The sequence below is a fragment of the Sinohyriopsis cumingii genome, chromosome 17 (genome assembly GCF_028554795.1).
Source record: "Sinohyriopsis cumingii isolate HCF-2022 chromosome 17, ASM2855479v2, whole genome shotgun sequence".
NCBI classification, from domain to species: domain Eukaryota; kingdom Metazoa; phylum Mollusca; class Bivalvia; order Unionida; family Unionidae; genus Sinohyriopsis; species Sinohyriopsis cumingii.
The window spans coordinates 119,073,694-119,362,051 of NC_142977.1; the positions used below are offsets into that span (position 1 = coordinate 119,073,694).

Sequence of the window (288,358 nt, forward strand, 5' to 3'; positions counted from 1 at the left end):
TAGCTACCCAAGACGTGTATGACGATGTGTGTGTAGCTTGTGACTTACATCCCCACTGGACAGATGTCCGTGCCTGGAAAGAATGGGGTTTTGAGGCTTGGACCCAAGAAGTGGCCCAGTATGCACGAGAGTTGTTCAAGGAAAAAAGTTACTTTTCAACCCGTGTTAGTGACGGTGCCAGAAGAACCCGTCACCCAGGACGGGACTGTCGTGGACAGGCCTGAAAGACCCTTTCGGGAGGACACTTGTGTGACCTTACCCCCTACTATAGAACTGGTTAGAACATTACCGAAAACATGTTGTTGTACAGACACTTGTTTTTATTCCACGTTAATGGTTATCATGTGCCTTTTATTCTTGTACTTAAGCCTTTGGCTTTTATGTATTTTTGTCTTTCGTATTCATGTTTGAAAAAAAAACATTCAATAAACGTGTTCTGAAAAAGTATATAAACTCTTGTATTGTTTGTTTTCGTGTCACAAGTGACATTTCTCACACAATGGCTACCTCTGCTGTCTCTGCTCCCTCTTCCTCTACTGTCAAAGTCATCGACGAACACTTAGATCGTGCCAGTTGGGAGGCTTTGTATCTTCGCCATCCCTTTAACATGCTCATTGCTGGACCTAGCGGTTCAGGCAAAACCGAATTCGTCATACGTTTGATCGAACATAAACATCATTTGATCGATCGGCCACCTCAACGGATCGTGTGGTGTTACAAAGAGTGGCAATCGGCGTACAGCCTCTTGCGAGAAAGTCAAGGCGATTCCATCGTGTTTGTGGAAGGCATTCCTAAAGAAGACGATGGCATCGTCTCTGACTCCCGTCAAACCCATCTGGTCATTTTCGACGACATTTTAGGAGAAGACGAAGAAGAAATTAAACTGTGGTTCACGCGCAAAGGGCATCACCGTAATGCCAGTGTCGTTTACATCACTCAAAATTTGTTTCAACAAAGTAAAGCCCATCGCACCATCAGTCTCAATACGCATTACGTGGTCTTGTTTAAAAGCCCTCGAGATAAATCGCAAGTGCAAGTCTTAGCCAAACAGTTAGGAACGCCTTGGCTGACTCAGGCGTACGACGATGCCACTCAAACGCCACACGCCTATTTACTCGTCGATTTGAAACCTACGACCCCCGATGATTTGCGATTTCGCACCCACTTGTTTCACCACTGGTGCCAAGACGGAGGGACTGTCCTGTACACGTCTCCGTCCTCGACTTCATTTCACTCCACATAAAAAAAATCTATAAAAACCTCAGACCCTTTTTCGTCTGTCTCACACAACGTCAAGATCACGTCCCTTCAGTCGCATCTTCCCGTCAAATTGATTCGTGCCTTGTATGGCATCAGTCGAGAAAAAAATCCACAAACACGAGCTCGTGTCTTAGAAGCTAGTCTCAAAGAAGTCTTACGATGGTTCACGGTGACTGCACGTCAAATACTCCAAGGAATCATTCAGATTCCTCATCAAACCAAACGCTTTTTCGATCGAAACAAAGTCGCTTTGGTCCAACTGGCCGATCCCCGCATCGACACTCAAACCAAAAAACAAATCATTTTGAAACCTGGAGGGAGCGGTACTCTAGGAGGGGTCATCATTCGCTCACTCTTAAGATGGGATCCTAATGCCCCCAAAGTTATACCCAAGACAAAAGTCCAACGAAGCCCCAAGAAGAAAAAGAAAAAGACCAGGTCCCCAAGGAGAACTTCTCCAGTGGCAGGACCCTCCTCTGACCAGACACCACCCCGGAAAAAGAAAAGAAGCCCCCAGAAAAAGAAACAGAAAAAAGTCCCCAGAAAAAGAAAAGTCCACAGAAGAAAACTAGTCGCAAGAGAGGCACTTCGGGCAGGACGCAACCTTACACACGCAAACCACGACCTGTCACAGCGGTGACTGCGTCTCCGGCAGCATCACGTTTATCCACTTCTCCGTTAATGACACCCAGAACTGAAGAGTACTTGGAGACGTTGATCACACCAAGAACTTCTCCGTTGATGACCCCCAAAAGAACTTCCCCAGTGGCAGGACCCTCCAATTTAGTGACAGTGGCTGCTGCTCACAAAGTACCTTCTCCCAAAATCAAAGTCCAAGAAAGATCGGGCATGTTACAAAGTTTACTGGATTTGTCCAAGCAAGAACTGGCTCGATTTAGTCCGTTACGTACCCCTGCACGACGTGTCATGCCTGTCCTCAAACTGATACGACGTAAAGACAATCTGTGGCGACGCGTTCCAGTATAAAAAAGGCCTGTGACCAAGTAGGGTATCAGTGTTTTTTTGGTGCTCCTGAAGACTCAAAGATGTCACCCTCCAGAAAACCTCAAGGAAAGAAAAGGAAAGGACTGCCACCACGTTTAGCCAAACATGGGGACATGTTATCTGTCCTGTCCAAAGCTTCTCCAACCCTACGAAAAAAACTCATTCAAACGGCCTCCAAAGAGGTCATCGATACCGTGTGCGAATGTTGTTTGAACGTTTTGAAAGGCACGATCCCTTTGTCCAAACACCAGAAACAAAGCTTAGGCAAACATCGTCACGTTCTTCGCCAAATGGTTCAAAAGAAATTCCCATTGGTCAAAAAAAGAAGATGTTAGTGCAACGTGGAGGTATTTTACCTCTCTTGTTAGGCCCCATACTGAAAGGAGTCTTGGGAACCATGTTGGGAGGACTGGTGGGAGCAAGATAAAAAGGCCCTCGGAAGTCCCAAGATCTCAGAATCGACCCCTGACAACCCCATGGAAGGACGAAAACTAGCTTTAGTGCCTTACAAACGATGGATGGAATACCATCGGTGGCAAGAACAACGCACCCCGCATTTACCTCCCAATCCCAATTTGAGCGAGATGTCCCAGTTACAACACGAATTGCAGTCCTTGATGGATCGCCAAGATTTGTCCGAAACAGAAAAATCGCAAAAGTACGGTCAACTCTTGCAACGACTGCAACTCTTTCACCAGAAAGCTTTAGACGAAACAGCTCTACCCACTCTGAAAGATTTTAAGACCTTGATGAAAAGTCCAGCACCATCACCAGTACCAGTACCACCAGTACCAGTGACCAAGACAGAAAAAGGAGAAGAAGAAGAAGAAGGGTTTCAAACTCCACCAGAAAAAGTACGCAAGTTAACAACACCACCTACCTCCAGAATTGGATGGATTAAAAAGATGATGGCCACCCCTTCTTCATCACAAGAGAAAAAGAAAGTGAAGACAGAAGTGAAGACAGAAGTGAAACAAGAACCGATATCCCCCGCTCAGACATCCTCCTCTTCAACACCTATTGCCGGTCGCACACGCAAAGCATTGCAATCCAAGAAAGTACCCCAAGAGAAAAAGAGTAGCATCCTCCAAGAGTGGGTGTCTTATTAACACACAAACACAAAAAAAAAAAAAAAAAAATGGAAAAATGCTTAGCCAGCATTTACTACAATCCCTCGCATCCTGCAGGTTACGCAGGAGTTCAAAAATTGTATCGTGCTGCCAAAACTCGACTGAAAAGTCTCCGTTTACCTCAAGTGCAACGATGGTTACAAGAACAAGCTACCTACACTTTACACAAACCCATTCGACGCAAGTTTGCCAGAAGTCGCACCCGAGTGGAAGGCATCGATCATCAATGGCAAGCCGATTTAGCCGATGTCTCTCATTTGGCCAGCTACAATCGTGGCTACAAATATTTGTTTTGTGTCATCGACGTCTTTTCCAAATTTGCCTGGGTCGTGCCCTTGACTTCCAAATCGAGCAGCGAGTTAGTGCGAGCCCTGCAACGGGTGTTGAAACAAAGCGGTCGTCACCCTCTTCGATGGCAAACGGACAAAGGCACCGAATTTCTGAACCAAGCTTTCCAAAAAGAATTAAAGAAACGTGACATTCATTTTTTTACCACCGAGAATCCCGAAACCAAAGCCAGCATCGTGGAACGTTTTCAACGCACTTTGAAAGAACGCATGTGGAAATATTTTACGCATCACCACACTCTGAAGTACATCGACATCTTACCGTACCTGGTGCAAGCGTACAACCAATCTTACCATCGAAGCATCGGACGTGCCCCGCAAGACGTGACTCCCGAGAACGAAGTGTTGGTGTTTGAGCGCCTGTTTGGTACGTCCCCGACGAGGGCTGTCCCCAAGAAAAGTGGAGAGTTGGCCGTAGGAGATTGGGTGCGCATTGGCAAAACCAAACGCACTTTTGACAAAGGTTACTTACCTAACTGGACGACCGAATTGTTTCGCGTCACTGGACGAGTGCATGGCCGTCATCCTGCCGTCTATAAATTGGAAGACATGAATGGAGAAGTGCTCAAAGGAACGTTTTATTTGCCCGAGTTACAACGTGTGACGAAAAAAGAAGACGACGTGTACGACATCGAAAGCATTCTCGAACGCAGAACCCGTAAAGTGGGCAAACGACGTGTCAAAGAAGTCAAAGTACGTTGGAAAGGATATCCACCCAGTTTTGATTCTTGGATCGACGCTTCGCAAGTCATCGACTATAAAAAGAAGTGACCATCATGCCCTTTCACACAGACGCAGCTACGTCAACCACTCCTCCTTCACCTAGTTCTTCTGTGCAAGATTTACAAAAACAACCCTTGTGGGTGTGGTGTGGAGAACGTGTGCCTAAAACGCAAATCGTCTTTTTCTGCCAAATCTTCGTGGTGTATTGTGTCATCGGGGCAGCCATTGCCAATTTGAGTTTGCAACAAGGAGACAAACAATTGTGGACCATTTTATTGAGCAGTTGCATCGGTTACCTGCTTCCTAATCCCTCCCTGAAATTCACCTCGAACGGGAACCACGGGAACCTTGTGTCCAGTGCCAGTGCCAGTCACCACTCCAACCACAACCAGAACCCCATTTTGGGCGGAGACACGCCTCTGACGTCCACTAACCCCTCGGACAGCCACAGAACTCTGAATTATGAGTCACCAAAACCAATTTTACTTAACTTTACCCAGTGACAGTTCCATGGAGGTGTTTCCCAAGAACACGTTGTGCTGTTACACGGCCAAATTACCTCAAGCCATCCAGTTAGATCACGAAGCCCATTGGGAAGTGGCTTTAGTAGAAATGATTCACCCGACCGAAGTCCTCAATGTCCTTCCCAATCAAAATTTTTTTGATGTGGAAGTTCATGACGAGCAAATGCAACAGTGGATGGATAGCAATGTCAAATATGACAAGAAAACCCGTACACAAAAGTACACCATCTATCACTTGTTTATTCCCCCAGGCTATTATTTTAGTGGTCAACATTTGGTCAGCACCATAACCTCCAGGTTTAATGTCGTGTTTCTGAAAGCTTTGGAGCATGTCAACAAAAGTGTCACCATGGAGTACCACAAAGCAGCTCGTCGCTTCTTGATGAAATTTGAACGAAGTAAAATCATGTCCATTTTTTTTTGTCCTGAATTGTTTGACATGTTGGGCGGAGACATGGACATGAGAAAGGCCATGCTCAAGAAAAACGAATTACCCATCGTTTACGACAACGAGTCTTTTAGCAAGTTATTTCGTGCCCCGGTAGAACTGAACCAAGGACTGAATTTGATGTTTGTGTATTCCGATGTGGTGGAGTACAACGTGGTGGGACGCACCTCCGTACCGTTACTGCGTGTCATTCCTTTCAAAGTAGATTCTGCCACGAACGCTGACGAGGAAGGTGGAAACACTTACCACGTCCACCGCGAATTTGTTCATCCTCAATATTTGCCGGTCAGCAAGTCGTATTTGGACACGGTCAACATTGCTATAAAAGGAGATTTGGGACAAAATATTTCATTGACCAAAGGAGAAGTCACGGTGAAACTCCATTTTCGAAAACGGTTTTCTCACGACTCTTAAGTCATGTATCCAGTGTACCGAGGGGTTGCTCGACAGCGAGGACACGGTTTAGGAGATATGTTAAAATCGGCCTTTCGTTCGGTGGCCCCGGTGTTGAAACCGATGGTGACACGCGGATTGCACGCCTTGAAAGATGCGGCACTGACGCAAGGCAAAGAATTTCTCCAAAATGTCATCATCGACAAACAAAACCCTAAAGAAGCCTTCATGAGGGCAGGCAAAAATGTCTTGCTGCAAACGGGCAAAGACATTTTAGGCCGACGAGACACACCTATAAATGCCCTGCGCGCTACCGAGTCAGGCATTCAGCAAGGACAAGGCAGAAAGAGACGACGCAGAAAACACCCTTTCACCAGACTTCAAGCTAGAAAGGCCAAGAAAAGAAGAACCGTTCGAGACTTAGAAGTTTTCGATTATTGAGAAAAGAGACAAAAAAATGATGCACCGAGAGTCTTGCGCTTGTTCCAAGACGGAACTGGATCTGTTTGCCATGCCTCCCACCATGATGACCATGCAAGAATCCCAGTGGGTGGAATTTCACCCAGTCTCCTCATTGACAGCCTCAGCTCCCATCGAGTTTGAAATCAAAGGACAGCCCGAAGATTACATCGATCTGAATAGCAGTTACTTGTACTTGAAAGTCAAAGTTATCGACGAGGATAATACGCCCCTAGAAGGCGATGAGGTAATAGCTCCCGTCAACAATTTCATGCATTCCTTGTTTAGCGGAGTGGACTTGTACTTGAACAACAAAGAGGTCAGCAGCAGCATGGATACTTACCCTTATCGAGCGTACCTGGAAAATCTCTTGACGTACGGAATAGACGCCAAGAACACTCATCTCAATGCCTGTGTGCTATGGGAAGCTGACGAAGCACAGCAGTTTGAAAATTTCGAAACTGATGCAAAAAAAACCCCAAACAATGACGGATTTGTAGAACGAAGAGAGAAAATAAAAAACGGACAAAGTTTAGAACTAATGGATCGTTTGCATTTGGACATGTGGTTGCAAGAGAAATATTTGCTGAACGGGGTGAATGTCCGCCTGAGACTGAATCGTAGCAGTGCCGCTTTCCATTTGATAGGTAATACTGCTTGCAAAACTGTCATCGAGGAAGCCAGACTCTACGTACGACGCGTGGAAGTGTTACCTAAAGTGGGTAACGACATCAGTCAAACATTGAGCAGAACGACCGCCAAGTATCCCATACGACGCGTGGAAGTGAAAACCTTCACCATTCCCAAGGGACAGCGATCCATGATCGAAGATCATCTGTTCCAAGGACAGCTACCCAAACGTTTGATCGTTGGTATCGTCGAAAATGAAGCCTTCAACGGAGCTATCGCTAAAAATCCTTTCTACTTTCAACACTTTGGCGTGTCCAAGATCGAAGTCAGTCGCGATGGCAAGACCTTGTGTACCCGACCCTTTGAACCTGACTTTGAGAAGAAGAATTACTTGAGGTCGTACTTGTCCCTGTACGAAGCCACCGGACAGTTAGGAACCAATACAAGTCACGGCATTACGTACGAAGATTACGCAGGAGGCTACGCTTTGTGGGCTTTCGATTTCACTCCAGACCAAGGCAGCGACGAGGGACATTTCCACCCTATAAAATCCGGCCAAATTCGTGTGGAAATTCAGTTTGCAAACCGAGACCCTGATGTAACGGTGAACGTCATCCTGTATGCAGAATTCGATAATACGATAGAAATCAACAGTTTGAGAGAAGTCATCCTAGATTACTAGAAGCCATGGAAGACTGTTATCCCTCTTTACCTAGTGAAGAAACTTTGGAGATGAAATGTGAGGAGACCGTGGAAAAAGAAGAAGTGATCATGATGAAGTCGAGATGGCCAGAACAAGAAGCCCATTTAGTCTCCTGTTTTGCCAAACACTTGGTGGAAAAAATGACGGAATTGATCAAGAAAAATTGTTATGGATGTCAAAACGATCATCCCAGTCAAATTCAACACGATAAATGCCTAATGTTAAGTCAAGAAGAAAAATTGGACGAGTATCTGGACGAAGCTTGGAGTCTCATCTCGGACAAAGACGTGTTGCACCAGTGGTATAAAGACTTGCGTGAACATTCTTGTCCACCATTAACCACTCAAGAGATCCATCGTATCGAAGCTCTCCTGAATCAGAGTGAGGAGACGAAACGAAGAAACGGTTACTTGTCAGACATTTTCAAGCAAAAAGTCAGGATCGAATTGACGACTTATTATTACCTGTGAAGAAAAAAAAACACACACAAATGGATACCTGGGAACTTTATTACCTTTTGAACCACAGTTCGTATACGGCTTCTTGGAATCCTGTCGTCTGTGCTAAAGATGAACTCCCTCATCGCAAACCTAAAGACCATCAAGCTTATGTGATCAACACGGACGACAGTCATCTCCCAGGAACCCACTGGGTAGCCGTTTACTTTCCTCAAGAAGGATGTGTGGAATATTTCGATTCGTACGGATTGCCCCCTTTGGAAGACGATATCATCGACTTTATGAGAAGAAATGCTCAAACCACCCGATTCAATAATGTGAAATTACAAGGCACAGATTCCTTGGTGTGTGGACAATATTGTGTGTATTTTCTGCATCATCGCAGCCTGGGCTATTCCTTAGAACATTTAGTGACTCATTTTAATCCTCGTTCTTCTACTAGAAACGATGTGAAAGTAGATCGATGGTTCTGTGACCATTATGCTTATCTTTTGTCTCAAGCTAGGAAACGTAGTGTCCATCAATGGCCTAATGATTTCCAACAGTGGAAATCACAATTTCATTCACAACGTTGTCAGCCCTGTTTAAAGTAGACTGTAAATTGAGAAAAAAATGTTTGTGATTTGAAAAAATTGTTTGATGTTATCATGTTGGATTATTGTTAAAAATGTTAGAAATGTTGTTGTTTAGTGTTAAGTGATTTTTGAATAAAAAATGTTGTGTTTTGAAAAAAATGCCTTTGTCTTTTGTTTAGCTATAAGAATGTTGGATTGATGCTCTTTGATTTCTTACTATCCCTCTCATGACACTCACTGAACGTTGCGGCTCGAAAACCGTGTGGGGGATGTTTTCCTTCACGTCCGCGCTTTGACTTTAAGAACCGGGGTTGTTTCCAGTCTAACCATCCATTGTCGACTCATCCTCCTAAGAAGATGTGCTCCAAACTAGCTAAGCTCAACGAAGCCTACGTGAATTTGCATAGGGTCAGACACAGTCTGATACCGAAGCCAGAAGAAATAGAGAATGTGAGAATGTTAAAAGTCACTGAAGACCTGATAGAAGAGCTCTTCAGAGAAGAAATGAACAGGGAAAAAGAAGAATGGACAGAGAAGTACAGACTTCAGAGACAGCAGCAACAGCAGCAACAACAACAACAGCAGCAGCAGCAACCTGAAGCTGACAGAGGCTTTGTCGATTGTAGTATCGACACCAAAGAGTTCTTCTTCTCTTTCCGAAGAAGCAGACCTGTCGCCAGAAAGTCTATCCTCAGAGGACATCGCATTCTTAGAAACTAAAAAAGATTGCCATAGCAAACAAAAAAACAGCCCTTTTCAGGGCTACCCCAATACTCTAGAAAAGAAATAACGATAAATTTGCCAATGTGTGTAGGTAGAGTAGTGGGAAAATAAACACTAACTCTTTTTTTTAAAAAATGTGAGGGTATGTGTTTGTGAGTTTGTGTGTTTGTGTTTGTAAGCGCTCACGTAAGTTGGTGTGGATAGTAGATTAAAATTATGTTTTTTTGGTGTTTGAGGTGTAAATTTGGGGTTAGATTGCTTTGCGTATGTAAATAGTCTATTGAAGTGATTTATAAAATTTTTTAAAATAGTGATGGGTAGCATTAAAAAAGTGAGTGTTTCTTTTAGGTCCGCGCATTTTTTTTGGTCATGATCTAGGTAAGATTAATTTTATGTTTTTAGGGGGATGTTTTCCTTCACGTCCGCGCTTTCACTATAAATTGAAACTCGTTCGGCAGTCTAACTACCCTTGTTGATTGATCAACACCAAAAATGAATAGCAGAATAAGCAAACTTCTTGAACTCCAGATACATCTGGAATATGTCAGGCGCCTGTTAAATGAACTGGCCGTGGAGGCTATAGTAGAAGAGGAAAGAATAAAGAAGGAAGAGGAGGAGAGAAGACAGAGGGAAGAGGAGGAAAAGAAAATAGGAGAGAGGATGTCGTACAATATTCCCGAGAGAGAGGATTGGGGTGTTGAAGCGAATCATCCTCCCTCTGCGCTCCCCAGAAGAAAGGTGAAAGGAGACTGGGGAAGAAGATGCGTGTGTGGCGCCAGGCCAGGAAGGTGCCATCATTAGATAGGTGCATCTGGAGTTCAAAAAAACAGCCCTTTTAAGGGCTACCCAATACTCAAGAAAAGAAATAACTATCGATTTGCCAATGTGTGTAGGTAGAGTAATGTGAATATAAACACTAACTCTTTATTAATAGTGCGAGTGTTTGTGTTTGTGTTTGTAACTGCTCAAGTAAAGTTTGTGTGAATAGTAGTTTCTTTATTGTTTCTTAGCGTATGTGGAGAGTATAGTTTGGGTTTTATTATATGAAATGAGAAAAGTGGGGATGTTTTCCTTCACGTCCGCGCGTTGTTCGGTCATGATCTAGGTAAGATCAATTTTATGTTTTAGGGGGGATGTTTTCCTTCACGTACGCGCTTTAAGTATAAGAACCCACAAAGTTTGATGTTGGAACCATTCTAAGGAATAACTGAGACAAAATGACTCAAGTATCAGTTCTATTTAATCTATTGAGAGACATCTATTTCTGGATAATGGATGTAGAATATGTTTTAGGAAGAATAGAAGAGGAATGGAGGCATGGAGATATGAAAGACTTTGTAACGAGTCAAGTTCAAGGCCTAAAGACAGCAAGAGATATAGCAGGGATGATTGAAGAAGAAGTCAATAAGTCAAGAGGCTTCATTAACCCACCTTACTTCAGAGTGGGAAGATTGAAGGAAGCACTGGATAATGTCATCAAAGTCCGGTGCTTCCTAGAAAAAATATTGTACTGGACAGAGTGGAGAAATGTAAAATGGGGATTGGAAAAGGTGAAGAAAGGGGAAGATCTGATGAGAAAAGAAATGGAGGAAGAAGTAGAGAAGATTAAAGAGAAATGGAGGGAAGAAAGAAAAGATGTGGAAAACAAAAAGAAACAGGCAGAGTTTGAGAGGTTGAATCAGAATTGGATAAAAGTTCAGGAAAAGTTTAGAGCTCTAGGTCATCCTGACTGGATGCCAGAAAAGTTGAAAAAGAAGACAGGAATAGTGACAAAAGTGAGAAGATGGTTGAAGAAGTGGAAGTGTTAGAAGAAACCCAAAGGCCCTTTTCAGGGCCAGCCATATTTCTCGAAAAGAGAATGACTTTTCAATTGCCTACCCCTTTTTTAAATTTAAATTTAAATTTAAATTTAAAATAAATTTATAAAAAAAAATCCCATGTTCAATTCCCCTTGAGGCTAGAGTGACCCAAGACTTTTTCCCCATGTTCAATTCCCCTTGAGGCTAGAGTGACCCAAGACTTTTTCCCATGTTAAATTCCCCTTGAGCCTAGAGTGACCCACGATTTTTCTCCATGTTAAATTTCCATTGAGGCTAGAGTGACCCAGGGGTCTCTGTAATGCTAATTCCCATTGAGGCTAGGGTGACCCCCCTTACTACTCATGTACATCGAATGTGATTTCAGTCATATAATCTGGACTGTGTGCAAAGCAGTTTTACTGTACAGTGTAAATAAAACTCTTACTAGTCATGGGAAAGTACTGGGTAGTAACTACTTGTATTGTCTAGAAGCTGTATAGGGTCCCATTAGGAAAGTGTAGTGGGACACGGAAGCTGTATCCGGACACATTAGGAGACTATAATGGGGCCTGGAAGCTACACCAGGACCCATTAGGAAAGTAATGGGGCTCTGAAACTATATTAGGGTCCATTTAGAAAAGTGTAACGGGGCTCAGAAACTATCAGGCCCTATTAGAATAGTGTAGTGGGCTTGAAAGCCATTTTGAGGCCCATTAAGCAAGTATTAATGTAGATACCTTTGGCTTTGCCCGCAATGAATATTATAAAAATCTCTCATATGTGTAACTGGAACTTCAACTCATTAACCTCTAGAGATTTCTGTCATTTTCACCTGAAATGGCAGTAAGAAAGGTATTTTTGTGATTATTTCCAAATACATCTACTTCCAAAAGAGTTTAATTTTGCCAGATGCCTAGTTGTGTGTTAAAGATGTTTTGGATTGGATATTTCGCTTGCGCATGGGCAGAAGGGTAAATAATTGGACTTTTTTGTTTGTGCTTTATTGGACCCATCATTTTCGTGTCCTGACCACTTTTTACCCTAAATCTCAAACTTATTCTCCTTTTTTGCAAAGGTTCACATGTCCATGTGCAGTTCAGACCAGTCTGTCTTAGAACTCGGGCCAAAAGATCTACAATCCACAAACAAAATCCAGTTGACAAATGGACTGGCAATTTTTTTTAAAATATATAGAAACAATTCATTCCCCCCCCCCCCCGTTTTTGTAATGCAAGCAGAAAATCCAGATTATACAGTATCATTCTAGAGCTACATCTGTCTACCTTTCTGTAATACCACCTATTTTGGTTCATCGTAAACGATCTTGACGGTACAGAGGTCGGAAGTAGGGTGCAACCTCATGACGTCTAAACATGACATATGGGGTTAATGAGCTGACAGACAGATGAGGTTAAAATATATTATATATTAACAAAAAAGCCACGAATATTAAATACTGAATTTATTTAGTCATGCAACAAGTCATATAGAAAAGAAATCTTGATTGATGGTCTTCATCGATTTTACTTTCAAAGTAAAACCAAAGTAAAACAAGTACCTTGAAAGACAAAAAGATCAACATTTCTGCAATTTATAATCCGGCTGGTAATCTAAAGGCTAAAAGGGAAGTAAATAAATGATTGTTTTAATTAGCCTTATTCTAATCACATATCAGTTAACATGTAATGTAAATTCCCCAAAAGAGAATATATATCACAAAGTATGCGTAACAGGAATGAAACAAATCCCATGGCAACGAACTTCAATGCTGGTGCAATACAATGCTCAATATGGTACCTAAAAAGCTAATCCTTCATGAAAATGATAACTATAATCACTGGACTGGCCAATACATACATATTATGGCATATCTGTCTGGGCCAAATCACATAATTTGTTACTACTACTTTAACACTAAAAAATACCCCACATCACTACTAACATGAACATAGTCAAACAGCTTCTTAGCTTGACATTTATTTCCTCCCAGTCACATTACTGGTACAATGCAAATTCCTTATGGAAATCTTGTCTTACAAAGTCTGGTTAACATATACCACGTAAGTTTTAACTCCATGTTTAATCACACTAAGAAGAAATAAAACATTACACTAAAAATATAAATCTAGATTAGTTGATTGGTGAATAGGGCTTCTTTACATTGTAAACTTGTTTGTGTTTTCCCTAAACAAGAATGGAAGATAAAGTTCTATTAGTTGAAGTAGAGAAACTCTGATCACTGACAATTTGTTTTGCTTTGCAGATTCAAGTGAATGTGTATGCAGATCACCGGCCACCTATATTGTACAATCGTGTGATATTATTATAGTCATAAACAAACGTATTTGTTATGTATGCACACCATAAAAAATTTTAATCAGACTTAAATATCAGCTTTTTTGAATGAAAAATTATTCGGCAATCTCCGTAAACAATCAGTAGTATCCGCGTGCCAAAAACGGATATGACGTACTTGTATCCCTTCTATTCAACATAGCCATTCAAGTGTTTAATTTCCCCACGTAAATGTCTATGTGATTTATCTTACGATCGTGCTTTTGTACAGCAAATATGGTACACTGTGTTGCGTATGTATATAACCAACAGTGTGATGATGGAACGAAAGGGTTCTTTATTTTTCCGAAAGACCCTGTTTACTGGAAAAAAGTGGATTGAAGCTGTGGGATCGAATAGGGTGACGGATGGGAAAGTTGTATCATTTATGCTGGATTATAGCCAATTTGGCCCAAGATAATTAGGCTCAAATTGGGCCTAAAATAAGACAATTCGACCCAACTCGAAAGACAATCCGTCCCAACTTAACAATAGTTGGAACAAGTTCTTTTTTTCCAAACAACAAGTAGATACTATGTAAGATAGGTTTTAGGAAGAAGAAAAAAACTAAATTTAAACAAACCAAACTATCTGGATAGTCTTTAAAAGAAAATTATTAATTATACTTCGTAACGTACATATATATGAGAAAAAACAAAAACTGACATCTCTTGCTCGTTCCAATTAAAGTATTTATATACATATTTTTTTAATGCTAAAAAAAATATATGCATCTGCGCAACACCATTCTCAATTTAAGTCTTCCGGTCAAATTATCAATACTGATTTATAAAACAATAATACTTAACAGATAATATTCTACAGAATAGGTATATATATTTCTAAGGGTAGCGTACATGAGATATTATAACAAATGGATATAATTTTAGGCTTCAGGTTGTAACAATGCTACATATAATACACACTCGATTACGCACGAGAGAGAGAGAGAGAGAGAGAGAATAACATTGAGCATTTTGTCAGTGTTTAGTTTTGTAATATGAATCTCTTACCAGTTAATTTTATTGTTTTTATTTTTCAAGTTGTCTTAGTGTGTGCGCGAGTAAACTGAAAGCTTGTCATTACTAGTCAATATCGTCAATGATATTTGCTCCATTATTCCATAAAAAAAGGAAAGGAAAAAATTTTGTGTTGAATTTGTGTTCCCCTGCACGGTACAATAAAATTGATAAACAAACACTTATTTAAAAATAAAATGAAAGAAAGTAACCTTGCATTATTATCATTTATTCCTTCTTTATTCATCATGTGAACTTTATTAAAGAAAAAAAAAATATATCCACGAACTCCGTATCTGTAGCGGATGCCGGCTTGCATATGCATCCTTAATGTAGTGTGTATCACTTATGCCAGATAACAAAATCGCAAAAGAGATGAAAATATCACCAGATTGCTTGAAGACACCTGCCATTCTCGCATGATAAGTTACAAGGTGCAAACTGACCAAGATTGTGTTGTATCCAAATTAACTATACGAATGTGTCTCACAAATAAAAAAAATCATTATTTTAAAATACATTCACTGTTGAGTGCAAATGATAATCTTTTCGCTAGCATGGGTTATAAAAGTATTATTAAAGCAAGTTATTGTTGTGTATACTATTTGCCCTGCAAACATCAATTATGATTAAATATGGCAAACAAATAGAAGCCAGGGTGATGAATAAACACAACTGGCAGTGAGCAATAAACTTCTTGCTTAAACTTACCGACAGAATATCAAATACAAAGGTTATTTTATTGCAAAGCAAACCATCCTTGGAAACTGACTTTGGTATCTTAAGTGTGCCGATTTTTTCTTATGAAGTCGGCCGACATAAGGAAGCCAAGTTTGGTTCCTTGGGATTCTTTTTAGTGTGCCGATTTCTTTTTAAAAAAAATAAAGTCGGCTGACATAGGGAAGCCAGCATTGATTCATTTTTACCGGTATTAATGGGAATTTTCAAAATAAATTGAAACAATGGAAAAATTTTGAAAGTGACACAATCTAGTGCGTCGTGCACGTATATCGATATAAGGCTAATCAGTAAATTAGTTTTCAGTAGTTTCATCTAAATGTTCCCTATCCATAGTTTATAGTGTTTTATTTTTCAACAAGAAGCAATGTCCTTCGTCTTGTGGGGATAAATGTACGTCATTTTTGGTTGGCGTCCTCTATAGGTGGGAAATCGTAGCTAAGGGGGAGTAACAGCATTGTATACTTCTATTTCGAGTAATAAAATTATTATTTCTTCTTTATACTTGATAACTGTTTTGTTCTTTCTTTGTGAGAATAACTACTTTTAGTCATGTGATGCAAATCTGATGTTAAATAAGGCAAGAATTATGACATCTAAATTTTTTAGGACTGGTCAAACTTGACATAACTATTCTGTTTCTTTGGTTAAAAATGCCAATATGAAGTCCTCTATTACTGACCTTATGTCAAAGGAAACACTACTCATAAACTACCTCCAGCCAGAATCTGGTTGTCTGGCCAGGCACAAGTTATGAGCAATTTGGTTGCTTAAAGCTAAAATTTTGTTTTTCTTGAGATGCTTGACACCATATTTGTCCACCCCTAATGTACATATCAATAAAATTGGGTAATGCTACACCCCTACTGTACATATCAATAAAATTGGGTAATGCTACATGCCTCATCCTAAAAAAAAGAGTAGGGAACATAAATATTTCAATCAAGAAGCTGGTTAGGGCCTCCCATATGGAGACTTGCTAAATGGTACGTCAAAGAAAACTACTTCTGGCAGATTAGTGTTGAACCCACCCAAGTGAATCTTGTCACAAAGCTGCATGACGCAGTAATCAATAGTAGACTTGAACTGGAAGTCAAAGCAGCATGATAGGTCACGGTGAAATACTTCGGTGGAATGGTGTTTTACCCACCAAAAACATACTGCCATAGCAATTGTTTTGACTCTATTGCCAACAGCATCCAAGAAACTGACAAAAATGCAAAACTTTAGCATACTCACTGAAGCATGAAATCCAGGTCAAGCTGACCAACTTTTGGTTTGGTATTTTACCCAACAAGATACAGCCAATAACTTAATTACATGACTCCAAAACCAAAACAACCAAAAAAACTGCTAAGTATGTCTGGTTCCCTGAGGACTCCACTGAATCTGGTATGAAAACCTGGGTCCAGATATAACATGGACAAGTTGATATCATAATCTGAACTTGCAATTATTGTATTTTTGTAGATCTTGGTACTGTTCTACAAGTCTGTAATTAAAGGGCTGTTTCAGAATTCTACAGTACAATCATATGGTTTGGCAATCAGTGAGAAATAAACACACCAGCACATGTATCGGTGAAAACATGGAATGTTAGGATCTAACTGTAACCAGAAGGATACGGTATACATTCGCTAATAATAACAAAGATTCTGATCCACTGTAGCATAATATGGCTGCCAATCTGGCTCTATGTTGTTTCTTTTACTCATTACTCCTAACAAACTGCACAGAACCAGATCTACCAGTGTGCTATGCAATGGAAGATCTGTGTCTGCAGCTTGCAGGTTTGCAGTTGGACTCCTATAAACAAGTACATATGGTATAGGTAATTTTGATTACCTGGAAGAGACTTAATTTTAATGGACACTGAATTACAGGTGTATAAAACATAATCATCTTGGATATTCCCCTACCAGGTAGTGAATATGATGCACAAATCACACACATTCATGTGCAAATACTTAACTCAGTTGTTTTCAAACTATACACGCTGCATTTGCTCATTTCATTTTGAGAGCTCCCAGAGCTTCATAATTTACATTTATCTAGAGTTGAGATAAAGGTAGCTTAATTTTTTGGGTACACATTGTGATCTTCTTAAATCTTTGTTTTGATACACTTTTCAATTGTGTATTTAACAGAAAATTCATCACTGTACAATTATGTATTTATAAATTTACAACTGTGTAATCAACAGAGGGTTCATAAATTTACAATACCTAAGTGAGGCTTAAAATCAATTAAAACTTCAACAGCAAAGCGTAATTTCAGGCTTACTGTGTTACTGCTGTAAATGAAAACACAACAAACAAACCCTGGAAAAATACTCACCCCATGGGATGACCCATGAAACAGGATGATACAAGATATAGGTGGGGCCCTGAGTGGCCAAGTGGTCTACAGTGCTCACAATTATAGATCACTGCCATCTCACCTCTGTCTGTGTGGGTTCGAGTCTCAGGCTTGGCCAATGAGGGTACATGAGAAAGCTTTTCAGTAGCTTCTCGTGGGTTGGTGGTTCTTTCTGGGGTTTTTCCAGGTTCTTCCTCCACTATTTTATACTGGCTGCCATGTATAGCCTTTCTTGTGCTGAAAAATGGTGTCAAACCTTACAACAACAACAACAAGATATAGGAAATTACATATTCCCAAAAATGTTGAGTGTGGGATAAAATGCTGCTGAAACCAGACTGTAAATTACATGACTTAGAAGTCACCAATAGACATGAGCAGAAAATAAATTTAGACAAAACTGATCTTGATAATGAAATTTTGGGCCAGGTATAAGGAATACAAGACACAAAACAAAACTAAATTACATATGAAAGAAGATGGCCTCTGGTAGAAGGTATACAATATATAAAACTAAATGACACATGAAAGAAGATGATACAAGATCAATGGCTCCTGACATATGGCATGCAAGACATAAAACAATAAAAAATGAACTGTCTTACTCTTTACAAGCTTACTGTGCTATCACTGTAAAAAAAGAAAATATTACGCACTCCATGGAATGACACATGAAACACGATGATTCAAGATTGAGATAATTACACAGAGCTATGATCCAAAATATGAAGATGCGGAATAAAATGCTGTTAAAACCAAACTGAAACTTTAGTAGTCTCCAGCAGCCATCATAAAGATTACCTACGAATGTAAAAATAAATTCACACTAAAGTGAATATGACAAGAAACTATTGGCCTCTGTTACAAGTTATACAAAATATACAACAAAAAAAGAGAACATTCTTTTCTATGATATCAAAGTAGAGGTACTACTGACAGACTAAAGATTCTTTTTTTTTCTCCATCACTGTTTTTAAAATCTGTTTCAGAAGCTGTTATTATTGTTCATCTGGAAAAAAACAAGAGTTTACTGGGTAAAAAGTCCAAGGCATTTGAGTAACCTTAGAGTGACACCCAGTATGACCACAACTGGACCATAAATCATGCGTCTATATTTACCATGATCAGCCACTAGAGCTGAGGCCTCACATATAAGGTATGCAACTCACTCATCTAATTCCTCTATTGAAGGTAACTTGTAATATACAACGTATATTCATCAACAAGTAAAATTTACCACTGATTGAACATATTTACTCCTACTTCCAACTGCACTGGATTTTCTGTGATGACTAGGATGGTATACCAAATGGTAAATTCTATGAGTTCATGAGCTAAACACAAATAAATGAAGATATATTAGCAAGACATACACTGTAGGTTGCAGTGTCCCTCTTTGGTTGTAAGGGTGTAGGATTATCAGATGCATCCAATTATCAAGTTTCATGATTTAAAACACTGCATACAATTATCAGATGCATCCAATTATCAATTTCATGATTTAAAACACTGCATACAATTATCAGATGCATCCATTTATCAAGTTTCATGATTTAAAACACTGCATACAATTATCAGATGCATCCATTTATCAATTTCATGATTTAAAACACTGCATACAATTATCAGATGCATCCAATTATCAAGTTTCATGATTTAAAACACTGCATACAGTACTGATATTTAAACAAAAAATATCAAGCCACTGAAGGATGAAATAAGGCAAAGAGACCTCTCTTTGCAGTAAGTGTGTAGTAACTACCAAGATGCATTCCTTCACCAGTACTCATAATTTTAGGCAGAAAGGAGTGCATATAACATGCTAAAATCTCATGTGGTAATAACTAAATGCAAAACCTTAGCTGAAGCCAGTAAAAGATGAAATTTAGGTTACAATGAGCTTCTTTCGTTGTAAGGATGTGGTGCAAAGTCAGATACATACAATTATTTAGTTTGATGAAAAACAAGAAAGAAGTCAAGAAGCTTAACCAATGACAGCAAAGCATGAAATAATTGGACTCTGATGAACTGATTTTGCAGTGCTCATTAAGATTCCATTATGAATAGTTGGAGAAAAAACAACTGAAAATATAACATTTAACAAATATCACTAAAATGTAAAATATAGATCATAGAGAGCTACTTTGTGACAAGAGTGTTGTAGTTGGCAAGATTAATCCAATCACTATGTTATAAGATTCCATGTATAACAGTAAACAGACAGGGTGAAATAAACCTGAACAAGATAGAACAACTTAAACAAAAATGTACATATAATATACATGTATCTACAAAGCTGCCTCTCTCAGGCCCTTCTCCAGGGGATGGGTACAGTAAAACCTGTCTTGAGAGACCACTGCTATGAGAGACCACCTGTCTTGAGAGACCAGGTTCTCCATGTACAGATTTAGAGATTATATAGTGTTATAACCTGTTATGAGAGACCACCTGTCATGAGAGACCATTATGTTTTGGCAGAAGGGGTGGTCTTTCAAGACAGGTTCCACTGTACTACGAAACTCACTCCAAACTGTTGATCCCTTCCTTCAGCTTCTACTAACACAGGCTCAGCAATAAAAAAAAATAACTGACAGATGATGCATTAAAGACAATAACTTCTAAGCCATATTACAACAAAAAGGCAATATTAATATTTTTTTTTACATATGTCGATACTCGTTATATCCATATCATAGAAAAATCTAAAGTAATCAGAAAAATATTCAGAATATTAATATACCTCATCATGGAGAATATATCAGAACAATATTAACTTTAACAGGAGTCCCAAGTAGGTCTGATATCACACACCAAGCTTACCTAACTTGACGGTTGACCATTTCACTAACCAGGCTTATGTAACAGCATAAGAACAAATTCTTTGTAACCTATCTTCCACACTTTATATCTTCATATCTTGCTGACTTTACCTATTTTACTATACACTTATAAAAATTCTTTGTAACCTATCTTCCACACTTTATATCTTCATATCTTGCTGATTTTACATATTTTACTATACACTTATAAAAATTCTTTCTGAAGACAGAAGCATAATTAATATGGTAATTAATATATAGTCTCTTGCTGACAAGTGAAGTCATACATGTTTTGAATGGTAGTAAATGTAACGGAAAAAAAAAAACATTTAACTGAATGAGTGGTAACAAGGTCAGCCAATCAGATACAAGATTACCTCATTAATATGTGTGGATCTCACTCATTATCCAACCCATCCAAGATCTTGATGATGTAAGATTAAAGTTCAAGTGTGATAAAAACTGGATGATAAACGTGGTTTCCAATGAGATAACTAACTCAGTCTATCAGATCGCCTCATTAGTATACATTGTTCTCATTATTTGAGATCTAAACATTTTACTGGATCAGAGTCTGATCAGAAATATGGCCTCCAGATTGGAAACAAAATTATCCAATTAGATGCAAGATCACCTAATGAATTATGCATCACTGTTACTCATTACAGTAACCGTCTGAGATTTTCATGATATAAATCTTTATCTAAGTTTGATTGAAATAAGATCAGAAATACCTACTACATAGTGTTAACGTGCAAATGTTATTGAACAGAGGCATGATGGATGCACTGGCTGTGCCATAAAATCATATGGCCTTATGACCTGGTGAGGTAAAAACCTATAACTTGATGATGAAGTCAAAATATGGATAATAATTTTAATCCTGTTATGAGATAATACCACAAAGTTTTGATGACAATTCCAATACGAGATAAAACCACAAAACTTTGATGACAATTCCAATACGAGATAAAACCACAAAGTTTTGATGACAATTCCTTTATGAGATAAAACCAGAAAGTTTTGATGATAATCACATTACAAGATAAAACCACAAAGTTTTGATGACAATTCCACTATGAGATATAGCACAAAGTTTTGAGGACAATTCCATCATGAGATAAAACCACAAAGTTTTGATGACAATTCAATTATGAGATAACACCACAAAGTTTTGAGGACAATTCCATCATGAGATAAAACCACAAAGTTTTGATAAAATTCCATTATGAGATAAAGCACAAAGTTTTGATGATAATTCCATTATGAGATATTTGATCATGGAAAAGTCTCAGATTAGGAATAAATCTCATTACTGTTGAATATTTAGAAAAACCAAAAAAAAAGCATAATGAATTACTGTTAGCATGATCATAAAAACAGTGTCATGTCTGAACTTTTAATGAGAAAACTGAATTATACTTGTGACAGATCAATGTCTTGAAAACTTTTAAAAAATGTGCAAAATATGTACTACACAGTACAAATGAAATACTGTTAAATTCCACTGCAATAAAAGCATGAATGATATAAATGTGACAGTAAGACATGCACCGATTACAATGATTCTTTTATCATTGGCAAACACACACACAGGTATTTGTTAATTTTCCATGTTATCACAACTATTAAGCCATGTCAAAGTACATTTTGTTTGGAATAATAAATTTCTAAAAACAAAGGATCCAAGTCAGCCTAAGATCACTCACGTGCCTGTCATCTGCCTCATAACCAGATGCAAGAGATGACAGCGAAATCTGGGTCAGTAGAATACTTTCTGTCGTCATTTGTGTATGTATGTATGTGTGTGTGTGTGTGTGTTTGTTTGTCTGTATGTGTGTATGTATGTATGCATGTATATATGTATGTCTGTATGTATGTATGTCTGTATGCATGTATGTATGTATGTGTATGTATATGTGTGTGTGTGTGTGTGTGTGTATAGGGTTTAACAACAATGCAAAATAATAATGGCTATATAGCACTGAATAAAATATAAGATTTAAAATAATGTAAAAATAAAAAATTGCACAATTTTTTAAATTAAGAATGATAAATCCTTCCAAGTAAATGGAAACACAAAACCCTAAAAGATAAAAGGTAAAGATGCTAAAATTCTTTAAGGGGTGAATAAAATAAAAGATAAAGCCACAACATATACAATCCTTAAAATGACAGGTTTATCATCCATAACCTGAAGGCACATCATCATAATTTATCCCATACTGAAATGCTTTTATGCCAGAATACGGTCAAATTTTTTTTCTCTTCAGAGGACAAGATATATCAGCACTATCTATTCAAACTTCAAAGCTAGATTGATGTCCATCAAATTTAGTTAAGTTCAGTTTGGCAGTTGTTAAGACCTTGTTTAAAGATTGTTGATCCATTTTCATATATATGACAACCATATTGGATGGCAGATACACATCATGGAAATGTTTCAAGCCAGTATGCCTTCTGTCACATCAATCAAATTCTGTTCTGAGAGTTAAAAAAAAAAAGTTGTTTAAAGGTTTTTGAAATTTCTGTAAAGATGGTTTTGTGTTTGTTGGCAGACATTTGTATACATCTGAAAGAATGCTACCAATCAAAATTTGAACAAATTCTGTTCATTGTTGTTTAATTGAAAAAGTCAATGGGTTCAATTTTATTTTTACTTATGGTGGCCATATCTAATGACAGATAAGCATCACCTGTAATGCACTTCATATCAGGATGCTTCCTGTCAGATTTGGTCCAATTCTGTTGAGCAGGTTTTGAGATGGTGTTGCTGTTTTTAGTAATGGTGGCCATTTCATTTGTATGAACTTGTAAGTCTTTCATCCAAGTAAGCTTTCTGTCAAATACAGTTAAATTCTCTTTAGCAGTTTTGCAAACAAGGTGTTTAAATGTTTTCCATTTTAAGTAACAGTGGCCATATTTGATAATGGATTGGTATCATCTGTATAACATTAAAGGCTTTCAAGTGTGAATGGTCTGAGTCATATTTGGTCAAATTCTTCTCTGCAGCTTTAGAGGTAAAAGGTCACTTAAAAATTTATCAGTTACTGTAACAATGGCCATATCTGATGGCAGATTGGCTGTCATTTGTACAAACTGAAAGCCTTCTATGCCAAAATGCTTTTTGCCCAATTGAATGAAATTCTTTTGAAAAGTGTTTTACAGCATGATTATGTTTAGTAATGGCAACCCTATTTGATGACATCATCTAAATAACCTTGACACTGAAGGGTTTCAAGAAGTCATTAGAAAGGTTTTTCTTTATCCAGTAACTGTGCCATTTCTTGATGGTGCATCAGCATTATTTGTACAAAAGCCCTTTATACCAGGATTCTTTCTTTTCATTTGGTCAAACTCTGTTCAACAGCTTTTGAGAAATTATAATTAGGTATGTCTATTAATATTAATGGTTGCAATATTCAATAGTGGATCAAATCATTTGTATAAACTTTAAAACCTTGTATCCCTTAATGCTTAATGATAAATTTGGTCAAATTGTGATTGTCAGTTTTTGTGAAGAAGTCAATAAGAGTTTTATATTTTTAGTAATGGTGGCCATATCTGATGGCAGGTCAGAATCAACTGCAGAAATCTAACAAATGTTGATACCATGATGCTATCTGTCGAGTGCAAATTTGAAATTGGTCCAGTGTTTTTTAAGAACAAGTTGTAAATGGCAATTGATAATGGATGACATATGACCATAGTATATGTTTACTTGGCCCTATGACAATGAATTAGGGTAAAATAGGAAATCTTTACAATGAAAAAGTATAGCTGACAATGGAAAATACGCTGACCAAGTTCAGATAGACTCCACACATTCTGAAATATGTATGCTAAAATAAAGTAACATAAAGTAGCAAAAACATTGCTATGGGCAGTGCTGGACATGTACACTTAAAAATATACACATAGTTCTAGCATTCATGAATAATAAATTCTGTGAACAAGAGGAATCAAGTCACATGTTTATGTAGAGACTCCTACCTAACTATACATTTTATTTTATACTACTTATGCATGTCCCCTGTGGTCTAGAACTGTCAATTTATATACAACTCATGATAAACTCCCTGGTAAAAAAAAAATTCTGAAAGCAGAAAAGTATAAGGAAAAGCATTCTAAAGAACTTCCTTGAAATGTGTACCAAGTATGGTTGTAATATATTTTAATGGTTTTAGAGCTATGCTCCACAAACAAAGATCGCCATGAACTTGGTCATAATTATATTTCCCATAATACACAACAGATGGCTATGAACTTTGTCATAACTATATTTCCCAAATTACACAACAGATGGTTATGAACTTGGTCATAACTATATTTCCTATATTACACAACAGATGGTTATGAACTTGATCATAACTGTATTTCCCATATTACACAACAGATGGCTATGAACTTTGTCATAACTTATTTCCCAAATTACACAACAGATGGTTATGAACTTTGTCATAACTATATTTCACATATTACACAACAGATGGTTATGAACTTAGTCATAATTATATTTCCCATATTACACAACAGATGGTTATGAACTTAGTCATAATTATATTTCCCAAATTACACAACAGATGGCTATGAACTTTGTCATAACTATATTTCCCAAATTACACAACAGATGGTTATGAACTTAGTCATAATTATATTTCCCATATTACACAACAGATGGCTATGAACTTGATCATAACTATATTTCCCATATTACACAACAGATGGTTATGAACTTAGTCATAATTATATTTCCCAAATTACACAACAGATGGTTATGAACTTAGTCATAATTATTTTTCCCAAATTACACAACAGATGGTTATGAACTTAGTCATAACTATATTTCCCAAATTACACAACAGATGGCTATGAACTTTGTCATAACTTATTTCCCAAATTACACAACAGATGGCTATGAACTTAGTCATAATTATATTTCCCAAATTACACAACAGATGGTTATGAACTTAGTCATAATTATATTTCCCAAATTACACAACAGATGGCTATGAACTTTGTCATAACTTATTTCCCAAATTACACAACACATGGTTATGAACTTAGTCATAATTATATTTCCCAAATTACACAACAGATGGTTATGAACTTAGTCATAATTATATTTCCCAAATTACACAACAGATGGTTATGAACTTAGTCATAATTATTTTTCCCAAATTACACAACAGATGGTTATGAACTTAGTCATAACTATATTTCCCAAATTACACAACAGATGGCTATGAACTTTGTCATAACTTATTTCCCAAATTACACAACAGATGGCTATGAACTTAGTCATAATTATATTTCCCAAATTACACAACAGATGGTTATGAACTTAGTCATAATTATATTTCCCAAATTACACAACAGATGGTTATGAACTTAGTCATAATTATATTTCCCAAATTACACAACAGATGGCTATGAACTTTGTCATAACTTATTTCCCAAATTACACAACACATGGTTATGAACTTAGTCATAATTATATTTCCCAAATTACACAACAGATGGTTATGAACTTAGTCATAATTATATTTCCCAAATTACACAACAGATGGTTATGAACTTAGTCATAATTATATTTCCCAAATTACACAACAGATGGCTATGAACTTTGTCATAACTATATTTCCCAAACTACACAACAGATGGTTATGAACTTAGTCATAATTATATTTCCCAAATTACACAACAGATGGTTATGAACTTAGTCATAATTATATTTCCCAAATTACACAACAGATGGCTATGAACTTTGTCATAACTATATTTCCCAAATTACACAACAGATGGTTATGAACTTAGTCATAATTATATTTCCCAAATTACACAACAGATGGTTATGAACTTAGTTATAACTATATTTCCCAAATTACACAACAGATGGCTATGAACTTTGTCATAACTTATTTCCCAAATTACACAACAGATGGTTATGAACTTAGTCATAATTATATTTCCCAAATTACACAACAGATGGTTATGAACTTGATCATAACTATATTTCCCATATTACACAACAGATGGTTATGAACTTGGTCATAACTGTATTTCCTATATTACACAATAGATGGTTATGAACTTAGTCATAATTATATTTCCCAAATTTACAACAGATGGTTATGAACTTGGTCATAACTATATTTCCCAAATTACACAACAGATGGTTATGAACTTTATCATAACTTATTTCCCAAATTACACAACAGATGGCTATGAACTTTGTCATAACTTATTTCCCAAATTACACAACAGATGGTTATGAACTTAGTCATAATTATATTTCCCAAATTACACAACAGATGGTTATGAATTTGGTCATAACTATATTTCCCAAATTACACAACAGATGGTTATGAACTTTGTCATAACTTATTTCCCAAATTACACAACAGATGGCTATGAACTTTGTCATAACTATATTTCCTATATTACACAACAGATGGTTATGAACTTAGTTATAATTATATTTCCCAAATTACACAACAGATGGCTATGAACTTTGTCATAACTTATTTCCCAAATTACACAACAGATGGTTATGAACTTTGTCATAACTTATTTCCCAATTACACAACAGATGGTTATGAACTTAGTCATAATTATATTTCCCATATTACACAACAGATGGTTATGAACTTGATCATGACTATATTTCCCAAATTACACAACAGATGGCTATGAACTTTGTCATAACTATATTTCCCATATTACACAACAGTGGGATAAAAAATGTAATGCAAATACTTGTTTAGCTTGTTAGATTATAAAAAAAAGAACCATACAAACAAAATATATAACAGCAAAATGGTAAATTTTAAATATCATTATGCTACTGAAAATAATGGATCCAACTGGCAGTCTGACAAAAATGGTATAATACAGGTGCAAAAATTATCAAATTCTACAAGATTTTCAGCATCCTTTTATACTTTTGAAGGAAAATGCAATAAGGTATATGTTTTTCTACTTTTGAAGTAGGAAGATAATTATGTATACAAATACAGCTGCCCAATATATAGGAAAGTACATACAAATAAAATAGCTAAGTAACAAAAGTAAAATAAACATGTCATGTAATCAAGGCTCTTTTAAAATAGTTTCCTCAGGAAAACTCGAATCCTTAACAAGATATGAAATGATAATAAAAAGTAAAATACAACTATGTTGAAAGGATGCCATATCCAACTAATGCATACAGTTTTCTGTTTTTTATTTACTTCTCTAGCTCTGTAAGCAGAGATGAGTTTGCTCCCATGATGCCTCACAAATATTCCTGTAATAACAGACTGGTTATACACTTTTCATACTGATTTAGTATTGCATTCTCTACAGACTAACACTTGTGGTCAGATCTATGCACATGTCCAGCAATCTAGCAAATGCAAAATCAAATGTCTCATTTTATTTAAACTCTAAAAAATTTACATCACAAGACAAAATCAACAGTATGAAAGAAACAATTAGCATTTATGATGAAACAGGCTAAGACTTGGCTACAACTGATAGTGCTTTGAATTCATCCCTTACGAGTCTGATGTACAAGGCCATAAAAATGGCTGCAGCTGTCCTCCATGAGGTTCTGTGGTGTGTCAAACTCCACAACTTTCCCCATGTCCATGACCATGACACGATTGTACTTCATAATGGTGGAGATACGATGCTATGGAAGAGAGTATAAATTGTACATACAATCATATATAATTTAGATATGTTACAAATCAAATGTAAATAACATATCAACAGTATTTAAAAACAAAATTGTTGCTAAAGAGTCAAATTATTATGTCATTAAATTTAATAAAGAACAGTTAAAATAAGGTAATGACTTGTAAAACAAAGTTAGATGAATCTGAAAATTTAAAGAGACTAGATTTATAATTAAAACACTGCCTAGAAAATATTAATTATCAATGAAATATTCCAGTATTTGCTGACTTTGTATATTTATAAAAGAAAATACATGTAAATCTAATTAGACTGAAAATTGAAAGAATGTTTCATGGAGTAATATTTTTTTAAAGTTGAGAATTGGTCATTGATTATATTTTATAATCATGGCTAATCTGATTTTTCAGATGCTGTACATGTTTTGAAAAAATGACTAATAGGGTAAATATAAATAAAATGACGAATAGGGTAAATATAATTAAAATGACTTATAGGGTAAATATAAATAAAATGACGAACAGGGTAAATATAATTAAAATGACTTATAGGATAAATACATGTATAAATAAAATGACGAACAGGGTAAATATAAATAAAATGACTTATAGGGTAAATATAATTAAAATGACTTATAGAGTAAATATAATTAAAATGACTAATAGGGTAAATATAAATAAAATGACGAACAGGGTAAATATAATTAAAATGACTTATAGGATAAATTCATGCATAAATAAAATGACGAACAGGGTAAATATAAATAAAATGACAAACAGGGTAAATATAATTAAAATGACTTATAGGGTAAATATAATTAAAATGATTTATAGGGTAAATATAATTAAAATGACTTATAGGGTAAATATAATTAAAATGACTTATAGGGTAAATATAAATAAAATGATGAACAGGGTAAATATAGTTAAAATGACTTATAGGGTAAATATAATTAAAATGACTAATAGGGTAAATATAAATAAAATGATGAACAGGGTAAATATAATTAAAATGACTTATAGGGTAAATATAAATAAAATGACAAACAGGGTAAATATAATTAAAATGACTTATAGGGTAAATATAATTAAAATGACTTATAGGGTAAATATTAATAAAATGACCTGAAGGGTAAATATAAATAAAATGATGAATAGGGTAAATATAAATAACATGACTTGGAGAGAAAAAACAAAATTACTTTGAGAGTGAAAATAAATAAAATGAATTATATGGTAAATGTAAATAAAATGACTTACAGAGTAAATATAAACAAAATCATATTTTAATGTCATTTTAAGACTTTACTGACTATATTTAAATGGCATTTTAAGACATTATTGGCTTTTCATGTTATTTTAAGACTATTGGCTTAATGGCATTTTAAGAGATTACTGGCTTTAGTGACATTTTAAGAGAATACTGGCTTTAATGTCATTTTAAGACACTGGCTTTAATGGCAATTAACACATTATTGGCTTTAATGTCATTTTAAGATGTTGGCTTTAATATCATTTTAAGACATTATTGGCTTTATCATAAATTAATGGCAATTAAACACATTATTCAATAAATCATATTTGAATGACATTTCAATATATTAACTTTATCATGTTGAGGAAATAGGCATCAAGTGCTTTTCTTAAAATGCCTAGTGGCGGCCAACCTGGCCTGGGCAAGTTTCAACCACGACATTCCAAAGAATACCAGTCTGCTATTCCACAAGTTGAGCTATCTCAGCACTTATTATGAAGGCTGTTGCAGTAAAGCTGTTGTATGACACAAAAATGCTGTTGTATAACATAAAACAGACATGTTTTAACACACAGTAAGAGTGGGCATTTTATTTAATGAGTGAAATCAGATTATCTTATGGAACTTACATTAAGAGGAAAAATCATGCAGATTTGATAAAACAAAATTTAAATGATTTTGTGGGATCCATGATCATACTGCAGTATAAGAAGGGTTGTACCATACTGAGGAGCTTTCTAGTGAGGTACAAATGTACTTTTAGGCGGACATGGCAATGGACCTGATGTACCATTATTGGTGGTTATATGCCCTTAAATGTATATTTTGATGGACATGGCCATGGGCATGATGTACCATTATCAGTGGTTATATGCCCTTAAATGTACTTTTACATGGACACGGCTTGGGGCATGGTGTACCATTATCAGCAGTTATATGCCCTTAAATGTACTTTTAGATGGACATGGCAATGGACCTGATGTACCATTATCAGTGTTTATATGCCCTTAAATGTACTTTTAGATGGACATGGCTTGGGGCATGGTGTACCATTATCAGCAGTTATATGCCCTTAAATGTACTTTTAGATGGACATGGCTTTGGGCATGATGTACCATTATCAGTGGTTATATGCCCTTAAATGTACTTTTAGACGGACATGGCAATGGACCTGATGTACCATTATCAGTGGTTATATGTCCTTAAATGTACTTTTAGATGGACATGGCTTGGGGCATGGTGTACCATTATCAGCAGTTATATGTCCTTAAATGTACTTTTAGATGGACATGGCTTGGGGCCTGATGTACCATTATCAGTGGTTATATGTCCTTAAATGTACTTTTAGATGGACATGGCTTGGGGCATGATGTACCACTGACATGGTTAGATGTCCCTAAATGTATATTTTGATGGACATGGCCATGGGCATGATGTACAACTGACATGGTTAGATGTCCCTAAATGTATATTTTGATGGACATGGCCATGGGCATGATGTACAACTGATATGGTTAGATGTCCCTAAATGTATATTTTGATGGACATGGCTTGGGGCATGATGTACAACTGACATGGTTAGATGTCCCTAAATGTATATTTTGATGGACATGGCTTGGGGCATGATGTACCACTGACATGGTTAGATGTCCCTAAATGTATATTTTGATGGACATGGCCATGGGCATGATGTACAACTGACATGGTTAGATGTCCCTAAATGTATATTTTGATGGACATGGCTTGGGGTATGATGTACCACTGACATGGTTAGATGTCCCTAAATGTATATTTTGATGGACATGGCCATGGGCATGATGTACAACTGACATGGTTAGATGTCCCTAAATGTATATTTTGATGGACATGGCTTGGGGCATGATGTACCACTGACATGGTTAGATGTCCCTAAATGTATATTTTGATGGACACGGCCATGGGCATGATGTACAACTGACATGGTTAGATGTCCCTAAATGTATATTTTGATGGACACGGCCTTGGGCATGATGTACCACTGACATGGTTAGATGTCCCTAAATGTATATTTTGATGGACATGGCCATGGGCATGATGTACAACTGACATGGTTAGATGTCCCTAAATGTATATTTTGATGGACATGGCTTGGGGCATGATGTACCACTGACATGGTTAGATGTCCCTAAATGTATATTTTGATGGACACGGCCATGGCCATGATGTACAACTGACATGGTTAGATGTCCCTAAATGTATATTTTGATGGACATGGCCATGGGCATGATGTACAACTGACATGGTTAGATGTCCCTAAATGTATATTTTGATGGACACGGCCATAGGCATGATGTACAACTGACATGGTTAGATGTCCCTAAATGTATATTTTGATGGACATGGCCATGGGCATGATGTACAACTGACATGGTTAGATGTCCCTAAATGTATATTTTGATGGACATGGGCATGATGTACAACTGACATGGTTAGATGTCCCTAAATGTATATTTTGATGGACATGGCCATGATGCACAACTGACATGGTTAGATGTCCCTAAATGTATATTTTGATGGACATGGCCATGGGCATGATGTACAACTGACATGGTTAGATGTCCCTAAATGTATATTTTGATGGACACGGCCATGGGCATGATGTACAATTGACATGGTTAGATGTCCCTAAATGTACATTTTGATGGACATGGCCATGGGCATGATGTACAACTGACATGGTTAGATGTCCCTAAATGTATATTTTGATGGACATGGCCATGATGTACAATTGACATGGTTAGATGTCCCTAAATGTATATTTTGATGGACATGGCCATGGGCATGATGTGCCACTGACATGGTTTGATGTTCCTAAATGTATATTTTGATGGACATGGCCATGATGTACAGTTGACAGTGCTGCACAGCTGACATGTCTTAAGTTGCAACCTTTAAACTGTATGATCAAAGTATTACTTACAAAGATCAAGCCCAGTCCCTAAATAAGCATGTACATATGACAGCGAGACCCAGGAAAGGAGTCAGATGATATTTATGAAGACAAGAGCTCAACAATTTACTAGATGACAATGAAGGATTTCAGAACTTTATCAGACAATGAGGATGAACTCTTTGACTTTGTACCAGATGATATTAGGTAGTGATATTTATTTGATCTGGTACATGGGTAACTGATTATTATGAACAATGGGTACCTGGTAGAATTGTTCTAAAATTCTGACAGCTTTACTCACCATTAAAAATTTCCCTGGTGAAATCAGTGAAAGTGACAAATTCATAATTTCTGATGATTGCAATCTTTTACTTGAAATGATTAATCAAGTCCAGTCCATGGTCTTTTACACAGACAGATTAGGAACACTGTATCATAGTGGCTAACTCTAGTTAAGTTTCATAATGATACCAATGACTTTAAAAAGAACTGTACAACACCATGAATGTTGTTGTTGTTGTTGTGGGTTTAATGCCATTTTTCAGCATATGATAGGCTATATGTTGTTGCCAGTATATCTTGTAGATGAAAGAACCCAGGAAAACCATGTGAAGAACCCAGAAAAACCCTAACAAGAACCCAGTGGAAGCTACTTTGAGACTCATGCAGACAGAAGTGAGATATTAATGATCTATAATGGCAATCGCCATCTCAGACCACCCTGGGACCCAAATCTGGGATGATTCCAAAAATAAAATTTCGAGGCCCCTGTCCATAGACTTGGGAATTTTTCATTGAAGAAATGAGTATTATGGGTAATTTTGTATTGTTTGTACCCCTATACTTTGGCACTTATAGTGAATTTTGCAATCTATAGTCTGCTGTCCCTATATAGCAGATAAAATAATTAATATTAGAAACCAAAATGATCAGTCATTGGTATCGGTTCATGGAGAAGTTGTCTTTTTAAATAGTAGTGGTATTATAAGCTGCTGTTGCTGTTGAGTTCTTGGTTTTGTTTTTGTTGTTGTTTACAAAACAAAACCTTAATTTAAATAAACTTAATCTGTTTATTCATCTAACATGCTATAAATTAAGGCTGAGTTATAATAATTCTTTTTGTTACTTGCAAGTGTTATTTGAATAAATTGCCCTATGGTCACATAACAATTTTTACATCAAATTAAAGTTCTGTCTATTAACAAGAGGAATTCTGCCATGGAAGATCTTGCCAATTTTTGACTTTCACCTATTTTCAAGGTTGCCATTTTATGCTATACAAAAACTGTGGTGATGCAAAATAAAAAAAATCTTGAGGATTTTATAAACTTTCAATATTTCATTACCATTTTGATAATCTGGCATGGACACAGGCAAAATATTAGTCTAAACTGATTTTTTTGATACTTATTAAATCCACTTCTTCTTTTCTCAATTTTGCCAATTCTGATTGGAGAGCAATACTATCTGTATAAAAAGTCCGGATTGGGCCCTTACTTATTATTATTAAATGCACTTAATAAGCCACTGTATGATTAAGACAACTGGAAAGAAGTATAATTATGGTACCAGTCTAGTAACACATGTAATATTTAGTGGATCTCAAATGGGTAATGATTTAATATTGAATTTATGAAACTCGTTGAATAATGTCCAGCTTTTGCTCACCAAGGCTTGCAAAAGCTGGAGATTATTCAACAAGTTTCATAAATTTAATATTAAATCATTACCCATTTGAGATTCTTTTTATCACAGTTTTTATTTCAGTGAAAATTATTTAGATAGAAAGAAGAACAAATAATTTTGTTCATTCTGACAGATGGTGCACCTTTCATTCATTGTGCATAAAATATAGTCCCAAACAAAGTTCAACTAGTAAAAGTAGACTGTACTTTTTTACAAACTATAAATCAAATAAAAAGCTTCCATCCGAATAAACAGAACATTTTATAACGACAAAATCATTTTTCAAAACAGAATGCTCAATGCAGTGTGATGCCATATTGTTTGATATGGTAAACAGTAGGCCTAGAGTACCTGTTTACCCTAAAATGTCCCTTTCAGAACTAAACACTACATTGTTGCAATTTTTATGTGAAATAGGATTAATGGATGCAGAAATTCCCACATTTACTGCAATGCATTTGTGACCAGATATTTGCAGTATTTGACTGGAACAATAGACTGTACAGAAGACAAAAACAAATTTCTTTTTGAGTCGGATTTGCATCCCATATATACTGTGTAAAGATGATGTGGTTGGATAAAGTTCTGTCAGTTAGGAGACCCATTTATGTCCTAATTCTTCTGTGAACAGAGGTGAGTTTATTTATTTCTGTAAGTTAACATTTAAACCACACTTGTATATACCGTGGATTCTATATCTATGTTATGGATATATCGCTCCCTCACCCCACCCCATCATCAAATAAGCGATACCCTTAGTTTTACTTCTTATTGTTGTTCTTCTCTTGTAGTTTCCTCAATTTCCTTTCGTGAGTCGAGTTAAAAAAATGGCCACCAAAAGTGTTCATTCAAAACCAAACATTCCAGAAGACCGGGTTAAAAATGTTTTCACACAATCCCAGCCAATCAGAAAAGAGGATACTGCACAATAATTTCATGGGCTTATTGGGACCAATCAGAATCACATAAATTTTATATTTTAATATGAAATATCAAAAATATGAAACTGCACATACTATAGGAAAACTATATTTACTATGTGCTAAATATGAATTGAATGATAGAAAAAAGTTCTGGCAAGCAAAATTTACTAACTTTTGCTTGGCATATTTCAAAATAAAAATTCTGGCATTGCCTATGTAAACATAAGTACTTCCTCATCATAACACACTTCATTATAACATTCTGCAACCAAACAGGTATGGTCATGGATACCATTTTATTACAGAATACCAGTATTGTATGAATAATGTATTCCATTATAAGGTAGTCTCACAATAAGGCAGTATGCTCTGTAGCTCACATGGCCATTATTATAATGGGGAGTGCTGTATTATGTACTTCAGTATAAGATAGTCTCACAGTAAGTATACTCTAAAGCTTCCAAAGCCAGCATTATAATAGGGAGGGGGGAGTACTGTCTTACACACTTCAGTATAAGGTAGTCTCACAATAAGTATACTCTAAAGCTTCCAAAGCCAGCATTATAATGGGGGGGGGAGTACTGTCTTACATACTTCAGTATAAGGAAGTCCCACAATAAGTTATTACACTCTATCAGTTCCATGGTATCCATTATAATGGGGGAGTGCTGTATCATGTACTTCATTATAAGGTAGTCTCACAATAGATATATTCTAAAGTTTCCATGGCCAGCATTATAATGAGGAAGTTTTGTCTTACTTCAGTGTAAGTTAGTCCCACAATAAGGAAGAATACTCAATCAGTTCCATGGCATTAATTATAGTGGGGGGAGTGCTGTATTATGGACTTCATTTTAAGGCTGTCTCACATTATGAAAGTATATTCTATAGCTCCCATGGCCATTATTATAATGGGGGAGTGCTCTAATATGAACTTCATTATAAGGCAGTCTCACAATAAGGTGGTATACTCCATGGCTCCCTTGGACATTGTTATAATGAGGGAAAGCTGCATTTCAATCATAATATCTTTTTTTGGCAAATAAAAGTCCTAAGTATTTAACCTAAGTTCAACAAAACAAAAGTAGGCTAATTCCAGAAATCATTAGTGCTCAAAAACTGACCTCAGATTCATAGCTCCAAAATAAAAGATCATACTTATGAGTATTACAGTAACACTGAAGTCTTGCATCTACACAGAGATGCAATCAATAAAATAATTTCAAAACTTTGTTCATTGTAACCTTACTCTAAGTGAAGATAAGATCAAAAGATTTCCTTCTTCAGCATCAGTTCAATTTTTGTGCTCTGACAGTTTCATAGCTATAGGACATGGGTCTTTGATGAAAATAACAACTAGCTATAAGGCATGGGTCTTTGATGAAAATAACAACTAGCTATAAGGCATGGGTCTTTGATGAAAATAACAACTAGCTATAAGACATGGGTCTTTGATGAAAAAAAACAACTAGCTATAAGACATGGGTCTTTGATGAAAATAACATCTAGCTATAAAGCATGGGTCTTTGATGAAAATAACAACTAGCTATAAGGCATGGGTCTTTGATGAAAATAACAACTAGCTATAAGGCATGGGTCTTTGTTGAAAATAACAACTAGCTATAAGACATGGGTCTTTGATGAAAATAACAACTAGCTATAAAGCATGGGTCTTTGATGAAAATAACAACTAGCTATAAGACATGGGTCTTTGATGAAAATAACAACTAGCTATAAGGCATGGGTCTTTGATGAAAATAACAACTAGCTATAAGGCATGGGTCTTTGATGAAAATAACAACTAGCTATAAGGCATGGGTCTTTGATGAAAATAACAACTAGCTATAAGACATGGGTCTTTGATGAAAATAACAACTCACAGCTACAGTGATGACGGTTTTATCCCTGAATACATTGCTGACAACATGTTGTAGTTTGTTGTCAGTTTCAAGATCAATGGAAGCTGTTGCCTCATCCAGGACAAGAATTGTGTTGTTTCTTAGAAAAGCACGTGCTAAACAAAACAGCTGAAATATAAAAAAAATTAAGAGAATTTACTATTACATTCTTTAAGACATTTGTTGTATATATGTCATAGTTTGTAAGACATTTGTTGTATATATCTGACAGCTTGAAAGATATATTTGATAATTGCATCTGACAGTTTGTAAGACGTATCTTTGTTGTATATATCAGACACTTTGTAAGACATCTTTATTGTATATATCTGAATTTGTAAGACATGTCTTTGCCATATATAGGACAGTTTGAACGACACGTCTTTGTTGTACATATCTGAATTTGTAAGACATGTCTTAGTAGTATATATGAGTTTGTAAGACATGTATTTGTTGCATATACCTGACCATTTGTAAGACATGTATTTTTTGTGCATATCTGAGTTTGCCGAGCTTAAGCTTCAATCCAAAACTGGAAAAAACGTGTTAAGGTCGCAAGCCAATGGGATACCCATTCTAAGTTGATCAAGGGCCATAACATTATAAGAAACAGTGAACAATACATTCTAACTCATCTGAGGTAAAGCTTCATAGTCAATAAGGTCAAAATCAAATAAAAAATGTGAACACCAGAACGTTCACTAGAAAGTGGGATGCCTGTTCCAGGCTGAGGTCAGTAACTTTAAAATATGGTCCAAACTGGACATTGAAGCTGTTTGAGCACTTGTTAAGAAGTTAACTGAAATAAAACAAAAGTGTAAATGCTTGAATGTTCATATGTTATTGGTAGGTCTATTCTAAGCTGATAATGGGCAATAACTCTTAGAAATACAAACCAAATCTGCTGGTCATGGGCAATAACTCAAAAATACAAGCCAAATCTGCTGATGATCAAACTCATGTGAGCTTTTGTTGACATTAAGCTTTACTGCAAACTTTGTTTAAATCCAATGAAAAATATGGAATGCACAGTTGTGAATTAGCAATGCCCATACCAAGATGATCAAGGGCAATAACTCAAACAAATACACACAGAATATGCTCATCATCAAAATCATCTCGACAAGAGTTGAGATGAAAGCTTCCAAGTAAATTTGTCTGAAGTCAAAAAATAAATACAGAAGATCAAGTTTTCACAAGGTTGCACATTAACAATATCTGTGCTAAGATTAAGAATGTAACTGTAAGGAATATTTGCCAAATGTTATCATACTTGAAGCTTCAAAGGAAATTTAACTAGAAATATGAATATTAGAGCATTCACAAGGCAGTGGAAAGATGAATACATAATTAGGCTGTTATGAGTTAAATGATCAGTAAGTGAAAATAAAAATAATCATTGTCTAAACTGGAAAATCACATTCTGATTCCACATAAAAAATAAAAAACATTATTTTCACACAATTACATTTTAGTGATTTTTTTTCTAGAATTATTGTTTTTCTTTCCAAAATTGAATTTCCCACAATTACATAATCCATGTACCATTCAATGATTTGCTGTGATGAAGGTAGGTAATTTAGTCTTTAAACATGCCTACATTTTCATGAAACTATTCACTTAGAATTATTTTTTCTTCTTTATTTTGTTATTATTTGTTTTTTTACAGTTTTTTTACTCTAACATATCAATTATAACTCATCAACCACTGAAAAAAGTCCAAGTTTGTTATTTCCTACACATTAAAAAAATGAAGTTATGATTGCTTAAATATACTTCATGTAAAAAGACAAACATTCACAATTACTTGACTAACTACTCAACTGTAATGAGTTACTTCTTTTACTATAAAGATTATTTCTTTTAATACTATATATATTCAGAATAAATAAAATTTGCATATTGTCAGATTATTTTTACACTGGATCCCAATAATATTTGTGTTTCCCGTTCAAATATAAGTAATTTATGATGACATAAACAGTGTATAGATAATCTGACTTAAGAATGAAAAAGATGCTCGCCTTTACCCACCTCACCTACATTGGGTTCTTCAGCCACCAGTTATACTGGCCGCCATGTACAGCCGATCATGCTGGTATTAAACCCCAATAAACAATAACATTGATTACTTAGTATTTACAATGACACTGAAGGCACAATGTTTACTGAGATTTTGAAAATAATGCCAGGTTAGGACTATGAAATTTATTATTATCGGCTAGTGAGTGATGTACTCATGGTTTATTATGTGTCTACTAGTGAGATATGCACTCATGGTTTTATTTTGTCTGTTTGTGGGTGATGTATTCATGCTTTTACTACATATCTGTTTGTGGGCAATGTATTCATGCTTTTATTACATGTCTGTTTGTGGGTGATTTATTCATGCTTTTACTACATGTCTGTTTGTGGGTGATGTATTCATTCTTTTACTACATATCTGTTTGTGGGTGATGTATTCATGCTTTTACTACATGTCTGTTTGTGGGTGATGTATTCATTCTTTTACTACATATCTGTTTGTGGGTGATTTATTCATGCTTTTACTACATATCTGTTTGTGGGTGATTTATTCATGCTTTTACTACATATCTGTTTGTGGGCGATTTATTCATGCTTTTATTACATGTCTGTTTGTGGGTGATGTATTCATTCTTTTACTACATATCTGTTTGTGGGTGATTTATTCATGCTTTTACTACATGTCTGTTTGTGGGTGATGTATTCATGCTTTTACTACATGTCTGTTTGTGGGTGATTTATTCATGCTTTTACTACATATCTGTTTGTGGGTGATTTATTCATGCTTTTATTACATGTCTGTTTGTGGGTGATTTATTCATGCTTTTACTACATGTCTGTTTGTGGGTGATGTATTCATGCTTTTACTACATATCTGTTTGTGGGTGATGTATTCATGCTTTTATTACGTATCTGTTTGTGGGTGATTTATTCATTCTTTTACTACATATCTGTTTGTGGGTGATGTATTCATGCTTTTACTACATATCTGCTTGTGGGTGATGTATTCATGCTTTTACTACATGTCTGTTTGTGGGTGATTTATTCATGCTTTTACTACATGTCTGTTTGAGGGTGATGTATTCATGCTTTTACTACATGTCTGCTTGTGGGTGATGTATTCATGCTTTTATTACGTATCTGTTTGTGGGTGATTTATTCATTCTTTTACTACATATCTGTTTGTGGGTGATTTATTCATGCTTTTATTACATGTCTGTTTGTGGGTGATTTATTCATGCTTTTACTACATATCTGTTTGTGGGTGATGTATTCATGGTTTTACTACATGTCTGTTTGTGGGCGATGTATTCATGCTTTTACTACATGTCTGTTTGAGGGTGATGTATTCATGCTTTTACTACATGTCTGCTTGTGGGTGATGTATTCATGCTTTTACTACATATCTGCTTGTGGGTGATGTATTCATGCTTTTACTACATATCTGTTTGTGGGTGATGTATTCATTCTTTTACTACATATCTGTTTGTGGGTGATTTATTCATGCTTTTACTACATATCTGCTTGTGGGTGATGTATTCATGCTTTTACTACATATCTGCTTGTGGGTGATGTATTCATGCTTTTACTACATGTCTGTTTGTGGGTGATGTATTCATGCTTTTACTACATATCTGCTTGTGGGTGATGTATTCATGCTTTTACTACATGTCTGTTTGTGGGTGATGTATTCATGCTTTTACTACATATCTACTTGTGGGTGATGTATTCATGCTTTTACTACATGTCTGTTTGTGGGTGATTTATTCATGCTTTTACTACATATCTGTTTGTGGGTGATTTATTCATGCTTTTACTACATGTCTGTTTGTGGGCAATGTATTCATGCTTTTGGTGGTGCTATAGAGTTTCGCATTTTGAAGTATTCATGCTTTTACTATATATCTGGTTGTGGGCAATGTATTCATGCTTTTACTACATGTCTGCTTGTGGGCAATATATTCATGCTTTTACTACATGTCTGCTTGTGGGCAATATATTCATGCTTTTACTACATGTCCGTTTGTGGGCGATGTATTCATGCTTTTACAACATGTCTGTGGGCGATGTATTCATGCTTTTACTACATGTCTGCTTGTGGGCGATGTATTCATGCTTTTACTACATGTCTGCTTGTGGGCAATATATTCATGCTTTTACTACATATCTGTTTGTGGGCAATGTATTCATGCTTTTACTACATGTCTGCTTGTGGGCAATATATTCATGCTTTTACTACATGTCTATTTGTGGGCAATGTATTCATGCCTTTACTACATGTCTGCTTGTGGGCAAAATATTCATTCTTTTACTACATGTCTGCTTGTGGGCAATATATTCATGCTTTTACTACATGTCTGTTTGTGGGCGATGTATTCATGCTTTTACTACATGTCTGTTTGTGGGCGATGTATTCATGGTTTTACTACATGTCTGTTTGTGGGCGATGTATTCATGGTTTTACTACATGTCTGTTTGTGGGCGATGTATTCATGCTTTTACTACATGTCTGTTTGTGGGCGATGTATTCATGGTTTTACTACATGTCTGCTTGTGGGCAATGTATTCATGGTTTTACTACATGTCTGTTTGTGGGCAATGTATTCATGCCTTTACTACATGTCTGTTTGTGGGCAATGTATTCATGGTTTTACTACATATCTGTTTGTGGGCAATATATTCATGCTTTTACAACATGTCTGTTTGTGGGCAATATATTCATGCTTTTACAACATGTCTGTTTGTGGGCAATATATTCATGCTTTTACTACATGTCTGCTTGTGAGTGACATACTCAAGGTTTTACTGTGTGTCTTTTAACATGGACACAATTTATGAAAACTTCTTCAACTCGCAAAACACCTGCAACAATAATGCTCCTGGAAATTTAATGACTACAAAATATGGCTTACAAGTTGCAAGTTTTTGCTGTAGTTACTCTTGTATCAGGTCAACCCATTAGTATGCCATGTAAACTCTGATCTAACATAATTTCTCAATTGATCAATGCTGGTGCCGTTATTTCTATTCGTGAATTTTAGACAACGAACAAAGACCCTGATTTATCTATGTGATAGTACATCCAACTTTACTTTTTTTGCACCCAAGTGTGAACGAAAAATGGTATATCATTCAATTTCTTCCTAAGTACTATTTGTGTTAAAAGAACTTGTTACTAAGTATTCAGGACCCCAGACTGATGTTTATAGAACTCTCTGAAAAATTTATGTTCATAACCTAAGTTACCTGTTTGCAGTCTGTCATCCTTACAGTGATACCAGTCATCATATTCACAAAACATTTCATGCAAACTTGTAGAACAGAAACTATACCCACAATGTAGTTGTTACCTGTGTTGTTAATATAGAACAGAAACTATACCCACAATGTAGCTGTTACCTGTGTTGTTAATAAAGAACATAAACTATGCTCACAGTGTAGTTGTTACCTGTGTGATAGGTGTGAAAATGTATTAGATAACAAACCTGCTTCTGTCCAACACTGAAGTTTTCCCCTCCTTCTGACACAGAGGCATCTGAAATACACAGTAACCATTACAAATCTATGTACACTAAAGGCTCAGATTCAGACAGCATTACTGATGATGAACTGCTTACCTGTTTTTGGCTTGTTGTGTCATCACTGTTTATGGTACCATCTTCTTTTAGCTTTTCTTAAGTTTGAAACTTAATCCGCATATGCTTCTTGCTCATCAAGATCTTTTTAATGTTATTAAATGAACCTGAGAAAGATATGTCATTTTTGTTTACTTTCATTTCTTTTTTCAGGTCTAAAAACATCTATAAGAATTATGTAATAATCAATTAGCCTGCAGTATAAGAACAAAATGCAACCTAGGTTTTGATGTTTTACCGTAAGCCAAAAGCATCATCAAAATTAACACTATCAATATGGACTGACAAACTGCACCCCAATGATTTCATGCCTGCCGCAAAGTGCGATATTGAATTTCAAATTACACTTTCCGAAATGACAGCCAATGATATACAGAGCTACTGTGGAAAGTCCTATCAACATGACACTTTCCAAAATGACAGCCAATGATATATATAGCTACTGTGGAAATTCCTATCTACATGACACTTTCAGAAATGACATCCAATGATATACATAGCTACTGTGGAAAGTCCTATCTACATGACACATTCCAAAATGACAGCCAAAGATATACATAGCTACTGTGGAAAGTCCTATCTACAGTTCAGTGAAGACAATTTATTGTTTTTCTCGATGTATCATGGTGGGGCAGTTAATCCTCTCCATGTGTGTTCCATGTTGAACCTCTTGAGAGATAAATGCCAACAAATCATTACGTCATCTCAGCATGCAAGTCTTGTGTATCATGGAGGGAGGTTAGTTGACAATATTGATAAATATTTGAATGGCCAATACATGAAGACTACCCATGAAAAGACTGAGATGTTAGAATAACTAACAATCAAATTCCATTTGAAGAACCAGTTGTCTTTATTTCAATTATAATTTGGACAATTTGTTTTAAAAGAGTCTTGTATATTCAATGTAAGTGTTTGATTGGCTTCTATGCAATGCTTCTATTTGTCTATGTCAAAATTCCCAATTTCAGTTCAAACAATGTAGCCCAAGAATTTTACTTCATGATCCATCGAAAGTTGATCACTGACACTTCTAGAAATTTTTTGCTTTTACTTCAAACAAATTTTAATAAACTTAAATCAAAAATAAAAAACATAAAGTTATCCAATTATTACAAGGAAAAATAATCTTTTGAAACATATAAATTCAAAATGACAACCACTACTAAAACAACACAGAGAAAACACTGAATTTATGCTGAAATGCAAATCAATTTCTTATTCCTGAAGTTGCAAATGGTGGTTCACATTGTCAACAACAGTACATGTTGAAGTGTTGAATATACACAACTTTGAGCCAGCCAGATTTTGATGCACTGGGGACTAATGCATGTGTACTGTAAGGGACCAACCATTTTATTTTCTGGTTGTTGTTATTGTAGGGTTTAATGCCATTTTTCAGCACAAGATAGGCTATACATGGCAGCCAGTATAAATGGTGGAGGAAGAAACCAGGAAAACCCCAGAAAGAACCACTGACCCACGAGAAGCTACTGGTAAGTTTTACCACATACCCATATTAGCCAAACCCGAGACTCGAACTCATGCAGACAGAGGTGAGATGGCAATGATCCATAACGGTAAGCTCTTTAGACCACTTGGCCACTCGGGGCCCCTTTTTTTCTGGTGTGTGTGTTTGTGTGTGTCTGGAATTTTGTTTATGACAAGATAATTTTATCTTCCAAAGTAAAGAGTAAGAGAGACTTGACTCCAGCAGATGTTCCACAGAAAGCAAAGCAGTAACCACTGTCAACATGCTTTCAAACAGCAACAAGAATTAGCATTAAATGAGGATTTCAATTTCGGCTTGGGAATGGTGTCATTTATATTACACTCAGCCATATGACCTGAAGCATCGTATTTAACAGATTCAATGATAGCCCCTTGAATAATTGCTGAGGTTATTAATTAAAGTGAATTTAATTTATACCTGTAATTTATTATGATGTGCGGAAAAAAGTTGTGATTCCAAGTTACGAGACATATCACTCTCTCTCTCACCCTCTCTGTGATAATTAAATTGCTTTATCAAAGATCCTCTGATTTTATTTTTCAAAAAAAACCCCAATCTGCACCATCAATTATGGTTTGCTTACTCAAACTGTCTTGCTTTGGAATAAATTATACTACATTTGAGACTACCAGATGTCAGCATCCAAAAGATTTAAAGATGTCAGAACCATTAAACTAAATAAATCACATTTTAACAATCAAATGAATTGCATTACTAGTCCTAAATATTTGATAATAAAAGAAAATGAAATTAGTTCCAAATAATGCAGAACTTAAAAAATTCTGCCTGAAATGAGATGCTTCACTTAAAATATACAGAGTTCATAAAGTTTGGGCATCCTTGCATTATGTTCATGATATCTAAAATTTCACTGGAAGAATAAAAAGGAACAATCTGTCTGTTAATTTATAAGAGCAACATCATATATAGCACCAAGCCCCACCATGATCTGTTTTTCTTTCTTTCTCTCACTGACAGTCTTTAGTGCATGCTTTAGTGCATGCTTGCTGAGGACACAAACAGTAAATCATGTCCACTTTATCCACATATCAACTCCATAGCTGTCTTCAGATTGATTCTGTGAGAAAGCATGGAATGCAGTTATTTTCTGTAATAAGCCATAGCAATTTTGTCAGGACATGCTGAAAGATGGTTGAGAGACCTGATCCTAATCCCTTCTGCCCTCTCCACCCATACTGAGATGCATGGATAATTAAAAAATCGCATGAGCTGTACTGAATATGATAGCTATATGAGCATCATTAGATAAGTACTTGCAGTCAAACTATTTACGGTAACCAGCTGCATATAAAGAATAAAAAGGTAAAATCTAATAGAGCTAATTCATACTCTAATCAATAGTTACCTGCATTAAAAGGACACAGATTCCAAATGACCACTTTAAGCTGGTCCCCTATAAAAAATGATGCATGTAAATAAAGTTCTTTATGTATGTGGTGAACCATCATTCGATTTGTGGACAAAATGAACGTACCAAGCTGTCCCTCTAAGGAGTTTTTTAATGAACATACCAAGCTGTCCATTTAAGGACTATTTTTAATGAGCATAGCTAGCTTTCCCTCTAAGGACTTTTTTAATGAACATACCAAGCTGTCCCTCTAAGGACTTTTTTAATGAACATACCAAGCTGTCCCTCTAAGGACTTTTTTAATGTACATACCAAGCTGTCCCTCTAAGGACTTTTTTAATGAACATACCAAGCTGTCCCTCAAAGTTTTTTTTAATGAGCATACCAAGCTGTCCCTCTAAAGACTTTTTTAATGAGCATACCAAGCTGTCCCTCTAAGTTTTTTTTTTTTAATGAACATACCAAGCTGCCCCTCTAAGGACTTTTTTAATGAACATACCAAGCTGTCCCTCTAAGTTCTTTTTTTAATGAGCATACCAAACTGTCACTCTAAGGACTATTTTAATGAGCATAGCTAGCTCTCCCTCTAAGGACTTTTTAATGGACATACCTAGTTGTCCCTCTAGGGTTTTAATTTAAATAACTTACCTAGCTGTCCTTTTAGGGTCATAATTTAATCAACATATATAACTGTCCCTCTAGGGTCTTATCATCACAGCTTGCTGTCCCTTGAAGGCCTCAATTTTATGGAACATACCAAGCTGTTCTACTAAGACCCTAATTTAATGAACATACCAAGTTGTCTCTGTAAGGCCTCAAAGGTTAAATTTAAATGAACATACCAAGTTGTCCCTCTAGGGTCTCAATTGTGTCCTTGAGCTCAACTGTTTGCAAGGCTTCCCAAAGTTTGGTATCAGGAATTTCCCCTAAGGGGTCAAGATTGTGTCTGAAAAAAAATAAAAAAAATGATAGTGAACATGAGCTCAACCTCATGAGTCAGTGTCAGCTGAATTTAATAATACCCTGAAATGTAGGTCACAGCGACAAGTTCTGGTATGTGTCGTATGTTCATCCCAGTGAAACCAACATTGAGAATAAATGTTTCTTCGATAACACTTACCTCATCATAATATGCTATGGGCAGATACACTACCTATCAAATCCAGATGTCCAAAGCTAAATCCAAATACTACCTATCAAATCCAGATGTCCAAAGCTAAATCCAAATACTACCTATCAAATCCAGATGTCCAAAGCTAAATCCAAATACTACCTATCAAATCCAGATGTCCAAAGCTAAAAAACACATGAGATATCTTCTGCTTTGTTTTAGCAGCAAAAGCATTAAAAAGGTATCTGCTTGCTGAGAAGGAAGTCGGATAATAGTGGTCTCCTCTTTGATTGAGGGTCCGATGCCAAATCCCCTCAATCATTATATTGTAAAGAATAGGATATGTACATTCTTCCAGTGGTATAAATGCATGAAGGGCTCAGGATGCTGTGCCCACATTAGGGTCTGAAATATATAATTTACCAAAACAAAAAAAATAATTTTAATTTATATACATTTTACAGAATTTTAAGATCTTTACATTCCAAATTTTGCCTCATACTCCATGTTTACATTTACTAGAAGGGTTTACCGGTACCTTCCTAAAGCTTGGATCAATTCTTCATTGTTACAATTTTTAACTTTACTTAGTACCATACAGCCATTATTATGTCCCTTAAAATTCTACTAAGCATACATACATATATTACCTGATCATAATACATTAGAAGAAGCAGTTAATAGGTATGCTGCATACAGTATACTAATATTCCTGAACAGTAGGATTTTCAATTTAGCCACCATAGGAACCACAGAGGATTTAAGATCAGCACCATTTTCATTTAGACAATCTAGAAAACACAGACTTGGTGAAGACCCCATGTTGATATGACCATCTATTCATGAGAATTATTGACAACATTTTTAGCATGTTCATTATGGCAGCCATTTGTGGTGTGATGTGTTGTCATCTAATTTGGATTTTTAACGTAGCTTTAACAATATTTCAGTCATATCAGTACAATGTCTGCATTGTGGCAGTTTATAGTGATGTCTAGCACTGGGGCATCATGCCACAGACATGTAGCATGATGTCCCACCTAGCCACATTATCCTGACAACAGGCCAACCAGTCCTAACACTAACCTCTCAATGCTGATCGCCCAGCGAAGCAGCTGTTAGTACCATTTTTGTAAGTCTTTGGTATGACTCGGCCCGGGGATCAAACCCGCGACCTCCCACATCCCAGGTGGACGCTCTAACCACTAGGCCATCGAAGCAGTCCATTTTTGGGATCTGATCAGCATTATTTTCTTTCAGGAACAACTTGATATTAAAACTCATGCCTACAAGACTTGCCATTTGAAGAGTAGCAATAACTAAATTTTCAAGATCAATGCCATGTTGACCAGAATCATTTTGTTCTAGTACCAACTAGACATCATAAGAAATATTCTGGTGAAAATCCAGTGTTGATATGGCTTTCCATCTTGAAGAAGTATGACAGGATTTTAAAGATGGCCACTGTGGTGGCTTGAAAATCAGACTGGCACAATTTTGGTTTAAGTATGTACATACGTAATACGTTACAAGTCTGTGCTCTTAAAATAAGTAACAGAAAAGTGTGAAAAGACCATAAGCTTTATAAAATTTAACAAATAATTTATTTCCCTAGAATACAAAGTGAAAATGAGAAGAAAAAACCTTATGGGATTGCAAATTAAATCCCAAAATAATCCAAAAATTAGGTCAGACACAAGTCTTAGTAATTTAAGTCCTGAATAAAATTCAGTAAAAGTCCCAAAGAAATCCATAAATAAGGTAATGTTATAGTTTATGGGGTGCTGATGTGTCAACAGTCCTTTGTTGAATCACAATATTATAATTCCAGGATTAAAATCAATAAAAATTCCAGTGAATGTCTTATGCAAGACTTTTCTCAGAACATTTTTGTATTTCCAGAGAAAATAATCACTTGAATTCAATACTTTGAAGAAAACAAAATTCAGCCCAAACTGGTCACAACATAATACAACTTAAAAGTGCTAGATGTTAAAGCACGAATGGTAAAATTCTCACAATTACAATATATATAGTTCTCTACTTGACCTCACATCACAGTTAGCATTTTCTAAAAAAACCACATTACATAATGGAAAATAACCTTCTAGAATGATCTAATGAGCCTTGATTATTTACAACTCAATAACCTGTAAAATTCTCTTAGGAAATTCTGAAACCCTGACCCAAAACAACATTATTACTCTACCTTATTTACCTGAATAAAAATTCTGGTATTAGGTTCATATACATAGACAATAATAAAGCTTTATTTGGTTTACATAAAATGAAATAAAAAAGATCAAAAAGAATCAATCAGGTCAAGCAGAAATGAACTCAGTTTTGAACAAGGTCAAGTCCAGCATACAATGTTACATAACAATAGCATGTAATGAAAAAAAAGTTTATATTAACAAACAAACAATTAAATTGAATATACATAACAAATTGTGTTTTATTGCACCTTAGCAAAAAGTGTTTATCAAGTGCCAACAAAAATTCATTTACAAGCACAACAAGACTAAATATAAAAAAAAGATGTCAAACTTCTATCAAAAAATTCTTTATAAAATAACAGGTTAAGGAACTGTTTTGGTTTGATTTTGTGCTTTATGGCAGAGAAGTTTTTTATTGCTGAGGCAACTGGAGTAAAGCACCTTGCCTAAGGTCACACCATAGTAGGTGACCCAGGCTGGTCCAGGGGTAGGATTCGAACCTGCACCCTGTCCAGCATGTCGATCGCTGAGCCATCATGGCTCCAGATAAACGTTCTTAAAATTTGTTGCATAAGTCCCATTCACTTAAAAAGTAAGGGGCCCCGAGTGGCCGAGTGGTCTAAAGCGCTCACCATTACGGATGACTGCCATCTCACGTCTGTCTGTGTGAGTTCGAGTCTCAGGCTCGGCTAACGTGGGTACGTGAGAAAGCCTGCCAGTAGCTTCTCGTAGGTTGGTGGTTCTTCCCGGGGTTTTCCAGGGTTCTTCCTCCACCAATTATGCTGGCCGCCATGTATAGCCTATCTTGTGCTGAAAAATGGCGTTAAACCCTACAACAACAACAACTTAAAAAGTACAAGATTTTCTTGGTAGGCAAATCCTCAAACAGTTTCTTCAAGCAATTTACATCAAAATACTTCTGCCTCACAGGGTGGAAAGCAATACATTTTGACAAGCATAAGTTGTGCTGTCAGTGGACACTGGAAGGGTACATACTCTTCATGACACGAGTCAGGTATGAGTATTTAATATGTGACCAGAATAATATCACCTCTTTCTGATTTGTTCTATGGGAGGAATGCCTGATGTTGTCATGAATGCTTGTTGAGCTTTTGTTCCACGTACATTGAAAAGGATGATGAACATTCTGATTTACATAATATTTGATGTCAGAATCTATCTATTCAGAAATGAGTGCATGGTATAATGGGTTGACTGCAATAGGATGATCTGATTTCGTTGAATCTACTCAGAGAAAGGAGAGGATTTGTTGCAGACTTTTTGAATTTGCAAAGATCCAATATTATTTTGGAAGGTTTTGATAATGAGAGTGGTGATTTGGGGATAGAGAGTTCTGCAATATTTCCAGCACTGATTTTTGCTGTTTCTGAGTGAGGATGGATTTACATCTTAAGACCAATTGGACATAATAAGACATCTGATGATATGACCATCCATTCAGGACATAATAAGACATCTGATGATATGACCATCCATTCAGGACATAATAAGACATCTGATGATATGACCATCCATTCAGGACATAATAAGACATCTAATGATGATACGACTATCCATTCAGGACATAATAAGACATCTGATGATACGACTATCCATTCAGGAGGAGTGTCAACTAACCAGATTTTCATGATGGCTGCTGTGACTGCAGTGGTGGCCATAATAATAATAATAATGATGAGGACTTTGTATAGTGCCTAATCTTTAGAAGCTCTAAGCGCTTTACAACATTAGACAACACCTATAAGATAAAAAACATATAATGATATGATTACAAAAACAAACACCATGAAATTAGAAAACATTAAAAAACATGCTGAGAATATTTAAGGTAGGAAACATTATTAGGTCTTTAAGTTTGTTCTTGCAGTCGAAATAAGTGAGTTTTGAGAGCCCTCTTGAATGTGATCACTGTGTCTTTGTGTCTAAGTTCAGTGGGCAATTCATTCCACGTTGCTGGGCCCTGGTATGCAAAAGAACGCTGTCAATATGACTTTGTTTTCATAGTGGGAATAATGAGTATACAATTGTCAGAAGAGGAGCGTAAATATCTTGCTGGTGTGTACACATGGGTGAGGTCGGATAGGTATGTTGGACCAGAGTCCGACAGTGAGATGTAGCACAGAGAACAAATTTTGTGTTTGATTCTGGATCAAATGCATAGCCAGTGTAGGTTACAGAGCAGCGGGGAGGTGTGCTCTGATCATGGTACTCTAAGTATGATCCAAGCAGCGGTGTTTTGAACTTTTTGAATTTTCTGGAGCAGATATTGAGATGAACCAGACAGAATTCAGTTACAATAGTCCAGTCTTGAAAGTACTAATAAACACACAAGTGTTTTAGTGGCATCAACTGAAAGATATTTGCGAACTGAGCTGATGCGTCTCAGCTCAAGATATGCAGCCTTGCATATGTTCATGACATGTTGGTGCAATGTGAGAGTACTGTCCAGAGTAACACCTAGGTTTCGTACTGATTGTGTGAATTTAATGTTGGCATTGCTGATATTTATTGTTTGAGGTAAAGGATGTGAATGAGAAAGTCTTTGTGTTGTGATCAGAATGGCCTCAGTTTTATCATCGTTCATCTGCAGCTTGTTACATGTCATCCATAATTTCACATCAGAAATGCACCTCTCTACACCTTGGATGGTAGCATCAACTTCAGTTGGGTGGCTAGATTTGTATATTTGAGTGTCATCAATGTACAACTGGTGAGACACTGGATGATGATCTATGACACCTGAGAGCGACTGAGTGTACAGAATGAAGAGAACAGGTCCAAGAACAGACCCCTGTGGAACACCACAACATAGATCAACTGGGCTGGAATGTATTCCATTTGCAGATACAATTTGTGTCCTGTTGACCAAGTAGGACTTGAACCACAGTAAGGCTGTATCATGAATGCCAAATACATGCGGGAGACGGCGAAGTAATATATCATGGTCTATTGTGTCAAATGCTGCAGACAAATCCAGGAGGGTGAGGAGTGTAATCTTTCCGAATGTCATTAACTACTTTTAGAAGAGTAGTTTCAGTACTGTGGCAAGGGCGATATGCAGATTGTACATTGCTAAAAAGACTGTTTGAATTTAGATGAGATACAAACTGGGATAGAACAACCTTTTCTAAGATTTCTGATATGAATGGGAGATTAGAAACTGGGTGGTAGTTCTTTAAATCATTATGGTCTAGTGTTGGTGTCTTCAGCAGAGGATTTACAATGGCCGTTTTGAAAAATGATGGGAATTCAAAAACTGTCGTACAGCAATTCACTGGTTGTCAGAGTGGCGCCATTTTCATTTAGGATGAACTAAACTTCATAAGAAGTCTTTGTATAAAATCTCATGATGATACAGCCACCCATTAAGGTGAAGTAGCAATTACAAGATTTTCAAGATATCTTCTGTCGTGGCCATACTGGATGTCAGATGAGCACCATTTTCAGATGATGGACAACAGGTTTATAGCCAATAGTCTGGACCCTGGCAAGCCAATATCCAGATTTAACTGCATCAATAGTTTCTTTTTTTTTAAATTGTTATTACATATGTTAAGTCAGTATCATTTTAAGAGTTGCTGAGTCTTTGGAGCTGGGCATATCATCAGAAAAGGAAAAAGTAGAGGATAAGGTTACAATAAAGTATGGGTTTATCACTAGAAAAGGTAAAAGTAGAGGATAAGGTTACAACAATGTATAGGCTTATCACTAGAAAAGGTAAAAGATGGGGATAAGGTTACAACAATGTATAGGCTTATCACTAGAAAAGGAAAAAGATGGGGATAAGATTACAACAATGTATAGTCTTATCACTAGAAAAGGTAAAAGATGGGGATAAGGTTACAACAATGCATAGGCTTATCACTAGAAAAGGTAAAAGATGGGGATAAGGTTACAACAATGTAAAGGCTTATCACTAGAAAAGGTAAAAGATGGGGATAAGGTTACAACAATGTATAGTCTTATCACTAGAAAAGGTAAAAGATGGGGATAAGATTACAACATTGTATAGTCTTATCACTAGAAAAGGTAAAAGATGGGGATAAGGTTACAACAATGTATAGGCTTATCACTAGAAAAGAAAAAAGATGGGGATAAGATTACAACAATGTATAGTCTTATCACTAGAAAAGGTAAAAGTAGAGGATAAGGTTACAACAATGTATAGGCTTATCACTAGAAAAGGTAAAAGTAGGGGATAAGGTTACAACAATGTAAAGGCTTATCACTAGAAAAGGTAAAAGATGGGGATAAGGTTACAACAATGTATAGTCTTATCACTAGAAAAGGTAAAAGATGGGGATAAGATTACAACATTGTATAGTCTTATCACTAGAAAAGGTAAAAGATAGGGATAAGGTTACAACAATGTATAGGCTTATCACTAGAAAAGAAAAAAGATGGGGATAAGATTACAACAATGTATAGTCTTATCACTAGAAAAGGTAAAAGTAGAGGATAAGGTTACAACAATGTATAGGCTTATCACTAGAAAAGGTAAAAGTAGGGGATAAGGTTACAACAATGTAAAGGCTTATCACTAGAAAAGGTAAAAGTAGGGGATAAGGATACAACAATGTATAGGTTTATCACTAGAAAGGGAAAAAATAGAGGATAAGTTAAAATAAAGTATCAGCTTATCATTTAAGAAATACAGTACTGGTAGGACTATACGGAAACACTATGACTAGTTGCACTGGTTTGCAAATGACCATACATACTCCAAATGCTGCAAATTGAATGGGTAGATAAATAAATTCTATTACTGAATAGAAAAGTCTCACATCCCAACATTCATTCTTTTGTCAGATACCCCAGTCTTGCAATTATAGGAATGACTGATCTCAAAAACTGTCGTACACCAAGATGGTCTTATTTTAAACAACCTGGAGTATGTAGATGGCAAGCAGATGCACTAAAATATAATCAGATGCAAGTAATTTTGCAATATAACTGTACATGGTAGATTACCAAATTCTTGCTTGTGTACTGAATGGTGTGGAAGCAATGCATGAAAGTAAATTACTAGCAACTATGAATAACCTGATTGTTCCTGTGAACAGTACTGGATCCTGTGGAATGATAGCTAGTCTGGATCTCAGCACTGATAAAGGCACACTGGATATATTTCTCCCATCTATTATGATTTCTCCTTCTGTTATCTTTATCATTCGGAAGAGTGCAAGGGTCAGTGATGTCTTACCACTTCCTGTTCTACCACAGACACCGATCTGAAACAGGGAGATAAGAACTGAACAATAAGAAGCCCTTGAAGAGACTGACACTCTACTGATTTAAAAGAATTTCCTGGAATTCAAGACATGACTTCTTTTTAATTGCCGAGTGCTGAAACCATATATAACACATATGAGCAGTAACAAGATTTAAAAAAAACCCCACTGTTACTGCCATATTAGATGGCAATAATTTCCTTATGGTCCAACCAGACATCCTTATAAGTCTTTCGGAGGAAACCCCATGTGAATGTGACCAGCCAGTCAGGAAGAGTAAGCAATAACAAGATTTTTAAGATGGTCATTGTGGCAACCAAATTGGATGTTCAAGTGGAACCATTTTCATTTAGGATCAATATGATATCATAAGATGTTTTCTAGTGAAATGACTTTCCATTCAGAAGGAGTAATGATAATAGGATTTTCAATGTGGGTACTATGGTGGCCATGTTGGGTGTCTGAAAAGTACAATTTTCATTCAGGACAAACTAGACATAAGAAATCTTTTAGTGAAATCCCCATGTTGAAACAACCATCAATTCAGAAGGAGTATCACTTATAAGTTGTGTGGTGGCCATATTGGATGTCTAAATAGCACCAGTTTCATTTAGGATCAACTAGATCTTGGAATGAATGTGTATGTGAAGTTTCAAGGCAATCTTCCAAGCAGTTAAGGAGCAGTGATAAAAAAATTTGTGATAAAGGATGGATGGAAAATAGAGAACAGGTCACCCCATAAGCTCTTTTGGTCTATGACCAGTAGAGCTAAAAAAATCACCAAATTACTACACATTCTATCGGATTATATGTTTAAACAAAAGTGTTCCCTTTTCCTAAAGCTCTTCCTCCAGGTGATGGATAAACATTCAAAAAACATTTGTGTACATCTACCAACCATCCCAAATCTTATCCAAAGAATTAGATCTTGACTGGTGTAGGAACTGTTCCACATTAAACACACATTCAGGCAATATTAAATAAGCTATGTCTTTTCTTCAAAAAGCATGTGGGACAAGGATGACACAAAGTTATTTTTCATACCTTCAAAAAGCATGTGGCAAAAGGATGATACGAAGTTATTCTTCATACCATCATAAAGCATGTGGGAAAAGGACAATACGTAGTTACTCTTCATACCATTATAAAGCATGTGGGAAAAGGACAATAATAAGCTATTCTTCATACCCTCAGAAAGCATGTGGGAAAAGGACAATACGTAGTTATTCTTCATACCATCATAAAGCATGTGGGAAAAGGACAATACGTAGTTATTCTTCATACCATTATAAAGCATGTGGGAAAAGGACAATAATAAGTTATTCTTCATACCTTCAAAAAGCATGTGGGAAAAGGACAATACGTAGTTATTCTTCATACCATCATAAAGCATGTGGGAAAAGGACAATACGTAGTTATTCTTCATACCATCATAAAGCATGTGGGAAAAGGACAATACGTAGTTATTCTTCATACCATCATAAAGCATGTGGGAAAAGGACAATACGTAATTATTCTTCATACCATCATAAAGCATGTGGGAAAAGGACAATACGTAGTTATTCTTCATACCATTATAAAGCATGTGGGAAAAGGATAATAAAAACATATTCTTCATAATTTCGGAAAGCATGTGGGAAAAAGACAATAAGCTATTCTTTATACCTTCTCTCCTGGCCGAACTGTGAAAGATACTCCCAAAACAACAGATTCCAAGTCTGTGTCGTAGGTCAAGCTGACATTTTTGAACTGGATCTCACCTTCACTGGGCCAATCTTTATCTGGATTATCTGAAATGAGAGACTATCCTAATTGCAAATTTACTTATTTCAGACAAAGATAAACTTGTTTTAGTAAGACAATGAAGAAAATTAGCATGACTTATTAAAAGCAGTTCCTTAATTCTATGAAATACTCTGCCTTTGCTTATAAAATCTCAGAAAAATATTTAAATTTTATAAGAAAAGATAATTAAATAATGACTAAAACTTGATATACAAAACATTATTAACTGATCTCCTTTACCAGCAGCCTCAATTACATAGAAAAGAATATATTGTGGATAGATACACTTTTCAGAGGTTGAAAATTCTCTGACTTGAGGTCCCTGACTCATAAAACTGTCATTGGACATGCTATTTTTTAAAAACACAAATCTGATGAACTTAGTTAATCAAGTAGTACAGTGTGACCCCGCTATAATGCGCTCCGTTATAACGCGAATTCGGATATAACACATTCGTGGCGTGGCTCCCGAAATGTCATATACATGTATTTTTCTTGTGCACAAAAAATTTCTTAAAAAGTACAAACAAAACGTAAAAAGTTGCTTATCATTTTGGGGAAGAGATCGCGTATGAATAATGCAAGATGATCGTGGCTTGGCTCCTGAAATTTTAGGTATTTTTCTCATACATGAAAAAGTATTTTTTTTCTTCTTAAAAGTAAGAAGAAGAAAAAACGCATAGAAAGTTTATTCTGGGATCGCGTAGGTCTTTGCCAATGTCGCAACCTTGGATTGTTTTTCCTTATTGTGGTTTTTTTTATTTGTTGGCGACATTGTTGGCTGTTTAAACTATTATGTACAACCATCGGTTTGAAGTGCAGAAATTCAGATGCCCCATGAAAGGAAGCCGCAAACTGGATATAAAATGCACTGAAATTTATCTACTGTTACATAAAGAATTTCTTCGTCTATACTGACAAACCATCTAAACAGTGCATTGTTATATCATAATCCGCTTATCCTGACATCTAGCATGAGTTCTGTATGTTGTGAAATATCCGCTTTTTTGTTGTTGACATTCTGGTAACGGAGAGGCATTCTCTAGTAATCCATCTTTCATCAGATTTTCGGCCGCTCGCTAGTAATTAATATATTTACAAAGACTGGCATTTGTATGTGGATGGTAAGTAAAATTCCTCTTCGTTTCACTCAGAATTAAATCCTTCAGAACGCTCACATTTTCTGTAATAATCCCTGTCATCAGAACACCTGCATCTCTATCGTCCATTGATCCTTTGTTAATTTTCAGATGCACGCGTGGAAGGCAGCATCACGCTGCTACCACAAATGTAAAAAAAACCAAAAAGACATCTTACTTATTGGTTTATTCAGTAGGCATGGAGGGACAGTAACTATAAAAGTCTAAACGACGGCCAATTCCTTTTTAAAAATGTACCCAGATAAAACAGTTTGCTGAAATTTCAAAGGAAACAGAAGTACTCAGCAAATGGAAAAAATACCAGTCTCAATCATGCAATACAATTATTTGATGTTGCCGCCACAATAAGAAATGGGCATTCGTTTGGTTCTCCAAAGCTGTTCTTTAGCGGTGACTTTAAAAGCTTATGCACCCTTCATCAAAGAAAGCCAACTACAATCTTTCAATAACAGCAAAGAAGTTTTCTTCAAAGGAAGTCAGTACAAAACTTAAATAAAAGTGATGGAATCTGATGGATTTTTGCATTTTCCAACATGACTGGAACACATTAACTGTGTTGTGAAAGTTTACATTTTGTAGGGAAAAAGTTTATGCCAACAGCAGCTTAAAACACAAACTAACTTTTACTGACTTTGAACGTACTTTAAAGTAAACGTGCTTCGTCATTCGTTACGTGATTGTGCTATGTTTTTCCACTGAATTCAGACCAATATGACGTGTTACAAAATTAATGAATATTTTAAAGCTGTGTGTGCATATTTTCGATGAAATCACTTGTACTGTGGATTCAATGTATATGATGAGGTTCGCAGGTGAGTACACGGTGTTGATACTCTATTCATGCTATACATTAGACATTTATATATAAACAGGATTCACGTATATGTACCAATTCATGGTTCTCTAAATAAAGTAAACTATTATATTATGTCTTCTTTGTTTTCATTACAGGTGTATTTCTCATTTAATATGCATTAATTCAAGATGGTAACTGTGCCGACGAAGCACGTATTTTACCGCCCGCATTTATTACCCCCCAACACACAATTTTTTTGTTGGGGGGGGGGGTACATTTTCTTCAGCTAACTGACTTGGTTGCATATAACACTGTTCGGTATATAATGTGGTCGGATTTTATGGCTCCCAACTACAGTGTTATAGTGGGGTCACACTGTACTTTTCATATGTCAATGGTTGACTCTATGTTAGGCTTCCAATTATAAGACGATTTGTGTTGTGAAAAAATTGTTTTCCAGATATTTTATTTTAAACATTTCCTAATAATAATAATTTGAGGTACTAATCAGCTTTAAAACAATGATTACTGAGCAAGCTATTGAGTTACTAATCAGGTTTATAAGAAAATGGCTATTTATCAAGCTAATGAGGTACTAATCAGGCTTATGACAAATGAATATTTAGCAAGCTCATGAGGTACTTATCAGGTTTATAACAAATGAATATTTGGCAAGCTAATGAGGTACTAATCAGGCTTATGACAAATGAATATTTAGCAAGCTAATGAGGTACTAATCAGGTTTATAACAAATGAATATTTAGCAAGCTAATGAGGTACTAATCAGGTTTATAACAAATGAATACTTAAGAAGCATGTTTATTTTACCATCACTGGATGAGTGTGGTTCTCTCTGGAGCTTGGTGTATTCATCCACTCTCTCTGTTGAGTTCATCAGCATTTCCAGTTCTGCCATGTTACGTACAATCCAGTTCAGATAGTTAGACACCTGAAGAGAAAGGGTTATGGTCTGTAACTGTTTGCTAAATCCAATTTAAAGGTAGTTTTTTATTTACCTGTGGCAAAACAATTCGACTGCTCAATATGTAGGGCAATGCATCAAAGAATGCAAACAAGGGTTTTATAGGAATAAAATAAAACAAGGAGTGTAACCTGAAGGAAATAAAATATAAATGCAAAATGCAGGACAAAGAAATGCATCATGATAAACAAGAAACAAAATGTAAATGCATTTCATGAAAGGATCTGAAATTCTGTTTAAGTGTGTTTTGGACTGCTGCTAAATTTTATGTCCAAAAGCTCTTTTGCAGGATAATCTGGGATAAGATTCTTTACACTGACAGACATGTTTTCACCCCTTAAAGGCTGAGACATTGTTCTTACAACTCCCAATGACATGATGACAGCATTGCTAGCACTCCTTAAAAGCTGTGACATGTTTCTTAATTTCCCACTGACATGATGATAACATCACTTGCACTCCTTGAAAGCCATGACATGTTTCTTACATTTCCCACTGACATGATGATAACATCACTTGCACTCCTTGAAAGCCATGACATGTTTCTTACATTTCCCACTGACATGATGATAACATCACTTGCACTCCTTGAAAGCCATGACATGTTTCTTACATCTCCCACTGATGTGATGACAGCATTGCTAGCACCCCTAAAAGCTATGACAGGTTTCTTACAACTCCCATTGATGTGATGACAGCATCACTGGCACCCCTTAAAAGCTATGACATGTTTATTACAACTCCCACTGATGTGATGATGGCATTGGTAGCACTTTAAAGCAATGACATTGTTCTTATATCTCCCATTCAACAGCATTGCTAGCACCTCTAAAAGCTATGGCAGGTTTCTTACAACTCACATTGATGTGATGACAGCATTGCTGCAGCCCTTAAATTTCTTACATATCCCACTGATGTGATGACATCATCACTAGCACTCCTTAAAAGCCTTAACATGTTTCTTACATTTCCCACTGATGTGATGACAGCATTGTTTGCACCCCTTAAAAGCTATGTCATTTCCTACAACTCCCACTGATGTGATGACAGCATTTCTTGCACCCCTTAAAAGCCATGACAAGTTTCTTACAACTCCCACTGATGCGACAACAGCATCACTGAACCACTCCAGTGGCCTAGTGGTTAAAGCGTCTGCCTCAGACGCGGGAGGTCGTGGGTTTGATCCCCAGCCAAGTCATACCAAAGATTTAAAAAAATGGTACTAACAGCTGCTGCCTTGCTTGGCGCTCAGCATTAAGAGATTAGTGTTAGGACTGGTCAGCCTGGTGTCAGTATAATGTGACTGGGTGGGACATCATGCTACATGTTCATGGCGTGATGCCCCAGTGCTAGACATCACTATAAACTGCTACACTGCAGATATCGTAGTGATATGACTGAAAAAATTGTTAAAGTTACGTTAAAAATCCAAATCACACACACAGCATCACTGGCACCCCTTAAAAGCCATGACATGTCTTTTACAACTCCCACTGATGTGATGATGGCATCGCTAGCACTTCAAAGCAATGACACTGTTCTCATATCTCGCATTCATATGATGACACCATCGATGCACCCCTTAAAAGCTATGATGTTTCTTACAACTCCCACTGATGTGATGGCAGCAATGCTAGCACCTCTAAAAGCCATGACAGGTTTGTTAAAACTCTCATTGATATGATGACACATTCACTAGCAGCCCTTACAAGCAATGACATGTTTCAAAAAGTTCCATTGCAATCCATTAAAATCTGTGAGACATGTTGAATTCAAAAGATTCTGTCCCACTGCAGTCAGCTTCAAGACAGTAATTTGTTATTGTGTACATCTTCATACAATGACCATACCATGTAAAAGGACCACCTCTTCCTTTCAATTGTAAACTGCAGAAATCATCTTTTATTCATCAGCAATAACAAGATTCTGCAATCAGCTGCAGTTGTGAACATACTGGATGTGGCACCATTTTCATTAAGGACAGAAAAGACATCATAAACCCAATGTTGATATGACTTTTTGTTTTGAAGGAGCCATGTTGATATCACCATCCATTCAGGAAGAGTAGTGATAACATTATTTTTAAGATGGCCACTGATGTGGCCATACTGTACATGACATCAACACTTTGTTTGGACCAATCATACATTATAAGAAGTCTTCTGGTAAAAAACCCATGACAACATTACATTTCTTTCAGGAGGATTAGCTATAACTAGATTTTCCAGATGGTCACTGTAATGGCCACATTGGCAAGAAGTTTGGCCTCATCTTCATTTAGGACCAAGCAGACATCATAAGAAGTCTTTCTGTGAAAACCATGTTGATATGACCATCCATTCAGGAAAAGTAGAGATAAGAATTTCAAAATGGCCACAATGACATCAATATTAGATGTCAGAATAGCAACATTTTCATTTATGACCATCTACACCATGGGATGAATGTTTGTGTCAAGTTTAATGGTAATTCTCCAAATACAGTTTAAAAGAAGTAATGATAATAAACTTCTGCTAATGGACAGACTGACAATGGACAACAAACCATCCCATAAGTTCTTCTGACTTATGGCCAGTAAAAAAACCCACCAAATTGATGGAACATTGTGATATGTTATCTGCATCCTTATTTACATGTTATGGCAATCCATCAAAAGCTATAGAAATAGTTGCACTAATGAGATTGTGTTCCAGACAGATGGAATGACCTAACCACTTCATCTGTCTTTTTAACTCTTCAGACAAATGAATATAGCGATGGATGGAAAGATATGAGGGTTCCAGACAGATATAGATGGATGGAAGGACAAGAGGGTTCCAGACAGATGGAGAGATGGATGGAGAGACATGAGAGTTCCAGACAGATAGGGTTGGATGGAGAAACATGAGGATTCAAGACTGATAAAGATGGATGGAAAGGCACGAGGGTTCCAAACAGATGGAGATGGATGGAAGGACATGAGGGTTCCAGACAGATGGAAGGACATGAAGGTTCCAGACAGATGGAAAGATGGATGGGAAGACATGAGAGTTCCTATATACGACCTGCCTTTATATAAGCAAGAGTGTAAAAAGAAACAGAAAAGCAAAATATGCACTTACCATTAAAGCATATGCTATGCATAAGCCAATGAAAGCTGGATTTGTATTTCCTTTCACTCCAGACATTAGGCTGGCAATAGATGCAATAAAAACTAATACTGCACCCATGTAATCCTGGAATAAAAACAATAAAAACTAATAATGCACCCATGTTATCCTGAAATAAAAACAATAAAAACTAATGCTGCACCCATGTTATCCTGAAATAAAAACAATAAAAACTAATGCTGCACCCATGTAATCCTGAAATAAAAACAATAAAAACTAATACTGCAGAACTGCAGAAGGGATGGACATTTAAGAGGGAAGCATTGTAATATCTTCTATTTGTCACACAACAGTGTAATATTTGTCAATCACCATAAAACATCATACCATAGTGTATCAATCATCATACAATATGAATGATTTGTGACACAGAATCTATTTATTAACTGCTCCTGAAAATCAAATGTCTTGCCATCATTGTAAATTCCTGACATGACCAAAATCTTGATAATACATAAAATGTAACAAACTGATCAGATTCCGAATCCCATATTACAGTATCTCAAGAAAACCCCACATTTCCTACTTATCTCCCCTTGTTTGGGAAGTAGTTTCCAAATTCATTTCATTCATTACTACATTTAAAATAGAAACATCACATATATATTCCCATGTTTCTGTAACTGATGAGCATTTCCAAATAAATTTCTGCACTGCCCCGTCTTGCCACATGAAATAACAAACCATCACATACACCTGCATAACATGGCCATCCCACCATATATAATCACTTGTATGTCCGAAATGCAGAGATCCGGATCTGCTGTCTTATAATGTAAGTCTGGGTCTGTGCAGTTTGCTAGGAGTAATCAGCAGAACAAATAGCATAGACTCTGTTCTGCTGGCAGATTATGCAGGTTATGCAATGTCAAATCAGGGTCAATGTTGTTTGCAGTAGGACTGGACTTTTAAATTAGTAAATAAGGTAGGTAACATGTTCTTTAATTATCAATATAACTGGATAACAATGTACTCAAAAACCAATCGGTACTTATGTTACATTCAAAGCTGAGTATGTTTATCAACATAACACTTGATAGGTAGTCTAGCTTACCAAACAAAAGTACCTGGTTGATCACTATCACAAATTTGCTTTTGCATACGGAATGAAGTTCATAAATGCATGCAAAAAAAAGACTTTACTCCAAAAATAATATACAATTTGATAAATGTGCCCACAGATTTCTCTGAGTACATATTAGTAATCATCATTAGAAAGAAAGTTTTTGTAGTAAAATATTTTTCTTCTACAATACTTATCCAATCCTAATATCATAGGAGAACTAATACCTCACAAATCCAGACCTCCCTGGTCAAAACCTTTAGCTAAAAAGCTAAATGTTATCTGTCCACCTAGGTGGCAGTTAGAGTTATCTCCTCTTTATACCAGGATTGGCAGATCCCATGAAATCATCAGGTAGTACTGGAGCAGAAGGAATGCTCTCTATATGGATGTAACTGCAGAAAAGCTGGGAGGGTGTATGTATATTATGATTAGGTAAGTTATTATTGAAGAAACATATTTTACTAGAAAAAAAATTATTTCTTCTTCAAAATACATTACCCAGTCATAATACCTTAGGAGAATAGGTAAGAGGTGGAGGGAGATACATTTCCTTACCCAGGAAAGACCATCTCTGCTCCCTTAAGATATGTTAGATAGCTCCTAGATAACCTGACTGGAAAATAGATTCCATGTGTCGAGGAGCGGCTTTGAAAGGGAAAACAATTTTCCTCCCACAAATTCAGCGGAAGTTGTGAAGTCACATCTTCATGAAGCCGTTTAATGACCCAAAAAGGTAACATTTTGCAGGTTCCTCCTGACAAATTGAGCCTTTTAGAATGACAGATCTCTGAAAAGACTGGAGAAGTGTATTCAGATCTCCATCCTGAAGAATTGATAATTAGTTAGAGAACAGTTTTGCTCATATGCAATGTTTGTGGTGACTGTCCAGACTGTGAGCTGATATGCAAAGCAAATTCATTATGCAGAACTGATGTCCCAATTTATTCAGGACAAATGTGACCATGTTGATACATCATCCTTCCCATCTTTTGAAGGAAAAATGAAGCATGATACCCCCTGATGCAATGGCTTGGTCTTCCTGAATACCACTTCTGAGATTGCACTTGGTCTTGCAGATGACCTTATGATGAAGTGTCCAAAATAAACAAGAATTATTACCAATATCTGATTCCCCATGAATAGTAGCCTGTTCTTGTCAATGAAAGCAGGGGGATTCATGAGCGATTCAGATCCATCATTTTAGAACTGCATGTAGATGGATCCACCAATTGGAAATATATTTGCTGATTTTGCCTGCCAATCGCCAAAGCAGAGAGGAGGCAGTGCTTATGAGAGGTGAACTAATTAAGCCCTTGAAACCACTTAAAATGGTGTCTTGTTCAGCCAGGTAAATACCAATGATAAATTCCACTTGGGCAAGGATACATAGTCACTGGCTAGTTGAAAATCCAAAATGAACAGAAGATTGGATAGGTCTTTGGTTTGTCTGATATCCTGTCTCTGATGATAACACACAGTGCCAGTGAAGGTGGAACTGAAGGTTTAATTGTGATTGGTGCTAACTTTTTCTCGACACAGAGCCATATGTTAGCTATTGAGGTATGGATTCCACCATTGGTATAAAGTATTCTTGATTATATTCCATTGCCTTTGTACGCCTCTAAGGTACATGGTCATCTCACTTGAGAAATTCTCCACCACTTGTGAAAACTGTTTGCTCTTAAGGGAATATTTACTGACCTATAAGATGATACATTTTGACCAGAAAATCTTAGCTTTGTCTTATACCCTGAATCGACTTGTATATGGATTATGTCATCCAAATGGCTTCATTGTATGTCAAATAATTTTCTGTATAGAAAATAATTCTCCCAAAGAACGAAAAATAATGTGAAAAAATAGTTCATTGTAGTGAAGGGATCATTTATGAAAAATATAGGATACCACATTGAGAAGGATTTTAAATAATTACATGATCATCAGTATTAAAAATTAACATACATCAAATGTAATTGTGCTAAAGCAACATGCACTAGTAATGTACATTATCTGTAATATATATGTTGTTTAAATTTGATTACATATATATGCGTTAGAATTGATAAGTTAGAAGATGAATAACCACGACAAAGACAGATATTTTATCACAATTATCTTTTTTGCACCTCATAATTAAATAAAAATTATGCCCCATTCTGAGAGAAAGAGAAAAACATGTCTTGACAATTTTAAATTCATATTGTTCACTTGCCTGATTGTGATCTTACTATGTACAAGTACAGTACAATTTTCCATTATCAATTAATACCACTAGATAAGCAATTCCTTCTAGTTTTAATTGACATTTCCATTGTCCAAGAAGAACATGGCTTTGTAGTGATATTTACATGCTAACTAATATGCTACCACTGTAGTTGGGTTTTCCAAGCTAACACTTGTCAGGTCAACATTCAGCTGACCAGATCAGATTAGTGAGGCTACCAATAGGGAAATGAGCATACCCATGGGTATTATGAATAATGTACCACATAAAGAAAGGAAATGCCAGATGGTTGGTCGTGTAAATTTCTCAACCAGTTACATCTTTTGAATTTGCCAATGGGGCCGACAGCAATTGAAAGTAACATCTACCCTAAGTAAAGATCAAAATCAATTGCTGCCTAAGTACAGGAAGAGTACATGCACTTTAAAAAATAATCTTATTTGTTGAGAATGGAGATCTTGTTATACTTGCAAAGAAAATTAGACAGCATGCGAAATGGTCATTCTTGGAAGTTAACCTAAATGGAGTCTATATGGATATAACTATTGTGAATATTTATACCCTGAAGGAGTTTGGTATGTGTTTTCATAGTTTACATATACTATTTAATTTATTAATGTTTTCTCTCTCAGATAAAAGCTTCAGCTAAACAGGGGCAATAAGGTAAATAACAACAAACAAAAAAAAAAACCAAACGAGCTGAAATCTCTTTCTCTGTCACATATATTGGGACATATTTATTTTATGATGAGGTACAAGAAGAGAAATGAGATGGAATAGATATACATCTCTCTCTCTGTATCTCTCTTCCCAAAATAACTGGAAAAAGCATTTTAACATTTATGATGCAATTGTCCTACTGCTGGTAATCTGAAATAGCAATATTTATGAAAATGGAAGTTTAATTCCATAAAGCATTGTAAATTTTGTCTTATCTGTACCTCAATAAATTTTCAGGTTAGTGTCATTATATGTAGCTAAAAGTACATAATACATTTAAAATACTTGGTGTGAAAACAAATGAGGTACTTACATTTAATGATCCTGACCAGAAAGGTTACTGAGTTGCAGATAGGATAAAATCATGATGCTGTGTGGAACGAAGTGAAAAAGACGAAGCCGATGTATTGATCTGGCCTCATCTTATACTCAGCATCAGCTTAAATATGGATGAAGGATGGAAAATACTCTGCATTGACTTACAGGCTGGCAAGTATAGTAATAAGATCCAGATGTGCAGGTTTAGTACCTATGGGTTGGAATGAAACACCTGCCATCACAGCTGATTAATACTGATAAAGGAATATCTCAATTCCTGGCGATTCTGTTGGGAGACTGATGAGGTTGGTCCAAGATTCACCATTTGAGTGGAATAATCAAGATGAGAAGACGCACAGAATCTTTTGACTCTTGTATCACCTTCAGAACCTGAGGTGTTGGCGAAGTGTCACTCCAATCTATAGAAAGACCATCAATTATCCTGAGCTTTTGGATCAAGGACTGATGAAACAATGGGATTTTGGCATTCTACCTTGTGGCCAATAGATCCATCATAGGCCAGTTCCACTGAATATTTATTGAGTGAAAACAGGGGGATGAAGAGACTATTCCATTTGTATTAGTTCCTTCTTGCAGGACAATGAATCCAAAAATACATTGGCCTGAAATAATTAGAACTTAAACAAGGATTTGTCACTGAGGAAGCCACATTGGAAAATTCCAAACAAGAAAACAAAGGTCTGGGTACTTGGTTTGACTTTGCTGTTTGAAATAAGTCACCACAGTGGAATTGTCAGACAGAATGAGAACTCCATTCCCATGTAGGTTCTCCAGCCATGAATGAAAAACTTTCAAAATGATTTACATCTTCAGGATGTTATGTAAATAATGATCCGGAGAGGGCCACACTCTTACGGCATCCCAAAAGGGTAGAAGACTTGCTCCCCCAGTCCACTGTGTTTGCACTCATAGCGATCGTGATTGCCAGAGGTTGTCATGCAGCAGAGTTATCCCTGATGTGAGTCAGACTGGTTTCCCTGCCTTCAAGATGCAACCTTGTACTGTACAGATTATTAAAGTTGGACACACAGTCAAAGATTTGGCCTTCATTTGGACCAGAGAATCATTGTTATGGGAGGTGTAGGAATTCTCTAGCAGATAGGTTGCAACATATAGACAAGGAATCTACTATTGCATGACTTCAATTATTGTTCCTATGGGAAACATTCTTTCTATTTGAATACTGATTCCAGACCTAATCGACTGAGTTCTTGAAAAGGTACAAGGTCAAAGATGTCCTTTTGACAAGGAGATTGAGAACAAAATGAGGGTCTTGCTCCAATATATAACTAGCCTGATGATTTGTAGCCTGTTGTAGGTGAATCACAGAACTTCTGGAAGCTGTATGAGTAGGGATGTGAAGTTACACCTCTTACCAGTCCACACTGATTATGCACTCTCCATAATGAATGGCCTCAAAACCCATTATTGCATTTCATCATGAACCCAAGAGTGTAAAAGAGTTGAATGAATGTGCTTAGGCTGATGATCAATTAATAAGTGCTGCTTTGTATCTGAAAGTACTCTGGTCAAATTCTTTGGAGGTGCACAGGACATGATAGAGAGTCCCTGGGAAACCATTTGTCAGGTACACAAGTCGTCATAGTAAATCTTCTCCATTCAGCAATGAAACATTAGAACTTTTTCCATACTGGGACTTGTGATAAGGGGGGTTGGATGTAGGTCGCTGAGATAGGGAGGGTCTTGTGGAATGCAGGCAAATATGATCTACATCCCTTTCAATCTTCCAATTAGTTTAGGAGAACTGTGCTTTTTGATGATTGTAAATTTAGAAGCACTGTTTCCCAGTGGCATGTGCTTGAGGGACATTCCAGCAACTTTTCTGCCATGGCTAGAACATGCTGGGCAGCTAGGTTAGGATGTGGAAGATTATAAACATGCTTCCACTACAAACACACTCCCACATATTCCCTTGAGCTTCTGGGTGGAAGAAAGTCATCTGCATTCTACCTATTACAGATCACCATAGATATTAGACAAAATCAACTGATGGGAAACAGTGAAGGCATTTGCAAGAAAAAATACCTGTGGATGCGTGGAACTTGTAACTGACAAGGTGAGAAGTCCCAAATTGTTATTAACTTGTAAGACTGTGGAAGCAATTGAAAGTAGATTCTTCTACAGACAAAGATCATCTAATGTTAGAACTGTAGACATGACAGGTGATGTATAAGAAAGAGGAGGTTAGAACTCTGATGGCAGTGGGCAGATAACTACTTCAGTCCAAGCCTGCAAGACAGAATTTAATTCATCACAATAAGATCTAATAACAATGAGGAAACTTAAGGGCCATTTTTCGTCATCTTGGATTATGGTAGTGGAAAAAAAGAATGTTGAGGATGGCAAATCTCTACAATTACAGCGCTTATAAATTAGATCCTTTTGCTTCAAAGGCATTGCTAAGTAGATGCTCCCTTAGGGTGGCAGAGACTTGAAGATGAATGAAGAGACATCTCTTGGAAACTGAGGCACCAAGATGAACATCATCTTCCATAAGTGTTTTTGAGGTAGCATGCAGGTAAGATTGACCCAGAAGGTAGTCTATATGAACTAGAATGTTGTCAACAATGAAGTGTCTAGCAGCACTATAAGGGTTGGACTGATCAATGAGACTACCTGTATAGACTGAATGTTGTCAGCAGGAATTGCTTAGCAGCAATATGCAGGTTAGTCTGCTGTATAACTGATTTCTTGACATTATCCAGTTCTTGAGGTTGAGATGAGGTATGGATATTGATTCACATAGCCAGTCCATAATTTTGATTTGCGAGACTGTAACTGAGGCTATTATTCTCTCCATCTTACTCCTCAGTAAATGACATGGTTTCAAACCACTGCAAGCAAGTTATGTTTTCTTCCCTTAACACATTAACCCCTAGCGACGACTTAATGGGGCAGGAGGTAGTAGCCTACTGCTGAGCTCTGTAGCGTCATGGTCATGCATGATACACTAAAGTGGGTGGTATTATAGAAAGGTAGACAGATATAGCTCTACAATGATACCAAATAATCTGGAATATCTAGTTGCACTACAAAATACAGATAAAAAAAACTCATTTTTTGCACCCGACTTTTTTTAAACCCAAAATTTGCCCGTGGTTGGAATCCGATTTTGTGTTTGGATTTTAGACTTTTTGGTCTCAGATCTAAGGCAAACCGGTATGAACTGCAAACAGACAGATGAGCCTTTGCAAAAAGTAGGATAAGAAAGATGGGCATTTGGAATAAAGAGTGGTCTCCATACAAAAATAATGGCTCTGTTTAGCAAAAACAAAAAAGAAAAAAAGAAAAAAGGAAAAAAGAACTCCAACTTTTACCCTTCTGCTCATGCGCGAGTCAAATAGCCAATGTGAAAAACGATGTTTCTAACACAACTAGGCAATATGTTATTGAAAGATGACCAGGGATTTGGTCAAAATGTGTTTCTTACTCTATTTTCAGGCCAAAATGACAAAAAGCTCCAGGGGTTAATGTGTTAAGCTATGCTTCAGTGCCTTGCTCTTAGTATTGCCAACCACCCACTGCCCATAATATGCAAGTCCGACACGTATTCAAGGAACCAGAGAAAACTACACACATGGAGTGGTTGTAAGAATTATCTCAACCAAGGTCTAAATTTAAGTCAAAACAGCTCATTTATACATGTAGTGTAGTGAGTGTCCTGCTTTATTAACTTTGAGTGTCTGTGAAGAGTTACCCGCTATGATAAATACCTGTACAAGGGTGCACATAGCTTGTACAGGTTGCGGATTAGAGTATCACTATTAACATTTGCTTACTAAATTATTAATTTTAGAAACAAGTAATCTGTGGGAAGGTCAACTTACTGCCTATAAAAGCAAACTCACTTAAGCTTCCTTCATAGTAACTACATGTATGAACTGGAAGGCAAATAATAAATTCTAGTAACAACTAACCCATAGAAAGGCCAGTTTTTGACTGCCTATACAGGTAAAATCACAAAAGCATTGCTTATAATAACATTATGTATAAACCATGCACATAAACTTGACCTGCATTACCTGACCAAAGTGAAAGCTATACAGTAATACAAACAAGTATTCTATATTACACACACAACCTGCACATAAAAATGTATGGAAACTTGACCTGCACTACCAAAATGGAAGCTATAAAGTAATACAAACATAAAAATGAACTGAGGCATCAATAATAATATTTATGAAGTATATGCTAAAATATGAGACACTGTTACCTATATGAAAAGAACCATGTTCTATTAAGTAAAGTCAGTAAAGTGTCACATATACATCTGTAAATTAGATGATAAGACAAGATAATGCAGAAACTGAAATATATGTATCCTGACTCAGCAGAAATTATACAGCAATATTAAATGAGTGCTCTATATCATGCACAAGACATACACTTATTAACATGGTTATAACAATGTCATGGGACACCATCTCAACCTGTGCGGAATTGTATCAACATCACCAAAGTGTGTGACAATGGTAAAGTGATAATATATAAAGTTAGGAAACTTTATCATCAGTGACAGGAAGAACAGAAAAGTTGGATATTGACAGACAGAGTACACTTCCCTTATCAGATGAAACTCCTCCAACTTGTTTCAAGGTAGAAAACTTCCAAAGTGCTTTTATGGATTTTGTGAGGCCTTTAATTCTGTAGAGAGGGTGCTACTCAGCAGAAACAGAAGTAGTAACTGGTGATTTCATGGGATTTGGTGCCAATCCCAGTATCAAGGGGAGATCACTCTAACTGCCACCTAGGTGGGCAGACAACTTAAAGCTTTTTAGCTAAAAAAATTTAACCTGGGAGGGCTGGATTTGCAAGTGGTAGTTGTAAGGTAGCATATTTTGAAGAAGAAACGTATGTGCACAGCAGCTTTTGTGCATGATTTATGTATTGTAGTACGTTTATGGGTTCAATGAATTCTGTGGAATGGACCGAGATAGAAAAATGTTTTTGTATCTTTTAGTAACGACAGCCATTTATGATGGCCAATTGGCATAATTTGTACAAAAAAGTCAAAATGCCTTTGAATAATTATGATTTTTACCAAATTTGGTAAAATTCTGTTGAGCAGTTTTTGAGCTGAAGTTGTTTAAAAGTCCCTCTATCAGTAATGGTGGTCATATTTGATGTCAGATCAAATAATCTGTTAACAAAGAATAGAAAGCTCTTCATGCCAGAGCTAGCAAATGTGGTCTACTGTCCAATGGTTATGTCTAGTGTACAGGTTTTGCTGTTTTCCATAATAGCAGCCATACTTCAAGGCCACTGGCATCAAATGTATAAATCTGAAAGCCTTTCAAACCAAGATGTTTTCTGTCAAATTTGGTCAAATTGTTTCAAGTGGTTTTGTAAAAAGAAGTTGCTGGAATTTTTTTTCCGTTTTTATTAATGCCAGCCATCTTTGATGGATATTTTTTGTCAAATTTAGTCAATTCTGCTGGGCAGTTAATCTAGGTGGCAGTAATTGATAACAGATCCACATAATTTGTATACCGATGAAAACCCTTCAGACTAAGATCCTCATCACAATTTTTTTTTAAATTCTGTCTGGTGGCTATGACTAAAGGCTGAAAATAACAACTGTTGTTGGACGCATGCCAGACAAAAGATGATACAAAATCCATGACAACATACAGCCACACCATAAGCTCTGCTGGCTTTCTGGCTGAGTGAGCTAGAAACAGTAAACCAATTTACAAGCTGCTCTAATCTGACTACACATCAAAAACCTTTCTGTGTCAAAGTAAGATGCTAGTAAAAAAGCCACACATGCTTTAAACTATTTCATGGTAAGTCATAAAATGACTCCTAATTAAAGTCACAATGAACAGAGGTAAATACTTATTCTATTCACTTCTGCATGTAATCTGGCAATTAATTTCTGTCAACAACTTGAAGGTAAAAAAGAACATCTATTTTACTGTTTATATTAAACAGCCATGAACTGGCCTGAACTTAACCAACAGAACTTAAGCTTACACTTAAATTTAAGTTTGAAGATAGAGTTCTGATAGACATAATTTAAGTTTAGAATCCAGAAATATGATTGGCTGAAATTTAAATCTGACTTCAAGACTTACATTGGTAAAACTGAGGCCAGGTCATCTACTTGGGAGTACACTTCTTCTCTAAGGACATGCTAAACGTCTTCATGAAAACTGAATAAACCTAAATACAACAAAATTTGTTGACAATTTATTAATTATTTACATAATATGAAAATAATCTAGGTGAGACTAGATTGTATTTTTTAGTACATTTGTTGTTACTGTGTTATTAGCAGCATACCAGTCTAATCCCCAGCCATCTGTTGGCAGTCTGATTGAAAAGAAATGGCGCCACATTGCTGTCTATGCGTGCTAAGGTTTCATTCTGGAATCTGGTTTGGGCTCTGAAACAGGGAAATAATTACAGAAACTCACATTGCTTTTTCAATTAAATATCTCTTGGCATCAGAAGAAAGTAATTTATGCAGAAATTTTGTTTCTAAACAACGAAGAAGAAAAACGTGTTGCGTACAGGCAGTGGAATGCAGAATAGGCCTGGTGTGCCCTACTGCTGTAAAAGGCAACTAATGGGGTCAACCTGTTGCCTGAGAAGGTTTAGAATAGGCCTGGTGTGCCCTACTGCATGTTGTAAAAGGCAACTAATGGGGTTAACCTGTTCACATCTAACTTGGTTGGGCATAAAAATAAACACTCTTCAAAATCATGCAACCATTTTCAATATTCATATAATTGCAACTATGTATGCTGAAACATCCATTAGTTTTTACACCATGCAACAAATTTCCCAATAATGTCAGTATCTTTTCTAAAAAATTATCTTTCAGTGCAGTATATGTATATTGTTACTTGACAAACCTGTATGCTCTTATAGTCACAAGTCCATTGAGAGTCTCGCTGAATTGAGAGTAAATTGGTGACTTGGTCACACTGTCCAGTCTTTGAAGTTCTCTGAAATATATCAAACCATTTCATAAGTTTTGAGAATTGAAAATTTGAGAATATTTGTTGGATACTGTGTAAATCTATACCAAAAGATTTTGAAAAATTCCATTGAATTTGTATTATATATAAAACATAAACATGACAACAGTACAAAGAAAAGGAGCATAGTGGATAAAGAAAATCTCTCCCTCAATCACCAGCAAACAATGGAGTCATAACCGTCAACCACAGCATCAGAGAACGCATATGACAGCAAAGGGCAAGGGAGACAAATTCTGGTTAACACAGAGAGTTGGGGTGGGTGAGAGGTATGTGAAACATTATGCTAGCTACTTTAGTTGATATATTAAGTTAATCTCTTGTGTCCAATACAAATTTTCATACAATAATGGATTTTAATGTAAATGGATTTTACAACTTAAGAACACAAATCAAGTTCATAAGCTAAAAACAGACTTTTACATGGTTCCCAAGCTTTTCTAAATATAAATTTCCAGGTCTTTTCCATGTTTCTTCCAAGGTGAAATTAATTTTTCAGGGTTAACATATGACCATTACTGAAAGGAATTAAAGAATTAACATGCATTTTCCAAATCTGAAGATGTTTCTCTTTCAAACCTCTCCAAAACATATATGTCAGAAAGATGATCATGTACAAAACCACAAAATGAGTCACATGAAACAAATCTGACTATATTCCTATAAATTGGCATTTAAAGCCGATTCAATGTACAGAATACAAATTCTAACTTTACTTTGCTGACCTGTTCTATGTTGCTACGTGGACACAACATAATGACCATAAATTATTTTGTTTCCTTTCAAACCTCTAATTCTAATGAATTCTAGAGCAATATTTGTGCATGTCATGCAAAGAAAACATTTCCTATCACAGTATGAAAAAAAAAACAATAAATGAAAAGTATTAGAATCTTATCTTGGTAACGAAAAAAGTTTAACCCTGAATTTACGTGTGCCAATAAAATCTCAAACAAGATTTTTCAAACAACCTAAACTCCTTAAGATGGTTTGGTTAAAAATTCCATCATTTAAAGACATTTACAAAAGGAGTGATTTAAATTGTGACAAAAGACCTTTAAAATTATATGCTGTTGTATAAACAAGGACTGAATTTTCTGTAAAATCAACTTGTCTTGTAGTTTAATATACCAGTCCCCAAACCTGTATTGATACATGGGCTCTTATCGTTTCTTAATATATAATAAAAGGGATGACAATGTCCCATTTCTCCTGCATTCTATTAAGATCTGAAACCAATGCTTCAAGCTACATGTCACTGTGTAATAGTTTTGCACCAAAGTTCTGCTCAGAGATTCAAAATGTTTCTAATCTGGGTTTCCTCCAAATATTCCAACCCCATTTTTCACATATGGACATTTAGGATGGAGTGTGGGTTCAGAGCAATTACATATAAAAAATTTGGAATCTGCTGCCACCATAAGATAGTTTAAAAGTGGGCCTAGCAAATTTAAACTATGTTATATCGACTTATACCTGCATCAAATTGATAGGAAAATTATTTATTTTCTAAAAAAAATGGCAAGTATTATAATAGTTATGTCTTTAATCCACTGACAGTCTAGACAAAACTCGGCATAGATGAAACCTGATCTGGTACTCACCATTTGTGTTAATAGTCACATGACTTCACAACTCTCAAACAATGATATCAGAAGTCCAATAGTCACGTGATATCAACAATAAACTTCTTTTTAATGTTGTTGTACAAAATTTCAATTATATTAAATGAAAGTTTGATACCTTTCTAAAAACCCAAGAAAGAACATATAATTCTCAACATATTTATTTCGAGAACAGTTATAACAAACTTGGCCAGTCTTATTCATCAAGCAGAGTAGTCTGGTTCCCTGCTTGTATGCTCCCTGTGTGAGAGAGAGCACATGTCAAAGTGGTAGTCATGTGATACAACAAAACTCGGGAAGTAGGTCTCAGAATAAATATAGAGAATTTTGTGCTCTTTTGTTTCTGTATTTTTATTACAACCAGTATATGACTTTCATTTAATTTTTTTTCTACAATATTTGAAAATGACAGTTGTGAGATTCTGTGTGCTCGTGCAACTGGCAATAGAAATCGCTAGTACCAGTTCAAATTTCATCGGTGCATTAGTTTTATTGTCTTTCAGCAGATTAAAGACATAATGATTTTAATACTCACAATTTCTGAGAAAATAAATAATTTTCATATCGATTTCATGCAGGTATAACTCGATTTAACAATGTTTAAGTTTGCTAGCCGATCCGATAAGTGGCTATGCTTTAACGCCACCATGTTGGCCTCTTGTGATGCTAGACTGGTTTTCATACCTTCATTATAAAAAAAGATACAGATAATGAGCTGTCTGGGAAACAAAAGTCTACTAGACAAATCTAATCCACCGAGTGTTTGGATTGTCTCAACAAATATATTCATGGCAAGCACCCAAATGATCCATACTGCAACCTCCTAATATTTTGGTAAGAACTTGATAAATTTAACTCAGGATCAGTTATGACTCAATTACGTAATTGTTTCAGGCATCAAGTTATGGAGGAAAATTCCCGGGTTTTTCCCAACTTAAGTCAATATTTGCAAAACTCAAGGACTTTTCACAGTCGGGAATTTTTTTAATCATTTGTCTTGACTTTTTCCCAATTTCCAGGTAGCATGGGAACCATGCTTTTAACAAAAATCAAGTTGACATGCAGCACTCACACACTGTGTAATAGTAAAGTTTTAGATGTGTCCCTCTCAGCATCAAACCATGTTTATCCATCATAAATAAACATACATTAACTAAACCTTCATATGCAGAATTAAATTCATTAACTAACAGAGTCAAACACATCAATATAGTTGCACTATTTAATTTCTCACTTTAACCGATGAAGTCAAATACATCAATATGGTTGCATTATTTAATTTCTCAATTTAACTAATGAAGTCAAATACATCAATATGGTTGCACTATTTAATTTCTCAATTTAACTAATGAAGTCAAATACATCAATATGGCTGCAATAGTTAATTTCCCAAAACAGCTACTTTAAATGTCACTACTTCGTTTTTTGTCAACAGGAAATAGTGATGACTGTGGTGTTTATACTAATCAACACAACATATCACATCTGTCACATAACTCTACATCCAGATAGAAATAAAATAACAAAATAAAATAAAAGACAAAATGAAAAACTGTATATATTTTATTAGAACTTGCAAGTTATATGAAGTCTCATCAGAGCTGAAGAAGACATGCTAAAGAAAAGGCTGACTTTACCTGGATGTTGCCCTGAAGAAGACCTGCAGACAGTAGTATAGGATGATTAGAGGAATAGCTGCCAAGATGAAATATGGAGTTCCAATGCTGTTCACAATAATTGCAGAAAATACAGCAAGACAACAACGGAGGAGGGCATCCCATGTGCCAGGAATTTTCTGAAATTGGCACAGCAAGCAAAATCTTGATTCAGATGGTAAAGAATTTTAACAAGGAGCTGATCTGTGTAGTGCATTGAAAAATATTCAGCCAGGACAGAGAGAGAAAACAACAGGTAGAGAAATTGTGTAAGGGCTATTCCATTTAAACATACCACTACCCCACGGACGGCAAAATAAAAAAACTTCCACACATGGTCATCAATAAACAATAATCACTTCTGTGCCATGTCATATCAAAAGATGCATGGGCATGGGTGTCCAAAATTCACTGCTATGACTGGTGGTGGTAGAAAAAAATCACTTCTATGGGTGGTCACCCATTTTTGAATGTGCCTCCCCCCCCCCCGTATGTTTAAATGGAATAGCCCTAAGGTCTAACATCATTTTTGATGTCACTGAAATATTTTAATGTTAGTGTACTGATAAGGTATAGAGATGAGAACAATCAATAATATGCCAATATTCTTAAACGATCTTTATTATTATTTTATAATTATTAATGTAATGAAATTTCTATATCTCTATTATTGAAGTGAGGTAGAAACATCACAGAATGGTGTATCTAAGGGTAGAAACTTCACAGAATGGTGTATCTAAGTGTAGAAACATCACATAATGGTGTATCTAAGGGTAGAAACATCACAGAATGGTGTATCTAAGGGTAGAAACATCACAGAATGGTGTATCTAAGGGTAGAAACATCACAGAATGGTGTATCTAAGGGTAGAAACATCACAGAATGGTGTATCTAAGGGTAGAAACATCAAATAATGGTGTATCTGAAAGACTTTGATCTTAACATCTTTAAACAACAGAGTTCAATAATTATGAGTTTACTTGTAATAATTTTCATTCTTTATTATTTCTATACTCTACATGAATTGCTGTATGGTCTAGGCAAGTTTGCTGTCTAGTTTGGTAGCAGACTATACCCAATTTTCGATTTCACATAATTCTGGTTTGCAATCAACAATAATCAATGCCCGATTTATCCATCGTTTTCCAAAACAATTGTGATAAAAGTTACAATTGCTACTTTAAAACATTACTATATTTAATCATGAGATTTATCTTAGAAATGTGCTTGTTATAGAGTATTACAGATATACAATACTGTATGGGGACAATATCAACATGTCATCTACATTTAGTCACTGACAGCTTCCATGCTTTTCATGAGTACCATTTAACATAGAGTATTACAGGTATACAATACTGTATGGGGACAATATCAACATGTCATATAAGTTTAGTCACTGACAGCTTCCATGATTTTCATGAGTACCAATTATCATAGAGTATTACAGGTATACAATACTGTATGGGGACACATATCAACATGTCATCTAAGTTTAGTCACTGACAGCTTCCATGCTTTTCATGAGTACCATTTATCATAAAGTATTACAGGTATACAATACTGTATGGGGACACATATCAACATGTCATCTAAGTTTAGTCACTGACAGCTTCCATGTTTTTCATGAGTACCATTTATCATAAAGTATTACAGGTATACAATACTGTATGGGGACACATATCAACATGTCATCTAAGTTTAGTCACTGACAGCTTCCATGCTTTTCATGAGTACCATTTAACATAAAGTATTACAGGTATAAAATACTGTATGGGGACACATATCAACAGGTCATATAAATTTAGTCACTGACAGCTTCCATGCTTTTGATGAGTACCATTTAACATAAGTATTACAGGTATAAAATACTGTATGGGGACACATATCAACAGGTCATATAAGTTTAGTCACTGACAGCTTCCATGCTTTTCATGAGTACCATTTAACATAGAGTATTACAGGTATACAATACTGTATGGGGACATATATCAAAAGGTCATGTAAGTTTTATATAGAAAAATAATTTAAAATAAAATGCTTTTACAAGCCAGTACAACTGAATGTCCAATTCAGTATTCCTCTAATCCAATATGTCTACAACCTGAGACTTCTGACCTTAAATTATTGTCAAAATACCAATAACTTGTTCATTGGAATGCAACTAAATATAAAATATGGTCAACATGCGTTTCTGTATGTACAAATCAATGTTTTCATAAGCTCAATAAAGTAAGTGATACAAGCAATAGCCTTTGACACAAAAGTCAATTATGTCCGGCTTTTAAAACTCTTTGAAAAACAAAGTTGTTGTTGATATATTGTTGTCATGGCAAGAATTTACAGAAATTTAAGACATGACTGCTTCTGCTTTTTAACTACTGGGTGTTGAAACCATCTCTGATACTCTTGAGATATAACAGTTTTTCAAATTAGCCAATGTGGTGTCCATACTGGATTTAAGATTAGTACCATTTTCATTTAGAAATAACCAAACATCACTAGAAGTCTTTTGTGAAAAAACCCTTGTCAATATGATCAGCCTAGAAGAAACAAGAACAAAATGTGCAAGATGTTTATTGTGGCAGCCATAGTGGACAAAATTTTTGCACAGTCTATAGTCAGGACCAACTAGATATCATGATAATTAATTTGGTGAAACCCAGTGACAATATGGCCATCCATTCAGTATGTCAGATTATCATCATTTTAAACCACTGGACAATTTCTTGTTCAAGTTCCATATTCATATGACTTTTCATTAGGTGGAATAGGAATAACATGATTTTCAAGATGTTTAATATGCTGGCCATAAAGGTTGTCAAACACACTTTTTCATTTAAGACCAACTGGGCATCACAGCAAGAAAACCCCATGTCAATACAACCATCCATTCATGATCAGCTATTACAAGATTTTCATATTGGATCTCCGAGCAGCACCATTTTGATTTAGACAAATTATACATTATAAGTCATTTTTTTCTTCCTGAGCTGCAATAATATGGAGTTGCAATAATTACTGGATGTCCAATTAGCAATATTTTCATTTATGACCACCTAGACATCATAAAAAGTCTTTTGGTGAAAACCATGTTAATATGACTATCCATCCAGGAGAAGTAGCAATAATAACATTTTCAAGATGGCTGCCATGCCAGCTATATTAGACAATTCACTGACACAATTTTCATTTAGGACAAACTAGACATCATAAGAAGTCTTGTAGTGAAAATCCTATATTTATATGATTATCTGTTCAGGAGAAGCAACTATAAATTTAGGTTACTGCATTTGTATGGGAAATAAATGAACGAGTTTTTAGGATGGAATACTGCATGACCTTGGGAGTGCAGTATATCCATCTGACAAAACGAGTTCATATTTTCCCATACAAATGCCGTAACCTTTTTATTATATGTTCATTTTCTTTTTCTACCTAAGGCTTAATCATATAAACAAACTACACTACACGAAACAAAGTAACGGAATGTATGCTGTATTCCAAGCTAAATAAGGGCCATTTCATCATTACACAACAACAACATTAATGCGCACATAACTCCACCCAGATAAATTTGAACTTAGTCGTGTGCTAGACATAACTTTTGAAAGAGCCTTTGTCTACTTAAAACTGAAATGTGGATTCATATTGTGAATGAATGTGCATTGCGACAACTTTTCCATTTGATATGGAATGAATAGATTTTGGTATTTTTGTCGATTCTATTAAATTTCGTGATTATGGACTGGATTCATCTGTGCAAATTGCACATGAAATACATCAGATTGAAGCAGCAAGGGAGAAACGTGTTGACAGCTGCAAGTGTTTTCTGTTCTGGCACTGACTATTAGGAATCAAAATGTTGGAAAAATATGAAGTCTTTCAATTGCAATTATCAAAAAGACGCTATGGAATTTAATGCTTATTTTATTTTGAGTGCAGTAAGGTGGATTTAATTGCACTTGGAATATGGTCAAAATTACAGCACAATTTCGAAATGTGTAATCAAGGTTGAGAACCCATGACATGGCTCATGTAATTTGGACTTGCAGAACTAAGAAAGTACATTCTGAGGAAATTCAGGATGTAAAACTAAGTATATTTGTTGCCATTTTTATTACCAGCTAAAGGAGACAGTTTATGCCTTGTAACTTGCATGTTATTTGTAGGTAACAGCAATTTTATGAAATCTGGCGTCTATCACCAAAATCCAAAACAATGTATCAAAAAAGTTAATGTGGAATGCAGCAAAGCAGCTGGTATGTAGAAGTCCACAAAACATATGCTTTAGTTCATTCAGAAACAAATTTAATTAACCAAAACATAAAGCGTGTGCTACACGAGTGTACATGTTTATTTGTTTACAAAGTAGTTCCTAATGCACTATTGGGCACACATGTCCTGCACATGAGTGCAATATGAAGGTGTGCAATAACATAAAATACTGAACGATTCTGACAATGTAAAGATAATGGAGAAAAAAATGAGCATAATAATAAGAAGATTTTCAACATGGCCATTGTGTCAGCCATATAGGATGTCCAAGCTGGACCATTTAATTGAAAACCATTTAGAACCAGCTGGACCATGGGATGAATGTTAGTGTTAAGTTTTATGGCAATCCTCCAAGCAGTTTAGGAGGAGTAGCAATAACAAACTCATGCTAACTGACAGACAGATGACAGAATAAATAACAGGCCATAATATATGCTCTTATGGTCAATGTTCACGGATAAAAAGAGCTGACTAGTTGCATAAATGAGTACCAGACAAAAAGATGGACACACAGACATGTGGAGTGGTATAAGTATGAAAAGTCTATATTTATCTTCATAATTCTCAGAGAAAAAAGGGCAAACTATAGTCATACTTTATGCAAAGCTTGTATTATTTATAATAGATCTGTGCTTCTGTATTAGAACTGATCATTAGATAGTTATGTATTAATAAGAATTTAAAAAATCCAGCAAAGCACAAACCTGATCAATCTGGCCAACATCAGATGAAAAACGATTAATGATTCTTCCACTGGGATTTGTTTCAAAAAATCTGCAAAATAAATCTGGTATTCTAAATTAGGAAAATTGTTCCCCAAAGTCTCGATTAACTTTCTTCAAAAGATTCATGTGTGTGTGTAAGAATTCCTATACATTACAGATCAACTTGTTTTAATTGCTCTTGCAAAGCTTTATTAACAAGGAAAATTAAACATCTCAAATTTTGGTGCAGACACCACATTTTAAAATTGAAGTCTATGACATAATGATCATAATCCTTGCTTATCACATACAAGAAAATTCAACAGATGTCTACAACAAATGTCTATGACATAAGGATCATAGTCTCGGTTTATAGAAATTCAATAGCTGTCTACAACATAAGGATATACTCTTGGTTTATCAAAAGCCAAACAAATTCAATAGCTATGACTAATAGATCATGTTTTATCAGAAGCCATAGAATCTCAATAGCTGGCTAAGACATAGGGATCATGGTTTATCAGAAACCATAGAATTTCAATAGCTGGCTAAGACATAGGGATCATGGTTTATCAGAAACCATAGAATTTCAATAGTTGGCTAAGACATAGGGATCATGGTTTATCAGAAATCATAGAATTTCAAAAGCTGGCTAAGACATAGGGATCAAGGTTTATCAGAAACCATAGAATTTCAATAGTTGGCTAAGACATAGGGATCATGGTTTATCAGAAATCATAGAATTTCAACAGCTGGCTAAGACATAGGGACCATGGTGTATCAGAAACCATAGAATTTCAATAGCTAGCTAAGACATAGAGATCATAATTGATCATAAACCATATAATTTTAATAGCTAGCTAAGACATAGGGATCAGGGTTTATCAGAAACGATAGAATTTCAATAGCTGGCTAAGACATAGGGATCATGGTTTATCACAAACCATAGAATCTCAATAGCTCGCTAAGACAAAATGATTATGGTTTATCAGAAAACAGAGAATTTCAATAGCTGGCTAAGACATAAGGATCATGGTGTATCAGAAGCCATAGAATTTCAATAGTTTGGTAAGACATTGGGATCATGGTTTATCAGAAACCATATAATTTCTATAGTTTGCTAAGACATAGGGAGCATGGTGTATCAGAAACCACAGAATTTCAATAGCTGGTTAAGACATAGGGATCATGGTTTAACAGAAACCATAGAATTTCAATAGCTGGCTAAGACAAAATGATTATGGTTTATAAGAAACCATAGAATTTCAATACCTGCCTAAGACAAAATGATTATGGTTTATCAGGAACCATTGAATTTCAATAGCTGGCTAAGACATAGGGATCATGGTCTATCACAAACCATAGAATTTCAATAGCTGGCAAAGACATAGAGATCATGGTTTATCAGAAGCCATAGAATTTCTATCGTTTGCTAAGACAAAATGAGCATACTGTATCAGAAACCATAGAATTTAAATAGCTGGCTAAGACATAGGGACATGGTCTATCAGAAACCATATAATTTCAATAGCTGGCTAAGACATAGGGATCATGGTTTATCAGAAACCAAAGAATGTCCATAGTTTCCTAAGACATAGGAATCATGGTTTATCAGAAACCATATAATTTCTATAGTTTGCTAAGACATAGGGATCATGGTGTATCAGAAACCATAGAATTTCAATAGCTAGCTAAGATATAGAGATCATCATTTATCATAAACCATATAATTTTAATAGCTAGCTAAGGCATAGGGATCATGGTTTATCAGAAACGATAGAATTCTAATACCTAGCTAAGACATAAGGATCATGGTGTATCAGAAGCCATAGAATTTCAATAGCTGGCTAGGACAAAATGATTATGGTTTATAAGCAGCCATAGAATTTCAATAGCTGCCTAAGACATAGGGATCATGGTGTATCAGAAATCATAGAATTTCAGAAGCTAGCTAAGACATAGGGATCATGGTTTATCAGAAATCATAGAATTTCAAAAGCTGGCTAAGACGAAATGATTATGGTTTATCAGAAATCATAGAATTTCAATAGCTCGTTAAGACATAGGGATCATGGTTTATCAGAAACCATAGAATTTCAATAGCTGGCTAAGACATAGGGATCATGGTTTATCAGAAGCCATATAATTTCAATAGCTAGCTAAGACATAGGGATCATGGTTTATCAGAAATCATAGAATTTCAATAGCTGGCTAAGACAAAATGATTATCGTTTATAAGAAGCCATAGATTTTCAATAGCTGGCTAAGACAAAATGATTATCGTTTATAAGAAGCCATAGATTTTCAATAGCTGGCTAAGACAAAATGATTATCGTTTATAAGAAGCCATAGATTTTCAATAGCTGGCTAAGACAAAATAATTATCGTTTATCAGGAACCATATAATTTCAATAGCTAGCTAAGATATAGGGATCATGGTTTATCAGAAATCAAAGAATTTCAATAGTTTGCTAAGACACAGGAATCATGGTTTATCAGAGACCATATAATTTCTATAGTTTGCTAAGACAGATCATGGTATATCAGACACCATAGAATTTCAACAGCTGGCTAAGACAAAGGGACCATGGTGTATCAGAAACCATAGAATTTCTATTGTTTGCTAAGACATAGGGATCATGGTTTATCAGAAACCATATAGTTTCTATAGTTTGCTAAGACACAGGGATCATGGTGTATCAGGAACCATAGAATTTCAATAGCTAGCTAAGACATAGGGATCATGCTTTTTCAGAAACCACAGAATTTCAATAGCTAGCTAAGACATAGGGATCATGGTGTATCAGAAACCATAGAATTTCAATAGCTGGCTAAGACATAGAGATCATGGTTTATCAGAAACCATAGAATTTCAATAGTTGACTAAGACAGAAGGATCATGGTTTATCAGAAACCAAAGAATTTCTATAGTTTGCTAAGACACAAGGATCATGGTTTATGAGAAACCATAGAATTTCTATAGTTTGCTAAGACACAGGGATCATGGTGTATCAGAAACCATATGATTTCAATTGCTGGCTAAGGCAAAGCAACAACGGTGTATCAGAAACCATAGAATTTCTATAGTTTGCTAAGACAGGGATCATGGTTTATGAGAAACCATATAGTTTCTATAGTTTGCTAAGACATAGGGATCATGGTTTATCAGGAACCATAGAATTTCAATAGCTGGCTAAGACATAGGGATCATGGTTTATCAGAAGCCATAGAATTTCTATAGTTTGCTAAGACATAATGATCATGGTGTATCAGATCATGGTGTATCAGAAACCATAGAATTTCAATAGCTGGCTAAGACATAGGGATCATGGTTTATCAGAAGCCATAGAATTTCTATAGTTTGCTAAGACATAATGATCATGGTGTATCAGATCATGGTGTATCAGAAACCATAGAATTTCTATAGTTTGCTAAGACATAGGGATCATGGTGTATCAGAAACCATATAATTTAACTCATTCGGCCCCAGCACTGTTTTCAGTATCTCTGCTGATATGCCTCAGAAGCACAAAGCCGTGTCTAGCTGCTTGTGCCCCATAGTTTTTACCTGTTTGAAAACATCGTGCACATGCATTCACTCTTAGGGGCCCCGAGTGGCCGAGTGGTCTAAAGCGCTCTTCGTTACAGATCACTGCCATCTCACCTCTGTCTGCGGTGGTTCGAGTCTAAGATTCAGCCAATGTGGGTATATGAGAAAGCTTGCCAGTAGCTTCTCGAGGGTCGGTGGTTCTTTCCGGGGTTTTCCCGGGTTCTTCCTCCACCATTAATACTGGCCGCCATGTATAGCCTATCGTGTGCTGAAAAATGCGTTAAACCCCACAACAACAACAACAACAACATTCACTCTTACCTTAATTTCTCTTCTTATATCCAAAGAAAATCCACAAGTTTTTCACCATTTATTTCAACTGAATTTGTCGACACATTGATGTAATTTTTTCCCTATTTGTCGAAGTTTTTCACAACTTATTTGTCCAGTATTTACAAACTTACGCGCAACGTTTATCCACAAGAACTCCGTCATCATCGCTGTCAGCATCATCATTTTCGGACGATTCAGTCTCAGAAACTTCTACGTCCAAATCTAAATCTCACAAAATATTCAACTGCTGAACTTATCTTTCCTCAGCTTGCTCAATATTTTCGAGATCAAACCATAGAAACTCCTCATTTTTGCTCTCATAAAAAATCACTCTTCCCTCTGCCATCATTTACGATTTTTCATGAACAGAACACGTGTAGTTAAACCGCTCTCAAACTTTAGCCTTTTGCTTCAGAACAATTCAAATTTCCACAACTGAAAGTAAAATCATTTCTGATTGGTTTAATAGTTGTTTAGTTCTTGGAATAAACCATTTCTAACCAATCAGAGACGTTGTATCTAACACACATTCATCACGCCTGGAGACGGGATCGGCCATTGAATGCAGTAAACAATTCACAACTACAGGTGGGATTGGCCAATGAATGCAGAAACCGGATCACGCCTACAGATGGGATCGAGGCCGAATGAGTTAAACAGCTGGCTAAGACATAGGGATCATGGTTTATCAGGAACCATATAATTTCAATAGCTGGCTAAGACATAGGTATCATGGTGTATCAGAAACCATATAATTTCAATAGCTAGCTAAGACATAGGGATCATGGTTTATCAGAAATCATAGAATTTCAATAGCTGGTTAAGACATAAGGATCATGGTTTATCAGAAACCATAGAATTTCAATAGCTGATTAAGACATAAGGATCATGGTTTATCAGAAATCATAGAATTTCAATAGCTGGTTAAGACATAAGGATCATGGTGTATCAGAAACCATAGAATTTCAATAGCTGGCTAAGACATAGAGATCATGGTTTATCAGAAACCATAGAATTTCAATAGTTGACTAAGACAGAAGGATCATGGTTTATCAGAAACCAAAGAATTTCTATAGTTTGCTAAGACACAAGGATCATGGTTTATGAGAAACCATAGAATTTCTATAGTTTGCTAAGACACAGGGATCATGGTGTATCAGAAACCATATGATTTCAATTGCTGGCTAAGGCAAAGCAACAACGGTGTATCAGAAACCATAGAATTTCTATAGTTTGCTAAGACAGGGATCATGGTTTATGAGAAACCATATAGTTTCTATAGTTTGCTAAGACATAGGGATCATGGTTTATCAGGAACCATAGAATTTCAATACCTGGCTAAGACATAGGGATCATGGTGTATCAGAAACCATATAATTTAACTCATTCGGCCCCAGCACTGTTTTCAGTATCTCTGCTGATATGCCTCAGAAGCACAAAGCCGTGTCTAGCTGCTTGTGCCCCATAGTTTTTACCTGTTTGAAAACATCGTGCACATGCATTCACTCTTAGGGGCCCCGAGTGGCCGAGTGGTCTAAAGTGCTCTTCGTTACGGATCACTGCCATCTCACCTCTGTCTGCGGCGGTTCGAGTCTAAGATTCAGCCAATGTGAGTATATGAGAAAGCTTGCCAGTAGCTTCTCGAGGGTCGGTGGTTCTTTCCGGGGTTTTCCCGGGTTCTTCCTCCACCATTAATACTGGCCGCCATGTATAGCCTATCGTGTGCTGAAAAATGGCGTTAAACCCCACAACAACAACAACATTCACTCTTACCTTAATTTCTCTTCTTATATCCAAAGAAAATCCACAAGTTTTTCACCATTTATTTCAACTGAATTTGTCGACACATTGATGTAATTTTTTCCCTATTTGTCGAAGTTTTTCACAACTTATTTATCCAGTATTTACAAACTTACGCGCAACGTTTATCCGCAAGAACTCCATCATCATCGCTGTCAGCATCATCATTTTCGGACGATTCAGTCTCAGAAACTTCTACGTCCAAATCTAAATCTCACAAAATATTCAACTGCTGAACATATCTTTCCTCAGCTTGCTCAATATTTTCGAGATCAAACCCGAGAAACTCCTCATTTTTGCTCTCATAAAAAATCACTCTTCCCTCCGCCATCATTTACGATTTTTCATGAACAGAACACGTGTAGTTAAACCGCTCTCAAACTTTAGCCTTTTGCTTCAGAACAATTCAAATTTCCACAACTGAAAGTAAAATCATTTCTGATTGGTTTAATAGTTGTTTAGTTCTTGGAATAAACCATTTCTAACCAATCAGAGATGTTGTATCTAACACACATTCATCACGCCTGGAGACGGGATCGGCCATTGAATGCAGTAAACAATTCACAACTACAGGTGGGATTGGCCAATGAATGCAGAAACCGGATCACGCCTACAGATGGGATCGAGGCCGAATGAGTTAAACAGCTGGCTAAGACATAGGGATCATGGTTTATCAGGAACCATATAATTTCAATAGCTGGCTAAGACATAGGTATCATGGTGTATCAGAAACCATATAATTTCAATAGCTAGCTAAGACATAGGGATCATGGTTTATCAGAAATCATAGAATTTCAATAGCTGGTTAAGACATAAGGATCATGGTTTATCAGAAACCATAGAATTTCAATAGCTGATTAAGACATAAGGATCATGGTTTATCAGAAATCATAGAATTTCAATAGCTGGTTAAGACATAAGGATCATGGTTTATCAGAAACCATAGATTTTCAATAGCTAGCTAAGACATAGGGATCATGGTTTATCAGAAATCATAGAATTTCAATAGTTTGCTAAGACATAGGAATCATGGTTTATCAGAAACCATATAATTTCTATAGTTTGCTAAGACAGATCATGGTATATCAGACAGCATAGAATTTCAATAGCTGGCTAAGACAAAATGATTATCGTTTATCAGGAACCATGCAATTTTAACAGCTAGCTAAGACATAGGGATCATGGTTTATCAGAAATCATAGAATTTCAATAGTTTGCTAAGACATAGGAATCATGGTTTATCAGAAACCATATAATTTCTATAGTTTGCTAAGACAGATCATAGTATATCAGACAGCATAGAATTTCAATAGCTGGCTAAGACAAAGAGACCATGGTGTATCAGAAACCATAGAATTTCTATTGTTTGCTAAGACATAGGGATCATGGTTTATCAGAAACCATATAGTTTCTATAGTTTGCTAAGACACAGGGATCATGGTGTATCAGGAATGATAGAATTTCAATAGCTGGCTAAGACAAAATGTTTATGGTTTATCACAAACCATAGAATTTCAATAGCTGGCTAAGACAAAATGATTATGGTTTATAAGAAACCATACAATTTCAATAGCTAGCTAAGACATAGGGATCATGGTTTATCAGAAACCATAGAATTTCAATAGCTAGGAAAGACATAGGGATCATGATTTATCATAAACCATATAATTTCAATAGCTGGCTAAGACATAGGGATCATGGTTTATTGGAAACCATAGAATTTTAATAGTTGACTAAGACATAAGGATCATGGTTTATCAGAAACCAAAGAATTTCTATAGTTTGCTAAGACACAGGGATCATGGTTTATCAGAAAACATATGATTTCAATTGCTGGCTAAGACAAAGCGACAACGGTGTATCAGAAACCATAGAATTTCAATAGTTTGCTAAGACAGGGATCATGGTTTATGAGAAACCATATAGTTTCTATAGTTTGCTAAGACATAGGGATCATGGTTTATCAGGAACCATAGAATTTCAATAGCTGGCTAAGACATAGGGATCATGGTTTATCAGACACCAAAGAATTTCAATAGCTGGCTAAGACATAGGAATCATGGTTTATCAGAAACCATAGAATTTCAATAGCTCTCTCTCATTACATAGTTCTTCCTAATAATGCAATACCCAGGAGTTAATAACCCCAACTGGATCCAATATATTCTGAACTGAGAATAATATCATTCTTTCAGTCCAGCCTCCTCTCCATCTTCTTTAAGAGAACATTTAAAAGAGTTGTAAGAGATATATTCACCTAATTGGCACATTCAGTATTGTTGTCAACAGGTCGTCATGGAGACATCGTGCCCCTCGTACCCCTGTAAACTGGAGTATAATGCCTGAAGCAAGGGTGGATGCCACAGCGAAAACAAATAAAATTACATAAACATGTAAATAATGGCTGTTGTCAAAGGCCTGAAAATATACAAGGAAATACATATATAAAGTAAATGCAAATAAAAAGGTTAGAGTTTAGATGAAATACCTTCATTGATTTAAGTTATACATAGATATAGGTGACTGGTCTGCATTTTCTATGGCTGCTGAGATTCTTCCAGGAATTTATCATAAGGCAGGATTTTCCCCACAATCAAAAAGATAAGGGGGAGTTGAACAAAAATAAGAGGGGAGGAGGAAACAACCATAGTCGAAAATTTACGTAACACTTTAATATCCATCTCTCTTTCTTCTTGCTCAACTCTGTCAGACCCCTGCTGAAATCAAAATTTTGCCTATAAATTGTTTCTGAGCTTAATTTGTTTCTTATCTGTGTATGACTATTGATCTGTACTGAGAAACCCCATTCAGTCTGATGTCTGAAGGGGCATACACAGAGCTAGTGTAGTCAGCAGGAACAAGTTTTAAAACTGGATTTTTTTATGGCTGTTGTGTACAATTTTCCACAGTTCACATGTACTGTCTTTTGTGTACAATTTTCTGCAGTTCACAGGTATTGTCTTTTGTGTACAATTTCCACAGTTCACAGGTATTGTCTTTTGTGTACAATTTTCCACAGTTCACAGGTATTGTCTTTTGTGTACAATTTTCCACAGTTCACAGGTATTATGTGTACAATTTTCCACAGTTCACAGGTATGTCTTTTGTGCACAATTTTCCACAGTTCACAGGTATTGTCTTTTGGATACTTCAGCTCCTGAATAAGATCTGTCACTGCCAAAGTTTAACTTTCTTGAATTAGCACTTTAATGTGTACAATTCCAGATTTGTGTGTGTGTGTGTGTGTGTGTGTGACTTGGGATTTTAATATAGCTTCAACACTTTTTCAGTCATATCGCTATGATGTCTGCATTGTGGAAGTTTAAAATGCTAACATTGGACATCTTGCTGGAGACATGTAGTATCAAGTCCCATCCAGTCGCAATATCCTGACACCAGGCCAACCAGTCCTAACAATAACCTCCTAATGCTGAGTACCAAATGAGACAGCTACTAATACCATTTTTATAAGTCTTTAGTATGACTTGGTTGAGGTTCAAACCTGTGACCTCCTGCTTCTGAGGCAGATGGTCTAACCACTTAGACAACAGGAGTGGTATGCCAGATTTATGTTTCCATAATACTGTATTAGGATTTTTAGTCCATTAATGCCAAAGTCAACTTGTTTGAAAAGAGGTATTTGGATTAAATAAATAGCTTTACTTCTTAATTTAGAACTGTTTTGAAAGGATTATACAGTTCTGTAGCATGTGATCCCGCAGTGCTAAATTGTGGCAAGAAAAGAAACTGAAAGTGCAAACTACTTTTAAATTGTCTATATTTAATTTGGATTGTTTGTCTGCTTTTACTACATATAATTTTGAAATACCTCTTAAATGAGGGGTTGACCATCATGCTGTTATTGTCCATCCATCATGTACACTGGAGTCGTATTTAACACTATTTTCAGGTTCAAAATCAACTCCAGCTCCAATATCATACACTTCCAAGTTTTAAAAATAAATTGCCTTCATCACAATGAAAAGCCAGTATTTGCTGAAAATTCATCGTCTAAAGATGAACCACACTGGGACTAGGCAATTTTGGGTCTTGTAGATAGCCTGTATTATAAATGCACATTTGTAAAACTTCCTTGATGCAAGGTTCAAACTACAACAGAATGCTTATAATGGGGCCCAATATGCCAATGAAATTTAGTTTAACCATCATTCATGTCAAGCCAAAGAAACCAGATGTGTAAACAGTTGCGATAAAATACATGCCATAACAAGCAATACAATATTTCTACTGGCTTGACTTTTGACACAACAGCACTTTAAGGGTGAATGGCTGAATAAACCTGTACACAGCAGACAGTACATTTCCATGTGCATGACTTAAAACTCCTTTGTGTTAGTTCTTGTCCATCACCACTTTCCAAGTGCATGAATTCATACAAATTTTGTGCCAATCACACAATCGTGTGCCACGGGAGCACCTCTGTTGCTGTGACCTTAATTTTAAGACAGGTGTATAAAACAAAACAAAACAAAATGCTTAGAATATGGGAGCTACATAAGTACCATTTCTAAGGACACCTAGGCAAGCAGATCCAAGCTGGCCTGGGAGGGAAAAGAACCTGGCATTGGAGGGAATAGAACCTACAACCTCTTGATTGCAAGTCTGATGCACTACCAACTGAGCTACTATGGCTCAAAACTGAGAAAAAATGAAAACCCCTTGATGTCGTCTGCTGTGCATGATGGAGTTGTTATAAAATCAAACACACAAACATACACACACACACACACACACACACACATATATATACACACATACAAGAGAAAAAAACTTCACTCATAAAGCAACTTGTGGTTTTTTCAACTTTTATAACATACCATACGAAACATTTTGAGAGAGTGAGAGAGAAGAGATGCATTCGATCTATAAGCAATTATGTTTTCATCTACAAGCATCTGGATCATCATTTTGAACAAATTGGAAACATCAGACAGAGAAAAACACAAAAAGTCATAATAAACATTGACAGACTAGCAAACAGACTACTTAATTGACAGACAGAAAGATACACACACAGACAACCATACAGAAAAACAGAGATGAACTTACTACAGTTGAATTGGTTTGCTGATTGTCATAATATTCAGTGGAGGCACTAGACCAGAGGGACAGCCAGAAGTTGGTTGTCACAAGCAGCCCCTGATTCAGCAGTAACATAAGCACCACAAGTATACAGAGCAGAATACCACAAGCCTTCAGATAACACAGATACACTGACATCTTCACTGTTCCAACTTCCTGATGTTCCTTTCTAATTAATTTCCCTGATGGCAGTGATTCTTCATTAAGGTCTTCCTCTAAAAACAAATACCAATAGTATACAATCACTGAGTTTTAACCTTGTATGCAACATGGAATAGGTTTGTCAGTTTTAATGGCACTTTTAACCCATTAATGGTTACATCATACTGAGAAAATGGCAGCTAAATACATCAAAGGTGGCTGGTCTGGCTGATCACATTACAAGTATGTTGCTATAGCAACTGACTTACCATTGTGAAACCCAAACTGAATGAGAATAAGAAAAGACTTTACTGAATTCAAACATCTACGCTCTGCAAAAATGTGCGAGAAAACTGTGACAATGACCTATTTTGTCTGTAAAATATGTACACCATATATAAATGCCCATGACCATGATGATTTGCAAATAATAAAATATAGACATCTTAATAAAATTTGCCTGTTGTGGAAAGTGGTTTTAAGTAATCAAGCAAATTATTAATAATTTATATACATGCTGACGTAATACAGAAACACATCACTTTCATATAAATCTAAACTCTATTATAAATTCAAGCTCATCTTTAGTTTGATCGATAAAAAAAAATCTGAAGTGCATTTTCACCTTAACCCTTTACCTCATAGGGCATAGTGACAAAGTGCAGCGCGCTATAAATAGAACACCTGTTACTTAGTCGACAGCATACGCATAAGCCTGCCTGTGAACTGTTAAGCAATGTAGTGCATGTTATGTTTAACAGCAGTTTTAGCCATTTTACATTTTCGGTACACATCTATTATATGTGGAAAAATTTAAGAGTAAAGTCCGATTGTTATAGCTGTGTAATTATTTTTCACAGAAGAATATTTTATGTGCTTTAAAATCGAGAGAGAACTCGTTCACCATCATGTCAGTGAGGCCGCTTGACCAACCATAGCTGCCATTTCCCATACTCGAAATTTACATATTTTTTATGTGCGTCTACATCACTAAGTCATCTAAATTTGATAATCAATAAAAACTAATTGTTGCCTACATAAATATCAGAGTCTTTACCTAAGTTATTGAATCTTTCATAGTTGTGATTCTAATCGTGAAAACTTTGTAAGTACTGAATGAAATCCTGCCTGTGAACTGTTAAGCAATGTAGTGTATGTTACGTTTAACAGCAATTTTAACCATTTTACATTTTTGGTATACATCTATTATTGTGGTAAAATTTAAGAGTAAAGTCCGATTGTTATAGGTGTGTAATTATTTTTCACAGAAGAACTTTTTATGTGCTTAAAATTGAGAGAGAACTCGTTCACCGTCATGTCAGTGAGGCCGTGTGACCAACCATAGCTGCCATTTCCGATACTTGAAATTTACAAGGTTTTTGTCTGTGTCTACATCACTAAGTCATCTGAATTTGATAATTTATAAAAACTAATTGCTGCCTCCATCAATATCAGAGCCTTTACCTCAGTTATTGAATCTTTCATGGTTGTGATCCTAATCGTGAAAACTTTGTATGTACTGAATGAAATTCGCGACCTCCATTTTGGAGAGTGGAGATTACGACCCAGTTACTTTAAATAGCAGATATCAACCAGTGCATACATAGCAACCACGTGATCTGACATAATTGTCATTCGCAGAAATGAATGGAGTATCTAATGGGGGGTTTTCCCTGAAGGTGGCGCTATGAAAACCAGCTCAAAAGGGCTGATGTTTACAGCAGCGTCAAAAGACGCTTCCATGCGAATGGAGTAGAGGCGTCAAAAGGTGCTTCCATGCGAATGGAGTAGAGACGTCCAAAGACGCTTGCATGAGGTAAAGGGTTAAGTGCACGGTAGTGAAACTTAGATGCAGTGTTGAAAATGGACTGTATTGAAAACTGCATAAATGCTGCGAGATTAAATTGGCATGTTTTGTGTACCCCAAATGTACCATAAAACACCATCCTTTGATCAATGAGATATTAATTACTGTCAGCAAATATTATGAAATGTTGTACAAGGGGAGAAAATAACTGATTTAAGGAAAATTATTATTCATTCTGGAAAGATGATATTGGCTGAGGGAAGAAGAAATTTAAAATCTTCATGTAACCATTATCAAGTGTGAAATCAAGGAATTGTAAAGCAAGATACGTATATTAATTTAACAAGCAAACATTGTTAACTGTGGAATAAATATTATTATTTAAGGATAGAAAATCATAAACACAATGAAGTACTAACAAAACAAGAGACCAAACTGTGCATGATTGTACATACCTGGTTGACATTCATCAATAAGTCAAATACCAGGTATATTGCAGTAGCAAAGTCTGATGATGCAATGATCCATCCTATTTGGTTTAAATTAACCAAGAGTTTTTTTGTCTTTTTATTAAACCATTTAGAGCTTTCTAGGTTTAAATTTTTTAGTAATGGGAGCACTATTTAGAGGGAAATATGCATTTTTGAATCCACTTGAAAGGTATTCATACCTAAATGTTTTGAATCCACTTGAAAGGTATTCATACCTAAATGTTTTGAATACACTCAAAAGGTATTCATACCTTAATGTATGAATATACTCGAAAGGTATTCATAACCAAATGTCTAAATATGCTCGAAAGGTGTTCATACCTGAAGGTTTTAATATAATCAAAAGGTATTCATATCTAAATGTCTGAATATACTCAGAAGGTATTCATAACTAAATGTCTGAATATACTGAAAAGGTATTCATACCTAAATGTTTAATATACTCAAAAGGTATTCATACCTTAATGTCTGAATATACTCGAAAGGTATTCATAACTAAATGTCTGAATATGATCAAAAGGTATTCATATTTAAATGTTTCAATACACTCAAAAGGTATTTATATCTTAATGTCTGAATATACTCAAAAGGTATTCATACCTACATGTCTAAATATGCTCAAAAGGTGTTCATACCTAAAGGTTTTAATATACTCAAAGGTATTCATAACTAAATGTCTAAATATGCTCAAAAGGTATTCATAAATAAATGTTTTAATATACTCAAAAGGTATTCATACCTTAATGTCTGAATATACTCGAAAGGTATTCATAACTAAATGTCTGAATATGATCAAAAGGTATTCATATCTAAATGTTTTAATATACTCAAAAGGTATTCATACCTAAATGTCTGAATATACTCAAAAGGTATTCACAACTAAATGTTTAAATATGTTCAAAAGGTATTCATACCTAAATGTTTTAATATATTCAAAAGGTATTCATACCAAAATGTCTGAATATACTTGAAAGGTATTCATAACCAAATGTACAAATATGATCAAAAGGTATTCATATCTAAATGTTTTAATATACTCAAAAGGTATTCATACCTAAATGTCTGAATATACTCAAAAGGTATTCATAACTAAATGTTTAAATATGTTCAAAAGGTATTCATACCTAAACGTTTTAATATACTCAAAAGGTATTCATAACTGTCTGAATATGATCAAAAGGTATTCATACCTAAATGTTTTTATATACTCAGAAGGTATTCATGCCTAAATGTTTTAATATGCTCAAAAGGTGATCATAACTTGATGTCTGAATATGATCAAAAGGTATTCATACCTAAAGGTTCACTAAAACTTTGATCTTCAGTGACCATTGATAGATGTGCCTTATGGCCAGCTCAGCTAAAAATACATAACCAACACTGGGAAATTATATATATTTTTATCAAGTAAGGGAAGAAAATAATATATTAGGTCTTTACCTTTCTCTTCATCCACATCTTCCAAAAGCTTGCCATCAACACCAGGTTCTTCTCCCTGTGAGATATGTCTCTGAGAAACCTGAAATAAAATTAAAAACGATTTTCTACAAATTGCCGATTTTAACCAAAAAAAGTCTGAATTTCACAAATTTCACATTCTGGCGAAATCTTCTTTTTGAGAGATCAATTTGTAGATGTTATGAAATTTGTAATATTAATCATAAATATTATTTCCATGACAACGGTTCACAGTTGACCATTTCAGGATGGTGGATTTTTTTAAGAACAAATCATATGTAAACTATCTTCCAAACTTTATATCATTTTGATTTTACCAATCTTACTGGGGTCCCAAGTGGCTGAGTGGTCTAAAGCACTCACCATTACAGATCACTGCCATCTCACCTATGCGTGGGTTCAAGTCTTGGATTTAGCCAATGTGGTTATGTGAGAAAGCTTGCTAGTAGCTTTTCATGGGTCAGTGGTTCTTTCCGGGGTTTTCCCAGGTTCTTCCTCCACCATTTATACTGGCTGCCATGTATAGCCTATCATGTGCAGAAAAATGGCATTAAACCCTACAAAAACAACCAATCTTACTATACCAAGCTAAACAATGGCTCTAAAGATATTTAATTAAGATAATAATTAATTATTATTAATAATTATCATATAGTCAATACACTTTTTGCGTATAGTGTGTGCAGTTTAATATTTTTGATATTATAACATGTAAACATATCACTTTATGTGAGTCTGATTGGTCCAAATAAGTCCATGAAATTATTGTGCAGTATTTTCTTTATTGATTGGCTACGATCGTGGGAAAACTTCTGTAACCATGCCTTCTGGAATTTTTGTTTTCAATGAACATTTTAGCAGCTAATTTTTGTTTCAAGTCATGAAAGGAATTGGGAACAAATGGTTTCATCTGTCTGAATATGGCCAAATTACCACCACAGGGGCTTGTTATGTCATGTATAACATATCATAACATAAGAAATGACTAAAACCCCAAGACAAGAAGAAGATGAAGTAAAACTAAGGGTATTGCTTAGTTGATAGTTGGTGTGTGAGGTGGGGTTGTAGAGGGGAGGGAGTAAACCTGTAGCATGGAATCCACCCTATATACAATCATGATTTAAATGTTAACTTACAGAACTAAATAAACTCATGTAAAGAATGTGAACATAGACTGGTCTCAAAACTGACAAAAGTTTATCCAACAACTGCATAATTACATGGTAAATATGTGTCGCAATTCCGTCTCAAAATGAAATTTGTTTACATATTCTGTAGTCTACTGTTCCAGTGCTGCAAATATCTGATCACAAATATATTACAGTAAATACGGGAATTTCTGCATCCAGTAAACCTTCTTTGATATGTTAAGTTATGCAAACATACATCATCTACTGCACTCAAATGGGAACTGCATCATAAATTGCGACATTAACGTGCATTGGACATTCTGTGTTGAAACATTAATATGTCTGTGTAAAATGTTATGTTTAATCAGAAGGAAGCTTGTTCTATGACTTAGATTTTGTAAGAAAAGTATAATCTACTTTTGTTGTGGTTGTTGCTATAGGGTTTAACACCATTTTCGGCACAAGATAGGTTATACATAGCGGCCAGTATAAATGGTGGAGGAAGAACCATGGACCCACAAGAAGCTGGCAAGCTTTCTCACATACTCACATTAACCGAGCCTGAGACTTGAACCCAAACAGAGGTGAGATGACAGTGATCCTTAACGGTGAGTGCTTTAGACCACTCGGCCACTTGGGGCCCCTAATCTACATATAAATGATAATACTAGTTCAACTTTGTACTATTTTTTACATACAACAAATGAAAGGTGCAGCATGTCAGAATGAATGAAATTATTTGTTCTTCTTTCTATCTAAATAATTCCACTGGAAAAAAACTGATAAAACGAATATCAAACGGGTAATGATTTGATATTAAATTTATGAAACTCATTGAATAATGTCCAGCTTTTGCAAGCCAAGGCTCACAAAAGCTGGACATTATTCAAGTCACTTCATAAATTCAGTATTAAATCATAATTCGTTTGAGATCCTCTATTTAACGTAATTAATAGGCATAGTCTCTTGCTCATCATCAAAGTCATCCGTGATAATAAACCCCGACATTCAAGAGTGGTTCCAAGGTCAGCCAATTGATGCAAGTTCACCTCAGCAAGAAGTGTGGATCCTACATACTTTCAAAACTGCCCAGGATCTTGATGACATATGTTCATAATTGTAATTTTGATCAAAATTGGATCAGAAATACACTTCGGAGAGACCCGACTGAAATGAACTTTGAGAATAGAGAAATAATCTGCTGATTGTTTATTTCACAGTTAGCTGCATAAACATGTATTCATGAATGGGACTATTATGTGCTTTGGGAAATAAAGAACACAGACAGTGAGTAATAAATCTGTTTTATTACTATTTTGTACATTAAGTAGAGTCATTAAAATCTTGCATGAGTTTTCATGTTTATGAAATTTTGCAATCAAATTAAATTGTAAACAATCAGTATGTTTCAGTGCTCCTCATCATGTATGTACTTAGCATAATTATCTTTCACATTCTCTATAGTCACGGTATTACAGCAAAGAAATGGGTGATGCTTTTCCATTGCATATGATGGGTGGGGCTGTCAGCTTGGTTGACATTTTGTTGTGACTTTGTGGCCTAGCTCACCCATGAAACAAAATGAAAACTGGAACACCCCAAATTTAACGTGTTTCACAGAATTGCAAGTTTGGTCGTAATTGGATCAGAACTACAGCTTTGAGAAGGGCAATATGGTTAGCCAATCAAATGAAAGATTACTTCATTAGAATGCATCGATCTTGCTCATTATCAAACTTGCATATATCATGATGATATAAGCATACATTCCAAGTTGGATAAAAACTTGATCAGAAATATGGCCCCCAGACTGACAACAGGCTCAACCAGATGCAGGATCACCTCAACAGTATTTATGAATCTTACTCATTACTGAACTTGTCTGCGATTAAGCATATATTCCAAGTTTTATTAAAATCAGGTCAGAAATATGGCCACCAGAATGGTAAAAGATTAGCCAATCAGTTGCAGTATTGCCTTACAATATGGATGGATCTAGCTCTGAGATTTTGATGATATAAACCAATTTAACTGACAAACATTCAGTGATGGACTAATAATGCATGACATGAAGCAAGGCGATACCATAAGTTTACCTGACCTTTGTCAGATGAGCCAAAAATTAGCTGTCAGAAGAAGGGCTGATCCCCTGACCAAGAACAGCTATTATAAAAGTAAAATTAACATCATTTGACCTCAAATGGCTTTGACCTGTAATGTTTGGGCTCGATCTGTATGCATAAGCCAATTTAAAATCTGAAATAAGGCCACCTTTTGATTTTGGACCCTTCATGAAATGGAAGCTGTCCATGCTATTAAGCAGGAAGTGTGTTTGTGTAACAAACAGTAACTGCAATTTAAGTGAGAGCAACCTTGACCTTGGACCTACCATCCTATGAAGTTTTAAGAGTGGGTATGTTGAGTTATTATGCAGAAACCAAGAATCAGTTTCATATCCTGAAAGCTTGACCTTGTTCTATCAAAAGAAGACTCATAAGAGAGCTACCCTTCCACAAATCCAATGCAACTATGATGCTGATAAAAACTGGGTGTGGGAAACTTAAAGAAAGTTGACTTATTATGTGAAATCCAAAATGAAAATCTTAGCTCCAGCAACCTTGACCTTTACATTCTGGGCTTAAGAATCAACAGGGAGGTGCCTCAGACAAATTATGTTTGATAAAAACTGGATGCAGTAGACTCTACTTACTGAGTAGAAACCAAAACAATTTATAAAGTCAGCTCTGCGATCTTGACTTCTCAATCAAATAATCAATATAGAGTTCATAATACCCAAGTGATGTCTACCTATGAAGTTTGATGAAAATAAAGACAGGAAACTCAACTTATCATGCAGAAAGGGAAATCACATATTCAGCTGAGAGATCTTGACCTTGGCAACCCTAAACTTGACCTTGGCAACCCTAAAGTCAATTGACTTCTGCCTCTATCAATCAGAAAGGCATCTATGAGATCTGCCCCTACCAAAATGATGCAAGTAAAGGGCAAGGGTCTGTGTCATACATGGACCATAACTCTAAAATACATGGGCCATAACTCTGTCAGAAAAATGGGTAAAAATAATCTTGATCTAGGTCTTCTTAAGAAATATCCTCACACAAATTTTTAAAAACTCTATTATGTCCTTCAGAAGTTGCTCAGTGGATGCAAACATATGAATAACGGGATGGGATCAGTCAAGACTAGATGACACAAGAGAATGGTTTGACATGGGAAGCACTTTATGCCCCCTCCACTAATATGGCAGGTGTATAAAAAAAGTGTGCCTCTTAACTGGCCTGTTGTGATCTAGAAATGGTTATATGATGATTGCCAATAAGGTGTGCCCCTTAAGTGACCTGTTGTGATCTAGAAATGGTTGCATGATGATTGCCCATAAGGTGTGCCTCTTAAGTGACATGTTGTGATCAAGAAATGGTTACATGATTGCCCATAAAGTGCCTCTTAAGTGGCTTATTGTGATCTAGAAATGGTTATATCATGATTGCCCATAAAGTGTGCCTCTTAAGTGGCCTGTTGTGATCTAGAAATGGTTATATGATGATTGCCCATAAAGTGTGCCTCTTAAGTGGCCTGTTGTGATCTAGAAATGGTTACATGATGATTGCCCATAAAGTGTGCCTCTTAAGTGGCCTGTTGTGATCTAGAAATGGTTACATGATGATTGCCCATAAAGTGTGCCTCTTAAGTGGCCTGTTGTGATCTAGAAATGGTTACATGATGATTGCCCATAAAGTGTGCCTCTTAAGTGGCCTGTTGTGATCTAGAAATGGTTACATGATGATTGCCCATAAAGTGTGCCTCTTAAGTGGCCTGTTGTGATCTAGAAATGGTTACATGATGATTGCCCATAAAGTGTGCCTCTTAAGTGGCCTGTTGTGATCTAGAAATGGTTACTTGATGATTGCCCATAAAGTGTGCCTCTTAAGTGGCCTGTTGTGATCTAGAAATGGTTACATGATGATTGCCCATAAGGTGTGCCTCTTAAGTGGCCTGTTGTGATCTAGAAATGGTTACATGATGATTGCCCATAAAGTTTATGTGGAGAGAAATGCAGCTATAGTACAAGTGAGTTTTCATATTCTCTCATACTGAATGAACGAAATGAGATTGACTCCCCAGCATGAGTGACTGGGGGTTGTCAATGAAAGGGTTGAGGCTATGTTTAGATTGCTGAAGAAAAAAAGACAGCCACATAAACCAAGATGAACATGGGTACTATTGCTACGACATATCAAAGCCAATGTCGCCTCTTTTGGCCATTAGTTGATGTGGTTAGGATAAAATATAGCCATGGATACATGAACAGATCCTGGATTAACAACATTATGAATCAGTAGCTGCATGTCAAGAAAGAACTTCTGGTCCATATGAACTGATGCAGGGTTGGACATTCTCAGGCTTGCAATGTTTCTGTTAACAGCTACATAAACAAGATACCCATGTAGGCCTAACATCACTCATCTGGCTAACATAACTCAATAGTTCACCATATCACTTAGCAGGCTTATGTACTAGTGTAAGAACACATCCGATGTAGACTATCTCCAAAACATTATATGATGCTGATTTTGTCTACTGGACTATATCCTGATAATTAAACCTAATGATGACGGCATAACTAATTTGCCCACAGTCTCTTGCTCACAATAAAAATCATCGTAAAACCAAACTGGTAAAACAAACATGGCTTCAAGTTGTTGTTGTTGTTGTTGTTGTTGTGGGGTTTAACGCTATTTTTCAGCACACGATAGGCTATACATGGCGGCCAGTATTATTGGTGGAGGAAGAACCCAGGAAAACCCCGGAAAGAACCACCGACCCACGAGAACATGGCTTCAAGAGTGGCAAGAAGCCCAGTATATAAGATGCAAGATCGCCTCATTAATATGCATCAAAATGGCTGAGATAACCAGCTCAGCCAATCAGATGCAATATTACCTATTAGTATATGTGGAACTTGCTCATTACTCATCTCATTCAAACTCTTAATGATACAAGCATAAATTCCAAGTCCAATCAAAATCTTAATGATACAAGCATATATTCCAAGTCCAATCAAAATCTTAATGATACAAGCATAAATTCCAAGTCCAATCAAAATCTTAATGATACAAGCATAAATTCCAAGTCCAATCAAAATCTTAATGATGCAAGCATAAATTCCAAGTCCAATCAAAATCTTAATGATGCAAGCATATATTCCAAGTCCAATCAAAGTCTTAATGATACAAGCGTATATTCCAAGTCCAATCAATGTCTTAATGATACAAGCATATATTCCAAGTCCAATGAAAATCAGATATATGACCACCAGTTTGGAAACTAGATCAAGGTTATCTCATTAATATGCATGCATCTCAACTATTATTAAATCCAGCCAAAACCTTGATGATATAAACATATATTGCAAGTCTGATCTAAATTGGATCAGAAAAATGGCTTCCAGAATGGTGACAAGCTCAGCCCATAAGGTACAAAATCACCTCATTAGTATAATGGATCTTGCTCCATAATGAAACTCATCTGGCTGGGTGAGCTAAAAATACATCTTATACAAAACTTTGTTGAAACAAGGTGAAAGTTTCTGTTGTGGAAAGAAAGGCCTCTAACACTCCTTTTTTAATGTTCAAGATATATATATAATGTAAATTTCTAGCACATGAAAAATGTGATCAGAAGTTGTGATTTAACCATGCTGGAGTCACCTCCCTTGAAAAAGTATGTGCTTTGGTTGCTTGTGTTTCAATTTGCAATCAAATTTGTCTGCAATAATAAGTAAAAGAACCCATAAGAGAAAATAACCGTTTATCTATAGAACTAAATAAATGTTCAAGACAAATTACTAAAATAGTTATTGGTAGGAAACCATCAAGGAGGTTAGAGCCTGCAAACACCTGCAAGGTGAAACCATTTGACCATTTTAACATGATGAAGGCCTTGACCCACTTAAAGTGAGAAAAAATACACTGTCAGAATTAATGTGGAAAAAATGGCATGAACTTATATAAAGCTTATGTAAAAGGAACTTTGTCTGCTTGCATTAATACATATCTAGATGCAGCATCATGTGCAATTTGCAAAGCCATTTGAAACCAACTTTAACGTCACTAACTTTCTTTTCAGAAAACCAATTTAAAATTGTTTCCATGCCATGTGAATAATCAGAACTTCTTATGAGATTTTTACTACAAAATGTTTGGTCAATTAAGTTTCTGTATTCCTAATTCCTAATAATGTGTTTTTGAAGTCCACAGTATGCTAAAAATGGAACTGTTCATTAAAGCAAAGGGCAAGTAAATATTGTGCTACTTTGGTTATTTGCCATTCAATGTTTTGCCACCCTTGCTGACTGCCAATTTAATTGCAAGTCTCAGCTGTTCCATAAATATTACTGGCAAACCTCAATTTCCACCAACATCAACTTTCTGCCATTTTTCTACTTCTACTAGAGTTGTGCAGAGTTACGGAAGCACTGTCCTTTTTATGTGATTTACAGTATCAGAGAAACTGGATTCAACATACATAGGTCTGTGACTTACCATATCAGAGGAAATGGATTCAACAGACATCTGTCCATGACTTACTATATCAGAGAAAATGGATTCAACAGACATCTGTCTGTGACTTACTGTATCAGAGAAGTTGTATTCAACAGACATCTGTCTGTGACTTACTGTATTAGATAAACTGGATGCAACAGACATCTGTCCATGACTTACTGTATCAGAAGTTGTATTCAGCAGACATTTGTCCGTGACTTACAGTATCAGCAAAAATGGATTCAACATTCATCTGTCCATGACTTACCGTATCAGAGAAAGTGGATTCAACAGACATCTGTGCAAGGTAGGATTGCTGTTCCTTTTTTCCTCCAATAATTACATCCTCCAGTGGCTCTGGCTGTTCTTTCCTGTAACATAATCAAACAAAACATGAACCCAAATTAAAGTATTGACATTTATGTCATGATACACAGACTTGTTTTCCTGCCTTTTTTAAGACTACTATCTACAAAAAGAATCAGGAACTAAGTGATTAAAGCAAGTAACCAGCCAATTTCAATTTCACAGAAATAACAATGGTGACAGCTTGTACACTTAATTTCTATCTGCAAAATTGTCAAATATGTAAAAAAGAATTCATGAGTGTCAATTTTCAGCAAGATATGTTTTGTCTAAAGGTGGTAATGACTATTTTCAATCAGATGACAATATTTCTGGAAAATGCTGCATCGTGAAGTGACTAACACATTTTATCATTAATTACTTCAATTACTACAGTAAATGTCATATAGGTCTTTAAAGTGTTTGGTACCAATTATTTCATCTACTGATGTCAATTTTTAGAATTTGATTACATGTACCATTAAATGGCCATTATTCACATTATTTTGTTCCTCATCAATCAATATTCCTTTCAATATAAATTCCTCGAGAAATACATAAAACAAAATCAATCTTAAAGTATGTCAGCATTTTTAGATGAGGCGAAGCAAGTGGTGTGATCCAGTGTAAGCCATATTGAATGTTGTGTGCTGTGATGTCACAATTAAAGTGCCTTTCTTTTTAAGAAAATGTGAACCACCCCTTGCACAAACATTATTTAGACCTGAACTGGCATTATTTAGACCATATCTATTTTCTTGACCCAATTACATGCCAGTCTGCCATTGTAAAAGTCCATTAGCAATCCAACAGCAATCAATGATCTTTAACTTGAAGTTTTAAGTACAGATTACTAAAAAATAAGGAGTGAACAGTCTTTTGTAAAACTACTTTAATATTAAATTTTAGAATGACAATATTTTATTTAAGAGCAGTAAAGGCTCAAATATGGCTACAGTGATGAACAGAGTTAGCAAGGGCCCCACATTGCATTAGAATATGCTGCACGGTTCCTGATCTATCACATTGCATTAGGATATGCTGTATGGTTTGGTTTCTGATCTATCACATTGCATTAGGATATGCTGTATGGTTTGGTTCCTGATCTATCACACTGCATTAGGATATGCTATATGGTTTGGTTCCTGATCTATCACATTGCATTAGGATATGCTGCATGGTTCCTGAGCTATCACACTGCATTAGGATATGCTGCATGGTTCCATAGCTATCATATTGCATTAGGATATGCTGCATGGTTCTTTAGCTATCATATTGCATTAGGATATGCTGCATGGTTCCTTAGTTATCACAATGCATTAGAATATGCTGCATGGTTCCTTAGCTATCATACTGCATTAGGATATGCTGCATGGTTCCATAGCTATCATATTGCATTAGGATATGCTGCATGGTTCTTTAGCTATCATATTGCATTAGGATATGCTGCATGGTTCCTTAGTTATCACAATGCATTAGAATATGCTGCATGGTTCCTTAGCTATCATACTGCATTAGGATATGCTGCATGGTTCCTGAGCTATCATATTGCATTAGGATATGCTGCATGGTTCCTGAGCTATCACACTGCATTAGGATATGCTGCATGGTTCCATAGCTATCATATTGCATTAGGATATGCTGCATGGTTCTTTAGCTATCATATTGCATTAGGATATGCTGCATGGTTCCTTATCTATCACACTGCATCAGGATATGCTGAATGGTTCCTGAGCTATCACACTGTATCAGGATATGCTGAATGGTTTTTGAGCTATCACACTGCATTAGGATATGCGGCATGGTTCCTGAGCTATCATACTGCATTAGGATATGCTGCATGGTTCCTGAGCTGTGCTGGATACAATTATTTCACAAGTACCATACGTTAGTGAAGAAAATTTATAAAAAAGGCCTACAACAAAATGAAGCAGCAGAGAAAAAATAACTTTAAAAGGTATACCAAAATCCAGAGTAGAAAGTCTGCACAAGATGAGGATATCCTGAGTGTTTTTCTGGTTACTAAAAACTGCTATTACAAAGATTGAAAACTGATAAAAAAAAGGGCTGCAGCTCAGTCAACAATAGATTCCCTTTTCTCATGCCTGCCTTTCATTTTGCAAAACAAGTAAACACAGTAGCAATGAGCCTAATCTAAAAACTGCAACACCAACCTTAGTGTAGGGGTTGTACACACTAAAGTGTAACACGGATCTTAGTGTAGGGGTTGTACACACTAAAGTGTAACACTGACCTTAGTCCAAGGGTTGTACACACTAAAGTGTAACACTGACCATAGTCCAGGGGTTGTACACACTAAAATTTGACACCGACCTTAGTCCAGGGGTTGTACACATTAAAGTGTAACAACGACCTTAGTCTAGGGTTTGCATGCACTAAAGTGTAACACTCACCTTAGTCTAGGGCTTGTATGCACTAAAGTGTAACACTCACCTTAGTCTAGGGCTTGTATGCACTAATGTGTAACACTCACCTTAGTCTAGGGCTTGTATGCACTAAAGTGTAACACTCACCTTAGTCTAGGGCTTGTATGCACTAAAGTGTAACGCAACACCAACCCTAATCAAGTCTTGTATGCGCTAAAGTTTAACACCAACCTTAGTCTAGGGCCTGCTAGCAACTAAAGTGTAACACCGATCTTAGTCAAGGGCTTGCATGCACTAAAGTGAAACACCAACCTTAGTCTAGGGCTTGTGTGCAGTAAAGTGTAACACTGACCTTAATCTAGGGCTGTACACACTAAAGTGTATAACTTATCTTAGTCTAGGGCTTGTACACACTAAAGTGTAACACTGACCTTAGTCTAGGGCTTGTACACACTAAAGTGCAACAATGACCTTAGTCTAGGTATTGTATGCACTAAAGTGTAACACTGACCTCAGTCTAGGGCTTTTACACACTAAAGTGATTATCATGCTGAGATTTGGCTAAGGTAAGCTTGATGAAAATGAATACTGAAAGATAAAATCCGCATGAGAAACCCTAACAATTGTAGACTTTTATAAATCAGTTGTCTGACTTCTATCAGTTCTAAGCACTGTAAATTCAATAAGAATTTGGTGAATGGTAAAATATATCCCGTCCTGATGTTATGTAATCTTCTATGTAGACAGTAGCTAGGCATGATGGATGCTGAATATTATTAACCAACAGGTTACAATGAAACCCACCATTAGCCAAAGCGTACAGTCCTAACTAAAACTAATGCATGGAAACAATTATTTACTTAGATTTACCATGGCCTCTCATTTTTAGACACCAAAATCTAATGGTTTCTTATTACCTTAAGTGCAAGCCACAAAAATTGGTCATGAAAAAAAAGTAAGTACGATTGCACATCAACAACAAAATCACCTATTCTATAAAGTTTCAATAAAATCTTTCAGAAAGGGTAGAAATAGCAATCACAAACTGCATTCTCAAAACATGGCCCCAAAAGGGCCACAACAAGAATTAAAATATTATGCATATATACCTTCAACTGTATGACATATATAATCTACAAAGTTGAAATAAAATCAATCTGTGTGGGATAAGTGATGACCAACTCAATTTCTAAACATTGATTTGAACAATTTTTGGAAGAAATTTTAACTCAATATGGCCAAGAGCTAAACAGTAAAACCTTATTCTATATCTACACCAACCACATATCTAATCAACAATGTTCAAATAAAATCTTGGCATGGAATAAGCAATGACCACTACAATCCCCACCCACCCCCAAAAAAAACATTTTTGACATTTCCCTGCAAAAAAAATACCCAAGAATGGTCCAGAAGAAAAAAAACTAAAACTTTACTAAGCACCTAGACTAACCAGAAATGTACCAAGTTTCACTAAACCCTCCCAAGCAGTGTGATATGCCAAGATCAACTTAATTCCAAGAATATCCACTTTCTAAACATTTTTTAATCATGTTCCCAAAAATATGAAAGAGAAAGTGTCAAAAACAACTACTGACGAGAAAATTCAGTGTGTCATTTTTACCTCTAGTAGCCATATCTAATGTCAAACAAGTCCTGTATGTACAAACCTCTAGTAGTCATATCTAATGTCAAACAAGCCCTGTATGTACAAACCTCTAGTAGTCATATCTAATGTCAAACAAGTCCTGTATGTACAAACCTCTAGTAGCCATATCTAATATCAAACAAACCCTGTATGTACAAACCTCTAGTAGTCATATCTAATGTCAAACAAGTCCTGTATGTACAAACCTCTAGAAGTCATATCTAATGTCAAACAAGTCCTGTATGTATAAACCTCTAGTAGCCATATCTAATGTCAAACAAACCCTGTATGTACAAACCTCTAGTAGCCATATCTAATATCAAACAAACCCTGTATGTACAAACCTCTAGTAGTTATATCTAATGTCAAACAAGCCCTGTATGCATAAACCTCTAGTAGTCATATCTAATATCAAACAAACCCTGTATGTGCAAACCTCTAGTAGTCATATCTAATGTCAAACAAGTCCTGTATGTATAAACCTCTAGTAGTCATATCTAATGTCAAACAAGTCCTGTATGTATAAACCTCTAGTAGTCATATCTAATATCAAACAAGCCCTATATGTATAAACCTCTAGTAGCCATATCTAATATCAAACAAACCCTGTATGTACAAACCTCTAGTAGTCATATCTAATGTCAAACAAGCCCTGTATGTATAAACCTCTAGTAGTCATATCTAATATCAAACAAACCCTGTATGTACAAACCTCTAGTAGCCATATCTAATACCAAACAAACCCTGTATGTAAAAACCTCTAGTAGTCATATCTAATGTCAAACAAGCCCTGTATATATAAACCTCTAGTAGTTATATCTAATGTCAAACAAGCCCTGTATGTACAAACCTCTAGTAGTCATATCTAATATCAAACAAACCCTGTATGTAAAAACCTCTAGTAGTCATATCTAATGTCAAACAAGCCCTGTATGTACAAACCTCTAGTAGTCATATCTAATGTCAAACAAGCCCTGTATGTACAAACCTCTAGTAGATATATCTAATGTCAAACAAACCCTGTATGTACAAACCTCTAGTAGCCATATCTAATGTCAAACAAGCCCTGTATGTACAAACCTCTAGTAGCCATATCTAATATCAAACAAACCCTATATGTACAAACCTCTAGTAGTTATATCTAATGTCAAACAAGCCCTGTATGTACAAACCTCTAGTAGTCATATCTAATGTCAAACAAGCCCTGTATGTACAAACCTCTAGTAGTCATATCTAATGTCAAACAAACCCTGTATGTACAAACCTCTAGTAGCCATATCTAATATCAAACAAACCCTGTATGTACAAACCTCTAGTAGACATATCTAATATCAAACAAGCCCTGTATGTACAAACCTCTAGTAGCCATATCTAATATCAAACAAACCCTGTATGTAAAAACCTCTAGTAGTCATATCTAATGTCAAACAAGCCCTGTATGCATAAACCTCTAGTAGTCATATCTAATGTCAAACAAGCCCTGTATGTACAAATCTAAAATGCCCTGATGACAGGATGCTCTTTGGTTGCTTCCACAGGAACAAGCCAACACAGTTCAATGAAAATTAGCTGTGTCTACTCATTTGATACAAGAGTAATGAAGCTCTTATATGTGGTTGCTACAAAGCCACAGTGTTGCCAGGAAGGCAAGGAAGAACAAAATTTGAATTGAGAATGTCCTAAGAAATATTCCTACCCAGTTGATCAAAATTGGCCCAGTGGGTTTTCATCAAAAGCTGAAAACAGCAAATGTTGACAGACAGATGAAAGAGGGGTGCTTTCAACCATGCAAAAATAACAGAAATCTGACTGGGCCATCTTCATACGCACACAAACATGCAACCAAATTTCATTTGCCAAAATCATGCGATATCTGGGTAATCAGGCTAAAAAAGGTTTTCACACAAAAAGTCCAAGTCCACAAAAGGCATCTTTTATAGATTAAAAATCAAGAGGCCCAATTGGCCTTCATATCACTCATCTGGGTAGCCAACATATGTCAGCTTGCAAATGCAAATTTATACATGTATTGAAAGTGATGGGGTGAATAAAAGCTTCAAGCACATATTTGCTACAGTGTCTATTTATGGTTGATTGATTGATTGGATTTACGTCGCATGCGCCCAGAAATGGTACTATCATTTATCTTCTTTCTAAAACCATATATGCAGGATCACTTTTTTAACACAGAAAGATCAAGTCATCTATAGAACTATTAGTCTTCCCTTGATCTCTCCCAGCCTTGGTGTTTAAGATTACATTTTACAACTCAGAAACTGTTCACGACCCATCTTTGAATTAATGCACTAACATGGCATTTAAGGGGAATTAATCTGCACTGTCAGCATAGATTACTGGGTCTGTCCTTACCCACCCTGTGTTCCAGCCAATGGAGTTATAACTTGGGAACCACCGAGATCCCTGCAAGAAAGAACCTATAGTGGCTAAGTGGTTAAGCCAATAGATCAATCACCAACAGTCTTCAACCTGCTAAACTGCAGCAAGATGTTTTGGATGCACTTGTTCTCCAAGCACTTGGTATTTCACTGACTACATAATAATCAGGTGACGAGACAGGCAGGATGTTCAAGTGATGAAGGCAATGAGAAGTGCAGAATGATGGATTAACCATAGGCTACTAGCTTCTATGATTAATATCCAGATTCAGTCTAACAGACAACCACAAGGCAAAAAAAGCACCTAAAAAGCTTAATGTCTTCAAGAACATCAAATAAAACTGGGGCTCTTTCTGAGACTCTACGTACTAGGCTGCCTCCAAAACATTCAGCCTCACTAAACAGTATAATCAAGATTAATTTGATGAGAATAATACTAACATACAGAGATTACCAAATGTTAAACATTGGTGCCAAAAGGACTGTTTAGAAGACAGCACTTCAATATCAAATGAAAGCAGCCTCCAGCAACAACAAGGTTGTCCTCAAACAATCACTGGGGCATCAACTTTCAAATCAAAATTATTGATCGTTATGAACTTTTACAATGGTGGCCATGTAAAAAACTGGGTCAAGAAAAGAGCATGTTGAGTGGAATCGTCAAAATATAGGGTAATATGAATTTGTTTATCAAAATGCATAGCTTTCATTGTGACATCACAGCATGCGACATTCAATCTGGATTGTACTGGGTCACACTTTTAGGTCGTTTCATCCAAAAATATCTACATACTTTAACATTGATTCTTCTCTGGGCATAAAAAAATAATGACCTTCCAAAGGAATATAGATGTATAAAGATCCAAATGAAGTGAATAATTGCCACTTAAAGGAATGTAGAATTAAAATATAAAAAATAACACCCATTAATGAAACAGTTGGCTTTAAATGTCTACGTGACCTTTGTATCTTTTCCTATAGACAATGTACAGTTGTCATGACAAGAAGCTGAACCATTTTCACACAGGCTGCCGAAGAAACTGATGATTATAGGATGGCAGAAGTAGGTTCAAGGCACAGGTTCTCACACAGGCAGGCATTCCAAGCATTCACATTCTGCAGATGAGGTCAAAGCTGAGATGAGCAGGCCATATCACCAGGATATCAGATGAGTGACTAACAAAGATGTTCTTCAACAGTGAGCTGAAGGAGTGAAAGCAAACTCATGGTGGTCAGATGAAATGCTTCCAAAACTCCCTCAAGTCATCACTGAAACACTCCAACGAGTCCTGAGAAAAGATTGAACAGGATCGTTCCACCTGGCCCAGTCTCATCCTCATGATCACACAACAGACTCATCCATTTTTGAGCTACAGACTTAGAGCTGAGGAAAACCACTTATGGAGAACAGAATTGCAAACAGCATAAAACTGCAGCAGATATTCAGTTGATCAAGCAACCCGAAGCAGAATCTCGCCTCCACTGTCACAGATGGTTCCAAGACCATATTGGCCTGATTCAAAACAATCAAAATTATACTGTCTTTTCATTTTTCAGAGAGAATTTAATTTTGAATTCGTTCTAAGATATTGCAAATATTTGTAATTAGGCATAAGCTAAATTTATGATTAAATTTTTTGCCAATAATTACTTGTACACCCAACACCTTTTTTGGATGGGGGGAGTGCAGATAAAATAACTCAAAATAGTGTTTTTGGTTAACAAAAGGGATGGGGAGTCTGGGAGGTGGGTGAGAGTAACAGAAACTTCCAGTCTTTTCCAGATTTTTTTCCAAGATGACATTGATTTTTCAAAGTACGTTTATGGCTCTAACTGAATTGAATCAACAACATTTTGAAATACAAATTGTGAAATTTTGAAATCAAAATTTGATTCTACTTTGAAGTCTATCATAACACCCAAGTTCCAACCTGAATTCAGCATCTAATCATGCACTAAAACACAAAATGTATTATTAAAAACAAGTTTAGGTGTAACAAAACAAATATAACTGAATATGCATCATTTGAGCTGTATAAGATAAATACATTACCTTTTAACCCTCTTTTTTACTGCATACTGTCTGGAAAAGGAATGAACTGAAGTGTTTGTTTCATCAACACTTTTTTTATTTGTAAGAAACCTAAATGATCAGTCATAAATCAACAGTAATATGATCAACTAAAAGAAGGTTTTTGAAGAAGAAAAAAAATGTCATTCTGTGAGAATGGTATCTGACAGAAAACAAAATTTTGTTAGGGGTATGATATATCAAATCCCTGATTCTTAAGGTCTGCATTTTAGTGTTACAGTCTGAATTTTAGTTTTAAGGTCTGGATTTGACCTTTCCTTTTATTAAATCAAACAGTTTAGTCAATTTCAGGAGCAAGAGTTAGGATAAGTTTGACATTTGTTCAAAAATCGGACCAGGAGAATAAAATCTTAGGCTGCATCCCACCTCACCAAACGATTTGTGTTTGTAAAAACAAACAAGTCTAAGCAAAACAAAATGAAGAAAAGTTACTGTAATGGCACAAAAATCTAATAAAGTCATTTACATGTGCCTATAAATAAGCATACCAAATTTTGCTTGGTTACCTTAAATGTTGCTTGCTAAATTGCACAGGCAAAGCCTTTGTCAGAAAGTAAGTCCCAAAAGTAAAATAAATTGCTAAATTAGCCTGAGAATATAATCAGGTCTTCTACATATCAATAAAAATATGTCTGCAATATCTCATTTGCATTAGTGATTTCTGCTTAATTGTGCTTACAAAGTTTTACACAAAAAAGCAGTTCAAAAACATGTAAAAAAAATTAATAATAATGCCTGAAGACCAAATCTGGTCACTTACCAGTTTATACAAATATGTACAGTATACCAAATTTTATTTGTCCACCTCCAGTAGTTTTACTTAAATGTGCCTACAAGGTTTTACTTAGATGTGCCTACAAGTTTTACTTAAACATGCCAACAAGGGTTTTGTGAGAAAAAAAAATCTTCATCACAACAAAAAAATTATATTTTAAAGAAAACTATATCATAAGGTCACAGTTACCAGAACCTAATATGGTCTTAAAACCCATGCAAGCTATGTAAATATCAAATTTGGTCTAGTTTGACTCAAAAGATTTTAAGTTAACTGTTTGACAAGTTGGTCAACAGCACAAAACTAATATGTCTCAATCTCTTGGCAGCGGGAAAGAAAAGCTAGACTTATCACATTTATAAATAGAGCAAAATTTTACCAAAAACATGAGTATACGAAATGATCTTGTCCCAACGCTTTTATATGTAACAAAATGAGGACTTCATAATATTTCAAATCATGGACTGAGTGAGAGAGAGAAATAGTTAGCAAATTATTTAGTAAATTATTTTCTTCTAGAATACCTACCCAATCATATATGTTAGGAGTATAAGTCCTACTTCTTCTTTACCCCAGTCCTCCCAAAGATGAAAATTGGTCTTTCTGACTATCTCTATATATATATATATATATATATATATATATATATATATATATATATATATATATATATATGCACACATAAAGGGCAATAAATCTTGCCCATTACCTTCTCTTGCCAACTACAGGTAGCACTAACATAAGAAGAGTGGAACATCCTCACATCGTGGAAAGGATGAGAGGGTATTATGGGAAGGATGAGAGGGTATTAAAGTAATGTGACCAGGTAAAAGTATTTTTAGGAGAAACATATTTACAAAAATATTTGCTTTCTCCTTTTAATATGTTTCCCAATCACAATAGGTATTAGGCACAGGGAATGTTGCATGTCCAACATACACCCTAAGTAACCCCTTAGGGGAGAATATTGGATTCCCCATCTGAAGGTTAACTCACTCTTCTAATAGTGAGAAGCACAACTAGAAGCAGTGTGGTCTACATCAGGAAAGAAGAAATAATGACATATTTCTACCATATAAAATTTCTGGGCAAATCCAGCAAAAGATGAGCAGGGTGCATGTTCTGAGGGTGTGCTGGTGTCAACTGGGTCTGTAAGCTGCTTGTGTAACTGTGTCTACCAGATCTTGAGTTTCTTGCTGTGGAGTGAAGTCATGTAGATAAAACTCTAGAAGGTTGATTGACCATGCCAAATGATGGTCTTGATGAGACTTTTTATAGCAATATGACAGTCAAGGCAAGGTTTGTTGAGATTATTCTTATCTCATTAGCAGAGATTTTCATGAGGTTCTAGCGATAAGTGAGAGTATGCCTTGCATATTACCCACTTTATCCATGATGCGCGGGCTTGCAGGGTTATGTCCTTTTTCCCAGGTTTAACTCGTAGAACGAGGCATGTTTGAGTTCCACAAACTGGCTCAAATCGCTTCAGATATAGTCTAAGCAAATGTACTGGGTTCTGTTTGAAAACTCTTGGGTTGTGTCAATATTGGGGAGGTCATATAATGGCTTTCTTAATGTCCATGGACAACAACCAATTCCTGGCAGTGAAACCAGGTTGTGTCATAAAGACCAACAAACGGTTTGATCGAAACTGAAGGGAGGCTGGGTAAACAGAGAAAGCTACACTAATTCTGCAAGCTAAAGCAAACACTATCATGAAATGGGTTTTGTATGAGAGCAGCTTCAGTGAGGCCCTTGCTAAAGCTCGAATTTGTTGGAATTCAGCCAAGTCAGAACCCAGGAAAGGTTTCAGAAAACAATGTGAGTGATTTAGGTTTTTATGAAGTCAAAGTTGGACAAGTCAGACAGGTCTTGTTATGACCATGATCCTCCCTACCATAATGAAAGGATGTGCCCTTAATAGTAATTGGAGCCAACCTTTTCTCCTCAAACAGGCAAAGAAAAGTCAGCTACCTGTGGGACAGAGGCACTCAAAGGAACAACATTTAGAATTTACGCCAGTCTCTGAAAACATGCCAGATCCTTTAGTAATCTTTTAAAAAGGAGGGCTTTTAGCTTCTGCAATTCTTTCTATAACTGAAGGGTTGAATTGTTCTGCTGCAAGAGACTGATCCCAAAAGTTGTTTCAAGAAAAAAAAATCCCCAAAATAAACGAGTTGGGCGCTTACCTGATAGCTGTCTGTGGTCAGTCGGGAGTATGAGTCAATGGTGAGGAAGTAGAGGCATGGGGATAAACAAGCTTTGTTTCCTATCCCTTTGATATAACTGTCTCTGAAACTGATTAGCAGACTGTCTTCATGCATAGGATTAGGATTGCAGCTGGCATCTGGGTTGAGCAGCAGCTGATCCTTAAGTTCTGGTCTCTGGTCATCATGATATTCAGGTTGAATTGAAGATGATGTATAAGGTGTTGGTTGCTGTGCTGAGTCATGGAGGGGCAGTACTTGGACTGCCTGCCTCCACAATTTCTCTATCACCAAACAGCAAAAGCCATTCAAAAGGAGGTTTGCAGGGTCAGGGCAGGATATGCATTACCGGCCTTGACTATACATTGGAAAACACACTGCCTGAGACACCAAGTCCAGCAATGAAGGTGTAGAGTCAATATATTGCAAATGAGCTTCAGAGTGGTGTGCAGAATGTCTTTATCTACCAAAGAAGCAGGTGGAGTCAGATTCTTGTCTAACACTGGGACATCTGAGGAAGTGGTGTTAAAATGGGTCTTATACCAGCTAGATTGCTAAGGAATGCTCCGAAAAAAAGAAGGCTTTGGAATTGCCTGGATCAGTGATGTTACCACATGGACTCGGCATATTTTTTTCTTTATTTTTCTGACTGGAGGGAAAATTCCTGATTGCACAGAAATATGGAATGAAGGGCTGCCTTTCTTGATGCAAAAACCAACTGTGGACTTGCCCTGTATGCCAGTGTAGAGTGGGTGGTTGGGGTGGAAGACATACTTAGTTCAGAAACACCCCATAAATTCCTCTATTATGTTATGATCTTAGCATGAACTATCATCAGGTTTATCCCCACTGGCTGTCCTGGACAGGAACAAGATCAATATCCAAATAATACATTCCCAAAGGGATAGATGAGGCATGGCCTTCATTTCTAAGACTGTTATGGTACTGCCCAAGAGGGTATACTGCAAGTAAATGGCTAGCTGTATTCACAAGATGTTGGTTCAGTATGAACAGCTTGTTGAAGTCAAAACATCCAGCATGGGTGTTGGGTGTACAGATGGCAGTATACATGGCTGTACTGCTGGAGTATAGGTAATGTTAGGCAGATGGATGGATCCATCAGACTGATCCAAAGCAATGTGAATGTTCCATGCCTCTACTGGAAGAGGCACATGATGGTATGGATCAAGAGCACATGATGGTATGGATCAAGAGCCTGATGGCTGGACGGTATGACCTGTAGCCAATACAGCATGGCTGGACGGTCTGACCTGTAGCCAATACAGCATGACTGGATGGTCTGACCTGTAGTCAATACAGCATGGCTGGACAGTATGACCTGTAGCCAATACAGCATGGCTGGACTGTATGACCTGTAGCCAATACAGCATGGCTGGACTGTATGACCTACAGCCAATACAGCATGGCTGGATGGTATGACATGTAGCCAATACAGCATGGCTGGACGGTATGACTTGTAGCCAATACAGCATGGCTGGACAGTATGACTTGTAGCCAATACAGCATGGCTGGATGGTATGACATGTAGCCAATACAGCATGGCTGGACAGTATGACCTGTAGCCAATACAGCATGGCTGGACGGTATGACCTGTAGCCAATACAGCATGGCTGGATGGTATGACTTGTAGCCAATACAGCATGGCTGGACAGTATGACTTGTAGCCAATACAGCATGGCTGGACGGTATGACCTGTAGCCAATACAGCATGGCTGGACAGTATGACCTGTAGCCAATACAGCATGGCTGGATGTTATGACCTGTAGCCAATACAGCATGGCTAGACAGTATGACCTGTAGCCAATACAGCATGGCTGGATGGTATGACCTGTAGCCAATACAGCATGGCTGGACGGTATGACCTGTAGCCAATACAGCATGGCTGGATGGTATGACCTGTAGCCAATACAGCATGGCTGGATGTTATGACCTGTAGCCAATATACAGCATGGCTGGATGGTATGACCTGTAGCCAATACAGCATGATTGGATGGTATGACCTGTAGCCAATACAGCATGGCTGGACAGTATGACTTGTAGCCAATACAGCATGGCTGGACAGTATGACCTGTAGCCAATACAGCATGGCTTGACGGTATGACCTGTAGCCAATAGACCATGGTTGGATGGTATGACCTGTAGCCAATACAGCATGGCTGGACGGTATGACCTGTAGCCAATATGGCATCAAAACTTCAGTGCAACTAGACAGTATGGATCGAGATTGGGGGAGGTAATGAGCAAGAATTATCACCTTTTATCTACATATTGTAGACAGAAAGACAAATTTAGGAGACAGTAGGGCTTATAATCCTAAGGTAATGTGAAATGTATTCCAAGGAGAATGAGAAATACAATGAAATAGCAAGTTAGCCAGATTTGTCCAGGAACAGACTATATATCTGACAGCTTCAGTTATCCACAAAGTATGCAGCACTGCTCTAGATTTCTCTATTGTTGTCAACAATTTTAACTAGATTTTACTACCAAAATCATAATGAAACACATTATACCTGAATCACTCCAAATAGCTTGCATTTCTACACACAGCTTAATGCTTTTCCAAGTAATAAATCGAATCTTGAATGTTTCTTGGGTATCCATGTGGTCAGATATACACACAGCCTACTCCAACAACATTAATGGGTCTCAGCAGAACACGCAGTTTCTGACTTAGGGTTATCTCATGGTGTTATAATAACAAATGACCCATACAGAAAACTGAACAGGAAAGGCAAATGTCATTTGAACTATTTTGTAACTTTAATTTTCACATGACATTCACAGAGAGAAACATGTTTGGAAGTAGTAGTGATTCTGATGCATGGAAACAGACACTTGCTATGAAACATTACACAAAAGTTGAATCACTTCCAAAAAGAATCTGAAATTGTCCCGATGTACAGTGCTTAGTAACCTTGCAAGAAACTGCCTGTACAATTTATTTAGACATAACTGACTTTACAAGTGTTTTTGCCACTAAAAGAGAATCATCAGGACAGGTGTCTTACAGGTCAACAGTGCAGTTTCTAAAATACATGTCATATATTTGGCTGGACATGGTGCCAACCATGGTGCATGCTTAACTTAATGTAACAAATGACTGAAGAGTTCCACAACTTCCAAATATCCGGTATTTGAACTCAGCACAATAAATTCGCAATCAATAAAATTTATGTACTCTTCCTTCAACTGATTAATTCAAAGTGACTTCTGAACATTTTTTGCTTTTCCCTAATTAAGACCATTTTTTTTTTATATTAAAGGGGTTTGTCAAGATGGGAATAAATCTTTTTAATTCCTGACCTTTTCCTATTTTTTATGCAGTGTGGGAACCCTGACAAAAATAGAAATTCAAAAGGCTTACTTAGTTTCTTGTATACTGGCTTCCTTCAGAGCTTTTCTCCAGGAACTGTAAAGATCTGGATCATTCTTTTTCACATCCACTAGCTTACCCTGATACTGTATCTCTCCATCTTTCATGACAATGATCTGAAATTGGGTATGATATAAACAGAAAGTGGCCATACAAATGCAGTAACCTTTTTATTAGAAGCTAATTTTATTAATTCTAAATAATGCTTAATTATATTATCAAAATACACTACAATTAAAAGTAACTGAATGTATGCCGTATTCCAAACTAAATACACAAGCGCAGATTCATCATTACACAACAACAACACTATTACTGTGCACATAATTCTGCCAAGATAAATTTGAACTTAGTCACGCGCTCAACATAACTTTTGAAAGAAAATGGCATGTCTAGTTAAAACTGAAAATTGGAGTCATATTGTGAATGAATGTGCATTGCAACAACTTTTCCATTTGATCTGGAATGAATAGATTTTGGTATTTTGTTCAATTCTACGAAATTTCATGATAATGGACTGGATTTATATGTGACAATTGCACATGAAATACATCGGATTGAAGAAGCAAGGGAGAAGCATGTTGACATCTGCAAATGTGTTTCTATTTCTGTCACTGAATGTTTGAAATCATAATGTGGGAAAAATATGAAGTCTTTCAATTGCAATTATCAAAAAGATGCTATGGAATTTAATGCTTATTTCATTTTGAATGCAGTAAGGAGGATGTAATTGCACTTATATTCAAAATTACAGTACAATTTCGAAATGTGTAATCAAGATTGAGAACCTATGACATGGCTCATGTAATTCGGATTGGCAGAACTAAGAAAGTACATTTTGAGGAAATTCTGGATGTAAACTGTAAGTATATTTTATTGCCATTCTTATCACCAGCTAAAGAAGACAGTATATGACTTGTCACTTGTATGTTATTTGTAAGGACCCTTTCTTGCATCTGTTGTATAACTAAATAAATCTGAAACATTGTATCAACAAAGTTAACACGGAATGTGCCAAAGCAGCTGGTATGTGGCAGTCCATGAAACATTTGCTTTAGTTCATTCAGAAACAAATTTAAACAACCACAACATAAAGAGTGCCTACTACGTGAGTATACATGATTTGTTTACAAATCAAAAGTGCTGGCGTCTGTGTCCATTGTTTGTTTACAACATGAAGTAGTTCCTTTTTGCATGTGAATGCAATATGTGTATTTGCACACGAGTTCAGTATCGGGTAATATTGCATGATTCTGACAATGTAAAGTAATGGAGAAAAAAATGAGAATATAATAAAGTATACTACATGCCACAGAGTATACTACATGCCATAGAGTACACTACATGCCATCGAGTATACCACATGTATGTTATAGTGAGACTACAATTTAAAGTACATTATACCACTAGGCGGAATTATACAGGTCTATGGTAAATGAAATTTGTTAAATGTTTATCATCTGACAGGAGTTACATCTGAATACATTTACACTTATTTTCTTGGGAAAGAACAGTATTAATGGAAAATATACATTTCTTTGATAGTACGCATATCATTCTATGGAGAACTTTAAATAAGATATTTTCTTTCCCACATTAATACTAGATACATTTCATTTTCTGATGCAAAAAAACAGATATTTCACCAAGTAGCAAAACCACAAGTTAGAAGATCATTTTCTGTGCCACAAGATGAAACATATCAAATACTTGTCTTGGAAAAGAAAATTTTATGTTTTATTAACCAAACTTGCTTCTGTATCCACTCTTCTCCACACAACCCCAACCAACCTTTTCTTATGTTCACCTTAATTTCAGTTACAATTTGAGAGAACAGTTGGCTTGGAATAACATATGTTGCAATAATATAATTTTTGACATTTTGTAAACTATTTCATCCTTGCTAACTGCCAAACCAAGTCCACTTGAGTGATGCAGCACACTAGATTTTTAAACACTATTATTCAGATTGTTAACAAAACATAATTTTTTAAAGAAACAGATGGCGGTGGGTCAAATATCTTCAGTAAATAAATAATTTCCATGCCTGAAGGTTAATGCAACTTTTTTTATTGCTCTCAAAATGTTCATTTTTTTGCAGCAATTATAATATCTATTGGCACTTACAATTAAGCATTGCATAGAATGATGGGAGTTCATGTATTTTCACATGTGAAAATATAACAATACATTTTTCACATGTGAACATGTAGGCGCATAAAAGATATAGACTCGTATCTGCCACCACATTATGAGATGGGAAATCTTAGTCAATGTTATTTTGGGCTGGGTGTTCTTATACCAAAGTAACTATGGTAAAATATCACTAATATTGACTAATGATAATTCTCATGATGATCAAAATTAAGATATGACTAATGATGACTCTCATAATGATCAAAATTAAGATATGACTAATGATGACTCTCATGATGATCAAAATTAAGATATGACTAATGATGACTCTCATGATGATCAAAATTAAGATATGACTAATGATGACTCTCATGATGATCAAAATTAAGATATGACTAATGATGACTCTCATAATGATCAAAATTAAGATATGACTAATGATGACTCATGATGATCAAAATTAAGATATGACTAATGATGACTCATACGATGATCAAAATTAAGATATGACTAATGATGACTCACATGATGATCAAAATTAAGATATGACTAATGATGACTCTAATGATAATCAAAATTAAGATATGACTAATGATGACTCTCATGATGATCAAAATTAAGATCTGACTAATGATGACTCACATGATGATCACAATTAAAATATCACTAACACTGACTGAAATGAACAAAATTAAATTATGATTCACATCTCACACAAGCAAATTAAGATATCAATAATGATGACTCACATGGTGATCAAAATTAACACATAACTATTGATGATTCACACGATGAGCAAAATCAAAAACAATGACTCACAATATCAAACATAAGAGATCACTAACAATGACTCACATGATGAGCAAAATTAAGATACTGTAGTTGATGAGTGACTAGAATAACTGTTTTCCTCCTTTTCAGCAGTTTCCGAAGTATGACCTCTTCAAAGACATGGCGTCCTACATGAACATCAAGAGCTGATAAAGGATCATCCTGAAAAAGTACATGATCAATTCTTTATTGCATATTGATAGCTATCTCAATAAATTTAAAGCAATTAAGTATCTGGTTAAGTTTAAGACATCCTCACTTTCAACCCTGCCATGTAAATTTACTAGCCAATATTTTCATCATTCTTAAAAGTCATGATGCCATATCAAAATACCATTCTTACAAATTATTTAGACTGTTAAAAAATATACAAGCTTATAACTAATCCCATCATCGCATGCCTTGGTTGAAAATCTATTAATGTCCTTTTTTTATCTGATGCTGGCTACAGTAAACTTTCCTCAATCTCCATGACAACGTAAAAACATAAATACATCTTCAACAGCACAATAGTCTTACACTTAAGCGAAGTGACAATATTATTTTGGTCTTACACTTAAGCGAAGTGACAATTTTATTTTGGTCTTACACTTAAGCGAAGTGACAATTTTATTTTGGTCTTACACATAAGCGAAATGACAATTTTATTTTGGTCTTACACTTAAGTGAAGTGACAATTTTATTTTGGTCTTACACTTAAGTGAAGTGACAATATTATTTTGGTCTTACACTTAAGTGAAGTGACAATTTTATTTTGGTCTTACACTTAAGCGAAGTGACAATTTTATTTTGGTCTTACACATAAGCGAAGTGACAATTTTATTTTGGTCTTACACATAAGTGAAGTGACAATTTTATTTTGGTCTTACACTTAAGTGAAGTGACAATTTTATTTTGGTCTTACACTTAAGTGAAGTGACAATTTTATTTTGGTCTTGCACTTAAGTGAAGTGACAATTTTATTTTGGTCTTACACTTAAATGAAGTGACAATTTTATTTTGGTCTTTCATAAAAGTGATGTGACAATTTTATTTTGATTGATAAATGGCTGTGTTTGGAAAAGAAACGTTGATAGATTCATTCAAAAGAGCCTGAAAGGTATCTTGGCTTGGCATTCTAAGAAAACTTAGCAAATTTCATCAAAATCTGTTCATCAGTATAAAAAAAAGGGCCTGTGATAGATCTACAAGGTCAGCCAATCAGAATCCAGATCATGTCATTATTATGCACAGAACCACTGGTTAATGAAATGATCTGGAATCTTATTGATATTAAACCACACTGCAGGCTTTGCCCAAAGTCTCTTTATAAAAAGGTCCCAAGTATCCACAAGAAATAGTTGACGGATACCCAAAGCATAACATGATCACAAGATACATGACAAATACATGGCCATGCCACAAATTCGCTTGACTTTTGAGAATGGGAACTAAAAACCCATCTCCTATGTACCAACAATTGGCATACAGAGTATTTCAATGCAAAATTAAAGTTTATTGAAACTAAGAATTATATAACCATTCTCTTAAGTACCTAAGACCCTTTTGACAAAGGTGTTCCAAAATTAAGTATTTTGTCCTATATGCCTAAAATTACAATTGGCGAAATGACATCACAATATGATAAGGAATTAACTTGCCGTTCCTGTTTTGAGTTGATATGACAAATTTCCCACTCAAGGCACAATAATACTGGGTAACATTACACACATAATACTGGGTATCATCATACACTATGGGTGGACAGTCTCTTATTCAACATAAAAAGTGGGCAATAATTGTTTTATTATACTTCAGAAAACTGAAATAACCTGGGTCAACAATTCTGAGTCCATACAGTACAAGTTGTAAAACTTCCTTCTTTGAAGCAGTGCAACCACAGCAAGTCATATGCCAGGAACAAAGTCCTTCAACGGGACTGGTGTGCTACAATCCAAAAAGAATTTCCAGGAATTGAAGATAAACCATTTCTTCAATTTCAGTGATGAGTGTTGAAACCATCTCTGATATTCTTTTTCAACAAGATTTTTAAATTAGCCACAGTGCAGCAGTACTGGATGTAAGATCAGCACCATTTCATTTAGGACAAAGCAGACATCAATAGAAAACTTTTGGTGAAAACCCCATGCCAATATGATTCCTTTAGGACAAAGCAGACACCAATAGAAAACTTTTTGGTGAAAACCCTATGCCAATATGATTCCTTTAGGACAAAACAGACACCAATAGAAAACTTTTTGGTGAAAACCCCAGGCCAATATGATCATCCATTCAGGAGAAGCGACAAAGGTTTTACCTTTATAATAATGTTTCCTACCTTAAATATTCTCAGTATGTTTTTTAATGTTTTCTAATTTCATGATGTTTGTTTTTGTAATATCATTATATGTTTTTTATCTTACAGGTGTTGTTTAATGTTGTAACGTGCTTAGAGCTTCTAAAGATTTGGCGCTATACAAAGTCCTCATTATTGTTATTATTATTCATTTTGCAGCCCTCATATTCAATATAACCAGACAAGACATGAAGCAAAAGTGAAACTGTGTAAAAATGGTTACTAAATAATCATTAAAATACTTAAATCAGTCATACAGGGAGACAAATCCGGAATGTCTTCATTATGGTGATAAATTTTATAGTGGCTGAGCATGCAGATGGGACAAAATATAATCGTCAAGGAATTGGCAAGGGGGAACAGACTTCAAATAGTGTAAGTTGGTCACAATCCACTTACTAAATTGTTGAATACGAGTGGGTACTATCAATAGTTTTTCTTTTTTACTGACATAAATAAGTGAATGTGCTTGTTATGGCCATCTCAGATGAATTCTCAGTTTGAAGAATAAATGGGCAAACAACTAATAATTATTCATGACTGCTGAAAATTAAAGTAACTTCTATAGGGCAAGTATTGTTTTATATTGATTCTTTACCGTTTGTATTGATGAGGGTGCCAATATGGAAAAAATAAGAGAACAAGTGATGTCATTCATTTTCCATTTTCAGTTATTATCAACAAGACATCTTTTGGAGAAAGCAAAACTCTGATATGACAAGTCATTTAGGAAAAGCGGAAATACCAAGAGTTACAGATTGCTATTGCAGTGGCCATATTGGGGGTCAGATTGGCACTATTTTCATAAAGGATCAAATTGACATAAACGTTTCTGTTAAAACCACATGCTGATCTGACCATTCAGAAAAAGAAGTAATGATAATAAGATTTTCAAGATGGCCACTGTGGACCAAAACCATGTAAAATGTCTTTCTGTAAAAACCAAATGCTGACAAAACCATCAATCGAGAAGTCGCAACAAAAAGATGGTCAAAGCAGCAACCATACTGGATATCAGATCAGCACCATTTTAATTTAGTACACACTAAATACCAGAACAAAATCTATACTATTGAAAATCCCATGTGAATATGATTTTTCTTTCAGGAGTTGTAGTGATAACACAAATTTCAAGACAGGTGTCATGGTGGACATAGTGGATGTCAGATTGGCACCTTCTTTTACTTAAGACCACCTAAAAATTATAAAGTGTTTTAATGAAAACCCCATGTTGATATGACCATCCATTCAGGACAAACAGTGATAACAGCATTTTCAAGAACGTCGCTGTGTTGACTGCAATGGATATAAGAGTGGCACCATTTCATTTAGGACTAACTAGAGCATGGAATTAATGAAAGTATCAAGTTTCATGGCAATGCTCCAAGTAGTTGAAAACAGCGATAACAAACTTGTGCTAATGGACAAACAGAGAGATCATTCCATGAGCTAAAAAGAGTACTAGTAATCAGAACACTGAGAAACACAGCATAATATGACAGCCACATGGCATGTAATTGGCATATAATATGACAGCCACATGTGATGTAATTGGCATATAATGACAGCCACATGTGATGTAATTGGCATATAATATGGCATAACATTGAGGGTAATATCAGGACATCTGAGGACGTGGAATTTGTTTATTCAGAAATTTATGACATATGTTGAATATCTGGTATTTATTTAAATCAATGACAGAATTCTAAAACTGATGTATTCTTTACTCTTTACTAGTGGGACTTTACTGCATCTGTGGGAAATATTTTCTTGAAAATATTATTAAACACCATGAATTTAAAACCTAAAAAGCAATAAGAAATCTGTAATGACAAAAACAACTTTCCCATCTAAGTATTTAAGTATGCTGATGTGATGTAATGGCATGCAACATAAAGGACTACAAAAACTGAGACGCATTACATAAATGAATTTACAGTATATAAATTACTGTATGTACTAACTTGTAAGTCAGGTCTAATTGCAAACAACACAGACCCTGATCTGCCATTGTGTACCATGCTGGCAGATCAGGGTCCATTGTGTACCATGCTGGCAGATCAGGGTCTATGTTGCTTGTTCTACTGACTACTGCTCCCAACTGCAAAGACCCAGATCTGCCAGAACTTTATGCAACAGCAGATCTGGATCTGCACAATTTGCAATCTGACCTGACTTACAAGCAATTATATACAGTACTGGGACTCAGTTCTTCAAGAGAAATACTGACCAGTAAGACTTGTCAGTATAGGAATACAGACCAGTAATGTGAAGTGATGTGATGTGATTTTTATTTTTAACGTAGCTTTGACAATTTTTCAGTTATATCGCTACGATGTCTGCAATGTGGCAGTTTATAGTGATGTCTAGCACTGGGGCATCATGCCGCAGACATGTAGCATGAATACAGACCAGTAAGACACTGTTAGTATGTAAGTAGAGACCAGTAAGACTCAGTAGGGGATTACAGACCAGTAAGGATGTTATCAGAAGAGGATTACAGACCAGTAAGGATGTTATCAGAAGGGGATTACAGACCAGTAAGGATGTTATTTGAAGGGGATTACAGACCAGTAAGACTGTGTCAGTATGGGAGTACAGACCAATAAGGCTGTGTCAGTATGGGAATACAGACTAGTAAGACTGTGTCCATATGGGAGTACAAGCCAATAAGAATGTGTCAGTATGGGAATACAGACTAGTAAGACTGTGTCAGTATGGGAATACAGACCAGTAAGAATGTGTCAGTATGGGAGTACAGACCAATAAGGCTGTGTCAGTATGGGAATACAGACTAGTAAGACTGTGTCCGTATGGGAGTACAAGCCAATAAGAATGTGTCAGTATGGAATACAGACCAGTAAGACTGTGACAGTATGGGAATACAGACCAGTAAGACTGTGTCAGTATGGGAATACAGACTAGTAAGACTGTGTCAGTATGGGAATACAGACCAGTAAGAATGTGTCAGTATGGGAGTACAGACCAAAAAGGCTGTGTCAATATGGGAATACAGACTAGTAAGACTGTGTCAGTATGGGAGTACAAGCCAATAAGAATGTGTCAGTATGGGAATACAGACTAGTAAGACTGTGTCAGTATGGGAATACAGACCAGTAAGAATGTGTCAGTATGGGAGTACAGACCAATAAGGCTGTGTCAGTATGGGAATACAGACTAGTAAGACTGTGTCAGTATGGGAGTACAAGCCAATAAGAGTGTGTCAGTATGGGAATACAGACTAGTAAGACTGTGTCAGTATGGGAATACAGACCAGTAAGAATGTTTCAGTATGGGAGTACAGACCAATAAGGCTGTGTCAGTATGGGAATACAGACTAGTAAGACTGTGTCCGTATGGGAGTACAAGCCAATAAGAATGTGTCAGTATGGGAATACAGACCAGTAAGACTGTGTCAGTATGGGAATACAGACCAGTAAGAATGTGTCAGTATGGGAGTACAGACCAATAAGGCTGTGTCAGTATGGGAATACAGACCAGTAAGAATGTTTCAGTATGGGAGTACAGACCAATAAGGCTGTGTCAGTATGGGAATACAGACTAGTAAGACTGTGTCAGTATGGGAGTACAAGCCAATAAGAGTGTGTCAGTATGGGAATACAGACTAGTAAGACTGTGTCAGTATGGGAATACAGACCAGTAAGAATGTTTCAGTATGGGAGTACAGACCAATAAGGCTGTGTCAGTATGGGAATACAGACTAGTAAGACTGTCCGTATGGGAGTACAAGCCAATAAGAATGTGTCAGTATGGGAATACAGACCAGTAAGAATGTGTCAGTATGGGAGTACAGACCAATAAGGCTGTGTCAGTATGGGAATACAGACCAGTAAGAATGTGTCAGTATGGGAGTACAGACCAATAAAGCTGTGTCAGTATGGGAATACAGACCAGTAAGACTGTGTCAGTATGGGAGTACAAGCCAATAAGAATGTGTCAGTATGGGAATACAGACCAGTAAGACTGTGTCAGTATGGGAATACAGACCAGTAAGAATGTGTCAGTATGGGAGTACAGACCAATAAGACTGTGTCAGTATGGGAATACAGACTAGTAAGACTGTCCGTATGGGAGTACAAGCCAATAAGAATGTGTCAGTATGGGAATACAGACCAGTAAGACTGTGTCAGTATGGGAGTACAAGCCAATAAGAATGTGTCAGTATGGGAGTACAGACCAATAAGGCTGTGTCAGTTTGGGAATACAGACTAGTAAGACTGTGTCCGTATGGGAGTACAAGCCAATAAGAATGTGTCAGTATGGGAATACAGAACAGTAAGACTGTGTCAGTCTGGGAGTACAGACCAGTAAGAATGTGTCAGTAGGGGCTAACAGACCAGTTTGACTGTGTCAGTAGGGGATTACAGACCAGTAAGACTATGTCAATATGAGAGTACAGACCAGTAAGACTGTGTCAGTATGGGAGTACAGAGCTCTGGCAATACTAATCCTCTGTTTCTGTCCTCCACTTAGGTTCACACCCTGCAAAGAAAGATAAATACAGTTACTACATGTTCATACTTTATTATAACACAGTGGTTGCAGTCCATTGAATGCATTATATATTGACTTTAGATGCATTATATAATCAACCATGGTATAGCATGGAGGGGTTGTGGGGAATGAAATGCCAATCAAATATTAAATAATAAGTTTACTTTATGTAAATTTGCAAACACATATCCATTCACTTCCCCATTCTTACTGTCATACATTTTACTTTTTCAAGTAGATTTCTTAAGGTAAGGACTGACAAGGCATAAAGGTCTGTTGGGTATGTAAATTAATTGTCTTTTCAGGTTCTTTAAGTTTGTTCATGGTCATTGCATAGGGATCACTAAAGTTTTCAAGCTATGACCCAACAGCAAAGTATCTTTGGGAGCAGTGATGGACTCCTGGGCTATGTCAACTGCACTTATAAATTTTCTTTTCATGACCTGTAAGTGTATACTGGTCATAGGGTGGGAATATCAATAGTTTCCAAGATATAATAAACTGCTAAGTCAATATGATATTTGCAGTTGTAAATGTGTCTCTTATGCCCATTAGGTGCATATGTGGCTATAGGGTGAGGATGTCAGTAGTTTCCAAGTTATGACCCACTGGTTATAAGTAAGGATCTCAGTAGTTTCCAAGTTATGGCCCACTGATTATAGGGTGAGGATCTCAGCAGTTTCCAAGTTATGGCCCACTGATTATAGGGTGAGGATCTCAGTAGTTTCCAAGTTATGACCCACTGATTATAGGGTGAGGATGTCAGTAGTTTCCAAGTTATGACCCACTGGTTATAAGTAAGGATCTCAGTAGTTTCCAAGTTATGACCCACTGGTTATAGGGTGAGGATCTCAGCAGTTTCCAAGTTATGGCCCACTGATTATAAGGTAAGGATGTCAGTAGTTTCCAAGTTATGACCCACTGATTATAGGGTGAGGATGTCAGTAGTTTCCAAGTTATGGCCCACTGATTATAGGGTGAGGATGTCAGTAGTTTCCAAGTTATGGCTCACTGATTATAGGGTGAGGATCTCATTAGTTTCCAAGTTATGACCCACTGATTATAAGGAAGGATCTCAGTAGTTTCCAAGTTATGACCCACTGGTTATAAGTAATGATCTCAGTAGTTTCCAAGTTATGACCCACTGATTATAGGGTGAGGATCTCAGTAGTTTCCAAGTTATGGCCCACTGATTACAGGGTGAGGATCTCAGTAGTTTCCAAGTTATGACCCACTGATTATAAGGTAAGGATGTCAGTAGTTTCCAAGTAATGACCCACTGATTATAGGGTGAGAATGTCAGTAGTTTCCAAGTTATGACCCACTGATTATAGGGTGAGGATCTCAGTAGTTTCCAAGTTATGGCCCACTGATTATAGGGTGAGGATCTCAGTAGTTTCCAAGTTACGGCCCACTGATTATAGGGTGAGGATCTCAGTATTTTCCAAGTTATGACCCACTGATTACAGGGCGAGGATCTCAGTAGTTTCCAAGTTATGACCCACTGATTATAGGGTGAGGATCTCAATAGTTTCCAAGTTATGACCCACTGATTATAAGGTAAGGATGTCAGTAGTTTCCAAGTAATGACCCACTGATTATAGGGTGAGAATGTCAGTAGTTTCCAAGTTATGACCCACTGATTATAGGGTGAGGATCTCAGTAGTTTCCAAGTTATGGCCCACTGGCTATAAGCAAGGATCTCAGTAGTTTCCAAGTTATGACCCACTGATTATAGGGTGAGGATGTCAGTAGTTTCCAAGTTATGACCCACTGATTATAGGGTGTGGATGTCAGTAGTTTCAAAGTTATGACCCACTGATTATAGGGTGAGGATGTCAGTAGTTTCCAAGTTATGTCCCACTAGGTAAATGGAAACATAATTACGAGAGTTATGTAGAAATGAATGTGGGCATTGGGCATGAATACGGAATGATGGACACAATCAACTTTGATATTTTTCTTTTCTACAAAAAGTGGAGGACAATTAACATAAAGCTAAGTAAATTCTAAAAATAACTTTTCAAATTCTGGACGTCAACCTCACTCTAAATTAAATGCTCAAAATACAATTCAATAACTTTGCCAATTCAAAGGATAGGAGAAACATTCATCACATCCTTCTTAAAAATGCTTTTAAAAAAATGAAATGTAATTATTAGAACAGAGCTGATATAGCTTGCAAGCAAGAAGTCACTGATGTGCAATAAATATGTAACAAAAACATTATTTTGATAAAATAGTTTAGCAAGCATATTAGGATATAAGAACATATTTAAGTTTACAGTAGGATGGTGCAGTGCTCTGCACAAAGCATTCAAATACCTGCATCATGTACTCTCAGGCTCTCAGGTTTAACAACTGTAATATAACCGAGTCCAACACATCTTGTGCTGCAGTCCACTGTGCTACTAAAATATTGGATATAGGACTACCATTAACTAAATTCAAGTTGCCCAGTGGAATACAACCAAAGTGAACTTCAAAATTATTTCAATGGATAATTATTTTTTATTCCTCTTAAAACTAGCAGTTTCCTATGCAAATGTCTTCTTGGGCTACTAAATTTAAGCTGAGCTACTAAGTTCTAGTCAAATGGGCATGGGTACCATCTTGTGTGATATTGTGTCAGACCAAGATTACCAAAAAAAAGTTCAAACCTTTTCTCCTATCTCAGTATTCTCTCCAACTGGCAACATGGCAATGTCTGGTTGGAGGGCACAAGCATCTATCACTTTTTTGTACCTGTCAACAAAAGGAAGAAAAGAAAGATATAAATAACCATCAGGTTTTAGTTCTTTCTGCCTTAAATGATGTAAATGATTAACATTCACCTCCATCTTTTGCTTTTAAAGTGCTGGAGAAATCATACTCTTTCTGAATGCTTGAGATGTATTTCAACAATGTATAAAATATGTTGCTTAACAAGAACTACTGTAAAGGTTGCTTCATAAGAACTACTATAAAGGTTGCTTAATAAGAACTACTATAAAGGTTGCTTAATAAGAACTACTGTAAAAGTTGCTTAATAAGAACTACTGTAAAGGTTGCTTAATAAGAACTACTGTAAAAGTTGCTTAATAAGAACTACTGTAAAGGTTGCTTAATAAGAACTACTGTAAAGGTTGCTTAATAAAAACTACTGTAAATGTTGCTTAATAAGAACTACTGTAAAGGTTGCTTAATAAGAATTAATGTAAAGGTTGCGTCATAAGAATTACTGTAAAGGTTGCTTAATAAGAATTACTATAAAGGTTGCTTAATAAGAACTACTATAAAGGTTGCTTAATAAGAACTACTATAAAGGTTGCTTAATAAGAACTACTGTAAAGGTTGCCTAATAAGAACTACTGTAAAGGTTGTTTAATAAGAACTACTATAAAGGTTGCTTAATAAGAACTACTATAAAGGTTGCTTAATAAGAACTACTGAAAAGGTTGCCTAATAAGAACTACAGTAAAGGTTGTTTAATAAGAACTACTGTAAAGGTTGCTTAATAAGAATTACTGTAAAGGTTGCTTAATAAGAACTACTGTAAAGGTTGCTTAATAAGAATTAATGTAAAGGTTGCGTCATAAGAATTACTGTAAAGGTTGTTTAATAAGAACTACTATAAAGGTTGCTTAATAAGAACTACTATAAAGGTTGCTTAATAAGAACTACTGAAAAGGTTGCCTAATAAGAACTACAGTAAAGGTTGTTTAATAAGAACTACTGTAAAAGTTGCTTAATAAGAACTACTGTAAAGGTTGCTTAATAAGAACTACTGTAAAGGTTGCCTAATAAGAACTACTGTAAAGGTTGCTTAATAAGAACTACTGTAAAGGTTGCCTAATAAGAACTACTGTAAAGGTTGTTTAATAAGAACTACTGTAAAGGTTGCTGAATAAGAACTACTGTAAAGGTTGTTTAATAAGAACTACTGTAAAGGTTGCTGAATAAGAACTACTGTAAAGGTTGCTTAATAAGAACTACTGTAAAGGTTGTTTAATAAGAACTACTGTAAAGGTTGTTTAATAAGAACTACTGTAAAGGTTGCTGAATAAGAACTACTGTAAAGGTTGCTTAATAAGAACTACTATAAAGGTTGCTTAATAAGAACTACTGTAAAGGTTGCCTAATAAGAACTACTGTAAAGGTTGCTTAATAAGAACTACTGTAAAGGTTGCCTAATAAGAACTACTGTAAAGGTTGTTTAATAAGAACTACTGTAAAGGTTGCTGAATAAGAACTACTGTAAAGGTTGCTTAATAAGAATTACTGTAAAGGTTGCTTAATAAGAATTACGGTAAAGGTTGCTTAATAAGAATTACTATAAAGGTTGCTTAATAAGAACTACTATAAAGGTTGCTTAATAAGAACTACTGAAAAGGTTGCCTAATAAGAACTACTGAAAAGGATGCCTAATAAGAACTACTGAAAAGGTTGCCTAATAAGAACTACTGAAAAGGTTGCCTAATAAGAACTACTGTAAAGGTTGCCTAAATAGACTATTGTAAAGGTTGCCTAATAAAAACTAATGCTTAATAAGAACTACTGAAAAGGCTGCCTAATAAGAACTACTGTAAAGGTTGCTTAATAAGACTACTGTAAAGGTTGCCTAATATAAGCCATGTCTGTCTGAATGCACTGATTCCTTTATAGTGCTATACGCCATGTCTGTCTGAATGCACCGATTCCTTTATAGTGCTATACACCATGTCTGTCTGAATGCACTGATTCCTTTATACTGATATATGCCATGAATGCACTGATTCCTTTATATTGATATAAGCCATGTCTGTCTGAATGCACTGATTCCATTATATTGATATATGCCATGTCTGTCTGAATGCACTGATTCCTTTATACTGATATATGCCATGTCTATCTGAATGCACTGATTCCATTATATTGGTATAAGCCATCTCTGTCTGAATGCACTGATTCCTTTATAGTGATATAAGCCATGTCTGTCTGAATGCACTGATTCCTTTATACTGATATAAGCCATGTCTGTCTGAATGCACTGATTCCTTTATACTGATATAAGCCATGTCTGTCTGAATGCACTGATTCCTTTACAGTGCTATACGCCATGTCTGTCTGAATGCAATGATTCCTTTATACTGATATATGCTATGAATGCACTGATTCCTTTATAGCAGTGGTTCCCAAGCATTTCAAGTAGAGGGCCATATCTACTATTTTTGGTAACTAAGCGGGCCACAGTGCTATAAAATTATAAATGTTTATCAATGTTTATAAAATTATAAAAGTCGTGTAATATCATTCTTAAATATATTAACTTTCAGCAACCAAATTCTAAAACTTTAAAAGCATTCAGTGTCAGTCCTGCACTAGTCATTTTCGGTTTTAAATCAAATCCGCAGATTAAGCAAACCGGCTTACCACTACGACTAGGCACAAAGATAAATTTCTCCATCCAATCTGCGTTGAATTCACGACAAGCAATGTTCTCACGTTTTTGCTTATATCCATTGTTTGATTCTATGTTATCCACGTTCATGCTTATCAGCTTTAACGGTAAACTAGTATTTGAAAAATCTAATTTCAACACGAAACTGCAGATTACTAAACAGTTGTAACAGATGACATCATGGCGTCTTGTGCACTCTGATTGGTCAACAAGGCTGGGAAAAGGGTATTTCCAAATGTTTCGTTTGCTAACTCAACTGGCGCATTCGATAATTATATCTGAGCACAACAACCACGTGCAGAGTGAATTATCGAACGCCAACGGAGCTCCGAGTGCTCGACCAAAATGACAGACTTCTTAGAAATAACATTCTAGACTCTAGAATACTGTAGATCATGCATTATTGCAACTTTCGTCTAGTTATTATTTATTTATTTGAATGTCAATAAATTGTTGAAATTATTAAAATACATTGTAGTAAATATAGAGGCCTTGTGGGCCACTTTATGAGAGCTGACAGGCCACAGGTTGCCCGCGGGCCGTGGTTTGGGAACCTCTGCTTTATAGTGATATAAGCCATGTCTGTCTGAATGCACTGATTCCTTTATAGTGATATAAGCCATGTCTGAATGCACTGATTCCATTATATCGATATAAGCCATGTCTGTCTGAATGCACTGACTCCTTTATACTGATATAAGCCATGTCTGTCTGAATGCACTGATTCCTTTATACTGATACATGCCATGTCTGTCTGAATGCATTGATTCCATTATATAGATATAAGCCATGTCTGTCTGAATGCACTGATTCCTTTGTATTGATATAAGCCATGTCTGTCTGAATGCACTGATTCCTTTATACTGATATAAGCCATGTCTGTCTGAATGCACTGATTCCATTATACAGATATAAGCCATGTCTGTCTGAATGCACTGACTCCTTTATACTGATACATGCCATGTCTGTCTGAATGCATTGATTCCATTATACAGATATAAGCCATGTCTGTCTGAATGCACTCATTCCTTTATACTGATATAAGCCATGTCTGAATGCACGGATTCCTTTATACTGATATAAGTCATGTCTGTCTGATGCACTGATTCCATTATATTGATAAAGGCTATGTCTCTCTGAATGCACTCATTCCTTTATGCTGATATAAGCCATGTCTGTCTGAATGCACTGATTCCTTTATACTGATATAAGCCATGTCTGTCTGAATGACTGGTTCCTTTATATTGATATAAGCCATGTCTGTCTGAATGCACTGATGATATAAGGAAAAAAATATACGGAATCAGCAAGTAATCTGAACTGCACAAATTACCTTGTCTTGATAAGGAGAAGTGGGGTGGGGGTTACCAGTAGCTTTACAATTTTACTGACAGAAATGATTGCCAATAAATGTATAATTTCACAGTCATCACTGCAATTTTTCTCATAATAACATATTACGACCCAAAATATGTACCAATCAGGTAATTTTATTAGAAAATTACCCACAACAAAAGGAATAAACCAATGTGTTATCAATGCTTATGGGAGTCCAAGAAATTTAGTTCAGACCAAAGTGATCTTGACAACAGAATAATGGTGATCCACTGTTCTCATTCAAGTTTTCTTGCAATATTTTTCTCATTAAATTTTAACATTTAATGTTTTAAAAGTTTTACATTATAACTTTTAATTGGCCCTATATACCTGTATTGTGATGACAAAAAATGTTCAACCTATTTACCTTTCTAGTTATTATATGATACCTAATTTACCTACTGTCACAGGGCATGCAAAACGTAAACAACAAAACAAAACCTGCTGTACTATGATATCAAAGCCGAGGTACTATAATGAGTTGTTAAAATCCAGAAATATATGCCATTTTTGTACTTGTTTCAATCATTGTTCTTAAAACCTGCACAAGAGGCTATTTTCATTCCCCAATGCTAGAAGTCAGATTTTAATGGGTGAAAATCACAGTTTTCAAGTCAAATTAGAAACTTTCACTTGCCCCATCAAAATATCACTTGCCCCATATGTCATACAATGGGATTTGCTCAGCCTTGCATTTGTGACATGAATGTGGTTAAAATGATTCAGTCCAAGAGAACCAAGTAGTCCTGTTTGTGTTATTAGTCAGGCAATATTTTGTCAGTCACTTTTGAGATGGAAAGTAAACTGGAACATACAATGCTTTCTTTGTCATTATTGATATGGAAAATAAAATGGAACATACGATACTTTCTTGGTTATTAGCAAGTAGAATGGAACATTCAATAATTCCTTGATTATTAGTGAAATTTAGAGTTCAATGGAATACACTAATGGTTATTAGTGAGAGCGATAGTCCATTGAAACAGGCAACACTTCATTCCTTGTTATTCATGAGGCTTTAAATGTTACATAGTTTCTGTATAAATTTCACCTGCGCCACACATAGGTCTGTCCAAATAAGATGTTTTCCTTCAATGTTGTATTCAGGAGCCAGGGTCGCTGTGCAACATAAGATATGCGGCAGTTCCTGAAATTAGAAACAAATTTATCATTGGATGGATATTAATTTTGCTCTTGAGATGCAAACAGCAAATGTGCGTTGAAAATATTTATATTAACAAAATACTTTGATTTTTTTCACTAACCCACATGATCTCCAATAATTTTTATTGATCTATCTAAATTCACTGATGATACAAAAATCCAACAGAAGGCAGTTCAGCTTCTAGTTTAATGTTTATTGTTCACTAACATCAGCTCAAAATACTAACTACAATAAAACCTGTCCTAACAGTCACCTGAGTTCAGTGACCACCTGGTCACAATAGCTATTCTAATTTTCCCCTGGCAAATGTCCTACATAAATGTCATGTAATCAGTAGTCACCCGTCTTCCATGGTCAACAGAAATGTGTTTCATAACCAAGCAGTGGTTTCACCCTGCCTTCCATGATCAGGATAGAGGCACATGTTTCTTAACCACACAGTGATTTCACTGTGTCTTCTTCTGCAGTCACTAGTGCATATCAGGAGTGACCGATCCTAATTAAACTTCTTTTGTTTAATGAGCAAGGCATGTTGTGTATTATGGTATGTTATGTGAATCAATGTTTAAGCATTTCATATCTCGATTGTACTTACCATAATCCAGGATCAAAGCAATTCTATTTTAAATTGTTTTTCTTTGTTTTTCCCTGACTCTGTTAATTATTGTTTTAAGATTCTGAGTTAAAGCAATCTCCACATAAAACAAAAACATACATGTAATCTCCTAGTAGAGGTACATTGCACTACTGATATCCCTTATGGTCTAGGTGCTACTGACAACAGACCCACTAGTGATATCCCTTATGGTCTAGGTGCTACTGACAAAAGACCCACTAGAGATATCCCTTATGGTCTAGGTGCTACTGACAACAGACCCACTAGTGATATCCCTTATGGTCTAGGTGCTACTGACAACAGACACAAGAAGCATCTTTTCATTCTTTAATCATCCAAGGTTGATTTTGGTGAGTTTGAGATGGTTTTACTCCATCAATAGTTCAAAGCGTGAAGTGTGAACACCTGTTTTCATGCCTAATTATACTAACTGCCTTAACAAATGGTCATTTGTGTGCACTTTTTCCTAAAGTAAAGAATTGCATATATAAACTGCTGAAATCAGTGATGGAAGTTTCAGAAAATACATATGAAGAAAGTCACAAGTACATTTAATTTTAAATATTTAATATTTTAATTAAAAAATCACATGCATGATGTGAAATACATGGAAAACAAACTGTGTCATCATTTTCAAAAGAATGCTATGAATAACCATTGATATAGTTTTAAAACTGTCTTTATAATTATGTTACAGTTCACATCATCTATCACTTTGTTGGTAACAGTCTAAAAAACAAACCAGTCTTGTCACATTAAAAATATCCTTGCTGTCATATCCCCTGCATATATCGTTTAGTCTTTTGTTCCAATCTTCGACAACTTCATTATTAACATCAGTTGATTCTCCACTAAGGACAGAACACTTGATATTGTGTCGCACTTGAAATCTGTGCAACCATCCATTACTTGCAGAAAAGTCGTCATATCCCAATTCAACTGACAAAATTATTGCTTTTTCTTGTCATTCAAATCAGGATACAAACGTCTCCTGGCTCAAACAATCTTCCTTTCTCCATCCATTTCACCTTCCCACTTCTGCAGAATTGTTTCATTATCTTTCACGATATTGTTTATCTGAGTCTTCTCGACATTAGTTTTCTGCAAGGATCCTCGACGACCCCCTCCCCCCCACCCCGGTCAGTTGAATTACTTTCACATTCTCCTGTAAACTGAGAATTTTTATTTTCCTCGATGACATGTTGATCTTTTTGCAGTAGTTATTCATGCTGCCAACTACAATACTAATAAAACAATTTTGTATGCATCTAAACAAACTGCGGTATTTTTAAAGAAAGTGATCTTGTTACGTGATTCGTTAGTCGCAGTCTGGTACCCTATTGTTTTTATACATTTCCTTACACTAAGTGAGAGAAGCCAAATCGGATTCGATATGTAACCATTAACATCACGCAGATTTGGCCTCACGGCTGTTAGGATTCGTAATTTTGACAATTATTGTCAGTAGTAATAGCCACTGATTATCAAAGTGAACAAGCTCAACATCTTACTAAGGGAAGCCATAAAGGCTACCAAACCATTTTCCTGCTGACTTGGGTATTGTACATTGATACTGCCACTTCACAGCTGTTACTACTGTTCAATAATTGTAATTTTAACAATTATCAGTGCCTAAACCGGACATCTTATGATAAAACAGCAGTAAGGCTAATTGGATTACATGTACTTACCCTTTTGTATGGATTCAAATTTTAGTCTTTCTCGGCTTTATGGAATAAATGTGGCTTCTCGTGAGGCGTAAATGATATTAACCTTAGTGGTAAATGTACTTTACTCAACACTTCTTTCAGTAATGAAAACCTGACATCAGGGAAACAGAAATCGGATTACTTAACACACGTTATGAATAATATACTGGTTCTGGATACATATTCTAATAAAATGCGGCCGCTTGTGAGAGGTAAATTTTATATTATTGCACTAATATGCTGGCTGCTGGTCACGTTAGCCGGGTGGCCTTTCGCGAGGGGTACTTTTGAACACAAACTCGTCAGTGCCAACGGATTCTGGCCGTAAGGAGCGGGTGGCCGTTGGTCAGGGGGGCCATTCAAGAGAGGGACTACTGTACATTGTTCAGCATAATCCTGGACTATTCATTGAGCTGATTAACACAACCTTTCCTAGCCTGGACCCTATACCTTTTGCTATCATCAATAATGAAATCTGACAATGATCACACTCATCTACTTAGTGCGTAAATGAGGGGTTTAAACCCTGTGTGTGTTGCAAATGCAAACAAATTCATCTTACACCTGTCACTCTCAAAAGTTCATAATATCTGTAGAGTGCCCATTAAGTACACATTTATGAAAAGCTGCCACCAAATACGGTGGCCAGTACCAAAAATATATACCAAATATGTTAGCAACTTTACCATAACTGTTACAGTAAAAAGTGGTGGTGAGTCACCATTCCCTCTAAGGGTTAATGACCCTGCCTGGTTATTAATTGAGAATCATTTTGCAATAATAAATGCTTATGGTGGAAATAGACAGTGGAGAGAAAGTTGGCATCTCGCTATATTTACTTTCATGTACTGTGGTTGACATTTCTTTGGATACTGTACTTGTGAAAAATGTACATGATATAAGCACACAGCTAACCAAAATGAATGCTCCCATGTGCTCCAAAAATCAGCCTGAAGTACTCCATTTAGCAGTTTTTAAAATAGGAAAATTAAATTTACCACGTAGAAAATAAAGCTTTTGAAAGTGTAATGAATGAATCACAAAAAAATATAAAAACAAAACAAAAAATTATCAACTCGTTTTTTAACAATTTACCCCTCAAGTCAAAGAAGAGAAAATGACGAAGTGGAACTAGCGATTTTTCCATAGGTGTAAATCTGAAATAAGACCAAGCTGTATACTCTATAACCCAAACTAAACCCATCAATCATATGCCAAAATAAAGGGAATTGAAAGTTCTTTTAGCAATACCTATTAAAGATATGCAAGGCATTTTTTTAAATAACTAGTATAAACAGTGAGGCAAACCTTCAAATTCTTTTAACTTTACAAATTTAACCCTACGCAATATATGAAACTGTAGCATATGACCATAGCTGATAGCACTTCATGCCAGCATGTTGGGTTAGCCAATTTGAGGGGTTAGGAGTCATGCAAAGACATCAGAAAAACTGGCACATGAACAGAAAATATTATTAATGGGCTCACTTGATTTAGTCAAGTGAGGCCAAAATAATTACCTGCTCCACTCCATAGATCCAGAAACTGTTAACATTTCTCCCAGCATGGCTGACAACAGAGATGTTTTGCCAGAACCAACTGGTCCAACAATTATTGTTAGTTTTTCTATCAAAAAATAGGACATGAATTAAAGCAGGGAAAAGGCATCATGACTAAAATATATAACAAAAGATATAGTGAAATACCAATAATTAACACACCTTTATATATATTATAAAATATACAGTGATATACCACTAATCAACACACCTATAAATATATAATGATAGATACAATGAAACATGACAAATTAGCATACCTTTAAATATAAAAAGACAAAAATAGTGAAATATAACTAATATGCACACCTTTAAATATATGGCAGTGAAATACCATTGATCAGCAGAACTTTAAACACATTATGACAGCGAAATACCACTTAGCACACCTTTAAATATATGACAGTGAAATACCATTTATCAGTACACATTTAAATATATGAGTGAAGTACCACTAATCAGCATAACTTTAAATATATAATGACAGTGAAATAGCACTAATCAGCACACCTTTAAATATATGACGGTGAAATACTACTTATCAGCATGACTTTAAGTATATAATGATGGTGAAATAACATTGATTAGCACAACTTTAAATACATTACGACAGTGAAATGCCACTAATCAGCACACCTTTAAATATATGACAGTGAAATAGCACTAATCAGCACACCTTTAAATATGTAATGACAGTGAATTACCACTAATCAGCACAACTTTACATATATAATGACAGTGAAATATCACTAATCAGCACACCTTTAAATATATGACGGTGAAATACTACTTATCAGCATGACTTTAAGTATATAATGATGGTGAAATAACATTGATTAGCACAACTTTAAATACATTACAACAGTGAAATGCCACTAATCAGCACACCTTTAAATATATGACAGTGAAATAGCACTAATCAGCACACTTTTAAATATATAATGACAGTGAAATACCACTAATCAGTACAAATTTAAATAAATAATGACAGTGAAATACCAATAATCAGCACGACTTTACATATATAATGACACTGAAATATCACTAATCAGCACACCTTTAAATATATAATGACAGTGAAATACTACTTATCAGCACACTTGTAAATATATAATGACAGTGAAATACCACTAATCAGCACACTTTTAAATATATAATGACAGTGAAATGCCACTAATCAGCACACCTTTAAATATATGACAGTGAAATAGCACTAATCAGCACACCTTTAAATATGTAATGACAGTGAATTACCACTAATCAGCACAACTTTACATATATAATGACAGTGAAATATCACTAATCAGCACACCTTTAAATATATGATGGTGAAATACTACTTATCAGCATGACTTTAAGTATATAATGATGGTGAAATAACATTGATTAGCACAACTTTAAATACATTACAACAGTGAAATGCCACTGATCAGCACACCTTTAAATATATGACAGTGAAATAGCACTAATCAGCACTTTTAAATATATAATGACAGTGAAATACCACTAATCAGTACAAATTTAAATAAATAATGACAGTGAAATACCAATAATCAGCACGACTTTACATATATAATGACACTGAAATATCACTAATCAGCACACCTTTAAATATATAATGACAGTGAAATACTACTTATCAGCATGACTTTAAATATATGACAGTGAAATACTACTAAGCAGCACAACTTTAAATATATAATGACAGTGAAATATCAGTAATCAACACTCCTTTAAATATATAATGATGGTGAAATAACATTGATTAGCACAACTTTAAATACATTATGACAGTGAAATATCACTAATCAACACACCTTTAAATACATAATGACAGTGAAATACTACTTATCAGCATGACTTTAAATATATGACAGTGAAATAACACTAATCGGTACAAATTTAAATATGTAATGACAGTGAAATACCACAAATCAGCACACTTTTAAAGATATAATGACAGTGAAATACCACTAATCAGCACACCTTTAAATATATAATGACAGTGAAATACCACTAATCAGCACACTTTTAAATATATAATGACAGTGAAATATCAGTAATCAACACTTCTTTAAATATATAATGACAGTGAAATGCCACTAATCAGCACAACTTTAAATATATAATGACAGTGAAATACCACTAATCAGCACACATTTAAATATATGACAGTGAAATATCAGTAATCAACACTTCTTTAAATATATAATGACAGTGAAATGCCACTAATCAGCACAACTTTAAATATATAATGACAGTGAAATACCATTGATCAGCACAACTTTAAATATATGATGACAGTGAAATACCACTAATCAACATGGAATGCATGCATCATACAGTCCACTCATCAAAAAACTATACTCATTCAAATGTACAATACAGAGTTTAACTGCTGAGAGTCTATCACAATACCCATTGTGTAGTCATTAATATATAAAGTTTATCATTACACTAACATTTATTCTTACTTGCATCACAGATCAGAAAGGCCTTCTGAGTAGGCTAGGATGTATATAGCATGGAAGATTCATATGGTCATGGCTAAACACAAAACTTATCATGATAGTACAGCATAAAATATAGGTCACAGTGATCTTTGGTTTTAAGATCACAGTACTAATATAAATGCATCAAATTATCAAGTTTTATCATTCAAACAAAGCCAATAAATAAAGTTTGAACACAAAATTTCAATAAAGTCACTAAGTATGAAATATTGGTCACAGAGACCTCTTACTGCAACAAGAGTGCAGTGCTTATCAAAATGCATGCCCTCACACAGTTTAATGCAGTGCTTATCAAAATGCATGCCCTCACACAGTTTAATGCAATGCTTATCAAAATGCATGCCTTCACACAGTTTAATGCAATGCTTATCAAAATGCATGCCCTCACACAGTTTAATGCAATGCTTATCAAAATGCATGCCCTCACACAGTTTAATGCAATGCTTATCAAAATGCATGCCCTCACACAGTTTAATGCAATGCTTATCAAAATGCATGCCCTCACACAGTTTAATGCAGTGCTTATGAAAATGCATGCCCTCACACAGTTTAATGCAATGCTTATCAAAATGCATGCCCTCACACAGTTTAATGCAATGCTTATCAAAATGCATGCCCTCACACAGTTTAATGCAGTGCTTATGAAAATGCATGCCCTCACACAGTTTAATGCAGTGCTTATCAAAATGCATGCCTTCACACAGTTTAATGCAGTGCTTATCAAAATGCATGCCCTCACACAGTTTAATGATTCTAGGAAGGATAGTATGCATATACAGCATGTCAGAAATTCGTGTAGTCATGACCTACATATAAAAGTAAAAGCCAATAAATGATGAAACATAGGTCACAATGAGACTCTTTTGTTGTAAGGGTGTGGTACTCAACAGAAATTCAAATTATCATCAATTTCAAGATTCTAGTATGAACAGTACCTGAGAGATAAACATCACACAAAATGAAAGCTCAAGAAATGACCATCATACACAGACTTTAACGCAAATATGTGAAGCATAAAATATGAACCATAATGACCTCCTAATGAAATGAGGGAGTACTGCTTATAAAGATGTGCTCCTTTACCAACTTTCATGATTCTAGACAGGATAGTATACAAGTAAAAAGCATACCAGTCCTGTCATAAGTTAAATGCAAAATCTCAAGCTAACCCAGTAAAATGTCAAATGTAGGACACAGTGACCAGTTTTGTACAGGTGCAGACATGCCAACACTGACGAATCAGTCTTTCCATAAGATTGACCAGTTTTCAGTAAGGTGTAACAAAATATCAAAAACTGCTATTGTAAAGCTGGAAAACGTAATTAAAAAGTTCGACGCATCGACGATAAACATTATATTCAACTAAAAAGTTTGTGAAGTACGCATAGACTTTATTTGCCACTAGTACAGTTACAGAAACTCTAGTTCCAAACCCTATGCAGATCAATGGCTTGTTGCTATCTCTCAACGTAATTCTTGGAAATTCTCTTCCATTTCACATGGTGACAGCAATCATATTTCCTGCCACAAGACATACTCAAATTGGCACATGATGTCCAATAAATGTAATTGTGTCCTTTCCAGCTTTTATTCACAAGAATCTGAATACTCCTTTTTATTCTTCTGTGTTGATTATTAACAATTTTCTGGAAGCATATTTTCTCTTTCGTCTTAAACATCCATCGCTTTCTGGATGCCATTTTTAAAAATTGTATAATCAACAGTTTGATGATGCCGACGCTTTGCATGAACAAACAGGTGCAGTTTAAAGCGTCTTGGGTGCTGCTGTAAAGTTAGTCTGGTTCCCTGACTAATTTCACTAATTCTAAGACCAAACCCAGATCCAAATAAAATACTGATGAACCAATATTCCAGATTTTTGGCAATGATCATTTTTCCATAGTTTTTGCTAGCATGCTGAAGTCCATATTTTAAGGGTAATTTTCATAAGACTTGATGCAAAACTGTAAGAGTTGGCAAGTCTGCAGGTGTGGTAATAATGAGATCTGTATAAATACCTAACCTGAAGCAAGAACAGTTAAAACATAAAAATGAACATAACTTAAGCATGAAATATGAGTACCAGTGACCTACATTTTTGGATGAGTGAGTAGTAGACCAGTGGTTCCATACATTTAGTCATAAGTACATGACGGCATCCATAAACTCATGCATCAAAAGATCTTTTGCGATATTCTGACATATTTAATTTTCACCATCAGCAAAGGTTTCTACATGACACAAACCATTTCTACATAATCTAAAACTTTCTATCATTCATAAAATCACAAGATGAAGCCGATTTTTATCTATTGGTATTGTGTTCATTCTATTTTTGGAACGTATAATTTGTCCCTCATACTCACTACAAATATTAAATGTACCTAATGGCTTCAGAGCACTGTAATTGATAGTCTGTAAAATTTCAATTCAGTATAGATTTTTCTCTGTGTGACAATTCATCATGGTACACCCTGGTCTCAGTTTTGCGACAAATAATTAACTGTGTGATGTCAAAAATGTCTGCTACAAAATGTTGAGTGAAACAACTGGATGAATCAGAAAAAAAACTGCATCATCTAGAAGATAAATGAGAATGCAAAGCAACCTGAATTAAATAACTAATTTTAGCTGTTTTTCAAACAAAACTACTAGAGCTGCTAAAAAAAGGCTAAAGAATTGAAAGGTTTAAAAACAGAAAGTAATTAATCAACAGTTAAAACATTAACTGACATTATTTGCAATGAGGGTACATCCCCTCACCAAGTTTCATCATTCCTGGTATAAATGTATTTATATAGGATGAGAAAAGTCTGTATGGTCATAAGCTACATGCAAAAGCTTAACCAAAGCCAACAAAATGTGAAATGTAGGTCACAGTAACCTTCTTTACTTTTGCTGGTGCATAATGATACTAACAGAGATGCATACAATCATCTATGCTTGAGAAATAAATTTAACATGCTTGTTTTTGTACTCTACCTGCTGGTATTTTGATGTTGATGTCTTTCAGTGTCAGCTCTCTTGTCTTCAAATCCCATGAGTATCTGCCATCCTTTATTTCAACTGCACAATGAGATTCTAAAGTAAGGCTATGATTATCTGTCACTTCTGTATCTTCAATACCACTACTGCTGTGCCGATGTCTGCGATGTTCTGATTGGTCACTCACCGACAAACCTAATGAAATGTTTTTTAAAAGGACTCTGTAAACATTGTCAATGAACTGAAAACTGTTCACAGAATTTCAAATAGCTTACTCTTTATCCACATATTACATGAATGTTAACAACACGTCACTAAGTTCCATGTTGAACAAGACTTTGGTGCTGGGTAGATAAGTGTTGAGTAAGTTAGATTTCCACAGACCAGTAATCAGTTTTTTCCATGCAGTACAGTTTGTGTCTATTTGGTAAAACCAGGCTGTATTTACTTACCATATCTGAAGCCTGAAAAGTCTTTTATATATACCATGAATAGTTCAGTTAGCTGGCTCACACTTTAATCTACAGCATTATTTCACCAGGTTTCATATAAACAGGAAAGAGTGTAATCTACGATGCAAAATGGTCATCAACATCGTTTCTTATGTGAACAACCTTTGTCACTGGCTTAATTTCTGGGAACCTCTACCACTTTCATGGACCTCACAATTCCACCTTTCGGGAGCTGAAGTAGGCAAGTGCGGCTATTTTTTTTTGGGACGCTGTTGTGCGTGAGATTTTGAGGGTGAGGTGTATAAGGTTTAACAGCACATCAACACAATCCTGGCTATATAGTGCTGAGTATGTGTGTGCACAATTTGGACTTTTAACATAGCTTTAAAAAAAATTCAATCATTTTGCTATGATGTCTGCAGTATGACAGTTTATAGTGATGTCTAGCACTGGGGCATCATGCCACAGACATGTAACATCGTGTCCCACCCAGTCACATTATCCTGACACCAGGCTGACAGTCCTAACACTAAACTCTTCATGCTAATGACTTGGCTGGAGTACAAACCCACAAACTCCCACATCGGAGGTGGACGCTGTAACCACTAGGTCACCAAAACAGTCAAGTTTAGGCATTCCGAAAAGCTAACAAAACAAAGACAAGAAAGGGTAAAATCCTTTAAAATGCAAACTCTGATTTTGGATATAAATGGCACTCTTGTCAATTGATCAAACTCTCTGCCAGAGCATCATTACCGGATGTATCCAAAGCCTCCATTAGCAGCTTCTTACCGCATGTAGGGAAGCAGAGTGACTATCTTTGATATCCAGGCCCTCAGGATGGGGTGGGAACTGACAAACACAAGGGTCAATGGAACATGATGTACTGCCTTCATGTGATCCCAGTGTACCTGATTTGAAGTCAATTTAACACAGAATCCTAACACTGTCACCATAAATCAAAGTAAAGCTCACCATATGCTACTGCAGGCAAGACAAAATACCATGCCAGTTTTGCTACTGAAAAAAGCACATGTACAGAATCCTATTATATACATGGACCTATGCTGAGGCCATAATAGTAGAGAGGTTTGCTGAGGCCATAATAGTAGAGAGGTTTGCTGAGGCCATAATAGTAGAGAGGTTTCCAATCAATGGAACAAAAGTTAAACTCTTAAAGTGTTAGTTTAAAGGACTAAATCAAGAGCATACATTTTGTCGATACATTCCACTTTAAGCAGTGACATAATACCGTTTGCTGACAGTATGATGTTGGAATCATCGAAATCATGCACATATAGAGTTACAAAGTTTATCAAGTGGAACACAACAGACAGATAAATAATAGGCAATAATTAAGGAAAAATTTAATTTGTCACACTGACAAAAAAGTGAGCAATATAAATTATGTTAACAAGTCCAATATCAATGTCTACAAGTCCAATATCAATGTCTACAAGTCCAATATTAAGTTCCACAAGTCCAACATCAATTTCTACAAGTCCAATATATCTACAAGTCCAATATCAATGACTACAAGTCCAACATAAATGTCTGCAAGTCCAATATCAATACCTACAAGTCCAACATCAATGTTAACAAGTCCAATATCAATTTCTACAAATCCAATATCAATGTCTACAAGTCGAATATCAATGTTAACAAGTCTAACATTAATGTCTTTAAGTCCAATATCGATGTCTACAGGTCCAATATCAATGATAGCAAGTCCAATATTAATGTCTACAAGTTCCATATCATTGTCTACAAGTCCAATATCAATGATTACCAGTAAAATATCAATGTCTGTAAGTCCAATATCAATGTCTACAAGTTCAATATCAATGTCTACAAGTCTAATATCATTGTCTACAAGTCCAATATCAATGATAACTGGTAAAATATCAATGTCTGTAAGTCCAATATCAATGTCTGTAAGTCCAATATCATCGCCTACAAGTCCAATATCATTGTCTGTAAGTCAAATATCAATATCTACAAGTCCAATATCAATGATAACAAGTCCAATATCAATGACTACAAGTCCAATATCAATGCCTGTAAGTTCAATATCAACATCAATTGCTAGAGTATTACAAGGGCTTGAATGATCAGCATTGCAAATCTGGATAGTTTTTCACATGTCCAATTTGAAATAGGTTGCATCTTCCACATCCTTCAAATCCAAACTATCTTGCTCTATGTTGATTGGCCATATCCCAAATCCAAACTATCTTGCTCTATGTTGATTGGCCATATCCCAAATCCAAACTATCTTGCTCTATGTTGATTGGCCATATCCCAAATCCAAACTATTTTGCTCTATGTTGATTGGCCATATCCCAAATCCAAACTATCTTGCTCTATGTTGATTGGCCATATCCCAAATCCAAACTATCTTGCTCTATGTTGATTGGCCATATCCCAAATCCAAACTATCATGCTCTATGTTGATTGGCCATATCCCAAATCCAAACTATTTTGCTCTATGTTGATTGGCCATATCCCAAATCCAAACTATCTTGCTCTATGTTGATTGGCCATATCCCAAATCCAAACTATCTTGCTCTATGTTGATTGGCCATATCCCAAATCCAAACTATCTTGCTCTATGTTGATTGGCCATATCCCAAATCCAAACTATCTTGCTCTATGTTGATTGGCCATATCCCAAATCCAAACTATCATGCTCTATGTTGATTGGCCATATCCCAAATCCAAACTATCATGCTCTATGTTGACTGGCCATATCCCAAATCTGCTAAACACATTATGAGCCCTTCTGCTAGAAATATTTAGTTTTGTGAAATAAAATTGTATTTTGATAAAAGCAAACCCTGGTTGCATACTCAGCCCACGATCAAAGCACTGCTGTAAAACATGTGACCTTGACCTGAAAGTAAAAGGTTAAGAAAGCTTGCTGGAGAATGATTTGTTTAAGCTTAATTAAAAATAGATCCACTCAAGAAGGAAATATGTCAAGGGGTTTAAAGAATTTTAAGCAATGAAAAAAACCTGAACCAAATCTTAATCAAAATTTTCAAAGACTGTGATCTTGACTCTAAAATCATAGGACCCAGACAGTCATAACTTACAAAGACAAACATAACAAAAACATAATAATAGTTATTACCCACCACCAGGAAAACAAAGTCATCAACATCCCAAACCCAAACAAACTTTGGAGATTTGTCAAAGATTTCATACATAGGAAGATCATATGTACAAAGTATACAGGGAAGAGTGTGTGTGTGCATGAGTGTGTGAATTGGATTTTTTATGTAGCTTTAAACAAATTTCAGTCATATTGCTATGATGTCTGCAGTGTGGCAGTTTATAGTGATGTCGAGCACTGGGGCATCATGCCGCAGACATGTAGCATGATGTCCAACCTAGTCACATTATCTTGACACCAGGCTGACCAGTCCTAACACTAACCTCTCGAGTACCAAGTGAGGCAGCTGCTAGTACCATTTTTAGAAGTCTTTGGTATGACTCAGCCAGGGTTTGAGCCCATGACCTCCCATATCAGAGGTGGACACTCTAACCACTAGGCCATCTGAGCAGTCATCATAGGTTTCATATATTCAAAGTATACAGGGAAGTGATAGGCATCATAAGTACAAAGTATACAGAAGTGATGGCATCATATGTTCAACATATATAGGGAAGGGATAGGCATCATATGTACAAAGTATAAAGGGAAGTGATAGGCATCATAAATACAAAGTATACAGAGAAGTGACTGGCATCATATGTTCAAAGTATATAGGGAAGTGATAGGCATCATAAGTACAAAGTATAGAGAAGTGATTGGCATCATATATTCAAAGTATACAGAGAGGTGATGGCATCATATGTTCAAAGTATACAGGGAAGTGATAGATATCATATGTACAAAGTATAAAGGGAAGTGATAGGCATCACAAGTACAAAGTATACAGGGAGTTGATGGGGATCATAAGTACAAAGTATACAGAGAAGTGATAGGGATCATACGTTCAAAGTATACAGGGAAATGACAGACATCATATGTACAAAGTAGACAGCAAAGTAATAGTCATATTTACAAATTATATAGGGAAGTAATAAGCATCATATTTACAAAGTTACATGGAAGTGAGATGGGAAAAAACCCCAAAAAGCAAAACAACTTTGAATGGTTAGTGAATGATGAACAAGCAAGCAAACTATTATGTTGAAAATATTGAGAACGAAGAATTGTGAACAGCAAATAAATAATATGAAGAAACTCTGAAATTGAACAATTGTGAACAGCATCTGGACAACTTGTCAAATATGAGTTTGGTTTGGTTTGGTTTTGTGGCAGTCAGTAAATCTGGTGCAAGACAAACCCATCTAAGGAAGAACCACTAACCCATGGAAAGCTACTGGCAAGCTTTTGTACACACCTATGATGTTGGCTGAGCCCAGACTCATAACCCCAAGGACAGAGGTGAGTGATCTGTAAAGGCAAGGGTTTTAGACACTCAGCCACTGAATTTGCAAGCTAGTGGATGTACTAATAATTTATCAAGATCAGGTAATGTATTGAATAATAATAATAATAATAATAATAGTAATGACTTTATTTAAAGAGGGTAACACAATTAGCTAAGAACTAATCTACCTGGATTAGTGATTGTAAATATTCAGGAGTACTATTATTGGGTATCCTGTACATTAATTTGGCTGTTGTCAAATGGACTTGGTCTTTAATAGGTAATATTTTTAACTTACCAGCTACATTTTCTTTGCTTTCTTTCTGGATTGATATTAGCCCAAATGCTATTTTTTGAAGATGTGCCAGCTTTGCTATGTTTTATCATTTGAATTACCCCATACTGTATTACAGTAGTCTAAATAGGGTAGTATGTAACTGTCATAAAATAGTTTTCTGTGTCTTTCAGGGAGAAAATGTCTTATCCTACTGAGAAGCCATAAACTTGAACTTTTTTTTTTACTGATATGCTTGATTTGTTCAGTCCATCACAGGTTATTATCTACCAAAACACCAAGCAGTCTTTCATGACAGACCATTTGCAAATTTTGATCCTTCCATGTCATAGTTCATCACTATCAAGATTTGTTCCTTTTTGCCATGTTGAGATAAGTAATATTTTAGTTTTACCAGTATTTACCACCATGCCAATGCAAGTGCACCAGTTGTCCAGTTTGTTTAGGGCATTGTGTAAAGAAATTTCGAATTCATGTTTTGTGTTTTGGATGTCTGACAATTTTGTGTCAAAGAGATCTGTAGATGGTATGAGTCCCTTAGTAAAAGTTGTAGGTCATCAATAAATAAAATAATTAGTATTGGACCTAGAATTGAGCCTTGTGGTACTCCATATCTAACTGTTCCAGGTTCAGACAGAACATTATTTATATAAACATGTTGTGTTCTCTTGCTTAAGTATGAAGTAAACCATCTAACTGTGCTTTCATCAAATTGGTAGATTTTCAGTTTCTTCAAAAGGATTTCATGATCCAAAATGTCAAAAGCTTTCCTGAATTCTACAAATACAGATCCTATTATTCTACCTTGGTCAAGGGCTTGAAGCCATATATCAGTTAGGGAGATCAAGGCAGTCTCACATGAATGTTTCTGTCTAAAGCCTGAATGATTAGGGTGTAACAGCAAGTGTTTGGTTAAATATGACAAGAATGAGTCATGGACATGTTTTTCAATCAATTTTGACAAGTTTGTTAGTATTGAGATTGGCCGGTAGTTATCAGCATCATCCTTAGAACCAGATTTGTAAATAGGAATTACTTTTGCAGTTTTCCATATTTTGGGGACAGATGAGGTTGCAATACTTAAATTGATTATGAATGTTATGCTATCTACAATAGCAGAGGCAGAAGATTTAATGAGTTGTGGACCAATCTGATCAAGTCCTGTAGCTTTCTTGGTATCAAGTTCACTGAGACGTTTTTTTAACAAAGTGTTTTGATACTGGTTGAATAGAGAAACATACCTTCTTAGAGATTTTGCTGTTGCAGAACTTTTCAGTTCATTAAAGTTGTTTTCTATCACTGGTTCTTTCAATTTTGTGGTAATGTTTGTGAAAAAATCATTGAAAACATTTGCAATGTCAGTGTCATCAGTGACTATGGTGTCATTTACCAGAAGTGAGTGAATTTTATTTGTCTGATCTTTGTGTGTTCCTCCAGTGAGTTCACTGAAGACTTTCCAAATTGAGTTTGTATTGCTCTTTATGTTTTCAAGCAATGATTGATAATAAGTTGTTTTAGCTTTTTTAATCATACCTGTTATCTTATGTCTCCATATTTTATATTGTGCATGGTTTCCCATAGCCTTGAATTGGTCTCATGTTTTCATAGCATCTAGGATTTCAGTAGTAAGCCAATTAGGTTGGATTTCATTCTTTACTCAATGTACTTTCAGTGGTGCATGCTTAGAGACTACATCCATAAATAAGTCAGTCCACACTCTCAGAGCTTCATCTATGTCATCCAAATTTTGGATCATATTCCATGGAACTGAGAAATTGTTCTTCATTACAATTTTTGAATGATCTGTAAGTGATCGTTTTTGTGTATTTTTCTTATTTCTCTTGCATTTAACCTTTCTTGTCAAAAAAGTAGGATAGTGGTCACTAAAACCAACATTCGGTACATTAACACAAGCCACATTGTCTGGTAGGTTGGTATAAATGTGCTTGATTTTTCTGTTACTCTTGTGGGCTCATTTACCAGCTAGACTAGGTCTAATGATTCAATAAATTCCATCCAGTTGTTCCTTGAGTATTGAGAAGGCCCTTATTTATATTGCTGAGTATATATGTTTCTTTCTCCTGTGCAGAACACTTTCCATTTGTTTAAAAAAGTTATCATTCCAAATTGCTTCGGAGGAAGGTGGCCTATAAAAGAAACCAATTAGGAATGATTCTGCATTATTATAAGAAATTTCCACCCAGATAGAGGCCGTCCATTTAGAGGGGGGTTAACCCAAATGCATACACTTGTGTATGGGTGGGGGTCTACTGATAATGTACGTATGCATAGGAAATGGGGTGGTGGGTGAAACCTCAATAATAATTTGGCTAATACATAAGCTGTTTGTCGTTTGAACTTTAGCGGACACTAGACAAACTTTTTAAAGTTATGCAGCTTATTTCTTTGATGCAGCCAGACATTCAATGTCGGTGGACTACCTGTCTTATTAAACATGTTAATATTATTAATCCTTGATCATTTCTGCATGGATTAAATATAGGCCATTCTATAGAATTGGCGGGGGTATCAAGCATACATACACAGGTGGGGGGTGTGTGTGTAAAAAAGTATGCATGTGTACAGAGATGGGGGGGGGTCAAGCTTTGCCAGATTTTTACGTACGTACTAAATGGACGGCCCCATATTCTCAATTTCATGCAACTCCAAGTCAAGTCGCCTTTCTGCATTTACATCTTCCAAAATGAATACAAAAAGGTCTCCCCATGCTGTTTCTCTGTCGCTGCATAATGGTTTATTATAGCCTTGACAGTGAAATAGATCATCATTGTGGTTAGCATTTAATTTGGTTTCAGTGAGTCCTAAAACATTTATATTATTTTCCTTATAAGACAACATTAACTTAATCTGGTCTTTTTTTCCCACCATGCCTTATACATTTAATTTAGTTTCATATCAATTATATGCATGCCATCATGCAATGGGGTACTCACTGAGATTGTCTCCATACTACTTTTATCATTCTGACATCCTATTTCTATATTTATATTTATATGTATTAGCATCTTCAAAGTCACATACAGACCCTGAAACTCTGTTAACTTTGCATTTACAATAGTGTCCACTGAATAGTTTGAGACAAGAGTCTCACTAGGTACATTTAGATTTGTCGTAAATGAAGCATTGGCATTCTCCTCTTTGCCAGCTTCAAAATATGTATAATACACTGACTGACAGAGTCTTTGTTTGTGTCCAAGTTTATGGCACCTGAAGCACTCAGTCTGTTTGCAATGACGGCATACCCATGTCACATGCCCAGTTTCTCGGTTTTTTGAAGAAAAAAATACATTGTCTCTATGTCCAAGTGAATAGCACACCAACAAGAAATAAATGTTATCATGCAAAAAACCCACATTAAGTCAACAAAAATGTGACTGACAATGCAGGCTGTCAGGCATGTTATAAAATTACTGACAGTTTTTAAATATTTCCATCAAATAATTTTAGCAAGTGCAATCACAATGCATGCCCTGAAAAGTTTTGTTTGATAGAATTATCATTTCACTTACCAATTCTTTCATTAATAAACTCTACATCAGGTTATATCTGCCATGCCAAGATCTGATGATTCTGATATTGTTGCATTTTCCATATTTTAATTATATGCTGCTTTTCAACATTATCTCCTGGCTTTAAATTTTGACATTAAGCATTTGATGAAATTTTCCTGCATCTTTGGGGTCCACAGAAAACTGAATAATCACAAATATAGCAAACGACCTAACCCACTAAACAGTACAACTGGTTTTAGTGGACAACTTCCCTTTCTTAGCATATTGCTGTATATACAGGGGAACCCCAATATAACAAGATGGGCAACTATTGCTGTATATACAAGTAAGTGCCACTATAACAAGATGGGTGACTATTGCTGTATATTCAGCGGGGGGGGGGGGGGGGGGGGGGGGGGCAGGCACACAATAACAAGATGGGCAACTATTGCAGTATATTCAGGAGGGCAGCAGCACTATAACAAGATGGGTGACTATTGCTGTATATACAAGTAAGTGCCACCATAACAAGATGGGCAACGATTGCTGTATATACAAGTTCCACTATAACAAGATGGGTGACTATTGCTATATATTCAGGGGGGCTGCACTATAATAAGATGGGTGACGATTGCTGTATATTCGGTGGGGGGGGCACACTATAACAAGATGGGTGACGATTGCTGTATATTCGGGAGGGAGGCCAAACTATGGGCCAAGTAGATGCAGATCCTCACTTAAGAATAAATCTAAGTGCATTTCCAATCTTTGACAACAGCCAAAGTATAACATTACTTAATATTTAGAGTGTATCAATTATTGTTACTTTTGCCTAATTTGCCTACTTGTTGTCGGTCTAAAACAAGTTGCCAAGGAAACGGGCTTCCTTTTCTTTTGTTTACAATTACCCAATGTAAGCTTAATACTAAAACTGGTAAAAAATAAAATAAATCACAAATGTATTATGCTGCTGTTTCACACTCAATTTCTTAATGTTGTTCATATACACTGTAATACTCTTTACTGATTTTCAAGAATTTCTGGACATGAAGAAACTTTTTCTTCTAATGAGCTATCACACATCTTCATGAGTTTGACCTTTGAGAAGTTAGGAGACAGAATGTCAAAATGTTCTGATTTTTCATCTGGACAGATGGTATTACAGTTGCTTTAGGTCACTTGTATTTTCAATACTGAGGCTTTTTGATACACTGTCACAACTGTATTTTCAATACAGAAGCTTTATTGATACACTGTCGCAACTGTATTTTCAATACAGAAGCTTTATTGATACACTGTCATAACTGTATTTTCAATACTGAGGCTTTTTTGATACACTGTCGCAACTGTATTTTCAATACAGAAGCTTTATTGATACACTGTCACAACTGTATTTTCAATACTGAGGCTTTTTTGATACACTGTCGCAACTGTATTTTCAATAGAGGCTTTTTTGATACACTGTCACAACTGTATTTTCAATACAGAAGCTTTATTGATACACTGTCACAACTGTATTTTCAAAACAGAAGCTTTATTGATACACTGTCACAACTGTATTTTCAAACAGAAGCTTTATTGATACACTGTCACAACTGTATTTTCAATACAAAAGCTTTGTTGATCCAGTCATAACTGTATTTTCAATACAGAAGCTTTATTGATACACTGTAACACGAAATGGAAGATACCAGCCGATATTTTTATATGTAATTACTTTTAACATTAAAAATGTTGCCAGCTTCCATCGAAAGTATTTTAATTCTCACCATCTTTAACACAATGCATATTGTTGCAATGTATGAAAAAAGCACATCATATGGAAAAAACACAAGCTGATTCTCACCATCTTTGACACAATGCATACTGTTGTAATGTATGAAAAAAGCACATCATAAGAAAAAAAAAAACACCAGCTGATTTGTTGAAATTTAAATGGAGTCGTGACCTAAAAATGTTCCACCTTCTTTTGGCAATCAGCAATCTTCCCTTTTATGGTACCCTTGAACACATGGAGGTTTGACTAAAATGGATTGTTTGGTATCAAAACTGGATGAAACTGAGACAGCATGAATTCTTCTTTCAAATGCAAGTTACAGATCATTTTTCTTGTAAAAAAGTAATTATACATATAAATAATCTTGGACAAGTGAAACACTATCTGCCTGGAGGAAAATCAAAAAATAGTTTGACATTCTCTTTCTTTTAATTTCACCTTTATCATACTCAGATATGTGTGATCACCCACTGAAACGGATCACCTCTCAACATGAAAATGACATCTCAATTACTTAATGGTGTCACTCAAATGCCAATAGCACTAACAAATCAAGGTCTATGTATACAACTTTAATTCTTTGAGTTACTAACCAGGTCACATGTAATAAGTCTATGTACGGGATTATGTACAGTAGTCCCCCTCTTATAAGGCAACCCCTAATGCAGCAGGGAAGTGGCCTTATAATGTGGGTGGCCTTTCTAGAGGGGGAAGACAAATGCGAATAGTAAATACATATGAAGAAAGTCACAAGTACATTTAATTTTAAATATTTAATATTTTAATTAAAAAATCACATGCATGATGTGAAATACATGGAAAACAAACTGTGTCATCATTTTCAAAAGAATGCTATGAATAACCATTGATATAGTTTTAAAACTGTCTTTATAATTATGTTACAGTTCACATCATCTGTCACTTTGTTGGTAACAGTCTAAAAAACAAACCAGTCTCATCACATTAAAAATATCCTTGCTGTCATATCCCCTGCATATATCGTTTAGTCTTTTGTTCCAATCTTCGACAACTTCATTATTAACATCAATTGATTCTCCACTAAGGACAGAACACTTGATATTGTGTCGCACTTGAAATCTGTGCAACCATCCGTTACTTGCAGAAAAGTCGTCATATCCCAATTCAACTGACAAAATTGTTGCTTTTTCTTGTCATTCAAATCAGGATACAAACATCTCCTGGCTCAAACAATCTTCCTTTCTCCATCCATTTCACCTTCCCACTTCTGCAGAATTGTTTCATTATCTTTCACGATATTGTTTATCTGAGTCTTCTCGACATTAGTTTTCTGCAAGGATCCTTGATGACCCCCTCCCCCCCAGTCAGTTGAATTACTTTCACGTTCTCCTCTAAACTGAGAATTTTTATTTTCCTCGATGACATGTTGATCTTTTTGCAGTAGTTATTCATGCTGCCAACTACAATACTGATAAAACAATTTTGTATGCATCTAAACAAACTGCGGTGTTTTTAAAGAAAGTGATCTTGTTACGTGATTCATTAGTTGCAGTCTGGTACCCTATTGTTTTTATACATTTTTTTACACTAAATGAGAGAAGCCAAATCGGATTCGATATGTAACCATTAACATCACGCAGATTTGGCCTCGCGGCCGTTAGGATTCGTAATTTTGACAATTATCAGTGCCTAAACCGGACATCTTATGATAACACAGCAGTAAGGCTAATTGGATTACATGTACGTACCCTTTTGTATGGATTAAAGGTTGAGTCTTTCTCGGTTTTTATGGAATAAATTTGGCTTCTCGTGAGGCGTAAATGATATAATATTAACCTTAGTGGTAAATGTACTTTACTCAACACTTCTTTCAGTAACGAAAACCTGACATCAGGGAAACAGAAATCGGATTACTTAACACACGTTATGAATAATATACTGGTTCTGGATACATATTCAAATAAAATGTGGCTGCTTGTGAGAGGTAAATTTTATATTATTGCATTAATATGCTGGCCGCTGGTCGCGTTAGCCGGGTGGCCTTTTGCAAGGGGTACTTTTGAACACAAACTCATCGGTGCCAATGGATTCTGGCCGTAAGGAGCGGGTGGCTGTTGGTCAGGGGGGCCGTTCAAGAGGGGGACTACTGTATTAGAACCTAATATTTTCATGGTTTTGACCCACTTTAATATCAAGTTTGCATCGGGTGCCTGTGTTTCTTTATCAAAAGTGTAAACAATGTGGTGGGTGAGTGTCCTGTGCTGAGTATGCTAAGGACATGGAGCAGTAACTGTTGTAACTCACCCATTCCATGGAATGAGTGCTAGAAATGTTTTTTCCTAAGTGCTGGAAAGAAATCAATCGTTGTTCATGTGTTTTTCAATATCCATCTAGTCCATAAATAGTCAAATAAAAATGACTGTTTTCTGTCATCTGATAGAATCTTACAATTGTGTGAAACTTAGTAATAAACAATTTTAAATACTGATAACAATACATGCAAAATGTCAAAATTAATTTTTTCTCTCAAAATGATCACATGTGCAAGATCCCCTATATGTACACAAAAATAAATGTCCAAGTCTCTTACATAAAAAGGTGTGATCATAACAAGTTCATTTTTAATATACTTTGCTTAAAATAAATGATTTATAAACTATGTGTATTTACAAGGTATATAATCAGCATATCTAAGGCCTTTTTCTTCTTAGTTTTGAAAAGCCTGATATTCTTAAGCAAAAACAATATTTTTCAAGCGGGCCACCATGGCAGGCAGACACCTTAAATGTAATATTTTTCAAGCTGGCCACCACGGCAGACAGACACCTTAAATGTATTATTAGGGCTGGCATCATGGCAGGCAGACACCTTAAATGTAAAACTGGAGGTGGCCACCACAGCAGGCAGACACCTTAAATGTAACGTTAGAGCTGGCCACCATGGCAGGCAGACACCTTAAATGTAATATTAGACGCCATGTCTGAATGCCACATATCAAACCATATCTAATTTTATGATTCGATAGCCAAGCTGAACAAATGGTCTAATCATTTCCATCAGTAGTAACTTTGCCCACTAAATATTCAAAACTCAATACCCTTACCTCTCCTTTCCAAATTTTAAGAAATTAGTTCTTTCAAAAACATGCAGACAGTAGAGCTCATGCACATAAAAAGTATACAATATCCATATGAACATCTTTCTTGATCACAATTTTTTTTATTATTGAAGAGCTTAAAGTCCAAGTTTCATCCATTGGAAACAAAAACAGAAGTTTAAAAAGAGAAAGAACACATACAGGCTTCAAAGACAACAAAATCCCCAAGCACAAAGCTTGAATATTAAAACACAGCCTGCTGTGAGCATATTTATTTTCAGTAGAAGAGTATCAACCAACATTTTTATTTAATCTAAAATTCAAAACTAATTGATACTGAAATTCAAAATAAATTAATTAATTGATCTTGACATTAAGAAAAAAATTAATTATCTGATACTGAAACTCATCAAATCAAGATCCCAAAACTAATGGGAACTTTTATTTCTCATAGGAAAAGTTCAGATTTTGTGCTCAGGGGGTTTGATGATTAATGAAGCAGATTTCCTTACCTAAACTTTGCTTAATCACTGTAATAAAAAGTAATAAACTTGCAAAATCATTATAAACAGCATCAAAGCATTCAGACATCAAGCTGTAGACAAAACATTTAACCTACATCATAATTCATTCTTCAAAATTCTCTTTTCAAAATGGCATGGGAACATAAAAGTAAAATAATACCTGCAAAAATTAAAATGCTGATGACTATGAATTAGTAAGCTTCACTGTAACAAGAAATTCCTCAACCCTAAAACAGATTGTTCTACTCCAACGTGCATATCCAACTATAATATTTACGTAGCCTTCTTACAGTACAATATCAACTGTCTCATGTACATCTTAATGAAATAAAGCTGGCATTTGCATTTTTGTATTGTAAGAACATAAAGACAATGATAACAATTCCATAAATGTGAACGGTGATGACATTAAGCGCAACAAATCTACTAAGTTCATTCTCCGAGGTAAGATGTATGTTGGGGATTGGGGAGGGATGCTATGTGGTATTGACTACAATGGGGAGTTGGGGACAGGAGGAATGGTATGTGATATTGAGTACAATGGGGAGTGGAGGAATGGTATGTGATACTGACTACAATGGGGAGTTGGGGACAGGAGGAATGGTATGTGATACTGACTACAATGGGGAGTTGGGGACTGGAGGAATGGTATGTGATACTGACTACAATGGGGAGTTAGGGACTGGAGGAATGGTATGTGATACTAACTACAATGGGGAGTTGGGGACAGGAGGAATGGTATGTGATACTGACAACAATAGGGAGTTGGATATGGGTGAAAATGACATGTGGTATTGACTACAGTGGAGAGTTGGGGACTGGAGGAATGGAGTGCAGTATTGACTACAATGGGGAGCTGGGCACAGGAGGAATGGCATGTGATACTGACTACAATAGAGTGTTGGGGATGGGAGGAATGGTATATGATATTGACAACCAAGGGGAGTTGGATATGGGTGAAAATGGCATGTGGTATTGACTACAATTGAGAGTTGGGGACAGGAGGAATGGTATGTGATATTGACAACCAAGAGGAGTTGGATATGGGTGGAAATGGTATGTGGTATTGACTACAATAGAGAGTTGGGGATGGGGGAAGGTTATGTAGTATTGATTATAATGGGGAGTTTGGGATGGGAGGAATGGTAAGCAGTATTGACTACAATGGGGAGTTGGGGACTGGAGGAATGGTATGTGATATTGACTACAATGGAGAGTTGGGGATGGGAGGAATGGTATGAGGTATTGACTACAATGGAGAGTTGGGGATGGGAGGAATGGTATGAGGTATTGACTACAATGGGGAGTTCAGGACGGGAGGAGTTGGTATGTGATATTGACTATAACAGAGAGTTGGGGATGGGGGAATGGTATGTGCTATTGACTACAATGGGGAGTTGGGGATGGGAGGAATGGTATGTGATACTGACTACAATGGAGAGTTGGGGATGGGGGAATGGTATGTGCTATTGACTACAATGGGGAGTTGGGGATGGGAGGAATGGTATGTGGTATTGACTACAATGGGGAGTTGGGGATGGGAGGAATGGTATGTGGTATTGACTACAATGGGGAGTTGGGGATGGGAGGAATGGTATGTGCTATTGACTACAATGGGGAGTTGGGGATGGGAGGAATGGTATGTGGTATTGACTACAATGGGGAGTTGGGGATGGGGGAATGGTATGTGCTATTGACTACAATGGGGAGTTGGGGATGGGAGGAATGGTATGTGGTATTGACTACAATGGGGAGTTGGGGATGGGAGGAATGGTATGTGGTATTGACTACAATGGGGAGTTGGGGATGGGAGGAATGGTATGAGGTATTGACTACAATGGGGAGTTCAGGACGGGAGGAGTTGGTATGTGATATTGACTATAACAGAGAGTTGGGGATGGGGGAATGGTATGTGCTATTGACTACAATGGGGAGTTGGGGATGGGAGGAATGGTATGTGGTACTGACTACAATGGGGAGTTGGGGATGGGAGGAATGGTATGTGGTATTGACTACAATGGGGAGTTGGGGATGGGAGGAATGGTATGTGCTATTGACTACAATGGGGAGTTGGGGATGGGAGGAATGGTATGTGGTATTGACTACAATGGGGAGTTGGGGATGGGAGGAATGGTATGTGCTATTGACTACAATGGAGAGTTGGGGATGGGAGGAATGGTATGTGGTATTGACTACAATGGGGAGTTCAGGACGGGAGGAGTTGGTATGTGATATTGACTATAACAGAGAGTTGGGGATGGGGGAATGGTATGTGCTATTGACCACACTGGAGAGTTGGGGATGGGAGGTATGGAATGTGGTATTGACTACAATGGGGAGTTCAGGACGGGAGGAGTTGGTATGTGGTACTGACTAAAATGGGGAGTTAGGGATGGGGGGAATGGTATATGGTATTAAGTACAATAGGGAGTTGGGTACCGGTATGTGGTATTGACTACAGTGGTGTGTTGGTGATGGGGGGAATGGTAAATGATATTGACTACAATGGATAGTTGGTGAGTGCAGAATGGTATGTGATATTGACTACAATGGGTAGTTGGGGAGGGAGGAATGGTATGTGGTATTGAGTAGAACAGGGAGTTTGGGAAGAGGCAATAGTATGCGGTACTGACTACAATGGGGAAAATGGTATTCTGTATTGACTACAACCACTAGATTAGTAGACCGACTTCTAAATCACTGGGATTTCTTCCTGACATAAATTTTATTCACTTTAACTATGAGGAAAACAAAACAAGTGCATTTTTGACATGGTATATCTTATTTTCTTCTTATAGTAAGCAGCAATTTTTAAACATGAAGTGGATTCTTCAAGTAAAGTTACAAAGATGAATCAAGGTACTGTCACTTAAATGATAAAAGAAGAGTTGTGTATCTTATAGTTCACTAGCAAAGATTTATAAAATCCACAGGCATTTTCAGTTTCCTTTACATGCTTTCTCCCTGGTGAACAATAATGACATTCATTGTGATTATTAAGTTTCACACTTAACAGGATCTCAGTAATTTTCTGGTCAAGATTTCTCCTAACTGATGGTGTCTGCATATGCCAGGTGATATAATTTCTTCCTCCACATACTGACTTAAAATTCACTTTGTGTGAAATACACAATGAAAACTCAGGACCTTTGAATGCAAACTCAGAATCTTTGAATGCAAACTCTGGACCTTTGAATGCAAACTCGGGGCCTTTGAATGCAAACTCAGGACCTTTGAATGCAAACTCGGGGCCTTTGAATGCAAACTCTGGACCTTTGAATGCAAACTCAGGACCTTTGAATGAAAACTCAGGACCTTTGTTACTCTCCTACTCCAACTTTAAATCAGAATTCTAAGCAATATTGAACTTGTAATATTTTTCACAATTTTCATTTTAGCACTGGGAGAAAGTGCACATTTTCAGAATTTTAGCAAAAATAGATTGAGAGCTTCCCTTACATATTCCTCTTAAAATATCTTGAAAAACACAGTATCAGACCTATTTATCTCCCAAATCCTATAAGCGTAGTTTTACCTCCCAAAAATGTGTAGAAAGTTTACTTCCAGTGGTAGTAACCCCTGTGGCTGCATGAAAAATCAGTATGGTATATCATACAATGAACGAATGAGCGGAGTTTCAATTCCTTTAAACATGGCCAGTCATCAGTATTGTATATCATACAATGAACGAAAGATTGGTGTTTCAATTCCTTTTTAAACATGGCCAATCATCAGTATTGTATATCATACAATGAACGAAAGATCGGAGTTTCAACTCCTTTAAACATGGCCAATCATCAGTATTGCATATCATGCAATGAACCAAAGATTTGAATTTCAACTTCTTTAAACATGGCCAATCATCAGTGTAATCTTTTGTGAATGTTTGAGTAAGCAACACCACTCACTTTATTTGGTGGAATGTTATCTTTATATACCCAAGGATGTTCAAAGTAGCAATATTTTTGGATAAAGTGAAGACTTAAGCATCCAACTCAAGTGAACTGAGAAGCCACAAGGTCCAGATGTTAAGGTTAACCAGAAGCAGTCAAAATTACACTTTGCATTGCAGTTTGCTGACCTGAGCAAACCCAGATTATTCTAAATGTGTAGTTTGGTATGTGAATATATAGCTGCATAATTGGGGGTAACAATCTTGTAGAAACATTCACAATGACTTTGTGTAGAAGTGTACAGGTCTGCATTATCATTCAAACAGGAAACAAAAAAAGGAAATGTAACTGTTTCTGTCAAGATCACTTTTTAACAGTCCCTCAGTTTTATCTCACAAAAACCAAAGGTTGGCTGTATTTTATTTGACGACTCACAAGCCATCATGAACCACCTTTCATCCCTTTATTATTTATAACACATCAATAAATATTCTGCCTCTGCCCATAAACTCATTCAAAATTACAGCAGCAAGATAATCAAATTACAGGTTGTTGTGTATACATCGGCTGTTACGCAACAATTCTTAATCAGAAACTCAGCATGCGTCCCTGCACTGGCTGAACAGTCCCAGTCCTCAGTAGACTGGTAGTGACTGTAATGTATGGATAGAACATGTAAAAATATCAAGGATATTTAAATATTTAAAAAAATATATCTTTAATTCTTTACAAGTGGTATATTTCAGGTATGAAATGGCATGTGCTATACATGGCCTTTAAAACAGTATCTTTGTCTAACCAAAGGTAGAATCGCATGTAGGTACAGAAGAACCTGTCTTGAAAGACCACCCGTTCTGCCAAATATTAATGGTCTCACAAGACAGATGGTCTTTCATAACAGGTCACAGCACTATATAATAAATGAATCTGTGCATGGAGACTCTGGTCTCTCAAAACAGGTGGTATCTCCTAGCAGTGGTCTCTCAGGACAGAAGTTAAATTATGTATAAAAAAAAATCACACCAAATCAATTTATACATATGGTTGTATAGTGGTGTTCTCAATACTTTCTATGTTATGATCCATGGGTTAAGTTCTTAGTGGGGTTGCACAAGACCCCAGTGTGTCACACAGGGATATAAGTCAAATACATGTTGACACCTAAGCTACTGGTCCTATAATTCTCCTGAATGACACAACACGGGTAGTTACAGTCAAACCTGTCTTGAAACTACTGCCATGAGAGAGACTAGATTCCAAATGTAATTTTTCTTATTACAGAGTGTTATAACCTGCAATGAGACCACCACCTGTCTTCAGAAAAAGATTCTTAAAGCACAGATTTATTAATTACAGTGCGTTATGACCTGCCATGAGTGACCACCTGTCTTGACAGAAAAGATTCTTAAAGCACATAATTATTAATTATAGTATTATTACCTGTCACGAGAGACCACCTGTCTTGACAGACCATGATTTTTTGGAATGGTCTTTCGAGAAATGTTCTACTTTATTTTCAATGTATGTATAATTATGCCTTCCTCTGTAAACCACCCAAAGGGGGGCAGGATCAATATTCTGAAAGTCTTGGCACAATTTAAATCCATGTAACTAGCACTGATCCAAGTGTAATGTACCTAGCTTTAATGGTCCACGTATAAGGGTTCAAGGTCGCATACTCTTTTTGAGCATAGGAACAATGTATAAATTATTTAACTAATTAATTTTTAAAAAATGCTACTTTGATTAAATTTTTAAGAAAGTTTATGACATTCTGCCACAATAAGTGAACTGGAATGTCTGAGAATTAAGTCTCTTGCCCTCTCTCCGGTGAGACACAGCAAGTCAACCAGGGTCAGTGGGTTGAATCAAGAATCTATCAATATATCTTCTATGTTCATAATATGTACCATGCTGGACCCATGATTTGTATCATTTGCATCTCTAAGACCACTATCTGTTGTCATGGCTTGGTTTGATGCTGACAGCAATGGAACTGAGTACATTATTCCATTGTTTGTTTTGGTGTTTACAGCATGGTGCTGAATACATTGTTCCATCATGGTTTGGCCTGGTGTTTGCTGCATGTTACTGAGTACAAGTATTTCATCATGGATTGGTTTGGCATGTCTAGTATGGTACTGAGTACAGTATTTCATCATGGATTGGTTTGGCATGTCTAGTATGGTACTGGGTACAGTATTTCATCACGGATTGGTTTGGCATGTCTAGTATGGTACTGAGTACAGTATTTCATCATGGATTGGTTTGGCATGTCTAGTATGGTACTGAGTATAGTATTTCACCATGGATTGGTTTGGCATGTCTAGTATGGTACTGACTACAGTATTCCATCATGGTTTGTTTTGGCATGTCTAGTATGGTACTGACTACAGTATTCCATCATGGTTTGTTTTGGCATGTCTAGTAAGGTACTGACTACAGTATTCCATCATGGTTTGGTTTGGCATGTCTAGTATGGTACTGACTACAGTATTCCATCGTGGTTTGGTTTGGCATGTCTAGTATGGTACTGAGTACAGTATTCCATCATGGATTGGTTTGGCATGTCTAGTATGGTACTGACTACAGTATTCCATCATGGTTTGGTTTGGCATGTCTAGTAAGGTACTGACTACAGTATTCCATCATGGTTTGGTTTGGCATGTCTAGTATGGTACTGAGTACAGTATTTCATCATGGATTGGTCTGGTCTTTACAGCATGTTATTGAGTACAGTATTCCATCATGGATTGGTTTGGCATGTCTAGTATGGTACTGAGTACAGTATTCCATCATGGATTGGTTTGGCATGTCTAGTATGGTACTGAGTACAGTATTTCATCATGGATTGGTTTGGCATGTCTAGTATGGTACTTAGTACAGTATTTCATCATGGATTGGTTTGGCATGTCTAGTATGGTACTGACTACATTATTCCATCATGGTTTTGGTCTGGTGTCTACTGCATGGTAATGAGTACATTGTTCCATCATGGTGTGGTTAAGTGTTCACAGTAAAGATGAATATATGATTTTTGAAAAACCATGAAAATTGTCATATACTAAAAGAAATAATGCAAGTACTTAGAAAATGCAAACAGAGAATAATGCAAATTATAATGTACATTCAAACTAAAAGTACAGACTCCATATTCATGAGGCTTTCTGAGCACAAAACTCAAGGTAAAGCTCAAAGTCAAATGAATGTAATCTTCTGTAACTCTCACTTGGATAAAGATAGATCAAATCAATCCAAGATTATCTTAACATTTGTCCAGCTAAAATTTCAATTTCAATTAAACAGATTTATTCCAAGCAAAATATGTCAGGTTTAACTTTAGTTTCTTGCTTAACAAGTTTTGAGAATAATGGGCCTGGTTTACTAGCCTGAATTAACATTATGCTATTTTCTAAACATTAAACATAATATAGAACCCACCTAAACTGCATGTTATTCATAGAAACCTATGTTTTGGAATTATTTTGGGTATGGTCAGTAATAGTGTCGCATTTTAGACTATTAAGACAACAATAATTGGTTTTATTTAAACCGTTTACTATGCAGCATCAGTTTAAAAGTAGAACTCCTATTTTGCATGGTATTGTCAACATCAACAGTCTGCAATTTCTCATCCCTAGAGAGTTTTCTTCTAGTACAAAGAAATACTTCTTTATAATATGTAATCTGCTGGTGGTCTGACCAGCACATTTTCATTTTGGTCCAAAAAGACATCATAAGAAGTCTTCTGATGAAAACCCCATGCTGATATGACATTCCAACAAGGAGTAGTAATAACAGGATTTCAAAATAGCTGCCATGAGGACTATAGTTGTTGTCCGATCGGTACCATTTTCATTTGGGAAAAATCTAGACATCATAAAAAGTATTTTTGTGAAAAACCCCACATTGATATGACTATCCATCTAAGAGTAGTGGTGACCAGATGTTCAGAATGGCTATTGTGTTGGCTACTCTGGAGGTCTGGTCATTAGCATTTTCATTTAGGACCAACTAAACATCGTGAGAAGTCTTCCAGTATGTTAGTATGATATTCTATTTAAGATGAGTAGCAATAACAAGGTTTTAAACATGGCTGCCTTGGTGGCCATAGGACATCGAATCATCACTACTGCCATTTAGACAGAATAAGTTTTCTGGTGAAAACCCTATGACATTTCCATTCAGGAGGAACAATAAAAAATTGCCAAGATGGCTGCAATGATGTCCATGCTGGATGTTAAATTGGCACCATTTTCACTTAGGACTGACTAGCTATCATAAACAAGTCTTTACATTAAAACCACAGGATGGCATAATGATCCATTTATGAACAGTAACTTTAAAAAAATTTAAGATGGCAATGGCAATGACAGTGATACTGAATGCCTGAGCAGTGTAATTTTCATTTAGGACCAACTTGATGGAATAAAATGTCCTCACATGAAATTCCCAAATGACTTTTCATTCAGGTGGTGTTGCAATAACAAGATTTTCAAGGTGGCTGCAATGGAGACCATATTTGTTGTCAGATCAGCACTATTTTCATTTGGGAACAAATAGTCGTCATAAAGAAGTCTTGTAGTTAAAACAGCCATCATAAAGAAGTCTTGTAGCTAAAATAGCCATCATAAAGAAGTCTTGAAATTAAAACAGCCATTTATGATGGTCTTAAAACAGCAATCATAAACTGCAATCATAAAGAAGTGTTGTAGTTAAAACAGACATCATAAAAAAGTCTTGTAGTTAAAACTGCGATCATAAAGTCTTGTAGTTAAAACAGCCATCATAAAGAAGTCTTGTAGTTAAAACAGCCATCATAAAGAAGTCTTGTAGCTAAAACAGCCATCATAAAGAAGTCTTGTAGCTAAAATAGCCATCATAAAGGGGTCTTGTAGTTAAAACAGCCATCATAAAATAGTCTTGTAGTTAAAACAGACATCATAAAGAAGTCTTGTAGCTAAAATAGCCATCATAAAGGGGTCTTGTAGTTAAAACAGCCATCATAAAATAGTCTTGTAGTTAAAAACCCATGTGATATGATCATCTATTCCAGCAGAGTTGCAATAACAAGATTTTCAAAATGGCTGCTGTGGTGGCCAAATATTGGATGTCCCAACAATACCATCTTTATTTATTTAGGTCCTATAAGACATCACAAGAAGTGAAAGCCCCATATCTATATTACTTCATGTTCAGGAGGAATAGCAATAACAAGATTCTCAAGATGACAGACATTTAGGCCATATTAACTGTCCAATCAGCACCATTTTCAGTTAGGAATAACTAGACTGGAGGATGAAAATGTGTGCGAAGTTTCAAGGCAATCTTCAACGTAGTTCAGGACGAGTAGCGTGTGTGTGTGATTTGGACTTTTAATGTAACTTTAACAATTTTTCAGTTATATCGCTACGATATCTGCAGTGTGACAGTTTATAGTGATGCATCGCACTGGGGCATCATGCCGCAGACATGTAGCACGATGTCCCACCCAATCACATTATCCTGACACCAGGCCGACCATTCCTTACACTAACCTCTAAATGCTGAGCACCAAGTGAGACTGCTGCTAGTACCATTTTTTAAGTTTTTGGTATGAATCGACCGGGGATAGAACCCATGACCTCCTGCATCCGAGGCAGATGCTCTATCCACTAGGCCACAGGAGCAGTCGAGGATGAATAGCAATAACAAACTTGTGCTAACAAACATTTGGCCACCAACAAGCTCTTCTGGTCTTTCTGGGCAAGTAAAATTTTGTGTCATATGGCCAGAATTCTGTATAGAATATGACAGAAATAGTGTACATATTTCACAAACTATTAAAATTCTGGACAAGTAGATAAGCCTCAAGTAATCACTTTTGTCACAAGGTACCAAATTTTGTGGGATTAGTAGTTCCCTTTAAAGCCATGCAAGTTAATTTCCACAACTAGAAGCCCATGAGGGTTTAATATCACTCAAATGGCCGACAGCTGTCTAATAGCTGAATGCAAGAGCTGTCAATCTAGAAATCTGGGTCAGAAGAATCCTTTCTGAAATTTCTTTTCTCTTGCTGTTGATTGCATATCCTATTCAAAACAAGTGTTACAATGTTTTTTAAAATCTATACCTTCATGCCATGACACTGTCTGAAACATTTTTGGTCCAATTCTGTATTGTTTTTTTTTAGAAGCACTGTAATCATTCTTCTATACCTAATATTTGGTAGTCATATTTCATGCTCATTTCATGCCAGGATGCCTTTTTATCAAATTTGGTCAAACCATGTTCAGTAGTTTTTGAGAAATTTTTTAAATCTTTTTTAGTTTTTTTGACTAATGATGACCATATCTGATAGTAATGATAACCATATTTGATACTAATGATGACCATATTTGATAGTAATGATGACCATATTTGATACTAATGATGACCATATTTTGATACTAATGATGACCATATTTGATAATAATGATGACCATATTTGATACTAATGATGACCATATTTTGATACTAATGATGAGCATATTTGATACTAATGATGAGCATATTTTGATACTAATGATGACCATATCTGATAGTAATGATGCCCATATTTGATACTAATGATGACCATATTTGATACTAATGATGACCATATTTGATAATAATGATGACCATATTTGATACTAATGATGACCATATTTTGATACTAATGATGTGCATATCTGATACTAATGATGAGCATATTTGATACTAATGATGAGCATATTTGATAATAATGATGACCATATTTGATACTAATGATGACCATATTTTGATACTAATGATGTGCATATCTGATACTAATGATGAGCATATTTGATACTAATGATGAGCATATTTGATAATAATGATGACCATATTTGATACTAATGATGACCATATTTTGATACTAATGATGTGCATATTTGATACTAATGATGACCATATTTGATACTAATGATGTGCATATTTGATACTAATGATGACCATATTTGATACTAATGATGTGCATATCTGATACTAATGATGACCATATTTGATACTAATGATGTGCATATCTGATACTAATGATGAGCATATTTGATACTAATGATGAGCATATTTGATACTAATGATGTGCATATTTGATACTAATGATGACCATATTTGATACTAATGATGAGCATATTTGATACTAATGATGTGCATATTTGATACTAATGATGACCATATTTGATACTAATGATGTGCATATCTGATACTAATGATGAGCATATTTGATACTAATGATGAGCATATTTGATACTAATGATGAGCATATTTGATACTAATGATGTGCATATTTGATACTAATGATGTGCATATTTGATACTAATGATGAGCATATTTGATACTAATGATGAGCATATTTGATACTAATGATGAGCATATTTGATACTAATGATGAGCATATTTGATACTAATGATGTGCATATCTGAAACTAATGATGACCATATTTGATACTAATGATGACCATATTTGACAGCAGATCAGCATTTTTTTTACAAACTTGAAAGTCTTTTTTGTTTTCTATCCAATCTGATCGAATTCTGTATGGCTGTTTATAAAGAAAAACTGTACAACAGGAGTGATTACAATAGATACTGAACCACATGTGTACAAAAAAAAATAATCAACATATAAATATTTCCCTGCCTGGTAATGAATACACCATAAGGATCACATGTATTATACAGGTAAATCCTTGCTTCCCCTCAATTCTTCTCAAGGCTGAACATGCATTATACATGGTTCCCATGCTTTTCTAAAGATAAATTTCCAGATCATTTCAAGGGTTTTTCCAGGATGAAATTAATTTTTTCAAGGTTCACATATGACTATTACTTTAATGGAATTAAAGAACATTTTAGACTATAAAACATGCATTTTCTAAATCTAAAGATGGTTCTCTTTCAAAACTCTCCAAAACATCTAAGCCAGAAAAGATGATCATGTACAAAACCACAAAATGTATCACATGAAACAAGTTTGCTTAAATTCCTCTAAACTGGCATGTCATTTCAATGTACAAAATAAAAATTCTAACTTTATTTTGCTGACCTGCATTATGTTGCTAAATGGGAACAACATAATGAACATAAATTAGTTTTGTTTCCTTTCATTCTAAAGAATTCTATAGCAATATTTATATGCATCTTATATAAGTAAAAATTTTCTATCACAGTACTGAAAAAAATAATAAATGCAACAAATTAGAATCTTGTCTTGTAATGAAGAGAGTTTAACCCTGAATTTATCTGTCCCAATAAAATCCCAAAGAAGATATTTCAAACAACCTAATCTTCTTAAGACGATCTGGTTAAAAATCCTTCATTTAAAAATCATTTTCAAAAGGATTGATTTAAATTTTAACAAAAGACCTTAAAAATTATATACTGCTGTATAAACAAGGATTGAATTTTCAGTAAAATCAATTTGTATTCTTGTAATTATTTAAACCAGTCCCCAAACCTGTAATAATACAGGGGCTGGCTCAAATCGTTTTTTAGTATATAATACAAGGGATGACAATTTCTCATTTCAGCTCTATGATTCATCAACGTGGACTAGAAATTTCGTTTAAAATGAATAGCAGTCAATTTTCTAATCCAGGTTTCCTCCGAATATTCCTACCCAATTTTTCATATTTGGACATTTAAGTTGGGGTGTGGAATCAATTCAATTTCATACAAAAAAATTAGAATTTGCCGCCACTGTGCGGTAGCGACATATGGTAGTCACTTATCAGCGGGCCTAGAAATTTTAAACTTATGTTAAATCGACTTATACCTGCATGAAATTGATAGCAAAATTATTTATTTTCTCAGAAATTTCAAGCATTATCATTAACTATGGCATCGACAAAACCTGACCCGGTACTCACCATTTGCATTACTAGTCACTTCACAAATCTCAAACAACACCATCAGAAGTCCATTAGTCACTTGAATCAACAACAAACTTCATTATAATGGTGCTGTAGAGAAATTCAATTATATTAAATAAAAGATATTTTTTGTAAAAAAACAGCAATCTGGCCAGTCTGATTTATCAAGCAGAGAGCACATGTCAATGTGGTAGTCATGTGATACAATAAAACTCCAGAAGTTGTTCTTGGAATAAATAAATATGTAAATTTTGTGTATGTGGGTTGTTAGATTTGTGTAGTACTGTACTCATGCAACTAGCAATGCAAATCGCGAGTACCAGGTCACATTTCATCCATGCTGTAGTTTTATCTCGTCTTTCAGCAGATTAAAGACATTAACGATTTTAATACTCACAATTTCTGAGAAAATAAGTAACTTTTGTATTGATTTCATGCATGTATTACTTGATCTAACAACGTTTAAAGTTTGCTAGGTCATCCGGTAAGTGGCTATGCTTTGCCACCACGATGTTTGCCTCTTGTGATGTTAGAGTGGTTTTCATACCTTCCACATAAGGAAAGATATGAATATTGAGCTGACTTTGAAAATAAAAGTCTACTAGACGAATCTAATCCACTGAGCATTTGGATTGACTCAGCATATATATTTATTGCAAGCACCCAAATGATCCATACTGTACCCTTCAAATATTTTGGTTAGAACTCAATAAATTTAACTCATGATCAGTTCAGTTAGGACTCAATTAGGTGATTGTTTCGGGCATCAAGTGGTGGTGGAAAATTCCCAGGCTTTTCCCGACTTTCATCAATATTTGTAAAATCCCAGGACTTTGAACAGTCGGGAAAAAAAATATCATTTTTCCTGACTTTTTCCCTGATTTCCCGGTAGCGTGGGAACCCTGAATATACAGGTAAATCCTCCTGGATCACATGCATTACACAGGTACATCCCCCCCCCCCAATTCTTCTCAAGGTGACACATGCTACAAATTAATCCTGTTCATTTTTTCTCTGACTGCATGGGGTTTATAAACATACAGTAATATTTAAATTTGCTGCAAATCAAGGCAGTTATTACTTACGGTCCAAATTTTGTCATCTTCTCAATACTGAATTTGTACTATGATCAAATTTACATTCATATAATTAAAATAAATATCAATAACTGTGTCTGACCTATTTATAGTTAACATGTTTTCTACTGAATTCAAAATTTCCTAAAATATATGTAAGCAGCCCCTTTAAAAAAATTATATTTTCTGTAATGGCAGTCCAACTGAATCTCGAAGATATTGATGCATGAAAGTTCTCTGTAAAATCATATCCAACAGTCTGAGATGAAGTGTAAATAACAACACACAACAAACATACCATAAGCTCACTTAGCCATGCAACCAATTATGTTGATACAGTGGTCCTTCTCTTATAAATCTACCTTGGAATGCATGGATTATAACAGGTATGGTCCCACGTGAGGGGGACAAAATGGCTGAAATACACTAATTTGGTGTTGAGCAAGGTGGCCTTAAAAAAGCTTGGATCTCTGAAGCCTGAACGGGGTTTTACAAGATGGGACCACTGTAGCCATATTTTTAATTAAACTAAATCAAACCTATGCTGCTGGCAGGGCGTGTCAAACAGTGCCTCTTGCTGTGGTGATCCAAAATATCTTGGAGAGAGGCGCTGTTACTGTTACAAGTCTGATGTAGCATGTGTGGTGTATTACTGTTCAAAGAAGACATACTGCCTGCCAGCGAGTCACAAGATTTCCTGATGCCAGCATGGACTAAAGGTTCCATTCGGATGTGCTGCAATGAGAAATATCAGCATGTCAGGTATATTTAATATCTTAATGAATTGCAGCTTTCATTACCAAATTTTATCCTACATAAATTTCTAACATTTAACAGATTGGGCTGGCCATTTTTTAAAATTGTTTCCAATATTTGGGTAGATGTGACCTTCATAAGGATACCCTATAAATATACTTTGTAGCATGTACCATATATCTTGATTATAAATATACCTCAACATTTTACAAGGTTAGGCATATTTTATAGCCTGGTCCATCTTAAGCTCATGCTAAACAATACATTTACATTAAACTATTACAAAAAATAAACTAATTTTTATTGTAAACCCATTGACAGCATATCATTTACTGGGCATATTATGTGAGAATTACTGAATGTAGGGAAGAGAACAATCTAAGATCTAGCATGACTAGGGGAGGGTGCTAGTAGGAAATATCAGCTGCCAAATCCCAAGCCATACTTTGCAATAAATAAACAAACATTTTTAAAAAAATGTAACGTTTGTTTCAGCGACCTGCAAAATGGAAACATTTTGTGTTAAAGGGAAGATTCTCATTATGGAAACCAATATTCCAAATATAATATGTATATCAAATAATATTTACCCAATCAAAGTACATGAGTATATCCTCTACCATGCAAATCCAACCATCCCAAGCCAAACATGTTAACCACATCTCTTCACTTTAAATCCAACCTCCCAAGCCAAACAGATGTTAGCCACATCTCTTGACTTTCAATCCAACCATTCTAAGCAAAATAAATAAAAATATTAGCCACATCTCTTGACTTTCAATCCAACCATTCTAAGCAAAATAAATAAAAATATTAGCCACATCTCTTCACTCATTTTAGCAACAGTTGTGCTCAAAGGTCATATGCTTGCAAATCCATTAGAACTTGACAAACCAACTTCATTGCAAAGTTGTTGAGCAACCTAGAATGGTACCCTCTTACAGTGCTGCCACAGCTTGCACAAAGTCAAACCATGCCAAGGTCTCTGACATATAGGAAGCAGTTGCACTCAAATTCATGAACTGATATGTATAAGAACTTAGTCTAGTCCTGGTTTCATTTCTTGCAAGCTCAACAGATAACCCATCATATCCAGGACAACAGAGCCTGTGCAGGAATAAAGTCACATTGTAGTTTAAAGAGTTAAAATGAGCTCAGTATGCTTTAGATCCCAATTCAGAACCCTGATGGAGCCCAGCATATGCACCTAGGATGAAGACTCCAAAGAAGACAGCAGAATCAAGACAAAGGACTGTTTCCCATCGGCAGGAGCCTATTTTTGACAATAAAAGCAGAGGCCATTATGAGCAAAACCAAACCATTTTTAACAAAGCTGTACAAAGTCTGAGTTGATCAACAAGGCATAATTACACCAATTCTGCCTCTTGTAGCTAAATCAGCTAGGATGCAGGTTTTGTATTAGAGTTGAGTCATGAAGGCTAAAGGCGGTGGTTTCATTCAACTGTATCTGGAACTGAAATGAATGCCAAATTTTCCAATTCAAATCTTTACCGAATGTCTTCGGACATAATTTGAATATTCATTTATGCTAATACATCTATCAAGGCCACCCTTTTTTGTGTGCTAATGAATATGTTTTTCCCCATTTTTTCTTATTTGTTCAGTTAAATTCTTTGGGGAATGATTCACTGCAACACAAATTCTATGGGCACAGTTAACCAATTTACTTTAATGTGGATTTGTTGATTGATATGTGACAACAACCCCTGCTCTACACCATGCTATTTAACATTTTGCATGTCATACATTTCAACCCTAAATGACATAACTAGAAATAGCGATGTTGTGAACAATATGACTATTCAGAATTTTGAAATTGTTTTTACCATATGGATTCGAGTTTAAGTTGATTTAACAGGTTTGTAGTTGTTCCCTTGTTGACTTAATTCAGTCCTTCATAGTTTACATTGCACCTAGTTTGTGTCTTTCACAAAATGCTGCCACTACCAAATATTCAAATATACATTTTCTATTGATTATTTCCCCCCCACCTCCAAGTTTCTGATTTGTCTGTTCTGTTATCAATTTCAGCTCTATGTCAGAACCAATAATAAATTCCATTTCTGGATAAACATGCAGTGTCTCTGATTGAGACAAGTCAAAACTCACAAGAAGATAGTATAGGTCATTATTGTAGCCTACATCCTACTTTCCATGATGTTGTTCCAACATGTTCCAAGTCAGAAATCAAGGAACAATAGCCCTTGATTGTGATGGGAGAACTAACTTCTTATCCACGAAGAGCCAAGTCAACTATCTGTAGTACTGAGGCTTATAAGTAAGAAATGTATTTCACTAACTAGGAGAAAGTTATCCATGTCCCCGCACTGGTTTGAAAGTAGGCCTTTTTGTCCGAGTAATTCTGCACACCAACTTCTTGAGAAGCAGTTTTTCCAAGGGTTTGCTTTATATGAGCCTTATGTGCATGCTCAAATTCTATGGTTTTGAATAGAAAACCTGCATGTTCAGTTGTTTCAGCAGGCAGGAAATTGGCAGAATATCCGTGGGAATCAGTACTGTCAAGTTCAAATGGTCAGTGATCCATGATTCAGACTGAAGCATAGATTGCACTGTGATTCCCTTCTGTTTTGGCAGGTTGGGGGAAATGAGTATGCACTGAGAGAATTCCATTTCAGGGAAAAAGCACTGACTGCCTAGCCTTACAGATCTGGCAATGGACAAATAAATGTTCCGAAATTTGTGTTCTGCCTCCTCACAAATAGGTCCATGGTAAATCAACCCCCAATACTTGCAAAGTACTTCCATTTGCTGAGATGGTATGTCCTATAATCGAGAACTCTGATGATTGGATCTGATAGGCAAAGTTTCAGTCACGACTGTAGAAAAGAGGGTGATCTGTATGGGTATCATAAAATTGCCGAACAGTTCAGAAGGGTCCACAGATGCAATGAGAAGATGTGAAGTGATGAGATTCCAAAACTAGAAAAGTGGCAAGGTGAACCCCAAGATGCACCACAAGGATGTTACAGCGGAAGACAATCTCCAAGTGGATTTTGGAGCAATGCCCAGACGAATAAAGACCAGGGTCTGAACGAGACAGGACTTGTCCTTGTTTACAAGAAATCAGAGGTTAAGCAAGAGAAAAACAAAGGTTTATATCTCTTGTTACAAAGGGTTGCTTATTTTGTACTAAAGGCTTTCAAGTTCTCCCTTTTGAATGACATTGGGGACTGAACTGAGGGTATCCATGCAGGAATAGGTTGAGACAGCCACAATCATGCAAAAACTTTGAGTAGAATCTATATCTATCTATGGGGCTATATTGTGAAGGAACTCAATTGATCTTTTCACATGAACAGCATATATTGTAGTGAGAGCCAAAGGTCATCAGGGCAGGATTTCTCTAATTCTGTTCTGAGATTGACTATTTCCTGTCACTGGAGTATTAGTAAAGGGCAACAAAGGCATGGTATCATTTTCAGTGAAACGTTGTTCATGAAGAGAAGATGGGCTGAGACTGGATGTTTTCTCCCTGTATTCTGTCATGCATGGCCAGCATAAGGTTTGCTCCCCTTGGCAGCCAGTTTTTCTGGCCCCCTCTATCTAATTGTTTGGGAGAATGAGAGTATAAACTGATAAAGATTGAGCTAGAAATAGAAAATAGCTCAAGTATACTTCCAAGATGTAAAACAACTACAAAGAATCACTCAACTGATGAAAAGGCAAAAATAATATGTCTTTTGCAATGCTCTGAGAGAAAGAAAACATTTTTCCAAGCACAAATGAAAGTAGCAACTGATGATTGATGGGATTTAAATCTCAGTCTCTCTTTTCAAGAGAAGACTACTCTCACAAGACTTCCTTTTTGGCAAGCAGACCATTTTGAGTACTTCTGCAGCTTAAACAAATCAAAGATATAACTAACATCTTTTTAGCTTGGGAGAGCTGGATTTGTGTTTTAGTGGATATACGTCTAATGAGCTATAATTGTGTAATGCATTTGAAGAAGAATGTAGAATATATTTCAAAACTGGCTGTTCAGAAAGCCCGATACAAGCTGGATATGACAGCTAGTTGTTTAAATGAAGCAACCACTACTTGTGGTGATAATATCTCTGGAACTACTAGATTTGTCCATATAGGAAATATAGCAGTCCTTATACATGTTACACTTCCAAATTTAGGCTTAATTCATTCTTCCCTCCCTTTCTTTCTTTCTCTATCAGAATGAACAGATCTTAAAATATGCCAGCATTGTACATTTGTAGAGTTTCTCAGGTGATAAGAAATTCAGCCAATCACATGCATGTTCATCATATTAATATGCATAGATCCTGCCGGTAACACCCACCCCCACCTCCGAGTATAATTTGACGACATAGGTCTAGTACATTTGTATATGCAGTCGTACTCTTTATGAAACTTACTGGAGATCTTATTCTAAGTTTCATAAAAATCAGATCAGAAATATGGCCTACACAGTTTTAACAAACTCTAATCAGATGTATTATCACATGTGAATCTTACTCATCAACTCATCCAAGATCATACATTCCAAGTTTGATCAAAATCAGATCTGAAATATTATTGTTTAGTATTAATATGCATGGACATGCAATGATGACAGAAACTGATATTAAACTCAGATTAGAAATATAGATTTAAGAGTGATAACAAGAAATTGTTGATGGACAAATAACATATCACATGCTGGATGCAGGAAAGTATCAGAAATTCAGTTGGTCTTAGAGATAGGTGAGCTCAAATGTATTTTAAAAAATGTACTCAATAAGCACACAAAAATTATATACCTTTATATAAAAAAGACGGACTGAATTGTTCTGTTTGGTAGAAAGCAAATTCTTAAGTAAATTATGTTTTTCTAAGAATACTTACCCAATCACATTACTTTAGGAATATTACCCTGCTACTTCACGAATACAGACCTACTAGAAGATGAAAATAGTCTTTTTCTAGTTCAATAGACAAAGGGCAAAATCTCTTGCCCATTACCTCCCTTGGCACAGCCAGGTGTTGCTAGTTTTTACTGAGCAAGATACTAATGAGGATACTTGCATGGTGGGGTGGGTGGGAGGGCTTTTAAGTTATGTGATTGGATAAGTATTCTCCAAGAAATATAGTCTAGTTAAAAAAATAGGCTTTCTCTTTAAAATAAATTCCTCAATCACATTACTCTAAGAGAATAAGTAATAGGAAGAGGGGACGCTGAGCAACCAACCTCTATATCAGGTATCCTTCTAGAGAAAAATAGTTGGATTCCCCATGAACAATAACCCATTCTCTTAATTACAAAAGCAACACAGCCTGAGGTCAATTGACCTGTCACCCTAACATACGAATGAGAAGATGAATATTGAAATCTCCTTACCAACAAAATTTCACTGGTAAATCCAGCAAAGGTAACAGGCTGTGTTGATGGATTTAACTGGGTCTGAGCTGCTGCCACTGGACCTATCAGATTCAAGGTTTGCCTCTGTATGCTAAATCTTTGAGATGAAGGCTCAAGAAGGTTGAGTTTACATACCAGCCAACACATATATCTCAGATCGAAACGTTGCGTTTGAACACAAGGCTTGCAGATATGGCTCGAAGCCTCTGAGAAGTAATCTTTGTGATCTGGTGAGATGTCAGAGTATACCGAGCATACAACCCACTTTTGGGGTGATATACTGTGATTCAGCTCACACTGAAAGGAAGAGGTGTTTGAACATGCCACAACTTGTCTTTGTTTGTTTCAAGTAATGCTTGAGAGCATAAAAAGGATCTTGCATTGCCATTCTTGGCCTGTCTATGGAAGAGAGCAAGTGACAACTCTTTGGTTACTGACAAATGGTAACCTATTTTGGTCTATTCTGACAAGAGATCCATCGAACACTCTGATCTGACTTGACAAATGGTAACCTATTTTGGTCTATTTTGACAAGAGATCCATCAAACCCTCTGATCTGAATTGACAAATGGTAACCTATTTTGGTCTATTTTGACAAGAGATTAATCAAACCCTCTGATCTGAATTGACAAATGGTAACCTATTTTGGTCTATTTTGACAAGAGATTAATCAAACCTTCTCATCTGAATTGACCAGAGTTTGGGTCAATACAAAGGGCATGTAGATTCTTAACCTTGCATGCAGAAGAACAAGCAGAAAACATGACTTGTATGATAGGGACTTTAGTAAAGTGTGGGATAGAAGTTCTAATGGATTTGAATTGTCCAATATAATGAGACAGTAGCCTTTGACAGAGATTGGGGTAATTGTTTCTCTCAAAGAGCCAGAGAAAAAAGTTGACCAGTTGAGGGATTGAGACATGCAGAGGAACCATATTGAATTGGTTGAGGTGACTCCAGTTGATGAAGGATCTCAACTTGCAGTTTGCTTTCCATAAAAGAAACAGCCTTAAATCAAACCCTGGGGATTTTGTTCTTTGCACAAGCTCCACTGCCTGTTTTTCTTTTAATGAACAACCATATCTTCAATTGGAGAAAGGCATCCCTCTCCTGGTTCAATGATACATCTGTGAAGAGAGGACAGGAGAAGAGGGGAGTGGACTGTTGATGAACAAAACCCAATGCTCCTATGAATGATTTGGATCACCCCCAGCCCATGTTCTAAGGGAACAGTTACAGTTAGCTCAAAATTCTGCATCTATACAACTGCTTTCTTAAGATCCATATTGGTGCAAATGTGACTGAGAAGATTCCGTCCTGAGGCTACTTAACATCCCTTGCCACTGGCAGGGGCCGAGTGGTTCTAAATGCCCATGTGGGTTGAGTGGCTAGATGGAGGAGTAGTTCCTGAACTGCCTGCCTCTGAACTTCCCTATTCTTCTTGCAAAGCAATGGTGACCTGAACAGGGTCACCCAGAAAAAGAGAGTATGCCAAGGTTTGAGAGATGTGGACCAAAAACATGCAACACATTGTATCAGTAGTATTTTGGCCTTAGTATAGTCATCAGCTCTGGTTAATGACCCTAGCAATCCTGGCTGTTGCCTCCCAAGTGTGGCTATTGCTGGGTGCCTCTGTCAATTCTGAAAGGTGCCAATGAAGCTAAAGCCAATAATGTAGAAGGTGCATCCTGAACCAGCTCTGACAAATATGGAGTACATGTGTCTGCCTTATAAAACAGATGAGTGGATATATGAGCAGCTCATATATTCTTGTTAAGTGCCAGAAGATCAAAAGTGAAGGCATCTGGCATCTTAAATCTATACGATTGGGGAAGGAACCAGAAAGATGGCATCTCTTCCTCCTCGTCGAAATCAACCAATTCTTTAGGTTAGTGGTAGGGGGTGTAGGGCCAACACCGTATCAGTATCCTCAATGAAATCTAAACTTCAGTCTGTTCCATGGTTCGATTTCCATGGTGAAGGATGGTGGATAGGAAGGAGCTCCACTGCACTCTCTTTGTGTCGAGGCCCAATCTTGCAGCTCTGGAGAAGGCATACAAGGTGGTCTGAAGACTCAATTTCATCCCTATGAAAACATCATGTGGACAAGGAGTGAACATATGGAAGTCTGATACTGCCAGGATTAATGACTGGTTTGCCTGGCGAATAGCCAGCCTGGAAACTGGCAATCACTGGTAGAGGCCGCTCCAAACGCCTGGCTACACAGACAGATTTCTCATTGAAATCTGTCATAGAATGGGCATGTCACCAATGGTATGGTTAGATGGACAGATATGTCAAAAAGATCCAGGTAAATCACAGTTACCTAGACCTATTCAATGAAATGGGCCCCGTGTTGGAATGGCAAGACAGCCAGTGATGGCTTAATGGCTAGTGACAATGCAGTTTTAATTTGCATTAGATCCAATGGATCCAGCAAAAATTCCATCTGTCCTGACTTATAGGCCCAGACACCATACTTGGACATGCAGGCAGACTTACACCCACTGGGCTGCCTAAAATTGGAAAACACTCCCCCAAAGAGTAGGAATTGTAGGCAATGAACTAGCTGCCTGGGCTGTCTTCTCAAAAGGTCTCCCATGCTGGACAGTCAGTTATGACTGTACAGCTGGTGATGGCTTTATGACTAGCGACAGGTGGATGGCTGGTATATGTACAGTGGTATAAGGACATGGATCCAATTGCTACAATACGAACCCTGACTTACAGGCCTGAAGGCCATGTTTGGACATGCAAGGGTACTTACGCCCACTGGGCTGCCAATCATTGGGGAACACTCCCTAATGAATCAGTATCGCTAACAATGAGCCATAGGTTGTCTTCCTGGACTAATTCCATCTTTCCTTCCTTTCAATGCCAAATGGACTTTGGCTTTGAATGTGCATTTTGTGCATTTAGTAAACATTTCTCACAAGAAGAGAAAACAAAGCATAGAGTAGCAAATCTGTATGTAACTAACTAGTCAATATGGTAGCCCAGACTTCTGCGACCATATTTTACAGATGCTGCATATCATAGACAGTGTATACTAAGTATAAACAAAACAAGAGTCATAGTAGACTTCCATGCTCTGAAGTTGCATATAAATCATTTAAATTAAATGACATTCTGCTGAAATGACACAAGAAGAGAAAGCAGAGCATAAATTAGTAATTCATCAAGTTACTAACTCACTAATATAAATATATTCCCCATTACTAAGTAATAAAAAAGAGCATCATATTTGAAACTTATATACTGAACTGGTGCATTTCAAAGTATTTAGTTGACCATTCTACTGAAACTACAAATGAAGGGAAAAACAAAGCATAAATTAGCAAGACAGCACGTTAAAAACTTGCTAAAAGCAACTCTGAAACAAATGGAGCAAGCAAAACAGTCAGAAGTCACACTAACTTGTAATGACCTTGCCAAAGTGAACTATAGTGTGGTGTGACATGGTCTTAAATGGACAAAGTTCCTAAAGGTGACAAACTGTAAAAAGAATGTATACAGCCTGCAGCAGAATGAGCTACAAACAGGCAACATATGGCGGTGCCAAGGGAGGTAATGGGCAAGAGTTATTGCCCTTTGTCTACTGAAATAGAAAAGACAATTTTTGTCATTTATTTGGGCTGGATTCACGAGGTAGAAGGCTAATATAGCTAACATAAAGTGATTGGGGATGTATTCAAAGGAGGAATCTACTTATGCGGGTCTCAAGGAAATATCCAACACATACATATCCATGTCATCACTTTACTCAGCACAAGTAGACTCGTCAAAACACTACTTATGCCCTTGCTAAAAATAAACACTGGCACCTGACCTACCTCATGATACTAGAAGAGTTCTAACCTACTGTCTTTAATATGAACATATTTTCATAATATGAAACTATTTTTAGTATCAACTTAATGTAAAAAGCAAAGTCAGGTAAATGCTGAGCAATCTTGAGCTCCAGAGCTTGTTATGTGTATAAACTGCACAGAGATATTGTCAAGGTGTAAATCTGTATCTAAGGGACAAGTAAGTATAAAAGTTTTCCTTGGCACAGCCAATATTTATGTGGTCTGGACAAGAAGACAAGTCGGTTTTCTGAACCCTGTTCATATCTGTTTCGTGCCCTAATATCGACATTCAATATAATCTGACAATGAACTGCATATTTAATACTGTAATTGTCAGGGACATCCAGACTCTGTACTGAAAATTACCCCAATAGTTAGCAAATTTCTATGAATTTAACAAAGTCAATTCACCAGAAAGCCAAGTTTGTCATAGGTTACTATTGATGATAATATTCAATAATGGGATCCCAGTGCACAGCAGAGTATGAAATGATCATCACAATAAATTTTCATTAAATTTGCTTAAGTTATATAATATTATGACTTTAGACCGCTTCTGCAACAAAGAAACTACCTGTCTGTGACTTAGCCATTGAATCACAGTCAAGTTCACGGTTAATTCAAAGAGAACTTTGCCATGGTGGTGAGAAATTCTGTTTGTTTTGCCATCAACCATTGATGTCACCAGTCGGCTTAGGCTTAGACATCGGAAAACCCAAAATTATAACATATCAGTGCTGCTGCCCCAGACAGTTTTCAAAGAGACCACCAGTATCCAATCAGAAATAAGATAGTCAAATTTTGGGCGAGTTCCGCATGCAGCCAGACATTATCCCGTCACATTCATTTTGGAAGAATCAGTACAGTTTTGACATGACAAAAGAAACATCACAGTACTCCAAGAACAAATTGGGCACTTGTAAAAAAGAGAGGGAAAAGCAGGTCTAGGAAATCTGGACAAGATTTGGAACAAAGGCTTCTGAGGTAGGATACCTTTGCCCAAATCTTTCTCACTTTCCTAATTAGGTGTCGTAAAATTTATACGTCATTATGTGCATTTAATTTAGTAGAAATTTAATCTTCTATGTAGAACTGAATTTAACAGTGAGTAGTGTTAGAGCTTGTACTTGTTTGTATTTGAATATAGTTGTGGAATATGCAGAGTTAGACCAAATTGGCCTTGTGCACATATAATTATGCATTTTTATATTTGTATGTGTCTTTTATAATTTGTAAAGTAGGAAATGAATAGGAATATTGTTATGTTGATAGTTTACTATACTGATAATTAGGGATATGCATGTAAGTATCAGAAGTCGTGATATTATTGTTGTTGTTATAGCCTTTATTGTAGAACAAGCATATACGGAATATTTAGATGTGAGTGTATGAGTTGGCATAATGATTTAATTGCCATTATGCTCATGAAAAGTTTGAAAGAGTGTGTTAATTCTTGTGTGAATGAGCAAGGAGACAAAACTGTACATCCATTCTAATTCACAGGAAGCTTTCCAGGTGGGATAGGGTGCCACCTGAAGATTTGAGAGAGGAGAAGATGTTGAGAGCATGTGGAAATAGGCAGTTGTGTAAAGGCGCAGAGCTGGGAAAATAGGCAGTTGTGCGAAAGCACAGGGCTGGAGAATGGAAAGAAGGGTAAAAGAAGTACTGAATCGAGATAAAAGGTGGAAGTTGCAGATGAGTAACATAGAAGGAAACACTCTCATCTTTAGTTTCACGTGATAAAATAACTGGCAATGTGAATAGGTCTTTGTATAGATTGAAAGAAATTGTGTTAAAAAACTGTCCTGTAATTGTTGAATACCATGATATAGTTTATTAAAATGTTATACCTTTCACCTTATTATCTGTATATTTTATACACGTAGACTGCAGGCCGTGCTGTTTAGGGGCTCGGAGCTATTTAATGTTTTAAGTGTCCACCATTCTCTGTGTTAGTAATAATACCATGGGGGCATGTGACAGAGAAGATAAGTTTATTTTTCTCTAATATTTCCTCAGATCACACATCATAATATGTTGATATAAAGTGATGCTAGACTGGTCTTCCAATCGTCCATATAAGAAAAGATGCTAATTTGTAGATACTGAGGGTAAACCAGACTACTTGACCAATATGATTGCTTGAGTGCTTGGTTTGACTATACAAACATGTATCAGGCAAGAAATCATTTGATCGATATAGCAATTGCATCTCAACTGACTGGAGAGTTCTGCAACCTCTGAAAATTCCAGTCAGAGCACAATAAATTTAATTCACAACCAGTTCAATAATAACTGAATTATTTATTTTTTCTGTCATCAAGTGGTGACTGAAAATTTCCCATATTCCCCCAACTTTGAGTAACTGCAGACATCATTAAATTAACACAAAAGCTTGTCAAAGAGAATGAAAATAAATGTTTAAACTGCTTTACACTGCACTCTGAACAGAAGAAAAATCTCAAGGATTGATACTGTACTTGGAATATGAAAGTCTTCAATGGCAAGATAAAAGAGGGTGGGGTGGACTGACAAAAAGGTAAAGTCACTTATCATGGACAATGTACACCCATGACATTTTCACTTTATTATACCTGAATGGAGTTATCGTGCATGTGTTGTCCAAGGTAGCCATGGAGTATACTGCCTTATGAGACTGCATTATAATGAAGAATAAAATCAGTAATTCATCTTTATAACCTTATAATGAAGTACAGTAATCCCTCATTATAACCTTGTTCAAAAGAACCACGGAGTACACTGCCTTATGAGACTGCATTATAATGAAGAAAACAAATCAGTAATTCATCTTAATAACCTTATAATGAAGTACAGTAATCCCTCATTATAACTTTATTTAAGGGAACCATGCAGTATATTGCCTTATAGTGAGACTACTTTATAATGAAAAGTACAGTTGTTGTTGTTGTTGTTGTTGTTGTTGTGGGGTTTAACGCCATTTTTCAGCACGATAGACTATACATGGCGGCCAGTATTAATGGTGGAGGAAGAACCCGGAAAACCGCGGAAAGAACCACCGACCCACGAGAAGCTACTGGCAAGCTTTCTCACATGCCCACATTGGCTGAATCTTAGACTCGAACCGCCGCAGACAGAGGTGAGATGGCAGTGATCCGTAACGAAGAGCGCTTTAGACCACTCGGCCACTCAGGGCCCCGAAAAGTACAGTAACTAATTCCTCATTATAACCTTGTCCAATGGAACCATGGAGTATATTGCCTTATAATGAAGTACAGTAATCCCTTATTATAACCTTGTCCAAATAAGCCATGGAGTATACTGCCCAAGAGTAGACTGCCTTTAAATGGAGAACAGTAATCCCTCATTATAACCATATTAAATTGTTAATTATAATTTTTTCTTTTTGTTTATTATAAAACATTGATCAACATTATTTCATAAGACTTTGTTTTTAAGTATCAACAAGTTTCAATGAATACATAACTTTTAAATTTCTTACCTCTAACCCTGAATCAGAATTTACACTACTATTCCGATGTGTTTCATGGCCGTGCATTCCTTCCACCTCCTGTGCCAAGAAGTAAGGGATGAGTCTCTTTGCACTGACATTAGCCGTGATGACTGCAGTTGTAAAAAGTACAAACACGACAAGAGGAACTGAGAGAATATTGAATAAAGCTAATGTTGACATTGCTTTTCCGGCAGTCAAGGGTGTGTCTTCTAGGTATGAATACAGAACAAAGGTCTGAAAGTAATAATACATTCTGCATTAGGTTTGGACTACAAATGTGTACATTCAGGTAAATTCTAGAATTTGTAAATCTAATACACTTTGTAAGTTTATACAAACACCCACATTTTGTAAGTTTACACGTACACCCTCACTCTGTAAGTTTACACATACACCATGCTTTGTATGTTTATTTGGACACCCACACTTTCCCACACTATGTTAAGTTTACATGTACACCCTCACTCTGTAAGTTTACACATACACCATACTTTGTATGTTTATTTGGACACCCACACTTTCCCACACTATGTTGAGTTTACATGTACACCCTCACTCTGTAAGTTTACACATACACCATACTTTGTATGTTTATTTGGACACCCACACTTTCCCACACTATGTAAGTTTACATGTACACCCTCACTCTGTAAGTTTACACATACACCATACTTTGTATGTTTATTTGGACACCCACACTTTCCCACACTATGTTAAGTTTACATGTACACCCTCACTCTGTAAGTTTACACATACACCATACTTTGTATGTTTATTTGGACACCCACACTTTCCCACACTATGCTGAGTTTACATGTACACCCTCACTCTGTAAGTTTACACATACACCATACTTTGTATGTTTATTTGGACACCCACACTTTCCCACACTATGTTAAGTTTACATGTACACCCTCACTCTGTAAGTTTACACATACACCATACTTTGTATGTTTATTTGGACACCCACACTTTCCCACACTATGTTAAGTTTACATGTACACCCTCACTCTGTAAGTTTACACATACACCATACTTTGTATGTTTATTTGGACACCCACACTTTCCCACACTATGTTAAGTTTACATGTACACCCTCACTCTGTAAGTTTACACATACACCATACTTTGTATGTTTATTTGGACACCCACACTTTCCCACACTATGTTGAGTTTACATGTACACCCTCACTTTGTAAGTTTACACATACACCATACTTTGTATGTTTATTTGGACACCCACACTTTCCCACACTATGTTAAGTTTACATGTACACCCTCACTCTGTAAGTTTACACATACACCATACTTTGTATGTTTATTTGGACACCCACACTTTCCCACACTATGTTGAGTTTACATGTACACCCTCACTCTGTAAGTTTACACATACACCATACTTTGTATGTTTATTTGGACACCCACACTTTCCCACACTATGTTAAGTTTACATGTACACCCTCACTCTGTAAGTTTACACATACACCATACTTTGTATGTTTATTTGGACACCCACACTTTCCCACACTATGTTAAGTTTACATGTACACCCTCACTTTGTAAGTTTACACACAACTCCCACACTATGTAAGTTTACATGTACACCCTCACTTTGTAAGTTTACACATATACCATACTTTGTGTGTTTATTTGGACACCCACTCTTTGTAAGTTTACACATACTCCCACACTATGTAAGTTTACATGTACACTCTCACTTTGTAAGTTTACATGTACACCACACTTTGTATGTTTATTTGGACACCCACACTTTGTTTGTTTGTTTGTTTGTTGTTTTGGGGCTTAACGCCATTTTTCAGCACACGATAGGCTATACATGGCGGCCAGTATTAATGGTGGAGGAAGAACCCGGGAAAACCCCGGAAAGAACCACCGACCCACGAGAAGCTACTGGCAAGCTTTCTCACATACCCACATTGGCTGAATCCTAGACTCGAACCGCCGCAGACAGAGGTGAGATGGCAGTGATCCGTAACGGACAGCACTTTAGACCACTCGGCCACTCGGGGCCCCTCCCACACTTTGTAAGTTTACACATACTCCCACACAATGTAAGTTTACATGTACACTCACACATACACCATACCTTGTATGTTTATTTGGACACACACACTTTGTAAATTTACACATAAACCACACTTTGTATGTTTATTTGGACACCCACACTTTGTAAGTTTACACATACTCCTACACAATGTAAGTTTACATGTACACCCACACATACACCATACTATGTTTATTTGGACACCCACACTTTGTAAGTTTACATGGATACCCACACTTTGTATGCCAACCCCTGAGTGGTATAAGTGTAATTATTGCTATTAAGTGGCAAAAAAGCATAATTTGGAAGTAAAAAGGATAACCTAAATATTATTTGCCAGAATTACAACAGGTATAAGAAAGATACATTTTTACTACTAACCTGGTTCAAAATTATTGTCAAAATGGACAAAATCCATATGAATTAGAACCAAAATACAAGTACAAAATATACTGAAAATTATTTACATTCTGTACCCACTTCAACTAGTCTACATGTGTAACTTTCGCTGAATGATCGTGAACTGAAACTCTGCAATGATCATGGTCAGGTACTGAGAGCACTGCGTTACATTAATCTCATATTTTTCTTTTAATGTCTGTAAAGTGCTTTTTGATTTGTCCCTTTTTCTGATCTGATATGTTTTGAAGTTTGAAAAGATCAATCTGCTCTAACATTTTCTGTCTTATAACATCTACAGCTCACACTGTAAAGCATTTCACTCAACATCTTCTTTAAAATATAGACTGGTTCACTAACAAACTAGCTTATCATCATGAATCTGTTTGGCAAAGTTCACTTCTGAAGAAACCTGTCTGTTTTCTTGGAAATGGGTCATATACATTTGCTATAAATAAAAAATAAGGAAAAGTACTATTACACTATTCTTATGCAGCAGTCACCTTCTGAAGAAAATTATCAGATTTATACAAGAAGAATTAAAGCACTGAAAATAAAAATGACAACAACAACATTTTATTGCTTTATTTTTAACTTAGATTTTATTGTAGCAAAAAAAGAGTAATCATATACAGTCTAACAGAAAAGTAATTATGGTAGGTGAAAAGAAATGTAATGACTGTGCCAAAAGCATAATATTTGGCATGTATGGTATGCTCATACTCTGTAAGCTTAAATGTACACCACACTTCATAAGTTTACATGTGCACCCACATTTTTTAAATTTACATGTACACATATACTTTTTATGTTTATATGGACACCCACACTTTGAAAGTTCACATGTATACCAACACTTTGTAAGTTCACACATACTTTGTAAGTTCACATGGACATGAACTCTTTATAGGTTTACATGGACAACAACACTTTGCAAGTTTACATACACACTCATACTTTTTTAGTTTACATGAACACCAACACTTTGTAAGTTCACATGTACATCCACATTTCATAAGTTTACAGACACGTTCAGTTTGTTAGTTTACATGTACACTCAAACTTTGTAAGTTTACAAACACACTCATATTCGTTAAGTTTACATGTACACCCACACTTTGCAAGTTTACACTCACATTTTTTAAGTTTACATATATACCAACACTAAGTTTGCAGACACACTCACATTTTGTAAGTTTACATGTATACCAACACATTGTAAGTTTACATGTACAGTCACCCAGACTTGATAAGTTTACATGTACACCAACATGTTGTAAGTTTACATGTACACCCAGACTTGATAAGTTTACATGTACACCAACATGTTGTAAGTTTACATGTACACCCAGACTTGATAAGTTTACATGTACACCAACATGTTGTAAGTTTACATGTACACCCAGACCTGATAAGTTTACATGTACACCAACATGTTGTAAGTTTACATGTACACTCAGACTTGATAAGTTTACATGTACACCAACACGTTGTAAGTTTACATGTACACCCAGACTTTATAAGTTTATGTGTCACCCACACTGTAAGTTTGCATGGACACTGCATTGCCAGAAAGGATCTTAAATAAAATTATAGTTTGTTTATTCACAAGCATGTGAATTATCTCAATGATGTAAGAGAGTCCTGGAAACCTCAGTATTTAGAAAGCTATGCTCCAGATGAAAACTTGGGGTCCAGTTGAGAAATGAGAGTCCATCAGTCAGCCAAAATTCATTACTTGCAAGGCAAATCATCAAATTAATTTTTCAAATAGGCATACTTACAATAATTACTACTTGCTGGTTTTTGTTCACTTGTCACAGTAACTTCTAACACTGTTAAAATATACAGTATGTGAAACTGTTCTGTTCACTCACCATCGCTTACAAACAAGGAGGGCCTTTTTGAATACCTACTGGACAATGTATAACAGCAGGATTCACAGTTTGAGAAAACAATTATGGTCACAGTCTAGTTATTGAAGGCCTGTTGGATGCATAGCCTTGGACCAGTGTGGTTAGCTTCTGTGAGTTTAGGATGTACAAGGAATACATTAAACCTCTGATTGCACATCTTTTGACATGTAGATGTGAGTCCTGGAAACCTCAGTAGTTCCAGATTATCAACCTGTCTAACACTGACATCTAAACATCAAAAAACTAATTAATTTTCCATAGATATCAATAAGTTTGGATATGTTTATAACTGGGACTATACCTTACAGCAAATAATGTGAAAGGCTCGGCGCCAAGATGCTCTCAACCAAAATATGCGAACATTTCCATTTTAAAAATGGTTGTAGTAACTGATAGCTGGCCAGCATTTGTACTGACTTGAAAAGCCATATATCTCTCTAAAACCTAATAAATGTTGCTCATTAAAAACCTTACACTGCCTATTCAGGCTCATTCAATTCTGCTAATGACATCTGATAATGTCTTGAAAGGAAATTTGCTATATTTTTCCTTCTTAGCATCCCAAGGATCTAAGCTGCAAGGAGGAGACAAAATTGCCATAGTTTTAATAGCCACTGAGATACAGAGCTAAAATTTGGAAACCAAACAGAAATATAAATTTTCTACAACTCTGATATATGACCTAGTTCTTCTCCACTGCTTATACTGGATGTTTTAGCTGGAAACTGACTAATTTACTATTGCGCAGTGAAACTTACTGGAACTAAGTCAGAGTCAAGGTTCTATTTTGTACATGTTTGCTCCTTAAACTGACATTCCAATTACAGTGGGTCACTACGTTAATACAATGGGATCCTTAATCACACTGCCTTTTAAAAATTTGGTTATTATTGACATTCTTACTATCAAAAACATGTGTACAATGTTGGACTTAGGACCTTCCTGGAGCCAATATCCTTCTGCTCTCCCATTTTCACAAATATACCAATTAACAAATTTGAACCAGAGAACTTCTGCTTATATTAATTGCTCAGGTCATATGTATCTGCAAAGACCTACATACTGCAAAGTTTACTTCATATATTATTCAATATTTACTCTGTGTGTGTGTGTGCTCTCTGAAACATCATAAAATTGGTAAACAAAGTATAAATTGTCTAAATGTGGTTATTGCATCTGAAGATAATTAGTTGTTTTATCTGATAGTGTAATGGCATCATTTGTACAAGCTAGATGTCTCTTGATGTCGAATTGTTTGGATAAAATTTGGTTTAACTTGGTCAAATGTTTGCCTGGAAGACGTTTGAAAACAGTTTCAAACAGACATATATGATAATGCACACAGTACTGTATACCAGAAGTCCAAAAAATATTAGGATCAGGCGAATCACAGTTCAGAAAACACTGATGACTTGTACGACTCAAATGATCTGAATTAAAACAATGATGACTTGCACGACTCAAATGATCTGAATTAAAACAATGATGACTTGCACAACTCAAATGATCTGAATTAAAACACTGATGACTTGCACGACTCAAAAGATCTGAATTAAAACACTGATGACTTGCACGACTCAAATGATCTGAATTAAAACACTGATGACCTGCATGACTCAAATGATCTGAATTAAAACACTGATGACTTGCACGACTCAAATGATCGGAGTTAAAATAAAATCTGACGGAAGACTATAACTTCAATTCTGAATAAACTTTCAATTCTAAATTTTCTTTTCTTCACATGCCACTAGAGAATTTATTTACATTTACATCTGAAATATTATCTGAGGAGACGCTTTCCTTGTAAAAAGATTTTCTACTACTATTACCATCTGTGGATCAATATTCAAGGGAAATAATATCAGGCCTAATCATTTGCCTAAATTTATGTTGCCTCCTTTGACATATATAAAAACTGACTTGGAGGACAGTGGCTCTATACTTTGTTACTAATTTTAATAAGACCATAAAATTTGTTACTATTATTAGTAATACACACTATACTTGGTAAATAAGAAGGGATACTATACCAAAGACATAAAGGAAATCACAAAGGGTTAGAGGAATACAGCAATTTGCATACACCCTATGCTATGAAGTACTGGGGCTGTATTTGAATGCTAACCCTGTTAATGCCATGGTGCACGTAAGACACCTATTATCTTGTCATGATTACAAACAAACAAAAAAGCATGATACTTACCAACATGGTTCCAAGAGCTGTAACAGAGGTGCCAACAAATGCTGAAAAGAGCAGATGAAACCATATTCAGATTATGTAAAGTTAGCATTTGGATGTAACATAATTTTCTCCAGTAGACCAGTCGGGATCATTGGGATCCTGACTGGTGAGAATAATGAAGTCAACGTTCTGAAAGTAATGTTAAAATTATACAGGTCACCAGAACATGACCCCTAAGCAGTCGCTGTCAGAACTTCATGTAGGACAGTGGAGATCTGATTTTAATCAGATTAGAATTTATCTATTTTTAACATATCAAGATTAAAATTGTTTCTAAAGATAAAGACACAATTTGTATTCAAAGTAGCTTGCTCATAATTGAAGTCATCAAAGATCCTCACAATATAAATCCATTTACTGAAACAGGATGATAAATATAGTCAATAAAATGTGAAAGGTAGGTCAAATGTCATTATTTTGTTGCAAGGGTCTGGTACTAATTCAGATGCAAATAATCGTCTATTTAGATGATTTTAGCAAAAACAAAACTTGATAATAAACTTAAAACACACAATTTTACCAAAGTCAGTGAAGCATGAAAAATAGATCACTGTGACCTACTTCTGTGATGAGGGTGTAGGACACATCTATTCATAAACAATCAAGAATCAAGGTATAACATTATATATCTACTGGATGCTATAATCTGATTTGGTCATTAGCTAAATGCAAAACCTTAACATAAGCTGGTAAATGTGAAATGTAGATCATAGTGACCTTTTTGTGGTATGGGTATGGTAATAATACAGTTGCTTACAATCATCATGTACTGACATGCCATTTTCTGAAAAAAACTACAATGCATTGTATAAATTAAATTTTCCATACTGAGAAAAATTAAAGAATCTACTTCAAAGATAACTTGAGTAATATAGACAGCTGAAATCAACATTTTACATATTTTTAAATATCTGTAAGACAAAGAATTCAATGTTACAGCAAATATAATGAAAATTCCACTGTTTCCCTATAATATCATCTTTGGTTAAAAAAGCAAACTTACTGAATAAAGCTCTATATACAGCAATGTAAAACAAATATTTGACTTCCACTTTGCGAGTGTCACTAATTTCTTTGAAGAAGATGGATTCCCATGCTAACAACTTGATGACCTTCATTCCCTGAACCATCTCATTACTGCGCTTCACTCTTCTGTCTGCTTGTTGCTGCAAAGAGGCAATGACATAATGTGATATGATTAATGTGACATAATTCTTATTAATTAATGTGATTATAATTCTAATTAATTAATGTGATATAATTAATGTGATTATAATTCTTTATTAATTAATGTGATATAATTACTGTGATAATATTAATGTGATATAATTAATGTGATTATAATTCTTTATTAATTAATGTGATATAATTAATGTGATTATAATTCTTAGCAAATTCTGTATGTACTTCAAAAAATTTGTTTAATGTTGGACTAATATAAAGTTGAGCTGGCAACAGCTTCTAAACATTTTCTAATAATGACAAGCACTAGCATTATTTTCTTTCTACTTTCACATTATGAGCATTGCTTGGTTATCTATAACCCATTATACACTTAACTGACCCATTATACATATAATTTACCCATTATACACTTAATCTTCCCATTATATACTTAATTTACCCATTATACACATAACTTACCCATTATACACTTAATTTACCTATTATACACTTAATTTACCCATTATACACTTCATCTACCCATCATACAATTACCCTACCCATTTACACTTAATCTTCCCATTTACACTTAATTACCCATTATACACTTAATCTACCCACTATACACTTAATCTTCCCATTATACACTTAATCGTCCCATCATACACTTAATCTACCCATTATACACTTAATATATCCATTTACACTTAATCTACCCATTATATACTTAATCTACCCATTAAACACTTAATTTACCTATTATACACTTAATTTACCTATTATACACTTAATCTACCCACTATACACTTAATCTTCCCATCATACACTTAATCGTCCCATCATACACTTAATCTACCCATTATACACTTAATATATCCATTTACACTTAATCTACCCATTCTACACATAATCTACTCATTACACACTTAATTTACCTATTATACACTTAATCTACCCATTATACACTAAATCTACCAATTATACACTTAATGTTCCCATTATACACTTAATCTTCCCATTATACACTTAATCATCCCATTATACACTTAATCTTCCCATTATAAATTTAATCTACCCATTATACACTTAATTTACCAATTATACACTTAATTTACCTATTATACAATTATTTTACCCATTATACACTTAATCTACCCATTTACACTTAATTACCCATTATACACTTAATCTACTCATTATACTCTAAATCTACCCATTATGCACTTAATCTTCCCATTATACACTTAATCTTCCGATTATACACTTAATTTACCCATTATACACGTAATCTACCAGCTATATACTTAATCTACCCATTACACACTCAATCTACCCATTAACACTTAATTACCCATTATACACTTAATTTACCTATTATACACTTAATCTCCTCATAATACACTTAATCAACCCATTATACACTTAATATATCCATTATACACTTAATATACCCATTATACACTTAATTACCCATTATACACTCAATCTAGCAATTTACACCTAATTACCCATTATAAAATTAATATACCCATTTACACTTAATCTACCCATTATACACTTCATCTACCCATTATACACATAATCTACTCATTGAACACTTAATCTACCCATTATACACTTAATCTACCCATTATACACTTAATCTACCCATTATACACTTAATATACCCATTATACACTTAATCTACCCACTATACAATTATTTTACCCATTATACACTTAATCTACCCATTACACATTTAATTTACCCATTATACACTTAATCTACCAGCTATACACTTAATTTACCTATTATACACTTAATCTACCAATTATACACTCAATCTACCCATTTACACTTAATTACTCATTACACACATAATATACCCATTTACACTTAAGCTACCCATTATACACTTAATCTACCCATTATACACTTAATTTACCTAATATACACTTAATCTACTCATTATACACTTAATCTACCCATTACACATTTAATTTACCCATTATACACTTAAACTACCCATATACACTTAATATACCTAGTATACACTTAAACTATCCATATACACTTAATTAACCCATTACACACTTAATCTACCCATTACACACAAAATCTACCTATCATACACTTAATCTACCCATTATACACTTAATTTACCTATTATACACTTAAACTGCCCAATATACACTTAATCTACCCATTATACACTTAATTTACCCATTATACACTTAATTTACCGATCATACACTTAATTTACCCATTTGACACTTAATTTACCCACTGTACACTTAATCTACCCATTATACACTTAATCTTCCCATTTACACTTAATCTACCCATTTACAGTTAATTACCCATTATACACTTAACCTACCCATTATACACTTAATATAACCACTATACACTTAAATACCCATTATACACTTAAATACCCATTATACACTTAACCTACCCATTTTCACTTAATTACCCATTATGCACTTAATCTACCCATTATACACTTAATCGACTCCTTATACACTTAATCTCCCCATTATACACTTAATCCTCCTATTATACACTTAATCTACCCATTATACACTTAATTTACCTACTATACAGTTAATTCTCCCATTATACACTTAATATACCCATTTACACTTAATATACCCTTTATACACTTAATCTACCCATCATATACTTAATCTACCCATTAAACACTTAATTTACCTATTATACACTTAATCTACCCATTATACACTTAATCTACCAATTATACACTCAATCTACCCAATATACACTTAATGTTCCAATTTTACACTTAATCTTCCCATTATACACTTAATCATCCCATTATACACTTAGTCTACCCATTATACACTTAATCTACCCATTATACACTAAATCTACCAATTATACACTTAATCTACCCATTATACACTTAATCTACCCATTATACACTTAATCGACCCATTATACACTTAATCTACCCATTATAAATTTAATCTACCCATTATACACTTAATTTACCAATTGTACACTTAATTTACCTATTATACAATTATTTTACCCATTATACACTTAATCTACAAATTTACACTTAATTAACCATTATACACTTAATCTACTCATTATACACTAAATCTACCCATCATACACTTAACCTTCCCATTATACACTTAATCTTCCCATCATACACTTAACTTACCCATTATACATGTAATCTACCAGCTATACACTTAATCTACCCATTACACACTCAATCTACCCATTTACACTTAATTAAGCATTATACACTTAATTTACCTATTATACACTTAATCTACTCATTATACACTTAATCTACCCATTATACACTTAATATACCCATTATACACTTAATCTACCCATTATATAATTATTTTACCCATTATACACTTAATCTACCCATTACACATTTAATTTACCCATTATACACTTAATCTTCCCAGAATACACTTAATTACCCATTATACACGCAATCTACCCATTATACACTTAATATACCCATTTACACTTAATCTACCCATTATACACTTAATCTACCCATTAAACACTTAATCTACCCACTATACAATTATTTTACCCATTATACACTTAATCTACCCATTACACATTTAATTTACCCATTATACACTTAATCTACCAGCTATACACTTAATTTACCTATTATACACTTAATCTACCCATTATACACTCAATCAACCCATTTACACTTAGTTACCCATTATACACTTAATATACCCAGTTACACTTAAGCTACCCATTATACACTTAATATACCCATTATACACTTAATTTACCTAATATACACTTAATCTACTCACTATACACTTAATCTACCCATTATACACTTAATCTACCCATTAAACACTTAATCTACCCACTATACAATTATTTTACCCATTATACACTTAATCTACTCATTATACACTTAATCTACTCATTATAAACTTAATCTACCCATTATACACTTAATCTACCCATTATACACTTAATATACCCATTAAACACTTAACCTACCCATTATACACTTAATTTACCCATTACACACTTAATCTACTATTACACACTTAATCTACCCATTATACACTTAATCTACCCATTATGCACTTAATTTACCTATTATACACTTAATCTGCCCATTATACACTTAATTTACCTAGTATACACTTAATTTACCCATTATACACTTAATCTACCCATTACACACAAAATCTACCCATTATACACTTAATTTACCCATTTAACACTTAATTTACCTATTATACACTTAAGTTACCTATTATACACTTAATTTACCTATTATACGCTTAATCTACCCATTATACACTTAATTTACCCATTTAACACTTAATTTACCCACTGTGCACTTAATCTACACATTAAACAATTAAATTACCCACTATACACTTAATTTACCCATGATATACTTAATCTACCCATTATACACTTAATCTTCCCATTATCCACTTTATCTACCCATTATACACTTAATTGCCCATTATACACTTAATCTACCCATTTAAACTTAGTTACTCATTATACACTTAATCTACCCATTATACACTTAATCTACCCATTTACACTTAATCTGCCCATTTACACTTAATTACCCATTATACACTTAACCTACCTATTATACACTTAATTTACCCATTATACACTTAAATTCCCATTATACACTTAAATACCCATTACAGACTTAATCTACCCATTTGCACTTAATTACCCATTATACACTTAATCTACCCATTATACACTTAATCGACTCCTTATACACTTAATCTACCTATTATACACTTAATCTTCCAATTATACACATAATCTACCCATTATACACTTAATCCTCCTATTATACACTTAATCTACCCATTATACACTTAATTTACCCACTATACACTTAATTCTCCTATTATACACTTAATCTACTCATTGTACACTTAATCTTCCTATTATACACTTAAATCTACCCATTATACACATAATTTACCCACTGTACACTTAATCTTCCCATTATAAACTTAATCTACCCATTATACACTTAATTTACCCACTATACACTTAATTCTCCTATTATACACTTAATCTACTCATTGTACATTTAATCTTCCTATAATACACTTAATCTGCCCATTATAAACTTAATCTACCTATTATACACTTAATTTACCCACTATACACTTAATTTACCCACTATTCACTTAATTTACCCACTATACACTTAATCTTCCCATTTTACACTTAATCTACTCATTGTACACTTAATCTACCCATTATACACTTAATCTACCCATTATACACTTAATATACCCATTATACACTCAATTTACCCACTATACACTTAATCTACCCATATACACGTAATCTACCCATCATACACTTAATCTGCCCATTATACACTTAATCTTCCTATTATATACTTAATCTACCCATTATACACTTAATTTACCCACTATACACTTAATTCTCCTATTATACACTTAATCTACTCATTGTACATTTAATCTTCCTATAATACACTTAATCTGCCCATTATAAACTTAATCTACCTATTATACACTTAATTTACCCACTATACACTTAATTTACCCACTATTCACTTAATTTACCCACTATACACTTAATTTACCCACTATTCACTTAATTTACCCACTATACACTTAATCTTCCCATTTTACACTTAATCTACTCATTGTACACTTAATCTACCCATTATACACTTAATCTACCCATTATACACTTAATATACCCATTATACACTTAATTTACCAACTATACACTTAATCTACCCATATACACGTAATCTACCCATTATACACTTAATCTGCCCATTATACACTTAATCTTCCTATTATATACTTAATCTACCTATTATACATTTAATTTACCCACTATACACTTAATCTTCCACTATATACTTAATGTACCCATTATACGCTTAATCTTCCTATTATACACTTAATCTACCCACTATACACTTAATTTACCCACTATACACTTAATCTTCCAATTATACACTTAATCTTCCCATTATACACTTAATCTACCCATTATACACTTAATCGTCCCATTATACACTTAATCGTCCCATTATACACTTAATCTACTCATTATACATTTAACCTACCCATTATACACTTAATCTACCCATTATACACTTAATCGTCCCATTATACACTTAATTTGCCCACTATACACTTAACTGACTCATTATACACTTAATCTACCCGTTATACACTTAATCTACCCATTATACACTTAATCATCCCATTATACACTTAATCTACCCATTATACACTTAATATACCCATTATACACTCAATTTACCCACTATACACTTAATCTACCCATATACACGTAATCTACCCATCATACACTTAATCTGCCCATTATACACTTAATCTTCCTATTATATACTTAATCTACCCATTATACACTTAATTTACCCACTATACACTTAATTCTCCTATTATACACTTAATCTACTCATTGTACATTTAATCTTCCTATAATACACTTAATCTGCCCATTATAAACTTAATCTACCTATTATACACTTAATTTACCCACTATACACTTAATTTACCCACTATTCACTTAATTTACCCACTATACACTTAATCTTCCCATTTTACACTTAATCTACTCATTGTACACTTAATCTACCCATTATACACTTAATCTACCCATTATACACTTAATATACCCATTATACACTTAATTTACCAACTATACACTTAATCTACCCATATACACGTAATCTACCCATTATACACTTAATCTGCCCATTATACACTTAATCTTCCTATTATACACTTAATCTACCTATTATACATTTAATTTACCCACTATACACTTAATCTTCCACTATATACTTAATGTACCCATTATACGCTTAATCTTCCTATTATACACTTAATCTACCCACTATACACTTAATTTACCCACTATACACTTAATCTTCCAATTATACACTTAATCTTCCCATTATACACTTAATCTACCCATTATACACTTAATCGTCCCATTATACACTTAATCGTCCCATTATACACTTAATCTACTCATTATACATTTAACCTACCCATTATACACTTAATCTACCCATTATACACTTAATCGTCCCATTATACACTTAATTTGCCCACTATACACTTAACTGACTCATTATACACTTAATCTACCCGTTATACACTTAATCTACCCATTATACACTTAATCATCCCATTATACACTTAATCATCCCATTATACACTTAATATACCCATTATACACTTAATTTACCAACTATACACTTAATCTACCCATATACACGTAATCTACCCATTATACACTTAATCTGCCCATTATACACTTAATCTTCCTATTATATACTTAATCTACCTATTATACATTTAATTTACCCACTATACACTTAATCTTCCACTATATACTTAATGTACCCATTATACGCTTAATCTTCCTATTATACACTTAATCTACCCACTATACACTTAATTTACCCACTATACACTTAATCTTCCAATTATACACTTAATCTTCCCATTATACACTTAATCTACCCATTATACACTTAATCGTCCCATTATACACTTAATCGTCCCATTATACACTTAATCTACTCATTATACATTTAACCTACCCATTATACACTTAATCTACCCATTATACATTTAACCTACCCATTATACACTTAATCTACCCATTATACACTTAATCGTCCCATTATACACTTAATCGTCCCATTATACACTTAATCTACTCATTATACATTTAACCTACCCATTATACACTTAATCTACCCATTATACATTTAACCTACCCATTATACACTTAATCTACCCATTATACACTTAATCGTCCCATTATACACTTAATCGTCCCATTATACACTTAATCTACTCATTATACATTTAACCTACCCATTATACACTTAATCTACCCATTATACACTTAATCTACCCATTATACACTTAATCTACCCATTATACACTTAATTTACCCATTATACACTTAATCTACTCATTATACACTTAATCTACTCATTATACATTTAACCTACCCATTATACACTTAATCTACCCATTATACATTTAACCTACCCATTATACACTTAATCTACCCATTATACACTTAATCGTCCCATTATACACTTAATTTGCCCACTATACACTTAACTGACTCATTATACACTTAATCTACCCGTTATACACTTAATCTACCCATTATACACTTAATCATCCCATTATACACTTAATCTACCCATTATACACTTAATTTACCCACTATACACTTAATCTTCCCATTATAATAATAATAATAATTAGGACTTTGTATAGCGCCTAATCTTTAGAAGCTCTAAGTGCTTTACAACATTAGACAACACCTATCAGATAAAAAACATATAATGATATGATTACAAAAACAAACACCATGAAATTAGAAAACATTTTTAAAAAAATAATTTAAAAAAATACAAAATACAAAATCCTGAGAATATTTAAGGTAGGAAACATTATTAGGTCTTTAAGTTTGTTCCTGCAGTTGAAATAAGTGAGTTTTGAAAGTCCTCTTGAATGTGACCACTGTGTCTTTGTGTCTAAGGTCAGTGGGCAATTCATTCCATGTTGTTGGGCCCTGGTATGCAAAAGAACGCTGTCCATATGACTTTGTTTTCATAGTGGTAATAATGAGCATACGATTGTCAGAAGAGGAGCGTAAGTATCTTGCTGGTGTGTACACATGGGTGATGTCGGATAGGTATGTTGGACTAGAGTCCGACAGTGAAACATAGCAGAGAACAAATTTTGTGTATGATTCTGGATCGAATGGATAGCCAGTGTAGGGTACAGAGCAGCGGGGAGGTGTGCTCTGATCGTGGTACTCTAAGTATGATCCGAGCAGCTGTGTTTTGAACTTTTTGAAGTTTCTTGAGCAGATATTGAGATGAACCAGACAGAATTGAGTTGCAATAGTCCAGTCTTGAAAGTACAAATGAACACACAAGTGTTTTAGTGGCATCAACTGAAAGATATTTGCGAATTGAGCAGCCTTGCACATGTTCATGACATGTTGGTGCAATAGTAGTTGCTACATGTACATGTAAATATATTGGCCTAGATCTTGGTCAGCTGGAGACAGGTATCATCTTACTAAAGCTACACAAAAGATGAGGCTATTCATAAGGAAATGAAAATGTGAACAAATTGTAAAAAACTTGAACAAACATCTCTGATACCCCATCTTCAGTTAAAAGTTAAATTGATAGCCAGATATCTATGGTTTCAAAAGATTTGAAATTCAATTTGTATTTTATGCCACTGTTGGTAGCAATCATAAGCATTACCTTGTTCCTGCAAGAAAGGAAACTTTCACTGGACAATAAACTTGTTCCAGTCATTTTGAAAATGCAACAATCCAACCAATGACAATGCTTTTATTTAAGTTTGGTGCTAACAGCCTTTGATGAAAGGTTCTTTGTTTTTATTGAACATCTACAGCCACATGCTATTGGTGACAAAATCATAATGAATTCTTTCATGACAATCAGATAAAGATCAAACGAGGACTACCATTTTTTAAATATATTTATTATTTGTGTTTTCTAACGGGAAAACAGGATATGACCAATACAAGAATTTTATAATATGTGATTGAAGTCATGGATTTTTTTCAATACATGTACAGTACTTAAATGAAATTGTTTATAATATACAAGTGTATTTCAGATGGATTTTGTCATTTAATCAAAAGCAGGTATTTTTGCACCTGTTTTTATCCCCCCCTTCCATTTTTGGGGGTAGATACATCATTTTCTTCAGCTAACCGACTTTGTTGGTTATAACACGTCTGCTCTTTAACACGACTGGGTTCTATTAACCCCAACCACCATGTTGTAGTAGGAGCACACTGTATTTCTTAATGAATGTGGGTTAAATATTAGGATCATTATCATTGGAAGTAAACAGGATTATTTGGGTTTGAGTCATTCTAGGACACTGGTATTCCACATGTATAAACCAGTTGTACCTGATGTTTATCATGTTTTAAATTATGTGGATTGAAGCTAGGTTGAAAATGGTTTCAGTCTCCCCATGTCTTGTGAATGGCTCTCAGAATCTTCATGTTTTTGGGTGGTGTATCCTCTCATTCTCTAACCTTTTGCAGCAAACAAGGGCTGGGCTGTTTTATAAGACCTTGAGATACTCCTCTTTGGCTGCCTGTTTCCTGACCTCCTTGATAGGCGATTAAAAAATGTTCTAACAGAGTAGGTGTGATTAATTCTTCAGTGGCCACTGTTGGAACGAGGAAGGAACACGATGCTTGTGAGTACAAGTCTATTTGCAATTGTATAACTTCCATGAGTCTGGTAGCAGATAGAATCATACAGTTCAAATCCAGTACCAGTTATGCTGCTAATATGGTACAGAACTGGGACTGAACTAGCATGACCAGGTATCTGGTGCTATGTGTGGCTTGGAGCTGGAACTGCATACACCAGGAAAAAAAATCACCATACCGAGTCCCATGTGAAAAATGGCAGGGTTACTCAGTTTGAGGTAGGAGTTATACATCTCAGTGCGATGCAATGCTGATATTATCTGGTTTTAATGAAACCCAATAAACCGAATGTTTAGGACCATGTTTAGAACCAATATCTTTCAAGATTCAGAGTAATAACTCATTTAATGAAAATAAACACTGTTACAGAGGCATGACACTTAACTTATTGTGAAGTGCATGTTATAAATTAAGATAAATAACTGAGAAATGTGCAAAAAAAATTTATTACCATATATGTCAACCTGGAGAGAGATATAAGCATAATTTTTGCTAATATAAGTGTAAAAAAGCGTAATTTGAGCATCAACAGTGTAATATATGTATTACATGCCATAATTATAGTTGACTGTATGAAAAACGTTTATTTTCCATTATTACTAAACTGGATCTGCAGCAGGTCAAAATTTTTAAAAATCAATACGCATTACAATGAGGATACAAACACAAATCATAGATTTATATTCAACAAGACTACATGTCTTACCTTTCCCTGAGTGATTGTGTAGTCCACAATTTTTTATAGTTCTTTAGGATTTAGTTCAATCCATGTGCTGTATTACATCACTCTCATATTCCTCTGGTCAGATATGCTTTTAAGTTTAAAAAGATCTATCTGCTCCAACAATTTTCATCCACAAGACACTATAAAATCACATTTCGCTACACATCTGGCACCATTTGCTTTGAAAGTACAGACTGATCCACTACCTAACATGATTATCAATATAATGAATCTGTAAGATGATCTTTCATATTAAAGAATCCTGTCAGTTTTCTTGGAGATGTGTCATATACAGTACAGCTCAAGTGTATTTTCAGAACCCTATGCAACCTGGTGGTGGTGGAGAGAGTGAAGAGGATGAAGGAAAAACCCTCCACCATCTATCCATGCATCCTGACGGATCTGATGAGAAGGCTTGAGTAGAATTGCTGTTCACACCATGCTTTCTCACGGAGTCACTGAGGATGACCACCAAGGAGTGGACGTGGTCTCTATCAAATGGGCATGGCTTACTGCGTATTACTCATGCAGGGGCCCCGAGTGTCCGAGTGGTCTAAAGCGCTCACCGTTCCGGATCACTGCCATCTCACCTCTGCGAGGGTTCGAGTCCAAGGCTCGGCTAGCGTGGGTACATGGGAAAGCCTGCCAGTAGCTTCTTGTGGGTCGGTGGTTCTTCCCTGGGTTTTCCAGGGTTCTTCCTCCACCAGTTATACTGGCCGCCATGTATAGCCTATCTTGTGCTGAAAAATGGCGTTAAACCCTAGAACAACAACAACAACAATTATTCATGCAAGTATGCTCTCTGAAGGTTGAAGACAGAAAGAGACCAATTTATCCACATCATTATCAGATGATTAGACACATTTCCTAGTTCTAATGAAGTCTATGCTATAGATATGATGCCAAATCAAATTTTAGATAATATTAATGTAGTCACAATGCCCCAAAAACTGTACTAATATAACTGTACTTTTTTATTTACCAAAGGCTGATTAACATATTTTGCAAGATGATAAGTTTTACCTTATTTAAATAAATCTTAACAAACTTACGCACAGACTTGGTGAGACTTTGTTGATCTTCTCTTGAAAAGTGCAAAATGATCCTACTGTTTAAACATGAAAAGTAATCCTCTGAGGTATGCATTAAATTTCTAGCAATGACTGAGATGTGATGAGCATTCCTCAGTTAAGTACAACAGTTCATCAAACAACCAGTTAAGTACTATATTCCATCTGGCGGGCAATTCAGTATCACACTGGGCAGACAATTAAGACTGCTTCAGTTAACTTATCATAGAGTTTTTTTAAAAAAAACTCAATTGCAAAATATCTGTCTATTATTAAGATAGAGTTTTAGTGGAGTATACTTCCCTATAGTAAGACAACTACAAAGAATCACTCAAGTAGTTTGTGAGGCATCAAGAATGTGCTGACCAGGCCTTTTCATCATAAAATTTAACACATTTCAAGTGATCCAACATGATTTTGGTAATCCACGAAAAAAGCTGAAAATTTGAAAGTGGGGGGTTGAGGGTCCTCCCCCAACAGGGTCTCGAGGGGCAGCACCCCTGATCTAGGGGTCCAGGGGGGCAAAGGCCCCTGCCGAAAATGCATTTTACAATCATAAAAAACTGCTCCTGGTGCAACTTATGATCATAATATATAACAAAATAAACACTTGAAAAAACTAACAAACTTACCAAAAAGTTTCAACTTGACTTGAATAATTTCACAATATTTACTGTCACATGAATTTGTTCTCCAATATTATTGGTGCTTAAGTTATTTCATGTGCATGTCAGTGTTCACATCGTAATTAAGTCACATAAATTTCTCAATTTCCGCAGCAAATAGATTATACTTCTCTTTTCATAACAAATCTGTAAAATAAACACCCAAGTACATCAACTATATACATATAATCCCAATACATTCACTGGTCTTTTTCTCCAATAGACACAGCCTTTTGATATTCCAGTCTAGCTCTTTGTGTGGCTTTGGCAATGATTCGTTTAGCCTTCCTTTTTGGGCTCAATGTGCAATCGTTTCTTTTCCTTCTCAATGAGAGCCTTTTTCCTTTCAAGCTGGTGCTTGTATAGGTGACATGCAGTGCGCATATTCTGACAGAGAGCTACATCTGTTCTCTCGTGCAAGAAATCTTTCTTCTTATAGTAATTAAATGCAATTTTTCCAGATGCCTTCTGAGCTTCAATTTTTCCGTATGCAGCTTCTTTTGTAGGTGCCGTTCCTAACTCTTCCAACCACGAATAATGTAGAGCAAAATGCCAGTCCTCTAGCATTCAGTTTTCTTATAAACTGACCAACCAAATTTCCATGGACTTTTCACTCCAGCCATTCCCATTTCCATACGTTTTTTAAACCTTTATCTAAACTTCTCATGTCATGGTCTCTCTCAACAACTCAGGACGCCATTTTTTGCACACATGCTTCTTCTTTCCATTGCCATCAGTTTCCATTACATGAGGATTCATTGGATGAATTTAAACTTTGACCAATCAGAATACCCTTTATGAGAGTCGTGGGCTAACTAATATATGAAACGAATACGTTACAAGGGTCATTGCAGAATGGGATCAAACAGATTGTTTTTAAAAAACCAGATTGGAAATGATATAAAAAAAAGGACTATACGAAGAAAATTTGGATTCAAGTCAGGAGAAAAGTGGAATTCCGCTTTAAAATGGAGAAAAATCATGTCTGAATAATGATTTGTTACTCTAGGCATGGAAACTTGCTCAAAACCTAATAATGCAGAATTCTGATTGGTCAGAAAAGTTCTGAGAAAGATCTGAAGTTAAGTTAATTTTATGACGAAGGGCCCAGGCATGAATGTAAATAGTAACTGGTGATTGATGGGATTTGGTGCCAATAACTTTATCAAAGGGGAGACCACTTTCATCCAAGTTCTGCCTCTGCAAGCAGGTGACGTTTTAGCACTTTTGTTGCTAAAGCAAGCCAAAAGACATGCTAAACATCTTTTTCAGCTTGGGAGGGCTGGATTTACAAGGTAGTAGATGAACTCCTAATATATTATGATTGGACAATGCATTTGAAGAAACAACCAATTCCTTACCATAACCTTTTTCTGCATCTTGGACATTCCACGCCCAATCATAATCTGAAACGGAGCTGATATTATCACCAACAATCCACCAATCACAGCACTAATCCCAAGCTTGAAGTACATCAGAATCAGAGCTATCACAAGCTGTAGAAATAGAAAGTAATATTTAGTATAAAAGTATTGGGAGATTACTTGGTGTAGAAATATAATATTTAGCATAGAAGTATTGGGAGATTACTTGATGCAGACACAGAAAGTAACATTTAGTATAGAAGTATTGGGAGATTACTTGGTGTAGAAATAGAAAGGAATATTTAGTATAGAAGAATTGGGAGATTACTTGGTGTAGAAATAGAATATTTAGTATAGAAGTATTGGGAGATTACTTCATGCAGACACAGAAAGTAATATTTAGTATAGAAGTATTGGGAGATTACTTGGTGTAGACACAGAAAGTAATATTTAGGATAGAAGTATTGGGAGATTACTTGGTGTAGACACAGAAAGTAATATTTAGTATAGAAGTATTGGGAGATTACTTGGTGTAGACACAGAAAGTAATATTTAGTATAGAAGTACTGGGAGATTACTTGGTATAGACAAAGAAAGTAATATTTAGTATAGAAGTATTGGGAGAGTACTAGGTGAAGACACAGAAAGTAGCCTTAAGTACAGAAGTATTGGAAGATTACTTGGTACAGAAATAGAATATTTAGTATAGAAGTATTGGGAGATTACTTGGTGTAGAAATAGAATATTTAGTATAGAAGTAGTGGGAGATTACTTGGTGTAGGCATAGAAAGTAATATTTAGTATAGAAGTATTGGGAGAGTACTTGGTGTAGACACAGAAAGTAACCTTTAGTACAGAAGTATTGGAAGATCACTTGGTGTAGAAATAGAATCTTTAGTATAGAAGTATTGGGAGATTACTTGGTGTAGACACAAAGTAATATTTAGTATAGAAGTATTGGGAGAGTAAAGACACAGAAAGTAACCTTTAGTACAGAACTATTGGAAGATTACTTGGTGTAGAAATATAATATTTAGTATAGAAGTATTGGGAGATTACTTGATGTAGAAATAGAATATTTAGTATAGAAGTATTGGGAGATTACTTCATGCAGACACAGAAATATTTAGTATAGAAGTATTGGGAGATTACTTGGTGTAGACACAGAAAGTAATATTTAGTATAGAAGTATTGGGAGATTACTTGGTGTAGACAAAGAAAGTAATATTTAGTATAGAAGTATTGGGAGATTACTTGGCGTAGACAAAGAAAGTAATATTTAGCATAGAAGTATTGGGAGATTACTTGGTGTAGAAATAGAATATTTAGTATAGAAGTATTGGGAGATTACTTCATGCAGACACAGAAAGTAATATTTAGTATAGAAGTATTGGGAGATTACTTGGTGTAGACACAGAAAGTAATATTTAGGACAGAAGTATTGGGAGATTACTTGGTGTAGACACAGAAAGTAATATTTAGTATAATAGTATTGGGAGATTACTTGGTGTAGACACAGAAAGTAATATTTAGTATAAAAGTATTGGGAGATTACTTGGTGTAGACAAAGAAAGTAATATTTAGTACAGAAGTATTGGGAGAGTACTTGGTGTAGACACAGAAAGTAACCTTTAGTACAGAAGTATTGGAAGATTACTTGGTGTAGAAATAGAATATTTAGTATAGAAGTATTGGGAGATTACTTGGTGTAGACACAGAAAGTAATATTTAGTATAGAAGTATTGGGAGAGTAAAGACACAGCAAGTAACATTTAGTACAGAAGTATTGGAAGATTACTTGGTGTAGAAATAGAATATTTAGTATAGAAGTATTGGGAGATTACTTGATGTAGAAATAGAATATTTAGTATAGAAGTATTGGGAGATCACTTCATGCAGACACAGAAAGTAATATTTAGTATAGAAGTATTGGGAGATTACTTGGTGTAGACACAGAAAGTAACCTTTAGTACAGAAGTATTGGAAGATTACTTGGTGTAGAAATAGAATATTTAATATAGAAGTATTGGGAGATTACTTGATGTAGAAATAGAATATTTAGTATAGAAGTATTGGGAGATTACTTCATGCAGACACAGAAAGTAATATTTAGTATAGAAGTATTGGGAGAGTAAAGACACAGAAAGTAACCTTTAGTACAGAAGTATTGGAAGATTACTTGGTGTAGAAATAGAATATTTAGCATAGAAGTATTGGGAGATTACCTGATGTAGAAATAGAATATTTAGTATAGAAGTATTGGGAGATTACTTGATGCAGACACAGAAAGCAACATTTAGTATAGAAGTATTGGGAGATTACTTGGTGTAGACAAAGAAAGTAATATTTAGTATAGAAGTATTGGGAGATTACTTGGTGTAGACAAAGAAAGTAATATTTAGTATAGAAGTATTGGGAGATTACTTGATGTAGAAATAGAATATTTAGTATAGAAGTATTGGGAGATTACTTCATGCAGACACAGAAAGTAATATTTAGTATAGAAGTATTGGGAGAGTAAAGACACAGAAAGTAACCTTTAGTACAGAACTATTGGAAGATTACTTGGTGTAGAAATATAATATTTAGTATAGAAGTATTGGGAGATTACTTGATGTAGAAATAGAATATTTAGTATAGAAGTATTGGGAGATTACTTCATGCAGACACAGAAATATTTAGTATAGAAGTATTGGGAGATTACTTGGTGTAGACAAAGAAAGTAATATTTAGTATAGAAGTATTGGGAGTATACTTGGCGTAGACAAAGAAAGTAATATTTAGTATAGAAGTATTGGGAGATTACTTGGTGTAGACACAGAAAGTAATATTTAGTATAGAAGTATTGGGAGAGTAAAGACACAGAAAGTAACCTTTAGTACAGAAGTATTGGAAGATTACTTGGTGTAGAAATATAATATTTAGTATAGAAGTATTGGGAGATTACTTGATGTAGAAATAGAATATTTAGTATAGAAGTATTGGGAGATGACTTCATGCAGACACAGAAAGTAATATTTAGTATAGAAGTATTGGGAGATTACTTGGTGTAGACAAAGAAAGTAATATTTAGTATAGAAGTATTGGGAGATTACTTGGCATAGACAAAGAAAGTAATATTTAGCATAGAAGTATTGGGAGATTACTTGGTGTAGAAATAGAATATTTAGTATAGAAGTATTGGGAGATTACTTCATGCAGACACAGAAAGTAATATTTAGTATAGAAGTATTGGGAGATTACTTGGTGTAGACACAGAAAGTAATATTTAGGATAGAAGTATTGGGAGATTACTTGGTGTAGACACAGAAAGTAATATTTAGCATAGAAGTATTTGGAGATTACTTGGTGTAGACACAGAAAGTAATATTTAGTATAAAAGTATTGGGAGATTACTTGGTGTAGACAAAGAAAGTAATATTTAGTACAGAAGTATTGGGAGAGTACTTGGTGTAGACACAGAAAGTAACCTTTAGTACAGAAGTATTGGAAGATTACTTGGTGTAGGAATAGAATATTTAGTACAGAAGTATTGGGAGATTACTTGGTGTAGAAATAGAATATTTAGTATAGAAGTATTGGGAGATTACTTGGTGTAGACATAGAAAGTAATATTTAGTATAGAAGTATTCGGAGAGTAAAGACACAGAAAGTAACATTTAGTACAGAAGTATTGGAAGATTACTTGGTGTAGAAATAGAATATTTAGCATAGAAGTATTGGGAGATTACATGATGTAGAAATAGAATATTTAGTATATAAGTATTGGGAGATTACTTGGTGTAGAAACAGAATATTTAGTATAGAAGTATTGGGAGATCACTTCATGCAGACACAGAAAGTAATATTTAGTATAGAAGTATTGGGAGATTACTTGGTGTAGATACAGAACGTAATATTCAGTATAGAAGTATTGGGAGATTACTTGGTGTAGACAAAGAAAGTAATATTTAGTATAGAAGTATTGGGAGATTACTTGGTGTAGACAAAGAAAGTAATATTTAGTATAGAAGTATTGGGAGATTACTTGGTGTAGAAATAGAATATTTAGTATAGAAGTATTGGGAGATTACTTCATGCAGACACAGAAAGTAATATTTAGTATAGAAGTATTGGGAGATTACTTGGTGTAGACACAGAAAGTAATATTTAGGATAGAAGTATTGGGAGATTACTTGGTGTAGACACAGAAAGTAATATTTAGTATAATAGTATTGGGAGATTACTTGGTGTAGACACAGAAAGTAATATTTAGTATAAAAGTATTGGGAGATTACTTGGTGTAGACAAAGAAAGTAATATTTAGTACAGAAGTATTGGGAGAGTACTCGGTGTAGACACAGAAAGTAACCTTTAGTACAGAAGTATTGGAAGATTACTTGGTGTAGAAATAGAATATTTAGTATAGAAGTATTGGGAGATTACTTGGTGTAGACACAGAAAGTAATATTTAGTATAGAAGTATTGGGAGAGAAAAGACACAGCAAGTAACATTTAGTACAGAAGTATTGGAAGATTACTTGGTGTAGAAATAGAATATTTAGTATAGAAGTATTGGGAGATTACTTGATGTAGAAATAGAATATTTAGTATAGAAGTATTGGGAGATCACTTCATGCAGACACAGAAAGTAATATTTAGTATAGAAGTATTGGGAGATTACTTGGTGTAGACACAGAAAGTAATATTCAGTATAGAAGTATTGGGAGAGTACTTGGTGTAGACACAGAAAGTAACCTTTAGTACAGAAGCATTGGAAGATTACTTGGTGTAGAAATAGAATATTTAGTATAGAAGTATTGGGAGATTACTTGATGTAGAAATAGAATATTTAGTATAGAAGTATTGGGAGATTACTTCATGCAGACACAGAAAGTAATATTTAGTATAGAAGTATTGGGAGATTACTTGGTGTAGGCACAGAAAGTAATATTTAGTATAGAAGTACTGGGAGATTACTTGGTGTAAACACAGAAAGTAATATTTAGTACAGAAGTACTGGGAGATTACTTGGTGTAGACAAAGAAAGTAATATTTAGTATAGAAGTATTGGGAGAGTACTTGGTGAAGACACAGAAAGTAGCCTTAAGTACAGAAGTATTGGAAGATTACTTGGTGTAGAAATAGAATATTTAGTATAGAAGTAGTGGGAGATTACTTGGTGTAGGCACAGAAAGTAATATTTAGTACAGAAGTATTGGGAGAGTACTTGGTGTAGACACAGAAAGTAACCTTTAGTACAGAAGTATTGGAAGATCACTTGGTGTAGAAATAGAATATTTAGTATAGAAGTATTGGGAGATTACTTGGTGTAGACACAGAAAGTAATATTTAGTATTGAAGTATTGGGAGATTACTTGATGCAGACACAGAAAGTAACATTTAGCACAGAAGTATTGGGAGATTACTTGGTGTAAACACAGAAAGAAACATTTAGTATAGAAGTATTGGTAGATTACTTGGTGTAGACACAGAAAGTAACATTTAGTATAGAAGTATTGGGAGACTACTTGGTGTAGACACAAAAAGTAATATTTAGTATAGAAGTATTGGGAGATTACTTGATGCAGACGCAGAAAGTAATATTTAGTATAGAAGTATTGGGAGATTACTTGGTGTAGACACAGAAAGTAATATTTAGTATAGAAGTATTGGGAGATTACTTGGTGTTGACACAGAAAGTAATATTTAGTACAGAAGTATTGGGAGATTACTTGGTGTTGACACAGAAAGTAATATTTAGTACAGAAGTATTGGGAGATTACTTGGAGTAGACACAGAAAGTAATATTTAGTACGGAAGTATTGGGAGATTACTTGGCATAAACACAGAAAGTAATACAGTGGAGCTTCGTTAATCCGGACACATTCGTTCCCAGCGAATATGTCCGGATTAACAAGTTTTCCGGATAATTGAATCATGCACATTTTTTATTTTACAATATCATCACACCGTGTATATGTACATGTATATGCTAGCTTTAAATGTAATGTACTGTATATTCAATAATGGTTGAAATAAATTAATTAATACATCTATTAATTTGTGTTTATTTCACATTATTATAACATGTGCTTGTACGTACGTATACAGTAAATAGAAGTTTAGACAATTAACACATCAAACACATCACACTATGTTCCTGTACATGTATGTACTGTACATACATTTATTATGTCAATTTCCTGAAGAAGTCTGTTACCTTTGTTTGCCTGGATTCTTTGGCGGATCTATCTGCAATGATTACTGATAGCGGCCATAGATTGTCGAGGGCTTCGCTATTGTGTTTTATGTCATCACTGGTGAAAACTGTGATTGCTACATACAACTGCTAAACAACAAAGAGGCTTAATGACACTTTTAATTTATTTACCATATGTTATATCAAAAAGCGTGGAAGATTTGATCCCAGTGTGTTTATTTAATTATTGACACCCCCGTCGACGATTAGCTAAAACAGACATTGTTTATACAATCGCTGGTTACAATATGGTCACACTACTTAGTTATTGATAGTGGCCATAGATTCTCAAGGGCTTCACTACTGTGTTTTATGTATTATTCTTCTGATTGTATTTTCACATAAGATTTTTTGAATTTCTTTTTTTTTTGGACAGATTATTTCCGGATTATCGAGACAAGTTTTAATGTAATTTTACACTCTGGTCCCCCGATTTTGATTTCCGGATCCGGAACGCAGATTTCTTGATTAATGGAGCAAATTAACATTTAGGAATTCCGTTCCCGTTGAATTATGTCCGGATGGCGAGGTTTCCAGATAAACGGAGTCCGGATTAACGAGGCTTCACTGTATTTAGTATAGCAATATTTGGAGATTACTTGGTGTAGACACAGAAATTAATATTTAGTATAGAAGTATTGGGAGATTACTTGGTGTAGACATAGAAAGTAATATTCAGTATAGAAGTATTGGGAGATTACTTGGTGTAGACATAGAAAGTAATATTTAGTATAGAAATATTGGGAGATTACTTGGTGTAGAGACAGAAAGTATTATTTAGTACAGAAGTATTGGGAGATTACTTGGTGTAGACACAGAAAGTAACATTTAGTACAGAAGTATTGGAAGATTACTTGGTGTAGAAATAGAATATTTAGCATAGAAGTATTGGGAGATTACTTGGTTTAGAAATAGAAAGTAATATTTAGCATAGAAGTATTGGGAGATTATTTGGTTTAGAAATAGAAAGTAGTATTTAGCATAGAAGTATTGAGAGATTATTTGGTTTAGAAATAGAAAGTAATATTTAGCACATTAGTATTGGGAGATTATTTGGTTTAGAAATAGAAAGTAATATTTAGCATAAAAGTATTGGGAGATTATTTGGTTTAGAAATAGAAAGTAATATTTAGCATAGAAATATTGGGAGATTACTTCTTGACCTTTTATTGAGCCACAAAAGAATTAGGTTTCTATCCAAACATTCTTATTGCTCTTTTCCTTGTGAATATTCTATTGAATATATATTTCAGTTTTTATAATGTACATGTAAAGAAATCTGATGTAGGGGTATTTATTTAAGAAAGCATCTAGTAAACAGAGCATAACATGTACAGATAAAGAGATCACTAACGTTATGTACACACAATTACATGCATTTTCATATTTATGACTAGGATTAATATGTTTACAAGAGCTTTGATTTTCCAAGACAAAACTGGATTGAATAACATCTGTCTTGATCTGGAATTATTCAGCTTTTCATTAATAACAAGAAAAGTGGTAATGTAATACAAATACACCATGGCTTAATAACAAGATTAATGGTAATGTAAGACAAATGCCTTGTGACTTAATAACAAGAAAAGTGGTAATGTAATACAAATACACCATGGCTTAATAACAAGAATAATGGTAATGTAAGACAAATGCCTTGTGACTTAATAACAAGATTAATGGTAATGTAATACAAATGCCCTGTGACACAATAAGGGCTGTTCTATTAAAACAATCATGGGACCCAGGGATGGCACTTTTAAAGTGGGGTACTCATCCATAGGTGCAATTTAGAATTTTCTTATTATTTTAATATGAACTCTGTGAAATCAAAGTACCCTGGCATAGCAGGATGTTTGTTGTTTGCAGTTTGACTCGACCAATAAGTGTGTATAAACAGTAATATTTATCAACACATTTATTTTAGATCCAATAGGTTTTATCTGAAATCTTCCAGTGAAAATCCTATTTCTATTGGACCATCTGTTCAGGAAAAGTAGCTATGACAAGATTTACATGATGGTTGCTGAGAAGTCTTTCAGCAAAAACCTCATGTCAATATTACCATCTGCTCAGAAGAAGCACTGATAACAAGATTTTCAAGAAAGCCGCAATGGTGGCCCTACTTTTTTTTTGAGTGTGTGTGTGTGATTTGGATTTTTAAGAAGCTTTAACAATATTTCAGTGATATCGCTATGATGTCTGCAGTGTGACAGTTTATAATGATGTCTGGCACTGGGGCATCATGCCGCAGACATGCAGCATGATGTCCCACCCAGTCACATTATCCTGATACCAGGCCGATCAGTCCTAACACTAACCTCTTAATGCTGAGCATCAAGCAAGGTAGCTGTTAGTACCATTTTTTTAAAGTCTTTGGTATGACTCGGCCAGGGTTTGAACCCGCGACCTCCTGCATCCGAGGCAGACGCTCTAACCACAAGGCCACTGGAGGGGTACTTTTAGTTTGAGGGGACACCAGTGTCAGGCTGATGGACATACTCACCCCTGAATCTCTTAATTCAAGTTATTCTACTTTGTACTGCATGTGTATGAACTTCTAACAATTGTTACTAAATACCCTTTTAATCTTACATAGTGGATCTGGTGTCTCATGCAGACGCACAATTCAGGGTTCCATATCATTTGTCAAGACTAAACTATTTGGATATTTTCGCTGACAACTTCTCTGTCAATATTCTTCAATGAACCAAATCAAGCTACCAAGTTTCAATCTGCTCTGAATTCTATTCTACTATAGAGCTGAATATATTAGAACAGCATAAAACAACATCATGTAATAAATAAAAAAACATTTATCTTTTGATCGGTGTCAAGGGAAGAAATTGCTTGGTAAGGTGTATGAATACATCTCATCAAAATATCCCTACGCCACATCAAACTCATTCCTGCTCTTGTGTACAATGGGTCCAAAATTCAGTCCCAGGACTCTTATCACCTGGCATTCAAAGATGGAAACTGTAATAATATTAAAGAGCCACTAAGTAAGGCATCACATATACCTGGAGTGGGGTGGCCCAGATGTAATGGATGTAGAAGAACAATGTCATCAGGGAGCTTGCATCCATCGTCATATGATTCATGATTTGGCCTAACGTTGTTGTTCCACCCGAAATTACCAAACTTGACAACTTCAAGGACTTGGTGTAGATCATAGCCTGGAAATCAGAATAGAGACTTCATTTTTAACAATTGTATGCTCTTAATTATTATTCAGTATTTTATAAATCTCAAAGGAAAGTAATAATGTTATACAGTTCTCCATGATATTTTTGATTTGCTTTCCGGAAAGAAAGTGCCAATGACATAGAATTAGGGTGGAAAGTTAGTATACATGCCAAGGTCATGATTACTGCATAGCTGTATTCTCTGCTCATAACAGTACTACATTTGTTTATTAAAACAAAATCATCCTATGTTTTAAATGAGATGAAATTTAAATTTTAATGCCATATCTATCCCATAAAAAGTACATGGTTGATGATAAGCCCATAGTCAATATAACACAATTGTTGCAAATACTGATATATCTATCTGATAGTAAGCTGATCCCCTACTTTTTGAGAAATGTATTAAGCTAGCTCAGTGGTCATGTCATTGGAAAAAGACTTCATTGTTTTAGGCTGACCAGAGATAGTTAAAAATATCTTTACCTGTAAAGCAGATCTGAGCCTCACTCCTTCCCTTATCACTAGGTAATGATGGTTTTGTAAAAGGGTATGTTGCACCAATGTGACAATGAAGAGAAGAGCACACAGAGTGTAGCCATTGCTCACGAAGCCAGACACTGATACATAAAAAGGAAGAGGCTGCTGTAAAAGATGAAAGTAACCTTAAAAGCATCTAGCCTAAAACCTCATGCCTAATTCAACTAGCCTAAAACCTCATGCCTAGTTCAACTAGCCTACAACCTCCTGCCTAGACTAACCAGCCCACAACTTCCTGCCTAGTCTAACCAGTCCACACCTTCCTGCTAGGAAGACGTCATGGGGGGGGGGGAGTAAAATATAATAAATCTACATTACTAAGAATCAACACAAAAGAGAAACAAACACTCAGGTTATCATAACACTGCATTTTACTGCCGTACGTTCTGATACATTCATATCCCAAGATGTGTAGGAAAAGATACCTTGTCCCCATATATAGGAAAAGATACCTTGTCACCATATACAGGAAAAGATACCAAGTCCCCACATATATGAAAAGATACCTTGTCCCCACATATAGGAAAAGACACCTTGTCCTCACATTTAGGAAAAGATACCTTGTCACCACATATAAGAAAAGATACCTTGTCCCCATATTTGGGAAAAGACACCTTGTCCCCGCATATAGGAAAATACACCTTGTCCCCACATATAGGAAAATATACCTTGTCCGCACATATAGGAAAAGACACCTTGTCCCCACATTAAGGAAAAGATACCTTGTCCCCACATATAAGAAAAGATACCTTGTCCCCACATTTGGGAAAAGACACCTTGTCCCCACATATAAGAAAAGATACCTTGTCCCCACATTTGGGAAAAGACGCCTTGTCCCCACATATAGGAAAAGACACCTCGTCCCCACATATAGGAAAAGATACCTAGTCCCCACATATAGGAAAATATTACCTTGTCCCCACATACAGGAAAAGATACCTTGTCACCACATATAGGAAAAGACACCTTGTCCCCACATATAGGAAAAGATACATTGTCCCCACATATAAGAAAAGATACATTGTCCCCACATACAGGAAAAGATACCATGTCCCCACATATAGGAAAATATACCTTGTCCCCGCATATAGGTAAAGATACCATGTCCCCACATATAATATACTTAATGTAATGAGAAATACTTTGCTAGTTTATAATTCATCATAATTTATTCATCAAATGTTGGTTGCCAACAAAACTTTGTGCAACATTAGTGTTAATTATGATCATGGCAGCCATGTAAAACAGATTCCAAGTTCTAAATTATGCACATTCTTGCCTTTAATTTGAATATTAGAATAAATATTCTGATTCAAACTATAGTTAGAAACGAATTATTCTCCTTGTTTCACACTCTGTTTAGCTGTAACCAGTGACAGTGTCATCGCTTTCACTTTCATAATCCGTTACCACAGTCATTGGTGTCGCCGCTTTCACTTTCACACATAATCTTTCTCAACTGTCTTACATGCACATTCACAATCTCTTTTGTTTCTTATTCATGTGACAACTCTAATTTTTTCAATCTCGTGTGACAACACTCCAGTGGCCTTGTGGTTAGAGCATCTGCCCCGGATGCGGGAGGTCGTGGGTTCAATCCCCAGCCAAGTCATACCAAAGACTTCTAAAAGTGGTACTAATAGCTGCCTCGCTTGGCACTCAGCCTTAAGAGGTTAGTGTTAGGACTGGTCGGCCTGGTGTCAGGATAATGTGACTTTGTGGGACATGATGCAATATGTCTGCGGCATGATGCCCCAGTGCTAGACATCACTTTAAAACTGTCACACTGCAGACATCGTAGCGATATGACTGGAAAAATGTTAAAACTATGTTAAAAATCGAAATCACTCACACTTAATCATGCAAGTGAAACAAACTGTTTGCATAGGTCTAGATAAAATTTTGGTTGAGAGATCTGACCGTGTGTTTTTTTACACACACACACACACACAGTGACAACCCAGGTAAATACATTTGACACAAAAATATAACCTGGTTAGAGGTCTTGGACACTTGTATATTTTCACCCTCCATAGGAAGCTTTATTTCAGTCTAAAATTCTGGTCTGTTCACCCTTCCCTGCTGCTTCTTAAGTTCAGATTTTACTACAGGAATACCATATTTTCCAGCCTGTAAGTTGATATCTGTTGAACAGGAGATCTTGTTTTTGTCTTATACTCTAAATTGACTTATATATGGATTATCTCATTTGAATCACTTTATTGTATGTTGGGTAATTTTTTGTGTGTAAATAATTTTTTGGGCAAGGTATGAAAAATAATGTGAAGAAAAAAAATTAACATTTTGGTTAGGAGATCATATGCATAAAATATTACCGTTGTTTAGATTGGATTAAATATATGCCTATTAGAATAGACTAGTGGGTATTGTAAATATGGTTCCGTGTAATAACAGGAAATGCCAAGTTCTTACTTGTGTAACTTTCTCAACCAGTGACACCTTTTGTTCTCACCTATAGAAGTATCAAGCAATTCAAAATGACAACTAGAAAGCATCAAACTAAATGCCTCCAGATTATAAGTGTACATGAACATATTGATGAAGGGTAATTTTATAAGTTTGGAATAGACAGTTTGTTGTACTTCCCAAGAAAAAAAAAACACACAGCATGCTAAATGGTTATTCTTGGGATTAAACCTAAATGGAGTCTATATGGATATAGATATAGTGACTATTTAAACACATATTTTATATCTTTGACCATACAATCTGATTATCATTATTTGCATATAGGACCAACTAGACATCATAAGAAGTTTTATTATGGGGCAACAAATTTATTAAATACCAACTAGACATCGTAAGAAGTTTTATTATGGGGCAACAAATGTATTAAAGACCAACTAGACATCGTAAGAAGTTTTATTATGGGGCAATAAATTTATTTAGGACCAACTAGACATCATAAGAAGTTTAATTATGGGGCAACAAATTTATTAAGGACCAACTAGACATCATAAGAAGTTTTATAATGGGGCAACAAATTTATTAAGGACCAATTGGACATCATAAGAAGTTTTATTATGGGGCAACAAATTTATTAAGGACCAACTAGACATCATAAGAAGTTTTATGATGGGGCAACAAATTTATTAAGGACCAACTAGACGTCATAAGAAGTTTTATTATGGGGCAACAAATTTATTAAGGACCAACAAGACATCATAAGAAGTTTTATTATAGGGCAACAAATTTATTAAGGACCAACTAGACATCATAAGAAGTCTTTCAGTGAAAACTTCACACTGATACACTCATCCGTATCAGAAAAGTAACAATAAAATTATAAAGCTGACTGCTGTGGTGGGAACAGAAGAGGTCAGATTGGAACAATTTTTAAATAGGACCAACTAGATATCATAAGAAGAAATTTAGTGAAAACCGTATGTCAATATGCTAAGGTGGAGTAGTGGATGGACACCACTATGATCATATTGAATGTCTGAGGTGAACCATTGCCATTTAAGCCGAACCAAAGAACATATGTGCCTTGTAGTGAAGTACCAAAAACTTGAGTTTCAAGAAGGTCAATGTGGTAGCAATATTGATGTCATATTGGCACCATTTTCACTAAGTACCAAATAAATTTCATTCAATGTGTCTTTGAAGAACTCCCCATGTTAGAACTATCCATTAAGAAAAAGTAACAATAATATGATTTTCAAGATGACCAAGATAGTGTCTATATCAACATCCATTTTCATTTATAACAAACCAGACTTCATAAAAAGTCTATTGGTGAAAAGCTCTTGTGAATATGGTTTTCCGTTAAGGACAAATAGTGATAAAAATATTTTCAATATGACTAAAAAAGTTACCATACTGGATGTCAGATTAGCACCATTTGCATTCAGGACCAACCAGATAGTATACAAAATCTTTAGTTGACAACCCCATGCAAATATAGCTACAGTGCAATCCAGCTATAACGTGCCCCGCTATAACGCGAATTCAGATATAATGCGGTTGTGGCGTGGCTCCCAAAATTTTGTATACTGATTCGCACATGAAAAAATATAGTTTGTTCAAAGTACATGAAATAGTGTATAAAAATTTATTATCATTATGGGGAAGAGATCGCGTATGAATTCGAATTTAATATGATCGTGGTATGGTTCCTGAAATTTTAAAAACATGTGTATTTCTCTCGTACCAGGAAAGAACATTTTTTTAACTACGAGAAATAGTGTGTAAAATGTTTATTATCATTTTGGGGAAGAGTTCGCTTATGAATTTTAATATAATACGATCTGAAATTTCTGAACAATAGCTTCTGAAATTTAACAATATCACCAGGTTCTTGAAGTGTTATGCCAAAATAAACGTTATCGGAAATGTTACTTATTACTGGTCCATGGGTAAAGCCAGTAAGTCGTCTATGTGATTGTCTTCAGTTAATTCTGTATACAATTGTTGTTCAAAACAATAGCTAACATGTGTTTCTTCTGTAGCTGCATACACAACCAAGCAGCAGACAATGCGGTGGTTGATAAAAGATTCTCAGTTTAATAAACATCAAAAAAACAAAAGCCACCAAGATGTGTGTTGGGCTTGGCAATGTTATTAGACGCAATCAGCTGACCAGTAAATAATGTCTACTTTATTAGCTGGAAATTGAAAGGGTATGAAATTTTACATGCGTTCAACTGTAATTTTTTTAAACAAAAGTGACTTGTGACCATTACAGGTCTACTGCACTTAGTTCTCGGGTTTTACATGGGTATGGGGTGTTCTTATGAACTCGTTATTAATTTCCTTTTTTTTTGAAATAAAAATATTTTACCGTTATGGAAAAGTAAGTTCACAAACGCAATTTGTTCTATGCACTTTGCGGGAAAAAAATTACTTATCATTTTGGGGAAGAGATCGTGTATGAATTAGAATATAATACGATCGTGATGTGGTTCCTGAAATTTTAAATACATGTACGTGTATTTTTCTCATACCCGGAAAAATATTTTTTTTTTGTTAAGTATGAGAGATAATGTGTAAAATGTTTATTATTATTTTGGGGAAGAGTTCGCATACAAATTCGAATCTAATACGATTGTGGCTTGGCTTCTGAAATTTAACAATCTCACCAGGTTCATGAAGTGTAATGCCAAAATAAACATTATCAGAAATGTTACTTATTACTGATCCATGAGTAAAGCCAGTAAGTCATCTTTGTGATTGTCTTCAACTAATTCTGTATGCAATCGTGGGTCAAACAATAGCCGACATGTGTTTCTTCTTTAACTGCATACACAATCAAGCAGCAGACAGTGTGGTGGTTGATAAAAGATTCTCACAATTTAATAAACATTTAAAAAAAAAAAAAAGCCATCAAGATGTTTGCTGAGCTTGGCGGTGTTATTAAACACAATCAGTTGACCAGTAAATAATGTCGTCTTTATTAGCTGGAAATTGAAAGGGTATGAAATTGTACCTGCGTTCAGCTTAAACAATTTTATAAACGTGACGCGTGACCATCGCAGGCCTACTGCACTTAGTTCTCAGGTTTTACAATGGTATGGTGTTTGTTTATGAACTCATTATTAATTTCCTATTTTTTATAAAAATATTTGACCGTTATGGAAAAGCAAATTCACAAACGCAAGTCGTTCTCTGCACTTTGCGCAGTGATTAGTATAGTAGTTTTCACGTTTTTTACAATATTAACAAAATCTGAAGTAAACGTTATATGCACGCTGAAAGCATGTGTTGATTGATAATTATTCTTGCTGTTGTTGTTCAAATGAATAGGCGTACAAGCGTAAACTATTGGAAATTTGCAATGGATAAATGTACATGGAAATGCAAATGAGAAAATTTAAGCAGTAGGAAATTTGTACAGACACCGTTCGTAGACCCTGGAATGTTATGAACCATACACGTGCTTCGTCTTTCTTAACCTAATTTTGCTGTTAATTTTTCCCATTGAATTCTGACACATAATGATGTGTGACAGAATTATTGAATAGTTTAAATATGTATGCAACTTTGGCAATGGAATTACATATATTATGGATTAATTGCAAACCCGGATGATATGATATCAGACGGCAAGTAAACAGTGTTGATACTCTTGTTCATGCTGTATATTAGATGTTGAATTCAGATACAATTATCTGGGAAAAAATTATTAAATATTGTAAATATGTGTGCAATTCTTCAATGGAATTACATGCATTATAGATGAACTGCATGCCATGATGGCACGATAGTAAACGGTGTTGATACCCTATTCATCATACACATTAGACATGAATATATGTATATGTGCCAATCAGTTGTTCTCTGAAAAAGTAAAACACTGCAAAACCCGGTATTAATGCAACCCTGATATTAACGTGATCCAATTTTTTTTTACCCCAATTATCGTGTTATAGCAGGGTTCCAATGTATCTGTTCAGAAGTAGTGATAAAAAGATTTTCCAGATGGCAGCCAGCTGCTGAGGTGGCAATACAGGATGTCAAACTGGCACTATATTCATGCAGTACCAACTTTTGGTGAAAACCCCAGTCAAGATGGACATAAATTCTTGATGAGCAACAATGTCCAAGGAGCACCATTTATATTCAAGACCAAATATGTTTGGATTAATGTGTGTGCAAATTTTCACGATAATCCTAGTAGTTTAGGAAGTGTAGTGATAATAAAGTGCTAATGGATAGATGAATACCAGACAGATAATAGATAATGTGCGTACTTCATGGCTATGATCAGAAGAGTTAATAGTGATACAGCTGAGTTACAGAGCAATTTACCTTATATTAATGAGTCTTACCTGAAACACTGCATGAAAAATATTCGCAGGATTACAATACTGAATTGAAAAAAATCCCTGAATCTTTAAAAGATGTTTTACCAATTAAAATATCTATTTTATTTAGGAATGTAAACCAATAAACTCAGAGGAATATTCTTATCAAAGGATAAAAACCACTCTTGACATTCTAAAATAAACCAAAAGAACATACAGTGAGCTTTAATTTTTTCTTAATCTATCTGGGATTGTAAATTGTAAATTTTGCATTTCAATCTCTTAAGATAAAATCACAGTTTACTTGTTTTAATAAATTATCTTTAAATTAAATCTGTAAAAATAATGTATTTTATAGATTATTCACAATCTAAACTTCATGAACTTGGGATAGTACATCAGTCAGTTTTGTTCAAACATTACAACTTTAGCATAGCGTATCAAAATCCTTTATCATGCATGAAAAATTAATATATCACAGTGATGAAGCAATTTGTTAAAAAGAATCCAGATGTGCAAAATAAGTTCCAAACTGTTTTACTGCAGTAAAGAATACCTGACTATGATTCAATGCCCTCTACTGGTAACAAATGTACCCTGTAAATCACTCTACCTGACAAGTATCATTACTGTTGCCAGCTGTCATGGTCATTTTGGTTGTATTCTGCCCCACAGAATATGGCACAGCACCTGGACAAGAGGTTATGGTGGTTTTGTTTTCAACAACAGCATAAGCAAAATCCACAATCATTTCTATACACCAAGGGCCAATGAAGGCAAGCAGATCACCGATCAGTCGATACAGACCAGCCAGAAGTAGGATTGGCCAGAAAGCTTTCAAATAGATCCTGTGTAGGGAAGGCTCTGTGTTCTTTTGTGAGGCCTTAAACTGAAATTAAATATTTCAAAGATATTTAATACATAAAAGGATGCTAGCAATTTTAGGTTACTGCATTTGTATGGAAGAATATGAACAAGGTTTTTGAATGGAAATACTTCATGACCTTGGGAGTGCAGTATATCAATCTGACAAAACGAGTTCATATTTTACCATACAAATGCAGTAACCTTCTTATTATATACTAAAAAAATGTATTCTACCTAATGCTTAATTATATTAACAAAATACACTACACAGAACAAAGTAACTGAAAGTATGCCACATTCCAAACTAAATATACAGGCGCATATTCATCATTACACAACAACATCATTATTACTGTGCACAAAACTCCGCCCAGATAAATTTGAACTTAGTCGTGCGCTTGACATAACTTTTGAAAGAAAATGGTGTGTCTAGTTAAAATAGAAATTTGGAGTTATATTTGTGAATGCAACAACTTTTCCATTTGATCTGGAATCCGTAGATTTTGATATTTTTTTCAATTTTACGAAATTTTGTAATTATGGACTGGATTTATATGTGACAATTCCATATGAAATACATGGGACTGAAGCAGCGAGGGAGAAGCGTGTTGACATCTGCAAATGTGTTTCTGTTTCTGTCATTGAAAGTTTTAAATCATAACATGGGAAAAATATGAAGTCTTTCAATTGCAATTATCAAAAAGATGCTATGGAATTTAATGCATATTTCATTTTGAGTGCAGTAAGGAGGATGTAATTGCACCTATCATCAAAATTATAGCACAATTTCAAAATGTGTAATCAAGATTGAAAACCTATGACATGGCTCATGTAATTCGGATTTGCAGAACTAAGAAAGTACATTTTGACAAAATTTAGGATGCAAAATGGTAAGTATATTTTTTTGCCATTCTTATCACCAGCTAAAGAAGACAGTATATGACTTGTCACTTGTATATTATTTGTAACGACCCTTTCTTGTGTCTGTTGTATACTGTAGCTAGCCTAAATCTGAAACATTGTATTAACAAATTTAACATGGAACTTGCCAAAGCAGCTGGTATGTGGCAGTCCACGAAACATGTTTTAGTTCATTCAGAAACAAATTTAAACAACCACAATGTAAAGTGCTTACAAATCAAAAGTGCTGGCATCTGCGTCCATTGTTTGTTGACAATAGAAAGTAGTTCCTTTACGCATGTGAATGTTATATATGTATTGGCGCGCGAGTTCAGTATTGGGTAATACTGAACGATTCTGACAATGTAAAAGTTAAAGGAGAAAAAAATGAGCATTAATAATGAATCTTACAGTCTGGAAGACTCTTCTACCCAATGGAGATTAACTTATCATTTCTTGACTCACTTTTCACAAAAATGTTTCTATAACCTATGCAGGAAATGTTTAGTCACAATCCTGGCAGTTGTCTATTGCCACCAGATGACTCATATGTGGACTCCATGAATTATCGTGTACTACATAAAAGGCAATAACTCACTGAACCACTGTTCAAAGCTCCCATATAACTGAATTCATCCAAGACTTAATATGCAAGTGTAACTATAACTTTAAATTAACTAAAAAATTTAGATACTAAAATATTCATCATTTCCCATAACCCATTGCCCATTATTCTGTTAAATATGGTCAAAGTTTGTTGACCATAGAATTTATCAGAAACTTTCTAAAACTGAAAACTCCTCAACAAATTAGTTGAAACTGTAAAAAGAAAGTGGATGCTGTAGTGGTCATAAAATACAAAATGTTTTATTCTAGCTAAATTAAAGGCCATACCTTTAGGAACTATTGTACAAAATATACTGGGGGGCCCCTAGTGGCCTAAAGTGCTCTCCGTTATGGATCACTACCATCTTACCTGTCTGTGTGGGTTCGAGTCTAGGATTCGGCTAATGTGGGTATGTGAGAAAGCTCGCCAGTAGCTTCTCGTGGGTCGATGGTTCTTCCCGGGGTTTTCCCAGGTTCTTCCTCCACCATTAATAATGGCTGCCATGCATAGCCTATCGTGTGCTGAAATATGGCATTAAACCCCACAACATCAACAACAACAAATATAACAACTATCAGAGCTGTACAAGATCATGTTAAATAACTATTTTATCCAGCCTTCACAGAATAGGGTCTGCTGGATGGAGTTAATGGGGCCCTTGTACCTTGCAAAGAACCATGCCTATTACTGGGAATTCACTATTTTTTATGGAGGTACCAATTTTCCATAACAATTTGAACAGGTAAACAAGGTCATGTGGGTTATACTAGCTAATCAAAAATCAGGTCATCTTGGCCTTTTTGAAAACCATGACCTCCATTCACATCATGTGATGTTTTAACCTTAAAACTTACGAATGGGTAATGCACTATTAGAATATCTCATTCTACAGTATAAACCCATTCATTCAGAATGCAAGTATTTAAAATATTATTACTTAAATAACCCTTACTAACCATAATCGTGAATGATAATACAAATAATATAGATATACATAACACAATGAAATTTGTCAGGAACTTGACCAGACATTGCTTGAGTAACTGCTGATTTTTCTCAACAACAAGAACAATGGATGCCAGAAATGGTAAGAGGCCTTCAGTGGCTTAGAAGGCATAAATGGATACAATCTTAGGAAGAGGTCACAATACCTCATTGGTCAATGTGAAGGCTTAGAAGCCATAAGTGGACACACCTCTGTAAAAAGAAGCCTGAAAACCTCATAGATCAATGACAAGGCTCAGAAACTTTAGGAGGACACACCTCTAAGGAAGAGGTCACAATACCTCATTGGTCAATGAGGAGGCTTACAAGGCATACATGGACACAGCTCTGTAGGAAAAAGTCAGTAAACCTTATTGACCAATACATGGAAAGCCGAGATTTCTCTACACATTGTCAGATCGATGAAGAGAGATGGTATTTGTAAGCATGATTTTTGACAGCAGTGATTAAAGAGCCTCTGCTGAGGGGTGCAACAAGTGACCTTGTGAAACAGACTGTGGGCAGTGAGCTAATTCTGGGAGTCTGTTCATGTTTAGACAAGATATCTCCAAGTCTTCAGTATGTCAGACCTTGTGAAACAGACTGTGTGGGAAGTAAGCTAATTCTGGGAGTCTGTTCATGTTTAGACACAGATATCTTCAAGTCTTCACCATGAGTTATCTCCAGTGGTCTGTAGATGATACTACATCTGAGAAAGGTATGTCAAGACAGGACCTTTAATGGCACAGCTATGCTTATTGTATGACAAACCCTGACAAATTAAGTGTAAAATATTCATCAACAATGAAGACAAAATGAAAAAACTGACATAGATATACCTATAGTATACTTCCCTGTGCGAGAAAACTACAGAATCACATAAATGATAAAAGGTATAAACAGACATAAGTTTTTCAAAGCCTCAAAAATGAGGAATCATGAGCAAAGTAACAACTGACAAATTTTTATTCAATGTAAGAATTTCTACATACATATTAGAACTGAAATAAAAGTGCCTGCTCTATCATAGGTGTTTTCCTTTATTCTGATCCATAGTGGTAAATAAAATGAAATCTTAATTTTTATTTTGGTCATTTGTAAGCCAATCATTTTATTCATGCTATAAGCAGTGTGGTCATTCCATTGTTGTGTGTACATTCTTTATGACTGACTATCACTCCTGTTACAGGTAATGCTTAGGCAATATCCCCATCATCATCTTCATTAATTACATCATCATTAATTACATCTTCATTAATTACATCATCATTAATTACAGTTAATGACATCATCATGAATTACGATGCACTTGCTATTTATGGTTTCTAAATACTTAGTACATGTACTTTCATATGTATCCAACTATCAGTGATTTTCATCTTCACCAACTTTCACAGTTAGTTTGAAAATGTGAGATGCAATTGCCCAAGTGATAATCAAGAATCTTGATGATTTGATGGACTTGCCTAATGGTCTGGACAAAGAATACAAGTTCTGCAAGTGAAATAGATGTCTATGTTTTGTGCACCCTTTTGACACATTGTTGATTTAAGTGCATTCCTTAAAATTTTACTCTCAGAAAAGGTACAAACATGTTGCTTGGTGAAGTAAAAGCATCAAAGAAAACTTAGGAATTTTTTGTATAATGTGTTTATGGAAAATAGATGTCCACCAAAGTGTCTGAAAAGTAACATAAACATAAAACTTAACAAAGTTGTAACATATGGACTGACAACAAAACACCATATGACCTACCAGTGCTCTGATGGAGCATAAAAAGTGTGAATTCAAGTGTATTGATGGACAGACAGATCAATAATAATTGGGAATGGGAACAAAAACAGGCAACTTTTTGTTCAAACTTTCTCTGGACCAACTGTGGCTCCTCATAAAAGAGCTAATAAGTTTCACAAACACATCATATAGTTCAAGTCTGGCATTAAGATGATTTGTCATGTTGAGGTTTAATTGAAATATCAATCAGATTTCTTGATGCCAAACTTATATTTAAATCCAACGTAAGTTGATTTTGACAAAGTCTGGTCCCAATTGTTATAAGTAACTGAGACTAAATGTCCCCCACCACCACTCCACAAATTTCTTTAGAGGAATACTCCAACATCCTCCATCTACAACTTTCTGATTTACATAAATGGAATCAACAGTGTCCACCACTGGGCCTGGGTGCCACTATGAACATAAGATGTCACACTGATGATCAAAGATGTAGTTACTAAATCTCACATTTTACAACATTTCAGAAGTGTCTCAACAACAACAAAAAAGTTCATAATAGCTAGGAAGTAAAGTCTTGCGAACCAGAAAATATTATACATGTCTCCAACAAAACAATTTCATTACAGACATCAAAAATTGCACTTCATCATCTGAAAATGACAAGGAAGGTATGAAAATTGGTAATGGTAAACCATCAAATTAATGTCATTTTTATAATAAGAATCCAAATACAGTCTGCATCACAAACATGGCAGATACAGTTATCATTCTGAAATCTAGAACAATCTGATAAAGATGAAAAGCATTCAGAATACCCACCTTTTCCTCCTCGAAAGCCATCCGTAATTTGTGGTACTGAGTAAAAGCTTGCTCACTCTGAATAGTAAGGAAGAAAGAAAGAAAAATTATTCTTTATGCTTTAAATAATACTGGAAAAAGTGACAATCAAGAAAAGAATTGTTTTGCCAAAAGTACAGTCATTTCTGGTTTATTTATCTCAATCATGATCACAAAAAATCCAATGAAACTTCCAAATATACCCTAAATGCTGAAAGAAAAGTAACTAAAAGTAAGTTACCGAGTAACTTTCAAAAGTCACCCAGATGCTTTTAAAGGAAGGGCATGATAAATCCAGTACCATCAAACCCACTGATCTCAACCTCAATTACCTTGAGAACCCAGTCCACAAAAAATCCATCTTTGTTGTGCTAATTTTTCCCCACTTATCTCAACCCATGTTATGTTGGGCATAAGTTTTGGTCCAAAGTACATGTGGACACGTTTATCTCAAGACAGTTCAACTTTTAATGTCCATCTTGGAGAAATTTGAACAAGAAATGATCAGCAAAAATTATTGATCTTCATGCATAATTTTAATAACTTATGTTCTGCTATTAGTCACAAGTCAACACTAAGAAAAGATAATTTAAACTCTTAATTTTCTCATTTGGCACCTAGGATGAACTTGATGATGTCAGCACCAGTCTTATTTTCAACTGTAGGGCTGTCATAAATTCTGATCTAGTGCTCAACATTGTCAAATGAGTTAAAATGTCCCTGTAACACAGTTTTAGCCACTTCAACATTCTCTTCCACGAGTCCTTTAAAATCAAAATCCTACTGATAAAATAAACTTTCCTTTTCTTAGACATCTCCATTGTGAGAATAAAGCAAATATTTAGGTAAATTAATTTTCTCCAAGAGCACTTACCCAATCACATTAAGTTAGGAATATTAACCTGCTAACTTGTGAATCCTGCTCTTTTAAAAGACAAAAATTGTCTTTTCCTGTCTAACTCATATAGAAAAAGGACAATAACTCTTGTCCATTACCTCCCATTGACACCAACAGGTGTTGCTAGTTTTTAGCTGACGATATACTAATGAGGATGCTCGCAACAGCAAGGTGGCTGGGAGGGTTATTGAGTAATGTGACTGGGTTAAGTATCCTTGGAGAAACATAATTTACTTAAAAATTTGCTTTTTCTTTCAAACACATTGCCAAAGACCACTCCGGTGGCCTAGTGGTTCGAGCATCCACCTCAGATGTGGGAGGTCATGGTTTCGAACCCTGGTTGAGTCATACCAAAGATTTAGAAAAATGGTACTAACAGCTGCCTTGCTAAGCGCTCAGCATTAAGTGGTGGGCCTGGTGTTAGGATAATGTGACTGGGTGGGACTCACAGAGTTGGCTTTAATCTCATGGGTGGTAATATTCATGAGGTGACTCTGATTCTGTGAGACCTCAAAGAGGGCTGAACATATGAACTCATTTCAGCCATAAGGTATAATATCATGTTTCGCGGTTTTCACTGGAAAGAAGAGGCATTTGCATGTGCCACCACATGTCTATGTGCAATTCAAGTAGTGCTTACATAGATGAACAGGATCTTGCATGGCCACTGCTCTCAACCTATAGAAGATACAAATGATGACTCTTTGATTACCGATGGATGGTAACCTATTTTTAGCTACAAAGCCAAGTTGCATCAAGAGAACCAAAGAACCATCAGATCTAAACTGAAGATAGTCGTGGACGACAGAAAGGGCATGTAGGTCACTTACCGTGCATGCAGAAGCTAAAGCTATCAGGAAACGTGCTTTGTATGGTAGTACCTTTAGCAGAGTGCAGGCTAACGGTTTGAATTTATTCAAATAGAGTTATGTTCAGGGGTAGATCTATTGCTAGATCGAAAAGATCAGTAACTCAGGACTTGTCCCATATTAGAGAGGCTATCAGAATCATCTTGCATCACTGATCCTGTAACTCCTGGATTACTTTTGCTATCAGGACCGTGGGACAGTAGGCAAAAGCCCACAATCCATCACAACTGAATGACAACATCCACGTTCCAGGCTTCTGGGTCTGGGACTGGAGAAACAAAGGGTAACTTGCAATTCTACCTTGTCAATAAGAGTTTGATCATCAGACACCCCTAAAGTGTGCAGATCCAAAGGAAGACAGGAGGGACCATTCAATGTAAATAAAGTACCTGGCTTTTCCTGGATACAGTATCAGCCTGGGCACTGAGCCTGCTGGGGATGTGTCTGATTTGTACATCAATGTGGAGATTATCACACCAACGTAGGAACTGCCAAATCAGAACACAGGTCGGGTGATTTGGTGCCCCCCGTTTGAAAAGATAGGTCACCACCAGAGTTGCTGGACATAATGAGAACCATTCTGCCCGAGAGTTGATCTTTCCAGAAGTGAAAGACATTGATGACAGCCTTCATTTCTAGAATGTTGATGTGTATAGGCTGTTCCTATGGCTACCATGTGAAGTCTGGCAACAAGTGGGCACCCCAACCATGCGTACTGGTGTCAGTACTGTTATTTCTGCTTGGGGCGTCTTCAGCAGGATTCTGTTGATCAGCTAACCTGGGTTGCACCACTGATGCAGGAATACTTGCATCTCAGGTGTGATCATGACTGTTTAATCATGGGGACATGAAAAAGGGTGCCACTATGTTATCAAGATATTTGAAAGGGACTCACAAAAAAACAGGTGAGTGGGATCAAGCTAACTACCCTGATGAATAATCTGATGAGCTGCAAGAACTCTCTCCCTGAAATCCAAATCCTGTTTGAAATGGACTTGAAAGTTTGATAAATCTGATTAGGCAAACATAAGGAAGCCTCACCAGATTCACTTAAGAACTCTGTACCCAAATGGACAAAAGTCTGGGATCAACTTTTACCAGCTTATTAGAAAGAATAGATGATCTAAAAGAGAGAGGAGATTGTTCCTGTCTTGGCTGAGGATAGAACTTACAATGTGTTTCTGGAGGATGTCATCCAGGTACACTGCCATCATTTGTGGATGACGTTGATTGGAACATGATGAGGAAGCAATCTATAATTTTGGTAAAAGCCAAAGGGAGGATAGGGACAAAATCTATGTACGCCCTGACTTTATAGTCTTGGGTAACAGTAGGGAGTGGAGGGCTATCTGAAATGGCCAAAACCTGATAGATTTCCTCGACTGTAACATGAAAGCTGAATTCAGTCCACTCCAAAGTTAAATCTGAATGTGGTTGATTTGCTACATTCAACACAATCACTGTGTGTTGGGTCCCCTAATGGGCAGGATTGCAGCTCTGCTAAGGTCATGCTGCGTGGCATTGGTGATTCCAGCTGGTCATCTTTGAGAAAGTCACTAGCTCTCTCAGGAGGGTAGGCACTGAACATCCAGAAGTCTGGCATAGTTGAAACTGCTGGGTGGTTTGCTTGGTGTATGGTCAGCCTGGATCCTGGCAATATATGAAGGACCAACTATCACAGGTTCTAGCCACTCCAAAGACCTTGCTGAATGGACAGATTTCTCATTGAAATCTCTGGTATAATAATGGCAAGTTGTAGTGATCTCTAGTACTTATCCTGACACCAGGCTGACCAGTCCTAACACTAACCTCTTAATGCTGAGCACCAAGCGAGGCAGCTGTTAGTATCATTTTTTTAAGTCTTTGGTATGACTCTGCCAGGGATCAAACCCACGACCTACTGTATCCGAGGCAGATGCTCTAACCACAAAAAATTTTAAAAAATACAAAAATGATCATTTCTTTTAGCCATTACAATGTATTAGGTGAAGTCGCATGCTTAGTAACATTTTTTATTCTGATTATGTCTTCAGCCTACAAAATCTGACTATAGTGACACATTACAGGGTATGAATTTCCATTAAATAATATCTGTAGTTAGATTCATGGCAGCTGCAGCTATATGTGTATCATATTTCTTTCCCGTCAGCAAAGACAAGCAAATCCATTTCACTTACATGGGGGTGGTCAGGTTTGGATCATATTTTTATTTTATTTCTTCAGCACAGAAGTTTATTTTATTTACTGAGGAATATTAAAACTAAAACTAAGATATGTTCACTACAAAATACACATTGACTGTGGAATTAAAAGAGAAAATATAGTGAATATTGTACCTTTATTTCACACAGTGCATATAGATGTACACATTTGTGAGTAATTTATTATTCTGTATTGTACAGCTGAATAATGTCTAAAAAGTTATGAAATCACAACACTTGTTAGTAAAGTAAAACTGTATACAAAGAAAGAAATATCTTAAAACAACGACCTGTTTGTTGGCAATGTTCCAGTAAACCTAAGAGTAAGAGACTGGAACAAAGGTCAAAGACATCATTAAAATTACGTTACCCATTTTTATGAACCCTGATCTATTACGACCTGATTATGTTGACGATATTTTGACACCCATAATGTAATCAAGATAACTGGGTTTAACTGTATATTAGCGCTATTTCAGAAATAATGTTATGGGAAGGGAGCACTTTTTATTTTCACCTATCAGGCATTAAATATAATTAATATCACCTGCCACCTTGCTGAAATTTATTTGTGTAAGTTCAATCTACAATGAATGCAAATTACGATAAAAAGCAGTTCCTAGAACAGCCTGCTTTCGTTAAATTTTCAGAATCTAGGGTGTTTCTTTAATAATACTCCCATAAAACAACAACTTTGTTTAAGCCTACATAGTCCAAGATTCCTCTAACTGTTCCCACTCAATTTTAACATTTATGTTGGGGTGTAATGTCAGAACATGCTGCCATGGAAAAGTTGGAATTGACTGACACTATGCAGTTTTGTTGTTGTTGTAGGGTTTAAAGCCATTTTTCAGCACACGATAGGCTATACATGGCGGCCAGTATTAATGGTGGAGGAAGAACCTGGAAAAAGCCCGGAAAGAACCACCGACCCACAGGAAGCTACTGGCATGCTTTCTCACATACCCACATTAGCCGAATCCGAGACTCGAACCCATGCAGACAGAGGTGAGGTGGCAGTGATCCGTAACGGACAGCACTTTAGACCACTCGGTCACTCTGGGCCCCCCACTATGCAGTGTCAGCATAGGGTAGATGCTTACTAGTGGGCCCAGTAAACTTAAATGACCTTGCATTGGGCCATATCTGCATCAAATCAATAGGAGGATTTTCTCAGAAATTGCAAGTGTAGCATTCACTATGTGTTTAATCTGCTGAAAGATGAAAAAAGTACATTAAATCTGACCTGGTATTTGCATTGCAAGTCACATGACTACCCACATCTCACAACCTAAACATCTATGACACTAGTTGCCTATAATTAGCTTTCAATTGTACTGCATGAATAATAATTATCTATCCCTTGTTCATGCTGACTTGGTATTGCATGTGTTTAATATATCAAGTGGTACCAATGCACTTGCTTGACAATTAAGTTAAGAAGCTATAGCATCAATAACTTTTAAAAGCACCAATATGACGTTTTTCACCTTAAAGGAGATCATTATATGTCCTTTATGCAAAATAAACAATAAACCATACTCCACATGCCAGATATTAACTGATCCTTCCTTACCTTTGGAAGTTTACCAAGTTGGTGACTGTCTATTGGATGCTTGAAGCCCTGTATAAGAAAGTCTGTCACCCACCAGAATGTGCATTTAGAGAACAAGTTGACAAAGGCTTGTCTATATGTAACATGCTCTAACTCCTCGGGTGGCCTAACTCTTTTGGGCTTGGCAAAGAAGGCATACCTCTAAAACAAAGAAATGGAAAAATAGGACTTTATTTCAGAGCTAACAGTTGAACTCAGTGATAACCTTTGTTCTCAATTAGCTATCACTTAATTACTTTGCATTATTTCTATGTCTAATGATACTTCCTTGATGCAAGCTGAAGATATCAAGATTCTGAATGAAAACAAATTAGTTGAAACAATGTATTGGCAACAATAATTTGATGGTTATGTGTTTTGCATTCATTGGTATTATCCAGGCCACACACAAACAAAATACTGTGTGTACAGGTTTGACTGTATCACCATCTATATACTAAATGACCTCTATTAAAAAATAATTAGATAGGTTAAAGACACAATTTTCATTTAATTTTGTTACAAAATGCATATGTTATGCCCAAGTCAAGAAAGTTCTGTAAATCAAATACAGGAAATAAAAGGAGAGTATGGATAACATGAAGTACCTTTCAGTCATATGACCAATTGTGGAGACAAAAAAGGAATCATTTCCAGTCAAGTTATGTACTGCCTTAAAATACATTGGTCACTGACCAATCTTTGCAACAAAGTAATAAATAATGACATCAAGTTATAAAAATTATACATATCAAACTTCACCATAAATTATTGTAAAACTAGGCTTCATCAAAGGTTTTTCTTTATTTCAGTTTTCTCAAATTCCTGCACTAAACTAGAACAACATCCATTACTGGACATGACAAATTAATGTGTTTTATTTTGTCCCATCCACAATTCTTTCCATGCTGCAAGACAGTGGTCAAAACTCTAAATACATTTTATACCTTAGGACCAAAATAAGCCTGAACAGTTTGAAGAAAAAAAAGTAAAATCTCATGGTAATTGCAATTTTGTATTTTTTACCTATAAACCCTTGTGATTTCTCCAGTTGATTGATCTTAAAATCATACCCTTTGAAACCTTAGGAGGCAGCACAGCTCTCCCTTATAATAATGCGGAAGTTGGGTCCATAACCATTGACCACATTATGAACTGAACCATATTATACCAAGCACTGTGATATACTGAGAATAGCATAATATACAGTACCATAATGTAGCAGGCACTATAAAAAATATTAAATTAAATAAGGAAATTATGATATAAGACTAAGTTCACTTTGTTTTCATTCAACCCTTCTTTTCAGACATTGGTACGATTTTGGTCATGAGTCCATAGTAGTACTGTGTTACCTTAAATGGTCAGTCCAAAATATAATGCATATTTATGTTTCTATAAAGACATGGATATCTCATGACCAGACTGCATCAAATACAGTTTTGACAATGCCAATGTTATTGTCATCCAGAGGAACTCAGTTCTGACTGAGACTCACTCAGAGAATCCAGAAGAAGTTTGAACACCAGTATCATCCTGTCTCTAGTCTGTCTTGTGAGTGTTGTTGTTGTTGTTGTTGTTGTAGGGTTTAATGCCATTTTTCAGCACACAATAGGCTATACATGGCGGCCAGTATTAATGGTGGAGGAAGAACCCAGGAAAACCCCGGAAAGAACCACCGACCCACGAGAAGCTACTGGCAAGCTTTCTCACATACCCACATTGGCTGAATATGAGACTCGAACCCATGCATACAGAGGTGAGATGGCAGTGATCCGTAACGGAGAGTGCTTTAGGCCACTTGGCCACTTCTTGTGAGTGTAGTAATAAACACTAACAACACTTTCATTATATGCAAATCCCCTACTAACTAATGAAAGCAGCAAAGACTGTATCAAATTCAACCTATATTTTGCAACCCAATGGATTTTAAAGACAGAAAATTGGTGTATGCGTTTACTTAATGTCATTGTGGTTGTGATTATATGAGAGTCTGCACATACATGTATGGCAATATTTCACAATATAATATCAACTATTTTTCCTTTAAATGCTTTGAACAAGGCAGACACATTATTTTCTCTTATTCAAGTTTGAATTTGCAATTATTTTCTAAAGGCTTAATTGAAAACTTAAGCTTCTTCTAAATTGGACAACATCGTTATTTATGGTCATGTGCACTGACTCCCTTGAACTTAAAAACATGCTTTTGAGTCTCAAAAACCCCATAACATTGCCTGAGAATGTGGCAGGTATGAGATCTCCCAGAAGGCCATTGTAGCAGTCATACTGAAAATATGATTAATACATGTACTATTTTCCATTATGACAAACTAGACTTCAAAAGTAGTCTTTCACTTAAAACCTCATTCTGATATGATTATTAATTCAGGAAAAGCAGTGATAGCAAGATTTTCAAGATGCCCAGTGTGGTGGCCATGCTGGATGTGTGAGAAATGCCATTTTCATTTAAGACTAACCAAACCTTAAAGAAGTCATTAAGTTAAAACCCCATCCTGATAAGACCATCCATTCAGCAGAAGTAGTAATAACTAGTTCCAAGATTACAGCCATATTGGATGTAAGCAGTTCCATTTTCATGCTTTAAAAAGGCATCATAATAAGTATTTTAGTGAAAACCCATCTCAATATGATCTTTTGTTCAGGAGGCTACTGTGAGTGCCAACCTGACATCTTGAGAAGTCTTTCAGTGAAAACCTCATCTCAATATTTCCTTTTGTTCAACAGGAATAGATGGCTGCTTTTGTCATTATTCTCATTTAGGACCAATCTGATAACATAAGATGTCTTTCAGTCAAAAATCTATGCTGATATGACCATTCATTTAGGAATACCAATAATCTTTCAAACATTAATATTGACAACAGCACTTTAATGGACCACAAGAATAGAGCACACTCATGGGGAACTGGGTGGCAAGAAAATTGCACCTGTCTCTGATACTGTCAAGATATAACCAAGCGCTAAACAAGATTATTGCACTAATGCAAACTGATGCCAGACCAATGTCCATCACATAAGTTCTTCAGCTCTATGACAATAAAAGCTAAAATTTAGCCAGCATACGTGTGTGACTTGAAACCTATCAAAATAGTAAAAGAATAAAGTTTAAAAAGTTTCTGCATTGAGCTAAAGCCATCAAATGGAGACCTTCATTAATTATTTTTGTTGTGTTGTTGAATATTCAAATTGTTTCCCATCAAATTATAATACTCTTTATATTCTGAATGTGATGATACATTTAGTAAGTTTTATGGAAATTGTTTCTAATATGTTTTGAGATACCCCACCCCCACTAGGACTGAGTGACCACCTCATTAACACCATTAGTGATATGTTTACTGATGTGAACTGAGAAAATGGACTAATCAATTTTACATCCCGAGTAGCAAAATATTCAAGAAATTGAAGACAAAAGATAAATTTAATCACAGCCTTGTTTGCAAATGGTTATGGCACTGATATTCTCTACATATTTAGATTTTTTTTGGTCATTTTAGGCCATACAGATAAATGGAACCATAGACTATATCTCTGATGGAAATAATCACAATATCTACAATGCTTTTCAAAGTGTGGGTATAACTATGTCCATAACAACCCAGAATGATTTTTACCTGTACTCTCAAAACATTCAGTTCCAGACAAAGCAGGATTCCATACACAAAAGCATCTGTGGCAGTTAGCCAAACTCTCATATGACCCAGTTCAATATCATTTGTGATCATGGACAGGATCCTTATAATCTTCAATGTCAATGCACTCACCCAATACACAAGGAGCACTAGTAAAAAGCGTGGAGAGTTCCACATTTCAACATTATGATAAAACACAATACTGGCAACTGAGCTGAGTAGATCGATGCATGGAAGAAGAATGACATGATATCTGGCAGCAGCTGGATCCAGGTAGTCCGAGATAAAAGCCTCTATTATTTCAATGCAGTTAACAAGAATAAGGATGAATGTGAAAAAATAACGTGAAGTGTGGACCTGAAAATGTACCCATGTTTTGACCTTTAATCTTCCAAAAACTGACTGCCTCCATATAACAAGTACCAGCAGAGTGATTATTAAAAGAATACAGTGTGGAATCAAGTTCAAAGTATCTACAAAACAAACATTGGCGAAAACACCTTTCTCCACACTGAATGACCCTTCCACAGAACCACAAAACCCCATTGCCGATTAATAGACTAGATCGTTAATATCTTTCCGACCAGCGGAAATATTCCATAAAATACAATTAACAATAATGTGTTTGCTTAAAGTTGTGTCAAATCACATTCCTCAGTCATCTATAATCGCTTCGTTTCCGTTGTTAAGTGACTAAGGGGCGCGAAGACAAACAGCTGATTATCAATGCAACAATTATAGGATCATATTGAGCAATTTCAATTGCGAATGGAAAAAAAAAATGTCAAACTAGATTCTGCACAAACGAATAACCGCATATTATATGCAGATGTTTCTGGGCAGTTAACAACTGAATGTCTGTAGGATTCCGAATCTGTCTGCAGGTCAGTGCTTTGAATCAAGTTCACATGCAGGAATTACAGCCCTTTTCCGGGAAAGAAGTTTTAAAAAAATGAATTGATGGAGCAAATATATCATTAGTAGACTGGTCCCCTCAAGTTTTTGTACAAATATTTATATATTGCATACAGGTTAGGAACCAGGCTATCTACATAAAAGTTGGATACAATCACCGGAACGGATTAGAACAGAGGTAGCAGCAGGGAGGGTGAACAGACCAATTTTGGAGAAGGTCTTTTTTGAAAATAAAACGTCATACGAAAAAATGAAAACATAAGATTAATAACGACAAAACCGAAGCCTCTAACCGACCGAGATTTTCTCTAATTGGGTCAGCTCAATTACTTTATCTTTGTCGTTCGTATTTTCAAATTTGTATGCGTGTTTGTTTACCCACATGGACACGCATTTTGGTCGCACCCTCCCTGCTGCTGTAGTGTGTGCGTAATTAAATCATTATTATATCAATAATGGAATCTCGCACAGCTAGATGAGCTCAAGAACGATTAGAGACAATTAAAAATATATTCCAATCCATGATTCTGTCAGATAAAAATTACAAGCGCGTCAGGAGTCTCATGTCGAATTTACAGAAGGTACAGAACAGGTATTTAAATAAATTGTCGAACCAAATAAGAAAATTGTTACAGCAACTGAGGAAGTTCAAAAAGCTCTTGAGACATTACTTGTTGATATTGTTGACCGTCTTCAAGCAGTTCAACCACCACAACCCTGCAACCTCCTCAACCACATCCTGAAGTTCAACCGCTGCCAAGAGTTATAACTAACATTAAATATAAATTCACACCTGAAGGTATTGCCGATATCAAAGACCCAGATAAAGTACTTAATATTGCCGCGTATGGATATCGCCACCACCCCAGCAACCTCCTCAACCACAACCTGAAGTTCAACCTCTGCCAAGGGGTATGTAAAGCAAGAATATGTTCAAACTCTAAAAGCTGCCGATTGGATGTATCTTACATAGCTTATGATACTTCGCAACTCAGATCTAAGGAAGATATCAATGATTTTGACATCTTTAAAGATAGAGGATATGAGTATATTGAACAAATAAAGCAAGAAAGGAGACTAAAAGAAGAAGAAATGAAGCAGCAACTTGAAAAAAGCAAAAGCAGAAAGGAAATCAGCCTCAAGAGCATGGAAGGAAAAAAAGCAGATAAAACAACAAATGAGAAAGAAGGAGCTGCTGGAAGTGGTCTTGTTACTCGAGGAAGTGGTCTTATTAATCCATGTCCCAATAACGTCCTTGCAGATGTTGAACGATAATAAATTCTGATTGGCGGAAGACGAGCCCGTAATAATTCCCCAGAAATTATTGATGAAGCAAGCGATATATGTCAACGATTATTTACGGGCGGTATCATAGACAATAATGTTTATCGCTCTCTCATTGATGAAATCGTTGATGATTATTACAGTGATTGAGGGTATGCAATTAGATCAGTGACAAGAAAATAAGATGATTATTCATAATGCTCAACGTGGACCTGTAATGGTCAGAGTGATAAATTCGCGATTTGCAACATATAAGGTTACCTACGGAGATGGGCTCGGTGATGTTGTTCAGGGTCTATTAAGAAGAATAGCTCCAAAAGCAATACTGATTGCAAAGCAAATAAGAATGAAAGTTATTGACGTTGTTCGTGATAAAGGTATTGGTGCTGTTGGTGATGTTGCTAGTAAAACATTCTCAGCATGAAAGATAGACTAGCACGATTAATACGACGAAAACCGCAATCAATAAAATTACCAAGCACTGAAGTAATGCTTGCAAATGTTAGTAAAATAATCAACCAAGCTGCAAATAAAAAATTAGCAGAGTTGGCTAGTGTACCCCTGTCATAAAAAGAAAAAAAATATAACTCTTAGTCTAATAGCTTATGGAAAAACTTGCTACAAATGTCGAAAACAGCATCATTTTTTTAAAATGCTGCAAGACAAAACTGGTGCATGGTATGCAAGAATACTCAAGTGAAGAGGCTGAAACATCATTTGGAGGAACAGTGATAAAGGAAAACACTGAATTCAGTGACAAAGAATGCTACGTCAGTCTGACTCTTCATGGTACTGATGTCGAATTTACAATTGATACTGGCTCGCAAGTAAACATCATTCCAAATCATATTTGTGAAACAATGAACATTGACAACGTTGAAATAAAACCAACCAAGACCTGTCTCACAAGCTACTTGGGTGACAAACTAATTGTCATAGGCAAATGCAAATTAAACTGCATGAATCAAGAACGTGATTTTTATATCACAAAAACAAACAAACCATCTATTCTTGGGTTAAAATCGTTTGAGGATTTGCATTTAATACAAGTAGTTTGCAATGTTCACAGGCATAAGGACAATCATATCGTGAAATAAATTTTTCAGTGTGTTAAAAGGTCTAGGATGCATGAAACAGAAATATCACATCACATTTGACAAAAGTGTGAAACCTGTCATCAATCCACCAAGGAAGGTTCCTACAGCTTTACGAGAACCACTTCAATCAACTTTGGAAGAGATGGAACGGAAAAAGGTAATACGTAAAGTAGATAAACTTACATAATGGGTCATTTCATTAGTAGTTGTTGAAAAACCCATGTTGGGAAAACTATGAATTTGTCTAGATCCGAGAAACTTGAATAAAGCTATCAAACGAGAGTATTATCAACTTCCTACAATTGAAGATATAACTACAAGGATGGCTGGAGCTAAGGTTTTCTCCAACTAGATGCCAATCATGGTTACTGGCAAATACCCCTAGATTAGGAAAGCCCGTTATTGACAACATTCAACACCCCGTTTGGTAGATATTGTTACCTGAGAATGCCTTTTGGTATTAAATCTGCTCAAGAAGTTCAAGAAACGTATGGCACAGTATTTTGAGGACCTGCCTGGGGTGGGGGATGAAATAGATGACATAATTGATTGTGGAACTTCAAAGGAAGATCATAATGAAAAACTGAAAAATGTTTTAAAGAGATGCCAGGAAATAAATCTGACACTAAATTTGGAAAAATACCAATTTTCACTAACAAAAGTGTGCTACTTGGGACACATATTGACATCATCAGATATTAAACCCTACCCAGAAAAAGTAATAATAATCACAAAATTGCCCGCTCCGACGGACAAGAAAGGAATTGAAAGATTACTGGGTACAGTCAACTACCTAGCGAAATTTATCCCAAATATGCCTTCAGTGACAGAGCCAATCAGAGCTCTTTTGAAAAGTGAAATTGAATTTGTTTGGGAAACTGCACATAAACATGCATTTTAAGAGATCAAACAGTTTCTAAGCAAACCAGATGAGCCAAATCAGACAGGAGAGATTAGAACAAAGAGTGTACGTCTAATAAAAAAAAGTCCGCAAGATACAGAGATTTTGTTACATGGACTCGATAATTGTTCTAAATTACAAAATTTGTGAATATTAAAAACTGGAAGTGTTTAAGAACATAACAATACACCTGTTATATCACATCAGTTTATATGCAGTGATAACAACTGGATTAAATAACAAAATATTAGGACTATATTTTAGTGACAATGCCAATATATCACTATGTATTTGTTTTCATGAGTGGAAGAACAATTGTGAATGTCATAGGGCTAGAACTTAATTTTAACTACATTGAGTAGAACTTTTACAACTCACCAGAAACTCTTGAAATATGTATGTATGTGTATATATATATATATATATATATATATATATATATATATATATATATATATATATATATATATATATGAATGAGAGCGAGAGAGATCGAGAGATCCGATGACATAATTTATAATTCTCAAATACGAAATCATATGGTATTTGACAAACTTGGAGTTAGTGAAGTTTCCTTAAGAATAAATGGTTATAAAGAACCGTCTGAAGAAGTGTTGCTGGATTTCGAAAATAATCACGTTGCACGTACTTTTTAATCGTTTGATGACATTCATGGAGCGTGATCAGACTGTGGATTCTGGTTTGCAAATATCTCAGCGGGATTTCTCGACGTTGTATCCGATCTAATACTCCTCGCTGAAACATCGAGATTTCTCTAGACAGTCAGTCGTTGACTTACATTTTCGGGCTCGATTAAGTGCACTACCAGCTACTGTTACTGATTATGGAGCAATCGTTGTCATACTTTCAGATAAAGCGATGTTACTTGAAGGTTTTGGTGGACAAACGAGAGTCATTGATGCCCCAGTAGAAAACATGTAATTAACTCGCTCATGATATTAGATTGTCATATCATCATATCAGTGTCAGTCTGACTCCTGGTAAGATTAAAAACTACAGTCAGTATCCAAAAAGAATTCTGGAACAAAAGAATAAATAAAAAAAGATCAGATCAGAAGTGGTCAAAATAAATTATCACTGACTGAACGTCAACTCAAGCAATTCAATAACGCCAAACGATCAAATACGGGTGTTAGATTTTATCTATCTGCAGATGCCATTAAAGACACAGTCAAGACGGGTGGTATATTTCCGCATCTTACAGCTATACTAGCGTTAATAGCCTCTGCAGCCTCAGCTGTTGCAAAAACAGCTGCACTTGGTGTTGTTTGAATTGCTGATAGGATGGCAATAAAGAAAGCAGCAGGTCACGGACTAACGACTTTTAAATAAAGGGAAAGGATCTAAGATTACCAGGAACTCCCCACTCGTGGTACAGAAAAGGTCTGAGGCTTCCTCGAACACTTCGTTACACACAATGCGTCTCCTTCCCATGTCCAGTTTTGATTTACTTGATGCTGCTAAGTGATTAAACATATGCGTGATCAATTACCAACAAACCAAGCGATGGTGAAACCGGTATCATTATTCTCGATGGAAGTTCCGGAAAAGGTACGCATTGCGTTTCATACGCGATTGATTCACGTGGAGTTGTTTATTTTGATTCGTATGGGTTGGCGCCACCAAAAGAACTTTTGGTATATGTCGGCATTGTGCAAAGTACTCATCTTAAACATTACCAATACAGACATTAACCGATCCGCCAGTATGAGACCGTGAAGAACGCGCTGTATTCGACGCTGTGTCATCCTCCACAATACCACCTGATAAAGTCGTGCACTAATATACAAGTAGATGTTATAGCCATCCACCGTCGATTTAAACAGATCTTAAAGTATAATGATAGATATTTATGGAAGATCTTCTCTGAGTCTTAGAGTAAAACTCAGCAAGGCGATTTTTATAAATATGCAACCATTGTCGAGGTCAAGGACGAACTCTCTAATCTTTTGAGTCTTGCAAATGTGGACCAAAATGAAGTCGTTGTTTTTCAGGATAAACAAGGACGATTAAAGACGAGTAATATCCCTTTGATAAATATTATTCTGCGGGTTCCAGATGCAACAGAAGATAACTTAGTGGTGTTTACTAAAAACGGTATAATTAAGAAATCAGATGAATCAATTCTATCAATCATGGAAAAAAAATGCTGGACGTATCAGAAGAATTGGGGATACTATTTATGGTGATCTTAATATGAGTAAAAATACAATTATTAATTAGAGAGAAAAAGGATCAGATGATGATGTGGTAACAAAAAGATATGTAGACAGCAACAACAACACGATTAGAACTGAGATCAATGACCGTTTATTAGCCTCAGGTGATACAATGACTGGATCTCTCAATATGACTAAAAATAAAATTAATGGTCGTGGAGAATCAGAATCAAGCGATGACGTTGCAACGAAGAAATATGTCGATGATAGCAACATTCCGATGATGAACTCGTTAGTGACAATCAATGATGGAATGACCACATTTAGATCTGAATATTCATGTACAAACGTTTTTAAATTTTCGTAGAAACAAAAATAGAACCATTAATAAATTTTTTGGGAGTCCATCAGTCATCGACATTAAGTTCTCTTACGTAAAACAATTACCGACAGTGTATTATATACGGTAGCATCTCGATCAACATTATGGTCACCACTCAATAAATCCATTAAACATTGCGCTGAGGTTACATGGTTATACAGGTTCTCAATACTCAGTAATACGTCATTTACGATATCCACCATCATACCACGGCGTTATCCAATGAACGAGTTTGCTGGATGTGTGTTAGTTATGTTGGATCAAAACGACGAAGGAACATTGGTGGCGGAACCTGAAAAAAAAGGCAACCTCGTGTTGTATTATTGGTGTCTTGAATTAGTCGCTAAACTACCACCTACTTAAAATATTCTGAACTCCCCAATCAATTTTCAACATTACAGATACAATCAAGTATGTGAGTGGCAAACCAAACTAAAATCTATCGTTGACGAGAATACAGTAAAAATAAAAACATATCGCAGTCATATAGTTGTCGTTGCTATCAATTATAACAATGTCATCACCAGCAGTTGTAACAATTTGTGTTTCAGCTACAACAACAATTGCTGGTATTCTTAATATCATCGCAAAAAAATCTACTTGTCCAAATAAAAAATTGCATGAGTATACAATAACTTTGCATACAGCGACGCTAGCATACTCCAAATTGTCTTTGTTGATATCATCAGGTCTTAGCGATGGAACAATATCAGATACTGAGTTTACAGAAATGATTAAGATTTGCAACAAGGAAATGACTGTGTCAGAATCTACGTCAGATTTTGAAAATCGGGATTTAGAATCCTGATTTAAAATCAGGGGTTATAAATAATGTCGTCATCGCAAGAATTACTGCAACATATCCCCGCTAATACAACTTCGTCAAAAGCCACGATGATATCGGCAAGCTCAACCAATCCTGAATTTAGCGTTAATTTTCCAACTGCTATTCCAGCGAAAGAAATAGCACTAGCACAATTACGAGTATATCATAGTTGGCCAAATATTAGATCAAATATATTCGGTTGGTTGCAAGCAAATAATTCACTGGTATTAGCACATAAAAATAAACCAATTGGAACCCCCGATTGGCAAGTTGGTAGTATTCCCACTGGTAATTATCAACTTGAACAAATTAATGATGAATTTCAGCGCAGAATTAAACCTACTACAGAAAAAGAATCTAAGATAGCTATTACTGTTCACGAACCAACATTATCAGCGGCGATAGAAATAAACTCTCTAGATCATGCTGTAGATATAAATCAATCGTCAATCCGAGCATTAGGATGGACAGAGATAGCACCTGTTTATCAAGGACCGTTAGAACCACAACGCGATGAAATCTCCAGGGACAAAAAGTATTCATAAAACTTCCAGAATATCGGAAAAATTATCCTTAGTTATCTAGTATTTTTAGATTTGTAGTTTCTGATAGTGAATTACTCCCCGATTCACAGCAAGAAATATATAAATATGACGATAATGATGAACCATTCATCGATGAAAAATTTATCAGATCATCTTTCGACATACTTAAACCTGAGTAGGCACGTGTATTCGATAACCCGCACCATTTATTTTCCAGTGACACAAAATACTACACTAACGACGTTAAACAACAGATTATTGAAACGATACAACATCTAAATCAGGTTATATCAGACCTTAAATATATCAATACTTTATCATTGAAACAGTGATTTTCTTTGGTTATGAATTCATTGACATCAGTGTAATAACACAAAAGCAGTTTTTTCTTGATGTTTATAAAATAACCAAAACAGAATTACCAAAATTTAAATTACCGGGATTTAACGCTGATGAGTTACAAAAATCAGTCATCGATCTCATCAATGAAACTCATCCAAAAATTGTTGAGTCATGGAGAAAAATAGCCCCACCAGCAATAATTCTCAAACACAATAATGATCCATACGGTGGAGGTCGTCATATTTCGCCAGTTGTTGTTAATATCACATCAACAATCGCAGTCAATCTTTAATGTGATATAATTGGCGGCAGCTGTCAAGTAGTCTTGGAAAATCCCGTCAGGCTCAGCAGGGATATATTTTATATAAAGAACCTATTAATCTGGCTTATCTGCGATGTCATAATATGCTTTTATCAAGGATACATTTCAAACTAACTGACCAGACAGGACACATGCTTGATTTGCAAGATGAAAATAAATATCAATGAAACAATTATTGAATCTGATTGAGAATAAAAATCGAATTCCCATAATTTTTCAGATTATCAAACAATTTCATCAAATTGATGGTATATTACCCATAATTTTTCAGATTATCAAACAATTTCATCAAACAGATGGGTATATTATCCATAATTTTTCAGATTATCAAACTATTTCATCAAAGTGATGGGGTAAATGTACTCAAAATAATAAAAATATCGAAAACAAAAATATTATATAATAGTTATAATTTCACCCATGACCGCTCCGGTGGCCTAGTAGTTATAGCGTCGGCCTCGAATGCGGGAGGTCGTGGGTTCGATCCCCGGCCGAGTCATACCAAAGACTTATAACAATACTACTAACAGCTGACTCGCTTGGCGCTCAGCATTAAGAGGTTAGTGTTAGGACTGGTCGGCCCGGCGTCACAATAATATGACTGGGTGGGACATCATGCTACATATCTGTGGCATGATGCCCCAGTGCTAGACATCACTATAAACTGCCACACTGCAGACATCGTAGCGATATGACTGAAAAATTGATAAAGCTACGTTAAAAATCAAAATGACATCACATCACATTTCTTCCTTGACTTTGTCAAGGAACAAATAAATATATTATAACAGAATTTATTTTTTACTGATTATCAGTCAGATTTCAAGTAAATGATACTGAACCTTGACAAAGTCAAGGCAGTCAGATTTTATAATTTCATAGATTAAATGTCTCTCAAAATTGTGAAAATCTTTCATGTCTTATAATTTGATAGGGTAAATGACACTCAAAATTGTGAAAATTAGTCGTGTTTTATAACTTGATAGGGATAATTATACTCAAAAGTGTGAAAATCGGTCAGATTTTATAATTTGATAGGGTGAATTATACTCAAAATTGTGAAAATCCTACTGAAAACAGAAAACTATATAATAAATTTTATAATCTGAATAAAAATAAATATAAATCTGAATAAAAATAAATCTGAATCAGAATAAACATTATTATCAGAATAAATATTATAATCTGAATAAATATTATTATCAGAATAAATATTATTATCAGAATCAATATTATTATCAGAATAAATATTATCATCAGAGTAAATATTATAATATTAATAAATATTATTATCAGAATAAACATTATTATCAGAATAAATAGTATAATCTGAATTTATATCATAATTTGAATTAATATTATTATCAGAATAAATATTATCATCAGAATAAATATTATTATCAGAATAAATCTTATAATCTGAATAAATATTATTATCAAAATAAATATTATTATCAGAATAAATATTATAATCTTATTCTTCACTGATTATCAAATTTGATGAGATTGATGGTACTCAAAACTGTGAAAATCAGATTGTATATTTGATGGGATAAATGATACTTTTAGTAATAATTCTAGCACTGATTTCATAATTTGCTGGAGTAAATGTACTGCAAATAATGAAATCCTACTGAAAACAGAAAGATATATACTACTACTACTACTACAACTACTACTACTACTACTACTACTACTAATAATAATAATAATAATAATAATTTTACAAATTAAAAAAATATTTCTGAACAAAAATAAATATTATTATCAGAATAAAGATAAATTTGAATAAAAATAAATCTGAATCAGAATAAATATTATAATCATGTTATTATTTGGTGTTAAACTTTTCACTTTCACGGTCACTCCGTCATTGTTTTCATTTTCACAATCCGTTACCCCAGACAAAGCTGAAGCGCTCGCTGTTGTCATAACTTTCACTTTCACAATCACTACAGTCACTGGTGACAGCGCTTTCATTTTCACGATCTGACATAATCTTTCTCAATTCTCTTACACGCGTATTAATAATCTTTTTTGTTTCGTATTCGTGAGATAATTCTCATCTAATGTTTTCAATTGCGAGTGCGAGAGAAACGAAATTTTCGACTTCCAAGGATTGGAACATAGATTGTTGAATTAGCGTAATTAATCGGTATTCTTCTGGTAGTGTATATCCACTTCAAATTTTCGTTGTTGTAATAGTTGAAAATCACAAATAATTTTTTCAGGATTTTGTTCATCACATATTTTTATACCGTCACGTTTTAATGTTTGAGTTGCAGAAATAAAAGCATTCATATTTCCAAAATTCATTTTATAATAAATATATATCTAAATGTATTTTATAACAAAAAAATAAACAGAAGCATGATGAGCGGTTAACACTCTATGGGGTTCCTTCATTTCGCTTTTTGAAACCTTGATTATGGTCTTCTTGGCACACCACGAGGCATTTCTTTCTGGCTGACATTCTTTCTGAATGCTTTTGCGTGGGGTACCTTTCAGTGAGATTGAGAGAAACATCACGATACTGCTTATTTTTGGAGGCTCCACAAATTCTTGCAAATCCCCTTCGAAGCCAATCCCTAAAAGAAATGAAATTTTCGAGATTCAGATGGTTGTCTAGGCCTTTCAATTTCACGTTCGACGTTTCGGCTGGGGCCCCCAAATTTAATGAAAAATCGCGAGATATTCGCCACCGTCGACCTTTGTCAGTCATTGAATTGGAACGCGAAACCTCGAGTATAAGAATCAGTCACGCTAGCACACAATATAATTAATCGCATATATATTTTTCTGCCTTGATTTTGTTAAGGTTAAGATACATGTTACTATACAGGTGGTCTAAAAATAACTTAGCTGTATTGTACGCATAAACGGGGCGTGACTTATTGCTTTTCTGTTTTGACTTTGTCGATGACAAAGTCATTTTGGGACAAAATTTAAAGTTCCCGTTACTCCATTAAGAGCTAATTACATACAGTTCAGTACTGAATGATGAGAAAATAAATAATGACCTGATCACATAATATTGCGCATTAACAACCGGCGTAACTACTTAATAACTCTACCGGAGAAAGCTTAGCTTGACAGAGTCATATCCTTTCATCTATTATTATCTAATACAATGAGAGATACTGAAATGTTATTTTTTGTTTATACTTCTGCGAAAACGCCGATCTGGTAATATTATCTGCGACACGTTGTACCGAACGCCGGCAAATATTTTTCAGCTGTATTCATTGATTGAAATATTATTTCTTCTCCAGTCTCTTTATTTACATATTTAATAACTTTCGCATTTTTTGTGTGCTTACCAGTACCACCAAATGCAGAATTCTGACTCTGTGTAACTGCTCGTAAATTACATAAGGAATTATCTTTCGGATCTGAATTAATATGATCAATCAAAAAACCCTTTTCGATTAGTCTACGAAAACGATAGATGATACTTGAATTATCCGTGACAAACATAACCCTGTCCGCCTTCACACTGGAAATATTGTTATGTTAAATAAAATTCCAAACCATGAATGTCGATTGGTATTGATAAACCATATTATGAACGAGCATATCCTGTGACTGCAGGTTTTTTTTAATGCAATATATCAGATAAATGATAAACGTAGCTTTCATGAACGCATACTGATGACATTTTCGAAAATGAATTGTGTAGCCGAACGAGTTACAGAACACTTTGCAATCGCGATACGTGGAAATAAACTAACACGTCTAGGACTTGAAAAATCAACAATTGGGCTGAATCAGTCAAAGATCAAGGAGCAAAAATAAATGATGTTGCTAAGTTAAAAAAATCACTAAAATTCCCAATAATGGTAAGACAATAACCGGAGAGATTTTGTACGAATCGAAATATAAATCGAAAGGAGCTCCGATAAATATTATTGATCATAATGCGCATGCGTAGCCATCGGCTTTCACAATATTTACACGAAATCGAACTGTTAAGTTTTATAACGGTGATATGTTTAATTTTATCAAACATATCAGTAATAGCGATCCTGTATCTGTAGGGCTGTTTCAAAGTTCCGATGATGGAAATTATGATCAATTTGTAAGACCCAGTGGAGATATTTATCGTACAGGATCTCTCCATGAAGAAATGAAAAATCTTGCGTTTAAATATACCCATGACGATGCTGAACAATTGATAAGTAATTGTTTTACCGTTCTGTCAGTTGCTGCTCATTTGGCTCAGAAGGAAAATTCATGGAGACCAACACGATTGGAACTGTTTTGAAGAAATAAAACACAGTTGTGTGGAATACGGACACGGTGGATTATGTAATAACAGATACGATTATAAGGTTGTTATCTCGGTTAATATGGTTGCATGTTATCCTGGAAGTTGTCTAGAAATGGGAGAGTGTTCGAAATATCTTGAGCGATTTGGACATCCAACACACGAGATGATCAGAATATCGATAAACGGAAAATTACCAGATTTTGACCTGACTGGATTCAATTGTATCGATCCATTTAAGCTTGCCGAAGGTCTTCATTCGATTTGTTATGCTTGGTTTGGCAAACATTTTTCAGAAGTAATGTGGGCACCAACAGCATTATTACGGTATATGCCTGATGTAAAAATACTATAATTGTTAACATTAAGTGAAGCAGTCATATAATATAGTCAGCAGAAACCAGTTTGGTTATCACAAATATTCTGATGATGAAATTCCTGATATAACCGATTCTGAGAATAAAATCGCAAAAGATCTTGGCAGAAAAATAATTGGTAAATTTACCAAAGGAAGATCATATAATCTTAAACGACATTGTACAAGATTAATTATAGATGATGCTGAACTCGATTTTATAATTGATGATACAACGATGGGAAACACATTTATAAGACAAAGTAATTGTAATCTATCGGACGGAACTAAATTAGGTACAATTGTGAGTTACATTGATGGTGAGTCAACGTAGTTTACTTATCTAAGATCTCCAATGATAGCGCACGTTTCGATAAATTTGTGATCGATGATAAACAGATTTTCTGATGCTGCTGTTAGAGTCGCCACAGCTTCATTTTATATCTATAAACAAATACAGGATTGCTAGAACAATTACATATCGGCGCTGATGCATCATGGGGCGAATGGAGAATAAAACAAGGAAAAGATACTTAGTTATTCTGAATCTGCCGACGTTGAAACAAAGATATTTAATACAAATATAATCAAATATCAGAATTGTCATATGCACCATCGGTATATGATCCGGTCGCCAGATATAAAACAGTTTACTTAAACGGACCAGGATGATCAGGAAAGACAACACGTGCAGTTGAATTATCTTGTGGACTTGATATAATTGTTTTAACCCTTACATATAGACTCGCCAGAGAAATGAACGAACGAGGAGTTAAATCTCATACTTATGAGAGCTTCTTCCGAAGGAAGGAAGATGCATGGACTCCTGATCGAATGGGTGAGAAATATATCGCATGAATGGCTGAAATAATTCGTAGATTATTATGGTATAACTGATGACCGGAGAGTGTTTGATCCAGAATTAAGAGAGCTTAAGAAATTAATCCGACAACAACCAAATAAAATGAAGTGTGAAATAATGCGTGAGATAATTTCATTCACTCCTATCAATGATTTTTTTTTTGTATATGTGAAAAACCAGATGAGTTGATAGTTGCAAGTAAGACGATAGTTCGTGATGCACTTCAACAACAATTCTTTCTGTTACATAAAGAAAATTTATCAAATCGACATGTACCATTGTGTTATCGCCCAGCAGATACTCGATGGTCAATTATCGACGTTGAAATTCCAGGTTGTTGAAAGATATTGTTTTAGTTCCTGTCAGCATTGTTGAGAGCGTGTTATCGATGGACAAAACTCCATGGAAGCTAGGGTATGCTATAACGATTCATTCGTCACAGGATGAACTATTTCAGATACTAATATTCGGACTGTTGATGATCATAACGAATGGTCAAATTTAGTTTATCTCTCATCGTCTCGAGTCAGAAGAATATCTCAGCTGCGACGGGTTATCATAGACTTCGCAGAATTTAATAATCAAACTGCTAGCAATAGCGGCGATATAATAAGAAACAAACGAGTTATAAACAGTGTGACAAAAAAAATAAACGCGACTTTGATCTCGACGCTGAATTTGTCATGACGCTAAAACAATGACAGAATAACCATTGTGCAAGCTGTAACATAGTAATGCTGTGGCAATATTCAAATAATAATCCAAGACAGTTTACCGTAGATAGAATTAATAGTAGTCTTGGTCATACACGCGAAAATGTAATGCTGGCCTGTCTTGAATGTAATCGACGTAGAGGTGCTAGTTTACAAAAGTTAATGCGGTGGTAATTGCGTATCCTCAGGAATTACTTGTAACTGTTTGCGTACAAATCCACGTCGAGGATCAGTTGAATCTAATCTGTAGCTTGCAGATCTACCAGTGGATCTTACCACGCTGAAAATTGTATGCGGTTACACTCCAGACTGGGCCAGTTGCTCTTTTATCACCACCTTCAAGTTCACTAGGTTCATATAAATATTGTACAGTCACATTACCTAGTATTGGTTGTTTTGAGAAGAAGTCCTGTCGTTGTATTGATATATGTTTTTTGTGATTGCATTAATGGGTTTCATAGAAAGTGCACGAGTAATTTCATTATTTAACGCAGCAATTGCACTTGGTAGTCTTGCAACCCATTCACGAGATCTCATGTCTTTCGGAATTATTTCCTTCGCATGCTGATATCCAAACAATCGCTCAGCAAGTGTTAGATTAAATCGTTCAACAATTGCCTGATCGCGATGAATTGCGGTATGTCCTCGACTAATTGTGACGTTATGTTTTTTTTTTCTTCATCGGAGATGGTACTGCACCAAGAAATTCCTTGCCAGGATCAACCTGTAGCAACTGCGACCAACGTAGACCGCCACGTTGATAAGTTCGTTCAAAAGCAGATTCAACTTTAGTTGCGGCTTTAGCTGATTATGGTTCTGCTTCATTATACCTACTTGCAACGTCAACACAGATAAAGCGCATTTGTATATGCCCGATTGAAGTCTACGTGTTTTGATAGTATCATGTGTAAAAACAAAATATCTGCTTGATGAACTTCATTAGGAGTACTGACATCAAAATGTGCATACTGAATTTGTTTAGGGGTGGTAGTTAAATTTGCCATATTGCCTGTCGTGCTAACCAATTTCCAGCAACAGAACGTGTGACATTTGCTGAATGAGCAAGTTTGCTAATCGCTGCTCTACCCCTCCAATATCCTCTTGGGTTATAATAAATCGAATCCATTCTAATAATAATAATCGGTTGATTAATTACCAGCCCCTAGCACTAGTCTACCTTTCATCGCGGATTTTACTAGGAAGCCGGCAAGTTTTTCTCTGAGAGATTTAAAAAAAATGGAATTTAACGAGTGAATCAATTTCTCATCTTCACATCCGCAATATGTCGTTGTTGTAAATCCGTATTTTTTATACGCTACATCATGAATATGGCACGCTTGATCAATCGTATTTATTGGATACTCTCCAGGTCTTGGTTGATTTCGTTCGTCAAGTCGGATTTCAAGTCGGGCTCCAGGACCACACTAATTATATACAGGAAGATGTTTTTTCTCCTGGGTATTTAGCCCATGGAGCTCCTGGCAATTTTTCTAATGAATCAACGATATCATCACCTGTCCTCATACGAGACGAAATAAATATGTATTTTTTGTACCACATTTCACACGCATGCCTGTAAGTGCGCGCTTTTTATTTTTTGCTATCATTGTTGTTAATCCACTGGTAGGGATGGATGCTCTGCATCATACACAATATAAACTCATATTATTTATTATATTTGCACAACATGGATCTCCCTAATTTTCAGCAACACGAAAGCAAGATCCAGTCAAACATCATCCAAATTCTATCAGAGCAATTATCATAGGTCCATCTGGTCTGTAAGACGCAATTGTTGCTTAAATTTGATAATGAGATGGATCAAGTGGGATAAATTATATTTAGTGGCACCATCCGTAGATGATTAGCGATACTACGATGTGCTTAAAGATTTTAATAAAAAAAGAAAATTGTTGGACGAGGACGGCAATTATATTATTCATTTTATCACCTATATTTATGAAGCTCCATCTGTGGATGACCTCGATGGATTTATTAATAATCTCGTACTATACGATGATGTGATGCGAAACAAAAAATCAAATCCAGCTCGGACATTTTCTCGAGGCAGACACAAAAACACAGACGTGATTTGTGTTACTCAACGATATACACAAATACCTAAAGTGATCAGAAATAATTGTAATATTTTAGTTGTGTTTAATGGAGTTGATACACATACTCTGCGAAACATTCATCAAACATGGTGTTCAAGGGATATGGATATTGTTAAGTTAAAAAACTTCTTTTTAAAAGCTCAAGCTACCCAACATGAATTTATCAAGATAAATTGACACGATCCTCGGTCGCGATATCGTGTAGGTCTTCATAAAAAGTTAAAAAGTTTGGTTGAGAGACAGCAGCAGGGAGGGTGCGACCAAAAATGTGTATCCGTGTGGGTAAACGAACACACAAACAAATTTGAAAACACCAACGACAAAGATAAAGTAACAAATTGAGCTAACCCAATTAGAGGAAATCTCGGTCGGTTAGAGGCTTCGTTTGGCGTTATTGACCATATATTCTCATTTTGTTTTGTACGAAGCTTTACTTTAAAAAAAGACTTGCTCCAAAATCGATCTGTTCACCGTCCCTGCTGAGGTTTTATCTGTTCACCGTCCCTGCTGAGGTTTTAACTATTGATTAAGAATGATGTTGCCATGCCTGCGAAACGTTTATTCTTATTATTTTGTATTATTTTTTTATTACATTGAATTCAAAGCTATTTAATTTTTTTTTAAATTGTTGTTTTAGTCAGCATGTGTGTTCTAGGCTCGAGCACATAATATGTGCTGAATCGTAACTGAGGTTAAAGGCTATAGTATTCTCACACTATCCCGTTATTTGTGTTTACCCTCCCCCGATTATGAAAAACAGAAGATACCGAGGATTTTTAAAAAAAAACAAAAAAAAAACACCCACAAACGCAGTCATTTTATTCACTAATTTATAAGTTTTACCGGTTGTCATCAGAGGGTCCAAACACAGTCAACCTGTTGGTGTTTAGAATCAAACGGTAGTTTCTTTAGAAAATCGGTTGGCATATTTGCTTGGGCAAGTGTATGTTTGTTTTAGACAATCTTAATAATTATGTAAATTTTGGATGCACATATCCTTGAACACATGTATTTAAAAGCTAATCATATTTATTTATCAAGTTTATTTAGAAATATTGAAACTATACATTTCAAATATTGGTCGCAGACGACTCATGCATTTAAAAAAAGAAATAGACTATTCTAGAAAACAAAAATGGACAGAAAGCAATCTGGTTATTTGTTTACATCGGTAGCTTCCGTTTGCGTTCAAACGCCAGTAAAGCGACAGTGTAAGGACCTCTTGGCGCCAATTGGATTAGAAATTATAAATCTATGAATGAAATTAGTAAGTTTCGTGCATTTTCGTGCATTTTTTTAATATCCTTGATTCTTTTCGTTTTTAAGGGGGGGGAGGTAAAATATGGGAGGATATGCGAATACTATAAGATGCTGCCTGATAGATCGGAACATTGCTCGGCAACTGTCGTCAGGTCGTGAAATAAAACTTTGGTTTGGTCGTCATATCATTGTCGCTTACTTATACGAGGTAACTGTATTGATACTTCCCAGATTAGTACGTTTTTTTGTCAGACGAATATCCTGATAGATGTACAAGAACAAACCCGTTAAAACATTATTGGCGTTGAAAATAACTCTCGACGAAGTTTGCACAATCGATAAAGTACCTACATTTTTTAATTATTAATATTATTACCTACATTTTTTAATTATTAATATTATTCATGCAGGTTTGTAGCAAAAATAATAATTAAAAAAGAAAAGATAAAAGGAAGAAATCATTGGTTTCAGTAGACCTTACGTTGATACTACCAATGTAGAAATTGTGACGTTAATGAAGTTAATGTGATGTAATAAAAACCATGGGCCTGAGGACCGGTACCCCAAAGTGCCAAACACTAACCAAAACTAGCCCAAAATTATACGGAAAAGCCCAAAAAAGTTTAAATCAATAGCGAGAAAGCAATCACGTAAATTATGGATTACTTAGCACATCATTACATTTGTAGGCATGTTCTTAAAAAATCCTATACTAGTCATCTATGTTTAATATTTTTTGCCCTTTCATGTTTCGGCCGTTTGCGTTGCTCTGGTTTAAAACCAACAGAATGTAACGGCTTCTTCAATTTGTAGGCTCCATTTGTTGAGGGATAGCAGTCTTTTTGTGCCAAGTGTTTTCATTCATTAAGAACGACACAGATTTCCCAGATAATATACAAACATAAATATAGTTCCCACTCCCATACAGTTATTGTTTCAAGTCCATGATTAGAGTATTGGAAATGGTGGATAATCTTTTCCATGATTTCCGGAAGTCTAAGTTGTTTCGCTTCAGTCTTTTGCTTCAGTCGGTTATTCAGTGATTGTTGTTAGTCTAAAGTTTATAAATGATTTGTTTTTGTTTTTTCAATGGATTAAAGACATTTTCCTTAATTTTTGCAGACAAACGCTAATCATAGAAGCGGATTACAGTTGAGAACGTGAGTGGAGTGACAACAGTGACGCAGAGCAGCAACCGGCCAAACCCACTTCTGTCACTCCACTCACATTCTCCACCGTAATCCACTTCCTATTACTAGATTTGCAATCACCGAGTTTGCCAGTCGCTGTTGAGCGGCTGCATTGATGTGTTATACAACCGCAGTCGACTTTGAATGAAACAATTTTCCAAAAGCAGTCTTTTTCGTGTGCACAAAGCATTTAAAAGACAATATCAGATAATTTCTTTAAAACTAGGCTACAGTCAGGAAGATCGAGAAAAATTATAATCATTATCTTGAACGAAAATGAAGATGAACTAGTTTACAGTCATGATGAGAACGGAAGATCACTCGTTATATTTTAGAAAATATACAAGGTTCAAAATCCATGATTAGTGTTTCTTATTAAAAAGCCCCAAACTCGATGTCCATACTAAGTTATAATTTGCTCCATTTAATATATAGTGAAACTGAGTTTCATGTATACTTTGTTTGTTTATTTAAAATTATAAAAACGTTATTGAGATCATATTGTTAAAAAATATTCAAAATATGCAAATATGTACTTCCTACAATAAGTCTGAATAAACAAAAAAAAAAAAAAAAAAAAAGAACACACACACACGTCACGATGATAAATCACAGCTGAATATACTACTGCCTTAATTAAATATAGCATTAAGAACGAATTAATTATTGTTTTATGACTTTGTGAAAAATAATAAACGACCGATAAAAATAATATAAGGAAATAATAATAATAATAATTTATATAAATAATTGGTGAACAAATACAAATAATCAATGAATATGGTTTTGATAACATATACAGAAGTAGTACAAGTGTGTGTGTATGTGTGTGCGTGTGTATGTGTGTGTGTGTGTGTGTGTGTTATTCTGTCACTTAGCTTTAAAGAGGCGTGTTTAACTGATACGTTGACAGGATTGAATAATATGGGAAGTAAACAGGTTAGATCCGAGTTTGTTCTTTTTAATTTTATTTACTTATTTATTTGTTTTTGGCGTGCAATGGTTAAGGGCCAAACATGTTCCACCTGATATCAGAAATGCTTCGATCTACGATCCAAAGGATTGACCTAGTTGCGAATGCGAACCTAATCACAATACCGGATCTTTTGAAGCTTGACGTGTTTCTCTCTCGACTTAACTGAAAATAAAAATCCGAAATGTTCCGGTTGTCGGCTTCCGTGAAGACTGGTTTACAGTTTATAACACCAATCGGGTCGAACGTTAATTTTGGGAAAGAGTAATCATGTCGTTGGAAACTGTTCCAAAAGATCTTCGAAATTTACGGGCTTGTCTTCTGTGTTCGCTTGTTAAGGTATTCGACATATATGATCAATATCTTAAGATCTCATATTCTTGTCTTTAAAGGAAAAGTTAATGATCTGTACAAAACTATCCGCTGAAGGTTAATACTATAATGTAATTTCGAGGATTACACTGCTGTGCGTGCATCATTTTCATGGCTGTTTGTTTTTTACTTATCCACGAAGTAAACTGATGTTCAGGATTTATTTCCTCAAAAAAAGAAACACTTGATCAGTATTTTGTGAGAAACATACAAGCAGATAGTGAACATGGCCGTTACTGATTTTAAATGTGTTTGTCTAATTATTTATGCGCGTCTTTTCTTTTGAAATTCAAAATTCACATTACACATAAGTATAATCAGATTCACTCAAATACATAATTTTTAAGCTTACAAGTATATTTATACTGTGTTATTAGTATATTTTAAAAATTAAGTTATATTTTGTCAAACATTATTTATGTTAAACAATCGTTAACTTTTAGCGTTGTACTGATCTTCTGACGATGGATGTAGTTATCAAATTATAGACCAAGTCACATACACATAGCTCATGTACCTAGGTGTCACGTTTGCTTAGCTCAGGTATTAGGACATGTATAATTGCCACGTCCATGTGTTTGATGTTTAAACATTGCAGCGGGCTAGATTTAATCTCGTATGCAAGGTTACCGTGACCCGCCAGAGAGTGGAATCTTTAATCAACCCAGGCGATTGATCGTCCCAACTTGTCAAAGGCTTGCTATATCACACCAACATGTTAAAGGTTTTTCAGAGATCAGAGGAAACCTGCGGGGTGATTGGGGTGTGTTCTCATTCATTCCCATATAGACAGCGAGAAGGACATTATTCGCTAAGTTTGATTGGATCGGTTCACAGCGATATCCAATAGGAATTCAGATAGATGGTGTGATTACAGTTTAGATCTGAATTATAACTTCTTAACTCACAAGCAAAAGGTCTGTAGTTCTCCTTGGAAGATTGCTGAGCAAATATGATTACTTCGAGAAAGCCACTCATATGGCAGTAAAACTTAGAAACAAATTCTAAGGAAAGACAAAGCTTTATAAAGGTCAGTGAGTTATTTGCTTGATTTTTGCAGAATATTATGGCATCATAATCGTAATTATTTGTAGTATGTATACTTAATTACTAGCATCGTTTATTATGTAGAATTACTCTGTAGTGTTTTATTTACACTGGTATTTGAGAAATGGACTTAAGTATTACATAGAGAATTATGTAGATTGTTAGCTTGTAGTGAGAATTAATTTTGTAAGTCGCCGTTGGGTTACTTCATAGTAAACTAGTACATTTATTTGTGCATTATGTTAGAATTTATGCGTGCTTGAATTGTGAGTTTGGAAGATGGTTGAAGTATGTAAGATTAGCTACTATGGGTTTATGGATATATCAGAGCATGGATATTTGAATATTTGTGTTCTTTGTTTGAGTTGTAAAGAAATGTGTCTGATTGTTGTGATATTATTTAGTATAATGAGATTAGGAATATGTACTGTTGTAGTGCAATTTATTCATGTATGTATGAGAAGTAATTGATATCGTGCTTTGATTACAACATTTTACCATACAAGAACGTATGAGTATTTCGATGTGAATGAATGTGTCCAAAGAAATTTAGTAGCCGTTATCTGATGATAGGCAGGTTGTTGTTGTTGTAGGGTTTAATACCATTTTTCAGCACATGATAGGCTATACATGGCAGCCAGTATAAATGGTAGAGGAAGAACAAGGGAAAACCCTGGAAAGAATCATTGACCCACTGGCAAGCTTCCTCACATACCCACATTGGTCGAACCTGAGACTCAAACCCATGCAGACATAGGTGAGATGGCAGTGATCTGTAACGATGAGCGCTTTAGACCACTCAGCCACTCCGGGCCTTGATGATAGGCTGGGTGTGAGATGAGAGGGCTAAGGAAAAATATTGTACCATCCTTGTGTTTTCACAAGAAGCTTTTTAAGGGACAGAACTTCAGGTTCAGTTAAGTCCCAAGTCTCCAAGAGGTGGAGACAGAAGTGAGACTAGCAGAACAGTCGAATTCAAAACCAAAGTCTAGTCGATAGAGAGAATGTGTATAGAAGGTAGAGGAGAAAGTGGATGAGTCTAGAGAAGTCAAAGAGGAGAAGGAATTTGGAGAAAGTTGGGAGGAATAGGAGGAGGAATGGGGAAAAGAATACACGGACAGGTGGAAATCTATCTCACACTACTAATCAAGTGGTGCAATAGGCTATTACACAGTTTAGCAGAAGGAGAGTTCTTGGGAAATTCTAACCATTTAACTGTTGACTTGTTCTTAAATTGTTGTTCATTTAACTTTTTCTAAAAATATTCAGTCATTTAACTGTTGGCATTGCTGACTGGGGGCTCGGAGCTGTACATCTATCTTTCACTAATTTAACTTCCAACCAAAATCGAGCCTGGGTGGGACTTTCACAATAGTTTAGATAAAATCATGGGAGCACCCCACCCAAATCCAACCATAACAGCCCCCACAGCATTCCAAGTCTCTTTTTGCAGCTACAGGTTTCATTGTGGAGAATTTGATTACACATACTTTTAAATAGCATTTATTCACTTTATTTCATGACTTGTCCATCCAAATTACATTGAAGATTATTGTAGAAATTCCTCGAAAAATGCATGATGGCAAGTTCAGTGATAACATACTTAACATTTTAGGCATAGTCAAACAAGTGGGGAGATATCATTTAAACCGGTTTTGTCGCATGCTATGACATAAGAGGGAATGCTCCTGCAGTAGAGAAAAAGCTGTACTACAAAGATAAACAGAGACACGACAATGTAGTCGTTTATAAACAAAGCCTGGGGACACACGGGCAGGAAAAAATTGGCACACAAGTTCAATAAATTGGATACAGTTATCTAACTTTGTTTACTTTAGTACATGTATGTCATATCTTTTATTTCAGTTTGCTCATAATACCAATTTTCCCACAGAAATATGTGTTTTCATACACATATAAGACTTGAAAGATGTCTGTCAATTTCAGATTTATTTTAGTTAAATTTTACATCATGCTTAATTATTATTTTGAAGAAATGACATCTGTACATGCTAAGAATAAAACTTATTGTATGTTAACACCTCAAGCCCATTCATAGTAGAACATCCATACAGGAGATGATTGAAGATGCACATGAATTCTTGTTCACACGATCATATAATTGATTCCCCCTGCAGTAGTAATAGTTCAATCCACTACTGACTTTCTTGACCCAGTGTATTGCTGAACTGCCATTATAAAAGTCTATAGCTATCAATAATTTTCATTTGAACTTTTTGTTATGACAATTAATGTACAGATCACTTAAAAATCATGATTGAATAAACTTTGTCATAACTATATTAAGATTACATTTGAAAAATAAAATAAGTTTTAAAACTTATATCAGGAAATGTGCATACAGGACCCATGAGATTTGTACTATAAATATAGTTTCAATCTGCAGCTTACACACTGGCATTAGTGTTGTATTGTTATGTATGTATGCATGTTTATCAACAGATTTTATAGCCAAGTATTTTAAAAGATTCCGGAACACCTGGGCCCATAGCAGAGTCAGTCCATTAATGTTCTCGACCCATAATTAACTTGGAAAAGCTAAATTGGCCCTTAACATAGTCAGTCCATTATTTATGTAATAGTAATATGGATGTAATGTTCTTTTTTTTCAATGGTCACTTCACTTTTTAAAAAAAATCTTTGTACATTTCTTTCAGCAATCATTTGCTTTGTAATATAAATATAGGGAAAAATTGTAATCCCAGATTAATTAACTTGTACTGCATAATTAGCAATGTGAAACTGTCCTTGTACTGTCACTGGTAATTGTTAATTGAGTTTTAGGTAGCATGTGTCTAATGTACTACATTTTAAGCATGAATCTGATTACATTTGAACTAGCCATCCATATAACTTATATTTTGTACCAGCATTGAATATATTCCATTATTCAAGTTTAAAGCGTCTCTGACCATATAAGACCACTGTGTTAACTGAGTTAAACATATTCCTTTTTGTTTAAAAAGACAAGGAGAAAGACAGAGCAGACATTTTTAATTCGTATGTATTTATTTTTATAGCATACAATTTTGTACCTTTGCCCTGTCTTATTCCTTCTCTTAATTCTCACAATATTAACCGTAACTAAATATTTTATTTGATATAAATTTATTATCAGCAGTTACTGTTTGACATCCTCATTTCTTGACCAAATTTTGGTGCCTGTAAAGTCCATAGGATAAAAATTTTTGTCTGGACGTTTTTGGATGATGATTGATTTGGTTAAAATATATTAGTATTTAATAGGAGAACAGCAAGTAATTTTTAATTTAATCTGAGTAAATGAGCCTACATGACCACCTTGACGTACACTTTAATTAAGTCCAAGAATGATGCATGTCCAGTTAATTTTTAATTAGTTATGTCTCATGCTCATACTTATCACATGAACAGTCAACAACAGAGAAAGTGGAGACTTGAATTGTTTATATTCATCAGTTAATGATTAAAAACTAGTCTGTGTGTAGAAGTATACCTCCAAAGATATATTTAATATATGTATTTGAGTGTATTTGAGTAAAAAGACATGCCAGTGTCGGACAGGTCATTCCTGAGATTGACACAGAAAAGAAAATATACTTCATTGAGCCATGGTGATATAACCGCTTGCAAACTTTGACAAATTTTGTGATGGAGAATACTTAAAACATTGAATTTTTGTCTGGTAAACACCCCCCTTATTGAGTTTAGCGAGTCAGGATTAAGTTTATCTAACCACTGAAAATTAGCACTTGCATATCCAGGCTTGAGTAACTCTACATATTTCTGTGTTTACTTAATAAACCGATTTCTGGAATGTCTCATCTTATGATACTTAATTAAACAAGTAAAATGTTGTCTCTGCATCATTTCAAGTCTGTCATTTTCCAATACTTCGACCCCATATTCAACTTGCCTTATCCATCTGTCTGACTGTTATCAAACAGATCCTAATTAAAAGTCAGTCATGCCCAAAACAGATATTAAAATCACCTCAGTCGAGAGATTTTTTTATGGTACCTAGACCCTTTCATCGATTTAATTTGTCAAGTGTCACCCTGACCATGGCAAAAATACTGTGAGAACATCTACAAAATTTCACAGTTACAGTAATGCACACCTGGGTCCATCTAGAAAATATCAGCAGGCTAAATCTTGACAGTAAATCACACCTGGGCCCATGTAGAAAATATCACCTGACTGAACTTCAATAGTAAATCACACCACGGCCCATGTAGAAAATATGAGCCAGCTAAACTGGATGCTCATGAACTCCAAAGATCTGCTATACATGAAGATGGTCGAATTTCACAACCATTTTCTGTTAAAAATTGCATCAAGCATCTCCATTAGGGTTGAAAAGAACAAATGTATGAGTAAGTAGGGGTGCATATCAGTATGATACAAAATACACAGCCTATGATACAATATATTATCAATGCACATATCAACTTGATGGTCTTTTCAGCTTTAGAAGGTCTCTCAGTGGTAGGGTGGTGATGTCTTATTTGTTGACATCTTGAATGTGTTTCCAATATGCAGATTATAGACAGACACAGACAAAACATATGTTCATATCCTATTCTCATCCATGAAAAGATAAAAAAAATACTTCCAGGCTGACTGCCTGTTAGTTGATGGTGATTTTGATTCAACCTTTTAAGCCATTTTAGGCTAGGGTAGTCAGACCCCCAAGATAGATTGTCAGCAGTCAATCTTTAGTTTTCAGGGTTGACTCAAATCTTACACTTAGGGCATTAGGGTATAATGTTTAGTAACAATTGCAGCACTCGTATGTAGAAAATATATATTCTTTTTTTACAGTGTTGATAATATTTATTAATTAGTAAAGTAAACTTTTTTTTTATAGTTTCAGAATAAAGTTTACCATGAGAGAAAGGACCCAGTTTCTCAATGCATCAAATACAATGATCTTCATAACGGAAAAATATTCCTTTGGTTAATTTTGATGGAAAATACGGGCATAAAAAGATAAATTGTTAAAAATAAAGTACTCATTGTTCAGATAATTAAAATTTTAATGCATGCACTACTATCATAATGTTTTGACTATTTCCTGTATGATGTACTGAAGATGTTTTGACTATTTCCTGTGTATTTTTTTATAAAGTTCAAAGATATGACTGATCAATACTGTACTTTATTTTGTTTTCAGACATTTGAGCAATTCGAGTTAGATGGCTGTGACAACTGTGAGGAATACTTGCACATGAAAAACAATTCGGACACAGTCTATGATTGTACCAGTTCAAATTTTGATGGGTATGTGCACTTTTTTCTTTATACTTGAAGATTAATTATGGAGAAAATCTTAGGTAAATCTGTCCTACATTTTTGTATAACAGTGTAAATTAAAAATTGTATCTGTGGTAGAATTTACTGCTTCAGAATTCCCCAAATTTACTGCTAAAATCTATAAGAGTTGTCTGAAATTATTGACTCTCTTTTTATATGTGATGTCATTCCAGAACTAAGTAACCATCCATTACTGGTGAATCATATTGATTGAATCTTTAAAAAATTAACATTTAATGTGCATCATCTGGTCACATACATTGACTGTTGTGTGCCTTCTAGTCACATGCATTGCTGTGTGTCATATGGTAACATACACTTAGCTGTTGTGGATTATATGTTTACATACATTGACTATTGTGTACCATATGGTCACATGAATTGCTGTGTGCCATATGGTCACATACAATTGGCTGTTGTGGATCATATGGTCACATATATTGACTATTGTGGATCATATGGTCAGATACAATTGGCTGTTGTGGATCATACAGTCACATACAGTTGGCTGTTTTGCATCATATAGTCACATACATCTAAGTTACAATTAGAACATCTGTTACTCAAATTATAATATAGAATATGGAATATGTCAGGTAGGCCAGGTATATTTATAGGCAAATTCAAATAACCTTGACCCAGACCCAAATAAATATGTTTACTTCTAATAATAATGATCCTGATATTAAACCCATACACATAGAGAATATTTTAGCTATGTATTTATTGTTTACAGAGTATAAAAAAGATGATTCAGGTCAAGTAGAAAATTAACTTGATTTTGGTCCAGGTCAAGTCCAGAATACAATGTTACATTAGAATAGCATATAACGAAATTTACCCCCAAAAATAAATAAAAACCTAACTAACAAACAATGCAAATTAAATATACATAACACTGTAAATCCTTTTCAGATGGTATTATGAGACTTGAGACTTGTTTATTCCAAATATGGTCTATGTTATTGTCTTAAACATAATGACACTATACTTCAAACTGTGGTAAGCTAAGCTATGCATGTGGAACCTTTTTGAATCGGCTTCTGTTCTTGCTGGTTTCACATGCCATATTTATAAATCAGTTATATTTAAAAATTAAAATTTGACCAAATTCATTGACTTTATCTGGACAGTACAAAATATTAAAAATTGAATCAATTGATAACTTCTTAAATTCACAATTTGTTTTATATGTATTTTCCACATTTAATAAAAATTTACAGTTGCAGTGTTTTATACCTTCAGTTCAGTGAAGGATGATACCTAATGAGGAATGAGTTGTATTTAGAATTCAAAATGGGATTGTGACCCACTGTACTGTTAGGTGAAAGCACCTTTAAGTTATTTGAACACCAAGTGATGTGCCATCATGGGAAAAAGTGCTTTTAAGATAGTACAAAAAGTGATGTGGCATCATGGGAAAAAGTGCTTTTAAGATAGTACAAAAAGTGATGTGGCATCATGGGAAAAAATACTTTTAAGATAGTACAAAAAGTGATGTGGCATCTTTGGAAAAGTGCTTTTAAGATAACACAAAAGTGATGTGGCATCATGGGAAAAAGTGTTTTTAACATAGTACAAAAAGTGATGTGGCATCATGGGAAAAATGCTTTTAAGATAGTACAAAAAGTGATGTGGCATCTTGGGAAAAAGTACTTTTAAGATAGCACAAAAGTGATGTGGCATCATGGGAAAAAGTGCTTTTAAGATAGTACAAAAAGTGATGTGGCATCATGGGAAAAAGTGCTTTTAAGATAGTACAAAAAGTGATGTGGCATCATGGGAAAAGTGCTTTTAAGATAATACAAAAAGTGATGTGGCATCTTGGGGAAAAAGTGCTTTTAAGATAGTACAAAAAGTGATGGTACATATCCCTTGATACAAGAATGTGTGCCAAAATCACTTACTACTTCCACTATTGCCAAGCAGCATGCTTTCTCCTGATCAGAGACTTGGAAGCCATCTTAAAAGATTCTGAGGAAAGATACCAGTATTAAACATTTGAGCAAGTTGGCAAAGGTTATCTTCTTGGGGAATTATATTCCATCTATATTTCCCAACTTACACAGTGGTTATTTTAGTCAAAGCTGCATGCATATTGCTGAATAATTTCTACTTTGGTCAGATACATTCAGGTATGTTTTCTGTGGGTAGTTTATAGTCATAGCATCCACCTTTTAGTTTTTAAAAGTGATGCTTCAGTGACTTTACCTGTATAGGCAGTCAATTGGACCTTTCTTACAGATAAGCTGACACCAGATAATTGATATAAGAGCATTCACTTATTAAAAGTGATGCCTTATTATCCTTACCACTCCCACAAAATATGCATATGAGGTTGTCTTTAGAATAACTAGAGAACAGCAGCAGCATATCTACACTTTGTGGAAAGAGACACACTGAGAAACATTAAATGGTCTGTATGAATTGTGCATGATGGATGGGAATGGGAAAATTCTTTCAATCCAACCATAGAAGATGAGTATACTGTTATGCTCTTGTAGTATTAATATTCCACTGAAAGCAGTATGTCATTCTGCTTGGCATTCTATTATTTATCTTGTTCATGTACCCGACAATTTATTTTCAAATTTTTCATTTGTTTACTTTCAGCATGGTAGCGATGATGAGCCCTGAAGACAGCTGGGTAGCTAAATGGCAGAGGATAGGTGGGTTTGATTTTTGGTGTTACCATTGAGAATGAAATCCTTTAGAAGAGTTGATTATTGTTGTGAAATATTAGACGCAGAACTTTAATTGCATTAAAATTGACTCCTAATGAAAAGAAAGCTTTTAGGCATTCATAATCATGACATTTCAGACAGAAGCCGTGGCCATAAAAAGCAATTTTGCATAGTTGATCTTTGGACTATTCCCCTTTTGTTCAGCTCAAGTGACTCCATGAAGGATAAAAACATTAATTGTCATTTACTAATCCTTGTCAAAAGTAACAGTAATAAAGACCTCTTCTCAATTTGTGAAGACTGTTTTCAGGTGATTAGAAAGTTTAAGTCTAATTTAACAAGAAATGTCAATTTAGCCTTTAACCACAATCCCCACTCAAACCAACACAACTCCTCCTTACCCTTGGAAAAGTAAGTACATAGACACATATGCTGTCATATACTTATCCACACGCATATACCAAATATGATAGTATCTGTTCCATTTAGATGGATTTCAGGCTACAAGAGGGAAAGAGATTCAGTAATGGACATGCACAGGACGAAGATTCCTGATCAGGGAATATTAAGTTAAGCAGGAATGTAATGATATATTGTTTGTGAACAAAGATGTTTTAGTTAAATAAAGGTCAAACACTTTCTCAGCAATCAGGTTATGCCTCTAGAATATAATAAGACAACCTATAAACTGTTTTGTAATGGAAATGATCAGTAAGTTTCTTATTCCTGCAATTTTCAGGTCGTTTTGCAAAGGGATGTTATGCAATATCTGTGACTGGAAGATTGCCACCAGGACGAGTGAGGGACCTGAAGAGAAAAGGCATCATATATAGGCCACGTGATACTTCTACAAAGACTTGATGAATGGGTAGAAGTCTTGGATGTGTGCACATGTACTCTGATGAATGGGGGACATATCTTGGATGTGTGCGCATGGACTATGGTGAATGGAGGACATATCTTGGATGTGTGAACACAGACTTTCCTTATAATTTGATTGTCAAATGAATGATTATTCATACTTGTATGTATTTGTATATATGTTCATGAATATTCTTGTATTCATATAATTTTCAAATGTCTATCTTCTAAGTATGTTAGTTAAGGTCAAGAATGAACATGTCTGTAAAAATATATTTGAATATTCAGGGGTAGAAACATTTTGAAAAATCATTGTTGTCCATTTGCAAATTGCAGCATTTGCCCACAAGATTGCAGTAATCAAAATTATTCAACAAACTTTTGTAACATATAGTTAACCCGAATTGCATACAGTATATTTCACTTGCCCAAATTTTTGCAAATGGATGTTTACACACTTATTTAATCTGTTTGTGATTGGAAAATCAAAGATAATCAAACAATTTCCTCTTAGTTTTTGTGGTGTTTAGTAGTCTGACAAGTCAGACACCCCCTTTTGCAACCTGTAATGGTATTAATTGGTAAGAATGCATCAATATGAGTGCAAGTTTGGGGGCTGATTTATCAGGTATATTGCTATCCATCAGCTTTATAGCACTGGGCCACCTCTGACCAGAAACTTATCAATATTTAATGTTTATCTGAGTTCACATCATAATGGTACACATTATTAATCTGATACTGTTATCCATGTGTCTAAAATGGAAACTTTCCAAGTGGAATTTCTGCATAGCCATTACACTGTAAGCCAGTGTACTATACAACAACACTTGCAATTGGTTTCTTTCTTTCCACTTGCTATATTCCTTTAGCAAAAGTTAGCCAACAGAACCAACTGTCATAGGCTCTACAGCAAGTTTCCATTTTTGAACTGACCAGTGGGAAAGTATACACTAGATCATAGGCATTAAGTATGTCAGGTACAAGATAAATGATATTGCTACAGTATGTTGGTGCATTGACAAAAGATGAACAATCACAACTCTTGTTTCTTTTAAGGTTCATCACCAGGTGCTAGTAGTATGGAATGTGATTACCTATTTCAGATAATGAGCATCTTTCACATGTGGATTAGTATGTCTTCTTACCATTATAAATCAACCATCACTCAGCTACATATTTATATGATGGTGCCCAGGAAAATAATATAACAATTAAAGGTTTGTTGCTGGAAATAAATATAAAATCCCACTATATTTCTAATATCATTTTTAAAAAATATGTTTTGGAGTTGCCCGACCAGGTTGCCCAACATTAATATTTGGTTGTCCCAGGCAATGGATTTTTCTACCTGTGATACAGGTGTGTTTCTGTGCATGAGAGAGAGGAAGTTAGAGCAAAGTTTAATATGTGTGAAGAATGAAGACAAACGTGGGGGGACCTAAGATATAGACAAAATTCATAAAGTATATAAGTATAATGCAAGAAAGACAGGGTGAAATATGCAAGTAAAGACATCATTATTATTGTGTGTATGATGCTTGCTTCTTAATATCTGTAAGCTGTTCATAAATCAGAAAAGGGATATTAATAGAGAAATTAACTCACTTAAGGATATTACCTGATTATATTAGTTTATTTCTATGTATGGAAAAGACAATAAATAAGAAGTAGATTTTTATTTGCTGTCTTTTTTGTTTTGAATAGTCTCCTTAATTTCTCATTAACCAGAGATTTCATAGAGGCCTAATGTGGCTAAGAGCCCTTAGTAAAATACACTGTTTTCCCTAAAGTGATGTCAGCAATGTTCTAACTTTATCTTTTTGAAATCTTTGAATTTTCCCACCGTTCTTTGACAGAATATCATTCTAGATTGTCTAATATTTCCATGACATAATATCATTCTAGGTTGTCTACCATTTCCATGACATAATATCATTCTAGATTGTCTAACATTTCCATGACAGAATACCAGATCATATATCAAGGTTCGCATAGATCATGAAAGCTTGTAAAAGTCTGAAATTTTGGGTGGCCATTCATGTTCATGAAAGTTCGTGAAAAATGACCTTTTGTAGTAAATTTTACTAAGACGCTCAGTATATGAACATATTGAGATGTAGGGTGGTAATTTCATTATGGTCCATATTGAGATGTAGGGTGGTAATTTCATTATCGGACCATAATGAGATGTAGGGTTGTAGTTTCATTGTGGCTCGTATTGAGATGAAGGGTGGTAATTTCATTATGGACCATGTTGAGATGTAGGGTGGTAATTTAATTATGGGACCATAATGAGATGTAGGGTGGTAATTTCATTATGGACCATATTGAGACGTATGGTGGTAATTTCATTTTGTCCATATTGACATGTAGGGTGGTAATTTCATTATGGGACCATATTGAGATGTGTAGTAATTTTATTATGGTCAATATCAATATGTAGGGTGGTAATTTCATTATGGCTCATATTGAGATGTAGGGTGGTAATTTCATTATGAACCATGTTGATATGTAGAGTGTTAATTTCATTATGAACCATGTTAATATGTAGGGTGGTAATTTCATTATGAACCATGTTGATATGTAGGGTGGTAATTTCATTACGGATCATACTGAGATGTAGGAGCACTCTAATAGTCATCTTCACTACCTAACATTTGCAGTTCATGTAAACAGCATAGCTCAGGAACACTTTGACATACCATAGTTATTCTGATAGAAGCCTCCCCCTTCTAATACCTCTCCTCTTTTTTTTCCACAGAAGAAAAGAAATTCCTACCTTATCAAGGTTTATAGATCTGTATATGTCCATTATGGTATGTCCAGATAATTAAAACAGTACATGAGTAATCCAGTGACTTAGAAAAATCAAAACAATTTACGAATGTTTTCAGTCAGAGTATATGGTATTCATCCCCCTCTTTATTTTTGTTGAAAATTGCACCTCCCCCAGTATGTCTGTTAGAAAAACTGTGGTAGTTTACTGCCATATGGCTGTTGAACTCTTTATTATGAATGTGTTCATTTCAAAGGTATTTTTATTTCCATTGCCAATTTTTACAGAGTTATAGCCCTTTTTCTATAAATGTTGGATCTTCACAATAGTGTTAGCCTGTAACTAATTTAGTTGATAAACTGCTCAACATACTGAGTAGTCTGATGCAATTTGATTTGATTCTGGTTTGCCAGACACCAACATGCATTTTGTATATACTTTTTGTTTGATTTTTATGGTATAGTAACACCAGTAGATATTTTGGTGCTCAGGCAGCTGGACTAAAGCGCCTTCCCCAAGGACACAACTTATTCTTTATCTCCTTTCATTTAACTATTTGTTGTGCTTTCTTGATAAGAAAATGAGGTTTCTTTTTTATTCACCTTTCTGTTTTACTAGCTTGATGAGAAAACAAGGTTTCTTTTTAATTCACCTATCTGTTGTCTTGCTTGATGAGAAAACAATGTTTCTTTTTAATTTGCCTATCTGTTATGCTAGCTTGATGAGAAAAGGTTTCTTCATTTTTTTATTGAAAGCTTATGTCTTAACATGTAGTTATGAATGAGTCTTGCTAATGTGGTCATGATAATGCAAACCTGGACAAAGTAAAAACTTATTTATAAGGGTATTTAATAATAATAATAATAATAATAATATGTGCATGGTAGTGGAAAACACAAAACTCTAATATGTGTTAAACAACAAAAAAATCCTAATTTTAATATGGACACCATAGGGCAGAACTTACTGTATTGAGATGTTTGTCCACCCATCTTTTTCCAATTTAGTTTATGCACAATAATTCCACTACCTACAGTTACTAGACTTTGTGGATGGCTTCTGCTGTTGCTAAGTAAGAACTAGATATGAAATGATACACCCCTGGTGCATATCAATATGGTTCAACAGCTGACAATATGATACATTGTCAATACACATACAATTTCATGATGTTTAACCTTTGGTGGGCTGGTGCTGTTTGTTTTGTGTTGACCTACTGGTTGTATTTCTAGTAAGCAGATTACAGACAGACATAGACTTACCATCTGTTCATATGCCATTTCATCCTTGACAAGGTATAAAAGGTACTTCTAAGCAGACTTCCTGTTAGGTGTCAGTAACTTTTATTCAGCCTTTTAGGCATTTCAGGCATATCTTGGTCAACACACCAATTGTTTTGCTCTTCATATTTTGAAAACATCTTATTACCAATTTCACGTCTTCCGATAAATTTGAAGTCAGTACAGTGCTATCTCCAGGTCAGAAGATACAGTACAATTTCCTCTTGCAAAGAAATCTTATCTAGAAGTCAGAACATGGGATCAAAGAAGGCTAACAAACGAATCCTTCACATTGTACTTCTGCAGATACAAAAAATGCAGCATCCACATACACTAGTTTCTGCCAGTGAAACGGGAAATTTTTGAGAACACCATTCCCCTTTTGCAAATTTATAAAGTAACTATACAACTTGTGCACTTTGGAATCTGGCCCTTTACCAGTTCTGGGGGATTTTTCAATCACATTGGTGTCTTTAGTCCCTGATTACATATATGAGCATAAAAGAAGACATTTCAGACTTGTTTGATTTAAGTACTTTACAGATTATTTGATAGCCACTTTTGTGTGAAGTTTCTCAGTTGTTTGAATAGATCTAGATTGGATGTCAATACTTCTAGTGTGTCATGCAGTACATATGCCACAGTTCTGATTGACGATTATTGTTTTACTCTAGAATTGAACAAACAATATCACCAAACAGAAGTAAATGTCTCATATTTCTCTGTGTGATGCATCGAAAGTGTAGCCTTTAAATTCACTGCAAGTACCATACAACAAGGAGTGAAACAACACTTTGCACAGTGTAATCATCCAGGAAACAGTTGTTGAATGTCTTGACAGTCTAGAAAAGAAAGCTTGGATCCATTTTGCTCTTGACTGAGGCTGCGAAACAAACCTAGCTTCATGTGCAAGTTTCCTGGCCATTTCTTACGAAAGTGCTCTCTCGTCAGCAAAATAAAACAACGGAAAATGGTGATTATAAGCTTGAGACTACCAACTGATAATAAATTCAACAAACAAAAGCAGAGAAACGGTTCCCCGATGACTGTCTAGGCCAGCCATCAAACTGGTCTTGGTGGGTCAAGTCAAAGTAAAGAAAATGATTTGAATTTTTTTTGTAAATACCAAAATTGGTCAGTTAGGTGACAAATTAAATAAAATGGGACAACAGTCTTTTTACATTTGGTTTTCAAAAGTATCCGAGCCCTAAGATCAGGAAAGCCTGGTGGACCGGGTGGAATAATAGCCGAAATGATAAAAAATACTCCGAATATGTCCTTTTTTAGTCAGATTTAGTTAACGCTATTTTTGACACCGAGTGCTCTTTAGATGACCCTAGTAATTATAGGGTCATCTCTCGTTGATATCTTGAATAAAAATTTTAACAGTATTTTAAAAAAATGCCTCATCCAGTGGTGCGAAGCCAATAACAACATTGAAGAAGCTCAGGCAGGATTCTGCAAAGGCTACTTAGCAATCGATAATAATTACTTTGCCTCAAGCAATGGTTCACACTACTCGAGTAAACAATAGGTCATTTTTACTGAATTTTTTTGTAGACTATCCAAGGCCTTTGACTCTAATGGTCATTTAAAATTACTGACTTGCTTAGTCAACAGTTGTATTGGTGGAAATCTGTTAAAAGTTCTACATTCGATGTAAAAAAATTCAAGTTCATATATGCATATGAAAAGGCAATAAATAGAATTCTTCACTGGTAATATTAGTACTAGAAAATTAAGCCCTCTTCTATTTATAAATGATATAGTATCACACCTCTGATACAATTGTCATAATGGCATCTTTATGACAAGAAATATCTGAGATTGCACCCTTCTATGCTGATATGTTGCATACTGTGCTGATACAGTCGGTTCTTTACAAAAGCAAATTAATATTGTAGCGACATTTTGTCGAAACAGTGGGACCGGTGTTAATTTAGATACAACTATAATTATTGTATTCAGAAACGGTGTAGTTTTGAGGGGTAACGAGAAGTGATATAATAAGGGTAAACAAATTCAATCTGTATCTGGGTATAACTACATGGGATTATATTTCACTCCTGCACTTACATGGGCAAAAGCAAAGCATAAGCTGCTCTGTACCATGCACTGGCTATCCATTCGATCCAGAATCAAACACAAAGTTTGTTCTCTGTGCTACATTTCACTGTCAGGCTCTAGTCCAACATACCTATCTGACCTCACCCATGTGTACACACCAGCAAGATATTTACGCTCCTCTTCTGACAATCGTATATTCATTATTCCCACTATGAAAACAAAGTCATATGGACAGCGTTCTTTTGCATACAAGGCCCAGCAACGTGGAATGAATTGCCCACTGAACTTAGACACAAAGACACAGTGATCACATTCAAGAGGGCTCTCAAAACTCACTTATTTCGTCAGCAAGAACAAACTTAAAGACCTAATAATGTTTCCTACCTGAAATATTCTCAGCATATTTTTTATTTTTTTATAATGTTTTTCTAATTTCATGTTTGCTTTTGTAATAATATTATTATGTTTCTTATCTTATAGGTGTTGTCTAATGTTGTAAAGCGCTTAGAGCTTCTAAAGATTAGGTGCTATACAAAGTCGTCATTATTATTATTATTGCTATTATTATTATTATTATTAAGCAATGAAGTCTCAGCATACACTGAGTATTATTCAAAATAAGGCGGGCGAATTTTCCGTGCCAGAAGTTTTTCAAATATATAATACATGTACTATGATAATACCCGTATTTACCTATGCCGCTGAAATTTCCGGATATGACTGTTCACATACAATTGAAATGGTACCTGATAGGTTCTGCACAAGATTTCTGAACCTTTGGAGGCATACATACTACTTTCTACCGCGAGAAGAACGTGGAAGATTATCTTTCAATTATTATTGTAAATGTATTAAATATTGGGGATTAGGTCGATTAGACTTGGTGATAACTGATATCCAAGACGATTTTATAGTATGCTGTAAGAAATGGACGAGTCGAGTAAAGTTACATGGCTTTCGAAAGTTAAAGACATACTATTCAGATAGGGATTTGGCTATAGTTGGTTCACACAGGATGTAGGAGATGAAAAAGTATTTTTATTGAATTTCATACAACGTCTTAAATGAATTTAAATAAGGATTAGAATTCGGCCATAAATAAATCACACAGGGCATATCACTATAGTAAATGCAATGATACCTTTCCCATTCAGTTTTATGCAACCATTAAATTACCTACCAATCTACAAAGTGCATTAAGCAGATTCCGTTGTTCCGATCATAATTTACCTATAGAGGAAGGACGGCATGACATCACCCCTTCCCCCAAATCAACGTATACGTATGTTATGTGATAAAAACCAAACAGGATGAATATCGCTGTGTTTTACAATGCCCTGTTTATGTAGATCTTATAAACATATTAATTCCAGAAAGCTCTAGCAAAGTCCACCCATGTGAAGAAATCTTCTATTCGTTGACAAGTCAAAGAATCCTGTCATAATATCTCAACTCGCACAATGCATACTTTTAAGCATTCCACAGAAGAAATCAAATGTACACATAGCTAAATTATTATTTTGTTTATTTTTCTCTATTTTATGGAAGATCACAACTATGTAGTTATTTAATGATAGTTCTGTTTCATCTTCTACATATATTTCTGTTTTACCTTTCCTCTTTTCACCTCACTCTGTTAACTCTGTAATTTGGCGCTGTACATCATTCCAGTATTGACCTGTAGCTGTCATATTATGGGCCTATGGCCTACATTATCAATTAACTATTGTAATTGTCATTGTAAGACAAAAGAGTTTCAGTTGCCTGACATAGAATCGGGTCATCTTCACATTCAAAGGAGTCTGTTATACAAACTATCTACAAACACGAGTCTCGGATTCGGCCAATGTGGGTACGTGAGAAAGCTTGCCAGTAGCTTCTCGAGGGTCGGTGGTTCTTTCCGTGGATTTCCCGGGTTCTTCCTCCAACATTAACACTGGCCGCCATGTATAGCCTATCGTGTGCTGAAAAATGGCGTTAAACCCTACAACAACAACAACAACAAATCTACAAACACATTATAACCAATATACACATACTTGCTTCCACTAAATACAGGCGATTGATCATAGATTCTGCTAGATGACTCCGTTCAGTATTTTACAATATGTCCTGCTCAAACATCGTTAGTAAACAAAATCTCCTCATTCTTATTAACTAAAGAATAATAACGAAATATTTACATTAAATACATGTAATACCCATCCATGTACCGTTTGTCCCACTTAAATATATTCATGGAAAGAAACCGCTCGTAATTATGTAATAATAAAGAAGTACTGATGCAACTCTTTATTTGTTCACTTATTCATTTGTCAAAAAATCGGCAGAAAACAAAGTTTTCACATGCATTCGTTCAACACACTTGGAAGGGAGGGCGGTGTCTGTCAACTGCATTAATAATTGTCTTTCTGCGTTAATCGTTGTCTGTCCAGAATGGACCCCTTTCACTATACGCGTTTCGGACGAGTTACCGTTCCTAATAAAAATAAAAACAAGGCTATTACTGCTGGATGAATGTTCTTTATGCAGATTTGGAAGTGGAGATCGGCGTAGAAAAGTCTGAATAACATCATGACATAATTTTCATGTACTTATTGATAAACAAAAATGAGCACTGGGGCTAATGCTACAATTGCTACTACTTATACTAATCCAGATTATTTTTTAAATAAATAAAACACACATAGACAACACATTTCTCTCAGAAATTATTAAGATACAAAAATTTTGCTTTTGAATGTATTTTATTTTATTTTACACTAGACCAGTTCTTTTTCGTTGTAATAATATTTGTCAAATCATATTCATAAGTATACACGGTTCAGTTATCAAAACATGCTAAGAAGTAGTTTAAATAAAAACTGCAACTACGGTAAAACGATCACCATCATTGCAGATTCAGATGGCAGCAGCCGTACCTACCATTTTTGTCGAATTTTAATTTAAAATATTTGTTCTTAGTCTCATTAGAATAATGCTAATGAACAGATTTTAGTCTGTAGTGAAATCTACTGGTCTCTGACTAACGGACAATTTTTTGTTTCAAACCCTGAAAATGTCTTCATAAACCCATTTTCAGAATCCTGGATCTAAGTCAGACAATCATATAAACAATTTTAATTTAAAATAACATTATTATGTAGTTTGGTATTTTAATTAAAATAACATTATCCTATGGTTTTGGTATTTTAATTAAAATAACATTTGTCTGTAGTTTTTGGTATTTTAATTAAAATAACATTATTCTACGGCTTTGGTATTTTAAGTTAAAATAAATCGTTCGATAATTGTGGTATTTTAATAAAACTAACATTATTCTTTGGTTTTCTTATTTTAATTAAGAAAAATCCAAACATTTATCTACAGTTTTATTTTAATTTTAAGTAAAATTATTCTATAGTTTGGGTACTTTATTTTAAATAACATTATTCTATAGTTTGGGTACTTTATTTTAAATAACATTATTTTATAGTTTGGGTACTTTATTTAAAATAACATTATTTTGTAGTTTAGATATCTTAATTTAAAATAACATGATTTAATAGTTTTGGCAGTTTAATTTAAAGCATCATTATTTTATAGTTTTGATATTGTAATTTAAAATAGCATTATTTTATAGTCTTGGTATATTATTTTTCATGAATGCAATCATTTTTCACTTTTCGAAAAAGGTCTTTACCTTGAAGTTTAATCGGATATGCCTTTCAGCGAAAAAATCCAAATGCAATTTCATTTTGCAAACTTTGTTCCTTTCACCACTGTGTTCGTTTTCTCTCTTAAATAGTCACCAATAGTCATAAATATGATGGAAATTCATTTCTGATATTTTTTTTAACAAAAAAATCTCCAGTTCATTGAGTGTTTGTTGAAAACCATAACAGACTGTGTAATGTTGGTTATCAACATCACACTTTGCACCTATTATTTTAAATACGAGTTGTCCTTTTTAATTGCAAATCAGGGCGCAAGTGCACAATACTAACATTACTGTTAGTCGGCTGACACTGTAGTTGTTTTAAGATTTCTTTTAATTGTTAGACGGTTAAACACTGTAATTTCTCTTGGCTATAATATACATACTTTACACGTTCTGACATTTCTAATTGTTTGTAAGGGGGCGTTCATCAGTTATTATATTCTTTTAAGAGAGTGACATATGTAAGGTGAAGTTGTTAACAGTTAAAAGATGCACACTGGAGAGAATGTTGGCATACCTCTATGCTACTTTAATGTAATGTGGCTGAAATTTCTTTGGATAAAGTACTTGTGGAAATTGTGCATGATCTAAACACACTGAAAACTAACATAACTGATCCCTTGTGCTTCAAAAATCAGCCTAAATTAGTCTAAACATTATCGTTAACAGCTACTTAAATAGGGAAACTGAATTTTGACAGACTACAATACCACCTTCTGAAAGTCCAATGAATGAATTACCAAATATATAAAATGTAAAAGAAGGTTATCAGCTCTTTTTTTCAATTTGCCTCTGAAGTTCAGGAAGTGAAAATGACCAAGTGGAGCTAGCAGTATTTTGAAAGGTGCACATCTGGAGAAAGGCCAAGCTTTATACTCTGTAACCCATACAACACCCAACAATCATACACCAAGATAAAGCGAATAAAACGTTTTTTGAACAATGCCTAAGACATACAAAGTCTTTTTGAAATAGCCAGTATAACCAGTGAGGAAACCCGGGGAAATTCTTTAAAATTCTAACCCAGTGCAAAATACGAAACTAGAGCGCCACCTAAATCACCGAACAGTTAGCGCCTCGTTTTGGAATTGCGAGATAACACAAGAGCGTTATTTTCATGTATTGTGAAATTGGCCCAACTACATGAAAGTATTATACTCGTCCTCACAGAGAACTCATTTCCTCTTCGGGTCTTAATCTCATTTATCGTCAGATCTAGGTTTTTTGAAGCCTTGGAAAATGACGCAGTGCAAAAAGTATTTAAAAAAAAACAAAACATACACGCACATTTTATAATTAGGATCTAGCCACCTTCTGCGTATTTGAAAATATAGTTCTTGTTTTTACCTTACGAAAAGAAACGATTACCTTTATTGATTTTATTTAATTTGTTGGGTTAAATTATTTCATTTCATGCTATGTTATTTCATTTAATGATACATCATTTGGAATCAGAATTCATTATTCCGTTTTATTCTTTAAATCACGTTATTTAATACCATGTCATTGAAATATGAATTAATCATTCCGTTTTGTTTTTGAAATCATATCATATGATACCACGTCATTTTGAATCTGAATGTATCAGTTCATTTGCTGGGTTAAATCGTTTCATTTCATACTACATCACTTGCTTAATGTAATTTTCGCAGTGACGGCTGCCCATTAATAAACTCAGTCATAACAGCATCATGTCACTTGACATCAATTTAACGCTTCAGTAACTTCAGAATTTTCGGCTAATTATTTGTCACAGTCTCTGTATCTTGGACACTGTAACATCTGGAATAATTGTTCGGGCTGTACATTGATGGAACTTGGTATGTTGATGCATCTTAAAGTGTTGCATATCGCAGTAATTCCTTCCTCCACACAGTTACTCAATTGATAAATTAAACTCATAATCAGAGCGTAACAGGTCAAATCCTCTCCAAACTAGCTCTTGTCGGCTATCGTGACATATCAAACTAGCTCTTGTCGGCTATCGGGGCATACCAAACTAGCTTTGGTCGGTTGTTACGGTATATCAGAATAGCTTGAGGCTGTCACGACATAACAAAATAGCTTTGTTCGGCTGTCATGGCATATCAAACCAGCTTTAGCTGGCTGTCATGACATATCTAAGTAGCTTTATTGGCTGTCATAGCATATTTGTTTGCAAGTCTCTGAACCCCCACTGTGTCGGCATCAATTCTCTACACCTGTCCTCATATGGTCAGTTATTCCATATGCACTCCTGCTGGTCACCGAATTAACGTTTACGCGTAAACACCATGTTTTCTACACAATTTATTGAGACTTTTACGATTCCTTGGCGTCAATGTCAAAATAATTCATGTAAATTTCTCGGTTGTATTTCGATTTCAAAATACACATGCAATGAGGTCAAATACTCATAAATTTGACTGATAAATCTCTTAAATGTCAATTTAAAATATGCTTATCTTTCGCTAATGGACAGATCACGGAATCCTTTCTCCTCCCTCCCATGCTGATCCAGGGGATTACCATTGTAACTTCTGACGCAGCATGCAAAACAAAGCAGTAAGGGGCACCGTCACTAATCTTGTACAGACATTCTTCCATTTCTACTTTTGCACAATCGTCTTTAATCCGTTTGCCTATCTCTGGCAATTTACGCAAGAGGAATAATACGGAGGAATATTCGACGAGATGACCGTCGTTGACATGGTAAGGAGAAGAACGCACACTATTGAGTAGATAATGCCCACAACTTTACCGAAAGCGGTCGTTGGAAGGAGCCGTTTTGTCGCTTTTTCGCTTTGTCAGCTCATTTTTGCGTTTTGTCGTTTTGTCGATCTGACTCTTGGCATATATCGGCATTCATTATTTTGAGGTCACAGGACCCCAAACAACCCCTAAAATGGAGAGGGGGGGGGGGCTCACCCTTAGACTTGTTCTAGTTATTTGTGAACACAATACTTAAAGGTGCAAAAAGCGTGGAAGCCAAATTTCTCACCTCCAGGCACCTCACTAACCCTAACTTCTCATCTCTGAACTTGTAAGATTGATAAATATTCTATTTTTTTGTACGAAATCAGCTTTTAAAGGCGTGTCAACTATCAAAATAGTTACAACCTATCGATCTTGCTGTGCGACTTTTGATCCTTTTTTTCGGAGCAATTTTAAAGAGGATATAACTAATAAAACAAACCATGTATCACATAGTGGGTAAATGTATGGTCTACTTAGGTGTGGGAAATACATGGTAGTGTTATAGGAATTCCAGGAATTATAACATCTAAAAACCTACTCAGCTTTAACATTACTGAAAGTAATTTCAGGTAAGATATAATTTGAAAACATACATCTATTAATGAAAAAACAAAAGTCTTATCACATCCATACCCTTTATTAATGATGTTTTGCCTCCATTTTTGTGTGAGAGTGCTTGGTAACTGTTAACTACAGAGAATTAGCCTGACATCGCTTTCAGCATTTCTTATCCAAGTTTTTCTGTAAACGGTATCTATTTGTGACTCAATAGCGAAAACGTAATAACCTCTGCATATGTGTGTGTGGGGTGGGAGTGGGGTGTGTGTGTGTGTGTGAGAGAGAGAGAGAGATATATAGAGTAACTTATTATGATTACAATAACAAAATGGAAATGAATAATGTCTAACACCTTAATATGAATAATGTCTAACACCTTAATATCAAGACTTGTGACCAAAGACTATTTTTTTATCATCCTCGCAATAGGCTGACCACTAGATAGGTAAGACCATCTCAAGGCCACCTTACAATCAAACACTTAAGGTTATCATATAATCTAGGGGCAATAAACATGATGTGCATCTACAGAAAAGGAAAAACATATGCACACGTACATATTGCAAGCAATTTTTTAGATGCACAAGTTACATACACAGAAATACAAGAATGCAGCGTTTGAGCGATATAGGCTTTTGTGATACTAAATTAATTTGTTTTTGTTTTCCATAAAGTCAGAACCCCCTAAAGGTAACCGATTGTAAGAAGAAAATTGTTTTTAGAAAAATTACATATTCATGATTGAGGTCCATTTTAAAACGTTGGTCCTAGTTCATTCAGCAGTGTATTTTTCAAAGTTCTGTGCATTTACAAGCATAAATGGAAGCATTTTGTATATGAATATGCAAGTGTAGATATAATATTTAACCAAAATAAGTAAGAACTACACAAGATGTCCAATGCTTCACTCCCTAAAAATATTTCCTTTTAAGACAAATATACAATATTTGAGCAACCAGATACAAAATCTTAAAACGACGGCACCAAAACTCAAGCGATATCGGAATCACAAAAGAGATTCCAATACTCTAGTTCTCACTCATACAGAAAGTACATTTGTCTTTGTCCAACATGTTAATTCGTTTCAAATAGTTATTAGTTACAATTATTCGATGCATTAATAACTTGGTATCCACCATTACCCCCTTCTTATAATTTTATTTAACATTTTGCACCAAAGTCTCCTGCTTATCAGTATGAAGCATTTTATTCTTTTTACAAATAAAATATATCTAAACAAATCTGAATTAATCTTGTTTCTGCAACTTCATTACTGCGCACTACATCCTCCCGCTTGTCAAAATTATTGTGCACTAAACTGTTTTTGATCATTCCATGATTTTGGATCTTTAGTTATCAAGCAGATGCATGTCAGGAAATCACTGCATCCAGTTTTTCGTTTTATCATTTCAAAAGTATTAAATTACCGTCATCATCTACCAAATCATCTGCTAAATAATTAAGAATTTCAATGCTATTGGATTTTGCAGTTCTTCTCTTCTATAAGATACTGCCAACATTTTCACCTTACTACATTTGTCTGATTTCCTTCTTCCTAAATTTCAAATATCCTTTTTATTTACATGTAGCTACGGTTGTTATGATGACTAAATTCTGTCACTCTTCATCTTCATCTTCCAAACATCTTTAATTCATCTGATATTAAAGTATTTAATGAATGAATAAATGAGAATTATTTTGAGTCCTCCATCATTCTCACGGGCTACTAGGATATCACGTTGAAGTCTATCCACTTTACCAACCCATAAATATTGATACAAGGTATGATTTATTTCTGTTTCAACTTTTGCTAATGCATTTCGAAGTGCTGTAAACGGTATATATATATATATATATATATATATATATATATATATATATATATATATATATATGTGTGTGTGTGTGTGTGTGTGTGTGTGTGTGTGTGCAGAATAAGAGTTTTTACAACAATTAATTTACTAACTACTGAACAATGTGCTTGACACTAGCTTGCCAGTATTTTTTGCATTCGTTAATTCCTTCTTATAATTATATTTCACAATTTTGTTGTAAATCTAGAGAAAAATCGAAAACAAGAAGAGTAAAGTTAGACGCAAACTAATTTAGGTCCATATCCAGACATATTACTTAACTGGAAACGACTTGTTTCCAATAAAAATAGTTTTGTTTTTGTCATATAACATTTTAGTCCAGATAATATAAAAGAACCTTGCAAGATATTCATAGTTGTTTTAAGGGAATGATAAGATCCATTAAGAAGACTGAAAACGTCATCTGCATACCGACCTAACGCATGCTCACTGACATCAAAATTCAGTCCCAGTACATCCAAATTTTGATGTAAAATTATCGCTAAGGTCTGAAAACTGATGTTAAAAAAGCGCAGGGGGATCTCCTTGACGTCATATTCATTATTTATAACACAACTTTAGAGTTATTACGAAACAGTTTAAACCACCAGGACTCACCAAATTTTAAAGACTATAAAGTTTTTTCCACCAAGCTCCAGTAAACTGAGTCAACGGCTTTTTTTCAAAATCTATCATAAGTAATAAACAATATCGATTTTCATTTAAAAATCTATCAGCAGTTATAAACGATATCGATTTGCATTTCATAGTATATCAGCAGTAATAAAAACCGTATCGATTTGCACATCAAGTTCTATCATCGGTAATACACTATATCGAATTCCATTTCAAAGTCTATTAGCAGTAATAAACGATATCGATTTGCACATCAAGGTCTTTCAGCGGTAATACACGATATCGAATTGCATTTCAAAGTCTATTAGCAGTAATAAACGATATTGAATTGCATTTCAAAATCTATCAGCAGTAATTATTCATATCGATTTGCATTCTCCAGGTGATCCATACTATCGTACAATAGCCTCGTATTTTCTCTGGTGAAATCTACCATTCATAAATCCTTGTTGAGTATCCATGATTACGG

At 35.3% G+C, this 288,358-nt stretch overlaps 2 protein-coding genes and 1 long non-coding RNA gene across 3 annotated transcripts; 1 reads left to right on the forward strand and 2 right to left on the reverse strand.

Moving 5' to 3' along the window:
- Nucleotides 1-12,624: 12,624 nt before the first annotated feature.
- Nucleotides 12,625-25,138, reverse strand: LOC149779748 (uncharacterized). Its single transcript, XR_016415708.1, has 2 exons — nt 20,593-25,138; nt 12,625-20,514 (listed from the first exon to the last, which is right to left on the reverse strand). It is a non-coding gene; the product is annotated as an uncharacterized LOC149779748 (long non-coding RNA).
- Nucleotides 25,139-26,981: 1,843 nt separating this feature from the next.
- Nucleotides 26,982-242,423, reverse strand: LOC149779749 (ATP-binding cassette sub-family C member 9-like). The gene is made up of 35 exons (XM_089940609.1): nt 241,452-242,423; nt 237,796-237,975; nt 232,234-232,290; nt 226,933-227,208; nt 219,499-219,657; nt 218,848-219,003; nt 209,584-209,718; nt 195,277-195,439; nt 194,235-194,275; nt 187,637-187,882; nt 174,696-174,891; nt 160,285-160,302; nt 146,216-146,413; nt 140,682-140,787; nt 136,723-136,818; nt 131,536-131,620; nt 128,783-128,863; nt 122,047-122,184; nt 119,047-119,171; nt 104,077-104,179; nt 96,098-96,176; nt 92,186-92,433; nt 89,373-89,533; nt 81,433-81,502; nt 76,433-76,590; nt 73,045-73,137; nt 72,470-72,572; nt 61,764-61,877; nt 58,509-58,629; nt 55,605-55,729; nt 53,752-53,939; nt 46,203-46,306; nt 42,329-42,378; nt 36,801-36,947; nt 26,982-28,120 (listed from the first exon to the last, which is right to left on the reverse strand). Exons 1-35 carry the CDS (start codon nt 242,013-242,015, stop codon nt 27,977-27,979), a joined length of 5,028 nt encoding a protein of 1,675 aa, XP_089796735.1. The 5' UTR covers nt 242,016-242,423; the 3' UTR covers nt 26,982-27,976.
- A 19,782-nt stretch (nt 242,424-262,205) lies between these two features.
- On the forward strand, nt 262,206-273,955 carry LOC149779750 (transcription elongation factor SPT4-like). Its single transcript, XM_089940610.1, has 4 exons — nt 262,206-262,339; nt 268,596-268,702; nt 271,349-271,404; nt 272,159-273,955. Exons 1-4 carry the CDS (start codon nt 262,271-262,273, stop codon nt 272,278-272,280), a joined length of 354 nt encoding a protein of 117 aa, XP_089796736.1. The 5' UTR covers nt 262,206-262,270; the 3' UTR covers nt 272,281-273,955.
- Nucleotides 273,956-288,358: the final 14,403 nt, after the last annotated feature.

Excerpts from the sequence above, each read along its gene's own strand:
- LOC149779749 (XM_089940609.1), bottom strand. The coding sequence starts at position 242,015 with ATGGGGTTTTGTGGTTCTGTGGAAGGGTCATTCAGTGTGGAGAAAGGT. Across the intron at positions 195,440-209,583 it reads AGATGCAGAAAAAGGTTATG|CAACAAGCAGACAGAAGAGT; the intron begins GTAAGGAATTGG and ends GCCTCTTTGCAG. Across the intron at positions 28,121-36,800 it reads AAACCGTCATCACTGTAGCT|CATCGTATCTCCACCATTAT; the intron begins GTGAGTTGTTAT and ends TCTCTTCCATAG.
- LOC149779750 (XM_089940610.1), top strand. The coding sequence starts at position 262,271 with ATGTCGTTGGAAACTGTTCCAAAAGATCTTCGAAATTTACGGGCTTGT. Across the intron at positions 262,340-268,595 it reads TTCTGTGTTCGCTTGTTAAG|ACATTTGAGCAATTCGAGTT; the intron begins GTATTCGACATA and ends TTTTGTTTTCAG. Across the intron at positions 268,703-271,348 it reads ACCAGTTCAAATTTTGATGG|CATGGTAGCGATGATGAGCC; the intron begins GTATGTGCACTT and ends GTTTACTTTCAG.